General features: G+C 42.3%; 5 protein-coding genes across 55 annotated transcripts in view; all 5 read right to left on the reverse strand.

Annotated features, from left to right (window-relative positions):
• Positions 1-58,478: 58,478 nt before the first annotated feature.
• LOC112243017 (protocadherin gamma-C5-like) lies at positions 58,479-198,850 on the reverse strand. 50 transcript variants are annotated; one of them, XM_042309433.1, is made up of 6 exons: positions 196,338-198,850; positions 64,589-64,650; positions 64,235-64,309; positions 62,683-62,739; positions 61,601-61,710; positions 58,479-60,776 (listed from the first exon to the last, which is right to left on the reverse strand). In XM_042309433.1, exons 1-6 carry the CDS (start codon positions 198,726-198,728, stop codon positions 60,529-60,531), a joined length of 2,943 nt encoding a protein of 980 aa, XP_042165367.1. In that variant the 5' UTR covers positions 198,729-198,850; the 3' UTR covers positions 58,479-60,528. The 50 variants fall into 50 exon arrangements, with proteins under 50 accessions (XP_042165367.1, XP_042165357.1, XP_042165358.1 ...); XM_042309423.1 differs by lacking the exon at positions 196,338-198,850 and adding an exon at positions 183,700-186,245; XM_042309424.1 differs by lacking the exon at positions 196,338-198,850 and adding an exon at positions 180,410-182,965.
• LOC112230679 (protocadherin gamma-A11-like) lies at positions 145,753-149,974 on the reverse strand. The gene has a single exon (XM_042309464.1). The coding sequence runs from the start codon at positions 148,375-148,377 to the stop codon at positions 145,951-145,953; it is 2,427 nt and encodes an 808-aa protein (XP_042165398.1). The 5' UTR covers positions 148,378-149,974; the 3' UTR covers positions 145,753-145,950.
• LOC112230680 (protocadherin beta-16-like) lies at positions 165,048-167,821 on the reverse strand. Its single transcript, XM_024396935.2, has one exon. It carries the CDS (start codon positions 167,665-167,667, stop codon positions 165,244-165,246), a length of 2,424 nt encoding a protein of 807 aa, XP_024252703.2. The 5' UTR covers positions 167,668-167,821; the 3' UTR covers positions 165,048-165,243.
• LOC112230688 (protocadherin beta-16-like) lies at positions 193,169-195,809 on the reverse strand. The gene has a single exon (XM_024396941.2). The coding sequence runs from the start codon at positions 195,653-195,655 to the stop codon at positions 193,169-193,171; it is 2,487 nt and encodes an 828-aa protein (XP_024252709.2). The 5' UTR covers positions 195,656-195,809.
• Positions 198,851-231,553: 32,703 nt separating the features above from the next.
• Positions 231,554-237,748, reverse strand: part of LOC112228776 (protocadherin alpha-C2) — a 34,282-nt gene continuing 28,087 nt past the window's right edge. The window contains exons 3-4 of one of the 2 annotated variants that reach the window (XM_024394415.2): positions 236,976-237,061; positions 231,554-233,192 (exon numbers count right to left, since the gene is read on the reverse strand). In XM_024394415.2, coding sequence (XP_024250183.1) covers positions 232,885-233,192; positions 236,976-237,061 — 394 coding nt within the window. In that variant the 3' untranslated portion in view covers positions 231,554-232,884. The remainder of the gene's footprint in view (positions 233,193-236,975; positions 237,062-237,748) is intronic. The other variant, XM_024394414.2, reaches the window with a different exon arrangement.

Consider the following 237,748-nt stretch of genomic DNA (forward strand, 5'->3'; position numbering starts at 1 on the left):
CTCTGGTGTAAACTGAAGCAGTAGACCCCTCTCTGGTGTACACTCTCTCGTGTAAATCTGAAGCAGTAGACCCCTCTCTTGCGTAGACTCTCTGGTGTAGACTCTCTGGTGTAGACTCTCTGGTGTAAATCTGAAGCAGTAGACCCCTCTCTGGTTAGACTCTCTGGTGTAAATCTGAAGCAGTAGACCCCTCTCTGGTTAGACTCTCTGGTGTAAATCTGAAGCAGTAGACCCCTCTCTGGTGTAGACTCTCTGGTGTAAATCTGAAGCAGTAGACCCCTCTCTGGTGTAGACTCTCTGGTGTAAATCTGAAGCAGTAGACCCCTCTCTGGTGTAGACTCTCTGGTGTAAATCTGAAGCAGTAGACCCCTCTCTGGTGTAGACTCTCTGGTGTAAATCTGAAGCAGTAGACCCCTCTCTGGTGTAGACTCTCTGGTGTAAATCTGAAGCAGTAAATCCCTCTCACTGGTGCAGTGAAGATAGCTGTTTCAGAGGAAAATCACAGAGAGATCAGTCCTCAGTCTCTCGCTAACCTAGAGATGAGCTCCAGTTTAGTTTTGTATTATTCATACTTGTAAATACCGTACCTGTAATTGAGGTGTTGTGGTTTCTGATGTTTGTGAAGATGTTTTTTTTGGCCATGGTGGTTTGAGTACTGAAGGGCCCTAATTCTCCATTGATTCCCAATGAGGCAGAGAATGCTACCTTTGGTCTCTCTGTCAAATTACAGGGACAATATACAGTACAACACATGAGGCATCATACGTTGGTTATTCTTCTGGATCTTCCTTTTTTCGGATGATGACTTTTGTGGTCATTGCTTCCACCAGGTTAGACATTGCTTTCGTTAAGTATACTTCACGCCAGTCCTATTCAGGTTCATTTTCATTATTTGTCCAATTATAAATGCTGGTCATACACTTGTGAAATCTGACTCATATGTATTTTAATTCATGAACAATAATCCACCCGTCCTTTCAACTGTATGTCTGTCACGAGTCCGACCGAGGGTGTTTCCCCTTCCCGGGCGGGTGGCGCTCGGCGGTCTTCGTCACCGGCCTATTAGCTGCCACTGATTGTTTTTCCTCCCCCTCCTTGTATGTTTAGTGGTAGCACCTGTGTATGCTTAATTAGTTTGTCTTTATTAGACAGCCGGCCCGCCTGGTTGTTGTGCGGGATTATTTCTATGTAACCTTCGGCTCTGTTGTCGAGGTACGTGTTTTTGCCTGGTCGTGTTTTTCCCATTGTACATTTTGATTCCCTGTGTTTGGGAACGTGACTTTTGTGAGCACCCTGTGGTGCGTTGGTGCCATTAAAAGACGCACAGCATTGAACTCTCTGTCTCCTGCATTTGACTCCGCACCCACGACACCCGGAGCATTACAATGTCATACCATTTAAAAAAAATATTAAGTATTAACAATATTTGCAACTTTGGTTTTGGGGATGAGACACGTCATACGATAAACAAATCGTACTGTTTTTAGCTGCGTTGTTTCTTTTCAGGTAGTCCACTTCCTTCTCACTAACTGTCAACCTGGCCTCCATAGTGGACAGCTACAATGATTGTGCCGAAATGAATGACAATACTGTTTGAGTGAGAGGATTTCTAAGTTAAATATGAATTAGCAGCCTCAAATGTTGACCCATTATTAGGCCTATCTGTAGTCCTACTTCACCCTCATTTGCATTGACTCTGGTCTCCAGGGCAACAAATATTTTAGTATTATTAACAAATTCATGTGAGAATAAATGAAGCATTTTGACCATTTAAAGTTATCTTTGTATTTGACCTGCATTGCCATACCTCAGTTCTTCCACTTCTACCAAAGTCTTTCAGTCTAGCCTCTGTATCTAAATCAACAATAAAGTAAAACATGCATCACTTATCCCTAAAATAGATCATATTGGCTACGATATAAATGTGATTTTGGCCATTCGTACATGTACAACATGCCTAGACTTGGTCTTTTCAACTCCTCCACCTGCCGTTTTGTGACAGCTATCTCCACTCTCTGATCCATCGCAATGTCTCTCAGTTCTTTCAGCTCAGTCCAGAGATCAAGTAGGTTGGTTGTCTGTTTGTCATTGGAGGCACCAGCTTCATTTCTCCCAGTCTGATCACTCTCTTCCTGCCTCTGTCCCTCTTCATTGACCCCCCCAGCTGACTTCCTCATCATCTTCCTTCCCATGTGCCCCACACAGAGAAACAAGCAACACGAGAGATACTACTAAAACCTCCATCTTCTTTACACGGTACTACAATCTGCTGGTAGTGTCTGGGCCTCAACACCCTCTTTTTGACATTATGTAACATCAGCTCTCTGTAAAAGGATGTAGTAAAGAAGAAAAAAGGTCAAACCTAATGATTGATCATGGAGTACATAATATTATCTTTCAAAAGTTCAACATGAACAAAGTGCTGTGGGGGAGAATCAACCTGTGGAATATGTCAAGGTCTAGTGTTATTGTATTTTTGTCATATCGTGTCTATACCATGTGCAGTGTCTGGTTTAAGAGTAGCAACACCGTGGACTATTGAAAAATAAACCTTATGTGATTCTACAAAAACTATTTCCCCTGGTTGTCATTGCTCTGTATCTGTTGATCTCATGCTTTCTCTCTGTGCACACCCTCTGCCAACCTGTTCCACAATTGTACACTAGATGGCAGTATTGCCCTACAAATCACCTGATTCTGTACAATATGAGTGAATGCAACATGATAATGATCGTTTTATATGAGTAAGAACATATCAATTGGATACATTTCCAATAATAAGTCTTGGAATTTATCTTTATGAAAATATTACAATCAATTACCAGTAATTTATGTGCCAATGTATTCCCATAAAAAGGTTGTATCTGTCCAATTGAGTAAAACAAAAACATAATGCTTCGCTATACACTGAGTGTACAATCATTAAGAACACCTGCTCATTCCATGACAGACTTGCTGCACCGGTTTGAGTGTGTCAAGAACTGCCACGCTGCTGGGTTTTTTACGCTCAACCGTTTCCTGTGTGTAGCAAGAACAGTCCACCATCCAAGGACATCCTGCCAACTTGACACAACTGTGGGATTCAACATTGGTCAGCATCCATGTGAAATGCTTTCGACACCTTTTAGAGTTCATGCCCAGACGAATTGAGTCTGTTCTGAGGGCAAAATGGGGGTGCAACTGAATATTAGGAAGGTGGTCTTAATGTTTTGGACACAGTGTATATACAGTAGTAACCCTATGGTCCATAATGGAACATATACTATACAGTGCCTTCGGAAAGTATTCAGACCACTCTTTCCAAAGTTTGTTGTGTTACAGCCTTATTCTAAAATGCATTTTTTTATACAAGTAAAAAACAGAAATACCTTATTTCCATAAGTATTCAGACACTTTGGTATGAGAATCTAAATTGAGCTCAGGTGCATCCTGTTTCCATTGATCATCTTTGAGATGTTTCTACAACTTGATTGGAGTCCACCTGTGGTAAATTCAACTGATTGGAAATTATTTGGGAAGGCACACTGTCTCTAAAAGGTCCCACAGAGCAAAAATCAAGCCATGAGGTTGAAGGAATTGTCCGTAGAGCTCAGAGACAGGACTGTGTCAAGGCACAGGTCTGGGGGAGAGTACAAATAAACATTTCTGCAGCATTGAAGGTCCCCAAGAACACAGTGGCCTCCATCATTTTTAAATGGAAGAAGTTTGGAACCACCAAGACTCTTCCTAGAGCTGGCCACCCGGCCAAACTGAGCAATCGGGGGAGAAGGGCCTTGGTCAGGGAGGGGACCAAGAACCCGATGGTCACTCTGACAGAGGTCTAGGTTTCCTCTGTGGAGATGGAGAACCCTCCAGAAGGACAACCATCTCTGCAGCACTCCACCAATCAGGCCTTTATGGTAGAGTGGCCAGACGGAAGACACTCCTCAGCAGTGGTGGAAAAAGTACCCAATTGTCATACTTGAGTAAAAGTAAAGATACCTTAATAGAAAATTACTCAAGTAAAAGTAAAAGTCACCCAGTAAAATACTACTTGAATAAAAGTAAATATACTTAGTATATATAGTAATTGTAATTGCTAAAATATACTTAAGTATCAAAAGTAAAACGATAAATAATTTCTAATTCTTTATATTAAGCAAACCAGACTGCACCATTTCCTTGTTTAAATTTTTTTCCAGATAGCCAGTGGTACTCCAAAACTTAGACTTGATTTACAAATGAAGCATTTCTGTTTAGTGAGTCCTCTAGATCAGAGACAGTAGGGATGACCAGGGATGTTCTCTTGATAAGTGTGTGAATTGGACCCTTTCATGTCCTGCTAAGCACTCAAAATGTAACAAGTACTTTGTGTGTCACGGGAAATGTATGGAGTAAAACATACATTATTTTCTTTAGGAATATAGTGAAGTAAAAGTAAAAGTTGTCAAAAACATGAATAGTACAGATACCAAAAAAACTAGTACTCAAAAGTATTTTTTTACTTAAGTACTTTACACCACTGCTCCTCAGTAGAAGGCACATGACATTCCGCTTGGAGTTTGCCAAAAGGTACCTCAGACAAAACTAAGACTGAACTCTTTGGCCTGAATGCCAAGCGTCATGTCTGGAGGAAACATGGCACCATCCCTACGGGGGAAGCATGGTGGTGGCAGCATCATGCGGTGGGGATGTTTTTCAATGGCGGGGACTGGAAGACTAGTCAGGATGGAGGTAAAGATAAATGGAGCAAAGTACAGAGAGATCCTTGATGAAAACCTGCTCCAGAGCGTTCAGGACCACAGACTGGGGCAAAGGTTCCCTTTCCAACAGGACAACAACCCTAAGCACACATCCAAGACCACGCAGGAGTGGCTTTGGGACGAGTCTCTGAATGTCCTTTAGTCGCCCAGCCAGAGCCCGGACTTGAACCCGATCGAACATCTCTGGAGAGACCTGAAAATAGCTGTGCAGCGATGCTCCCCATCCAACCTGACAGAGCTTGAGAGGATCTGCAGAGAAGAATGGGATAAACTCCCCAAATACAGGTGTGCCAAGCTTGTAGCGCCATACCCAAGAAGACGAGGCTTGAGGCTGTAATTGCTGCCAAGATGCTTCAACAAAGTACCGAGGGTCTGAATACTTATGTAAATGTCATATTTCAGTTATTTTTAATAAATGTGCAAAAGAATGTCCTTGAGTGGCCAAGCTAGAACCCAATCAAACATCTCTGGAGAGACCTGAAAATAGCTGTGCAGCAACGCTCCCTATCCAACCTGACAGAGCTTGAGAGGATCTGCAGAGAAGGATGGGAGTGACTCCCCAAATACATATGTGCCAAGCTTGTAGCGTCATACCCAAGAAGACTCTAGGCTGTAATCGCTGCCAAAGGTGCTTCAGCAAAGTACTGAGTAAAGGGTCTGAATACTTATGTAAGTGTTTTTTTTAATATAAATTAGCAAAAATATCCAAACACCTGTTTTTTCTTTGTCATCATGGGGTATTGTTTTTAGAGTATTGACGGGAAAAAAACTATTTAATACATTTTAGAATAAGGCTATGGCTAGGGGTTCTGCTAGCGGCACCCCTCGACAACATTCCACTGAAATACAAAAATATATTTTTTAAATATATAACTTTCATACATTAACAAGTGCAATACGCCAAATAAACGTATTTTTAATCTAAGAACAACTAAGCACAACATATGATTATGTTAGGTCAGAGCCGAGTCACAAAAACACACACAGTCATTTTTCCAGCCTTTGATGATCTTCATCAGATGACACTCATATGACATCATGTTACGCAATACATGTATGTTTTGTTCCATAAAGTGCATATTTATATCTAAAAATATCAGTTTACATTGGCGCGTTATGTTCAGTATTGTTTTGCTTCCAAAACATCCAGTGATTTTGCAGAGAGCCACATCAATTTACAGAAATACTAACAATAAACATTGATAAAAGATACAAGTGTTATTTACAGAATTAAAGATATACTTCTCCTTAATGCAACCAATGTGTCAGATTTTAATAAAACTTTACAGAAAAAGCAAACTATGCAATAATCTGAGTACGGCGCTCAGACAACAAATCAAGCCAAACAGATATCTGCCATGTTGGAGTCAACAGAAGTCAGAAATAGCATTATAAATATTCACTTACCTTTGATGATCTTCATCAGAATACACTCCCAGGAATTCCAGTTCCACAATAAATGTTTGATTTGTTCGATAAAGTTTATCTTTATGTCCAAATACCTCCTTTTTTGTTTGGCCCAGTAATCCAAATTCATGACGTGCGATCACTAGGAGCAGATGAAAAGTTAAAAAGTTCCGTTACAATCTGTAGAAACATGTCAAACGAAGTATAGAATCAATCTTCAATAATGATCCAACCGGAGAATTCCTTTGTCTTCAGAAATGCAATGGAACTCAAGCTAACTTTCACGTGAACGTGCGTCACCAGCTCGTGGCACTCTGGCAGACCCCTGACTCCAAGAGCCCTCATTTTTCCCTCCTTCACAGTAGAAGCATCAAACAAGGTTCTAAAGACTGTTGACATCTAGTGGAATCCTTAGGAAGTGCAATTTTACCCCATCGACACTGTGTATTCGAAAGGCTAAGAGTCTAAAAACTACAAACCTCAGATTTCCCACTTCCTGGTTGGATTTTTCTCAGGTTTTTGCCTGCCATATGAGTTCTGTTATACTCACAGGCATCATTCAAACAGCTTTAGAAACTTCAGAGTGTTATCTGTCCAATACGAATAATAATATGCATATATTAGCAACTGGGATTGAGTAGCAGGCAGTTTACACTGGGCACGCTTTTAAACCAAACGTGAAAATGCTGCCCCCTATTAACGTAAAAAATGTGGAAAAAGTCCAGGCATCTGAATACTTTCCGAAGGCACTGTATATACAAATGTATGTGGACACCCCTTCAAATAAGTGGATTTGGTTATGTCAGCCACACACATTGCTGACAGGAGTATAATATCAATCACACAGCCATGCAATCTCCATAAACAAACATTGGCAGTAGAATGGCCTTAATGAAGAGCTCAGTGACTTTCAACTTGGCACCTTTATAGGATGCCACCTTTCCAACAAGTCAGTTTGTCAAATTTCTGCTCTGCTAGAGACGCCCATGTCAACTGTAAGTGTGGTTATTGTGAAGTGGAACATCTAGGAGCAACAACGGCTCAGCCACGATATGGTAGGCCATGTAAGTTCACAGAACGGGACCGTGGAGTGCTGAAGCGCATAGAGCGTAAAAATCATCCGTCATCAGTTGCAACACCCACTGCCGAGTTCCAAACTGCCTCTGGATGCAACGTCAGCACAATGACTATTTGTCAGGAGCTTCATGAAATAGGTTTCCATTGCTGAGCAGCCGCACATAAGTCTAAGATCACCGTGTGCTATGCCAAGCGTCGGTGTAAAGCTGATGTAAAGCTTGTCGCCATTGGACTCTGGAGCAGTGGAAACGCATTCTCTGGATTGATGAATCACGCTTCACCATCTGGCAGTCCGACGGACGAATCTGGGTTGGGTCGGATGCCAAGAAAACCCTACCTGCCCCAATGCATAGTGCCAACTGTAAAGTTTGGTGGAGGAGGAATAATAATAGTTTGGGGTTGTTTTTCATGGTTCAGGTCCCTTAGTTCCAGTGAAAGGAAATATTAATGCCACATTGACATTCTAGACGATTCTGTGCTTCCAACTTTGTGGCAGTTTGGGAAGGCCCTTTCCTGTTTCAGCATGACAATGCCTCCATGTACAAAGTGAGGTCCATACAGAAATAGTTTGCTGAGATCGACGTGGAAGAACTTGACTGGCACAGAGCTGACTGCAAGCCAGGCGTAATCGCCCAACATCAGTGCCTGACTTCACTAATGCTCTTGTGGCTAAATGGACAGCAGCGATGTTACAATATTTAGTGGAAAGCCTTCCCAGAAGAGTGGAGGCTGTTTTAGCAGCAAAGGGCATATTAATGCCCATGATTTTGGAATTAAATGGTTGACGAGCAGGTGTCCCCAAACTTTTAGTCATGTAGTGTCGAGCCATATGTCATTGTTGATTTGTATGTGAGGTTGATGCTGCGGAATTGACAACTGCGAAGAGGGAGGGTATGGAGGGTTCAGTTTTAGAATGTGTGTGTGCATGTTTGTTTGTTTGTGTGTGTGTGTGTGTTTGTGTTGCAGATCCACAGCTAATTACCATAGCCTAGTCCCCATGGTAAGCCATGTGCGTGTTAATTGAAGTACATTGTTATGTTTTACTGAAGTACTTTCCGGTGTATGCTGCATTTACTTACTTTGCCGTTTCCTGAAATCTCAGTGGGACTTATCGGGAGAGACTTCTCTCCAGAACATGGTTTTCACATTTATGTAGATGTATGGGTTTTAACCAGGCAGGGATTGAGTGAGAGGTCATCAATTAAACATGACCCCTTGGGGGTCCTGATGACTTCTGCATGGCTTCTCTCACTCCTGGGCTGTTGAAGTTAACTTGTTATGGCTGCAATTCCGTTAACGGGATAATTGTCATCAACAACCGCTGAGTTGCATAGCACTACTTTCAATGAATATTACTCAAAATATTTATATTCATGAAATCACAAGTGCAATATAGGAAAACACAGCTTAGCCTTTTGTTATTCCACCAGATTTTGAAAATGCTTTACAGCGAAAGCAATCCAAGCGTTTGTGTAAGTTTATCGATCGCTCGACAAAACATTAAGTACACTTAGCATCAAGTAGCTTTGTTACGAAAATCGGAAAAGCAATCAAATTAATCATTTACCTTTGATGATCTTCGGATGTTTTCACTCACGATACTCCCAGTTACACAATAAATGTTCCTTTTGTTCCATAAAGATTATTTTTATATCCAAAATACTTCTTTGTTTGTTTGGCGCGTTATGTTCAGAAATCCACAGGAAAGAGCGGTCACGACAATGCAGACAAATTCCAAATAGTTTCCGTAATGTCCACAGAAACATGTCAAACGTTTTTTATAATCAATCCTCAGGTTGTTTTTAAAATACTGTATATAATCGATAATATATCAACCGTAAAAGTCTTTATCAGTAGGAGAGAGAAATGCAATGGCTGTCCAAACTCTGTTGCGCAAGCAAAACTCATGCGACCACTTGACGCAATGTTATCTTTCTGGCTCATTTTTCAAAATAAAAGCCTGAAACTATGTCTGAAGACTGTTGACACCTAGAGGAAGCGATAGGAAAAGGAATCTGGTTGATATCCCTTTAAATGGAGCAAAGGGAGGCTATGGAACATGGAGTTTTCAAAATAGAAGCCACTTCCTGGTTTGATTTTCCTCACGGTTTCACCTGCAATATCAGTTCTGTTATACTCACATACAATATTTTGACAGTTTTGGAAACTTTAGAGTGTTTTCTATCCAATACTAATAATAATATGCATATATTAGCAACTGAGACTGAGGAGCTGGCCGTTTACAATGGGCAGCATTTCATCCAAGCTACTCAATACTGCCCCTGCAGCCACAAGAAGTTAAGACTCTTTCCAGAAACCCTTCACCTCCCGGCCTCTTTGTATGAGTTCATGTAAGGCTTCCAGTGCAGTAAAGTCATAAACAAATGAATATTGTGATTCAATGAATCTTTATTGGCCATGAACAGCAATTTGTCTGCAGCAGAAAAACATAAAAACAAACGCAGGACCACGTGAACAACAAAAACAAGTACCAGGGAAATGGGAAGGTAAAAAAAGCAATGATTAAGACATTATGCCCATTATTAAACTATGTTTAAAACAAGTAAAATACAAATGCAATCATTAACACTGCATCACTACTTTTTGCTTGTATGGAGACACACAAACACATAAAAAATGAAGTTAAGTGTATTCAGACAAGCTAACTCAAAGGAGAGTGCAATGTGACATGCAAACACTTACAACATCTTCCTATGTGCTGAGAGGCCCTGAGAGGACCCATGTGGCGGGAGAGGATCCTGCCATGCCATCTGTGTGTGTTGGAGTTTCTATTAATGATTCTGTTTAGTGTGAGCAGGACCGCTCTGTGCTTGGGCTTGTGCCAGACCTTTAGAATCTGCTTAACTCTTTCATTTGGGCCAGCTGCACTCATATTCATTTGTCCTATTGGCACAAGCATTGCAGTGCAGCTAAATTGCCAGCTTCTCATCAAGAAGGCCTTGAAGCTACAGCCACTCTAACAACCTGCTTGTTTATTACAAAGCCCTTACAGCCGTGGCTTCCAGAAACATGTTTCATTCATGACAGGAAACTGGGGGGATGCTAATCAGAATCCAGGTGCTTCTCCACAGGTTACAGATTGACAAATAGAACCACAACATCCGCATGGTGAGTTGAGGACAAGTTCTCTATATAAACTCACTGTGGGGGTGTGTGTTTGCGTGCATGCGTGTGTGTGTGTGTGTGTGTGCATATGTGTGTATATGTGTATTTCATATGTGTAGTTTGTGTATGGGTGCTGTCTGATGATGCCCTGCATGCATGAGCAGAGGTGAACTGAACATCAGGCGTGGGAGAGGTGTTTTGTTGGTAGTGCCAAGGCGAACGGGGGGGGGACACAGAACACTCTCTACAGTACACATCTGAGTAGATGAGTGTTTGACTGGAGGCACTGCTGCATCTTTTATCCACAGCCAGTAAAATATTCAGAGCTGTTAGTCTGGAGGGGGCCTGGGGCCATATGCACCTGTGAAGGCAGAAGAACAGGTTCCATAGAGAGCCATTATTAAGTAAGACACAGGGAAACTGTGGTAGCATCCGTGCACACACACACACACACACACAAGCAGACACGCGCGCTGCACACACACACACACACACACACACACACACACACACACACACACACACACACACACACACACACACACACACACACACACACACACACACACACACACATGCGCACACACACACACATGCGCACACACACACCCACACATGCACACACACGCACACGCACACACACACACACGCGCACACACACACACACATGCACACGCACACACACACGCACATGTGGATGGTGTTCTAAGAGTGACTGTGTAGATACATAAAGATAACAGGCGAGCAAAGGTTTAATGACCCAGTTTCAACCTTACATTTGTATAGCACTCCTTGTAGGCTCTTCAAAGTTAGGAATGACCCACCCTAGCTTTCTGGGTGTGTCAGAAGACTGCCCTGTAAGTAAAATGACGTCTGAGACGTCATTTTGAGAGATCTGAGAGACATGGTTGCTCTGGAAAAGAGTGTCTCTGCTAAACAGTACTCCAACCCAACCTGACATCTGGTCTGAGCTGAGAGATCTGAGAGACATGGTCGCTCTGGAAAAGAGTGTCTCTGCTAAACGACTAAAATGTAAAAATGTCTCTTCGGTCAATGATTCTTTGGCCAAATTTGAACTGCTTTACATTCTCATGTAAACAAGCATTATATCACAATAATATTTGTTTCACACCTCTTAATGGGAAAGAGGAGTCAACTGAAGATTGCAGCAAAATCCGTATTATTGCTCCCATCTATCACATGCATTTAGCTTTTCAACAGCTTTGACACTGCCAGTGATGACGTTCAAAGTAATCCAACATACAGAATAAACCAACAGACCACTTCAACTACAATAACATTCTGAGTAACAGTTACAGATGTATTTTTTCTTATTGCAGTAAAGACGTCCGTGACTGTGATATGTTGTTGTTTGTCTACCTTAGTTGAATGCACTGACTGTAAGTTACTCTGGATAAGAGCATCTGCTGAATGACCAAAATGTAAATGTAAAACAAATACTTGAAAAGCATGCTGGGTATTATTATAATGAGGTCCTCTGCCCCCCAAAAAAGTACACATTTGGTCAGTGGGGACCGGAACCAAATTTGAACCAATCATAGACGTCTAGTCTATGTTTCAAAAGTTTGAACATCACAGTACAGTACAGCACAGTTTAGTACAGCAGAGCACAGCAGTACAATACAGTACAGTACAACACGGTATGGTACGGTACAAGACAGTAGTGTTATTCAGTAGAGTACATTACATTATGGTACAGTACAGTAGAATGGAATTCATTCGAGTAGAGTACAATAGAGTACAGTAAAGTATAGTACATTATAGTTGAATTCTGTGGAGTACAGTACAGTTTAGTTCAGTAGAGTACATTAGAGTAAGGTAGGGTACAATACAGTACACTATACGTTGCTTTTATTTACTTTACCGTAGTCTAGTGTGCTCTACTGGATTGTGCTGTACTCTACTTTACTGTACTATTCTATACTTTTTTTTACTACTGTGTACTCCAATGTACTTTACTCTGCTGTGCTCTACTGTACTGTGCTGTCCAAACTTGTGAAACACCAAATCTGAACCAATTATAGATGTTTGGGCTAAATCAAGGCCGGACTGGACTGGACCAAATCTCAGCGTCTATGCCTGGGCCAAATATAGGCCGGTCTGGACCGGACGTCTGTGGACGCCTAGGATTGGTTAAGATTCAACGTCAGTGGACATTGAAATCAAGGACTCTCCTGACCGCAAGAACAAGACGTCCTAAAGCCTGACGTCAAATGCTTAGTGGGTGGTTCATACTCTTCCAACCCAGCACATTTATGAAATCATGTAGTGGTTAACCAAGAAGTGTTTTTAAAGGAGATGACTGATGTTTAGAGTATAAACTGAACTATAAACTGAACTAGCTCTGAGAATATTTTCCCAATGAAAGGTTTACTAGTTCCACTGGTTTTGCTCCTCTGTCAGTTAGGAGCACCTGAGAGTTTTCTAAGTGAAGACGCATCCTCTGACAAAAAGACAGCACTCCAACCTGACATCTGGTCTGAGCTGAGAGATCTGAGAGACATGGTGGTGCTGCAGAGAGCAGAGCTGAGACGCACCATGGCTGAACTACGAGACACTAAGAACCAGATAGAGGGGCTGAAAACAGAGAACTCAGGTGGTAACAGAATACTATGTCCAGTTTGCCCGCTACCAGCTGACTGAGTAAGTTATACTCGGATGAATTTCCATTGTTGACATGAAAATAATTGTATTTTGTTTTAGTAATGGAGTCCAGGCTGATGAGTTCTGAAGGACAACTTGAGGCATTGTCATTATGTTGGTAATGATCAAGAATATAATGTTTTCCCCCGTTGCAAATGTGTGTGTAATTTCTGTAACTCATTTTTCTAACAGCCATAGTGAGCAGACTAACATCCGCTGAGAGTGAGGTTGAGAGACTACAGAAGGAGAACGCAGGTAAAAACAGATTATGGTACCTTGTAATAATATGTAATGTGACTGATTACTTTCTTCCCTTCCATTTGTGAGTGTGAAAAAGTCAATAATCTACATATGTATCATTGTATTCACCTCCATTGACAGAGAGACCTACAGTTGCATTTTCAACCTCTTTTGGAAAAACTGGACAGCATGGGCCATTCCACACTGTCACCACCGTGTTCTTCCAGAACATATTCTCAAACACTGGCAACCACTACAGCCAAGCTACAGGTACTGTACTGTCTTTGCTTAGTGTAGATCATGTACTTCAATATATATGCATCTAAAGTTTAAAGAGCCTGAAAAACGAGTGAAGGCAGATCATTTTTGACATTACCCTCTGGGCAGAAACTGGTTGAATCAGCGTTGTTTCAACGTAATTTGTCAATGTATTGTGACGTGGAATCTATGTTTAAAATACATTGGATTTGCAAAAAGTCATCAAAGTAATCTGCTGTTTTGAGGGTGACATTTCAGCCACAAATTATGTTATCATGGTAACCAATTTTCAACATAGACAAACCTTGTATAAAAAAAAAACGTTTTTAACTTTACCTTTAAAACAACGTCAGCCTTTCAATGTTATATCCAAGGGAAAAAAACGAATAATTGGTTAGGCAATACCTCCTACTGGAGAGTTGATCTACAGCTATTCATTTCATCCAGGTTTTTTTTATTGTGAGAATGATTATTGAAAGAACTCTTACTGATAACAAAACATATTCACTGTCGCTATTAAAGTCATTCCAAAGCGTAGGTTTTTAACAGAGCAAACTAAATGTAAGCATACCTTAAATCATCAATGATACTATGTAGGCCTATTAAAGCATTCGCAAAATCATCAACAGCTAATGTTTCAATTCAACCCATGGTTCAACTAAAAATAAACATATGATTTAGGCCCAGGGTTTCATGCTTTGGCTGATTTCAAATGTAATCTTCAAGTTAATCCTTCATGTGTTAGATTATCTTCTCCATCTCAACCTTAGGGGTAGGCGTCCCGTCCACGGGACAGTTGTAAATCATGCAGCGCCTTGTGTCATGATCGCAGATTTTAGAGAAACAACAAATGTCAGTACATATAAGTGTTTTATATCGGCGGAAACCTTCAATTCTTGTTAATATAATCAAATTTACAGTAGCTATTACTGTGTGAGAGAAAAATCCATGCTATTGTTTGAGGAGAGCTCCTAACAACAAAACACTTTTTTTCACTGTGATAGGTTTGATCAATTCACCTCTGAAGGTGAAATGTATACTTACATTCTGAAATCTTGCTCTGATTTATCATCCAAAGGGTCCCAGAGATAACACGAGTGTCGTTTTGATCAAATCCTTTTTCATGTCCTTAAAAGGTCCATATAGCATGCACAATCGATTTTCAATTTCCACTCGTTCAATTTGCAAAGAAAGGAAAATTGTGAAAATCGAACCCTAAACGTTGTTCCAACCAGTCAAATCACGTTTGTATGTATTCCTCAAAGATCTTAGAATGTAACCAGACTTCACTATATCATTAGGGGTGTAGTATATCCTATAGGACACCAAAGTTGGTCAGAGAGCGACGCCTTCATGGCACGCCGATGACGAGGGCGGTCTTCACTTGATCGACTCTTTGTCAAATAAGCACCAATCCGGGTCAAACAAAGCTAGCTAGATAGCCAATGAGCTGGGCTTTATCCAGAAACCCTGTATCCGTCGCAAAATGTAGCTGCCAACCTTTAGCGACAGCATACCTTTTCCTTTTGGACAAAAACTATGAGAATATTCAGAGTTATGAAGTTATGAAAACTGGTTGTTTTGCAAAGGTTGAACTTATAATATGGCTACTAATACTGGAAAAGCAAAATCAAAGTCCAACTATACAGATTTAATGATATTCTTGCAGAATAGTGTATTATGAATGCAAATGTCTCCTTCGTGTAGAGGTCTGTAATTTTTATCATAGGTACACTTCAACTGCGAGAGACAGAATCTAAAACACAAATCCAGAAAATCACATTGTATGATTTTTAAGTAATTCATTAGCATTTTATTGCATGACCTAAGTATTTGATCACCTACCAACCAGTAAGAATTTCAGCTCTCACTGACCTGTTAGTTTTTCTTTAAGAAGCCCTCCTGTTCTCCACTCATTACCTGTATTAACTGCACCTGTTTGAACTCATTACCTGTATAAAAGACACCTGTCCACACACTCAATCAAACAGACTCCAACCTCTCCACAATGGCCAAGAACAGAGAGCTGTGTAAGGACATCAGGGGTAAAATTGTAGACCCGCACAAGGCTGGGATGGGCTACAGGACAATAGGCAAGCAGCTTGGTGAGAAGGCAACAACTGTTGGCGCAATTATTAGAAAATGGAAGAAGTCCAAGATGACGGTCAATCACCATCGGTCTGGGGCTCCATGCAAGATCTCACCTCATGGGGCCTCAATGATCATGAGGAAGGTGAGGGATCAGCCCAGAACTACACGGCAGGACTTGGTCAATGACCTGAAGAGAGCTGGGACAGCAGTCTCAAAGAAAACCATTAGTAACACACTACGCCGTCATGGATTAAAATCCTGCAGCGCACGCAAGGTCCCCCTGCTCAAGCCAGCGCATGTCCAGGGCCGTCGGAAGTTTTCCAATGACCATCTGGATGATCCAGAGGAGGAATGGGAGAAGGTCATGTGGTCTGATGAGACAAAAATAGAGCTTTTTGGTCTAAACTCCACTCGCCGTGTTTGGAGGAAGAAGAAGGATGAGTACAACCCTAAGAACACCATCCGAACCGTGAAGCATGGACGTGGAAACATCATTCTTTGGGGATGCTTTTCTGCAAAGGGGACAGGACGACTGCACCGTATTGAGGGGAGGATGGATGGAGCCATGTATCGCGAGATCTTGACAAACAACCTCCTTCCCTCAGTAAGAGCATTGAAGATGGTTTGTGGCTGGGTCTTCCAGCATGACAACGACCCAAAACACACAGCCAGGGCAACTAAGGAGTGTCTCCGTAAGAAGCATCTCAAGATCCTGGAGTGGCCTAGCCAGTCTCCAGACCTGAACCCAATAGAAAATCTTTGGAGGGAGCTGAAAGTCCGTATTGCCCAGCGACAGCCCCGAAACCTGAAGGATCTGGAGAAGGTCTGTATGGAGGAGTGGGCCAAAATCCCTGCTGCAGTGTGTGCAAACCTGGTCAAGAACTACAGGAAACGTATGATCTCTGTAATTGCAAACAAAGGTTTCTGTACCAAATATTAAGTTCTGCTTTTCTGATGTATCAAATACTTATGTCATGCAATAAAATGCAAAATAATTACTTAAAAATCATACAATGTGATTTTCTGGATTGTTGTTTTAGATTCCGTCTCTCACAGTTGAAGTGTACCTATGATAAAAAATGACAGACCTCTACATGCTTTGTAAGTAGAAAAACCTGCAAAATCAGCAGTGTATCAAATGCTTGTTCTCCCCACTGTATATATATAGATGGTTGGATGGTTGAAGGCATAGTTATAACACCTTGGGAATTCAACAAACTTCTAGCTGTCTTTTTGAGTGGGTGAAAATAGGTTGGAATCTCATTGATCAACGTCTCAACCAAATGTTACCCAAACTTCCACGTTGAAATGACATAGTGTGCCCAGTGGGCGGGATGCTGTGGAGATGGTGATGTGATTACTGTTTAGAGTTGGATGTGACACTGAGTGATTGGAGATGAGTAATGAAGAGGGGCGAGGGGAACCCAATCATAATCATTTGTCTTAAGGGCACCCGTGCTACTCTAAAATTAACAATCAATATAACATTTTCCAATCATCACGCAACACATTATGGTTTGAAATGAACTTGTAGAACATTAATAGAGCCTTTGACGATGGTGTCCCAATGGTGTCATATGTTCCTGTTCAAGTCTAATATGTTGTTTTGTGCAATCAGTAGAAGAGAGTTTATATGGTCTAGCCATGTAAAGCAGCACAAGAATTGACTGAGGTCTGTAGTGATCCCTCCATGACTTTCTTCTCCTCCAGGTGTCTTCACAACCCCGGTGAGAGGGGCCTACTACTCCAGCTTCACTATTGGTGCATATCTCCATTCCACTGTTATGGACCTAACACTGTTCAAGAATTAACAACAAATTATTCATACATGGGTGTGGGGTAACCATGGGCAGTGTAGGTATGCATCCAATACCGTCATACTACAGCTGGAGGTGGGAGATGTCGTTTTTATGCAACTTTTATGCAAACTACAGGATCTTTGATGATTTACCTCATTGTAACACTTGGTTCTCTGCTCTATCCTGTGTGAGAAAGTTAACATGTATTCTAATGATGACGTCAGTAAAGTGCTTCTGACCACATGATGATTTTTTTTTACACACACACACACACACACACACACACACACACACACACACACACACACACACACACACACACACACACACACACACACTTTTCAACAACACATGCTGCAATATTCACTTTGACCAGTTGGGGGTAGTAGATTCCCACAGTTGTTTGTGTGTTCTTCGATCAAAGGGGGATGGATACAGTCAACACAGACCTATTATGTGAATGTTTTGATGAATTAAAATTATCCAACCATTTCAGGTTATAGGTGTTTGGGCTATTTTTAGCCAAGTGAAGTTAAATAGAATCATATAGAATGTTTTTCAACGTTACAGTTAGAAAATATTTACAAGTACAACAAACAATGTACTGTAATATTGCCCTGCCCAGTCTGGTATAATGCATGTTTTAGATTTTTTAAATTTATTTTAGAAATAAGCAATTACGTATAGGCCTATACTTCACCATGTTAACACATACAGTACCAGTCAAAAGTTTAGACACACCTACTCATTCAAGGGTTTTTCTTTATTTTTACTATGTTCTACATTGTAGAGTAATAGAAGACATCAAAACTATGATAACACATATGGAATTATGTACTAACCAAAAAAGTGTTAAACAAATCTAAATATATTTTATGTTTGAGATTCTTCTAAGTAGCCACCCTTTGTCTTGATGACAGCTTTGGCATTCTCTCAACCAGCTTCATGAGGAATGCTTTTCCAACAGTCTGAGGAAGTTCCTACATATGCTGAGCACTTGTTGGCTGCTTTTCCTTCACTCTGCGGTCAAACTAATCGCAAAACATCTCAATTGAGTTGAGGTCAGGTGATTGTCGAGGTCAGATCATCTGATACAGGAGATCGTCCGTTCACCTACTCTGCTTCTCACAAAGACACGGCGGTTGGAAACAAAAATGTCAAATTTAGGCTCATCAGACCAAAGGACAGATGTCCACCGGTCAAATGTCCATTGCTCGTGTTTCTTGGCCCAAGCAAGTCTCCTCTTCTTATTGGTGTCCTTTAGTGGTGGTTTCTTTGCAGCAATTCAACCATGAATGCCTGATTCACGCAGTCTCCTCTGAACAGTTGATGTTGAGATGTGTCTGTTACTTGAACTCTGTGAAGCATTTATTTGGGCTGCAATCTGAGGTGCAGTTAACTCTAATGAACTTATCCTCTGCAGCAGAGGTAACTCTGGGTCTTCTTTTCCTGTGGTGGTCCTCATGAGAGCCAGTTTCATCATAGAGTTTGATGGTTTTTGCGACTGCACTTGAATAAACGTTAAAAGTTCTTGAAATTTTTCGCATTGACTGACATTCATGTCTTAAAGTAATGATGGTCTGTCTGTCGTTTCTCTTTGCTTATTTGAGCTGTTCTTGCCATAATATGGACTTGGTCTTTTACCAAATAGGGCTATCTTATTCATACCACCCCTACCTTGTCACAACACAACAGATTGGCTCAAATGCATTAAGAAGGAAAGAAATTCCACAAATTAACTTTTAACAAGGCAGACCTGTTAATTGAAATGCATTCCAGGTGACTACCTCATAAAGCTGGTTGTGAGAATGCCAAGAGTGTGCAAAGCTGTCATCAAGGCAAAGGGTGGCTACTTTGAAGAATCTCAAATATAAAATGAATTTATATTAGTTAAACACCTTTTTGGTTACTACTTGATTCCATATGTGTTATGTCATAGTTTTGATGTCTTCACTATTAATCTACAATGTAGAAAATAGTTTTTAAAAAATAAAGAAAAATCCTTGATAAGTAGGTGTGTTCAAACTTTTGACTGGTACTGTATTTGCTATGCTTTGATGTCCGTAAGGATATTTCGTTTTCCTTTTTTTTTCTTCTTATAGCAAGTTTTAAGTTTGTAGACCATGTGCAATATTAGTTGGTATAGCCTCTCACAACAAACATAACACCGTTCAATTTCACTTTTGCACTATCAAACCAGATTTCAAAACCAGATTAAAGAACGCCTAACGGCAGGATGGGGACTGTGGTAGATTTTGTATTGTTTTTTTTGCATTGTATTATGTATTCTATCCTTTATGTAAGACGTGGTTGGGATACGACTGTGATATTCGGGTTGTCTCGCCTGGCTATCTTGAGTTGAATGCACTAGCCGTGGGTCTGTCTAGATGGGAGTGTCTGCTGAATGGCTAAGTTCTAATGGAGATGTAGTGCTATGTATGTATATTGATGTACGTTATGTATTTGATTTGTTGTGTTGTTTCCTGATCGGACCCCAGGAAGAGTAACCGCTGCCTCGCAGCAGCTAATTGGGGATCCAAATGAATACTGAATACTAAACCACCATTTCTAAATGTATGTATATACCTATAGCTGAATCTCCTTTTTTTCTATGTCATAACTAGCAGTCCACATACATATGAAAGTCAATACGTTTTTGCCTCCAAACCAGATCTATCTTTAGAGAAGACTTACTTATTTTATTTTTTATCTTAACATGAATATTTCTAACTTGAAAGTTGAAACAGTTCATTTTTGCCTCCAAACCAGATCTATCTTTAGAGAAGACTTACTTATTTTATTTTTTATCTTAACATGAATATTTCTAACTTGAAAGTTGAAACAGTTCATTTTAAAGGGTTTCAGCCTGCAGTTGCATAAAACAGACACCAGATGTGCGCAAGTGAGCAGCTCCTAAACCCCGCCCCTAATCCCTCCCCTCCAACCTAGCCCTCCCATATCCTGTCAGGACCCCGCCCTCCTTGCTCGCCCCCCTCTCCCTGGCCTCACCCGGCCATCTGCCAGTGAGGCAGACATTTCCTGAATCCCAGCTGCCTCCATTTTCTTCCTGCCTTTCTCTTGAAAACAGGAAGACAAGAGGCCTTTCAGTGAGTCAGCCCCCACCCCTCCTTTTCCTTTGTGCAGTTACCCCTAGCAACCAGTTCCATAGTGACCTGTAAACAAGACACCCTCCACCTCGTAAAGACACCCCCCCTGCAGTGCCCGCATACTCTGTTATTGTGAGGTGATTTAAAGTTTAAAGGGACTGGACTGCACAGATTTGTTGAAGAACAGGCTAAACTTTGAATATGAAGAATAAGCATTCATATCTGCTGACTCATAAGCATAGTCACTCACACAGTGGATACGAATAACAACGTATATGCTGTAGTTGTATCTTCCCAGTTATTGTGTCCACTTTATATTACAAGGTACAAAAAGGCTTATTGGTTTAGATCATTTTCATCGTTGCTGTTGTAACTTTGTTGAACTCTTTTCAGAAATCAATGTGTTTCACGTTTCAGTAGTTAACTGATTCCTCCATTCACACTTACAAAAAGTTTGCAACACAGTTTGGTCTTCACAATGATGATTCAATGTTACTGTTCCGTGAAATATTAACTGTTGGTAGTACAACTTGGACAGAGCAGAGTGGAACACGTGACCTCTATTCAGAGAATGTTCTGACCATATGAGAGGAGAGCAGTGGTAGTATTCACAGAGAGACGGCTCTTTAGAGTTCTCTCTGTGTGTTTAGGCAGAAAGTATGTGGAGAAATGGTTACACATAGCAGCATTGCAACACATTCACACAATGAATGCAACTCAGTCCAGGATAACAGTCCAGGGTAACTCCCCCTAACTCCCTCCCTCTCTTTCCTTGGCTTGCTGGCCTGCCTCACTGATTCAGGCCTTTTAAGGAAATCACCAACGACAGAGGGATAAAGGAGGAGCGAGGAAGGAGGGATCACAGTGGCTGAGTTATACATGGAACATGTGGGTGTTCAGCATATGACTTATTGTGTGACTGTTTTATCTCATAGCATAGCTGTGTGTGTGTGTGTGTGTGTGTGTGTGTGTGTGTGTGTGTGTGTGTGTGTGTGTGTGTGTGTGTGTGTGTGTGTGTGTGTGTGTGTGTGTGTGTGTGTGTGTGTGTGTGTGTGTGTGTGTGTGTTAAATGTAAATGTTTTAACTGCTCCTGATTGACTGGATCCATTAGCATCAGTTTTATCATAGACCTTGTGTCTATAATTCTGTTTAGAATCTGAGCCGGTCACACTGAGGCCCATTCGGTGTGTGTATCCAGGGGCAGAGAGCAGAGAGCAGAGGATCAGCTGAGTGAAATCAGGAGGGCCATCATGGGTCTCTGTCTGTGATTTATGACGTACGTGGTCATTACCACAATAAGACTGAATAGAACCTATCTGTCTGCTTCTGGTCTGTGTCAGTTCCAGAAGAATGCAGTAGGGGGTAATGTTTAACCATGAAAGAGAGAGTCTAACACTGAGTGAGAACATCACAGCCATTTAAACACCCCCACACCGAAACCACTTACTACAGTTTGTTTTGACTCTATCTACACACATTCCAATGTCTACTACTTGCCTACAGGAATTAATGCGTTCATCCTCTCATGTGGTCACGCATTGAAGACAGGACCTCTTCCACTTATCCTCATTCACTGGGACTCACACATACTCACACACACGCTCTTCTGCCCTCTCTCTCCCTCCCTCCCTCCCCCCTCCTCTCTCTCTCTCTCGCTCTCGCTCTCTCTCTGACTGTCTCTCTCTCTGTCTCTCACACACACACACAGACTGTAGCCAGGCGGGGCCGGAGTAGGCGTTGGGAGGATTCAAATAGGCTGGCACTGCTCTTTGATTCAGTATGGGGAGAGCAGAGCTGGATCAGAAAAGTCTCTCTCCCATCTGTCTCTCCTCTCCCTGTGTGCTCTCTCCAATTCCTCCCACAGTTAGCCCTATCAAACTGTCTGTATCATAAATCCACAGGCTAACGATGCTCCTCACTTTCTCTGGGCTGAGGATGTCATACCATCGCTCATTTAAACACACACACACCCACACACACACACACACACACACACACACACACACACACACACACACACACACACACACACACACACACACACACACACACGCAGTAGATAGATATATAAAGAGATAGTCTCATCCAAGGTCAGGTGGGAGCTGCAACCAGTAACATGGTTGCCTGAGGGAGCACAGGCCTGAGGGTTTGACCTCGATTCTCATAAAGGATGCTGTCATACACAACAAACGTGATAAATACTGGCCCACAAGAACTTACACACAATAATAGTCACAGTATAGCCTGCAGTGTAATGCCACAATAATAAACTGTAGCACACACAGCCACTTGTTTTTAGACTTTACTATCATCACAATTGGTTATGCTGAATCGCAGAACACTGCTCTTTACATGGTCCTGTAGTCGGAGCAACAGCTGTTTCTCCATTCATGGCATTCTGCTGCTCTCAAAGTTTGGAGTCCTCTCTGTGTCTGCCTGTAGACCCCAGAGCAGGCAGGCAGAGGGATGGGGGAAGAGGGATTCTCTTAAAGAGTCCCAGCTGCTGGTGTGTGACCCCTGGTCACAAAATGTATAAGCCCTGGGCCAGCTGCCAGATCTTATGTTTAAAGAACACAGGTGAAGACTTGTTGCACTGAGATTAGGTAAAGGGATTGAACACTTTATACCATATAGTCATAGTGCTATATGAAGGCAAATTGAAGGGGGAATTTGGACAGAAAAATACTAGTGAATACAGGGAAGGTCATTGGGCCAGGATCATGGTGCTATGGGGATGAATGACTGGGGTAACAGGTGGTATCTCCATTAAAGCTGAAGGGTTTCATTTGATTATGGATGTACTGTACAATGTCACAGTGCAATTGTACCGTTTGTTTAGCAGGCCTGAGTTAAAATACAAGTAGGAAGTGTATGGGAAAATAAGTATCTGTATGTGTGTGTTCTCTCATATTGTTTCCTTGTCCAGTTAGCCATTTGTGTATAACAGCACTGAGTCACATGTCTATTCATGGAGTTCTCCCTGCCTGCTCTCTCTCCCACTGCTCACCAGACATAACCTAACAATAGGGTTTCCTCTCTTTCCTCTCTCACTCCCACTGCTCACCAGACATAACCTAACAATAGGGTTTCCTCTCTTTCCTCTCTCTCTCCCCACTGCTCACCAGACATAACCTAACAATAGGGTTTCCTCTCTTTCCTCTCTCTCTCCCACTGCTCACCAGACATAACCTAACAATAGGGTTTCCTCTCTTTCCCCTCTCTCTCCCACTGCTCACCAGACATAACCTAACAATAGGGTTTCCTCTCTTTCCTCTCTCTCTCCCACTGCTCACCAGACATAACCTAACAATAGGGTTTCCTCTCTTTCCTCTCTCACTCCCCAACCACGGACACCGTAGCTTTCAGTCCTGTTCCGTCCTTTCACACTTCCCATGTCTCTCCCTCTCCCACACTCCTCCATGTTCTGAACCTGATGGAGTGATGAGGCAAACCAGCCTGTGTATGGCACGTGGTAAACAAATGTTGAGGTGGCTTCACACACCTATAAAACTCACTCATTACTTCACTTCACACACCTATATAACTCACTCATTACTTCACACACCTATATAACTCAGTCATTACTTCACCCACCTATATAACTCACTCATTACTTCACTTCACACACCTATATAACTCAGTCATTACTTCACTTCACACACCTATATAACTCAGTCATTACTTCACACACCTATATAACTCAGTCATTACTTCACTTCACACACCTATATAACTCACTCATTACTTCACTTCACACACCTATATAACTCAGTCATTACTTCACTTCACACACCTATATAACTCAGTCATTACTTCACACACCTATATAACTCAGTCATTACTTCACTTCACACACCTATATAACTCACTCATTACTTCACTTCACACACCTATATAACTCAGTCATTACTTCACACACCTATATAACTCACTCATTACTTCACTTCACACACCTATATAACTCACTCATTACTTCACTTCACACACCTATATAACTCACTCATTACTTCACTTCACACACCTATATAACTGTCATTACTTCACCCACCTATATAACTCAGTCATTACTTCACTTCACCCACCTATATAACTCACTCATTACTTCACTTCACACACCTATATAACTCACTCATTACTTCACTTCACACACCTATATAACTCACTCATTACTTCACTTCACACACCTATATAACTCACTCATTACTTCACACACCTATATAACTCACTCATTACTTCACTTCACACACCTATATAACTCACTCATTACTTCACTTCACACACCTATATAACTCACTCATTACTTCACACACCTATATAACTCACTCATTACTTCACTTCACACACCTATATAACTCACTCATTACTTCACACACCTATATAACTCACTCATTACTTCACTTCACACACCTATATAACTCACTTATTACTTCACACACCTATATAACTCACTCATTACTTCACTTCACACACCTATATAACTCACTCATTACTTCACTTCACACACCTATATAACTCACTCATTACTTCACACACCTATATAACTCACTCATTACTTCACTTCACACACCTATATAACTCACTCATTACTTCACTTCACACACCTATATAACTTACTCATTACTTCACTTCACCCACCTATATAACCCAGTCATTACTTCACTTCACACACCTATATAACTGTCATTACTTCACCCACCTATATAACCCACACATTACTTCACCCACCTATATAACTCACTCATTACTTCACTTCACACACCTATATAACTCACTCATTACTTCACTTCACACACCTATATAACTCAGTCATTACTTCACTTCACACACCTATATAACTCAGTCATTACTTCACCCACCCATATAACTCACTCATTACTTCACTTCACACACCTATATAACTCACTCATTACTTCACTTCACACACCTATATAACTCAGTCATTACTTCACACACCTATATAACTCACTCATTACTTCACTTCACACACCTATATAACTCAGTCATTACTTCACACACCTATATACATCAGTCATTACTTCACACACCTATATAACTCAGTCATTACTTCACACACCTATATAACTCAGTCATTACTTCACTTCACACACCTATATAACTCAGTCATTACTTCACACACCTATATAACTCAGTCATTACTTCACTTCACACACCTATATAACTCAGTCATTACTTCACACACCTATATAACTCAGTCATTACTTCACTTCACACACATGCTACTCTTATTTTACTCAACTTGATCTTTAAAATATGGTAAGTCTAATTTGAGATGAGAAGGGTGACAGGCAGCTTAGCATTTAAGATCACTGGGCATGTAATCAATAGGTCACTGGTTTGAATCCCGAGCAGACCAGGTGAAATGACTGTTGATGTGCCTTTGAGCAAGGCACTTTTTTATTTTTATTTATTTTATTGAACCTTTATTTAACTGGGCAAGTCAGTTAAGAACAAATTCATATTTACAATGACGGCCTACCAAAAGGCAAAGACCTCCCGCGGAGACGGGGGCTGGGATTAAAATAAATAAATGAATAAATAAATAAATAAATAACAAATAAATATAGGACAAAACACACACACCGACAAGAGAGACAACACAGCATAAAGAGAGACCTAAAGACAACAACATAGCAAGGCAGCAGCACATGAGAACACAGTATGGTAGCAACACAACATGACAACAACATGGTAGCAACACAACATGGTAGCAGCACAAAACATGGTACAAGCATTATTGGGCACAGACAACAGCACAAAGGGTAAGAAGGTAGAGACAATTGATCACGCAAAGCAGCCACAACTGTCACTTAACCCTAAAGGCTCCTGTAAGTTGCTCTGGATAAATGTGTCTGCTAAATGTAGGGGACATACTCTTTGTATACTTCAGGCCTAACTTTCTGCCCACTGTGTTCTGTTTGTGACTCACATGCTCAGTGATCATGTGAACCTCATGTGGCAAAGCCAGGGACATCCACTCTGTTGACTTCATAGACAAATGTCAGGGACAAGTTCACTCTTGTATCCTGAGATGACAAAGACTCAATTGTAGTCCGGAGTCTATTTTAGCCATTCAGCAGCCTGAGTCATATACCACAGTCTGACTCTTGTAATGAACAATATACACTCACTCACTCACTCACTCACTCACTCACTCACTCACTCACTCACTCACTCACTCACTCACTCACTCACTCACTCACTCACTCACTCTCTCTCTCTCACACACACACACACACACACACACACACACACACACACACACACACACACACACACACACACCCCTTTCTGTTTGTCTCAGCCTACTCATATGTCATAACATCATTTACATTACAAATGAGCCGCGTTCCCAACTTGCAAATCAAAAGGAACATATTTGTTTATTCCTCAAACATCCCTTTGTGTTTTGCATTTGTGCAATTAGGGTGTGTGTTTGTTATATGTTGTCAGCAAAAATCCTGTGTTCATGATTACAGTAGTAACCTGGTTTATAATGGGCCTTTCCTCAGGCCTGCATGGTCTCTGTGGAAGCCAGTTGGGGGAGCTCCAAGCCCACAGAACACTTCCTCTACCCAGACTGCATGCCTACCGCTGGAATGCAGCTTGCTGGAAAGAGCCTTGAAGTAAGCTGATTCCTTATCAGGAATACTACTCATTCCACACAGTTTCCACACAAATACCAGCACACTGGCCACAATCCACACGATAAGGTCTTTAGACACAGAAATACACACAATGTGTCATCCTTGGAAGGTATTTATGTGGAGCTAAATGACATGGGGTTTGTAAAGAGAGAGAGATAGAGATAAATGAAAAAGGGAGCGAGAGGGAGATGGTAAATCCTCTTATCAGGGTAGGACACAGTGGTGAGCCGAGGACAGGACTGTCAGGGTTGAGGATGTTTAGGACTGGGGGTCCCCCCACGATTACAGCCCTCCTACTGGGGCTCTGCTGGGATAGTGGACACACACATACACACAGACACCAGTGAGGGCTAAATCTCCTCTCATCCACACGCACAGTTCTGTATGTGAGTGGGTCTATGGATTGGGGGGGTATTTTGGGCATGTGGGGAGAGAACATTGGGGACATGGTCTCTGAGTTCTAACTATAAGCTCTGGAGTTAAATGAAGGTTATTCCTGTGAAATCTCTTTAGAGAGAGTGACGAAAAAGAGAGTGCAAACTCTATCCCAACTGAGAAAAGTTAGATTGAGTTTGGAAAAGGGAAAGGGAGGTGGAAAGGGAGGTGGAAAGGGAAGTGGGGGAAAGAAGAAGATGAAAGAAACGCTGGAACAAAGGGAGGTGGTTTAGAGGGACAATTCAGACACATTAGGGAACTGGAGGACATGGAACCAAGGAGAGAGGGTTGGGGAAGTGGGTAATGGGTAGTGGTGGCACAGGTGAGCAGGAGGGAGTTAAGAGGAAGAAAGAGAGGGGGGGTGAAAGGCAGGGTGACTGAGGTGTTGCCAGGTCAACCTCAGTTCTTTTGAGTAGACAATACTGGTGTAATCCTGTCATCCTGAAGAACCGGTAGGACTAGACACCTAACGTGACACTAACTGTCTGGCCTAACGTGACACTAACTGTCTGGCCTCTTGAAGCCATCTTCACATCATACCGTCATACTGACCATATGTGTGCGTATCTGTGTGGTAGAGAGACAGAGAGAGGGAGAGCAGTCTAACGTTGGTCTCGTTATGGTAAAGTCTCCTCGTGTATTTCTCGGTAGATTGTGTCTCTTCTTCTGTATTCCTAACATATCTGTAGCAGTGTAGCCTCAGAGAGCCTGCTCCATTTTGGTTTGGCTCCAGTTGCATGATGCTGCACGTCTGTTTCTAATCATACTACATTCAACTCAGCTCAGCGTCTCCCCCGCTGCTGCCTCTCCCTGGGGCATACAATGAGCCTTTGTCTGAGTGTGTGTGAGAGTATGAGTGTGTATGAGAGTATGAGTGTGTGTGAGAGTATGACTGTGTATGAGAGTATGAGTGTGTATGAGAGTATGAGTGTGTAGGAGAGTATGAGTGTGTGGAGAGTATGAGTGTGTAGGAGAGTATGAGTGTGTAGGAGAGTATGAGTGTGTAGGAGAGTATGAGTGTGTAGGAGAGTATGAGTGTGTAGGAGAGTGTGAGTGTGTAGGAGAGTGTGAGTGTGTACGAGAGTATGAGTGTGTGTGTGGACACGAGTCACTGTGTTTAATTACAATGTTGAGACAATTCATATAATAAGAGTAACACACTTACTAACCCAACCTCCCTCTCCCTCTGCCGGTCTGTTTCTCCCTAACTTTGTAACTTTGTTTTGAGTCCTTGTTTTCCAGTCCAACCCCCCTCCCCCCTCGCACCCACACACACTTACAAAATTCCATGTCATTTGATACCCTCGCCCTCGGTGACCTCTTTACATGCAGTACAGAGAGAAGGCGCTAGAGGAGCATATTTCTCTTTTAGTAAGTAGTGGGCTTTTCTCACAGAGTACTTTTCAGTCTCTGTTTAGAGAAAAACAAGGGGAGGCGGGGAGGGGTTTGTTGAAGTGTTGAAGTGGATCCGACGTCTGGATTCCAACACATTACATGGGAAAAGGATGATCATGGGAGAAAGGAGAAGGAAAACAGAGTTGATCGATAACAAAAAGAGGAAAGGGTTTGTTGAATAGAGTAACCTAATTGGATGATAATCAGCGTTTTCATAACCCTCCTTCCTCCTACTCCTCATCATCATCACCATCACATTCAGATACAGTAGAAAATAACACCTGTGCTCTATGCTGAGTAGGCAGTTCTCTGAAGTACCATAAACATATAGACAGTGTCTCTGTGTCGGCTCCTAACACAGCTGTGTTATGTGTATGTGGGTCGGGTGTGACATTGTACACAATGTGAGATCCTGTTGTTATGGTTACAATTGTTTGTGATGTCATAGTCCTATCACAGCATCCCAGTATCATGCATTCATATCCTGTAGTACTGTGTCCTCGACAGCAGGGAACACTGTTGTGAATATGTGTGTCTGTTTGAGATAGCTTGTGTGGCAGGCGTGTGTTTGACACATATCGGTTAGATACAGCTCTCGGCCTGGACCTGCAGGGGTCAGTGTTGCTGGAGACGAGAAGGTGGGGGACTGACGTCTGAATGGGATTACCAGGCTGTTATTCTCCCGGCAGATGGAGCCGTGCCTCAGGAGAAGAGCTGTGTGTGTGTGTGTGTGTGTGTGTGTGTGTGTGTGTGTGTGTGTGTGTGTGTGTGTGTGTGTGTGTGTGTGAGAGAGAGAGAATGCTTGCCTGCAGGTGCGTGAGCAGTCTACAGTCTCAACTTCTGGGTTTTTGTGGAGCTGGTGATGGTATTGATCCAGTCATACAATGCCCCATGGTACACAAAAGCACATGTCCAACAACAGAGTACCTGTAGTTAATTATTGCAAATCAATAGTCAATACAGGGGGAATGTAAATGTAACAAGAAAAAGGAACATTATAACTGACTCCTCTGGTATTTTCTATGCTAAAGTTGTTTCCTTGAAATGTTCAACACAATTCTTAGTTTTACAAACACTGAGGTGGAAGGAAATCTGCTCCAGTTCCACAGTTCAGCCATAGTGTGGCAGATGTGGGCCATGTGACAGATACCATCTGGTGTGTACAGTACCAGAGAGCAGGGGCTGGAATGGCAGTGGATAGGGACGGGATTGACTGACTGAATGAGTTAAAGGGATGTGTAGACTAGAGTACACACCTGACCCGTTCATCTGAGGGATTATAAGAGGTACACTCAGAAGAAAAGGTGCTATCTAGAACCTAAAACGTTTTTTTTTTTCTGCTGTCCCCATAGGAAAACACATTGAAGAACCATGTTTGGTTCCGGGTAGAAACCTTTTGGTTTCTACATGGAACCCAAAATAGTTCAACCTGGAAGAAAAACTAGTTATCTATGGGGATAGCCGAAGAACCCTTTCGGAACCCTATTTCTCTACGAGTGTCAAATCAAATCAAATCAAATGTTATTGTTTACATACACATGGTTAGCAGATGTTAATGCGAGTGTAGCGAAATGCTTGTGCTTCTAGTTCCGACAATGCAGTAATATCTAACAAGCTATCTAATAAATTCACAACAACTACCTTATTCACACAAATGTAAGGGATGAATAAGAATATGTACATATAAATATCTGGATGAGCGATGGCCGAGCGGCATAGGCAAAGATGCAGTAGATGGTATGGAGCAGTATAGACATATGAGATGAGTGATGTAGGATATGTAAACATTATTAAAGTGGCGTTATTTAAGGTGACTAGTGATACCTTTATTAAGTCCGTTTATTAAAGTGGCCAGAGATTTGAGTCTGTATGTTGACAGCAGCCTGTCTATGTTAGTGATGCCTGTTTAACAGTCTGATGGCCTTGCGATAGAAGCTGTTTTTCAGTCTCTCTGTCCCAGCTTTGATGCACCTGACAACATATCCCGAGTGAGCCATGTTTCCGTGAAACAGAGAATGTTACAATCTCTGATGTCTCTCTGGAAGGCAACTCGTGCCCTAATTTCGTCCACCTTGTTGTCTAGAGATTGGACATTGGCGAGTAATATGCTCGGAAACGGAGGATGGTGTGCTCGCCTTCTGAGTCTGACCAATAGGCCTCTCCGTCCACCTCTCCTGCGGCGACCACGTTGTTTTGGGTTGGCCTCTGGGATAAGATCCCATGTCCAGGGTGGAGGTCCGAACAGCTGCTTGCCTGGGTAATTCTTGATGCCAATCTTCAGTAGCCTGCATTTGATTTTAAAAATTAATTGACCTTCGAGTGTGAAATCCTGATAAGGGAGTTGCAGTCTGAGAAGAGATGGACCAGATTAGTGTATATTGTGTGTCTGTGAGAGAGATAGCAGCTTCATTCATCATGTGATGTGAATCCATTCCCTCTGGACAGGGGAGGAGCTATCATTTCTGTGGTCCATCTCATACTGTGGAAAAAGGCAAATGCTTACATTTAAGGAACAGAGAAAGGCGTAATCTCAGGATTATGTGTAATCCAGTGCTTCACATTCGATCATCACCCCCTGTGTGTGTGTGTGTGTGTGTGTGTGTGTGTGTGTGTGTGTGTGTGTGTGTGTGTGTGTGTGTGTGTGTGTGTGTGTGTGTGTGTGTGTGTGTGTGTGCGTGCGTGCGTGCGTGCGTGCGTGCGTGCGTGCGTGCGTGCGTGCGTGCGTGCGTGCGTGCGTGCGTGCGTGCGTCCGCTTGTGTGTCCGTGCCTGTGAGTGCATAAACAGGAAGTATCCATTTCCTTGTTTGTATGTCATGTTGTCTGTGTCGTTTTGTTGTGTTTTGTGTGTAATTAGTCTTATCTCGCCACTTTCTCCTGGCCCAGAGGTCTGTGTGTATGTGTGTGGCGAGCAGGGCATCAGATAAAGGTTACAGACTATTTAGACTGAGTGAATGGTAATAGTCCCTGTGGGAGGAACAGAGTCTCTGAGGGAATATCTCAGCCATTGTAGTAGCGTTATGGCCTCTTTCATTTTACTGTTTGGGTTCAGTGGATCCTGGGGTTGTTAGTGAACTAAGTGTACAGAAACTTCATAGGTGTAATTGTGTTGGTAGACTTTCCTATGTAACCTTGTGTTTCTCTTTTCTGTCCTCATTAATGTAATCTACGGATTTCACGTCCTTCCTCCGAGGTTGTCTCTCACATTGTAACGGTCGTTGTTGGTGGAAGAAGAGGAGGACCAAGGTGCAGCGTGGTATGTGTCCATATTTATTAAATGAACACGGAAATAACTAAACTAACAAAGAGAACGACTGAAAACAGTACTGGCTGGTGCAGACACGCAACAGAAAACAGAAAATAATCACCCACGAAACACAATAGAAAACAGGCGACCTAAATATGGTTCTTCTCAATCAGGGACAATGATAGACAGCTGCCTCTGATTGAGAACCATACCAGGCCAAACACAGAAAAACCAAATCATAGAAAAACTAACATAGACAACCCACCCAACTCACGCCCTGACCATACTAAACCAAAGACATAATAAAAGAACTCACCATTGTACCAGCACTATCAGGGAGTGGTCTGGTCTGTACTCTGTCTGTACTCTTCAGTCTCAAGTACAAAGAGTGTTGTTTTTCATGCTATGATACTGTGACTTCAGTAACAAGAGATGAGAGGTACCATACCACCTGTACCATGAAAGAATGAGGCATCTGTTGTCATCATACAGAACTTTGTGGCGTCATAGTGTTGGGAAGGTGATACGATCTGTCTATTCGATTACATAGACTCTGTCACAGTGTAATGAAGTCTTGTGGCATCTGTCTCAGTAGGAACATTGATCGGTGCTGTTGCCCTCCTGAGATACAGAGGGAAGAGATAGATGGAGAAAAAAAGAGAGTGAGAGAGAGAGAGTAGTGAAAGAGAATGTAGGGCACATTGTGATCGGTGGATAATGAACCCTAACCCTAGCTTTTTGTCCACAGCCTAGCTCAACCCTCACCCTAGCCATAACCCTTACCCTAAGTCTGCCTAGCTGACTGCACATGAATGGGAGACATGGGAAACCCAAGCGCTGTCCTCCAGCACCAGCCAAGTGGGCATGATAGGACCGGACCCTGATCCACTGCCAGGGTCATGTGTGTTGGATTCCATGGCACTGCCATCTGTCACTCTTAGTGGAATGGGAGTGTTCCCTGACTCACGCTCTTCCTCTCCTCCACCTAATCTTTCTTCTTCTCCTCCATCCTTCTCCTCCTCTTCTGCTGCCTCCTCCTCCTCCTCCTCCTCCTCATGCTCCTCCTCTTCCTATTCCTCATCCTCTTTTTGGTGGCATCGTGTCATGTGACATTTAATCACTGTGTTTGTGTGCAGCAGTGGGTGGCTGTGTACCCTTCTCTAGCATCTGGACCACAGGCCCAGCTAAATGATTGCCCTGTGGTAAGCCAGCTTACTCCCTGTTTATCTCATTAATAGACCAGGCCAAATGATCGCTAATGCTGTTGGGCCGGACACTACTAACATCCATGAATAACGTCATCCCTCGTCCCCCAAACACACGTACACACACACACACACACACACACACACATCCCAACCTTTGATCCCCCCATTCTCAGGTTAAGCAGATGTCTCCATTGGCAGATACCCCGTGCTCCTGTCTTCTGGGAACGTGTGTGTGTGATGTATGTGGGTGTGTGTTAGCTGTGCGTTATTCTCTAGAGAAAGGAAAAAGTTAATTTATCCCACACTATTTCAGGGCTATTTAACCTTTACAAAGAGACTGTCACACTTACCCCCAGCCTCCAGCCTCCAGCCTCCAGCCCCCTCGCCCCTCCGTCCTGAACCTTTTAGCAGGGGACAAGGGAGAAGCGTGTGGCACATGCTGAAAACCCAGCAGTCTGGTGTGTTGTAATGTAGGTACTAGCAGCGTGTGTCCTCAGACACATACACAGCAGTCATTTGAGTTCAGGCTCATATCCAACATAGGACCCATCTGCAGGGTCATAGTTACTCTAATGCTTCCATTTTGCATCAATAACACAGGGATAGCCACTTTATACACAGAGCAGCTGAACAACCGCACTCTCTAGAAGTGGTCAAATTACTAAACACAATAATAGTGCTGTACACATGACACACGTACCACACACCCTGAGACAAAACCACACATATTAAAAGAACAGAAAGGCCTGTCTGTCTGTTCCTATGGACCCGTTTGACCTGACGTAGGCCAAATGGGTCAAACGTTTGGGGTGGCAGATAGCCTAGTGGTTAGAGCGTTGGACTTGTAATCGAAAGGTTGTAAGATTGAATCCCCGAGCTGACATGGTAAAAGTCTGTCGTTCTGCCCCTGAACAGGCAGTTAACCCACTGTTCCCAGGCCGTCATTGAAAATAAGAATGTGTTCTTAACTGACTTGCTTAGTTAAGTAAAAATATAATATATTTTTTTACTTTGATATCAAAGGTGTTCATTACAAGCATACAGTGTGCAGGCCTTTCAGTTATTTTCATTTATGCATAATTAGCCCAGCACCTACCTTTTTTGAAGGATGTGCGTATGATCACATCCTTAAAAAAAACACACACACATTCTCATAAACAAACTCGTAAAGAAGGACCATCAGATACTGTCCTCAAGGCCATGGGCTTCCTAGATTGTACATTACCAGTCAAAAGTTTGGACACACTTAATCATTCAAGGGTTTTTCTTTATTTTCACTATTTTCTACATTGTGGAATAGTGAAGACAATAAAACTATGAAATAACACATATGGAATCATGTAATAACCAAAAAAGTGTTAAACAAATCCAAATAGATTTTTCTCAGCCCAAGCAAGTCTCTTCTTATTGGTTTCCTTTAGTAGTGGTTTCTTTGCAGCAATTCGAACATGAAGAACTGATTCACAAAGTCTCCTCTGAACAGTTGATGTTGAGATGTGTCTGTTACTTGAACTCTGTGAAGCATTTATTTGGGCTACAATCTGAGGTGCAGTTCTAATGAACTTATCCTCTGCAGCAGAGGTAACTCTGAGTCTTCCTTTCCTATGGCGGTCCTCATGGGTGCCAGTTTCATCATAGATCTTGATGGTTTTTGTGACTGTGCTTAAAGCAACTTTCAAAGTTCTTGAAATGTTCCAGATTGACTGACATTCATGTCTTAATGTAATGATAGACTGTCGTTTCTCTATGCTTATTTTAGCTGTTCTTGCCATAATATAGACTTGGTCTTTTATCAAATAGGGTTATCTTCTGTATGCCACCCCTACCTGGTCACAACACAACTGATTGGCTCAAATGCATTGAGAAGGAAAGAAATTCCACAAATTAACTTTTAACAAGGCAGACCTGTTAATTGAAATGCATTCCAGGTGACTACCTAATGAAGCTGGTTGAGAGAATGCCAAGAGTGTGCAAAACTGTCATCAAGGCAACGGGTGGCTACTTTGAAGAATCTCAAATATAAAATATATTTTGATTTGTTTCGCACTTATTTGGTTACTACATGATTCCATATATGTTATTTCATAGTAATTCTACAATGTAGAAAATAGTCAAAAATAAAGAAAAACCCTTGAATGAGTAGCTGTGTCCAAACATTTGACTGGTACTGTACATATCTACACTGTGCTATAAAGTATTTTTATTCAATGGACAGTTGTTTAAAACTGCATGTGAGATGGTGGTTCAAGGGTGATTCCAGTATCTTGCGTGTCATGTTTTTTGTGTGATGGTCAATTTGGGATTCCATTTGAATCAACTTGTCAGGGTACTCTGGGATTGGGTTGTGACTCATATTGCTATCACACACTCTCTCTCTCTTAGTCTCTCTCTTTATCTATACTCTTTATTTCTGTCTCTCTCTTGCGTCACCCTCTCCTTTTGTCCCTCCTGCCATTTTTCTTGTCTCTCTCTCTCTCTCTCTCTCTCTCTCTCTCTCTCTCTCTCTCTCTCTCTCTCTCTCTCTCTCTCTCTCTCTCTCTCTCTCTCTCTCTCTCTCTCTCTCTCTCTCTCTCTCTCTCTGTCTCTCTCTCTCTCTCTCTCTCTCTCTCTCTCTCTCTCTCTCTCTCTCTCTCTCTCTCTCTCTCTCTCTCTCTCTCTCTCTCTCTCTCTCTCTCTCTCTCTCTCTCTCTCTCTCTCTCTCTCTCTCTCTCTCTCTCTCTCTCTCTCTCTCTCTCTCTCTCTCTCTCTCTCTCTCTCTCTCTCTCTCTCTCTCAGCTGATCATGTGAATTCTATGTTCTAGTTTCCAGGACAGGAATCTTTGCCTTACTTTATTCAGGGTCATTTTGTAACAAATTTAACTCGTTTTCTTATATATATATATATATATATATATATATATATTTTTTATATTTTTTAAAGGCGTGAACTCCCTTGAGAAGTTGTTGGAAGTGCTAATGGAGTTGTGAGGCTGCCAGCTCTAATTCTAGAAGCTCAGCCGTAGTCACCTTCACCTTGACCTAACAGAGCCAGCCAGCAGAGGCCTACCTTGGATGTCATGTGAAATCTATGGAGATAGAACAGTAGGCAGGGCGTACAACAGCCCCAGCCTTTTACAATGACACACGGGTCAGTGAGTCTCTCTCAACACTCCTGCACATAGGTATACCATGTCCATAAGCAGACGGCTAGCGCCATTCTTCTTCTCTTTCTCTCCCAGTAGGCTCCATTTCTCCTCAATGTGTGTAAGGCCAGAGGAGTCCATTAGAGGGTTTCATTCAAGTCTAACAGAACACTGAATGCACACACTGGGGCCCAAGCTAAATATAGCAAGAGTATTGAGTCGGGCATTGTCTCCTGAAGCACCACTAGTGGGCAGCCTATGGTGCCATAGGCTCCCCGTCTGTGTTCTATTGGACCCGAGGTAGTGGGAGAAGAGGTTGATGTGAAGGCATAGTTCAGCTACATTACAAGACTACTTATTGGTTTCTTTGCCATATAAGTAGTCCATGGTCAAGGTATGCACAAAAATGATAATATTGGTATCACCTCCCCTTTCTGTTTCCTTTATCATAGCTTCCTCATTAGTCTCTTCTCGTGTCTCACTTTGTTCCACATTGCCAAGCTGTGATTCACATTATTTGTTCATTTTGTGTGCATGAGTGTGAGCTGACATAAGTCTGTGGATGACAAGGCCTCTTAAAGAGTGTAGTACAGGGTATTATAAATCAAACCAAGCTGGGTTGACCTTTGACTCGGCTGTTATATGGTCTTCCGGGCCTTCCCAGTCCTCCCAGGAAAAGCATCCTAAACCAGTTTAATTAAAGAGATGTCAGACCCTGCAGGAGTGACATCTGGCCTGATGGTAATCACCATTAAAGCACAACGCAGTTCTGCAGCAGGAAGGGGCACATACACCCCGCCACTCCCTCCCAACAGGACACATTAAAGCCATTAAAACCAGTCCAGATTCCCACACTGTTCACATACAGGAACGGAGCAGGGCTGAACACTATTCACACTTCACTGGTAATCCATTGCTCTTAATACAGCCAATACAAACACACTACATTCTCCAGCATCAATTGAAATTAATATGAATATGCATATACATCCTTTTGCAAGACACATATGTGAATTGTTTCAGGAATCTAGGCATAGAGTGGGGCAAATAAAGTATTTAGTCAGCCACCAATTGTGCAAGTTCGCCCACTTAAAAAGAGAGAGGCCTGTAATTTTCATCATAGGTACACTTCAACTATGACAGACAAAATGAGAAAAAAAAAATCCAGAAGGTCACATTGTAGGATTTTTTACTGAATTTATTTGCAAATGATGGTGGAAAATAAGTATTTGGTCAATAACAAAGTTTATCTCAATACTTTGTTATATACCCTTTGTTGGCAATGACAGAGGTCAAACGTTTTCTGTAAGTCTTCACAAGGTTTCCACACACTGTTGATGGTATTTTGGCCCATTCCTCCATGCAGATCTCCTCTAGAGCAGTGATGTTTTGGGGCTGTTGCTGGGCAACACAGACTTTCAACTCCCTCCAAAGATTTTCTATGGGGTTGAGATCTGGAGACTGGCTAGGCCACTCCAGGACCTTGAAATGTTTCTTACAAAGCCACTCCTTCGTTGCCCGGGTGGTGTGTTTGGGATCATTGTCATGCTGAAAAACCCAGCCACGTTTCATCTTCAATGCCCTTGCTGAGGGAAGGAGGTTTTCACTCAAAATCTCACGATACATGGCCCCATTCATTCTTTCCTTTACATGGATCATTCGTCCTGGTCCCTTCGCAGAAAAACAGCCCCAAAGCATGATGTTTCCACCCCCATGCTTAACAGTAGGTATGGTGTTTTTTGGATGCAACTCGGCATTCTTTGTCCTCCAAACACGACGAGTTGAGTTTTTACCAAAAAGTTATATTTTGCTTTCATCTGACCATATGACATTCTCCCAATCTTCCTCTGGATCATCCAAATGCTCTCTAGCAAACTTCAGACGGGCCTGGACATGTACTGGCTTAAGCAGGGGGACACGTCTGGCACTGCAGGATTTGAGTCCCTGGCGGCGTAGTGTGTTACTGATGGTAGGCTTTGTTACTTTGGTCCCAGCTCTCTGCAGGTCATTCACTAGGTCCCACTGTGTGGTTCTGGGATTTTTGCTCACCATTCTTGTGATCATTTTGACCCCACGGGGTGAGATCGTGCGTTGAGCCCCAGATCGAGGGAGATTATCAGTGGTCTTGTATGTCTTCCATTTCCTAATAATTGCTCCTACAGTTGATTTCTTCAAACCAAGCTGCTTACCTATTGCAGATTCAGTCTTCCCAGCCTGGTGCAGGTCTACAATTATGTTTCTGGTGTCCTTTGACAGCTCTTTGGTCTTGGCCATAGTGGAGTTTGGAGTGTGACTGTTTGAGGTTGTGGACAGGTGAGTTTTATACTGATAACAAGTTCAAACAGGTGCCATTAATACAGGTAACGAGTGAAGGACAGAGGAGCCTCTTAAAGAAGAAGTTACAGGTCTGTGAGAGCCAGAAATCTTGCTTGTTTGTAGGTGACCAAATACTTATTTTCCGCCATAATTTGCAAATAAATTCATTAAAAATCCTACAATGTGATTATCTGGAGAAAAAAAATCTCACTTTGTCTGTCATAGTTGAAGTGTACCTATGATGAAAATTACAGGCCTCTCTCATCTTTTTAAGTGGGAGAACTTACACTTGCTGACGAAATACTTTTTTGCCCCACTGTATGTCCCTAGGTCCTCAAGGACTTCAACAGCTTTTTTTTTTTTTTTTTTTAAATCTAAATGAGTTTTTTGGCAGAAATGTCTTCTGGAACATGTTAACTTTCATGCGCCTTAGTAACAAACTTGTATACCATCTGTAAATATGAATAAGATGGTTTAATTACGAGCCTATTTGGTTTAGCCACAGAAAAAGTCAGCAGCCTTCCCGCTGGTCATGATTGGCTGAGAGAATGAGTGGGCTGGACATGCCGAGAGATGAGTTTGGATTGGTCTGCCATGTAGCACGCTTCTGTCTATTTGAGCTGGTCAGTAGGTAATCCTGTCTAATGTGACTTTTTTTTAAAAATGCGTAATTGGATGGCATAAGTGTTGCTCTCCACTTTCTGGAGGACCGAGTTTTGAAATTAGAGTATGATAGCTAAAAAGATGGAGAAAACATGTCTTCAAACTAAGGGCCACCATGGCATCCGTGACAGAGACGGAGAAGTTAAAGTTCAAGTTAAAGTGTACTGTTAGCTCGCTAGCTAACGTTACATGTATGATCTGTGTTGTAATATTATTTGTATCTCAGAGCCATTTGCTTTGCTAGTTATAGCCTAATGTTAGCTAGCTACACATTGAACCTGGTTGGTTTGCTACCTGCAGAGTCATGCAGGGTAGTGACGTCATGAGTTGGGATTATGGTTCATTGTTTAGCTAGCTGGCTACATGTCTTAACAAAAGACTCCACTATGAAAGTATCCATTTCAATAGGGTGAGCAAAATGGTCAGAGTGAGCTGTTCTCTCATTTGTGTCTGGAAGTAACTAGCAAGCTAGCCAACATTAGCCAGTTAGCTTGGATTATGTCTTAACATAAGACTCCACTATGCAAGCCACCATTTCAATAAAATGTTAATGATGACACTGTGACTACTGTTGATAGACGTAGCTGGTAAAATAACTGACAAATTTACGAACACAAAAAAAGTGTCAATTGTTTCCAGCAGCACAGTTGCAGACACCAACACTGTGGATAGCATTTTTAAAAAACAGCCTAACCAGCTCTGCTAGAGGGGGTAAAATGGTCAGAGTGATCTGTTCTCTCATTTGAGTCTGGAAGTAGTTAGCAGGCTAGCCAACATTAGCCAGTTAGCTTGGTTGCTTGACTGCTGCTGTTAATGCAGAACACTCAAATCAACCCTTCTAGAGATGGGTGGGGCTAAAGCTTAGGAGGGCGTGAACAATGCTGAATGGGTGAAGACAAGAAGAGCTCTCCAGTTGGTGTGCCAAAACATTCCAATGTCATTTTATCAAAAGTGAGGTTACAAGTTTTTCAACTTTCAAAGCAGAATTACTTTCCCATTGTTCCTCAACTGTAGTGTATAATATACCGTTTTCTAGCTCTGAGTCCCTACTTTTATCCAATGTAATAAAATAAAAAACATTTCAAATGTTGACCGAATCAAGCCGGTCGGTCACATATGCGCACAATCAATCAAATGTATTTATAAAGCCCTTTTACATCAGCCAATGTCACAAAGTGCTATACAGAACACACCTGTATTCTTGTCATGCCCTGGTCTTAGTATTTTGTGTTTTCTATATTTATTTGGTCAGGCCAGGGTGTGACATGGGTTTATTTTGTGTTGTGTTTATGTATGGGGGTTTTTCGTAGGTTTTGGGATTGTAACACCCTTAGTGGGGTGTTCTAGCAAAGTCTATGGTTGCATGAGGCGGTTCTCAATCGGAGGCAGGTGATTCTCATTGTCTCTGATTGGGAACCATATTTAGGCAGCCATATTCTTTGAGTGTTTGGTGGGTGATTGTTCCTGTCTTTGTGTTAGTTGTCACCAGATAGGCTGTATAGGTTTTCACGTTCCGTTTGTTGTTTTTGTATTGTTCGTTTTTTCTTCGTTATTAAACATGTATCTAACTTACCACGCTGCATTTTGGTCCGACTCTCCTTCGACGGAAGAAAACCGTAACAATTCCATTAAGGGTAGATCTCATCAATACCTAAAAGAGTGTGTCTGTGTGTTGGTCTGTGTGCACAGGTATGTGTATGTGCAGTGTACATCCACATGAGCATATATTGTACATTCATGTAGCCTATGTGTGTGTGTCTCTTTGTGTGCATGAAGAACTATTTCAGTCTTTCCATGACGTCATCACAGCATGTGTGTGTTCAGTGCTGGCACTGAAGGGGTTAAGCCCCACCCTCTCAGAATCTCCAAATGACCTACATAATCCAACACAGTTGCCATGATGCCACGACCATAGATATCTATAGAGGATTCATCTTTATAGCTGTGCTATTATAGGGTCTGTGACAGCATGGGCAGCGCCATTGAGGCTATAACCCATAGGAATCCCCACTTTAAATGCCAGAAGCATGGTGGAAGCACTCAATGGCTCTGCCCAATGCTAAAATGTAATTTTGGCACTAGAGGTCTCTATCATTCTCTATGGCTACGTGTGGAGACCCCTCTCTCCATCTCTCACTCTCACTCTCTCAGAAAACACAGTTGCTATTTATTTCTTGTATAGGTTTATAGTTATACAGAATGTGTTTGTAAATGTATAGAGGAGATACATGGAATATAAAGGATATTTGTTTTTATTTGTTGAATGAGTCTGTGGAGCAACAGTTCTCAGTGTGATCCAGTGTGGTGTAGCTGTGAGTGAGGTATACTGTAGCTGTTGTCAGGGACTTAATATGTGTTCTTATGTAAATGTCTGCAGTGTGTGACCTAATGAATGTGCATAGCTGTCTGTAGTCAGTGAATGACATGGTGTGTGTGTCTATCCTCCGAGCAGCTGTATATACAGTATGTGAAGTATAGCTATCTTTTGTGCATGACCCAGTGTGTGTGTGTGTGTGTGTTTGTGTGTGTGTTTGTGTGTGTGTGTGGGTGCTTGTTTATGTGTGTGTGTGTGTGTGTTTCTCTGTAGGGAGGAGCTTCTCTCAAATCCTATGTCCCTGAGCTTAGACCAGATCAACATACAGATAAGTCTTTGTATCCAAGACACGTGTTCAGTTTAGACAGACATATGTGCCATGCAGGCAGACCCAGACCTCCAGTTCTCTACCACACGTTTACTCGGTGCCCATCCACCCAACCTGACCCTGACATGCTCACTACTCTCAGCCTGACAGACTGCACCTGCTTCTAGGAGTCACTGGGCATCGTTAAGATACTGAAATATAAGGGTCACTTCAGGAAAAACAGACTTCATTGCTCCCATTATGTGCAGTGGCAGGCATCCATACATCATATGTTTCACTTTGATCCTACATGTTTAGCATTATGTTTCCTGTGTCAGTTTACAGTAACAAAACCACCAATATTCTAACTTCTTTTGCTCTAATGTACCTGTTATGTTATTTGCAGAGTGTGCTGAAATCAATAGTGTACGCTGTTCACCAGAATATAGCCTGCCTGGAACTGAAACAGGGCCAGTGGCCACATACTCCCTTTAAGACAGCCTGAGCATGCTGCCTGCCTGTCCCTGATCCAAGACCCAGTGAAGATGTTACGTTAAGTGCAGAGCAGTACCTATATTTAGACGTTATTCAGTTAGGGCTGAATAAAGCTCTCTAATGGACCCATCTGTTCCCACGGGGATGGAGGGATGAGCAACAGAATCCAGAGAAAGAACGGGGAGAGAGACGAAGCTATAGTGGATCCTTGTTCACAGAGAGAGCGATAGAGAGAATAGTGTTTTTCCTGAAAGACTGATTTGAATTGTTGAATAGGTATTTGTACTTATCTCGCAGTATTTGTAGTGTGTGACTGTGACGGTCTATGTGCAGGTGTGTGCGTGTGAGTATGAGTGTGTTGTTTCTCTGTAATGTAAACACACTGCTGGGGCTGACCCTGTACCTGGTAGCTGGGAGGTCAGTGAGGCGTGTCATTGTGCCAGTGTGATTTGAGATCTGTCTCTGCTTATCTGTGATAAACATGATTTACTGTGATAGGTGGAGTGCTCGGTTCCACTCCACTCCCTACCTGACCTTGTGTTCCCGTGGCAACGCTGTGGAGGTGGGGGACATGGGTGAAGCCCATGTTGGAAAACGGGTCAACTGGAACCCAGCAGATAAACAGAGGGCTGATTGAAAATCACTGAGACAGACAGACAGACAGATAGACAGACAACTGGATGGAGGCAGAGATTGGAGAGTTGGTGGTCTATCATATTCACCAACAAAAAATTCACAGTACAAAATACGACCTGTCCTATTGAGTCTATCATATTCTTTTGGAGGTAGACACAGCTATTGATATAGTCTGCATAAAGGCTTTTCTCAGTCTGTGTCCAGTAGGGTGCCCAGTTGTCGGTAGATGAGGCAATATGCCTCTGAATTGTGAAATGGTTTGTAGCTCGCTCTGAATACATTGTTTACCAGACCCAGTCCATACCAGAGGGTATTGTCTAGCTATTGGCTCAGTAGATAACAAGTTAATTGGTTCTCATAAATAGAATACAGGTCAGATTTGGATCAGACAGACACGCTCCGTCCCTCCGCCTCCGCCACTATCGCTAACCCACACATCAATACTTTAATGAGCTACGGGGCTGTGGGGACCTATCAGGGCGAAGGGCTGCGTTCCCCAGTCCTCTGATTGGAGAAGAGTGTGCTGTGTCTCCAGGTAGAACAAGTTACCCCTGAGGGAGTCATAGTCTACATTTTATCCCTCTGTCTGAACGATAGCATCCATTAAAGGAAGTCAATAGAACTAAATGACGACTCTGGACTGAGAGAGGCTGAGCAGGGGGATGTGGTGCTAGGCAACAACACCTACCAGTTGACCTTCATCCAGGTTTTCCTATCAAAGTAATAATCCTTTCTTCTTTTTTTCCCTCTTTACACAATACATTGTTACTTTTTGGTTCTGTGATGCGAGCTATTCAATTATATGAATTTGTCTATTGTGCTTGTAGCCCCCCGGCAAGAAAAATGAAAAGAACGATACAAATGTACAATTGACGTATGTATTGCATGTATTGTGTAAACATGTTATATGTTTAGCTTTTAGATAGGAGCGCAGTAACCTTGGAGACAGCGCAGCCTCTTTTCATAGAGAGCCCTGAGAATAGTTCTGATGCGCTGAGGATGACCTCACCTCACACCCATGCAGCCATCAGTCTTTCTGTCTCCTACTCGCCAGTGGCAGGGATTGTAGTCGTGTACATATGCCAGTGATGAGTGATTTCTCGGGGGCATGTAAAACACAAACTGCGTGGAATCACAGGGCCACGCTCATTAACACTGAGACCGACCAGGGTGCCAGCTCATCCTTGCATGGTGTCACTCTCCTGTCAGCATGACACCTCAATCACGCCTGTGCGTATAATGTGTTGTGTTTTCACTAGCACGCCATAATAACTCCACGTAAATAAAGCACTTATAATGGATGAGTAAATAGTTGATTGTTTATTAATCATTACTCCATTCATAAGATGTTTAATGTAGGCCCTTAGTGTGGTGCATTTATACTTAATCAATGTTTTGAGTGACCAGTGAAATCTCTCACAAAATGGTGGACAAGCAATTGGTATACTTTCCATACTTTCCAAGCATGGTAGACATTCACACCTGACGCTCCTTCATAAAGTCTATGAAATAGCCTGGAACATATCAATGGTAATAAAAAAACAAGCACGGAACTTGTTCAAGGAAATATATTGAACATTGTATTCGCAAAAACGGTTGTTCAACAACTGTTGCAAGGTCTTGCTGTATAATGTGAATATGTTGCTAATGTTGTCAACCTCCCGAACACAGACTAATTATAACACAGGGAGATGTGGCCTTCACACAACAACTGGGCGAATTGTATTCCTTCATTACTAATGGAGGTAGAAGTGTTATGGGGTTAAAACATTTAAAATATAAAATAAAATATATTGTTTATAAGTTACATTTCACACTATTACAACAGTGTGACTGTTTTGGAATAAAACGTTCAGTATATTTAGTGCTTGACTGTTGCTATGTCCTAGGGGCCATTTTTAGACCTTAAGGAGCATCAGGTACAGTGCCTTGCGAAAGTATTCGGCCCCCTTGAACTTTGCGACCTTTTGCCACATTTCAGGCTTCAAACATAAAGATATAAAACTGTATTTTTACTATCACAGTGCAGGTGCATTTATACGGAGACTTGATTACACACAGGTGGATTGTATTTATCATCATTAGTCATTTAGGTCAACATTGGATCATTCAGAGATCCTCACTGAACTTCTGGAGAGAGTTTGCTGCACTGAAAGTAAAGGGGCTGACTAATTTTGCACGCCCAATTTTTCAGTTTTTGATTTGTTAAAAAAGTTTGAAATATCCAATAAATGTCGTTCCACTTCATGATTGTGTCCCACTTGTTGTTGATTCTTCACAAAAAAATACAGTTTTATATCTTTATGTTTGAAGCCTGAAATGTGGCAAAAGGTCGCAAAGTTCAAGGGGGCCGAATACTTTCGCAAGGCACTGTACTGCTGGAATGTCTGCCAATGTTATGTCCATCTTTCTGTGAGAATTACGCTGGTCATTCAATACAAGTATTTATAAATAGCCCACACTAGTTGAGGCCACGCAAAAAGACTGCACTAATGATTAGTAAATGGTTTAAAAGGACCTATGAAAGTTGTTTATAAAAGTGTGAATAACTATGTTGCTAACATTTACAAATGCGTGAGTAATGATGAATACATGCGGAATAAGCTATTTACTAATCCATTATAAATACTTTATTACATGGAGTTGTGTGCTACCGTATTTATTTTTTGTCTACTCGTGTAATTAACAAGTACTTATACATTCTTTCTTTTTTCAGTGCTGTCCCCTCTCCCTCTATCCCTCATCCCTCCCTAACCCCCTCTCTCTCCCTCTAAGAATCCAGCGCTGTCAATCCTATGTGCATGTGCTTAACTGGGGCAATTCTCATGCTTCTCTGATGCCCTGGTTGATATTGCTGATCTGACAGACACTGGCATGGGTCACAGTGTTGACTGGGCCAGAAACTCCCCCCAGCCCTGCAGGCAGTGAGTCGTCATGCGTGTCCGCGTGTATACTGTATATATACTGTACTGTGTCTGCACGCAGGTGGGTGTGAGCGCCAAGGGCAGCAATCGTGTCTCCCCCTGCATCCCTCTGTCTGCCCTGGCTGAGCCCCTACCAGTCAGCCCACCCAGATGAGTGGAGATGGATCTGGCGCTGGAGCTGAAAGGACAGGGTGCGATTCCAGTGAGGGTGGAGATGAACGCGTCTGGAGCCTAAGGACAAACTACAGCTCATTTCTCCTGGGACTGAGTGATTAACTGGTGAATTACTGACCTCCTCATCCTCTTCCTGAACCCCGCCCCAACCACCTACATCTGTTCAGTTCAGAGGAAACACAGCACAACCAATCCAAAATAAGCTCACAAATAGCACACACAGCCCATTGACCTAAAACACAGCTCACAGACTCTACTGCTGAAAAATGGCTAAAGAAACAAACAATAAAATTCACACAATATAAACAACACTACGTAATATAAATGATGTTATTTTTTCCAGACAGTGTGATTTAATCCCATGCCTAATGACGCATGTTCTCAACTGTTTATGGGAGGTGACTGTAACCTGTTACAATCTGTTAATTGTTCCCATGACACCCTAGAAATAAAACAGCCTGTTTTGATTTACTAGTTGGAAGGATTTTATTAATCTTGAGGCTTTAACCCACGTAAAACGTCTCTGGTTGATTGAAATGCAGAGGAAAGACATAGTGGAAATATTTGTGTTTTCAGTGTGGCTATACCATTAAAATGTACATATGTAAAATACCAACACTATTGGCACAGAGGATTTGTAGATACTCCCTTCCCCCATTTACCCTGCAAATGGTTTATTGGGCAATCAGGAAGCATGACTTCTCCTCGCTGTGTCTGTTGCTATAGTTACCTGGCTCTGACGAGCCTCTCCTTCTCCCCAGCCCACTCTGCTTCAGGGCATGTGCATGTGTACATGTCCATGAGGATATGAACACAAACACAATGTGTGGATCATGGCTCTCATTGTGAGTCGTATGTGTCTGTGTGTCTGTGTCTCTGTGTGTTGATGTAAGTCTGAGGGAATGCTTGTTTGTGCAGTCCTCTGATTATAAGACAGAATCATAGGACAAAGGCAGAGGGGGGGAAGACAGAGGGAGAGTCGACCTAGAGAAATAGAGCAGGGCCGTAAAGAAAGGGGAAGAAACCGAGTGAGGAAGTAATCTTCTTACTGTGTGAGACCGTTGCACTGTTTCGATGTATTCCTTCTGGAGAATGAGAAAGGACGGAGGGACAGCAGGATTAAAAAGAGGGAGAGCGGGAGAGACGGAGAGAGAGAAACCCCTATTCAGTGTCACACATGGAATTTGCTTATCTTTCTTCCTTTCGATAAAGAGGGAGGAGAGGGGATCAGGATGATAGTGAAGTGTTTTTCAGATGGAGGGAGACATGGTTTTCACAAGTGAGGCTTACACAACAGGTCCCCCCTCCTTTCCTCCCTCTCTCCTCCCTCTGTCCTCAGTAGCTGCATTGTTTATAGCACGTGTCAAACTCATTCCACGTAGGGCCGAGTGTCTGCGGGTCATCGCTCCTCCCTTGTAATGGCTTGATGAATTAAGGTTACTAATTAATGAAGAACTCCCCTCACCTGGTTGTCTAGGTCTTAGTTGAAAGGAAAAATCCAAAACCCGCAGACACTAGGCCCTCCATGGAATGTGTTTGACAGCCCTGGTGTAGAACAAAGGCAGCAAATAGTCTAGGTCATTGATAGCAAATCCCAATGTAGGTTTAGGGATGATGGGTTGCCGTGGCAACGGCCGAGAGCGAGTGGGGGGACGGGGATTGTTGGATGAACAAAATCTTTCACCCTCTTTCTGCAGAACGACCATGCTCCATAAATATTAGAGGGAGATGAACTGAATCATCAGAGCAGAGAGAAGGAGAGAGGGGGACAAAATGGAGAGCGTATGGTAGAGGAGAGAGATAGTAAAGGATACACATGGAGGAAGAACACAGTGAGTAGGAGGAGAAGGTAAAGATAGAAAGAGTTTAAATTGAGGTGTAGAGAGTGGGAGGTTGGTTGGTTTACTTTGACATCCGTTAAGTAGGCCTGGAGATCTGGTGGTAGGCTACAGCGGACTGAGTCTTTTCTTAGATCTCTCAATGCCTCAAAATTGTTTTAGCTTCTATCTGCCGGCTAGGCATTCTGGTGTGAATCAGAGCTGATGTAACACTAACACAATTGGGTTCCTTTTGTGTCCCTTTGATATTTTCAGTAGAAATGATGCACCAATATTGAATTTGAAAAGCCTGTTCTATTAACTGACATATCCTTAAAAAAAAGAACACATGGAGAATTCTATCAATCTAATTTGAATATGAATAAAGCCTTTGCTAAAGTGTCAATGTCCCTCTGTGCACCCTCTGAGACTTCTAGGAAGATTTAATCCCATTTAACACCATCATTGTAAATCTCTAAATATGTTGTTAATTTGACAAAGTCATTGCTGAAAATGATTATTTGTTTAATGTGATTAGTGATTCGTTTACATTTTCTGTCATTTTAAGGTTTACATTTATTTTTATTTTTTTAAGGTGAATCCTGTTAGGTGAACTGAAATCTTGTTTTAATATGGTTAAGCTTTTTACACAATCAATGTTGAACATCTAATAGTCAAATCATAGTGTGAAAGCAGGTTCTCTTTTTGGCAAACTGAGCGGGTCAAACATAACACGTCAACCCTTTACCCATAGATAGACAGGCTAGAAATGTTCGATGTGAAGCTTGCTCTCAATCACCACAAAAAGCTTCCATTTCCCCTGTCACAAGGGGATTTATGGCTGATTTAAGATGAAATTGTCAACCCTGTTACGGTCAATCCTGTTATGGTCAAACCTGTTACTTTATTTGGTCATTTAATATAGTAATATAGTAATTTTTTATTCAACCTTTTGAGATGGAAAACCGGTATTCTACATATGACAGAAGGGTAAAAATGAGATGAAACTAAATGTCTTTTTTTTTTAACGAAGTTACACTTCTCACAAGGCACAGAATTCGTGGAACGACTGAATTATTACACTTTCTATATACACTCACACGAACAGAGCATCAATGTTGTGTTATTGTGTACTACACTTGTGAAACAATTGGATGGAAACACCTTCAATTAGTTAAAATACTTTGAAGTCATGATGTCACATTTCACAAAGATTTTAGGTGGAAGGTAGAATGTCGGAAACACACATGCACACACATGCACACACATCTTTCTTTACAGAGGATTTTGTTCATCTGGGTTTAAATGCTGGCTTGGATTATGTAGGATGATCAATTCTCTGTCTTTTCCTCAGTTGGTGGGAGGGCTCAGTCGACAGCCTTCTGTTTCCATGACAACGGCAGCTGCAGTGGGTTTTTTTTTTCTTCTCACATCCTTGCAGGGAGGGCTGTGCTTCTGTGCTCGCTGTGTGACGGGCTCGGAGGGGGAAGGGAGGAGGGAGACTGCGGATGGTCACGCTTTCCCTCTCACCAGATGGAGTCTTTTATTCCAGCAGAATAACTCTCTACCCTGGACCTCATTCTTCATGACTGACTCCGCCACTGTATCCCAGAACAAAGAGCTACAGCCACACGGTGTGTCAGTTAACACTGCTGCTATTCCAGGACCAGGAGCTGACACTAACCATGTCCCAGCCGCCATAATGTGACAGACCACGTATGTCAACCTGTGTTGGTGTATTACCATGCGTTTTGTCCCATGCTTTTCACGGACCAGTCTCTTTGTAACACTATAGTCACTTACACTGGATTCAGAACGACAGAATGACACTATGTAACATATACAATTGTGCATTGAATAATCTATTGGTGAAAGTGTGGGCATATATACGCATGGTCTATTAATAACGTAGAAACAAAACAACCCCATAGTTTGTTGGGGACAGATGGAGACTGTATTGTGGATATGGTCAGATTGTCCTCTGGAGCGTGGTTATTCAGGAGTAATGACCAGACCAAGTGTTATCGGTCAGCTGGCCTTTCCTCACCATAATGGGCAGACAAAATAGAATAGTTGACCTTTTCAAAGGAGGGTGACCAATGGCACATGACTGTGGTCTGAACAGGACATCTGCCTAGTGAGCATTTTAGGGGAGACATTACTGAGCTGTTGCCAAGGACACCAGTCAATGACCAATGAAGTCACACGACTTCGTTGACAAAAGAAATTGAAGTCTGCCTGGTAACAGACAGATTACTGGGCACGCTCTTGGATGAAGAGGAGGGAGCCCCATAATAGAAAGGATTACCAGGGTAAAACGAATGACTTTAGAGTGGCATGTCTTCACAATGTTTGTCAGTGACTGATGTTACCACCATATGGAAACTCTTTACTCTCTAAATAAATGAATGTAATTGGTTCAAAACACCAGATTGTTGGGGGAAGTACCTCGATTACATTATTGGGCATTGTGAAGAAGCCTAAAGTTTACACTGCTATTGATGACTGAGAAAACACTATTGCTAATACCAATCACGGTAGAAGCATGCGCATGAGGAAGTGAGGAATCAGACTACCCATACTAACTTACTTTTGTTGTGGAGATGGGTGAAGAGGGTGTTGGAGTGTACACTATAGACAACCCCCATCTAAGCCCCTCAATAGAAATATTTCCTTAATTATCCATACATTTTATCAGAGCATCAGTGTCTCCGATTGGCCGAATAATGGCCCTGACAGCGTGTAAATGGAAGGCTTAGCAATGCAGCAGCTGCTAGCTGTGAAAGCTGTCTGTCTGCTCTGATCCTTTAATGCAGTCCCAGTCTCAGTGACTCCTGTACCCTCTGTAAGGTGCTTAGGAGGAGCAGGGTAAGAGATCGGCCCTGAGAGAGGGTGACACCCCAGCAGCAGCACCAGTAGTCCAGACCATAACTTCCCTCCATCTCCTCACTGACCACTCTGAAGCTCACACGTTGAAGGAGTGGGGACCTGCCGCGAACAGGAACACCTGAGGGACAGTTCAGTTATTTGCTTCCTTTACTGAGCATATGTAGAGTGCTGTAATTGCTACAGTGTGTTTTCCCAACCTTGTCATTATCATACCAAAGCCTTGCCTTGATTAGCGTTTCTCTTTCCCTACTTCCTCTTCCTCTTGATGTTTTTACTTACGCTAACTACTGTACCTTCTATATTCTCCCTCTCTCTCTCTCTCTCTCTCTCCTTATTACTCGACCATATCATTGCCATGCCATTTCCTTCGCAATTCCTTTGTAATCCACAGGAGTAGCTCCTAACTTCAGCCCACTGTGTTTGTGTGGGTGGTTCTCTCAACAACAACCCCTCCAGCCCTCTGATGAAGGGGATGTTTCTTCGTTGGGTTACATGGAGACCAGGATTAAAGGGTTTCTGGGGCAGGCATCCCATCCTGCTGTTTGATGTTGTGCCCCTGTAGTGTTTATGGTGGTGGGGCTATAGAGGAGGAAGAAAAAAGAGAGAGGAACAGATTTGACTGCATAGAGTATTCTATTACTAGTCCATTTAGCAGTGGGGGGAAAGTACCCAATTGTTATATTTGACAAAAAATACAGAGACCTTGATAGGAAATGATTCAAGTAAAAGTGAAAGTCATCTAGTAAAATACTACTTGAGTAAAAGTCTAAAGTATTTGGTTTTAAATGTACTTAAGCATCAAAAGTAACTGTAATTTCTCAAATATACTTACAGTTGAAGTCGGAAGTTTACATACACTTAGGTTGGAGTCATTAAAACTCGTTTTTCAACCACTCCACAAATTTCTTGTTAACAAACAATAGTTTTGGCAAACCTGATCTACTTTGTGCATGACACAAGTCATTTTTTCTAACAATTGTTTAAAGACAGATTATTGAATTTATAATTCACTGTATCACAATTCCAGTGGGTCGGAAGTTTATTTACACTAAGTTGACTGGGCCTTTAAACAGCTTGGAAAATTCTAGAAAATTATGTCATGGCTTTAGAAGACTAATTGACATAATTTGAGTCGATTGGAGGTACCTGTGGATGTATTTCAAGGCCTACCTTCAAACTCTGTGCATCTTTGCTTGGCATCATGGGAAAATCAAAAGAAATCAGCCAAAGAATTGTAGACCTCCACAAGTCTGCTTCATCCTTGGGAGCAATTTCCAAATGCCTGAAGGTACCACGTTCATCTGTACAAACAATATTATTCAAGTACAAACACCATGGAACCACGCAGCTGTCATACCGCTCAGGAAGGAGACGCGTTCTGTCTTCTAGAGATGAACACACTTTGGTGCGAAAAACTGCAAATCAATCCTAGAACAACAGCAAAGGGCCTTGTGAAGATGCTGGAGGAAACAGGTACAAAAGTATCTATATCCACAGTAAAACAAGTCCTATATCAACATAACCTGAAAGGCCGCTCAGCAAGGAAGAAGCCACTGCTCTTAAACCGCCATGAAAAAGCCAGACTACGGTTTGCAACTGCACATGGGGACAAAGATCGTACATTTTGGAGAATGTCCTCTGGTCTGAAGAAACAAAAATAGAACTGTTTGGCCATAATGACCATCGTTATGTATGGAGGAAAAAGGGGGAGGCTTGCAAGCCGAAGAACAACATCCCAACCTGCAAAGCATGGGGGTAGCAGCATCATGTTGTGGGGGTGCTTTGCGGCAGGAGAAACTGGTGTACTTCACCAAATAGATGCCATCATGAAGCAGGAAAAATTATTTAACTAGGCAAGTTAGTTAAGAACAAATTCTTATTTTCAATGACCGCCTAGGAACAGTGGGTTAACTGCCTGTTCAGGGGCAGAACAACAGATTTGTACCTTGTCATGTCGGGGGTTTGAACTTGCAACCTTACAGTTACTAGTCCACCTCTATAACCACTAGGCTACCCTGCCACCCCAAATGATGTGGATATATTGAGGCAACATCTCAAGACATCAGTCAGGAAGTTAAATCTTGCTCGCATATGGGTCTTCCAAATGGACAATAACCCCAATCATACTTCCAAAGTTGTGGCAAAATGGCTTTAGGACAACAAAGTCAAGTTATTGGAGGGGCCATCACAAAGCCTTGACGTCCATCCCATAGAGAATGTGTGGGCAGAACTGAAAAAGCGTGTGCAAGCAAGGAGGCCTACAAACCTGCCTCAGTTACACCAGCTCTGTCAGGAGGAATGGGCCAAAATTCACCCAACTTATTGTGGGAAGCTTGTGGAAGGCTACTTGAAACGTTTGACCCAAGTTAAACAATTTAAAGGCAATGCTACGAAATACAAATTGAGTGTATGTAAATTTCTGACCCACTGGGAAGGTGATGAAAGAAATTAAAGCTGAAATAAATCATTCTCTCTACTATTATTCTGACATTTCACATTCTTAAAATAAAGTGGTGATCCTAACTGACATAAGACATGGCATTTTTACTAGGATTAAATGTCAGGAATTGTGAAAAACTGAATTTAAATGTAGTTGGCTAAGGTGTATGTAAACATCCAACTTCAACTGTAAGTATCAAAAGTGGAAGAAAAAATCAAATTCCTTATATTAAGCAAACTAGGTGGCACATTGTATTGTTTTTTTTTTTTAAATGTATTTACAGATAGCCAGGTGCACACTCTAACGCTCAGACATCATTTACAATAAAAAAAATTGTGTTTAGTGAGTTCACCACATCTGAGGCAATAAGGATGTTCTCTTGTTAAGTGCGTGAATTGGACCATTTTCCTGTCCTGCTAAGAATTCAAAATGTAACAAGTACTTTTTGGTGTCAGGGAAAATGTATGGAGTAAAAAGTACATTATTTTCTTTAGGAATGTGATGGAGTTAAAATAAAAGTTTGTCAAAAATATAAATAGTAAAGTAAAATACAGATACCCTCTGCAAACTACTTAAGTAGTACTTTAAAGTGTTTTTATTTGTTTAATTTACACCACTGCCATTTTGATTCTGAGTTAATCAGACCCTGAGTCAGAACATGTATCGGATTTATCCCTCTTCTGCTGTCCACATTGTGGGAGAAAATAGATTTTTGGTTATCTTACGCTATCAAAGATAAGACATTTTTATTTTAGTGATTTTTTTCCCTTTTGTCTCATTTGAGCCCCATATTTTGTATACCTTTTTTTTTTACACCTTTAACTCTCCATACAGTATAACCTCTGATTTAACCTTTAAATTAATATATTAAATACTAATTCACAAGTCTTTTGTCCAATAAGGCTGATGTCAATACTCAGTCTATCATGTGTTCTACCACTCTCTGTCCCCAGCCTCATGAGCAGCTGAGGAAATAGTGATCTGCATCATCAAATCCCAGTCTTTCTCTCATCGCCTTGGCAACCACTGCAGCACCGAAATAATTCTAATGTGTCAGGTGGAAGCCATTTTGTGTCCGCAGCAGGAGAGTCGGGACCACTTGTGTGCTTGGCTCAGCACATCCAATTTAAGAAAATGGAGGTATATTTTCTTCAAAGAATAGAATATTCAATATAATACATTTTGGGGGATTATTGCTCATTTTATGCAGTAAAATGTTAATAAATGTGTTTGTTGAAATATGACTTGAGGTATTCATCCTTATTGATGTATTAAATATGCTCGTCTTACTTCATCAGTTACATAAAGTGGAATAGTATGGAAAATATATAAATAAGGAATTGATGTCTTGAATGAAAACAATGTTCTGTAATTAATGTTACCACTCTACAAAAGACATAGGTGTATTGCATTGTTTTCTAAATAATATTTCACAATAATATACAGTACCAGTCAAAAGTTTGGACACTACTCATTTCAATGTTTTTCTTTATTTGTACTATTTTCTACATTTTGTAGACTAATAGTGAAGACATCGAAACTATGTTTATGGAATCATGTTGTAACCAAAAAAGTGCTAACCAAATCAAAATATATTTTATATTTGAGATTCTTCAAAGTAGCCACCCTTTGCCTTGATGACAGCTTTGCACACTCTTGGCATTCTCTCAGCCAGCTTCATGAGGTAGTCATCTGGAATGCATTTCAATTAACAGGTCTGCCTTGTTAAACGTTAATTTGTGGAATTTCTTTCCTTCTTAATGCATTTGAGCCAATCAATTGTGTTGTGACAAGGTAGGGGTGGTATACAGAAGATAGCCGTATTTGGTAAAATACCAAGTCAATATGATGGCAAGAACAGCTCAAATAAACAAAGAGAAATGACAGTCCATCATTACTTTAAGACATGAAGGTCAGTCAATCCGGAAATGTCAAGAACTTTGAAAGTTTCTTCAAATGCAGTCGCAAAAACCATCAAGCACCATGATAAACCTGGCTCTCATTAGGACTGCCACAGGAAACAAAGACCCAGAGTTACCTTTGCTGCAGAGGATACATTCATTAGAGTTAACTGCACCTCAGATTGTAACCCAAATAAATGATCACAGAGTTCAAGTAACAGACACATCTCAACATCAACTGTTCAGAGGAGACTGTGTGAATCAGGCCTTCACAGTGGAATTGCTGCAATGAAACCACTACTAAAGGACACTAATAAGAAAATACTTGCTTGGGCTAAGAATCATGAGCAATGGACATTAGACTGGTAGAAATCTGTCATTTGATCTGATGAGTCCAAATTTGAGATGTTTGGTTGCAACTGCCGTGTCTTTGTGAGACACAGAGTAGGTAAACGGATTATCTCCGCATGTGTGGTTCCCACCGTGAAGCATGGAGGAGGAGGTGTGATGGTGTGGAGGTGCTCTGCTGGTGGTACTGTCAGTGATTTATTTAGAATTCAAGGCACACTTAACCAGCATGGCTACCACAGCATTCTGCAGCGATACTCCATCCCATCTGTTTTGTGCTTAGTGAGAATATAATTTGTTTTTCAACAGGACAATGACCCAACACACCTGCAGGCTGTGTAAGGGCTATTTTACCAAGAAGGTGAGTGATGGAGTGCTGCAACAGATGACCAGGCTTCCACAATCACCCGACCTCAACAAAATTGAGATGGTTTGGGATAAGTTGGACCGCAGAGTGAAGGAAAAGCAGCCAACAAGTGGTCAGCATATGTGGGAACTCCTTCAAGGCATTTGGAAAAGCATTTACAGGTGAAGCTGGTTGAGAGAATGTAAAGACCGTGCAAAGCTGACATCAAGGCAAAGGGTGGCCACTTTGAAGAATCTAAAATATAATGTACATTTTAATTTGTTTAACAGCTTTCTGCTTACTACTGTACATGATTCCATATGTGTTATTTCATAGTTTTAATGTCTTCACTATTATTCTACAATGTAGAAAAAAAAATTACAAAAAAACAAAGAGAATCTCTGGAATGAGTAGGTGTGACCAAACATTTGACTGGTACTAAAAATATATAGTATATATATATATATATAAATGTAAGGCCGTATTTGTATCTAAGTTAAACGCAGTATATATCGGCTCAATCGGAAATGACCTTGACATTTATATTGTTCAATCAGTAACGTTTCTGCGATGCAGATTGAATAGAGACCTTAGTGTTGACACCATCCCATGCTGTATCATTGGGGGTGTGGGTTCTGTTACGCCACTCCCGGTGACTCAGAGAGTGTGGGTCTGCCACTGCAGCACTTCCTGTAGCTATATATAGACCCGGCCAGTGTTATTGTGGGACCTACAGTGAGATGCCTGCATCCTCTGTGTCCACTGATGTAAAAATGCATTACACAATGGAAGTCTATAGGATGCGTTGAAAAGGAGATTTTCATTTTTATAACATTTGTTCTTCAGAGGTCATTCATCTCACATCTTTATGACGGAGTCAAACTACTTGGTTAAATTAGGTTGCTGACCAAAACAAAGCCGTTGTAATTTGATCTTAAATCAAGCAACATATGATTGTACATATCAAGGCATCATGTAGGTTGTCATACTTTAACATCTACGTTGTTAAAAGATGACATAAGTCATTAGGATGTCATTCATTACAATGGCGTTATAAAGTGTCCACAGTTCAGGGTAACTCCTCCCCCTGCAGGTCACGGCTCTGTCCTCTGAAGAGAAAATAACTGTCAACGGCTTTGAGTTTATGATCTGCTTCCCAAATCTCTACAGAGCCCTATTCTGTTTCACGTCTTTCTGACGTCTTTCTGCCTTCACATTCCCCAGTTGATTAAATGTGGGCTGAAAAATAGGTCAGGTCTGATTCAGAGCGCTATGGATTTAAAGAGCCCACAGAACTGCTCATCTTGGTAGAAAAGAGATTTCTGAGCATGGAGGGGAAAATGGACTGGGATCCATCACTCAGCAAGCAGTTCATCCACACACGTGTCATTCTATGCTATCAATACATATGCTGAAGAGGTACACTTAAATTGATGGTCTTGCTAGGTGCTGAGTTGCCAAGGGACCTTATTAAGTATGTATGAGGTTTGGAATGTCCAGGAGAAAAGAGACAATAGACGTGTAAAGTTTAGAATGCTATAAACTGGGGGAAAACTAGGCGTGTGTGAAGTCTAGCATGTTATAAACGGGGAAAACTAGGCATGTGCGAGGTTTCGCATGTTATAAACATGGAAAACTAGGTGTGTGTGAGGTTTAGCATGTTGGAAACAGGGAAAACTAGGAGTGTGTGATGTTTAGCATGTTATAAACGGGGAAAACTAGGCGTGTGCGAGGTTTAGCATGTTATCAATCGAAAACTAGGTGTGTGTGAGGTTTAGCATGTTAGAACCAGGGAGAACTAGGAGTGTGTGAGGTTTAGCATGTTAGAAACAGGGAAAACTAGGAGTGTGTGAGGTTTAGCATGTTATAAACACGGAAAACTAGGCGTGTGTGAGGTTTAGCATGTTAGAATCAGGGAAAACTAGGCGTGTGCGAGGTTTAGTATGTTATCAATGGAAAACTAGGCGTGTGTGAGGTTTAGCATGATAGAACCAGGGAAAACTAGGAGTGTGTGAGGTTTAGCATGTTAGAAACAGGGAAAACTAGGAGTGTGTGAGGTTTAGCATGTTAAAAAACGCGGAAAACTAGGCGTGTGTGAGGGGTAGGTAAAGGGTTAGGATCCCACTCCACTCCACTCCATCGTCTGTGGCTAAACTGTGCTGAACAAAGAGTGGAATGCTTCTAGCAGAGCCATGGCACCAGTTCAGTCAACTCCAACAGACAGGCTCCACTATAGCCTCTGCCATAAGCTATGATAATCCCCTGCCTCCTGCCAGCTAACAGAACACCATTCATCAGTAAAACACAACCAATTCTAAGGAGAAGACATGATTTTAGAATACATTTTTATTTGGAAATGTCAGTGTTCAAAGAGTAAACAAAAACAAACAAATTAACAGCGATATAAATATTAGCATATAAAATAAGAGTGTAACAGGGAGAAGCGCTAAGCAATTTAATATGAAAGATAATACAATAGAATACAGAGGACTATTCCAGCAGAAGATGCATATATATTTATATCCATATGAGCAAGGGTGGCATTCCATTAGCATAAACAATTGTTAAAGATCACAAACACAGGAAGAGGTACAGGGAAATGGAATCACACCTTAAAGACATTTAGGTGTTGAGTGTTACACTTTAAAGTTTGGAGTGACCAAAGAAAGAATACGATAGAGAGAAAACACAAAAATAAGCACGACAAATTTCACAAGCCTCTAGCTACGGCTGTCTGTTGAAAGTTTTAGTTTTATTTACAGCTCGGTTAAATCAGTCAGCTCAACTCTTAGTCACTACACCACTACATTTCAACTGAAACACATATTTTTTTTGGTTGAAAAATATTCAAAACATTCCAGTACTAGCCAGCTGTGTGGTTGTGGTCAGAGAGTGTTGTGTCTCTCTAAGATTCATACAGACTAGCTATGTGTCTTATTTACATGGGGGCAGGGGGTCTGTGCATCTGGGGTTTTGGCAGGTTATAGGATGGACTGAAAACATTATCTGTGCCCCAGACTAGGAGTGGAGAGAGAGATGGTCTCTGTCCATGATTCTGATATGTCCCTGAACTCCGCAACAAGGCTTATCCATAGGATTCTGTAAATGGTCCATACAGAACATCCTACGGTGCCTGGAGTTGTAGTGTACTGAACATGTGGTCTGGTCAAGGTTCTCCTAGAGAACTACGGAATAAAGACTGTGAACTAAAAAGGTGATGAGAGCACATTTACCGGCGAGATACTGTACATGTGGCAAGAGGACAGAGACTGTCCACCCTTTCCCCTCCCTCTGCCCTTACCACACACCCAACCCTGGGGGCGGGGTCTCAGGACTGTCTATGAGCCTCGGAGAAGTCCACAGTGCAGAGCCAATCGCACTGGGCCAGCTCGGCATAATGTTGATACAAAGAAACGCAGATACAATATCTAAATAATGTTGGTTCTAAGTTAATAAAACACTGATCCATCTTTACCATGTTACATTATATGAACAAAGTTATGCTTTAATGCCACTCTACGGGATTCTACCAATAATGATGGAAAAAGGTGACAATCGTAGCGCAGATGATGTAAATAACCACAGAATCCTGCTTGGGCAAGATTTTAAAAAGCAGCTGGATACACTTTGTTGGTCACCACTGTAAGTAACATTAAATCAGCATCCGTTCTTTTGCTTGCAAGTCATAACTACATTGAACCTTACAGGCGTTTTAAGTTGTTAATGCTACAGTATGCATTCTCATGAAATTGGTACTTTCCTGATGAAGTTGAGCTAGCCTCTTTTTTTTTAAATGTACGTGAGTGTCGGCTCATCTTCAGTGGTTCTTCATCTTCAGGATGAATCATGCATGTCTTGTCTATTTCATCCCTTAAAAAGAGCTAAACGCAAGTTCTCTAAAGAAACCTTAACAAAGGTGTACGTGTAATCCGTGGCACCATAAAGAAGCAGAACTACTTGGCATTTTAGAGAAACATCGAACGGTTTAATAAAACAAACCATCAGATAGTTTTTTTTGTTTTTCTTTAGAATACTATAATACAGAGCTAGGTCACTATATGAATTCCAAGTCCTTGAAATCTTCTGGATCCAATATAAATCTAATGTCATCTTCCTCCCCCTCCCACCCCACATAGAACACACCAATAACCTCTGCCTGAAGTAAGCTGTGATGACCATAGAAGCAAGAAGTACAGCGGTTGCCCATTACAAACATTTGCAGTGACATATGCTCACAAACATCCAAAATTCTGGGACGATCAGATTGAATAGCATAAGAAAAACAAAGATCAAGGCTTCCAATGAGGGAGGACACTCGGCAGTATGGGGGGGGCAGGGTCTTGGTTTCTGTGGCGATGAGGCTTGGTGCTAGCTTGGCTTACTTCTTGTCCTTCTTGGTGGACTTCTTCTTGCTGGCGGGGGTCTGGGCAGCGTTGGGGACATCGACCTGGGGCATGGCCTGTGGCGGGCCCTGCAGGGCCGGCTGGGGCATCATCTGCTGGGGGTTGGCCGTCAGGGTGGCCGTGCTGCCGGGGATGTAGACGTTCTGGCGGTAGTCGGGCACATGCTGCATGGGGAACTGGGCGTTGTAGCGGGGTCCAAGGGTCGCCGTCGCCTCGCTCACCTCTGAGAGAGAGAAGGGAGGGAGGGAGAAACGGTTATAGCTGGGTGTGTTGTGATGCTGTGAAGAGAGAGGAACTCTCCTAACTGAGGGTCATTTCTGCACTGCATTGCAGCTCCAGTTCAGCACTGTTCCGAGCCAGCCCCTTTCCTCCCCCACACTCACAGCATATAGAACCTCCGCTCTCTCACACAGAACAAATGTAAACAACTAAACGCGGGACATTCAGATATCATCAAATATCATTTGGAATTGAGGATTAAACTGACTAATTGCACACTAATAGAGAGAGAGGCAGTGTGCAGGTTTCTGGGTGACTGCAGCTATGGAGCGTTTGAAACAAAGAGCTCTGTGTGCCATAGTCCTCATGCGTTGGTTCATTCACACACAGGGACTGCTGAGACACACTGTGGTCTATACATGTGTACTTGGCAGACCATCTCTCTCGCTCTGTGTCCTAATGGGGGGCACACAAAGGAAGGATGTGCTGTTTCCTTATCAACTGCCACTCTGATCTAATCAAGTTGCATGCGCTAAGAATCTAGTGCCTGAGATGCTGCTCTCTAACAGGGCTCTCTCTGTAGCTCTACCCAGTGGCAGAGAGATCTCCATCTCCCCATTTGTATGCAGTATCAGTCCTCAACAGAGAACAGAGATATTTCAGTGTCACCAGTCCCCTCTCTGTTAGAATGCATGAACAGATGCTCTCTCTTTCCCTTTCCCTCTTTCCCTCCCTTCCATACAACTATCCATGGAGATAACCTTGTGAGGTAGTGGAAGACAGAGACAAAGAAATGGGATTTCTGGGATATATAGGCCGCAGACTCACCGTTGGCAGCAGCCATCAGAGCCTGGAGCTGTTCAGCCTCAGTGGGGGGGTTGGGCCAGGGTCCTGTTCCAACTATAGCACCACCTGCCCCCTCAGGATGGGGGCCAGCTCTGGAGGAGAGGAGGGGGATGAGTCAGTATAAGAGATACACTCAAATCTCTCTCTTTCACCGTGACTCTCACTCTCTCATGAACACATACACTCTCACATAATCTAAACCTCTCTCTCACACACACACACACACTCTCCTCCCATCATGATTGTCATCATGGTGACACCAAGCCTCCAGAAGCCATTTTGAGTGAGCACCTGCATCACAGAGCACAGAGAAGATGGAGGCTGGGAGAAGACATTGGATCAGGAAGCGCTACACATGTTACTAGTTAGCACAGAGCCGCAATATGCAAGCAGACAATCACACACAGAGTAGAGACTAAACGAGCTGTTCGGATGCTATGTGCCTTGTACCCATGCTATGTGTTAGAAAAGAGGGGGATGAGGAGAGAGGAAAGAGGAGAGAGAATGTCTGTATGTTTCATCAATAAGAGACTGGATTGTTGATCAGATGTTATCAATGTTCTTCTCAATCCCTTAACTTGCCACTGGTCAAATCTGCAATGTAGGATTGTGGAGAAAATGTTTCATTTCGTTTGTTGGGTTTATTACATCCATATGGGAGTCAGTAACACAAACACACACATGTGCGCGCAAGCTTACACACATACACTCACACACACAGATAGACAGAAACAGGCCGACAGAACCACAGGGACATGGAAATCTACACTACGAATAAAAGGACAAACTACACAGTTCAGCGAAGCCTCCAAACCCAAGTATACAACACAGACCACGCAGCGATGCTGAGCTTTGCACATCTACAAACACCTCCACCAAAGCCTTCGACCCATTTCAAATACACAGCTAGACGGCAAGAGCATATGTACAGATTATCACACGTTCAACAGCCAGAAGCCAAGCTTGTCTACACACAGATGCGCCAAGCCTACAGCCTGTCAGACACCAGCATGTATGAGAGCAGGATGCCGCCTAGCACAGTCAGCAAAGCCACTCTACTCTACCTCGCCTTGCCGTACGGTGTCCATCTCTGCTGGGTGCTGGTGCTGTACCTGTACGTGCTGAAACACAGACGATCACCTCTCACTCTTTCAGTCGAATGCCAGTCAGATGGACTCCTTCATTAGCCAACCAGGTTCATGTTCAGTTTCTATATCTAATGAACTACACTGCATGACCAAAAGTATGTGGACACCTGCTCGTCAAACATCTCATTCCAAAATCATGGGCCCTCCTTTTCTGGTATAACAGCTTCCACTCTTATGGGAAGGCTTTCCACTAGATGTTGGAACATTGCTGCGGGGACTTGCTTCCATTTAGCCACAAGAGTATTAGTGAGGTTGGGCACTGATGTTGGGCGATTGTATGCTGTAGCGTTAAGATTTCCCTTCACTGGAACTAAGGGGCCTAGACCGAATCATGAAAAACAGCCCCAAACCATTATTCCTCCACCACCAAACTTTACATTTGGCACTTTGCATTGAGGCAGGTAGCGTTCTCCTGGCATCTGCCAAAACCTAGATTTGTCCATCGGACTACCAAATGGTGAAACGTGATTCATCACTCCAGAGAAGGCTTATCCACTGCTCCAGAGTCCAATGGCGGTGAGCTTTACACCACTCCAGCCGACATTTTCCATTGCGCATGGTGATCTTAGGCTTGTTTGTGGCTGCTCGGCCATGGAGATCTATTTCATGAAGCTCCCGACGAACAGTAATTGTGCTGACGTTGCTTCCAAAGACAGTTTGGAACTCAGTAGTAAGTGTTTCAGCCGAGGACAGACAATTTTTACACACTACGGCAGTCCCGTTCTGTGAGCTTGTGTTGTCTACCACTTTGCGGCTGAGTCGTTGCTACTCCTAGACGTTTCCACTTCACAATAACAGCTCTAGCAGGGCATAAATTTGCCAAACTGACTTCTTGGAAAGGTGGCATCCTATGACGGTGCCAGGTTGAAAGTCACTGAGATCTTCAGTAAGGCCATTCTGCTACAAATGTTTTTCGACAGAGATTGCATGGCTGTGTGCTCGATTTTCTACACCTGTCAGCAACGGGTATGGTTGAAATAGCCGAATCCACTAGTTCAAAGGAGTGTCCACATAGTTTTGTATATACAGTGTGCATAGTGAATCGACTTCTATTTTGTGCCAGCACGAAATAGAATTCTACAATGACAAATTACAAGTAATTGTCTTAATGTTAAGGAATCTACTATGACACTTTCTATGAATGATACGGTATATAATCAGTGGCTAATAACTTCACAACACTCAGATGCTCAACAGTTTCTCCACCAGTAGAGCCACAGTCTGTTAAGCCAAGATCTGTGTGATAATCCAAGCATCTTTTGCTAAATCTATGAGGCACCACATGTCACATCAACAACTACTATTGCATTGTACCTCAAACCTCACTCACACTACAGCCAACGCATTGCGATTCATTGATTTCTTCTGCAAGTACACTTACAGCTACACAATCACCACAGTATCGACAAATCACTTCTACTAGTAGAACTCTACTAACACAACTACTGTATAACAGCTATTAGATTACCCATTATTTTGCCGGTCAGTAGTGCCAGTGTTATTGGATCTTTGCGTAGAGTAGTGGGGAACCAATCTGTACTGTCTGTTCAAACACACAACTGCCTTAGTCTTTAGGACTTTCAATGGAATGCATATCATAGACACACATGACTAATTCACATTAAGTAAAATGCAAGTGTGAAGGTGTGTGTGTGTGTGTGTGTGTGTGTGTGTGTGTGTGTGTGTGTGTGTGTGTGTGTGTGTGTGTGTGTGTGTGTGTGTGTGTGTGTGTGTGTGTGTGTGTGTGTGTGTGTGTGTGTGTGTGTTTGTGTGTTTGTGTGTGTGTGTGTTGTGCGTATCTTTAAATGAGCTGAACACTTACCCACTGGGTCCGGGTCTCTGTCCCTGCTGGGTAAAGCGCCAGTCATTGTTGGGTGGTTTTTGCTGGAGGGAGAGAGGAGAGGAAATATACTGTTAGAATATGTAGTGACAGACACACAGGCTGCTCCTCCACTGATGTCTATGGAGGCATGTCATCTCCAGTCAACAGCACTGGAAACCATTTTGTCATTCAGTGGGCCATGAAGAAAGAAAATGTCACAGGGCCATGGGGAGAGGAGAGGAGAGTAAGAGGGGGAGAGGAGAGGAGAGTAAGAGAGAGAGAGAGTGGGAGAGAGAGAGAGAGAGAGAGAGTGGGAGAGAGAGAGAGAGAGAGAGAGAGAGAGAGAGAGAGAGAGAGGGAGAGAGAGAGAGAGAGTGAGACAGCAGTGTGAGAGAGCAGTTTGAGAGAATGTGCGTGAATTATTGAACAAGCTATTGTGTCAGTGCTGTGCTTGAGCGAGTCTGCTGGGAGGAAGGATCATCAAACATACTCCTGTCACAGGCAACTTCAAAACATGTTTAATAATGATAAAGCTTTAACTAGAGTTCTCCCAACATATTGTAAACAACAAAAAAAGCGGTCCACCCAAGCTTTATCTGCTTTAGATTAGGATACAATATATCTCATTCAACACCCTAGATCATTAGCCAAATCCAGGCTCCATCTATGGGTTTAGTAGGGCTGTGCTGCTGGCCAGTGCTGCCTGTCAGAAAGAGTCTGTCAGTGGGGCAGTAATCTGCAGCCCTGCCCTGCCTCACTGATCCTCTAAACCCTGGGCTGGATTACAAGGACAGAGCACTGTCAGGCCTGAAGCCTAGAGAAGCTCTTTGGCCAGGACTGTAATACTCTCATACACTGGACTACTCTCTGTGAAGGGTGATGTGCCAAGCAACAGTTATTACTGTCATTTTATATGAAGCTTTAAGGAGTCATACAGTTCAATACACATAAATGCTCAGCAATATGACAAATATAGGTCTGGTTAAGGCAGGTCAACCATTCTGGCATCCTTTCAGGATACAATAAAAGGCTATCCTCTCTATGAAGGTCTATTTCCATCTAAGTATGACTGAGCCTTGACTACGAGTATTGCCAGCTAAAGGAATGAGTCACAGACAGACAGAGAGAGAGGCAGACACTCTGTTTGGTGAGGTCATGAGAGGTGGCTACTGGCTATAGGTTCAGGGCAACAATCCCAATCTATTAGCTTCACCTCATTCAATAAGCAGTCAAAGGTCAACAGCTGACCCCAATATCCTCATTATATGACCTGTACTGCCATATACCCCCACATCCTACTCATCATGTTCCTCCCCATCCCCATCACTGTGCAAAGGAACACATGTTGAGTGAGAACACTCTCACTGTAATAGCCTGTCGACTACAGAGAGGTTCCCCCTGCAGTCCTATGAAATGTTCAGCCTCCTCCCAGGCAGACAAGAGGATTCACTGCCAAACAAAACACTCTGTACTTGCCTGAGAGGTAACCACGAGTGCTTTACAATTAAACGCCCACATGCGTTCACTAACACAAATACATAGTCATGTTTAAGTCGGGTCTTGTCTCTTTTGCCAACTTAAATTAATACGGGATTCGTTTTGAGAGAACTCACCTTTTTGGCTTTGCTAGTGTGTTTGTTGGTGAGGGTTACACTCAGAGTGTTCTGGTTCATCATGGGAGTCTTAACGAACACAAAGTCCCTGTCACTGCTGGAGAGGGTGGGGTAACAGGTTCTGTAGGTGTGTGTGTGCGGCTCCTGAGGCCCCACCACCACTTTCATGTAGCGCAGAGGCCCGTCTTTATTGAGCTGCAGGTGGAGGTCTTTATGAGTGTGGGAGTGAAGGGCCTGCCTGGTGCCCAGGCCCAACCAAGTCAGGTATCTTCTGTATCTCATCCAGCGCATCACCATGGCAATGATTGCCACCAAACACACAACCGAGACGCAGGTCAGACAGCCAATCAGGGCCAGGGTGAGGCCAGACCCCCCACTCTGTTGCCTGGAGGGAGCCCTCCTGATCTGAGAGGACGCGTCTGTACCCTTCTCAGACACAGTAATATTGACTGGCACACTGGTGGAGAGAGCGGGCATACCATTGTCCTGCACCAGCACTATGATAGTGAATGTAATATCTTCCTCCTCAAATGTAAGGGCTGTTCGCACCTCCCCGCTGTGGGCCCCAACATGAAAGAGCCCTGCATCCCTCCCAGAGAGACTGTAGAAGAGCCAGGCGTTGTGCCCACTGTCTTGGTCCACACACACCACCCTATTGACCAGGTGGCCTTTGCTAGCCGAGCGGGGCACAGACAGCTGCAGCACACCGTCTGGGGGCGGAGCGGGGTAGACCAGGGCAGGAGAGTGGTCATTTTCATCAATCACAAACACATGCACAGTCACGTTAGAGCTCTGTACAGGTGTCCCCGCGTCCCTAACCTGCACCTGCACCCAGAACACATTCATCTGCTCGCGGTCGAGGGCTCGCACTGCATACAGGTTCCCGTTCTCAGAGTTGATGTAGACAAAAGAGGACACAGGCGAGCCCTGCACCTCACTCTCCAGGATGGTGAAGGAGAGGTGAGCGTTCTGGCCCAGGTCCTGGTCGAACGCAGACACAGTCAGAATGAGTGCACCAGGGCCATTGTTCTCTGCTATATCAACAGAGTAGGAGGACTGGGAGAAGAGGGGGGCGTTGTCATTTACATCTGAAAGAGTGATCACAAACAACTGCTGTGCAGAGCGAGGGGGAGAGCCGAAGTCTGTGGCTGTCACGATGATGGTGTATTCAGACACAGCCTCTCGGTCCAAAGGACCGTCTGTCACCAGGGTATAGTGCTCCTCAAAGGGGGATATCAACCTAAATGGCAGCCCATGGGGGATGTGGACGTTAACCTCCCCGTTTCTACCAGCGTCCATGTCCCTGATACTTATCAGAGCTATAACAGTGCCTGATTCCACATCCTCCTGCACCATTTTAGACAGTGAGTTTATGATGATCTTCGGGCTGTTGTCGTTCACGTCTATTATTTTGATTTGAACGTGGCAGGAGCACTCCATGGCAGGGGTCCCTCTATCCCTGGCTTGCACAGTGATATCATAAATGTCCGACATTTCATAATCAACCTCCCCTTTCACTCGGATTTCTCCACTTTTGGCATCCAATGTGAAAAGTTTCAGCACTGTTTCTGAGGTGTACTTACTAAAGAGGTAAGATATCTTTCCATTATGACCATAATCAGCATCCGATGCATTGAGTTGAGTCACTAAAGTGCCCAGTGGAGAATTTTCAAACAAACTAACCGTTTTAAATGGTTGGTCAAATACTGGGGCATTATCATTGACATCTAGTATATCAATAACAACGGAGGTAGTCCCTGATTTCTGTGGCTGTCTGCCGTCTGCAGTCGTAAGCAGCAGGTGAAACACCGCCTGCTTTTCCCTGTCTAGCGGTTTGTCCAATAATAACTCGGGGAATTTGCTGCCGTCACTTTTTGATTCAAGTTTCAATATGAAACAGTCATTAGGACTGAGAGTGAATGTGCGTAATGAGTTGATGTCTACGTATAGATCTTGCGCGCTGTCCAAACCAAACCTAGTGCCCGGCGCGGCCGCCTCAGACACTTCAAGATAAATATTTCCTGATGGAAACTGAGGGGAATTGTCATTTACATCCACTATCTCCACAACAACACGGTGTAATTCCAGAGGGTTCTGAAGAACAAGTTGAACAGTAAGAGAGCATGTCAAAGTTAATCCACAAAGACTTTCTCTGTCCATTATTTGTCTGACAACTAAAACTCCACTCGCATTCACGTCAAAATACTTGGCATTAGACTCCGACATAACTCGTGGATTTCTGTTTACAAGCATTGGTATGTTGAGGCCCAAGGCCTTCGCTATGTCCCCGACAAAAGCCCCCGGTTTTAATTCCTCTAGTACGGAATAAGAAAGTTCAGCGGAAAATGATGCTCTGTATAAAGCTGAGAGAAACAGACAGAACAGAGGCCTTCCCACGGCCTTTCTCCTTGTGTCCAAAACTCCCATTGTTCAACTCCTCATGTCAGGAAAATATCCTACTTTATTCTGAACCACACAGGTTAAAAAAATATGTCTGCTAGAGCTTCAATAACTTTAAAATATCATATTGCAAAAGAAATAAGTGAGGAGTAGCTAACACCGACTGCCTTGACGCGCAAAGTTCCTATAGCTACTGAAAGGAAACTTTTTTTCAGAGGTGCCTGGGTCTCCAAACAAAGACAGGCAACTCTCCAATAGTAGTACAATACAAGGGGTCCTATTCATTGTGTCACATCTGCTATAAGCGCGCGTGCAGGCGAACGCACACACGAACACACTCACATGCTCACACACTAACAATAAAAGACTGGTTCTGATTTGAAGAGTAACACATGTTACTTCCGTAAAGGAATACAGGAAGAAGAGGGCCAAATAAAAAAGAAAAGATGAGGGAGATAAAGATAATACAATGCAACAGTGTCTTCCTTTTTTCTCCTGGACTTCTGGGGAGAAAAACATGCAAACGCTTAGCTACATCTGGCAAATCGGTATTTGAGCCTTCACGAATAGAAACTGAAACAATGCATGTATCATAACACAATTGCCACGAAAGTAACTGAGTTGTCATATGGCCGGTCAACTGAGTAATTTAATAAATATTTAAAGCACTTGTAGGCCAATACCATCACAAACGCACACTTTTCGAATAAAATGCTTGATATTTTGAATGACATGCGTTATGTACCACATTCATCCGCTTATAAATAAACAATACAGCATTGTCCTCGTTTCTATTATGCACATGAGGGTTTAGTGCTGATGAATGTCAGTCACCATAGTCAGTCTATGCTCACCTGTTGGCTCTCGAACGTCCACGCGCTGTCAGGTAATGATGCATCGAGCACGTTTAACATGTCCTGAAAGTCAGTGGTGCTGCTGGGCTTAACGAGGGTGAAATCACTGAACTCGGACACTGGAGAGAGACACGACCTGAAGGACTGGCTCTGAGACAACATGTCCCCTCCCAGGACCTCCACATACTTAATAGGGCCGTCAGTGTTGAGCTGGAGCTGCAGGTTTCTGTTGGGATTCTTGTATCCGTCAGAGTCAGCCCGTCTGATACAGCAACTCGAGCTGCTCCTACTGTTCCTAACGCATTTCACCACTAAGATGAGAAAAGTCAACAAAGACAAAACGGACACTGAGGCCAGAGAGATGATCAAATAAAAGGTGATTTTACTGTTTCTCTTGCTGGGCTCGGCTGTTTTCTGGCGGAAGTCCGAGATGGGCTCGTGGAGCCCGTCCTCTAACACGATGTTGACTGTGACTGTGGCGGACTGGACCGGTTCCCCATTGTCCTGTATCTCTATAAGCAGCTTCTGAGAGGAGTCATCCTGCTCTGAAACAGCGCGTTTAGTCCTCACCTCCCCTGTGTAAAGATTCACACTGAACAGAGACGAGTCTGTGGCCTCCACCAGCCTATAGGAAATCCAGGCGTTATGGCCCGAGTCTGCGTCCACTGCCGATATCTTAGTGGTCAGGTGGCCTGCTTTAGCGGACCGGGGCATCTTCTGATGGGAGACAGAGCCCATGACAGCGGATGGGTAAATAACAGCGGGAGCATTGTCGTTCTGGTCCAGGATAAAAACATGAACCGTGACGTTGCTGCTCAGAGACGGAGAGCCGTGGTCCTTTGCCTGGACCTGTATCTGAAACACCTTCAGTTTCTCATAGTCAAACGAGTGCATGCTGAAGATGCTGCCGTTATCTGAGTTTATGTAAATATAGGAGGAGACAGACACGTCTTGTACTTTAGAGTCTAATATAGAATAGGAGATCTTGGCGTTATCTCCAATATCCATATCCAATGCGGACACGGAGCATATAATATAACCAGGTGTGTTATTCTCATTGACGTACACGGTGTACGCAGTGTCTGGAAACCTAGGTGGATTGTCATTCACATCCAGAATACGGACTGGGATGGTTTTCTTGCTGGTGAGAGGAGGGGAGCCCGCATCAGTAGCCGTGATCTCTATGCTATACTCTGGGAACGTCTCACGGTCCAGAACACCATTGGTGACTAGTGCGTAATGACTGGAGATGGAAGGTTCCAATGTAAAAGGATAGCTTGGTTGGATTTGTAGTGTCACCTTTCCATTGTCTCCAGAGTCAGGGTCCCGTGCACTAATCAAAGCCACCACAGTCCCTTTGGGTGCGTTCTCGCGCACTGGGCTTGGTTTAGATGTGAGGCTAATTTGGGGAGAGTTATCATTGACATCTATGACATCAATCTGAACGTTGCACTGTCCTTCCATCTCAGGCATGCCTTTGTCTTTAGCAATAATTTCGATTCGGTACGAGGGAGTGCTCTCGTAATCCAGCGTACCCTTCAAATACATTTCCCCCGTTTTTGGATCAATTTCAAACAAAGCCTTTACAGACTGTGCAGTGTGGTCACCAAAAGAGTATTCGATCTCTCCATTTGGACCATCGTCCAAATCGTTTGCCTCGACCTTTAGGAACGACGTGCCCTGTGGAGTGTTTTCGTTAAGAGATACTTTGCATAATGGATGTTTGAATATGGGGTTGTTGTCGTTGTTATCTAAGACAATAATTATAATCTGTGAGGTCCCAGATCTAACTGGAGAGCCACCATCAAGGGCGGTTAACAACAGCTGATGTCGAGCCTTATTCTCTCGGTCCAAAGCTTTCTCCAGACATAATTCCGGAACTTTTCTTCCGTCATCTTGATCCTTTATTTCCAAGCTGAAATGTTCGTTTTTGCTGAGAGTGTAGGATTTTAAAGAATTGTCGCCAACGTCAGGATCCTGCGCGCTCTCCAAAGAAAATCGCATACCTGGGGCAGTGGATTCTGCTATTTTCAATGTGCGCTCAGATGATTGAAAATGAGGAGCATTATCATTTATATCCTGGATGTCAACTTCCACTCTGTGAAGCTGCAGAGGGTTCTCAATGATGACTTCTAATGGCAAGAGGCAACTGGCGCTTTGTCCGCACAGACTTTCTCTGTCAATTCTATCGCTGACAACTAGCTCGCCCTTACCTAAATCCACACTGAAATACTGTTTACCAGCCACAGACGCTATCCTCATTTCACGAAAAGAAATCTCTGATACTTCCAAACCCAGATCTTTTGCTATATTTCCAACCACGGATCCCAAGCTCAGTTCCTCTGGAACTGTATAACGAATCTCGGCTCCTGTTGTATTCCAAGACAAACAGAAACACAACAGCCATTGCATTAGTCCTCTCCAATCACTGAGGCACGTTCTCTCCTTCAAGCTCAATTTCTTCATATTGCTATATCCCGAAATAATAACATGTGGAAAACATGCTTAAAATAAAATATTCCAACGAATTTGTTATTGATCACCTCTCCTTTTTAACCAAGTATCTAATTCCATTGTGAATGAATGGCTGAGCAGAGCTCCGTCTCTCACCAGCTCTGTGCATTGTATGAGCTACTGTGCTGTGGCTGGAGGAGGGAGTAGATCTCTTTGTACAGTTAAGCATGCTATTGGTGCACAGCGCAGCACTATATAAACCAACTGAAGAGAGAGTATCTCTTAAAGTCATAGCCAGCGTTCTGCTGTGGGAGTATGCGTTGTAAACCTGCTAACACATCAGATCATATTTCATGAAGAAATGGAAATATAATCACGAGGTAATACAAAATACCTGCTTTCCCCATTGCACGAATAGTTATGAAATAATGACATTGATGATAAAAGTAATAGCCCTTTATCTGAGGTCAAAGCAAACCGTGTTAAATTGACTTAAAGTGTACATATGTCCAGTAGATGTGTGGGACATGATGCAGCAACAAAACAGAACGCTGACGGTTTCGGGGCCAGTGGAGAGCGCGTGTCACTGTCCATGGTGCTGAAATGTACAACCCTTCTCTGCGCGCGTGGAAGAGAACAAATATACCAGTTCCTGGGAGCATATCCATGCTCATGAATTAATCCTAATTTCTGTCACAGATATACTTGTTCTGTTTATTTGAGTATAAAACTTGCATTCACAAATAGCATAAAAATACGTAATTTCCACGAACCTATGAAATGTTGAGGTTCTTTAAAACTCTGTGGGATTTATGTGTTTGTGACGTTCTAGTAAAGAAATGGGCTAAAGCAAAAATGATAGTTTCGACTGCGCAAATAGCATGCAGGCCTGGTGTAAAACACAACCATGCGGGGAAAGAAGGGAACTGACCGTGTGATGTGAAAAAAACATCGTTTATGTAATTTTCACTTAAAATTCTGCTTCACATTTATGATGAGCAAAAATGACATTGAAGCCATGCCGTTCCAACTCATAATTCTTTCCAGTGATATTATGTCACTCAAATTAAATGCTTTTACTATGGCTGACCTCTTGGCTCTCGAACGTCCACGCACTGTCAGGTAAAGATGCATCAAGCACGTTTATAATGTCCTTAAAGTCAGTGGGAGTCTCATCTTGCCATAGAGGGGTGATAATAGTTTGTACCCAAACCGTTTGGACGCTACAGACGATTTTGACAGAAGACCGATTTTCGGGATGTCTCATGGTCTGACCAACAGTGCTCTAGCTCTGTCACCTTTTACCGTATATGCGGAAGTGCGGCATCAGCGGATGTGTTGGATTGAGAAGCATCCAATGCAAAACATCTATACATTATTCGAGCTTTAAACGCTGTCATAAAGACTGAATGCAAAACAACCCAATTATATAGAATCGAAATGAATAGAAGTGGTAAAACCCAGTTCCAGGAGATACAGTCATAAATGAAGAACGATATAAACCGGTGGTAATAAAAACATACGCTCACCTGTTGGCTCTCGAACGTCCACGCGCTGTCCGGTAAAGATGCATCAAGTACGTTTATCATGTCCTGAAAGTCAGTGGTGCTGCTGGGCTTAACGAGGGTGAAATCACTGAACTCGGACACTGGAGAGAGACACGACCTGAAGGATTGGCTCTGAGACAACATGTCCCCTCCCAGGACCTCCACATACTTAATAGGGCCGTCAGTGTTGAGCTGGAGCTGCAGGTTTCTGTTGGGATTCTTGTATCCGTCAGAGTCAGCCCGTCTGAAACAGCAACTCGAGCTGCCCCTGCTGTTTCTAACGCATTTCACCACTAAGATGAGAAAAGTCAACAAAGACAAAACGGACACTGAGGCCAGAGAGATGATCAAATAAAAGGTGATTTTACTGTTTCTCTTGCTGGGCTCTGCTGTTTTCTGGCGGAAGTCCGAGATGGGCTCGTGGAGCCCGTCCTCTAACACTATGTTGACTGTGACTGTGGCGGACTGGACCGGCTCCCCATTGTCCTGTATCTCTATAAGCAGTCTCTGAGAGGAGTCATCCTGCTCTGAAACAGCGCGTTTAGTCCTCACCTCCCCTGTGTAAAGATTTACACTGAACAGAGACGAGTCTGTGGCCTCCACTAGCCTATAGGAAATCCAAGCGTTATGGCCCGAGTCTGCGTCCACTGCCGATATCTTAGTGGTCAGGTGGCCTGCTTTAGCGGACCGGGGCATCTTCTGATGGGAGACAGAGCCCATGACAGCGGATGGGTAAATAACAGCGGGTGCATTGTCGTTCTGATCCAGGATAAAAACATGAACCGTGACGTTGCTGCTCAAAGACGGAAAGCCGTGGTCCTTTGCTCGGACCTGTATCTGAAACACCTTCAGTTTCTCATAGTCAAACGAGTGCATGCTGAAGATGCTGCCGTTATCTGAGTTTATGTAAATATAGGACGAGATTGACACGTCTTGTACTTTAGAGTCTAATATAGAATAGGAGATCTTGGCGTTTTCTCCGATATCTGGATCGGAAGCGGACACTGAACACATTATTGATCCAGCAGCATTGTTCTCTCTGACGTAAACAGTGTAAGAAGGTTGGGAGAAAACTGGAGGGTTGTCATTAACATCTAAAATATTAACTGTTATTATTTTATTCGAGGTCAAATGTGGGGACCCGGAATCGGTTGCTTCAAGCTCAATACGGTATTCAGGATATTTCTCCCGATCTAAAGATGCACCAGTCACTAGTGCGTAATGATCTGCAAATGAGGGATTTAATTTGAAAGGGTAATCTGAAGACATACGAAGGGAGACCTTGCCATTGTCCCCAGAGTCTAAATCATTTGCACTAATTAGAGCTATCATGGTACCTACTGGGGCATCCTCTCTAATGGGTTTGGGTGAAGAGGTGATGGTTATCTCAGGTGAGTTATCATTAACATCTACAATAGTTACCTGGACACCACCGTGTCCCTCCATAGATGGCGTGCCTTTGTCTCTAGCGCATACATCAAATTTATATGAATGACTTTTTTCGTAATCTAATGCGTCGGATAAAGTAATAGCTCCTGTGTCTTCATTGATTACAAATAGCTTTCGAATGGACTCTGCTGTATGCGATTCGAATGAATACTCTATTTTACTGTTTGGGCCTTCATCCAAGTCGTTGGCTCTAACTGTCAATACTAATGTCCCGGGTTCTGCATTTTCCCTCAGTTGGATTTCATACAAGTCTTGGTCAAAGCTAGGCGCATTGTCGTTTATATCTATCACCATCACAGTAACATGCGTGGTTCCAGATCTTGCCGGAGTACCTCCATCAACCGCAGTAAGAATTAGGTTGTGCACAGGCTGCTGTTCCCGGTCTACAGTCTTTTCCAGAACAAGCTCGGCAACCTTCGTGCCGTCCTTATTGTTTTTAACGTTCAAAGCAAAGAAGTCATTTTTATTCAGAGAATATGAGCGCAAATAATTTATCCCGACGTCATGGTCCTGCGCTGTTTCCAAACGAAACCGAACACCAAGTAGAGTTGATTCGGGCACTTTTATAGTGTTCTCGCCTGACATGAAAAGTGGAGAGTTGTCATTTATATCCAGTATTTCCACCTCAACCCGATAAAACTGAAGTGGATCCTCAATGATAACCTGTAGTGGTAACAAACAACTCGCGCTTTGTCCGCACAGACTCTCTCTGTCTATCCGTTCATTTACAATGAGCTCACCCTTTCCTAAATCCACAGCGAAATATTGCTTACCAGCCCCGGGGGCTATCCTCAGTTTGCGATCAGAGATTTTAGCGATGTCAAAGCCTAAGTCCTTAGCTATATTTCCAACAACAGAGCCCACGTCCAGTTCCTCGGGAATGGTGTATCGAGTCTGCGCCTCTATTGTATTCCACAAGACAAAAAACATCCACAGCACCAGCCATGGCAACATCTTTATCTTGACTATCGTCCACATCTCCACAAATAGCGTGCAATAGATAAAGCACTTAATCCGTCACACATCGTAAGATAATGCAATGCAATTACCAAATACCCAGTAATTGCTTAAATGAACGGCTAAATCCAATACATGTACATCGATGTGAGCCCAGCTATGTCTCTCCCAGCTCTGTTCATTGTAGGGGATATGGTGTTCAGGCTGGGGAGGGACTAGATCTCTTTGTACAGTTCGGCACATGATTGGTTTACAGAGCTCCAATAGATTACTATTAGGAGCAGCTCTGAGTTAAAGTGACAGTGGAGCCAAAGATATAGGCTGAGGCAATGTTCCCTCTAAACTGCGAGCAGGGGCCGTAGCCCAGAGACTGCTGCGCAGCTCCCCCGGGACAGCCACGCAGAGCGCAGAGGTAATATCATCCCATGGAGAGAAGCACAAGATGGAACTTTCTATTGTTTTCCCTGTTAGTTAACACTTTCAACGTTTCCCTTTACTGTGACAATTGTGATTGAGTCAAAGCAATATTAGCCACTTTCAATGCAACATCCTGAAAGAAAACGAACTATGACAGAGATTGTTGAAGGCAGAACACAGGACTATCAACAACGCAGGTCCTAGTTTTGTCGCACCTGGACTACTGTTCAGTCGTGTGGTCAGGTGCCACAAAAGGGGACTTAGGAAAATTGAAATTGGCTCAGAACAGGGCAGCACGGCTGGCTCTTGGATGTACACAGAGAGCTAATATTAATAATATGCATGTCAATCTCCTTTGGCTCAAAGTGGAGGAGAGATTGACTTAATCACAAGCTGTATTTATGAGAGTTGTTGACATGTCGAATGCACCGAGCTGTCTGTTTGAACTACTGGACACAGCTCAGACACCCATGCATACACCACAAGACATGCCTCGGGAATGGTGTATCGAGTCTGCGCCTCTATTGTATTCCACAAGACAAAAAACATCCACAGCACCAGCCATGGCAACATCTTTATCTTGACTATCGTCCACATCTCCACAAATAGCGTGCAATAGATAAAGCACTTAATCCGTCACACATCGTAAGATAATGCAATGCAATTACCAAATACCCAGTAATTGCTTAAATGAACGGCTAAATCCAATACATGTACATCGATGTGAGCCCAGCTATGTCTCTCCCAGCTCTGTTCATTGTAGGGGATATGGTGTTCAGGCTGGGGAGGGACTAGATCTCTTTGTACAGTTCGGCACATGATTGGTTTACAGAGCTCCAATAGATTACTATTAGGAGCAGCTCTGAGTTAAAGTGACAGTGGAGCCAAAGATATAGGCTGAGGCAATGTTCCCTCTAAACTGCGAGCAGGGGCCGTAGCCCAGAGACTGCTGCGCAGCTCCCCGGGACAGCCACGCAGAGCGCAGAGGTAATATCATCCCATGGAGAGAAGCACAAGATGGAACTTTCTATTGTTTTCCCTGTTAGTTAACACTTTCAACGTTTCCCTTTACTGTGACAATTGTGATTGAGTCAAAGCAATATTAGCCACTTTCAATGCAACATCCTGAAAGAAAACGAACTATGACAGAGATTGTTGAAGGCAGAACACAGGACTATCAACAACGCAGGTCCTAGTTTTGTCGCACCTGGACTACTGTTCAGTCGTGTGGTCAGGTGCCACAAAAGGGGACTTAGGAAAATTGAAATTGGCTCAGAACAGGGCAGCACGGCTGGCTCTTGGATGTACACAGAGAGCTAATATTAATAATATGCATGTCAATCTCCTTTGGCTCAAAGTGGAGGAGAGATTGACTTAATCACAAGCTGTATTTATGAGAGTTGTTGACATGTCGAATGCACCGAGCTGTCTGTTTGAACTACTGGACACAGCTCAGACACCCATGCATACACCACAAGACATGCCACCAGAGGTCTCTTCACAGTCCCCAAGTCCAGAACAGACTGGGAGGTGCACAGTACTACATAGAGCCATGACTACGTGGAACTCCACATCAAGTAACTGATGCAAGCAGTAAAATTTGATTTAAAAAACAGATAAAAATACAGACTGTGACTGTGATAAAAATACAGACTGAGACTGTGAAGCAACACAAACATAGGCACAGACACATGCACACACACACTCATACACAATAACATACACACTATACACACATGCACACATGGATGTTGTACTGTAGATATGTGGTAGTGGTGGAGCAGGGGCTTGAGGGCACACAGTGTGTTGTGAAATCTGTGAATGTATTGTAATGTTTTTACAATTGTATAAACTGCCTTAATTTTGTTGGACCCCAGGAAAAGTAGCTGCTGCCTTGGTAGGAACTAATGGGAATCCATAGTAAATACAAATACAGGACTCAGCCCGTACTCTACACAGGCCGGTGCAGCATAACCAATCAGAGCTGCAGTAGGTCTATATGCAGACAGATCATTGCCATATATGGATCTGTGCCATTTATTTTTAACTGGACTGTGTTTACAGCATGAGTGGTCGTGAGTAGATGCACTTGTCTTGAGATCAAAGCAAGAGCTGCATGTGCACATTTTGTTCATATCCTTTGATAGTGAGTTATTAACCCAGTTATAGATAATTTGTAGTCAGCAATAGGAGAGTGATTGCCTCCTACAAGATTACAAAACCTGTGCATTTCGAGACATCTTTGAAAAGCAAGTCAGGTCAAGAGTTTTTTTTTGTCTTAAAGGGGAAGTGCTGTGTTCGAGACAGGCTTGAATAGCCAATAGTCAGAAGGTAGCATACTTTTTCAGATTATCTGTAATAATGGGGGAATAACCATTAATTTTTATTTTGTTAAGTGGTTTATTCCATCAAACAACACAACAGCATTTTCAGTCACCTCCTTGTCTGAAGGACAAGTGGATAAACAGGTTAATGTCAAGCCCTGCATGTTTTTTTTTTCAAAAGTCTACTGGAATGTAGGCCTACTGTTAAAACGGTAACTTAATGTGGGTACAGCCTCAGTGTTCACAGTAAACGCATGCAGGAAGTTGCACAGAATTCTTTACAACGTTATAGTTTGCGCTCAGCTGACCTGAAATTTGCTCGGTGACCAAAAACATTAGAGGGAACATTGGCTGAGAATGAATGTAATAGGCCGGCATAGAGATAAAGATAAACTGGCTTGATTACTTTGTATATTAGTGCGCCATACAAATCACAGGCCAATTATTTCAACTGAATGCCACCGTGCTTTTTATGTTATAAAACATGTCATTATCAAATGGGATATGTGATAAAACTGGCTATGTGATCAAACTGTGATGAATCCAGCCACGTCACCTGTGATACAAGTCAGATTTAGACGTCCATCCATGTCTGAGGACATCGGGAGATGACGTGGAAACCAGCCACTAGAGGCAACGATGTTACCTTCAAGTAGGTTTCTGTTGTGGACGGGAATGGTGGATAGGAGTAAGCGTAAGCATGTGCCTCGCGCAGGCCAGGTGCAAAAGGTTGCATGTTCAAATCCAGCAATATAGAGTTTTTTTTTAGGATAATTGTTTTAAGCCTATCCCGCCTAAACTTAAACATTCGGGTGTTAATTCCTAAACGTAACCTTAAAAACACTTTGAAATTTGACGTTTGGATCAACTTTGAAATGTAACGTTTGAGAAACATGGATGAACATCTAATTCTGACGTGAGACTGTGAGAGCTTGTTTACAGCAGACTGGAAGATTGTAACACTGTAGATGTAGGACAGTTCAGGGTTTCAATGAATTGACTGTTACAAGATGCACACGTGGAACCTTTCATTTTTATGAATATATCCCACTGCATTAGTATTTGGCTAAGCTACATTGTTTAGGCAATGTATGAGTTATCTTAGTGTATTTGAACTATGGATGAATAATACATAGAAAAGAAAACATGAGAAATTATAGCGAAATTTAGTCTACACATAAATTGCATGTAGGCCGACAGCAAATTGCTGAAAAACACTGTTCTAAAATAGCAAAACAATGCTTTGGCAAATGTCTTCCAGTTCTTATACAACATAAATAAGGTATACCTTTGAGTCAGAATTAATGTGCAGGAAGAATACGTAGGTTTGTTTTCACTTTCAGCACCACCGTAGTGGCCGTCACTAGTTACCACAGCCAGCAAGTATTTAACCGCGCCTATTTCTCTACTTAACATGTGCTTTAAAATCTAACCACACTGCTAACCTTACGCATAAGTTTAAACTTAAATTAAGACCAAACAGATCATTTTTGTTTTCATGAATCTTTACAATAGCGTCTAATCATTTTGACTTTGTAGATGTGGTAACTAGTGAAAACCCAGGGTAGAGGACAGTGGCAAACTGAACCAATGAGGTTAGACAGCGAAGCAAAAAAAAAAAAAAGATTCAAAAAATGAAAAGTTCATATGAATGCTAGAAACCTCACGTGAAAAGTGTCAATGGAAGTAAAATAACGGAAAGAAGAAAATACTAAACGAAACCCCTGATGCTATTCATTTTCTTTTCATTGCAGAGTACAAGAAAAGTATTTACGAATCCAAGCAACAATCTAGACAGTAAAAATATGCCAATAAATATCGGTCGTTCCTTTTCACTTTCAGCACCACTGCAATGGACAGCGCGGAAATGAAATATACGGTAAACAGCCATATTATGCATTGTAAGGCGAATATATCTATGGAAACAACAGCACGTTTATCTTCAATTACCAATTCAAACAATGTGCTCACCTGTTGGCTCTCGAACGTCCACGCACTGTCAGGTAAAGATGCATCAAGCACGTTTATCATGTCCTGAAAGTCAGTGGTGCTGCTGGGCTTAACGAGGGTGAAATCACTGAATTCGGACACTGGAGAGAGACACGATCTGAAGGACTGGCTCTGAGACAACATGTCCCCTCCCAGGACCTCCACATACTTAATAGGGCCGTCAGTGTTGAGCTGGAGCTGCAGGTTTCTGTTGGGATTCTTGTATCCGTCAGAGTCAGCCCGTCTGATACAGCAACTCGAGCTGCTCCTACTGTTTCTAACGCATTTCACCACTAAGATGAGAAAAGTCAACAAAGACAAAACGGACACAGAGGCCAGAGAGATGATCAAATAAAAGGTGATTTTACTGTTTCTCTTGCTGGGCTCGGCTGTTTTCTGGCGGAAATCTGAGATGGGCTCGTGGAGCCCGTCCTCTAAAAGTAAGTTGACTGTGACTGTGGCGGACTGGACCGGCTCCCCATTGTCCTGTATCTCTATAAGCAGCCTCTGAGAGGAGTCATCCTGCTCTGAAACAGCGCGTTTAGTCCTCACCTCCCCTGTGTAAAGATTCACACTGAACAAAGATGAGTCTGTAGCCTCCACCAGCCTATAGGAAATCCAGGCGTTATGGCCCGAGTCTGCGTCCACTGCCGATATCTTGGTGGCGAGGTGGCCTGCTTTAGCGGACCGGGGCATCTTCTGATGGGAGACAGAGCCCATGACAGCGGAAGGGTAAATAACAGTGGGTGCATTGTCGTTCTGGTCCAGGATAAAAACATGAACCGTGACGTTGCTGCTCAAAGACGGAGAGCCGTGGTCCTTTGCCTGGACCTGTATCTGAAACACCTTCAGTTTCTCATAGTCAAACGAGTGCATGCTGAAGATGCTGCCGTTATCTGAGTTTATGTAAATATAAGAGGAGACAGACATGTCTTGTACTTTAGAGTCTAATATAGAATAGGAGATCTTCGCATTCTCACCTATATCTGGATCTGAAGCGGAAACTGAACACATTATTGATCCAGCAGCATTGTTCTCTCTGACGTAAACAGTGTAAGAAGGTTGGGAGAAAACTGGAGGGTTGTCATTAACATCTAAAATATCCACTGTAATGATTTTAATGGAGGTCAAAGCTGGCGACCCTGAGTCCGATGCTTCAAGCTCAATACGGTATTCAGGGTATTTCTCCCGGTCTAAAGTTGAATGTGTTACTAGTGCATAATGATCTGCAAATGAGGGATTTAATTTGAAAGGGTAATCTGAAGACATACGAAGGGAAACTTGACCATTTCCTCCCGAGTCCAAATCCTTTGCACTAATTAGTGCTACCATGGTACCTACTGGGGCATCCTCTCTAATGGGTTTGGGTGAGGAGGTGATGGTTATCTCGGGTGAGTTGTCATTAACATCTATAACCGTCACCTGAACATCGCTGTGCCCCTCCATCGATGGCGTGCCTTTGTCTCTCGCACATACATCGAATTTGTAAGAGGGACCAATTTCGTAATCTAACTCGTGTGACAATGTTATTTCTCCTGTCTCTTGGTCGATAGCAAAACGTTTTTTCACGTCATCTGGTGTTTGTGACCCGAATGAATAAACTATCGCACTGTTAGAGCCCTCATCTAAATCGTCAGCTTTAACAGTCAACACTAACGTTCCAGGATTGGTATTTTCACTAACATGGATCTCATACAAGTCTTGCTCAAAACTTGGTGCGTTGTCATTGTTATCCAAAACGATAACTGTAAATTTCGCTATTCCCAATCTTGCAGGAGAACCTCCATCAAATGCCGTAAGAATGAGATGGTGGACAGACTGCTTCTCTCTGTCAACGGCATTTTCCAGAACAAGTTCAGGAATCTTTGTTCCGTCTCTGCTATTCTTAACATTCAACTTGAAGAAGTCGTTTTTATTCAAGGTATAAGAGCGCAGCATATTCGCTCCAACATCAGGGTCCTGTGCCGTTTCCAACGGAATTCTTGCCCCTGGTAGAGTTGATTCCGCCACATTAACTGTGTTTTCTTCTGACTTGAAACGTGGAGAATTGTCATTTATATCCAGTATTTCCACCTCAACTCGATAAAACTGAAGTGGATCCTCAATGATAACCTGCAGAGGTAACAAACAACTCGCGCTTTGTCCGCACAGACTCTCTCTGTCTATCCGTTCATTTACAATGAGCTCACCTTTTCCCAAATCCACAGCGAAATATTGCTTACCAGCCCCGGGGGCTATCCTCAGTTTGCGATCAGAGATTTTAGAGATGTCAAATCCCAAGTCCTTAGCTATATTTCCAACAACAGAGCCCACGTCCAGTTCCTCAGGAATGGTGTATCGAGTCTGCGCCTCTATTGTATTCCACAAGAGAAAGAACATCCATAGTGCCAGCCATGGAAAAATCTTAATCTTGACTAGCGTCCACATCTCCACAAATAGCGTGCAATATATAAAGCACTTGATCCGTCACACATCGCAAGAGAATGCAATGCAATTACCAAATACCCAGCAATTTCTTAAATGAACGGCTAAATCCAATACTTGTACATCGATGTGAGCCCAGCTATGTCTCTCCCAGCTCTGTTCATGGCAAGGGATATGGTGCTGTGGCAGGGGGAGGGCATAGATCTCTTTGTACAGTTCAGCACATGATTGGTTTACAGAGCTCCAATAGATTACTATTAGGAGCAGCTCTGAGTTAAAGTAACAGAGCAGCCAAAGATATAGGCAGAGAGTTAGTGTCATAGGCAGGCATAGAGATAGAGATGATCTGGCTTGATTACTTTGTATTTTAGTGGGGCATACAAATGATAGGATAATAATTTGAACTGAATCTTTTTTTATGTCCTAAAACATGCATTTATCAATGTGATTAAACTGGATATGTGGTCAAACTGTGATTAAACTGGAAGAGTAACATTGTAGATGTAGGACAGTTTAGGGTTTCACAAATTGTCTGTTACAAGATGCACATGTGGAACCTTTCATTTTGATCCATAAATGTCACTGAATTAGTATTTGGCTATGATATTTTTTAGGCAATGTATGAGTTATATTAGTGTATTTTGGAGAAGCAATACTTTCAGAAGAACACAAGAAATTCTTGGCTACAGATCATTTGCATGTAGGCCTATATCATATTGCTGAAAAAGACTGTTTTAAAATAGCACAAAATCCTATAACAACATAAATAAGGTATGCCGTTGAGTCAGAATCAATGTGCAGGAAGAACGCATACATTTGTTTTCACTTTCAGCACCACGGTAGTGGTCGTCACTAGTTACCATACCCACAAAGTCATAAACCTTGCCCATTTCTACAATTTACCTTCTTAAAATGTGATTTTAAACCTAACCCTAACCTTTACCACACTGCAAACTTTATGCGTAACCATAACCTTAAATTAAGACCAAAAAGCTTATGTTTGTTTTCATTAATTTTTACAATAGAGCCATTTTGATGTTGTGGCTGTGGTAACTTTTGGATACTGAAGGTAGTGGACAGCACCAAACGGAATCACTGAAGCTTGTTCTCAGAATAGACGTAACATAGTAAACATACATTTGTGACGCTCAAATTGGTATGATAAAGTAAATGACCAAAAGTATATGGACACCTGCTCGTCGAACAACTCATTTTATGGGCATTAATAAGGAGGTGGTACCACCTTTGCTGATATAACAGCCTCCACTCTTCTGGGAAGGCTTTCCACTACATGTTGGAACTTTGCTGCGGGGACTTGCTTCCATTCAGCCACAAGAGCATTAGTGAGGTCGGGCACTGATGTTGGGTGATAAAGCCTGGCTCACAGTCAGTGTTCCAATTCATCCCAAAGGTGTTTGATGGGGTTGTCAGGGCTCTGTGCAGGTCAGTCAAGTTCTTCCACACCGATCTCTACAAACCATTTCTGTATGGACCTCACTTAGTGCACAGGGTTATTGTCATGCTGAAATAGGAAAAGGCCTTCCCCAAACTGTTGCCACAAAGTTGTAAGCACAGAATCGTCTAGAATGTCATTGCATGCTGTAGCGTTAAGATTTCCCTTTACTGGAACTAAGGGGCCTTGCCCGAACCATGAAAAACATCCCCAGACCCTTTGTCCTCTTCCACCCAACTTTACAGTTGGCACAATGTATTGGGGCAGGTAGCGTTCTCCTGGCATCAGCCAAACCCTGATTCTGTCGGACAGCAAGATGTTGAAGTGTGATTCATCACTCCAGAGAACCAGCAGAAGCTTGACATTGTTAATGGTGATCTTATGCTTGTGTGCAGCTGATCGGCCATGGAAACCAATTTCATGAAGCTCCCGTGGAACAGTTCTTGTCCTGATGTTGCTTGCAGAGGCAGTTTGGAACTCGGTAGTGAGTGTTGCAACCGAGAACAGATGATTTTTATGTGCTATGCGCTTCAGCACTCGGCGGTCCAGTTCTGTGAGCTTGTGTGGCCTACCACTTCGTGGCTGAGCCGTTGTTGCTCCGAGACGTGTTCCACTTCACAATAACAGTACTTACAGTTGCCCGGGGCAGCTATAGCAAGGCAGACATTTCACAGACGGAGTTGTTGGAAAGGTGGCATCCTATGACTGTGCTATGTTGAAAGTTTACTGAGCTCTTCACTAAGGATTTTATACTGCCAATGTTTGTCTATGGAGATTGCATGGCGGTGTGCTCGATTTTATACACCTGTCATCAATGGGTGTGGCTGAAATAGCCAAATCCACTAATTTGAAGGTGTATCCACATACTTCTGTCTATATAGTGTATGTTACATTTGGTATAGTTACATAGGACAGATGTTACTTAAGGCAAAAGCAAAAGTAGGGTGGTTGGTCGAGTGGATGGTTGGGTATATAACGCGAAAGTCTAGCAACCCAAAGGTTTGCGAGATCAACTCTCATCATGGACAACTTCAGCATTTTAACTAATTACTTTTTACAACTTTTAAACTACTTACTACTTTTTAGCTACTTTGCAACTCCTTAACATATTAGCTAAGCCGTCCCCTTCCCCTAACCCTTTAACCTAACTTCTAAACTAAACCTCGTAAGTTTTTCAAAATTGTAACATTCCATACGAAATGAGTGATGTACATTCACAAATTAGTACGTACCATAGGAAAGGTAACATATCATACCAAATGGAGTGTCTCGGATTTACATACAGAATAATACGAAATGCTGTGAGACCAGGTTGACCACTGACGTTAGACAGCACAGCACAAAACGATTCAAGACGTGGAAAGTTCAATTAATGATTGAATTAACGTGAAAAGTGTAAATGAAAGCAAAATAACTGAAAAATAACTGAAAAAATGAAGTTCTTAATGAAAATAATTGTATTTTCATTGCAGATTACAGGAAAAGTATTTACGAAACCAAGCGGTATTATGCATTGCAGGACATATAAACATATGCGAACAATATCAAGTTTAATAAGATCCATTTCAATTACCAATTCAAACAATATGCTCACCTGTTGGCTCTCGAACGTCCATGCACTGTCAGGTAAAGATGCATCAAGCACGTTTATCATGTCCTGAAAGTCAGTGGTGCTGCTGGGTTTAACGAGGGTGAAATCACTGAACTCGGACACTGGAGAGAGACACGATCTGAAGGACTGGCTCTGAGACAACATGTCCCCTCCCAGGACCTCCACATACTTAATAGGGCCGTCAGTGTTGAGCTGGAGCTGCAGGTTTCTGTTGGGATTCTTGTATCCGTCAGAGTCAGCCCGTCTGATACAGCAACTCGAGCTGCTCCTACTGTTTCTAACGCATTTCACCACTAAGATGAGAAAAGTCAACAAAGACAAAACGGACACTGAGGCCAGAGAGATGATCAAATAAAAGGTGATTTTACTGTTTCTCTTGCTGGGCTCGGCTGTTTTCTGGCGGAAGTCCGAGATGGGCTCGTGGAGCTCGTCCTCTAACACTATGTTGACTGTGATTGTGGCGGACTGGACCGGCTCCCCATTGTCCTGTATCTCTATAAGCAGCCTCTGAGAGGAGTCATCCTGCTCTGAAACAGCGCGTTTAGTCCTCACCTCCCCTGTGTAAAGATTCACACTGAACAGAGACGAGTCTGTGGCCTCCACCAGCCTATAGGAAATCCAGGCGTTATGGCCCGAGTCTGCGTCCACTGCCGATATCTTAGTGGTCAGGTGGCCTGCTTTAGCGGACCGGGGCATCTTCTGATGGGAGACAGAGCCCATGACCACCGAAGGGTAAATAACAGCGGGTGCATTGTCGTTTTGGTCCAGGATAAAAACATGAACCGTGACGTTGCTGCTCAAAGACGGAGAGCCGTGGTCCTTTGCCTGGACCTGTATCTGAAACACCTTCAGTTTCTCATAGTCAAACGAGTGCATGCTGTAGATGCTGCCGTTATCTGAGTTTATGTAAATATAGGAGGAGACAGACACGTCTTGTACTTTAGAGTCTAATATAGAATAGGTGATCTTCGCGTTTTCTCCGATATCTGGATCTGAAGCGGAAACTGAACACATTATTGATCCAGCAGCATTGTTCTCTCTGACATAAACAGTGTAAGAAGGTTGGGAGAAAACTGGAGGGTTGTCATTAACATCCAAAACTCTTACAATTACCTCTTTCTTTGAAGTGAGGGGAGGAGAACCCGAATCAGAGGCGACAATTTTCAGTTTATATTCAGAAAATAGCTCCCGGTCGAGTTCAGAGTCTGTTAGTATAGCATAATTATCTGCATACGACGGTTTCAATTTAAATGGATGTTCGCCTATTAAACTCAAACTGACCTTCCCATTTTCCACTGAATCAAGATCTTTTGCGCCTATCAAAGCAACAACTGTTCCTAAAGAAGCATCTTCTTTCACTGGGTTAGGTAACGAGGTAAGGACAATTTCAGGTGCATTATCGTTCACGTCTAAAATCTCTACCCGAATAGAGCAGTGGCCCTCCATAGCGGGAATTCCTTTGTCTGTAGCGCGTATATTAAATTCATACGTGTGACTCTCTTCATAATCCAGATTTCCCGTCAAAGTGATCTGTCCAGACTCCGAGTCAATAGAAAACATTTCATGTATGAAGTCTGGCGTTTGCTCAGCGAACGTGTATTGCATCGCTCCATTAGCACCCTCATCAGTATCACCGGCTTTGACGATTATGACCACTGTACTTTTGGGTGAATTCTCTAGTAAAGAACATTCATAAAGCGATTTCTCAAAGATTGGAGCATTGTCATTGTTATCTAAAACTTGAACAGTGACCTCCGTAGTACCTGATCGGACCGGATTGCCACCATCTATTGCTGTCAGCACAAGATGATGAACGGCCTGTTTCTCTCTGTCTAGTGCTTTTTGTAAAAGTAACTCTGGTATTTTCGTTCCATCTCTATTGGTCTTAACATTTAATGAAAAAAAGTCATTTTTATTTAATTTGTATGAACTGAGGGAATTGGATCCCACGTCAGGGTCCTTTGCACTGGTAAGTAGAAACCGAGCTCCTGTTGTTGTGGATTCTGCAACATTAAGAACACGTTCAGTAGACAAAAAGATTGGCCCATTATCATTAATATCCTGGACTTCCACCTCAACGCGGTAAAGCTGGAGCGGCTCCTCAATAACAACCTGCAGTGGTAATAGACAACTGGCGCTTTGTCCGCACAAACTCTCTCTGTCGATCCTCTCGTTGACAAGCAACTCGCCTCTCCTCAAATCCACACTGAAATATTGCTTACCAGCCTCGGAGGCGATCCTTAGTTTGCGCACAAAAATCTCAGACGCTTTCAAACCAAGATCCTCTGCTATATTCCCAACAACAGCTCCTTCTTTCAATTCCTCTGGAATAGTGTAGCGGATCTGAGCCTGTATTGTATTCCATAGCAGAAAGAACAGCCAGAACGCCCGTTTACGCAGAATCTTCATTCCTAAAATCCCCATTTCCAAAGAAGATATAATTTCTGACGCAAATGAAGTTCTTGGATTGCAATACATCGCAATTATAAGCAATTAGATCATGAACATTTCGTTATCTTTGAAGTACAACATGTTGCAAAAAAAAATGTTAGTTTCACTGTATCGATGAGCGTAGCTCCGTCTCTCCCATCTCTGTGCAGTGTATGGGTTACTGTGCTATGGCTGGGGAAGGGCGTAGATCTCTTTGTACACTGCTGCATGCTATTGGCGCTCAGCGCTCCAATAGATTAAGACTAGGATCAGTGCTGCCTGTAAGCAGCAGTACAGACCCAGGCTACGGGCGAGGAAAACAACCTACTAGCTTCACCATCACAAAATAAATACGTTTTTCCTAAGACTATTTTTTTTAAAATATGAAAATCAAAATAGACCGGACATTGAAATCGAAGTAGAATGAAACAATATAATTTATGTTAGACCTATAGCTACTGTTTCATGAACAAACATTTCAACGTAATAATGTTGTGACATGTCCCGTTGATGCATTAACGTAGTTGTTTCCCTATCAAAGTCGTAAAAAGTGAAGCAATTCATATTTAACAAAACATTGTAAGAACAAGTAAGGGAACAGAACAACAAAAGCACGGTACAAAACAACCAAGATATTCTTGAGGTTTTAAAAAAGTACAATGCTGCTATAGTGACGAACTGAATCACTCAGAGCTCTCGCCCTATTCTAGCAGCGAGTCAGAACTGTAGAGTACATTTCAGAACCTTGGACAGCGCAAAGCCAGATAGTTATGGCGGGCTGTGCATCGTATAGCCTCTGAAATGCAAGACGTTTATCAAAAGACCCACAAAAAATACGTGAACCTATTATCAACATACATAGTTATGAAAACACATACATTTAATGTATGCAAGATTTATTCTAATGTAGTCAGTCACTGGAATACGAATAATAGATGAGAACACTGGACATTTGCATAACACTCATTTGAGCAGGAATTGTGCTCACCTGTTGGCTCTCGAACGTCCACGCACTGTCAGGTAATGATGCATCAAGCACGTTTATCATGTCCTGAAAGTCAGTGGTGCTGCTGGGCTTAACGAGGGTGAAATCACTGAACTCGGATACCGGAGAGAGACAAGATCTGAAGGACTGGCTCTGAGACAACATGTCCCCTCCCAGGACCTCCACATACTTAATAGGGCCGTCAGTGTTGAGCTGGAGCTGCAGGTTTCTGTTGGGATTCTTGTATCCGTCAGAGTCAGCCCGTCTGAAACAGCAACTCGAGCTGCTCCTACTGTTTCTAACGCATTTCACCACTAAGATGAGAAAAGTCAACAAAGACAAAACGGATACTGAGGCCAGAGAGATAATTAAGTAAAAGGTGATTTTACTGTTTCTCTTGCTGGGCTCGGCTGTTTTCTGGCGGAAGTCCGAGATGGGCTCGTGGAGCCCGTCCTCTAACACGATGTTGACTGTGACTGTGGCGGACTGGACCGGTTCCCCATTGTCTTGTATCTCTATAAGCAGCCTCTGAGAGGAGTCATCCTGCTCTGAAACAGCGCGTTTAGTCCTCACCTCCCCTGTGTAAAGATTCACACTGAACAGAGACGAGTCTGTGGCCTCCACCAGCCTATAGGAAATCCAGGCGTTATGGCCCGAGTCTGCGTCCACTGCCGATATCTTGGTGGCGAGGTGGCCTGCTTTAGCGGACCGGGGCATTTTCTGATGGGAGACAAAGCCCATGACAGCGGAAGGGTAAATAACAGCGGGAGCATTGTCGTTCAGGTCCAAGATAAAAACATGAACCGTGACGTTGCTAATCAGAGACGGAGAGCCGTGGTCCTTTGCCTGGACCTGTATCTGAAACACCTTCAGTTTCTCATAGTCAAACGAGTGCATGCTGTAGATGCTGCCGTTATCTGAGTTTATGTAAATATAGGAGGAGACAGACACGTCTTGTACTTTAGAGTCTAATATAGAATAGGAGATCTTGGCGTTTTCTCCGATATCTGGATCTGAAGCGGAAACTGAACACATTATTGATCCAGCAGCATTGTTCTCTCTGACGTAAACAGTGTAAGAAAGTTGGGAGAAAACTGGAGGGTTGTCATTGACATCCAAAATACGAACATTAATTGTTTTTCTGCAGTTGAGAGACGGTGTTCCGGAGTCAGAAGCTTTAATTTCGACAGTGTAGTCTGGATTTTTTTCTCTATCCAAACTGGTGTCCGTAACCAAAGCGTAGTTGTTAGATACAGATGGTTTTAATTTAAATGGTAAGCCAGGCGCTATATTCAAGTTGACTTTGCCATTATCTCCAGAGTCTACGTCCTTGGCACTTATCAAAGCTATAACTGTTCCAACGGGCGCGTCTTCACTAACAGGACTAGGCTGAGACTTTAAAATGATCTCTGGGGAATTGTCATTCAAATCCATAATTTCAACATTAATAGTACAGAGGCCTTGCATTGGTGGAATGCCTTTGTCTGTGGCAAGAACATCAATTTTAAACGAATTTCTCGCTTCATAATCTATCTCTCCCTTAACCTTTATTTCGCCAGTTTGGGGATTAACAGTTAAAAGGTTCTGTAGGGACTCTGAGGTGTGTGGTCCAAATGAGTACACGATCTCACGATTGACTCCATCATCACGGTCGACTGCTTTTACAGTGACAACGACCGTTCCTGGACGTGTGTTTTCAACCACTTGGATATCATATCCACTTTCCTCAAAGATGGGTGCATTGTCGTTTATGTCTTGTACCCGAATAATAATTTCTGCTGTGCCTGATCTAGCAGGATTCCCACCATCCACGGCTGTTAGAAGCAGGCTGTGTACGGACTGTTTTTCTCTGTCCAATACCTTTTCTAAAATCAATTCGGATACTTTTGACCCATCTTTATTTGTTTTAATATCTAGCACAAAATGTTCATTTTTACTAAGTGTATACGTGCGTAAAGAATTGGAGCCAACATCGGGGTCTTGTGCTGATTCTAAACGAAATCTTGCGCCTGGTAGTGTGTGCTCCGCAACATTTAAAACATTTCTATTGCTTTGGAATACTGGGGAATTGTCATTTATATCCTGTATTTCGATCTCAACACGATACAGCTGTAGTGGGTTTTCTATAATAGCCTCTAAAGGCAACAGACAATTGGCATTTCCTCCACAAAGACTTTCTCTGTCTATCCTCTCATTAACAATAAGCTCGCCTTTTCCCAAATCCACACTGAAATACTGCTTACCACCCTCGGAAGCTATTCTAAATTTACGATCGGAAATCTCAGATAAATTCAAACCCAGATCTTTAGCTATATTCCCAACAACGGATCCCACGTTGAGCTCCTCGGGGATGGTGTAGCGCGTCTGCGCTTCGATTGTATACCCCATGAGGAAGAAAAGCAGAAGCCATAGGAAAACCTTTATCTTCATTAGAATCCTCATTTCCATGAATGACGATCCCTTGGACTTCGTAAAGGTCTTGGTTTGTAATACATTGCAATGTAATCCCAGTTAGTAAAATATATTATTCATACAGAACTGAACACCGTTTTAAATATTAGTCCTATCTCTCAATATGAGCGCGGCTCTGTCTCTCCCAGCTCTATGCATTGTAGAATGGTAGACTCCAGTAGCCATACCTAAAAAAACAAAAGCAGGGTTCTTGACGAGGCTGGGCTTATGGTGCTGAGGCTGGGGGAGGGACTAGATCTCTTTGTACAGTTCAGCACATGATTGGTTCACAGAAATCCAATGGGTTATCATGGCGAGTATCTCAACACAGGCAGTTAAAGAAACAGTGCTGTTATGAGCAGTAGTGATGTAGTGATGTGTCCATTCACTCCTCAAAATTGGTGTCTGTTACTGCATTGGCCTTTATGGTTTACCTTCATGTACAATAAACAAACAAATAAATAGCCTACATAAACGCTTGCCAAAGTGTAGAAGAAAGCCATTTCATGAATTAATATAATGAAAAATGAATAGCCTGTATAGTGCATTCCAGAAAGTATTCAGACCCCTTGACTTTGTCCACATTTTGTTACTTTACAGCCATATTCTAAAATGGATTTCATTGCTTTCCCCCTCATGCTTTCCCCCTCAATACTCCATGATGAAAAAAATCAAAAACAAGTTCAGACATTTTTGAAAATGTATAAAAATAAATATATAAACATATTACATTTAAATAAGTATTCAGACCCTTTACTCTGTAATTTGTTGAAGCACTTTTGGCAGTGATTACAGCCTTGAGTCTTCTTGGGTATGATGCTACAACCTTGGCGCACCTTTATTTGGGGAATTTCTCCCATTATTCTCTGCAGATCCTCTCAAGCTCTGTCAGGTTGGATGGGGAGCATTGCTGCACAGCTATTTCAGGTCTCTCCAGAGATGTTCAATCTGGTTCAAGTCCAGACTTTGGCTGGGTCACTAAAGGTCATTCAGAGACTTGTCCAGAAGCCACTCCTGTGTTATCTTGGCTTTGTAATTAGGTTTGTTGTCCTGTTGGAAGGTGAACCTTCACCCCAGTCTGAGGTCCTGAGTGCTCTGGAGCAGGTTTTCATCAATGATGTCTTTGTAGTTTGCTCTGTTCATCTTTCTCTCAATCCTGACTAGTCTCCTAGTCCCTGCCAATGAAAAAAATCCCCAAGGCATATGATGCTGCCTCCACCATGATTTACCGTAGGGATGTTGCCAGTTTTCCTCCTGATGTGACGCTTGGCATTCAGGCCAAAGAGTTCAATCTTGGTTTCATCAGGCCAGAGAATCTTGTTTCTCATGGTCTGAAAGTCCTTTAGGTGCCTTTTGGCAAACTCCAAGTGGGCTGTCATGTACCTTTTACTGAGAAGTGGCTTCCATCTGGCCACTCTACCATAAATACCTGATTGGTGGAGTTCTGCAGAGATGGTTGTCCTTCTGAAAACATTCTCCCATCTCCACAGAGGAACTCTGGAGCTCAGTCCTCCCTGATTAAGGCCCTTCTCCCCCGATTGCTCAGTTTAGCCGGGAAGCCAGCTCAGTGTCTCCTGACCCCTCCTGTCTCAGCCTCCAGTATTTATGCTGCAGTAGTTTATGTGTCGGGGGGCTAGGGTCAGTTTGTTATATCTGGAGTACTTCTCCTGTCCTATTCGGTGTCCTGTGTGAATTTAAGTGAGCTCACTCTAATTCTCTCTTTCTCTCTCTCGGAGGACCTGAGCCCTAAGGACCATGCCTCAGGACTACCTGACATGATGACTCCTTGCTGTCCCCAGTCCACCTGGCCGTGCTGCTGCTCCAGTTTCAACTGTTCTGCCTTATTATTATTGGACCATGCTGGTCATTTATGAACATTTGAACATCTTGGCCATGTTCTGTTATAATCTCCACCCGGCACAGCCAGAAGAGGACTGGCCACCCCACATAGCCTGGTTCCTCTCTAGGTTTCTTCCTAGGTTTTGGCCTTTCTAGGGAGTTTTTCCTAGCCACCGTGCTTCTACACCTGCATTGCTTTCTGTTTGGGGTTTTAGGCTGGGTTTCTGTACAGCACTTTGAGATATCAGCTGATGTACGAAGGGCTATATAAATACATTTGATTTGATTTGATTTGATTTAGAAAGAGTCTTGGTGGTTTCAAACTTCTTCCAATCAAGAATGATGGAGGCCACTATGTTCTTGGGGACCTTCAATGCTACAGAAACGTTTTGGTAACCTTCCCCAGATCTGTACCTCAACACAATCCTGTCTTGGAGCTCTACGGACAATTCCTTCGACCTCATGGCTTGGTTTATGCTTCGACATGCACTGTCAACTGTGTGACGTTATATAGACAGGTGTGTGCCTCCCAAATCATGTCCAATCAATTGAATTTACCACAGGATGATCAAGGATGATCAATGGGAACAGGACGCACCTGAGCTCAATTTCGAGTCTCATAGCAAAGGGTCTGAATACTTATGTAAATAAGGAATTTCTTTTTTTTTTTTTTACATAAATGTGCAAACATTTCTAAAAACCTGTTTTCTCTTTGTCATTATGGGGTATTGTGTGTAGAATGATGAGGATTTTTTAAAAAAATCCATTTTAGAATAAGGCTGTAACGTAACAAAATGTGTTAAAATTCCAGGGGTCTGAATACTTTCCGAATGCACTGTATAAACTACAAATAACACAGAGAGAACAACAGGAGCAAGTGTTCCATGACTCGCTAACTAATCCAGAGCTATTTCAGCACCTTGTTTGTGGACAGCGCTTGCAGCCTGGAGCGCTTAGACCAAGTTAAACAATATTCTTTAACCTAGAGTTGTTTTTTTGCGTCCCAGCATAAATCTAATTAGCAATATACAAAAATCCCCATAAATATCTGTCAGTTTAACCCTATACAGACTAAGCCCTGTCTAAGCCGGGGGAGTTTAAACTATATGGAATTGTTTTAAGAAGGTCATTTAGCTGTTTGATTTTCAATTGTAAGGCCCCTTCAATTATAAAACAAAAAAATATACATACATACATACATACATACATACATACATACATACATACATACATACATACATACATACATACATACATACATACATACATACATACATACATACATACATACATACATACATACATACATACATACATACATACATACATACATACATACATACATACATACATACATACATACATACATACATACATACATACATACATACATACATACATACATACATACATACATACATACATACATACATACATACATACATACATACATACATACATACATACATACATACATACATACATACATACATACATACATACATACATACATACATACATACATACATACATACATACATACATACATACATACATACATACATACATACATACATACATACATACATACATACATACATACATACATACATACATACATACATACATACATACATACATACATACATACATACATACATACATACATACATACATACATACATACATACATACATACATACATACATACATACATACATACATACATACATACATACATACATACATACATACATACATACATACATACATACATACATACATACATACATACATACATACATACATACATACATACATACATACATACATACATACATACATACATACATACATACATACATACATACATACATACATACATACATACATACATACATACATACATACATGATTAACATTTTAATATGGCCGTACTGCTATTAGCCCATTACAAACACATTGAATTACAGATTCACTACATGGAACAAAAAATCAAAAGGTAGTTTGTTCTGAAGTCTCTGTTCTATATCTGAGAGAAATAAGAAAGATCGGGAAACATGTATTTAACTACTTATTTTCAGCTCTGAACAATCTAAATATATATTTCTATTCAACTGGTACTTCGGCGGGGTCTTGTGAGGCCTGAGGGCGAGCAAAAGAACTGACATGAACGTGTGAGTGAGAGTCTCACCTTTCCACAGATGGGTCATATTAGTGTGTTGCCCAAAATGTTTGGACAACAGACGTACAGTTGAAGTCGGAAGTTTACATACACCTTAGCCAAATACATTTGAACTCAGTTTTTCACAATTCCTGACATTTAATCCTAGTAAAAATTCCCTGTTTTAGGTCAGTTGGAATCACCACTTTATTTTAAGAATGTGAAATGTTAGAATAATAGTAGAGAGAATGATTTATTTCAGATTGTATTTCTTTCATCACATTCCCAGTGGGTCAGAGGTTTACATACACTCAATTAGTATTTGGTAGCATTGCCTTTAAATTGTTTAACTTGGGTCAAACGTTTTGGGTAGCCTTCCACAAGCTTCCCACAATAAGTTGGGTGAATTTTGGCCCGTTCATCCTGACAGAGCTGGTGTAACTGAGCCAGGTTTGTAGGCCTACTTGCTAGCACATGCCTTTTCAGTTCTACCCACACATTTTCAATAGGATTGAGGACAGGGCTTAGCCACAACTTTGGAAGCATGCTTGGGGTCATTGTCCATTTGGAATACCCATTTGGGACCAAGCTTTAACTTCCTGACTGATGTCTTGAGATGTTGCTTCAATATATCCACAGAAATGTCCCTCCTCATGATGCCATCTATTTTGTGAAGTGCACCAGTCCCTCCTGCAGCAAAGCACTCCCACAACACGATGCTGCCATCCACGTGCTTCACAGTTGCGATGGTGTTCTTTGGCTTACAAGCCTCCCCCTTTTTCCTCCAAACATAACGATGGTCATTATGGCCAAACAGTTCTATTTTTGTTTCATCAGACCAGAGGACATTTCTCCAAAAAGTACGCTCTTTGTCCCCATGTGCAGTTGCAAACCGTAGTCTTGTTTTTTTATGGCGGATTAGGAGGAGTGGCTTCTTCCTTGCTGAGCAGCCTTTCAGGTTATGTCAATATAGTTCTCATTTTACTGTGGATATAGATACTTTTGTACCTGTTTCCTCCAGCATCTTCACAAGATCCTTTGCTGTTGTTCTGGGATTCATTTGCACTTTTCGCACCAAAGTACGCATCTCCAGAACGCATCTCCTTCCTGAGCAGAATGATGGCTGCGTGGTCCCATGGTGTTTATACTTGCGTACTATTGTTTGTACAGATGAACGTGGTACCTTCAGGTGTTGGAAATTGCTCCCAAGGATGAACCAGACTTGTGGACGTCTACAATTTTTTTCTGAGGTCTTGGCGGATTTCTTTAGATTTTTCCATGATATCAAGCAAAGAAGCACTGAGTTTGAAAGGTAGGCATTGAAATACATCCACAGGTACACCTCCAATTGACTCAAATTATGTCAATTAGCCCATCAGAAGCTTCTAAACCATGACATACTTTTTTGTGAATTTTCCAAGCTGTTTAAGAGGCACAGTTAACTTAGTGTATGTAAACTTCTGACCCACTGGAATTGTGATACAGTGAATTATAAGTGAAATAATCTGTCTGTAAACAATTGTTGGAAAAATGACTTGTGTCATGCACAAAGTAGATGTCCTAACCGACTTGTCAAAACTATAGTTTGTTAACAAGAAATTTGTGGAGTGGTTGAAAACGAGTTTTAATGACTACAACCTAAGTGTATGTAAACTTCCGACTTCAACTGTAATTAGGCACATCTGCTGCACCGACTTCAGACGAGTCCCAATGCGCATATGGGTCTCACTTCTCCATAGAGGGGTCACAATCGTATGTAGGACAACCCGTTCGGACGGATGATTTTATGTGAAGCCCGATTTTCAGGATGTCTAATGGTCTGACTAACAGCGCTCTCACCGCAAATGCAAAAGTGCAACATCAGCGGATGCGTTACATTGAAAAAATACCGATAAAGTATCTATAGCTGAAAACTCTCATAAAAACAGAAAAAGAAAAACACCCAAATTTTATCGCATCGAATGAATAGAAGTGGTAAAACCCAGTTCCAGGAGATACAGTCATAAATGAAGAACGATATAAGCCGGTGGTAATAAAAACATACGCTCACCTGTTGGCTCTCGAACGTCCACGCGCTGTCCGGTAAAGATGCATCAAGTACGTTTATCATGTCCTTAAAGTCAGTGGTGCTGCTGGGCTTAACGAGGGTGAAATCACTGAACTCGGACACTGGAGAGAGACACGACCTGAAGGACTGGCTCTGAGACAACATGTCCCCTCCCAGGACCTCCACATACTTAATAGGGCCGTCAGTGTTGAGCTGGAGCTGCAGGTTTCTGTTGGGATTCTTGTATCCGTCAGAGTCAGCCCGTCTGATACAGCAACTCGAGCTGCTCCTACTGTTCCTAACGCAATTCACCACTAAGATGAGAAAAGTCAACAAAGACAAAACGGACACTGAGGCCAGAGAGATGATCAAATAAAAGGTGATTTTACTGTTTCTCTTGCTGGGCTCGGCTGTTTTCTGGCGGAAGTCCGAGATGGGCTCGTGGAGCCCGTCCTCTAACACTATGTTGACTGTGACTGTGGCGGACTGGACCGGCTCCCCATTGTCCTGTATCTCTATAAGCAGTCTCTGAGAGGAGTCATCCTGCTCTGAAACAGCGCGTTTAGTCCTCACCCCCCCCGTGTAAAGATTCACACTGAACAGAGAGGAGTCTGTGGCCTCCACCAGCCTATAGGAAATCCAGGCGTTATGGCCCGAGTCTGCGTCCACTGCCGATATCTTAGTGGTCAGGTGGCCTGCTTTAGCGGACCGGGGCATCTTCTGATGGGAGACAGAGCCCATGACAACGGATGGGTAAATAACAGCGGGTGCATTGTCGTTCTGGTCCAGGATAAAAACATGAACCGTGACGTTGCTGCTCAAAGACGGAGAGCCGTGGTCCTTTGCCTGGACCTGTATCTGAAACACCTTCAGTTTCTCATAGTCAAACGAGTGCATGCTGTAGATGCTGCCGTTATCTGAGTTTATGTAAATATAGGAGGAGACAGACACGTCTTGTACTTTAGAGTCTAATATAGAATAGGAGATCTTCGCATTCTCACCCATGTCTGTATCAGAAGCGGACACTGAGCTCAGTAAAGATCCCGGGATGCCATTTTCTTTAACATACACAGTATAGAACGGCTGGGAAAACACTGGCGAGTTGTCATTGACATCTAAAACACGAACCGTGATTGTTTTTCTAGAGGTAAGAGACGGTTCCCCGTGGTCAGAAGCTATAATTTCGACAGTATACTGCGTTTTTTTCTCCCGATCGAAACTGGAATCAGTAACCAAAGCGTAGTTATTAGAAATGGATGGTTTTAATGAAAAAGGTAAGCCTAACGCTATATTCAGACTTACCTCACCATTATCTCCAGAGTCTATGTCCTTGGCACTTATCAAAGCAACAACCGTTCCAATAGGCGTGTCTTCCCTCACCGGGCTAGGCTGCGATTTTAAAATGAGAGCTGGGGAATTGTCGTTTAAATCAATAACTTCTACATTAATACTACATACGCCCTGCATTGGTGGGGTGCCCTTGTCTGTTGCGAGAACATCAAATTTAAACGAATTTCCCTTTTCATAATCTATATTTCCCTGAACTATTATTTCACCGGTTTGCGGATCTACAGTTATAAGGTCCTGTAGTGACTCTGATGTGTGTGGTCCAAATGAGTAAACGATCTCACTGTTGGACCCATCATCAAGATCGACTGCTTTAACAGTGACGACGACCGTTCCTGGTAATGTGTTTTCAACCACTTGAATGTCATATGTACTTTCTTCAAACACAGGTGCATTGTCGTTATTGTCTAGAACTCGAATAGTAATTTCTGCTGTGCCTGATCTAGCAGGATTTCCACCATCTACGGCCGTCAAAAGCAGGCTCTGTACGGACTGTTTTTCTCTGTCCAATACTTTTTCTAAAACCAATTCTGGGACTTTTGACCCATCCTTCTTTGTTTTTATGTCTAACACAAAATGTTCATTTTTACTTAGTGTATATGAGCGTAAGGAATTGGAGCCAACGTCGGGGTCTTGTGCTGATTCCAAACGAAATCTTACACCTGGAATTCTAGACTCCGCAATATTTAAAACATTTTGATTGTTTTGGAATACTGGGGAATTGTCATTTATATCCTGTATTTCGATTTCAACACGATACAGCTGTAGTGGGTTTTCAATTAAAGCCTCCAAAGGTAACAGACAATTGGGATTTCGTCCACACAGATTCTCCCTGTCTATTCTCTCACTAACAATGAGATCACCTCTTCCCAAATCCACACTGAAATACTGCTTATCGCCCTCGGAGGCTATCCTCAGTTTACGATCGGAAATCTCAGACACTTTCAAACCCAGATCCATTGCTATATTCCCAATAACGGATCCCAAACTCAGCTCCTCCGGGATGGTGTAGCGCGTCTGCGCTTCTATTGTATTCCACAGAAGGGAGGAAAGCAGAAGCCCCCGCCACAGAAATACCATCTTCATTTGAATCCGCATTTCCATGAATGATGATCCCTTGGACTTCGTAAAGGTCTTGGTTTGTAATACATTTCAAGATAATCCTACCAAGTAAAACGTATTATTCCTATAGAATTAAACAGTTTTATATGTCGGTCCTATCTCTCAAAATGAGCGAAGCTCTGTCTCTCTCAGCTCTGTGCATTGTAAGGATTATGGTAGTCTCGGGTAGCCATACCTAAAAAAAAGCCTGGTTCTCGACGAGGCTGGGGTTATGGTGCTGAGGCTGGGGGAGGGACTAGATCTATTTGTACAGTTCAGCACATGATTGGTTCACAGAACTCCAATGAATTATCATGGCGAGTATCTCAGCACTGGCAGTTAAAGAAACAGTGCTGTTATGAGCAGTAGTGATGTAGTGATGTGTCCATTCACTCCTCAGAATTGGTGTCTGTTACTGCATTGGCATTTATGGTTTACCTTCATGTACAATAAACAAACCAATTAATATATAAAGGCCAAAGTGTAGAAGAATGTCATTTCATGACTCCATATCATGAAAAATGAATAGCCTACACACCAAAAGTATATAGAATTGAAATGAGTAGAAGTGGTAAAACCAAGTGCCAGGAGATACAGTCACAAATGAACAACGATATAATCCGGTGATTAAAAAAAACACATTATATAGTAACTGCTCTCACCTGTTGGCTCTCGAATGTCCACGCGCTGTCCGGTAAAGACGCATCAAGCACGTTTATCATCTCCTTAAAGTCTGTGGTGCTGCTGGACTTAACGAGGGTGAAATCACTGAACTCGGACACTGGAGAGAGACACGACCTGAAGGACTGGCTCTGAGACAACATGTCCCCTCCCAGGACCTCCACATACTTAATAGGTCCGTCAGTGTTGAGCTGGAGCTGCAGGTTTCTGTTGGGATTCTTGTATCCGTCAGAGTCAGCCCGTCTGATACAGCAACTCGAGCTGCTCCTGCTGTTTCTAACACATTTCACCACTAAGATGAGAAAAGTCAACAAAGACAAAACGGACACTGAGGCCAGAGAGATGATCAAATAAAAGGTGATTTTACTGTTTCTCTTGTTGGGCTCGGCTGTTTTCTGGCGGAAGTCCGAGATGGGCTCGTGGAGCTCGTCCTCTAACACTATGTTGACTGTGATTGTGGCGGACTGGACCGGTTCCCCATTGTCCTGTATCTCTATAAGCAGCCTCTGAGAGGAGTCATCCTGCTCTGAAACAGCGCGTTTAGTCCTCACCTCCCCTGTGTAAAGATTCACACTGAACAGAGACGAGTCTGTGGCCTCCACCAGCCTATAGGAAATCCAGGCGTTATGACCTGAGTCTGCGTCCACTGCCGATATCTTAGTGGCGAGGTGGCCTGCTTTAGCGGACCGGGGCATCTTCTGATGGGAGACAGAGCCCATGACAGCGGAAGGGTAAATAACAGAGGGTGCATTGTCGTTCTGGTCCAGGATAAAAACATGAACCGTGACGTTGCTGCTCAGAGACGGAGAGCCGTGGTCCTTTGCCTGGACCTGTATCTGAAACACCTTCAGTTTCTCATAGTCAAACGAGTGCATGCTGAAGATGCTGCCGTTATCTGAGTTTATGTAAATATAGGAGGAGACAGACACGTCTTGTACTTTAGAGTCTAATATAGAATAGGAGATCTTTGCATTCTCACCCATGTCTGTATCAGAGGCGGACACTGAGCTCATTATAGATCCCGGGGTTCCGTTTTCTTTGACATAAACAGTATACGATGTCTGGGAAAACACTGGAGGATTGTCATTGACATCTAGGATTTTCACGGTAACGGTTTTCTTTGTAGATAAAGGTGGGGACCCTGAATCAATCGCGTTAATGACAACATCATACTTCGAGAACGTCTCTCGGTCTAATGGACCGTTGGTCACCAGTGCATAATGGTTGGAAACAGAGGGCTTCAGAGTGAACGGGGAACCCCGGGACATGTTTAACTTTACTTTGCCATTCTCACCAACGTCTAAGTCTTTCGCGCTAATCAATGCAATAACCATCCCAGGGGCTGAATTCTCCGGTATTGGACTGGTCAGTGAGGTTATAATAATTTGAGGGGCATTATCATTAACATCAGCAATATTGATCTTTACACTACAGTGCCCCTCCATCTGTGGACTGCCTTTATCTTTTGCCACAATATCAAACGTATGCAAATTCGTCTGTTCATAATCAAGCTGTCCTTTGATAGTTATTTCGCCAGTATTTGAGTCAACATTAAGTAATGTCCTTATACTATCTGGTGTCTGTTCTGCAAAGAAATACTCGATCTCTCCATTTAGTCCTTCGTCAGAATCTGATGCTTTTACATTTACTATCTGATTGCCAACGGGTCTATTCTCAGCTACAGCTATTTCATAAAAAGGTCTCTCAAACTGGGGCTCATTATCATTAACATCAAGAACTATGACGGTGATTTCAGAAGTACCAGATCGTGCAGGAGTCCCTCCGTCTACAGCGGTGAGCACGAGCTTGTGAACGGCCTGCTTCTCTCTGTCCAGTGAAGTCTTCAGCACAAGTTCGGGATTTTTTTGGCCTCCCTGGGTCTTCATGTTCAACAGGAAATGGTCATTATCACTGATACTATAGGACCGTAATGAATTTGCGTCTACGTCAGGATCATGTGCACTTTCCAATGGGAATTTTGCACCTGGATTAATCACCTCAGCTATTTTCAAAATGCGTTCATTTGTAAGAAAACCTGGAGAATTATCATTTATATCCTGTATTTCGATTTCCATGCGGTGCAGCTGTAAAGGATTTTCAACTATAACCTCCAGCGGTAACAAACAAGGGACATTCTCTCCACATAAATATTCTCTGTCTATCCTTTCATTGACAACCAGCTCACCCTTTCCCAAATCCACACTGAAATACTGCTTACCAGCATCAGAAGCTATCCTCAGTTTACGGTCATATATCTCAGATATTCCCAAACCCAGGTCCTTGGCTATATTTCCAACAACAGAACCTTCCTTTAATTCCTCAGGTATAGTGTATGGAATCTGCGCCTCTATTGTATTCCACAGGAGAACAAATGGATAAATCCATAACACTTGCCAACTCAAATGGCCTCGAATCCTCATTGTCCTTTGTTCCATCAAACCTCCTTTTCACAGTAAATCCTCACCATCACAAAATATAAAAACTGAAGTTACTCGCCATAGTGTCTTGAATACACATTTCCCAAAAATGCAAGCAGACCTTCTTTTGTTTCCATTCAGTTCAAGTGTAGCTCCCAGATCTGAGCATTGTAGGCTACGGGATGTAATGCTGAGTCTGAGGGGAGGGAGTAGATCCCTTTGTCTGGCTCAGCTCAGTATTGGTGCAGAGAACCCTCTTGATATAACCAATCACACACGTAGAGTATCTTAAAGGTGCAGTCTATTCCTTCACTATGAGTAGAATGCTTAAAATACAGAAACAGATACTCAGTATTTATTTACAGGTGTAACATTTTACTTTGATTGAAAAGTAGTAAATATGCTACTGTACAAAATAAACGTGGTAATTCACTAAATAAATAAATAAATAGCGCCCCCCAAAAATGCAAATATTAACCTATAGCCTATTATTATTATCTTTATTTCCCAATAATCATAAAAGCACTGTATCACTTCAAACCCTCCGTTTACTGTACTATTTCTGCCGTCGTGTGGCAATGAGAGGGAAGCACAGCCTATTGGTGTTCTCATAGTCTGTCATGAGGAGCAGGGAGCCAGTCTCTCTCATCCCCTCACACACACACACGTCTAATCACAGTAGCATGCTCAGCGCGAGCAGAAGGGGGGAGTAAAGGGCTGGGAGTGAAAGGATCGCGAGAGGCGGAAGCAAAAGGGAATAGAGGTTTGACGCACACGTACACGTTCACACGCACGCACACACGCACGCACACACTGTTTAGTAGCGTGTATTTAGATAGTAGCCTACATATTTTATTATTTTACTAATTTGCTGTGTAACTGACCGAGGAAGCCTTTAGGCTAGGTTTATATGTCTGACCACCACAATAGCAATTCGCCCACACTGATTTTTATCGACAGCAGGCTACAACCGTGGGGCATAGATTAACTAAATATCCCTAGCAACTCTAATAGGTCGTCGTCAGTAAAACGTCACACAATAAGGTACAGAGCGTTCGATTTGCCTCCATGGAGATCCCCAGCTCCGCTAAAACCATTGACAACTGCCTTCCATTTTCAAGTGATTGTTAAATAAATGTTAACTGTTTGGTTGTAATATCATCACCTCTTGAAGTGCCTAGTCAGAACTACACATTTCAGATTATTCCATGCAAAAAGAATTGGGCACATTTAGCTCTATCATCAGATTTATACAGCAGTAAATGCATGCTTTTCATGAACATCAATTGATCATGTAATTTCAGATAAGTGAGCGTAGCCTCAGGATATCTCTCAATATTGGCCACCATTAAGTGGATATTTTAGTGATATAGAACACAAGTGACCCGTACCTGACAAGTACGAGTGGTTTAGGTTCATTTCCAATCCTTTGTGGGCTCTACCTGTCAAGCAGCAGAAGGGCGCATTTACCAATGTACTGTTAGCTGATCATGTGTACTTTGCAAGCTACAAATATAAACGGTGTACATTGGCGTAAAGATAGTGGAATGTAGACCTAATGCAGCTCGTTCTCAAACCAACGTAGGGCCTGCCCCGCGAAGTTAGCTTACATTATCTTCTGTTCAATGTTGTTTCTAAGTGTTTCATCGTGATTACTGCTTACAGACATGGCAGGTTATATTGAATGATGGACAAGTTGGCGAACTTTCAGTGGATAAACTAGATGGCTATGTTGTCTTGCCATCTATAGTGGTGATGACAGTAGTCCGACTGACAACTTTACCAGGAAGAGGACTTGCCGATTTCAAGCTCTTTCCATGTGTCTGGAAATACATAATCAATATATTTTTTACTGATCATGAAAAGCATGCAGTTACCTGCTGCATAACTTCGATGAAAGAGAATAATCTGAAATGTGTAGGTCTGACTAGGCACTTCAAGACGTGATGATATTACAACCAAATAGTTGATTTAACAATCACTTGCAAACGACACGTAGTTGTCAATAGCTTTAGAGGAGCTGGAGGTCTCCGTGCCCCCACCAGTCAAATCGAACGCTCTGCACCATATTGTGACGTTTTATTGATAACGACCTAGCGTTAGATCAAAATAAAGGTTTAATCATGAATCATGCTTATAATCATATCACAGTGTTATATAATATGGGCCAGGTCGACAAGATATAAATACAGTCGTATTTCATCACGATGATCAGTGGCACAGTATGACCCACTTGTGCAGCAAGAGATTATCCAATCCATGGAAAGCAGAGGAGACCACGCGCGCTGCACAGAGAGGACCATTTCAGCACCACGCGGGTGGACAGCGCCACACAGGCGGAGAGCTCACTCTGGTGCATGCGGCAGACAATAGGCAGCACGAGAGTGGCATAAACAATGCGTGCTTGTTTCCCTTCACTAGAAAGGGAAACAGGAGCTATATGAACAGACATTTCCTCAGATAAACACCCGGGTAGCATTTCAAGAGGTAGAACAGACACCGAAATGCACTGAAACCGCTTTGTTCGAGGAACTGTGTATAAAAGTCTGCATTTCATTCTGCTGTTTGTCATGTGACCAATACAAGTACCAACATATTCATTATAGATGTATTTAGATATTTTTCATACACAGCTCATGGGAATGTTATTTTACTCTTTGTTATCACTGAGATATTTCAATGGCAAGCATTGGAATCATAAATAATACAATGTCAAAAATCTGTATAACTGGCTGTGACATATGATGAACAATGCTGATCTGTCCCTTTACCTCTGCTACTTGTGTGTTGAACATGATCCTCTTAAAGGTTACATTGGACTAAGTGCATACACAAGTGTGTGTATGTATGTGTGTGTGTGTGTGTGTGTGTGTGTGTGTGTGTGTGTGTGTGTGTGTGTGTGTGTGTGTGTGTGTGTGTGTGTGTGTGTGTGTGTGAGTGTGAGAGAGAGAGAGAGAGAGCGAGAGAGCGAGAGAGATTTTATGTGGTTTGATATAGCTTGACAGATAGATAGATTACAGATCGGTAGGATACAGATTGGTAGGATAAATTGGCAGGTAGAAAAGGAGATTAGTTGATCTTACCTTGTTTTGAGAAACACAGAGGGAGCAGATGCAGTGGCGACATGGAAAAGAGAGAAAATAAAGACATATTCATTAGATTAGGACAAGGACTGTACTCACAGTACACAGAGATATACACAGAGACATTATCAAAACAGAAAAAGAGTTTCGATACAGACCAATCTGATACATGTTCACCACAGTCACTTAGCATGACCACAGTCACTTAGCATGACCACTGTGTTGTATATCATTCTGTGCATGTGCAGTGTGGGTTCAATGTGTGCAACAACCATAGCATTACACTGGTGTTTTCTTAATGTTCTCCTTATGCTTCATGAGTAGGGCCCTGAGGTGTTCCTGGTCAGGTCCCTTCATCAGGGAAAACTCTGGGCCCTATAATCATAAGGTCGGTGCCAGACCTCACTGGGGCCAAGATTCCTGACATCCAGGACCTCTATGCCAGGCGGTGTCAGAGGAAGGCCCAAATAATTGTCAAAGACTCCAGTCACCCAAGTCATAGACTGTTCTCTCTGCTACTGCAAGGCAAGCGGTACCGGAGGGCCGAGTCTACGACCAAAAGGTTCCTTAACAACTTCTTAAAGCTACTCGCTGTTTATTATCTATGCATAATCACTTTACAAATTTCCTTGCCTAACCTCTACCCCACTCATTGAGTCGGTACAAGTACACCCTGTATATAGCCTCGTTTTTTACTTTTTTTTCTTAACTGTGTTTCTTGAACTGCATTGTTGGTTAAGGGCTTGTCAGTAAGCATTTCACGGTAAGGTCTACTACACCTGTTGTATTCGGCACATGTGACAAATACAATTTGATTTGACCACCAGGGGAACACAAGCAGGTTTACCATCACCAACAAAACATGTTTGTTATTACCAAACACAAAATATAGGCACTATGTCACTAAATCCTTTGCACATTTTTCTTATTGTTTTACTGTGCTTGGTCTCTACAACATGGTTAGATCTGCAAGAGTGTTGACAACCTTGTATTTCACTTCTAAACAAGGAAGAGTATGATTTTTCACATTGTTCTTATCTTTATTATCACAATCTTCACAAACACCAGCAACGATATCATCTTCCCTGACAGTAGGAAACCAACGTTACACACATCATCTCCCCAGACAAAGAGATAGAGAGATTCAGACAAAAATAATACAGACAGGTTTCCCCTTCCTGCTGGCCCTGCCCTGCCCAGCCCCACTGCGGCTCAGTGAAGACTTAAACATAGTCCAAGGCAGGGGTCCCTTTCCTCTGTCTCTGCACTGTAATACAGTGCCTTCCGCTCAAACCTCCATACATTAAGCTGTCGCTGCGTGCAACTTCTGAGGGAATGGTGCAGTCTTCAGTGTGACTCAGCCAGTCATGAAAATTAATATGTGGAATGTTTCTGTGTCGGTGGGGAAGGGTGGGGTGGGAAACTGCAAGCTGTCTGAAAATCATGCACAGAGAAACACATTTGTTTTGAATGAATGCTGGAAAGGGAAAGGTATAGGCTACTGTGCAAATGAAGTATTGATGTGCTGTGTGCATTGTATGTTCATAGCTTAAGACGAGCAGAGCACACATTCTGTTATTACAGATAGGGAAAACCCAAAGCCAGGAGTGTAAAGCCAAAGGGCTACTTATCAAACACAGTCTCTGTTAAGACAGGGTCTTACAGTGGGAAGTGTTCTATAAAAAAAAATGTATTCCATAGCCTCACTGTATAAAGCTGTGGTGTTGAACCAACCTAGAGGGCCATAGATACTGACGTGACATTTTTATTTTTGATTTTTTTATTTCACCTTTATTTAACCAGGTAGGCAAGTTGAGAACAAGTTCTCATTTACAACTGCGACCTGGCCAAGATAAAGCAAAGCAGTTCGACACGTACAACAACACAGAGTTACACATGGAGTAAAACAAACATACAGTCAATAATACAGTAGAAAAATGAGTCTATATACAATGTGAGCAAATGAGGTGAGATAAGGGAGGTAAAGGCAAAAAAGGCCATGGTGGCGAAGTAAATACAATATAGCAAGTAAAAAAATAAAAAATAAAATATACACTGGAATGGTAGATTTGCAGTGGAAGAATGTGCAAAGTAGAGATAGAAATAATGGGGGTGAAAAGGAGCAAAATAAATAAATACAGTATGGGGAGAGGTAGTTGTTTGGGCTAAATTATAGATGGGCTATGTACAGGTGCAGTAATCTGTGAGCTGCTCTGACAGCTGGTGCTTAAAACTAGTGAGGGGGATAAGTGTTTCCAGTTTCAGAGATTTTTGCAGTCCGTTCCAGTCATTGGCAGCAGAGAACTGGAAGGCGAGGCGGCCAAAGTAAGAATTGGTTTTGGGAGTGACCAGAGAGATATACCTGCTGGAGCGTGTGTTACAGGTGGGTACTGCTATGGTGACCAGCAAGGTGAGATAAGGGGGACTTTACCTAGCAGGGTCTTGTAGATGACCTGGAGCCAGTGGGTTTGGCGACGAGTATGAAACGAGGGCCAGCCAACGAGAGCGTACAGGTCGCAGTGGTGGGTAGTATATGGGGTTTTGGTGACAAAACGGATGGCACTGTGATAGACTGGATCATCTGACTGGATTTGGGAGAAGGAGAAATGGGGAAGGCTTGGGCAAGTTGCTGTGGGGGGTGCAGTGCTGTTGACCAGGGTAGGGGTAGCCAGGTGGAAAGCATAGCCAGCCGTAGAAAAATGCTTATTGAAATTCTCAATGAAAGTGGATTTATCGGTAGTGACAGTGTTTCCTAGCCTCAGTGCAATGGGCAGCTGGGAGGAGGTGTTCTTATTCTCCAAGGACTTTACAGTGTCCCAGAACTTTTTTGAGTTTGTGTTGCAGGAAGCAAATTTCTGCTTGAAAAAGCTAGCCTTGGCTTTTCTAACTGCCTGTGTGTATTGGTTTCTAGCTTCCCTGAAAAGTTGCATATCACGGGGGCTGTTTGATGCTAATGCAGAACGCCATAGGATGTTTTTGTGTTGGTTAAGGGCAGTCAGGTCTGGAAAGAACGAGGGGCTATACCTGTTCCTGGTTCAAAATTTCTTGAATGGGGCATGCTTATTTAAGATGTTGAGGAAGGCAATTAAAAAACCTAACCAGGCATCCTCTACTGAGGGGATGAGGTCAATGTCCTTCCAGGATACCCCGGCCAGGTCGATTAGAAAGGCCTGCTCGCTGAAGTGTTTCAGTGAGCGTTTGACAGTGATGAGTGGAGGTCGTTTGACCGCTGACCCATTACGGATGCAGGCAATGAGGCAGTGATCGCTGAGATTGAAAACAGCAGAGGTGTATTTAGAGGGCAAGTTGGTTAGGATGATATCTATGAGGGTGCCCGTGTTTACGGCTGATATCTATGAGGGTGCCCGTGTTTACGGCTTTGGGGTGGTACCTGGTAGGTTCATTGATAATTTGTGTGAGATTGAGGGCATCAAGCCAGGATTCAGACACGGCTAGAACATCCGGGTTAGCAGAGTGTGCTAAAGCAGTGAATAAAACAAGCTTAGGGAGGAGGCTTCTAATGTTAACATGCATGAAACCAAGGCTATTACGGTTACAGAAGTCATCAAAAGAGAGCGCCTTGGGAATAGGAGTGGAGCTAGGCACTGCAGGGCCTGGATTCACCTCTATATCACCAGAGGAACAGAGGAGGAGTAGGATAAGGGTACGGCTAAAAGCTATGAGAATTGATCATTTAGAACGTCCGGAACAGAGAGTAAAAGGAGGTTTCTGGGGGCGATAAAATAGCTTCAAGGTATAATGTACAGACAAAGGTATGGTAGGATGTGAATACAGTGGAGGTAAACCTAGGTATTGAGAGATGATGAGAGAGATATTGTCTCTGGAAACATCATTGAAACCTGGTGATGTCATCGCATGTGTGGGTGGTGGAACTGAAAGGTTGGATAAGGTATTATGAGCAGGGCTAGAGGCTCTACAGTGAAATAAGCCAATAAACACTAACCAGAACAGCAATGGACAAGGCATATTGACATTAAGGAGAGGCATGCTTAGTCAAGTGATCATAACATGGGCCATCGGTAGCAAGATAGCGTAGGATGGTGTTCATTGAAACCTGGTGATGTCATCGCATGTGGCTGGGTGGTGGAACTGAAAAATAGGTCCGGTATATTCTGTTCTGAGTCGCAGTTGTACAAAACTGGCGAAGATATCCCTTAGTGGTGTGGGGCTGCTGACCATGGCAAAGATATCCTTCCTGTTTGGCTGTCCGGGGTGTCCTCGGATGGGGCCAGTGTCTCCTGACCCCTCCTGTGATTTAGCTGCAGTAGTTTATGTGTCGGGGGCTGGGGTCAGTTTGTTATATCTGTACTTCTCCTGTCCTATTCGCCAGTAAACTGGCTAGCCCTAGGACTTCTGACAAGTCCACCTGGCCATGCTGTGCCCAGTTTCAACTTCCACCTGACTAGTTTCATTTCTGGCATCTTGGCCATGTTCTGTATAATCAAAACTGGCCACCCCACATAGCCTGGTTCCTCTCTATAGCTTTTAGGGAGTTTTTCGCCAGCTAAAGGATAGCTGACCATCAACCATCCGTGATTAGCTAAGGCGATAGCTTTTCGAAAAGGATAGCTGTTAGCTAAAAACTGGCTTTCTGGCTAGCTTCTGGCTAACTTTTGGCTAGCTTCTGGTTAGCTCCTGGTTAGCTCCTGATTAGCTTCTGGCTAGCTTTTGGCTAGCTTCTGGTTAGCTTCTATTGTTAGATTGCCTAGCTTCTATTGTGGAATTCAGATTTGAGGTAAATAATACTTTTTTCTTTTTTTAAATTGGTGAGGCGGGTTGCAGGAGAGTGTTTTGAAGTTGAGTTTTTGGAAAAGAAAATATATAAAAGATGTAAATATATATATACACGGGACACGACAAGACGAGGACAAAGGACGTCTGACTGCTATGCCATCTTGGATCAGTATGTGATACATAGTGAGAAGCTTTTTGTTACAGGGAGAGAGATGAAAAAAGAGGAAAGAGAGAAACATATTGAGAGAGAGAGAGAGAGAGCCAGACAGAGAGTGTTGGTGCGAGAGAGAAAGAGAGAGAGAGAGGCAAAGAGAGGGAGAAAGAGAGAGACAGAGACAGACAGAAAGCCAGACAGATAGCCTGAGCAAGACAGAGGGAGCGAGAGAGAGAGAGCGAGACAGACAGAGAGACAGAGACAGACAGAGAAAGAGAGAGAGAGAGACAGACAGAGAGATGTTTAGAAATGGCTCTGTGACCCTTTGTGGGTTTATGTGATAATATGCAGGACAGACGCTAGTGCCAGTGTGAAATATGCATCCCACAGCCTTCATACTGCTGCATGATGCACAACAATGCCTTGCCCCCCTCCCTCTGCCTCCACGCTGTGTGCTCAATACAACCTGCTAAACAGACACATAAAGGACACACTGACAACATCCATGTCTGACATGAACAAGTGAGTGCTTGAGATTATGTAGGGAAGAGACAAAGAGAGAGACAAAAGGTTGGTTACATGGGTATAAGCTACACTGTGACTGTATAGTACAGGTGTAAGCCTACGTTTGTGTAAATACATCATGTGTGCACTCACTACTGTGAGTCGCTCTGGATAAGTGTCTGCTGAATGACTAAAATGTCATGCAATGGGGCTAAGACAGAGTGGTTGATGGGTAGTTACAGAGGCATCAGAATGGAACACAACTAAGCTGTTCCATCGCTCTCAAACGTAACAGGAAATAGAGGGAAGGCCGCTCAAACTTGGTCAGTGTTGTGTTGCAAGCAGTTGTCATGCCAGTGCAGTGAGACTCAGGGCAAAAATAATTCAGTGCTTCTGGATCAAATGAGTCCAGCCAACTTCTTGCCTTCATGACATGTTGTGTAACTACAGGGCTACACTGGCTTTTTACAAATACACGGGAGAATTCAAATCATCACTCCGTCTGTTATGCAGACAGGCACAGATGCATGCACACCTAGAAACATGCTGAGAGGACGTAAGACAAGGCAGCTTTTAGAACTGGCTCTGGCCAGAAAGATCACGAGACTACGAACAGTGTTGTTTACAAGTCACCAACCACACAACATGTCTTATGTCCGGAATCTGCAGCACTGTCTGCATGGAGAGAGTGTTGCCATGACAATGTGCATGAGCTTGAGGTGAATCTTCCTGGTACACTGGAGAGAAGAGGGCATAACAGTAGAGATTGCCTGAATTTAACTATACTCACAAACCCACACACACGCAGATGAACACAACGATTAAAACAAGTCTTTGGTCTTTTCTGTTTTCCTATGGCTCGTTAAAATACACAGATATCCACGCTTAAGGCCTAGTGGTTATAATGAAGGCAAAGACGTGACATTGTTGCTGGCTGTTACTAGGCAGGTTTGAAATCGCTGTCACTGTTAACAGCATGCCATGTTACATACAATCCTCCACTCACTAACAAGATCTAGTCTAAACCCTGACAACCTGTGAGCCATAGACAAAAAAGGGACATTACTACTGTGAATGACAAGTACTGAGCAAGACCATTGGTTACAGACAGACAGACTCAGAGACAGAGTTACATAGTATGACCCAACAGACACACTCATTCTGAATACAGAGCAGTGACAGTTTTCCATACAGGAATGAGTGTAACACTGCCATGGAATTAAGCCCAGTGTCTGATGGGAGAGACATATAAGCCCATTACTGCACCACAGCAACACAGAATATTAGAGCAGTGTGTGAGGGGGAAAGTGGGTCAGTTTGCCCAAGCACCATAGGGTTGTACAGAGAGGGAGAGGAAAAGGAGGGAAAATGGGGGGGGGGTGAGATAAAAATACAGATGGAGAGAGCGAAGATCCATGGGATAGATAGGAATGAGGGCTCCTCAGAACAATTATTTGATAGTATTAGCAGTGAGTGAGTCAGTCAAGTCAGTCAAGTCAGGCCAGTCAGGTCAGTCAACCAGTCAGTCAGACAGCCAGTTAGGTCAGTCAACCAGTCAGTCAGTCAGTCAAGCCAGTCAGGTCAGTCAGCCAGTCAGTCAGTCAGTCAGTCAGCCAGTCAGGTCAGTCAACCAGTCAGTCAGACAAGCCAGTCAGGTCAGTCAACCAGTCAATCAGTCAGGTCAGTCAACCAGTCAGTCAGTCCACCAGTCAAGTCAGTCAACCAGTCAGTCAGTCAGTCCACCAGTCAAGTCAGTCAGCCAGTCAAGTCAGTCAACCAGTCAAGTCAGTCAACCAGTTAGTCAGTCAGTCAGCCAGTCAATCACCCAGTCAGATCAGATCAGTCTGTTAGTCAGACGAGACCTAATGAAACTGATACAGTGATTTCATGACCTGCTCCTTTATCTGCACACCTGCTGGGTAAATAAGAATGGAAAAGAGTAATCACCCGATGAACGTAGCCACAGTGTTGCAATGCATTTCATGAATCACGTAAAACAGATTAACACAGAAGCATGGCATCAAAGGCTACTTGCTGAGCAATCTGGCCTCCATAATGCTCTTTAGAATTACTGATAGGCTGGCTGAGACACACAGAGAGATGGATAGACACGACTAGATAGCAATTACATGTAGCGCTGTCAACAACATGTAGTGGGAAACTCTTACCCATAATAAAGGTCAAATGGGCCACACAAAGATTCAATATGTGCACCCCTTCATATGGATAGACTCAGACCGCAGACTGTTACACAGATTAGAATGGCGTCTAAGTCTGCTTGCCGGCACCAATTCAGTTTTTGGACCGTGCTACTGACATGACTCAATGATAAAGGTTGACTTGATCCCACAGAGGCCAAAGAATAGGACGATTGCAGTCTAGAAACATCCCTCAGTCAGTCCGATGTACACAAGCTTCATACTTATCTAAGTAGAGGACAGAATGGGAGTCTCACCTCTTCAGACACATCACCATCCTCCTGCTCCCTCTTTTCTCTCTGCATTGTCCCCATGCGACTCACATCCACCAGTGTGTTCTGGCTACAAGGCCTAGCAAACTTCACATCACTCATCCTAGAGTCAGTGGTTCCACACACCTCATAGTTGTACACACGCTGTAGGGTTCCCATGGTTCCATCTGGGTAAACGGGAGGGTGATGTGGGATAACGGGGAGGTTTGCTGCATATTTATAGAATAATCGATTCTGTCTCCATCTGTGGATTTTAACTGTGATAAGGGCAATAATGGAGAATATGAACAGAACCGATACCACAGCCAAGGCCAACACTAGATAAAAAGTCAGGTTGTCATTATATTCCCTGTCCACTGTGAAGTCAGTGAATTCTGAGAGCACTTCAGGGAAGCTGTCCGCCACCACCACGTTCACATTGACTACAGCTGATCGAGATGGCTGCCCGTTGTCCTCCACTACAACAGCGAGCTTTTGTTTCACAGCATCTTTATCATTGACTTGGCGTACAGTTCTTATTTCTCCATTCTGTAGGCCCACTTCAAACAGCGCCCTGTCTGTCACTTTCTGCAGTTTATATGAGAGCCATGCATTCTGTCCAGAGTCCACATCAACAGCCACCAATTTAGTGACAAGATAGCCCACATCTGCTGAACGGGGCACCATTTCAGCCCCCAGAGAGCCACCAGTTTGTACTGGATACAGAACCTGAGGCGCGTTGTCGTTCTCGTCTTTTATGAATACGTTTATAGTTACATTACCACTCAATGGGGGTGAGCCTCCATCTTGTGCTTTGACATGTATTTTGAAAGATTTAATTTGCTCATAGTCAAAGGGTTTCACTGCGTAAAGCCCCCCACTGTCTGAATTTACAGTCACATAAGAGGAGAGTGGAGCTCCGTTTAAACTACCATCCTCAAGGAAATATGATACCCGAGCATTTGGTCCCCAGTCTGCATCTGTAGCTCTTACAGAATAGAACGACAGAGAAGAGGCATTGTTTTCGAACACATAGGCGTCATAGCTTTCTTGTTGGAACTGGGGCGCATGGTCGTTCACATCTGTAAGCTTTAAACTGAGCGTCTTTTTACTTGAGCGAGGCGGGTAGCCTCCATCTACTGCTGTGATTGTTACATTATATTCTGCTGTCTGTTCTCTATCCAATACCGAGTCCGTCACCAGATTGTAGTAATTTGCTAAAGCTGATTCAATTTTGAAAGGAAGGTCGCGATCAATGGAACTTGAAACCTTAGCATTGTCGCCTGAATCAAGATCCTGGATGTTAATCATGGCTATAATAGTGCCAGGGACTGAGTCCTCGGGCAGGGCACTAGAAAAGGACATGACGGTTATTTTCGGAGTGTTATCGTTCATATCAATAACATCAATAACGATTCCACATGAGTTTGTTAAGCCACCGTTATCTTTAGCTTTTACCTTTATCCTAAATTGTTTGTTTCTTTCATAATCTATATCACCCACTACCTTCACCTCACCTGATATCGGGTCAATTGTGAATAGCTCTCTGATAGTAGTGGTAGCATGCTCAAAATAAAATTCTATATTGGCGCTAGATCCCTCGTCTGCGTCTGTCGCGCTCACTGTTGTAACCAATGTTCCCTTCCCAGCATTTTCTACAACGGATGCTTTATATGTAGCTTGGCTAAATATCGGGGCATTGTCGTTGGCATCGAGAACCACAATGTGGATTTGAACTGTTCCAGACCTCCGAGGGTCTCCGCCATCGACAGCAGTTAAAGTCAAATAGTGATGCTTTGTCTTTTCTCTGTCCATGGGTTTTTGAAGTACTATCTCTATGTTTTCACTTACATCTAGACGACCTTGAATCTTAAGATTAAAATGATCCGTGGGGTTTAATACGTATTTCTGGAGTGTATTTGCCCCTACGTCCTGGTCTATTGCGCTTTCTATAGAGAAAAGCGCACCAGGTAGGACTGACTCGCTAATTTCCAATTCAATTTCCTTTTTTGGAAAAACGGGGCTATTGTCGTTGATATCTAATATTTCCACTGTAACCCGAAACATCTCCATTGGGTTCTCTAGAATCACATCGAAACTGAAGCTACATGATGAGATCTCCAAACATAGCTGTTCCCGGTCCATTCTCTCTTTCACTAACAATTGTCCTTTCTCTCGGTTCAGAATCAAGTATTCACTGTCGCCCGCGGTGAAAACCCGAGCTCTCCCGGATACAAGCCGTTGAGGCTCCAGTCCCAGATCTTTCGCTATATTCCCAACAAAGGAGCCCACGGTCATCTCCTCCGGGATGGAGTAGCGGACCTGTCCGGACACAGCGTAAGCTGAGAAGGCGCAAACCATGACTATGCACAATAGCCACTCCAAGAGCTTGTTGTTCCTTCTCATTGCCATTTCACGACAAGAAGCCAAAGCCAAAACACAATATTGAGGCAGAAAATAAATCCTAGAACGTATTTTTCAAGAATCCAGTCAATGTGACGTCCGTTTACAGAACAAAGTGTTTCTGTAGACCTAATGTACTATCCAGAATAGGGCCCTTATTCTATCAACTGGGTCTCCAGTTTAATGTGCTCTCTGGGCGTTGCTAAGCGCATTATTATAGTAGGAACCATAGTGTGATTGTGCTAAATATTACATGCGATCAACAGCGGCACTCAGGGTTCAAACAAAGTACTACATTACTAAAGAAAATGTATCAAACTTTAAAACACCGAACAAATGATTGACATAAAACAGTTACACATTTCGTATTGCAAAATTCTCCTCCATATTATCATAGCATACATACTGCATAAGAATGTGATACGTGAATATAGCTGAAGCAGAGACATTACACTAAGATGCATTGGAAAACACACAGTCACATGCGTAACGACAACGCCTGCGCAGAAATTAACGCAGAGAGGGAGAGAGAGCGAGCGCGATGCATCAACATCCCAGATAGCCTATAAAAAAAGAGGTAAGATTGATTTCAATATGCCTTCTCACCTCTCCATCACCATCCTCCTGCTCCCTCTTTTCTCTCTGCATTGTCCCCATGCGACTCACATCCACCAGTGTGTTCTGGCTACAAGGCCTAGCAAACTTCACATCACTCATCCTAGAGTCAGTGGTTCCACACACCTCATAGTTGTACACACGCTGTAGGGTTTCCATGGTTCCGTCTGGGTAAACGGGAGGGTAATATGGGATAACGGGGAGGTTTGCTGCAGATTTATAGAATAACTTATTCTGTTTCCACCGGTAGAGTTTGACCGAAATTATAGAAATAATAGAAAAAATAAAAAGTAGTGAAACCACAGCAAGTGCCAAAATTAAATAAAATGTCAGGTTATTGTTGTATTCTTTGTCTTGCGTAAAGTCAGTGAGTTCTGAAAGGACTTCAGGGAAGCTGTCCGCCACCGCCACGTTCACATTGACTGTAGCTGATCGAGATGGCTGTCCGTTGTCCTCCACTACAACAGTGAGCTTTTGTTTCACAGCATCTTTATCAATGACCTGGCGTATGGTTCTTATTTCTCCATTTTGTAGGCCCACTTCAAACAGCGCCCTGTCTGTCGCTTTCTGCAGTTTATATGAGAGCCAAGCATTCTGTCCGGAGTCCACATCAACAGCCACCACTTTAGTGACAAGGTAGCCCACATCTGCTGAACGAGGCACCATTTCAGCCCCCAGAGAGCCACCAGTTTGTACTGGGTAGAGAACCTGAGGCGCGTTGTCGTTCTGGTCTTGTATGAAAACAGTTAAAGTCACATTGGTGCTCAGAGGCGGTGAGCCGCCATCTTGCACTTTAATGCAGATCTTAAATTCTTTGATTTGTTCATAATCAAAAGCACGCACTGCGTGGATCACGCCACTTTCTGAATTCACAGATATAAATGTGGATGCTGAAAGTCCATCTTTATGGGAATCATCTATAAAATAAGAAATACGTGCGTTGTTGCCGGTGTCCTTATCACTGGCTGTTAGTGAAAATATGGATACACCGGGAGAGTTGTTCTCCCTCACATAAGCAGAGTATGAGTGCCTCTCAAATACTGGAGCATTATCATTCACATCCGATATTCTCAATGTCAGAGTCTTGTTAGTAGAACGCGGAGGAAACCCCTCATCCACCGCTGTTATTGTAATATTGTACTCGGAAACCATTTCACGGTCCAACATCTGATCTGTGACCAAACTGTAGATGTTGGAAGAGGATGACTTAATACGAAAAGGTAAATCCGAGTTTACGGAACATTTGATGTGTCCATTTCTACCAGAGTCTAAATCTTTAATGTTCAGCATTGCTATAACTGTCTCTGGTGATGCGTCTTCAGGTATTGGGTTAGAAAAAGTTATTAATGTAATTACAGGGTCGTTGTCATTGATGTCCAAAATATCTAGCTGTACTTTACACGAATCTGTAAGAGAACCCCGATCCATTGCTTGCACACTTATTTTATGTTGTTTGTTAGTCTCGAAATCTAATTTACCGTTAACTTTGATTTCCCCGGTAAGAGGATCAACAGTAAAAAGATCGGACGCGCTAACAGTGGAATGGGAAAAAGAATACACAACCTCTCCATTTGTCCCTTTATCTGAATCGGTAGCACTGACTCTCAAAATCACAGTCCCTTTAGGCGTATCTTCCGATAAAGAGGATTTATAAAGTACAGAGCTAAATACGGGTGCATTATCATTTATATCCAATACTTGTATATATATTTTGACCGTGCCCGACTTCTGAGGATTACCTCCATCCACAGCAGTTAACACTAAAATATGTTGCTCATTTGTTTCCCTGTCCAGCATCGTTTGAAGTACCATTTCTAAATATTTACTGCCATCAGAGTGCGAATGTTGCTTCAGAGTGAAATGATCACTCGGGAGAAGGGAATATGTTTGAATGGAATTCATTTCGACGTCAGGATCCATAGCATTCTCTAGCGGAAAACGGGTACCAGACAGAGACCCCTCACTAATCTGTAATCGAATTTCTTTACTTGGAAATACTGGAGAATTGTCGTTTATATCTAATATCTCCACGTCAATACGGTGAAGTTCAACGGGATTTTCAAGAATTATCTGGAAATGTAACGAACATGGAGCCACTTGGGCGCACAGCTCCTCTCTATCAATCCTGTCTTTCACAAGCAGAGTCCCTTTGTCCGCATTGAGACCGATATACTCACGGCTATCTTCTGAAAAAATACGCGCTCGACCTGATTTCAGTCTTTTAACTTCCAGCCCCAGGTCCTGAACGATATTCCCTACGAATGAACCCTTCGTCATCTCCTCTGGAATAGAATAGCGGACCTGGCCGTCCACATACCGGTGAAACCAGACTGAGAGGAGAAGATACAGTTGCCATTTCCAAATGGCGGATCCCCCTGTGCCACGAAAACAAAGAAAATACATTTCTTTACGTTGCACAACTTCAATTGTTAAAATCCGACAAGGCGTAGGCCTATATGTAGGCAAAGGAGCAAATCAGGATAGGGCTGTTATTCCAATGACATCCGTCAGAGACAATGTTCTCACACTCCCAAAGCAATAGTGTTTGCGTACATGTCACTGCGACTCTAATATCATCCACAAAATAGGCAGGGTCAACATTACTCTCTTGCAGGTCTACTATTGTATCGGTCAACAGCGGCACTAAGAGCATAGGGGAGTTATTACATGTGTAGAGAAACCTGTTTCTGACATCACAACTCCGAAATATCCACACCATACTGTAGGCTACAGAATGACGGCAGATTATGAATTATTTTTATTGTATGGTCTGCATGTTCAAAAACACGCTAATGTAAAACAAGATTAAGTGAGATGCACATTAGGCTACTACATATGTTGTCATCCTCGGTCAGAACTACCTTTGATCCAAAACAAGTTAAAAATTAATATAAATCAAATGTCTGTCTGACATTGTTGCTGTCCATGAGCGGAGGTGCTGAAATGAACACAGGACTGAGAGCACTCTTTGAATAAGATTAGTAAATGAATGATTAGTAAATGACGTGATTTAGCCCTTAAACGTCATAGGATCCTATGAGAACGTCATAGGATGTCAAAGACCGAATCTAAGTTTAAACAAAACAAATGAAATTGTAAAATCATCAACCAGCATAACACATTGGGCAGACATTATCTCACCTGTTCAGGGGAATCTGGTCAATATAGGAAGTGTATCTATTTGTGCACGCTGTTAAGTCTCCATAGAGCTCGGGTCCATTATTTACACGTTCTGACTAAAAGGTCTGGCAAATTTACAGCCACTCTTTTTTGAGTCAGTCGAGATACACACCTCATAGTTGTACACGTGTTGCAGAGTCCCTGTCCCTACGGCGTCTGCGTAACCGGGTGGATATCAGGGAATAAGTGGGAGACTAGACAGGTACCTGATGCGTGATTGTCTCTATCTGTAGATCCTCACTGATATTATATCCACTACACACGAGATGAAAAGGAAGGACACAACAGACAAGGCCAAAACTAGATCAAATATCCGTTATTCGTTGTAATCCTTGTCTTGTGTATAAAGTCAGTGAATTATGAAAGCACTTCAGGAAGCTGTCCGAAACCACCACGATCACGCTGACTATAGCTGATCGAGATGGCTGCCCGTTGTCCTCCACTACAACAGCGAGCTTGTGTTTCACGGCATGCCGTATAGTTCTTATTTCTCCATTTTGTAGACCCACTTCAAACAGCGCCCTGTCTAACGCATTCTGCATCCCCCTGCAGTTTATATTAGAGCCATGCATTCTGTCCAGAGTCCACGTCAACAGCCACCACTTTAGAGACAAGGTAGCCCATATCTGCTCAACGACGCACCATTTCAGCAACCAGAGATCTACTAGTCGTTACTGGGTAGAGCACCTGAGGACCGTTGTCGTTCTAATCTTTATTAATTATTCACTTCAAAGTTACGTTACATTAAAGTGGAGGAGAGCCTCCGTCTTGCGCTTTGACATGAAATTCAAAAGTTCTGATTTGTTCATAAGCAAACGATCTCACTGCATACATAATGAATGTTTCAGAATTAATCGTTATCTTATTTTAATTTCAGGTTTTATTTATTACACTCATATAGCAGTCAATACCAACGGAACTCCATGAGCATTCAACATATTGCAATAAAACAGGCAGGTGACGCGGCTCGAAACCTCAACCTACTGGTTAAGCCTATAAACCACGGTCGCTACACAGCTCCTTCCATTCAAAGAGCGCGTCCTCGAGCTAGACCTCACAAGACGCCGTCTTACGTCTTACAGGAACGCGCTCACCCGCCAAGCACACGCACGGTCGTGGATGCGAGGTCCGATCACTTCTGACACCAATGTAATGAAATAAGCAGGGAGCACGGCTCGAACCCTCAATATTCTAGCGCCAAGCCCAGCTCGCCATCGACTTTGCCACAAAAGCCTTCTCGAGTGACAGAGTCGATATCCGTGCCTATAAACTCACATTAATGTATAAGAGCAACAAACATAAATTTATTTAAAAAATAGTACAAAAAAATAAAAAAGATAGTTATAATGTCCTCCTATCTAAAGCGACTCACTAATCAATGAGAAGAAATATATGATTAGTGACAGTATGTACCGTTCAGTTCTAGACTTTGGTAAAGTCAGTTCGTTTTGGCTACGGGTATTCCTAACTGACGCCGTGATTCGATCAGTGAGTAGCTAGTCTTTGAATTTAGATTTTAGGAGTCTGACTGTGAAGATAGTGCTGATTTGAGGCCGTCTTTAATGAAGCCAGGTTAGGGACAGGGTCTGAAGTGCCTCTGTACAACTGGACTATCTACCCAGGACGGTGCAGCATGCTCTCTTCGGAATAGATCCAGGTCATCAGACTGGGCCTGGGTTAGTGAGCTGTGCCAAACAGGAGCGGCATACTCCAGGGTGGGGTGGAAATGCTCACCATGTCTTCCTGTGGCACATGGAACCTTTTAAGAAAACGAAGGAGAAATCTGTGGCTCTTGGTTAACATAGCAACCTGCTCACCCCATTGTAAGCCCTTTTTAACATTACCCTTAACATCTTCACACTATCACCCACTTATCAAAGATGAGATGTAATTTCCTTCCACCTGCGAGTCTTCCAAGAAATAGGAGACCCTGGCGTTCTGACCCCAGTCTTCATCTTTAGCGAGACCCAACTAATTGACACACCTGGGGAGTTGTTTTCTATTATAAACTGGGTGGTTCGAATCCTGAATGATGATTGGGTGACAGCCGTGGTATATCAGACCACAAACCACGGGTTGACAAAACATTTATTTTACAGCTCTAATTATGTTGGTAACCAGTTTGTAATAGCAATAAGTTATCTCAGGGGTTTGGGATATATGGCCAATGTACCACCGCTAAGGGCTGTATCCAGGCACTCTGCGCTGCGTTGTGCCTAAGAACAGCCCTTAGCTGTGGTATATTGGCCATATACCACAGCCCCTCGGGCCTTTTTGATTAATTATATAACAGGTGGGTCTAATCTTGATTGTTTAAAACCACATTCCAGCCCGTGTCTATTCCATAACTTACCACTGGCTAAATCTATGACTTTAAAATGCCTATTTACTCTGTTCCATCTGACTGCGCAATCCACTTTCTCATAAACCCAGCCAGGCAATTTATAAACTTGATAACTACTATAAAAAGCATGGCGACATTATCTAATTTCTTTTAGACTAGCATTTGGTTTTCAACAGCAGAGATTTGTATAAACATTGCTGTCTGTCTCTCCGACATTTGTAGCATTGTTTCAATAATGAAATTCGATCTCCAGCTTTCACATAGTAATGAACGTGTCGGGAGTCAGGATGAGACAGACAGGCAGCTTTTCTCAGCCAGTCAAAATCCTGAATCAGCATAATTTGTATGGATTATATACAAAGAAATATCAATTTAAAAAAAGGGACAACGAAACAAAGTGCAACTAGTTTGCAATATTTCCAGCTTCTATTTGAAGTGATTGTGTTAGCTGTGTTGTTGGCTAGCACATTTTCAATGCCAGGTGAAATCACGCTTCATTAGTTCATTGTTATGGATGTACTAAATAAATATCATTAGAAAACAGCTTAAACAAATGCAAATGCAGCTACTTTGTTGTTATTATGGCTGCATTGTTTGACGTGACTGTATGTTAGCCGTAGTTGGCTAGCTAGCAAGCAAGGTATAAGAACGTTGACAGCCAGTATGGAAATGGAACATTTAGAACGATCGACTGGGTCGAGTTCATAGATACAGAACAAAAAGCCTGGACGACTGGGTCACGTCTCTAGCAACTGAACCGATAGAATGAACAGCCGGCCATGGTAGCAACCCTACATTTGTGTCGGGACTATATCTTATCCTCCAAACACCAGCTTCTCGGACATTATCACTTAAAGAGGCCACACACACAATTAGCTATTTTTTAAATGTAATTAGGCAAGTCATTTAAGAACAAATTCTTATTTACAACTTTGGCCTATCCCGGACAAACCCTAACCCAGACAACGCTGGCCCAATTGTGTGCCGCCCTATGGGACTCCCAATAACGTCCGGTTGTGATACAGCCTGGAATCAAACCAGGGTCTGTAGTGACGCATATAGCACTGAGATGCAGTGCCTTAGACCGCTGCACCACTTGGGAGCCCAATCGTCCATACCATTATGGCGTTCAATATTGCCTGCTCTTAAACATTGAGAAAAAAGTTAAATATATCATGCACAACTCCCCCCGTAGTCCTTTTAAATAATCTGTGTCGGTTTTCATTTGAGTTTGATTCTAGAAATCTGCCCCAACTGTTGTTTTTGGCTCGTATGAATTACTCAGATGGGAGATTCACAGCATTTGAGGCTTATAACTCGTCTTCCTGTTCAACAGCAGCACCCAGAGTCCAGAGCACAGACTGACATCATGTTGGTACTGCTACACACAGAGCTAAACAAACACTGGTGCATTACATAACCACATCAGCAGGTGGAATATTGTTGTGATGACAGCTCTAAAAAGGTTATGGATACGGGGTGTGGGTGAAGAAATACTAAAGTAAAACATTATATTAGAGGGAGACTTACTATTACTATCAGAATTAATATCACAAGCAAAACAATTATAGATCAGTCGAGATCAGTATCAACAATTGGCCAATTGTCACTAGAGTCATTTTGAATACTTGAACATGAATCAGGTCATGTATCTTTTTCTGTTGTCAGCAAACACTTGTCACAATACTGTCTTCCAAAAAAAAAGAAGTTTTTGGAGCACTTACAATGACACCGTAAAAGCCAAAGACACAGACAGCTCCTTGAATGTAGCACGTTTGGTATTTCAGCACCATGGAGAGCACCAGTTGCAACTCGAAAGGCAGACTATCAAACCAACTAAACTAGATCTTCTTTTAGGCCATGAAATACAAAAACTATTTCATAATGAAAATGGTGCATGCTGCAACTGTGTCACCAAATACAAATGATAAAAAGATGATCACCAGCAAATCGATATGGCAACATGTGTTTAACCCTGACTGCATAATGCACATTACAAAAATATTTACCCCAAGTCTCAAAAATCAGAACAGCTGTAGGTAATGTTTTATCCACCATTTCATACCCTTTATTTCCATGTAACTGGGGGTGAAACTGAGAGGCCAACAGGACTCCTCCCACAGACCAAGGTCAGAGGTCATCACAGGATGAGCCAGACAGTGTGTCAAAGCAGTGAAGCATGAAGCACCTATATCCAAATCACAAGCTCCACATGTGCCCCAAAAAATCTACACACATCCTGCTGCAGAGTTGCACACCCAACACCCCACAGCTATGCCCCTCCATTCCTTTAAGTCCCAATGACATTGATACCTACGGAGGCTTGTCTATACATCACAATCACAATCACAATCATGGCAGACATGATGCACCTCTTCCAATATCACAACTGAAATTCCATTACCAGTTTTGTATATAAAATATAGGTGATATACATTGTTATATATCATAGACCAATGGGTTATATAGTTATACACACAGAAAGAGATAGGCCTTCTGTTCAGATGAAGAAGAATGAAATGAATAAGAGATATCTTTGAGCAGATACGGAGGGCTGAGGAGCTACATACATAATTCTCCTGACTTACTTTAGAACCTACTTTAGAATTGTGTGCCAGTGCTGAGCAGAGTAGTCTCGCTGCAGTGTGTGTGTGTATGTTTGTCTGTAGTGCTGAGCTGTGTGAAGTTCAGCGGGCAGTACACTTTGTGTTACTGGTAGGCTGTGTGCGAGTGATTTTGCTTTCTGGGCCACTACTGGGCTGTCTCCTCAATACAATGTTTTGTGTGTTTATGGCGAGGAATGTCATGTACTGCTGAGATGTGTGCAAATGGTAAGGTGTGTTAGTGTTATTACTGGGTCGTATATTACTGTGTCAGCAGTGTGCTTGAGATGGTATATGGACAATGGTCAAGGTTGAAGAAAGAGAGGGAACCGCTGACAGACAGTTAATCGTGAAAAGAGTTACCCAGTAAGGCATGTATTCAACAACCTGAAAATGATTGAATACCTAGCCAGATCAACCGTGATACAAGTCAGTACTGACGTTTGAGAAACATGGATGAACGTCTAATTCTGACGTGAGACTGTGAGAGCTGGCAGCATCGAGAATACTAGACTTAGCATCTACCTGCATTGTTGACGTGAGCCAGTGTAAAGTGTCTGAAATAGTGTATCTGTCAGCCACATCGTGTAAGGCCTACATGTCAACCCTTGTGACTGTACGAGCCAACCAATACCGTGGGAGACCTTCATTTGTGTCTGTGTCTACAAGTAGAGAGGAAGAAAAAAACATATCTTACCTTCAGAGCCCAAGTAATTGTCCAATGGGAGAGTGTGAAAAAACAAGAAACAAATGAAAGAAAAGTGTTAAAAACATAACAGGTTTAAATGCTGTGTCCCATTTGCGTTTCATTTCACACGCTTACAAGAAGAATGACCCATAGCAGAATGGTGTTAAGCATTTTATGGACATCTCCACTTTCCGAACACTTAAAGCAGCTACATCTCTACTGATGGTAATAAAGCTGCTATGAAGTAACAAAATGCATGTATTCATACTCTCGTTTATTCTCTTCATGGGCCTTAAAGCTGTAGGCTTGTGCCACTAGTGTCACTTTCTCTGTGCTCACTTTACACGGAGGCTGGTTTTGAGTGACAAATAGCCTTTCTTGGCTGGAACATTCTTCATTATGTACTTGAATGGTGCCATTATGACCCTGGGGTGACCTTCAAATTGCCATTTTCGCATCTAGGCTGGAGACCAGAGTAGATAAGCTTGCCCTCGGTTGTCAAAGACAATAGAAATGTACACAAATATCACCAGCAAGATTTTACTGAAAAATAACTGGCATTCACACAGTTAGATATTAATGATGTATTCCACAGTTAGCTTACTTGATAAAGTTTCTTATGTTTTCACGGCAGAACAAATACTCAGGCAGACGTTTGACAATTACTCCTGCCTGATATGCATTCAACAATGGTTAAAACAATCTAAATTTGAAAGAATTCTGTCCATCTCCAGAATGAGTCGTGAACCTCTTCTAATACAAGGTAAGTGTGAAAATAGGTGAGATGGAATTCCAGGATGACAAACCCAGGTGTCGCTTCAGTGGTCAAATGAAGCAAACAGCCAAGGTCAAGGGGAAATATGTTTCTATACTATTTTCAGTGAACTTTGACCTCCCCTCCACCACCACCAGCCAAAGGGCTGGGATGAAGGAGTTCTAGTACGGATCATCACACACAGTAAGCAAGCAGACCAAACAAATATAAACGTCTTCTCTCCCTCATCCCACCACTGCTCGACCCCAGAATGACACTTTTAATTTGAAAAATGTTACATTACCATAGTTGAATATTTTGATCCACTCTCAATAGCTTCACTGGTTTCATCTGGGCTCTTCCTTAGTGTTAAATCAGAAGGCAGGGTGCTGTCATTGTAAGATCTGACAAACTTGAAGTCACTGGTGCGTGAGCCCGTTGTCATGTATGCATCATAATTGTAAGAACTACGCAGAGTTCCAGCTCCATCCACCTCTGCATAGTTGGGAGGGAAATACGCGCTGGGAATGGCGACTGCTCCATCAAACAACATTCTAGGCTTTCTACTGCGGCAGAACCTCACGGCCAGAATGAGAATAATGAAAGTCAGGAAAAAGGTGGAGACAGAGACCAGCGCGATGATCAAATAGGAAGTTAGTTTGGAACGATCTTCATAAGTCATGTCTTTCAGTTCTGGAACTTCAGCCAAGTTATCTGATATGAGTAAATATACATCACAGGTTGTAGAGAGAGAGGGCTGTCCGTTATCTTTCACTGATATAACAAGGTTCTGCTTCATATTGTCAGATTCAGAAATGTCCCGCTGGGCCCTGATCTCCCCACTGTGGAGACCAACAGTGAAAAGTCCCAGATCAGTCGATTTCAAGATCTGATATGAAAGCCACGCGTTTTGTCCAGAGTCAGCATCCACAGCTATCACCTTGGAAACCAGTGACCCCGCCAGAGCAGCTTTGGGGACCATCTCAGTCATCAAGGAGTTCCCTGCTGGAGCAGGGTATAATATCTGGGGAGAGTTATCATTCTCATCTGTTATGAAGACACTCACTGTCACGTTACTGCTGAGTGGAGGAGAACCATTGTCTCTGGCTACAACGTGGACTTTGAAGTTCCTAAACTGCTCATAATCAAATGTTCTCACAGCATGGATCACCCCCGTGTCTCCGTTAATGGATAGAAATGAGGACACCGGAACACCATTCATCTCACTGGGCAATAGAGAATAGACCACCGTGCCGTTCTGTCTCCAGTCTGGATCTCTGGCAGTAACAGAACACATAGAGGAGCCAGGCGTGTTATTTTCAGTCACATAGGTGCTATAGGATTGTTCTACAAACACTGGTGGGTTGTCATTCACGTCTGACACAGATAAATGAATCGTTTTTGAGGAGGATAAAGGTGGAGACCCCTCGTCAGTGGCAGTGATAGTTATGTTATAATCTGATATTATCTCTCGGTCTAGTTCACTAGTTGTGACCAGAGAATAATAGTTTTTGATTGAGGGGTTTAGTTTGAAAGGAACATTTTGTTGAATGGAGACGTGGACCTGTTTATTTCCCTCCGAGTCTTTATCCTGTACATTGATGATGCCCACCTCTGTGCCAGTTAACACGTTCTCAGGGATGGGATTTTTTAAAGATTTTAGGAATATCACAGGTACATTGTCATTTACATCTGTGATTTCGATAATTACTTTTGTGTTGGAAACCAACCCTGATCCGTCTTGCGCCTGGATACGCATTTCATAATATGTTTCTGCTTCAAAATCTATTGGTCCAATGACTTTAATTTTTCCAGTCTTCTTTTCAACGGAAAATAGCCTCGCTGCTTTATCAGATATTCGACTGAAATCGTAGCTCACTTCCCCATTGTGTCCCTCGTCAGGATCAGTGGCACTAACTGTAGCTACTACGGTATCCAAAGGAGAATTTTCTGGTAGACTGACCTTATAGGCGTCCTGACTAAACACTGGAATATTGTCATTAGCATCCAACACAGTAACGTGTATAACTACAGTACCAGATCTCTGCGGAGTCCCACCATCAACCGCAGTAAGTAACAATGTCACCTCTTGCTGTTGTTCTCGATCTAATTCCTTCTCCAAAACTAACTCGCCATATTTCCCACCGTCTCTATTTGTATGAACAGCCAAAACAAAATGGTCATTCCTCTCCAGCGTATAGCTTTGAACTGCATTTAATCCAATGTCTGCGTCATGGGCTTCGTTTAAGGGAAAGCGTTGCCCTTTCACAGCCGACTCTACTATCTCTAATTGTATGCGTTCACTTGGAAATCGAGGTGAATTATCATTTATATCCTGGATTTGAACAATGACACGGTGCAACTCTAAAGGATTTTCAAGCACCAGCTCGTATTTCAAAGCGCATGAACCCCTTGGGCCGCACAGCTCTTCTCTGTCTATTGTTTCAGCGACAATCAAATCCGCCGAGTTAGCGTTGATATCACAGTAGCGTCGACTGCTGCCGTCCAAGTCTAACCTAGCGTCACGAGCCGACATTCTCTTAGCATCCAGCCCCAGATCCTTGGCTATATTTCCGATCAAAGATCCACGTTTCAGCTCTTCCGGAATAGAGTAGTTTATATCTCCATGGCTATGGTGCAGTTTGGACAGAGAAAGCAGTGTCACACAGAGTATTGAGAGCGAGAAACCGTTGTGTCCCATCTTCGACATATGCCTGGAAGACAGAGATAATTCACAGAATAGGCCAGTTGTTCGTGATGGATAATTATTCAAACGGTTGGCTAAACGAAGAGAAAATAAGCATTGCATACATCCAGATTCTCCTACGATGTTATGTGACGCAGTTGGGTGTTTTCTTGCTTTTGAATATTACAGTTGTGGGAGGAGAGATACATATATTAGTTCAAGGTTGGTATATAGCGACACACTGAGTATTTCATTCAACACTGCATTTACTGACAACAAAAAAAAAAAACGTCCCAAAAAAGGTGTGGAGTTGGGGCGCAGGGAGCTTAGAAACCAATTTCTCAATGTTTGACAATTGAAGAAACAATCGATAGCCTACACTTCATAAGCTTTATATTATAGTGAACTATCAAAGTGAGATGTAGCCTCCTATCATTAGATCCGCTATAGGACTATTAGACGATTTCTAGAGAAGTTGGTAAATATCACGAAAAATTCCAAAAACAGCAGCAGGGTGCTGAAGCAAACAAACGTGATACTAAATCAAATCTATATTCACTGTATGGTCTTAAGTGAATCCTTATTTTATAAACGTCTGTATGCTCTGATTTTAAAACTGAATAAGATTCTTTAAAAAAAAAGAAAAACTACATTACACCTTGAATGATATGCAAAATAAATACACATCTAATGAAATAATGATTTCAAACGGTAAAAATCCATGATGATGTGCCTTAGAAAAACACAAGACCAGAAAAAAAGTTTAACTACAGATAGCTTTAGTCATTCCATTGCAGAAGCCTGCAGAATGGTGATCGCTATCCACAATAGTGGTGCTGAAAAACCAAAGACCTCGAAAGGGCGAACGGCTGCCATACGATCTCTTAAATGTTGTGTAGACGCCACAGAAAAGAATGAAAGAAAGCCACTGTTGGCAAATATTTAGAGCCTTTGGCTACATTCAAGTTTCACTATGTTCAGAAATGATTTAGGAGTGTGAAACTCATGTTCATGGACATAGTTCTTATAAGAGCGAGGAGCAAAACCAACGATGGCAAAGTAAACAAACTAAAACAATTGAAATGTATCGAATTAAATAGGCTACGCCGAGCACACCGAACTCACATTTAAATATGACAACTCGATAAATGATATCAGCACACTGTTATCTTACCTCATCACAATTTTCTGCATTGTTCAGAGTAATTATACTTTCGCCAAAAGGCTCAACTGGTTTCTTCAGTGTAACATCAGCAGGCAGGGTGCTGTCATTGTAAGATCTGACAAACTTGAAGTCACTGGTGCGTGAGCCCGTTGTCAGGTATGCGTCATAATTGTAAGAACTGCGCAGAGTTCCAGCTGCATCCACCTCTGCATAGTTGGGAGGGAGATACGCGCTGGGAATGGCAACTGCTCCATCAAACAACATTCTGGGCTTTCTACTGTGGCAGAACCTCACCGCCAGGATGAGAATAATGAAAGTCAGGAAAAAGGTGGAAACAGAGACCAGACCAATGATCAAATAGGAAGTTAATTTGGAACTATCTTCATAAGTCATGTCTTTCAGTTCTGGGACTTCAGCCAAGTTATCTGATATGAGTAAATACACGTCACAGGTTGTAGAGAGAGAGGGCTGTCCGTTATCTTTCACTGATATAACAAGGTTCTGCTTCATTCTGTCAGATTCAGAAATGTCCCGATGTGCCCGGATCTCTCCACTGTGGAGACCAATAGTGAAAAGTCCCGGATCAGTCGATTTCACGATGTGATATGAAAGCCACGCGTTTTGTCCAGAGTCAGCATCCACAGCTATCACCTTGGAAACCAGGGACCCTGCCAGAGCAGCTTTGGGGACCATCTCAGTCATCAAGGAGTTCCCTGCTGGAGCAGGGTATAATATCTGGGGAGAGTTATCATTCTCATCTGTTATGAAGACACTCACAGTCACGTTACTGCTGAGTGGAGGAGAACCATTGTCTCTGGCTACAACATGGACCTTAAAGCTCCTAAACTGCTCATAATCAAATGCTCTCACTGCGTGCATCACTCCCGTGTCTCCGTTGATGGATAAAAATGAGGACACCGGAACACCATTAATCTCACTGGGCCATAGAGAATAGACCACTGTACCGTTCTGTCTCCAGTCTGGGTCTCTGGCAGTAACAGAACACATAGAGGAGCCAGGCTTGTTATTTTCAGTCACATAGGCGCTGTAGGGTTGTTCTTCAAACGCAGGAGGATTGTCATTCACGTCTGACACAGATAAATGAATCGTCGTTGAGGAGGATAAAGGTGGAGACCCCTCGTCAGTGGCGGTGATAGTTATGTTATAATCTGATATTATCTCACGGTCTAATTCACTAGTTGTTACCAAAGAATAGTAGTTTTTGATTGAGGGGTTTAGTTTGAAAGGAACATTTTGTTGAATGGAGCAGCGGACCTGTCTATTTCCCTCTGAATCTTTATCCTGTACATTGATGATGCCCACCTCTGTTCCAGGTAACACGTTCTCAGGGATGGGATTGCTAAGTGATTTGATCAATATTAATGGTGCATTGTCATTTATATCAGTTATATCTATGATTACTTTTGTGTTAGAAGCTAAACCTGACCCATCTTTGGCTTGGACGCGCATTTCATAATCTTTCCTCTCCTCAAAGTCCACAGGTCCAACGACTCTGATTACACCAGTCCCTTTGTCTATAGAAAACACCGTCGATGCTTTTTCAGATATACTTCTGAAGTCATACGTCACTTCCCCATTTGCACCCTTATCTGCGTCGGTGGCGCTGACAGTTACCACTACAGAATGTAAAGGGGGGTTTTCTGTCAGACTGACTCTATAAACGTCCTGGCTAAATACTGGGATATTATCGTTAGCATCCAACACAGTGACGTGTATAACTACAGTACCAGATCTCTGCGGAGTCCCACCATCAACAGCAGTAAGTAACAACGTCACCTCCTCTTGCTTTTCTCGATCCAGCTCTTTTTCTAACACTAACTCACTGTATTTCCCACCATCACTATTTGTATGAACGGCCAAAACAAAATAGTCATTCCTCTCGAGTATATAGCTTTGCACTGCGTTTAATCCTATGTCTGCATCATGCGCTTCGTCTAAGGGAAAACGTCGACCTTTATCAGCCGATTCTGTAATTTCTAGATTCATGCGCTCATTAGGAAATCTAGGAGAGTTGTCGTTTACGTCTTGAATTTGCACAGTGATACGATGAAGCTCTAGAGGGTTTTCAACCACAAGTTCATATTTTAGTGCACACGTAAGCTTCGAACCACACAGCTCCTCTCTATCTATTCTATCCGTCACAATAAGGTTGCCCGCAGCGAGGTCAATGTCACAATATCGTTTACTGTTATCATCCATATCCAACCGAGCTTTGCGATCAGATAATCTCTTCGCATCCAGTCCGATATCCTTGGCTATATTCCCAATGATAAATCCACGCTTAGCTTCCTCGGGTGAAGAATAGCTCATGTCTCCATGCGTGGTGTGAGGGAGAACAAGAAAGAAAACCGAGCAGAGTTTGACGGCAGAGAGCAAAAATATTTTGACCACCATCATCAACGTTGGAACGTTTGATACTCCTGTCCTTAAGATTGTGATTTACCAAATTCGTTATGCCACAAAATATGTATGCAAGGTTACAATCCAAATTCTGTCCAAGCAACGATATATGTTGATACCAGTCAATGCGACGTTTTTCCCCACTGCAGAAACAAGTCTCCTCCCTGTATATGGTAATCTGCTGGGTGGGGACACAATCATGCATTCAGCCAGAGAAGGTGAACAGCGACACATTGAGTATTTTCACAAAAACTGCAGTAACACTACAAAGTTACTGAATATACAGTACATTGAGCAAGATTCATTCAATATCTTATTGTAAAATGTGCTATAGTTAAATATTGCCATACATGCATGCCAACAGTGCAGTTTATAGATAGAACAAGTCACCAGTGTTGAATCAGTCGATTTATTTTTTCCCGTTGTCTTATTTAACCCCCAGACAATATCTATCTATAATTCAGAAGCAACTGAGGAAAGCATGAGAAAATGTCACGGTAGTTTAGGATGTAAGAATAGGTTATATTATTTATATTATTTATATTTTAAAACTTCTCAAATCACATTATTGAAAAACAGTTATTTATTATCAAGGCTTTGGTAATTTATATTTAAAAAAATCACCCACAACAATGAACATCCTGGAGACTCCATTGCCAGATTCTCAATTTCTGGTCGCTGTCCAGTGCTGAAACAGGGCCGACGCAATAGCCCATTTACTTTATCTCTCATACCAAACGTTAGTGGGAGAATAAAATGTGTGCTGCAAATTGCTATCCAACAAACGGCGAACCTGTTGTCTTATGTCAGCAGCCTTAGACTAAGCCAGTCTTTTTACAGAGACAGAACACTTCAAAGAGTTAAAAGGTAAACCTGTGTCCTGCGTTTAAAATGACAAACGAAGCATTTCAACGTTGTAATTGTAAGTATGTGTCCTGCATTACAACGTAATCAAAGAAGTCCGCAGGTGTGGCACCCTGCCCGGGAATCAGATACTTGAGTAAAATTGTTTGAAATTGATTAAACCCTGGGCAAAATCCGTATGTTTTGGAAAGCACATTATAACAGTGGAAACTGCTAAATTCAGTCAATTTAAAAACGTTGCCGTGTCTGATGAGCCAGCACAGCGACCAAATTAAAATATCTGACAAACTTGTGGTCACGATCATTCCCATATTATTACTTACACTCTTGCTCTTTTGCACCCCAGTATCTCTACTTGCACATCATCTTCTGCACATCTATCACTCCAGTGTTAATGCTAAATTGTAATTATTTAGCCTCGGGCCTATTTATTGCCTTACTACCTCCCTACTCTTCTACATTTGCACACACTGTACATTGATTTGTGTATTGTGTTGTTGACTGTACGTTTACTCCATGTGTAACTCTGTGTTGTTGTTTTTGTCACACTGCTTTGCTTTATCTTGGCCAGGTCGCAGTTGTAAATGAGAACTTGTTCTCAACTGGCCTACCTGGTTAAATAAAGGTGAAATATATATGTTTTAAATATATATATATATATATATATATATATATATATATATAGTTGTTTCATAAAATAAATGGTCAATCAATACCCAAATAAGGTTTATAATCTCACCTCAGTATTCCCCACGTTGTTTAGATTGACTATACTTTCTCCCAAACACTCGATTTGACTCCTCTTAAGTGTAAAATCAGCAGGCAGGGTGCTGTCATTGTAAGATCTCACAAACTTGAAGTCACTGGTGCGTGAGCCCGTTGTCAGGTATGCGTCATAATTGTAAGAACTACGCAGAGTTCCAGCTCCATCCACCTCTGCATAGTTGGGAGGGAAATACGCGCTGGGAATGGCGACTGCTCCATCAAACAACATTCTAGGCTTTCTACTGCGGCAGAACTTCACGGCCAGGATGAGAATAATGAAAGTCAGGAAAAAGGTGGAGACAGAGACCAGACCAATGATCAAATAGGAAGTTAGTTTGGAACTATCTTCATAAGTCATGTCTTTCAGTTCTGGAACTTCAGCCAAGTTATCTGATATGAGTAAATATACATCACAGGTTGTAGAGAGAGAGGGCTGTCCGTTATCTTTCACTGATATAACAAGGTTCTGCTTCATACTGTCAGATTCAGAAATGTCCCGCTGTGCCTTGATCTCTCCGCTGTGGAGACCAATAGTGAAAAGTCCCGGATCAGTCGATTTCACGATGTGATATGAAAGCCACGCGTTTTGTCCAGAGTCAGCATCCACAGCTATCACCTTGGAAACCAGTGACCCCGCCAGAGCAGCTTTGGGGACCATCTCAGTCATCAAGGAGTTCCCTGCTGGAGCAGGGTATAATATCTGGGGAGAGTTATCATTCTCATCTGTTATGAAGACACTCACTGTCACGTTACTGCTGAGTGGAGGAGAACCATTGTCTCTGGCTACAACGTGGACTTTGAAGCTCCTAAACTGCTCATAATCAAATGCTTTTACAGTATGGATCACCCCCGTGTCTCCGTTAATGGATAGAAATGAGGACACCGGAACACCGTTCACATCACTAGGCAATAGAGAATAGACCACAGTGCCGTTCTGTCTCCAGTCTGGGTCTCTGGCAGTAACAGAACACATAGAGGAGCCCGGCTTGTTATTTTCAGTCACATAGGAACTGTAGGATTGTTCTTCAAACGCAGGAGGATTGTCATTCACGTCTGACACAGATACATGAATCGTCGTTGAGGAGGATAAAGGTGGAGACCCCTCGTCAGTGGCAGTGATAGTTATGTTATAATCTGATATTTTCTCTCGGTCTAATTCACGTGTTGTTACCAAAGAATAATAGTTTTTGATTGAGGGGTTTAGTTTGAAAGGAACATTTTGTTGAATGGAGCAGCGGACCTGTCTATTTCCCTCTGAATCTTTATCCTGTACATTGATGATGCCCACCTCTGTTCCAGGTAACACGTTCTCGGGGATGAGATTGCTCAGTGATTTAATGAATATCGCTGGTGCGTTATCATTTATATCGGTTATATCTATGATTACTTTTGTGTTAGATGCTAAACCTGACCCATCTTTGGCTTGGACGCGCATTTCATAATCTGTCCTCTCCTCAAAGTCCACAGGTCCGACGACTCTGATTACACCAGTCCCTTTGTCTATAGAAAACACCGTCGATGCTTTTTCAGATATACTACTGAAGTCATACGTCACTTCCCCATTTGCACCCTTATCTGCGTCGGTGGCGCTGACAGTTACCACTACAGAATGTAAAGGGGGGTTTTCTGTCAGACTGACTCTATAAACGTCCTGGCTAAACACTGGGATATTATCGTTAGCATCCAACACAGTGACGTGTATAACTACAGTACCAGATCTCTGCGGAGTCCCACCATCAACAGCAGTAAGTAACAACGTCACCTCCTCTTGCTTTTCTCGATCCAGCTCTTTTTCTAACACTAACTCACTGTATTTCCCACCATCACTATTTGTATGAACGGCCAAAACAAAATGTTCATTCCTGTCGAGCGTATAGCTTTGCACGGTGTTTAATCCTATGTCCGAATCATGAGCTTCGTCTAAGGGAAAACGCTCCCCTTTGTCAGCCGATTCCCTTATTTCTAGATTCATGCGTTCATTGGGGAAACGAGGTGAATTGTCATTTACGTCTTGAATTTGCACAGTAATACGATGTAGCTCCAGAGGGTTTTCAAGCACAAGCTCATATTTTAGTGCACACGTAAGCTTCGACCCACACAGCTCCTCTCTATCTATTCTTTCAGTCACAATAAGGTTGCCAGCCGCGAGGTTGATGTCACAATAACGTTGACTGATGCCATCCATATCCAACCGAGCTTTGCGATCAGAGAATCTCTTCGCATCCAGCCCGAGATCTTTGGCTATATTTCCAATGACAAATCCACGCTTCGCTTCCTCGGGAGCAGAGTAGCCCATGTCTCCATACGTGTTACGAGGGAGAACAAGAAAGAAAACCGAGGAGAAAACGAAGGCAGAGACCGATAATCGTGTATCCATCATCATCAACGTGGGAGCGGTCCTTTCCTTAAGATGTTGATTTACAGAATTCGTTATTCCATTAAAAAAAAATGTAGTCCAAGTTCCAATATTCTCTCCAAGCAAGGATATGTTGAAACTAGTCAATGCTTTGTTTTTTCCACACTGCCGAAACAAGTCTCCTCCCTGTATATGTTAATCTACTGGGTGGGGACACAAGTGTGCATTTACCCAGAGAAGGTGAACAGCGACACATTGAGTATTTTCACAAAAACTGCAGTAACACTACAAAGTTACTGAATATACATTGAACAAGATATTTCCAATATCGTACTGTAAAAATATGCTACTTAATTAAATGTTGCCAAACTGGCCATGCCTACAAGTCAGCCAGAAAAAAATCACCAGTTTTCCATCAGTCAACACCATTTTGGTTTGAGCCTTAACTCTCCATGGTTGGCGCAAAAGATACGTGCGCTATAGCGTCGGTAATGTTTCAGAACTGAACAGCGACCATACTTTAAGGATTTGGCAATAGAGTATCCGAAATGAGGGTAACCTTTTCTGTCATTGAATAATATGCAATGTATATATTATATTAGTGTATTATTTCGGTTGTTTTGGGTGCATTTTAAAATATAAATGACCAAAGGCTTGATAATTGACAACTGCTTTTCGTTAATGCGATTTTAGAAATGTTCAAATATAGGCCTAACTAACATAGCCTATCATGTTAACCTAAACAACATTGACATTTCATTTCATTTGCCTCACTTGCTTCTGAATGATAGATTGTGTCTAAGTGGTTAATAATTTAGTGCTGCAAATTGCTATCCAATAAACGTCAGAAATATGTTCACGTAATATAGCAGCAGGCTATTTGACCTAGCATAGGCCTATATAATTACAGACGGAGCACTTCAAATAGTTGACACAGTAGCCTATTCTGCGTTGAAAATAAATAAAAAACGGAGCACTTCAATCTTGTAAATGTGTATCCTGCATTAGAAAGACAGCAAATATGTCTGTGGATATGACACCATGCTCTGGCATAAGACACTTGAGTAAAATGATGGTTTACTCCCTCGCAAAAAAGCCTAGAAGGGATGTAGCCTGTTGATTCTCACACATTACCAGTGGCGCCTCCTGAATTCAGTGAATTTAAAAACGTCGCAATGTCTGATAAGCCAACAACACAGTGATCACATTCAAACATTTGACAGACTTCTGGTCATCTCAATACATGTGTTAACATAAAAGTTCAATCAATACTAAAAATAGGATTCTAATCTCACCTCAGTATTCCCCACGACGTCAGGAGTGAATACACTTTCTCCCAACACCTCAATTTGACTCTTCCTCAGTGTCTGATCAGCAGGCAGCGTGCTGTCATTGTAAGATCTGACAAACTTGAAGTCACTGGTGCGTGAGCCCGTTGTCATGTATGCATCATAATTGTAAGAACTACGGAGAGTTCCAGCTCCATCCACCTCTGCATAGTTGGGAGGGAAATACGCACTGGGAATGGCGACTGCTCCATCAAACAACATTCTAGGCTTTCTACTGCGGCAGAACCTCACGGCCAGGATGAGAATAATGAATGTCAGAAAAAAGGTGGAGACAGAGACCAGTGCGATGATCAAATAGGAAGTTAGTTTGGAACTATCCTCATAAGTCATGTCTTTCAGTTCTGGAACTTCAGCCAAGTTATCTGATATGAGTAAATAAACATCACAGGTTGTAGAGAGAGAGGGCTGTCCGTTATCTTTCACTGATATAACAAGGTTCTGCTTCATACTGTCAGATTCAGCAATGTCCCGCTGTGCCCTGATCTCTCCGCTGTGGAGACCAATAGTGAAAAGTCCAGGATCAGTTGATTTGATCATCTGATATGAAAGCCATGCGTTTTGTCCAGAGTCAGTATCCACAGCTATCACCTTGGAAACCAAGGACCCCGCCAGAGCAGCTTTGGGGACCATCTCAGTCATCAAGGAGTTCCCTGCTGGAGCAGGGTATAATATCTGGGGAGAGTTATCATTCTCATCTGTTATGAAGATACTCACTGTCACGTTACTGCTGAGGGGAGGAGAACCATTGTCTCTGGCTACAACGTGGACTTTGAAGTTTCTGAACTGCTCATAATCAAATGCTCTCACAGCATGGATCACCCCCGTGTCTCCGTTAATTGATAAAAATGAGGACACCGGAACACCATTGACAACACTAGGAAATAGAGAATAGACCACAGTGCCGTTCTGTCTCCAGTCTGGGTCTCTGGCAGTAACAGAACACATAGAGGAGCCAGGCTTGTTATTTTCAGTCACATAGGCGTTGTAGTATTGTTCTTCAAACACAGGTGGGTTGTCATTCACGTCTGACACAGACACATTAATAGTCTTTGAAGAGGATAAAGGTGGAGACCCCTCGTCAGTGGCAGTTATAGTTATGTTATATTCTGATATTATCTCACGGTCTAGTTCTGCTGTTGTGACCAGAGAATAATAGTTTTTAATAGAAGGGTTAAGTTTGAAAGGAACATTTTGTTGAATGGAGCAGCGGACTTGTTTATTTCCCTCCCAGTCTTTATCGTGTACATTGATGATGCCCACCTCTGTACCAGGTAACACGTCCTCTGGGATGGGATTGCTTAGAGATTTGATCAATATTATTGGTGCATTATCATTCACATCTGTGATTTCTATAATAACTTTACAATTTGAGGCTGACCCTAAACCATCTTTTGCCTGCACGCTCATTTCATAATATGTTTCCTCTTCGAAATCAATAGGGCCGATCACTTTTATTTCTCCGGTTGTCTTGTTAATCAAAAACAGCTTCCCTGCTTTGTTACTTATACGACCGAGTTCATAGGTCACATCGCCATTAGGTCCCTCGTCTGCATCAATAGCAGTCACTGTACTTACTACGGTACCTAATGGAGAATTCTCAGGTAGGCTGACCTTATAGACGTTCTGAGTAAACACTGGAATATTGTCGTTAGCATCCAACACAGTGACGTGTATAACTACAGTACCAGATCTCTGTGGAGTCCCACCATCAACCGCAGTAAGTAACAATGTCACCTCCTGCTGTTGTTCTCGATCTAATTCCTTCTCTACAACTAACTCACCGTATTTCCCACCATCTGGGTTTGTATGAACACCTAAAACAAAATAGTCGTTTTTTTCGAGTGAATATTTTTGAACTGCATTATGTCCTATATCCGCATCATGAGCTTCGCTAAGAAGGAAACGTGTTCCTCTCACCGCAGACTCATGTATTTCTAAATTAATTTGAGTTTTAGAAAATGTTGGGGAGTTATCATTTATATCTTGGACTTGCACATTAATACGATGTAATTCCAGAGGTTTTTCCAGCACAAGCTCGTATTTTAAAGAACAAGAAACCTTCGGTCCACACAGCTCCTCCCTGTCTATTGTTTCAGCCACAATTAAATCTCCGGTATTCACATTAATGTCACAGTAACCTTGACGACTACCATCCATATCCAAACGAGCCTTGCGAGATGAAAATCTTCTCGCATCCAGACCGAGGTCCTTGGCTATATTCCCGATCACAGATCCGCGTTTCATCTCCTCTGGAATAGAATAGCTCATATCTCCATGGCTCTGTCGCACCATGAAGACGAGGAAAACCAGACGGAACGTCGAAACAGACAATGATAATCCGATGTACTCCATCTTCTCAAATGACACAAGTAGTCCAACTAAAAATCGTGGTAAAGATATTGTTCAGCCCTCAAAATGAAACATTTGCTCCTTTAAGGTGTGGAAAGCCGACGATACACACTAAGCCTCTGTCTAATCGAGACGATGGTTTGTCACACTGACCAAAGTAGGCCTCTATCTCCTCCTTTTCTATGCGTGGACTGGGGAAGAGATGTGCCTATCGGCCAATATATAGTGAACAGCGACACTTAGAGTATGTCAATGAAAACTACAATCAATTGCATTCAAATTAACCTCTTAAATCCATAAGCCACCACGACATTCAGGGTAGCCTTTTGCCATATAAAGTGTGAATGTGAATGCGCAGAAGTAGCATGCAATCCGGTAAATGTTATTTTTCAGTTTCAAACATAGCATCCAAAATAAATCTAGGTTAATTTAAGCATTGGCGGAAACCTGTTTCAAAGTCGAATAGGTGGTGAAGAGCTCTTGCAGCGTTGTCTGTTTCACTGAGAAACAGGCATCTCAGTTGCGCTGTCTATCGATGTGGTGCTGAAACAGTGCTAGCGTAGCTTCATCAGAATTGGAAGGCGATGTGATTTGTATTTTCAGCGTGTGAGTATATTCATTTAAGTCCTGCAGGCTACAGTAGAATGAACAGTGAAATGGAATATATTAAAATAATTGACCAACTTAAATTTAGCAGAAGCAGAAAAACTCGAGATGTAGGATCTTAATTTGATCACCAATGCAGGGATGTAAAACGTGTAGTGTAATTGAGGTTTCAAAGGGCGTTTGAAGTTTGTATTTTCCACTTTAACATTTCAGACTTGATTTTCACCTACAAAAATGTCCATTAGTTATAACCCACATAATAATTCATATTTCCCATTGCTGCATCAAACATATTAAGATCCTATATCTGTAGGATAATATGCCACTTTCATAATATTCAGTATTATAAATTGATAATATTTCAGTGGAAGTGGTATCAAAATGCGTGAGCAAATTATAACTACATTAAAAACAATACAAGAACTATAGCTGCATACCCTTCAGATGACTTCATGTTGCGCCTTACTCTCTCACACTAGAAGAGCATACTAATGCTGTTTAGCTAACTTTAATATACAACCTGCAATTAAAACATAGCGTTGGGCCTTTCACGTTAGGAAGTTTGCTATTGCCAAGAAGGAAATAAGTATTATTTCGTTTCAAAGCCACGTAGGACAAACCATCCTCATAAAATGCAAAATAAAGGCATGGGTTACCTCAGAGTCTCCTGCAGGGTTGAGCGTGATGATACTCCCTTCTAATACATTATCTGGGCTCCTCTTCAGTGTAACATCAGCAGGCAGGGTGCTGTCATTGTAAGATCTGACAAACTTGAAGTCACTGGTGCGTGAGCCCGTTGTCAGGTATGCGTCATAATTGTAAGAACTGCGCAGAGTTCCAGCTGCATCCACATCTGCATAGTTTGGAGGGAAATACGCGCTGGGAATGGCGACTGCTCCATCAAACAACATTCTGGGCTTTCTACTACGGCAGAACCTCACGGCCAGGATGAGAATAATGAATGTCAGGAAAAAGGTGGAGACAGAGACCAGCGCGATGATCAAATAGGAAGTTAGTTTGGAACTATCTTTATAAGCCATGTCTTTCAGTTCTGGAACTTCAGCCAAGTTATCTGATATGAGTAAATATACATCACAGGTTGTAGAGAGAGAGGGCTGTCCGTTATCTTTCACTGATATAACAAGGTTCTGCTTCATATTGTCAGATTCAGAAATGTCCCGATGTGTCCGGATCTCTCCACCGTGGAGACCAATAGTGAAAAGTCCAGGATCAGTCGATTTCACGATGTGATATGAAAGCCACGCGTTCTGTCCAGAGTCAGCATCCACAGCTATCACCTTGGAAACCAGGGACCCCGCCAGAGCAGCTTTGGGGACCATCTCAGTCATCAAGGAGTTCCCTGCTGGAGCAGGATATAATATCTGGGGAGAGTTATCATTCTCATCTGTTATGATGACACTCACTGTCACGTTACTGCTGAGTGGAGGAGAACCATTGTCTCTGGCTACAACGTGGACTTTGAAGTTCCCGAACTGCTCATAATCAAATGCTCTCACAGCATGGATCACCCCAGTGTCTCCGTTAATGGATAAAAATGAGGACACCGGAACACCATTGACACCACTAGGCAATAGAGAATAGACCACAGTGCCGTTCTGTCTCCAGTCTGGGTCTCTGGCAGTAACAGAACACATAGAGGAGCCAGGCTTGTTATTTTCAGTCACGTAGGTGCTATAAGATTGTTCTTCAAACACTGGTGGGTTGTCATTCACGTCTGATATAGATAAATGAATAGTCTTTGAAGAGGATAAAGGTGGAGACCCCTCGTCAGTGGCAGTTATAGTTATGTTATATTCTGATATTATCTCACGGTCTAGTTCTGCTGTTGTGACCAGAGAATAATAGTTTTTAATAGAAGGGTTAAGTTTGAAAGGAACATTTTGTTGAATGGAGCAGCGGACTTGTTTATTTCCCTCCCAGTCTTTATCCTGTACATTAATGATGCCCACCTCTGTACCAGGTAACACGTCCTCTGGGATGGGATTGCTTAGAGATTTGATCAATATTATTGGTGCATTATCATTCACATCTGTGATTTCTATAATAACTTTACAATTTGAGGCTGACCCTAAACCATCTTTTGCCTGCACGCTCATTTCATAATATGTTTCCTCTTCGAAATCAATAGGGCCGATCACTTTTATTTCTCCGGTTGTCTTGTTAATCAAAAACAGCTTCCCTGCTTTGTTACTTATACGACCGAGTTCATAGGTCACATCGCCATTAGGTCCCTCGTCTGCATCAATAGCAGTCACTGTACTTACTACGGTACCTAATGGAGAATTCTCAGGTAGGCTGACCTTATAGACGTTCTGAGTAAACACTGGAATATTGTCGTTAGCATCCAACACAGTGACGTGTATAACTACAGTACCAGATCTCTGTGGAGTCCCACCATCAACCGCAGTAAGTAACAATGTCACCTCCTGCTGTTGTTCTCGATCTAATTCCTTCTCTACAACTAACTCACCGTATTTCCCACCATCTGGGTTTGTATGAACACCTAAAACAAAATAGTCGTTTTTTTCGAGTGAATATTTTTGAACTGCATTATGTCCTATATCCGCATCATGAGCTTCGCTAAGAAGGAAACGTGTTCCTCTCACCGCAGACTCACGGATTTCTAAATTAACTTGTGTGTTAGAAAATGTTGGGGAGTTATCATTTATATCTTGGACTTGCACATTAATACGATGTAATTCCAGAGGTTTTTCCAGCACAAGCTCGTATTTTAAAGAACAAGAAACCTTCGGTCCACACAGCTCCTCCCTGTCTATTGTTTCAGCCACAATTAAATCTCCGGTATTCACATTAATGTCACAGTAACCTTGACGACTACCATCCATATCCAAACGAGCCTTGCGAGATGAAAATCTTCTCGCATCCAGACCGAGGTCCTTGGCTATATTCCCGATCACAGATCCGCGTTTCATCTCCTCTGGAATAGAATAGCTCATATCTCCATGGCTCTGTCGCACCATGAAGACGAGGAAAACCAGACGGAACGTCGAAACAGACAATGATAATCCGATGTACTCCATCTTCTCAGATGACACAAGTAGTCCAACTAAAAATCGTGGTAAAGATATTGTTCAGCCCTCAAAATGAAACATTTGCTCCTTTAAGGTGTGGAAAGCCGACGATACACACTAAGCCTCTGTCTAATCGAGACGATGGTTTGTCACACTGACCAAAGTAGGCCTCTATCTCCTCCTTTTCTATGCGTGGACTGGGGAAGAGATGTGCCTATCGGCCAATATATAGTGAACAGCGACACTTAGAGTATGTCAATGAAAACTACAATCAATTGCATTCAAATTAACCTCTTAAATCCATAAGCCACCACGACATTCAGGGTAGCCTTTTGCCATATAAAGTGTGAATGTGAATGCGCAGAAGTAGCATGCAATCCGGTAAATGTTATTTTTCAGTTTCAAACATAGCATCCAAAATAAATCTAGGTTAATTTAAGCATTGGCGGAAACCTGTTTCAAAGTCGAATAGGTGGAGAAGAGCTCTTGCAGCGTTGCCTGTTTCACTGAGAAACAGGCATCTCAGTTGCGCTGTCTATCGATGTGGTGCTGAAACAGTGCTAGCGTAGCTTCATCAGAATTGGAAGGCGATGTGATTTGTATTTTCAGCGTGTGAGTATATTCATTTAAGTCCTGCAGGCTACAGTAGAATGAACAGTGAAATGGAATATATTAAAATAATTGACCAACTTAAATTTAGCAGAAGCAGAAAAACTCGGGTACAGATATAGAGATGTAGGATCTTAATTTGATCACCAATGCAGGGATGTAAAAACGTGTAGTGTAATTGAGGTTTCAAAGGGCGTTTGAAGTTTGTATTTTCCACTTTAACATTTCAGACTTGATTTTCACCTACAAAAATGTCCATTAGTTATAACCCACATAATAATTCATATTTCCCATTGCTGCATCAAACATATTAAGATCCTATATCTGTAGGATAATATGCCACTTTCATAATATTCAGTATTATAAATTGATAATATTTCAGTGGAAGTGGTATCAAAATGCGTGAGCAAATTATAACTACATTAAAAACAATACAAGAACTGTAACTGCATACCCTTCAGATGACTTCATGTTGCGCCTTACTCTCTCACACTAGAAGAGCATACTAATGCTGTTTAGCTAACTTTAATATACAACCTGCAATTAAAACATAGCGTTGGGCCTTTCACGTTAGGAAGTTTGCTATTGCCAAGAAGGAAATAAGTATTATTTCGTTTCAAAGCCACGTAGGACAAACCATCCTCATAAAATGCTAAATAAAGGCATGGGTTACCTCAGAGTCTCCTGCAGGGTTGAGCGTGATGATACTCCCTTCTAATACATTATCTGGGCTCCTCTTCAGTGTAACATCAGCAGGCAGGGTGCTGTCATTGTAAGATCTGACAAACTTGAAGTCACTGGTGCGTGAGCCCGTTGTCAGGTATGCGTCATAATTGTAAGAACTGCGCAGAGTTCCAGCTGCATCCACCTCTGCATAGTTGGGAGGGAAATACGCGCTGGGAATGGCGACTGCTCCATCAAACAACATTCTAGGCTTTCTACTGCGGCAGAACCTCACGGCCAGGATGACAATAATGAAAGTCAGGAAAAAGGTGGAAACAGAGACCAGACCAATGATCAAATAGGAAGTTAGTTTGGAACTATCCTCGTAAGCCATGTCTTTCAGTTCTGGAACATCAGCCAAGTTATCTGATATGAGTAAATATACATCACAGGTTGTAGACAGAGAGGGCTGTCCGTTATCGTTCACTGATATAACAAGGTTCTGCTTCATACTGTCCGATTCAGAAATGTCCCGATGTGCCCGGATCTCTCCACCGTGGATACCAATAGTGAAAAGTCCAGGATCAGACGATTTCACGATGTGATATGAAAGCCACGCGTTCTGTCCAGAGTCAGCATCCACAGCTATCACCTTGGAAACTAGGGACCCCGCCAGAGCAGCTTTGGGGACCATCTCAGTCATCAAGGAGTTCCTTGCTGGAGCAGGGTATAATATCTGGGGAGAGTTATCATTCTCATCTGTTATGAAGATACTCACTGTCACGTTACTGCTGAGTGGAGGAGAACCATTGTCTCTGGCTACAACGTGGACTTTGAAGCTCCTAAACTGCTCATAATCAAATGCTCTCACAGCATGGATCACCCCGGTGTCTCCGTTAATTGATAAAAATGAGGACACCGGAAAACCATTAATCTCACTGGGCAATAGAGAATAGACCACCGTGCCGTTCTGTCTCCAGTCTGGGTCTCTGGCAGTAACAGAACACATAGAGAAGCCAGGCTTGTTATTTTCAGTCATGTAGGCGTTGTAGGATTGTTCTTCAAACACAGGTGGGTTGTCATTCACGTCTGACACAGATAAATGAATGATCTTTGATGAGGATAAAGGCGGAGTCCCCTCGTCAGTGGCAGTGATAGTTATGTTATATTCTGATATTTTCTCACGATCTAGTTCAACTGTTGTGACCAGAGAATAATAGTTTTTAATAGAAGGGTTAAGTTTAAACGGAACATTTTGTTGAATGGAGCATCGGACCTGTCTATTTCCCTCCGAGTCTTTATCCTGTACATTAATGATTCCCACCTCTGTGCCAGGTAACACGTTCTCAGGGATGGGATTGGTCAAAGATTTAAGAGATATTACCGGGGCATTGTCATTTACATCTGTAATCTCGATGACAACGTTGGCAAAGGACGTCAACCCCAAGCTATCCTGGGCCTGTATGCTAATTTCATAAACGGACTCCTTTTCGAAGTCCATCTGTCCAGATAAACTAATGTCACCCGTTTTAGGGTCAAGAGAAAATAATTCATTCAATTCAACTGAAATTGGACCAAATATATACACCACTTCGCCATTTTGTCCCTCGTCAACGTCTGTGGCGCTCACGGTCACTACAACAGTACCCAGGGGTGCATTTTCAGGTATTCTGACCTTATAGACGTTCTGGCTAAATGCTGGGACATTATCATTAGCATCCAGCACAGTGACGTGTATAACTACAGTACCAGATCTCTGCGGAGTCCCACCATCAACAGCAGTAAGTAATAAAGTCACCTCCTGCTGTTGTTCTCGATCTAACTCTTTTTCTAACGTTAACTCCCCATACTTTCCCCCACCAGGTATTGTATTAACGGCTAGACTAAAATGGTCGTTCCTTTGTAGTGTGTAGCTTTGAACAGCGTTCAGTCCTATATCTGCATCATGAGCCTGATGGACCGCAAATCGAGCGCCTTTAACGGCTGATTCTCTGATCTCAAACGTAATGCGATCGTTCGCGAATTGTGGTGAATTGTCATTAATATCTTGTATCTGAAGAACGACGCGGTGTAATTCTAAAGGATTCTCGAGCACCATTTCATATTTCAATACACACAAAACCCTTCTGCCACAGAGCTGCTCCCTGTCCATTCTCTCAGCAACAATCAGGTCGCCATTGCTCAGGTTAATGTCACAATACAGTGTGTTGCTACCATCCATTTCTAGACGAGCTTTACGAACATACAGTCCTTTTGGATCCAGGCCGAGATCCTTGGCTATATTCCCGATCACAGATCCGCGTTTCATCTCCTCCGGAAAAGAATAGGTCACGTCTCCATAGCTGGTGCGCAGCAGGAAAAGAAACAAAGCCAGGCCGAGCAATGAGGCAGAGAACGAGAATCCCTTGCATTCCATTTTCAGTGACCAACGTTTATTCCAATAGTATGGTTATCAAACAATATATTTTCAGTTGGAAAAAATGAAAAAATCGACTGGGTCAATACGTGTTATGTTCTACCAAGTGATGGGTTCTTTCGCTAGCCTACACTGTATTCAAATGAGTCTCCCCCTTTCCTTACAGCCTACAGCAGGATATTGGTTGGGGAGATATGGCTTTAGCTGGTGAATAGCGACACATGGAGTACTTTTCCATAATTGCAATCCCAAGTAGGTCTATAAAAAACAGAGAATAACACTATACTGAGTGTTTCCAAACGATAATATTTGTTATTTTAGTAAAACAAAAATGCAAGCACACAAATGAAAGTCTCTAGGAAATAAGCCCATATGCCCCTACTTACATCAGCTGCCGACAATTGATTCTCAAATAACGAAAGTTAAATTCACCATAACAACTCATCCAATGTCAAAACACTTGATTCACTTCTCACATAAAATGCACACACAAATAAGAACTACTTTATCTGAAATAACAAATAGTCCACTATCACATAATTCACAACTCAACTTCATATCACACATATAAATGCTAATGCAGTGAGCACCGTCCACATCAAGGTGATGAAACGTGTTCTCTCGAAACTTAAGTAGGCCTAGCAACTGAAGTAGGCGGGTAAGATCACAGAAAGAAGGCTACAGTCTAGCCATGCTACGCAATAAGTAGGCTACACAATATTGATGAATGTTAGGTAGACATTATTTAAGTGAAAGGATTTCCCAGCATGTTTAAGGAAGTGGTAAAGACATATGGAGAAAAAAGGAATGTACTTATTTAGTACTGTAACAAATTAAGTGTTGAATATACTTTTAAAAATGAGGTCAACAAGATGACACCTAATTTAATATTACTAGTAGATGTAACTTCCTATGTTTTTAAGTAGATGTTTTAAATAAATTGTTTGGATTTACACAAATAAAGTAAATCCAGGGAATTAATAATAGCCATAAAAAATGTGTTGTATTCCCTGATAATCTGATTAAATATGAGTTGATCTCACACAAATATTTAGTAAAACACAACAGACAGAATTAGTGTTTCAAAAAAATGTAATGTTTAACATTGTTTAATGTATTTGATAATTTGCCATTTTAAACCACTTTGACAGGCATTGTTGATCTCAATGCTCAATTGACAAGCAGTAGCTGGAAGTAGAGATGCAAGTATTGTTTGATGATTCATTTTCTTCTGTCATAAAAAATGTTGAATTACCGGCAAGTTGTTGCAAGAACTTAAATGATTCAATTAAGAGAAATATTATTCTTATTAAAATGTACTCACATGTATTAAAATTAGATCACTAAATGTTCTATCTCTTTGGTAATCCTAATAAAATATACATTCTTTTTAAATGTACAAATCACTGAAATTACTTGAACTCTTTTTTTAAATTAAGTATGTTTTTTTTTGTAGATTTCAATTCACCCCAGAATATTTTTTTTATAGTGTACCGATCTCAAAATCCAAAACAGAGAAGATCTACTGTAAATATAACTCCACAACATCTGAGTCTTCCACTTCACCATGTCACCAGCTGTTTTTATTTTTATTTAACTAGGCAAGTCAGTTATGAACAAATTCTTATTTACAATGGCGGCCTACCCCAGCCAAACTCGGACGACTCTGAGCCAATTGTGCGCCGCTCTACGGGACTCCCAATCACGGCCTGTTGTGATACAGCCTGTAATCGAACCAGGGTCTGTAGTGACGCCTCTACCACTGAGATGCAGTGCCTTAGACTGCTGTGCCACTCGGTAGCCCTGTAGGCCTAATGCCAAGCTTAAAATCTCAATATGCAAGTAAAAGGGAATGTAGTCATTTAGTACCGATCTCAAAACCCAAAGTAAAGAAGATCTAGTGTAAAGGCAACTCTCTGACATCTGAGTCGTCGACTTAACAATGTCATCAGCTGTAGGCCTAATGCCAAAAGCTCAGTGTAAGCAATGTCGTGTCAACCAGAACTAGCAATAGAAGTTCAGATGAAAACGTATAGCTACGGTCACTCGTGTCGTAAGACTTCATGACCTTATCCAAATCTGTCACAGGACACTTGCATCAACATTATTCTGGAACATTATAAAACATATTGTAAAAAATTACTTTTAGGCATGCATGCTTCATGTCTCACCTCAGACTCTCCCGCATCATTAAGAGTGATTATACTTTCTCCCAAACACTCAACTTGACTCCTCTTAAGTGTAAGATCAGCAGGCAGCGTGCTGTCATTGTAAGATCTCACAAACTTGAAGTCACTGGTGCGTGAGCCCGTTGTCAGGTATGCGTCATAATTGTAAGAACTGCGCAGAGTTCCAGCTCCATCCACCTCTGCATAGTTGGGAGGGAAATACGCGCTGGGAATGGCGACTGCTCCATCAAAATTAATTCTAGGCTTTCTCCTGCGGCAGAACCTCACGGCCAGAATGAGAATAATGAATGTCAGGAAAAAGGTGGAGACAGAGACCAGACCAATGATCAAATAGGAAGTTAGTTTGGAACTATCCTCATAAGCCATGTCTTTCAGTTCTGGAACTTCAGCCAAGTTATCTGATATGAGTAAATATACATCACAGGTTGTAGAGAGAGAGGGCTGTCCGTTGTCTTTCACTGATATAACAAGGTTCTGCTTCATACTGTCAGATTCAGAAATGTCCCGCAGTGCCCGGATGTCTCCACTGTGGAGACCAATCATGAAAAGTCCCGGATCAGTTGATTTCACGATCTGATATGACAGCCAAGAGTTCTGTCCTGAGTCAGCATCCACAGCTATCACCTTGGAAACCAGGGACCCCGCCAGAGCAGCTTTGGGGACCATCTCAGTCATCAAGGAGTTCCCTGCTGGAGCAGGGTATAATATCTGGGGAGAGTTATCATTCTCATCTGTTATGAAGACATTCACTGTCACGTTACTGCTGAGTGGAGGAGAACCATTGTCTCTGGCTACAACGTGGACTTTGAAGCTCCTAAACTGCTCATAATCAAATGTTCTAACAGCATGGATCACCCCCGTGTCTCCGTTAATGGATAAAAATGAGGACACCGGAACACCATTGACATGACTGGGCAATAGAGAATAGACCACCGTGCCATTCTGTCTCCAGTCTGGGTCTCTGGCAGTAACAGAACACATAGAGGAGCCCGGCTTGTTATTTTCAGTCACATAGGAACTGTAGGATTGTTCTTCAAACGTAGGAGGATTGTCATTAACGTCTGATACAGATAAATGAATAGTCTTTGAGGACGATAAAGGTGGAGTCCCCTCGTCAGTGGCAGTAATAGTTATGTTATAATCTGATATTATCTCACGGTCTAATTCACTAGTTGTTACCAAAGAATAGTAGTTTTTGATTGAGGGGTTTAGTTTGAAAGGAACATTTTGTTGAATGGAGCAGCGGACCTGTCTATTTCCCTCTGAATCTTTATCCTGTACATTGATGATGCCCACCTCTGTTCCAGGTAACACGTCCTCAGGGATGGGATTTTTAAGAGATTTGATAAATATTATTGGTGCATTATCATTCACATCTTTAATATCAACAATTATGTTGACAAATGACGTCAACCCTGAATTGTCTTTCGCTTGAATACTTAATTCATATATTGACTCCTTTTCGTAATCCATAAATCCAGCTATGTTAATTTCACCCGTTTTGGGATTAAGGGAAAATAATTGATTCACTTCATCTGAGATGGAGCCAAATCCGTACGTCACATCTCCATTTGCCCCCTCGTCTGCATCTGTTGCCGTCACAGTAACCACTAATGACCCTATTGGAGAATTTTCAGGTACACTGACCTTATAGACATTCTGGCTAAACACTGGTTTATTATCGTTAGCATCCAACACAGTAACGTGTATAACTACACTACCAGATCTCTGTGGAGTCCCACCGTCAACGGCAGTAAGTAATAATGATACCTCCTGTTGTCGTTCTCGATCTAGTTCCGTCTCTAACACTAACTCGCCATACTTCCCCCCACCGGGAATGGTATGAACCGCCAAACTAAAATGGTCGTTCCTTTGTATTGTGTAGCTTTGAACGGAATTCTGTCCTATATCTGCATCATGAGCCTGGTTAACCGCAAACCGAGCCCCTTTCATAGCTGACTCTGTGATATCCAACTTTATCACATCTTCTTGGAATTGTGGAGCATTATCATTAATATCTTGTACCTGCAGAATTATGTTATGTAATTCTAAGGGATTCTCCAGAACCATCTCATATTTTAGGTTGCATGAAATCCTCCTACCGCAAAGCTGTTCCCGGTCTATTATTTCAGCAACGATCAAATCACCAGTATTCAGATCGATTTCACAATGACGTTTGCTGCTACCATCAGCATCTAAGCGAGCTTTTCGATGCATGATTCGTTTTGCATCCAGCCCCAGATCCTTGGCTATATTTCCGATCACAGATCCGCGTTTCAGCTCCTCCGGAACAGAATAGGTCACGTCTCCATAGCTGGTACGCAGTAGGAAAATAAACAAAGTCAGGCAGAACATCAAGGCAGAGAATCCTTTGCATTCCATTTTCAGCTAATAAAACGTATTCCCGATGCAATGGTGTGGTAAATTATAGCGCTATCCAACCAAACGAACGTTCATAACGACTGAAAGCGAAATCCACTAGTCAATAAAATGTTAAGCAAGCGACTTTCCTTACTCTGAATATATGAGGTCTCCTCCCTGTATATGACACAAATGGGTGGAGAGAAAGACTTACAAGTTATTGCTGGTGAATAGCGACACTCCGTGTAGCTTCACAAAAACTGCAGGAAAGTATGTTGAAGTCCACAACCAACTGTATGAAGGAAAGGCTGCCACTCACCCGAAAACAAAAACATAATTGGGTAAATTATGTCATCAAATTATGTAATCATGTCAAAAAATACCTTTCTAAATTCACGTTTGTGAAAACAGAAATTTCAACGAACCTCTTGCTGTTCCAGCTGAGTCCAACTGATTCAACAACATTTCATCGAATGAAATACTGTTTAGCCTGATAAACAACGTAAAGTAACCGTAACCTTCAAAATATAAAGTCCACAATGTATTTCCAAATGTCATTGCTGGAAAAATATATATACACTCAAAACTAACTAATTTTATCAAATATATCTCACGCCCTCCACTTGTTGCAATTTTAGTTTGTCGTGTGGAGACAGACTGAATGCCGAAAGGGGTGCTGTCCATGGTTCTGAAATTGGCCTACGTGTGTTGTAGGCTACTGGGTCACATTGAAATCGGATGATGGTTGATAATAACATATTCTCAGAATACTAGTGACAAAATGGCACTGAATGAAATGAGTGAGAAGCCGTTTTGAAGAACAAATAGTAAACACGTGTGTAATAAGATTAGCCTAAAGCTGAGAATAACGATAAAGCCTTGTAAGTAGTATGAATAGACTACATGAAGAAACACTTAAAACTATGAAAAGAGCACAATGCGATCAACAGGAAACCGATAGTTAAACAGCTTCATGAGATATATCCACGTGGTTAGTTGTACAGATACATGAGATATATGCACATGGTTAGTTATACAGCTTCTTATATGCACAATTGGATCAAAAGCATTTCAGTTTTTCACAAGCTATGAAATCTCACCTCACACTCCCCCACGGTGTTGAACGTGATAATGTTTTCTCCAAAAGGTTCATTTAGGTTCTTCCTCAGTGTCTGGTCAGCAGGCAGCGTGCTGTCATTGTAAGATCTGACAAACTTGAAGTCACTGGTGCGTGAGCCCGTTGTCATGCATGCATCATAATTGTAAGAACTACGGAGAGTTCCAGCTCCATCCACCTCTGCATAATTGGGAGGGAAATACGTGCTGGGAATGGCGACTGCTCCATCAAACAACATTCTAGGCTTTCTACTGCGGCAGAACCTCATGGCCAGGATGAGAATAATGAAAGTCAGGAAAAAGGTGGAGACAGAGACTAGACCAATGATCAAATAGGAAGTTAGTTTGGAACTATCCTCATAAGTCATGTCTTTCAGTTCTGGAACTTCAGCCAAGTTATCTGATATGAGTAAATATACATCACAGGTTGTAGAGAGAGAGGGCTGTCCGTTATCTTTCACTGATATAACAAGGTTCTGCTTCATACTGTCAGATTCAGAAATGTCCCGCTGTGCCCTGATCTCTCCACTGTGGAGACCAATCGTGAAAAGTCCCGGATCAGTCGATTTCACGATGTGATATGAAAGCCAAGCATTCTGTCCAGAGTCAGCATCCACAGCTATCACCTTGGAAACCAGGGACCCCACCAGAGCAGCTTTGGGGACCATCTCAGTCATCAATGAGTTCCCTGCTGGAGCAGGGTATAATATCTGGGGAGAGTTATCATTCTCATCTGTTATGAAGATATTCACTGTCACGTTACTGCTGAGTGAAGGAGAACCATTGTCTCTGGCTACAACGTGGACTTTGAAGCTCCTAAACTGCTCATAATCAAATGCTCTCACTGCATGAATCACCCCCGTGTCTCCGTTAATGGATAAATATGAAGACACCAGAAAACCTTTGACCTCGCTGTGCAATAGAGAATAGACCACTGTGCCGTTCTGTCTCCAGTCTGGGTCTCTGGCAGTAACAGAACACATAGAGGAACCAGGTTTGTTATTTTCAGTCATGTAGGCGCTGTAGGATTGTTCTTCAAACACAGGTGGGTTGTCATTCACGTCTGATACAGATAAATTAATGATCTTTGATGAGGATAAAGGTGGAGACCCCTCGTCAGTGGCAGTGATAGTTATGTTATAATCTGATATTATCTCTCGGTCTAGTTCACTAGTTGTTACCAGAGAATAGTAGTTTTTGATAGAAGGGTTCAGTTTGAAAGGAACATTTTGTTGAATGGAGACGCGGACCTGTCTATTTCCCTCAGAGTCTTTATCCTGTACATTGATGATGCCCACCTCTGTACCAAGGAAAACATTCTCAGGGATGGGATTGCTAAGTGATTTGATATATATTACTGGTGCATTGTCATTCATATCTGTAATTTCTATGACCACGTTGGCAAACGATGTCAAACCTGAGCCGTCTTTGGCTTGAATACTCAATTCATATATCGACTCTTTTTCGAAATCCACCTGTCCTGCTATTCTGATGTCTCCAGTTTTGGGGTCAAGAGAAAACAAGTAATTCAATTCATTAGAGATAGGACCGAATTCATACATCACGTCCCCATTTTGTCCCTCGTCAGCATCTGTGGCGGTTACAGTAACTATTACAGTGCCAAAGGGAGAATTTTCGGGCAAACTGACCTTAAAAAGGTTCTGGCTAAACACTGGAATGTTGTCATTAGCATCCAACACGGTGACGTGTATAACTACAGTACCAGATCTCTGTGGAGTCCCACCGTCAACAGCAGTAAGTAACAATGTCACATCCTGCTCCTTTTCTCGATCCAGTTCTTTCTCTAATACTAACTCGCCATATTTTACCCCACCAGGATTGGTATGAACAGCCAACCCAAAATGGCTGTTCCTTTGTAGTGTGTAGCTTTGAACAGCGTTCAGTCCTATATCTGCATCATGAGCCTGATTAACCACAAATCGGGCGCCTTTATCAGCCGATTCTCTGATCTCAAACGTAATGCGATCGTTCGCGAATTGTGGTGAATTGTCATTAATATCTTGTATCTGAAGAACGACGCGGTGTAATTCTAAAGGATTCTCGAGCACCATTTCATATTTTAATACACACGAAACCCTTCTGCCACAGAGCTGCTCCCTGTCCATTCTCTCAGCAACAATCAGGTCGCCAGTGCTCAGGTTAATGTCACAATACAGTGTGTTGCTACCATCCATTTCGAGGCGAGCTTTACGAACGTACAGTCCTTTTGGATCCAGGACCAGATCCTTGGCTATATTCCCGATCACAGATCCGCGTTTCAACTCTTCCGGAAAATAATAGGTCACGTCTCCATAGCTGGTGCGCAGCAGGAAAAGAAACAAAGCCAGGAAGAAATTCGAGGCCGAGGACGAGAATCCCTTATATTCCATTTTCAAAAAACAAAGGTTATTCCAATATTATGCTGGGGTCAAGTACAAACTATTTGAAAGAGTGAAACGATAAAAGCAACTTAGTCAACAGGCCTGTCTTACGTTCGTCCAAGGGATGTGATCTTTCGCTAACCTGCACTGTTATAAAATGAGTCTCTCCCTTTGCTTATGCAGCGGTAATGGGTTGGGAAATATATCTAATTGCTTTAGCTGGTGAATAGCGACACGTGGAGTACTTTTCCATAACTGCAATCTCAAGTAGGCCTATAAAAAACAGAGAATAACACTATACTGAGTGTTTCCAAATTCAGGATTTTTTTGTTTTGTTTTAGTAGGCATAAACAACGATATAAATACATACGGGAAATATCTCGGAAATAAGCATACTTTCACATCAGCTGCCGATAGTTGATTCTCAAACTAAAAAAAACTAAAAACCCAAATAACTTATCCAATGTCAAAACACTTGATTCACTTCTCAGACAAAATGCACACACACGAAATGCGCACACACAAAATGCAACACCTTATCACTATCCCTCATTTTACTCACAACCCAACTTCAAATCCCACAAATCAGTGCTTCAATGCAGTGGCGCTGTCCACACATCACCGTGCTGAAACGTGTTTCCTAGGCTAATAGAGCAAACAAATGTAGACTGCAGTCTAACTGTGAAAGACAATTAGGACACAATATTGATCTCTGACAGGTAGACATTGTTGAAGTGAACGAATTTCCAAGCATACTAAAATAGTATGCTAATCAAATGGTGAAGGAAAATGCTAGCAAAAAACGAACGTACTTAATACTTATAACGAGTCATTCAATAGTCTTTCGAACTCAAACCCAAAACAAAGAATAGATACTGTTACTCCAAAATACGAGTATTTCACTATATCAGCTGTAGGATTAATGCCAATACTAAAACAATCAGTATATACGATGTTGTGTCAAGAAGAACAAACGATACAGGTTCAAATCAAAACAAAAAAGTTGAAGTCGAAAGTTTACATAAACCTTAGCCAAATACATTTGAACTCAGTTTTTCACAATTCAATCCTAGTAGAAATTCCCCTTAGGTCATTTAGGATCACCACTTTATTTTAAGAATGTGAAATGTCAGAATAATTGTAGAGAGAATGATTTATTTCAGCATGGATTTATTTAATCACATTCCCAATGCGACAGAAGTTTACATACACTAAATTAGCCAAATATAGATATTTTGGTGGCATTGCCTTTAAATTGTTTAACTTGGCTCAACGTTTTGGGTAGCCTTCCACAAGCTTCCCACAATAAGTTGGGTGTATTTTGGCCCATTCCTCCTGACAGAGCTGGTGTAACTGAGTCAGGTTTGTAGGCCTTCTTGCTCGCACACGCTTTTTCAGTTCTGCCCACACATTTTCTATAGGATTGAGGTCAGGGCTTTGTGATGGCCACTCCAATACCTTGACTTTGTGGTCCTTAAGCCATTTTGCCACAACGTTGGAAGTATGTTGGGGTCATTGTCCATTTTGAATACCCATTTGCGACCAAGCTTTAACTTCCTGACTGATGTCTTGAGATGTTGCTTCAATATATCCACATAATTTTCCTCCCTCATGATGCCATCTATTTTGTGAAGTGCACCAGTCGCTCCTGCAGCAAAGCACCCACTCAACATGATGCTGCCACCCCCGTGCTTCACGGTTGGGATGGTGTTCTTCGTCTTGCAAACCTCCCACTTTTTCTTCCCAACATAACGATGGTCATTATGGCAAAATAGTTCTATTTTTGTTTCATCAGACCAGAGGACATTTCTCCAAAATCCACAATCTTTGTCCCCATGTGCAGTTGCAAACTGTAGTCTGGCTTTTTTATGACAGTTTTGGAGCAGTGGCTTCTTCCTTGCTGAATGGCCTTTCAGGCTATGTCGATATAGGACTTGTTTTACTGTGAATATAGATATTTTTGTGCCTGTTTCCTCCAGCATCTTCATAAGGTCCTTTGCTGTTGTTCTGGGATTGATTTGCACAAATCTGTAGGTGACAGAACGCATCTCCTTCCTGAGCGGTATGATGGCTGCGTGGTCCCGTGGTGTTTTTACTTGCGTACTATTGTTTGTAAAGATGAACATTGTACCTTCAGGCTTTTGGAAGTTACTCCCAAGGGTGAACCAGACTTGTGGAGGCTGATTTCTTTTTATTCTCCTATGATGTCAAATAAAGAGGCACTGAGTTTGAAGGTAGGCCTTGAAATACAGCCACAGGGACACCTCCAATTGACTCAAATTAAGTCAAGTAGCCTATCAGAAGCAATGACAATGACATCATTTTCTGGAATTTCCCAATCTCTTTAAAGACACAGTCAACTTAGTGTATGTAAACCTCCGACTTCAACTGTAAGACTGTATGATGTTATCAAAAGGTGGACTTCGAAAACTCTTTATGTAGACTTTTTAAGGCATTTCTGTATGCAGGCTTCATTTCTCACATCAGACTGCCCCGCGTCCTTAAGAGTGACTATACTTTCTCCCAAACACTCAATTTGACACATCTTCACTGTACGATCAGCAGGACACGTACTGTCATTGTAAGATCGCACAAACTTGAAGTCACTGGTGCGTGAGCCCGTTGTCAGGTATGCGTCATAATTGTAAGAACTACGCAGAGTTCCAGCTCCATCCACCTCTGCATAGTTGGGAGGGAAATATACGCTGGGAATGGTGACTGCTCCATCAAACAACATTCTAGGCTTTCTACTGCGGCAGAACCTCACGGCCAGGATGAGAATAATGAAAGTCAGGAAAAAGGTGGAGACAGAGACCAGACCAATAATCAAATAGGAAGTTAGTTTGGAACTATCCTCATAAGTCATGTCTTTCAGTTCTGGATCTTCAACCAAGTTAATTGATGTGAGTAAATAAACATCACAGGAGAGAGAGAGAGAGGGCTGTCCGTTATCTTTCACTGATATAACAAAGTTCTGCTTCAAACTGTCAGATTCGGCCAGACAGATTACCAGGACGTGTACTTTGAGCATGTGCAAGTGTCTTCACTGACATTTTCAACCTCTCCCTGACCGAGTCTGTAATACCTACATGTTTCAAGGAGCCCACCACAGTCCCTGTGCCCAAGAAAGAAAAGGTAACTTGCCTAAATTACTACCACTCTGTAGCACTCACGTCAGTCGCCAAAAAGTGCTTTGAAAGGCTGGTCATGGCTCACATCAACACCATCATCCTGGAAACCCTAGACCCGATCCAATTGGCATACCGCCCCAACAGATCCACAGATAACGCAATCTCAATCGCACTCCACACTGCCCTTTCCCACCTGGACAAAAGGAACACCTATGTGAAATTGCTGTTCATTGACTACAGCTCAGCGCTAAACCCCATAGTGTCCACAAAGCTCATCACTAAAAGCTAAGGACCTTGGGACCAAATACCTCCCTCTGCAACTGGATCCTGGACTTCCTGACGGTCGCCCCCGGGTGGTAGGGGTAGGAAAAAACACATTTGCCATGCTGATCCTCAACACAGGGGCCCCTCAGGCGTGCGTGCTTAGTCCCCTCCCACACTCCCTGTTCACCCACGACTGCATGACCAAGCACGACTCCAACACCATCATTAAGTTTACTTATGACACAAAAGTGGTAGGCCTGATCACTGACAACAAAGAGCCTATAGGGAGGAGGTCAGAGACCTGGCAGTGTAGTGACAGGACAACAACCTCTCCCTCAACGTGAGCAAGACAAAGGAGCTGATCATGGACTACAGGAAAAGGAGGGCCACCCCCATTTACATCGACAGGGCTGAAGTGGAATGGGTCGAGAGTTTCAAGTTCCTTGATGTCCACAACACCAACAAAGTATCATTGTCCAAACATCCCAATGAAGAGGGCACGACAACACATTTTCTCCCTCAGGGGGCTGAAAGGATTTGGCATGGGTCCCCAGATCCTCAAAAAGTTCCACAGCTGCACCATCGAGAGCATCCTGACCAGTTGCATCACTGTCTGGTATCGGCATCCGACCGTAAGGCATTACAGAGGGTAGTGCGTAAGGCCCAGTACATCACTGGGGCCAAGATTCCTGCCATCCAGGACCTATAAACTAGGCGGTGTCAGAAGAAGATCCCCAAAAAGTGTAAAAGATTCCCGTCACCCAAGTCATAGACTGTTCTCTCTGCTACCGCACTGCAAGCAGTACGGGATCGCCAAGTCTAAGTCCAAAAGGCTGCTTAACAGCTTCTACCCCTAACCCATAAGTCTGGTGAACATTTAATTAAATGACCACCCAGACTATTTAAAACAATGTATGCACGTCATCTGAGATGGAGACAAATCTCTATGTCACCTCTTCACTTGCCCCATCATCTCCATCTGTTGCCGTCACAGTAACCACTCACAAACCTATTGGAGAATTTTCAGGTACACTGACTTTATAGACATTCTGGCTAAACACTAGTTTATTATCGTTAGCATCCAACACAGAAACGTGTATAACTACAGTACCAGATCTCTGTGGAGTCCCACCATCAACTGCAGTAAGTAACAATGTCACCTTGTGCTCTTCTTCTCTATCCAGCTCTTTCCCTAAAACTAAGATGAAATGCTCTTTATTTTGTATCATGTAGCTTTGAACTGCATTCAGTCCTATATCTGCATCATGAGCCTGGTTAACCGCAAACCAGGCCCCTTTCATCCTTAAGAGTCTATTGACGCACCCATCAAAACGTGTACATTTAAGATAGAGATATCTGCATGGGCTGCGTCAATCCCCCGGATCTGCCCATATGCTGGCCGAGCTACAGCAGTGTTTGTCAGACCATGAGACATCCCAGAAATCAATATTCTTACGGAAACATTTGTAGCGTCCGAATGGTTATGACCACTCTAAGGAAAGATGAGACTCTCACGTACACGAAGGTCTTCTCTGATTTGCTATATGACACCCACAAGGGTCACTGGACTCGTCTGAAGATAACACACACAGATTAATTGAAGTATGGAGATAGTTTTGTGCCAACAAAAAAGGGGGTTAAATATTTAGTTTTTAATGCATTACCAGAGTGTGCAAACCTGCCATCAAGGCAAAGGGTGGCAACTTTGAAGAATCTCAAATAAATCTCAAATATAAAATACATTTAGATTTTTATAACAGTTTTTTGCTTACTACATGATTCCATATGTGTTATTTCACAGTTGATGTCTTCACTATTGTTCTATAGTAAAAATAGTACAAATATAGAAAACCCCTTGAAAGAGTAGGTGTGTCCTAACTTGTGACTAGTACTGTATAACTCTGGACTTCGACATTGCTCGTCCTAATATTTCTTAATTACATTATTTTACTTTTTAGATTTGTGTGTATTGTTGTGTATTGTTTAATACTATTGCACTGTTGGAGTTAGGAACACAAGCATTTCGCTACAACCACAATATCATCTGCTAAATATGTGTATGAGACCAATAAGATTTGATTTGATTTGAAGAAGTATGAATTCTCTGACTTTTGTGGAGGCCACATTGTGGTATATTCTGTATGGTCACTGCAGACTGTGGATTGACTATAAATCGGCTTTAAGCCAGCAGGGTTTGGCACATAGAACTGAACCAACAGACTACAATGAATTTCTCAATAATTCTCTACCTTAGTTGAAGTCGCTGAATGAAGCTGTTCTTGTGCTTGCTAAGTGATCAAAATGTAAAAGGTCAAATGTACGGTTGCAAGGCATGCTGGGTATTATTCTAATGAGCTCTGCCCCCCAAAAAGACAAACTCTTTGACCAAACTAAATTTGGTCAAATGATTTCTACATTAAATAATCTGATTCACATCAAGTTCCACCGAGTTAAGTAAATTCCACAAGAGACAATTCTATTCTGCCATAAAACATTCATTGATTGTGTTGAAATATGAAGGGGAGAAAAAAAAAACATTTCTGTAGCTTTTTTCAGTAGGAAAATAAAAAAACTAAGGCATAACATCGAGGCAGAGAATTCTTTGTTTTCCATTTTCAGTTAATAAAACATATTCCCGATGTAAAGGTGTGGAAAATTACAGCGCTATTCAAGCAAATAAACGTTCGTAACCAGTGAAAGCAAAATCTACTAGCCTATAAAATGTTAAGCAAGTGACTTCTCTACACTGAACATATGAGGTCTCCTTCCTGTAAATTACACAAATGGGGGGAGAGAAAGACTCTGTGTAGTTTGTAGAAAATCATGTTGAAAGGACACCCCCAAAAAGAAGTTGCCACCACTATTTCTACAGAATTTCCTGTCCTAGGGAGGAAATACACGATTAGGTTCCACCTCTTAAGAATGACGAAGGCTACTTATACATATTCATGAATTGGTTGTGGGAAGTTCCACGTGGAGTTGAGAAACATCAACAAATAGGGTAGCTAGCTAGCATGCTAACCTTATTTAGCTAGCTAGCAATACTATATATACAAAAGTATGTGGACACCCCTTCAAATGAATGGATTTGGCTATTTCAGCCACACCTTTGCTGACAGGTGTATGAAATCGAGCACACAGGCACGCAATCTTGACAGACAAACATTGTCAGTAGATTGGCCTCACTGAAGAGCGTAGTGACTTTCAACGTGAGATGCCACCTTTCCAACAACTCAGTTCCTAAAATGTCTGCCCTGCTAGAGTTGCTCTTGTCAACTATGAGTGCTGTTATTGTGAAGTGGAAAATTCTAGGAGCAACAACAGCTCAGCCGCGAAGTGGTAGGCCACAAAAGCTCACAAAACGGGACCACTGAATGCTGAAGTGCTAAAAATCGTCTGTCCTCAGTTGCAACACTCACGACCGAGTTCCAAACTGCCTCTGAAAGCAACTTCAGCACAATAACTGTTCGTCGGGAGCTTCATGAAATGGGTTTCCATGACCGAGCAGCTGTACACAAACCTAAGATCACCATGCATAATCAAATCAAATCAATTTATATAGCCCTTCTTACATCAGCTGACATTTCAAAGTGCTGTACAGAAACCCAGCCTAAAACCCCAAACAGCAAGCAATGCAGGTGTAGAAGCACGGTGGCTAGGGAAAACTCCCTAGAAAGGCCAAAACCTAGGAAGAAACCTAGAGAGGAACCAGGCTATGAGGGGTGGCCAGTCCTCTTCTGGCTGTGCCGGGTGGAGATTATAACAGATCATGGCCAAGATGTTCAAATGTTCATAAATGACCAGCATGGTCAAATAATAATAATCACAGTAGTTGTTGAGGGTGCAGCAAGTCAGCACCTCAGGAGTAAATGTCAGTTGGATTTTCATAGCCGATCATTAAGAGTATCTCTACCACTCCTACTGTCTGGGACAGGTAGCACGTCCGGTGAACAGTTCAGGGTTCCATAGCCGCAGGCAGAACAGCTGAAACTGGAGCAGCAGCACGGCCAGGTGGACTGAGGACAGCAAGTCTGGATTGGGGACAGCAATAATGCCAAGCGTCGGCTGGAGTGGTGTAAAGTTTGCCACCTCCGGAGCAGTGGAAACGCCTTCTCTGGAGTGATGAATCACACTTCCCTATCTGGCAGTCCGACGGACAAATCTGGGTTTGGCGGATGCCAGGAGCGCTACCTGCCCCAATACATAGTGTCAACTGTAAAGTTTGGTGGAGTAGGAATGATGTTCTAGCGCTGTTTTTCATGGATCAGGCTAGGCCACTTAGTTCTACTGATAGGAAATCTTAAGACTACAGCATACAATGACATTCTAGACGATTCTGTGCTTCCAACTTTGTGGCAACAGTTTGGGGAAGGGCCTTTCCTGTTTCAGCATGACAATGTCTCCGTGAACAAAGCGAGGTCCATACAGAAATGATTTGTCGAGATCGGTGTGGAAGAACTTGACTGGCCTACACAGAGCCCTGACTACAACCCCGACCTCATGAATTGGAACGGCGACTGCGAGCCAGGCCGAATCTCCCAACATCAGTGCCCGACCTCACTAATGCTCTTGTGGCTGAATGGAAGCAAGTCCCTGCAGCAATGTTCCAACATATAGTGGAAAGCCTTCCCAGAGGAGTGGAGGCTGTTATGGCAGCAAAGGGGGTACCAACTCCATATTAATGCTTTTGGAATGAGATGATCGACAAGCATGTGTCCACATACTTTTGGTCATGTAGTATCTTGCTAACTTTATCTAGCTAGCTAATATTATCCGTTGTCTTTTTTTTTTTACTACTCAATATTCAAAATATTATCCAGCTGGCTCTATTAACGGTTCTGGAGCTGGATTTGTCATATGGATTGATTTAGGGAAAACTAAACCACAGGCCCATATCTGAGTTCACCATCTATTGTTATCTCCAAGGTTTTGGCATCTTCCATAAAATCTGCCATAGTTAGAAAGAATAATAGGCAGCAGGTAGCCTAGCGATTATGAGTGTTGGGCAGGTAACCAATGGTTACTGATGGTTCGAATCCCTGAGCTGACTAGGTGAAAAATCTGTTGATGTGCCCTTGAGCAAGTCACTTAACCCTAATTGCTCCTGTAAGTTGCTACGATAGTTACACAGGTTCATAGAGTAGGCTATGCACATGGTTAGTTGTACAGCTTCATGAGATATATGCACATGGTAAGTTGTACAGCTTCATATATGCACATGGTTAGTTGTACAGCTTCATATATGCAGATGGTTAGTTGTACAGCTTCACATATGCACATGGTTAGTTGTACAGCTTCACATATGCACATGGTTAGTTGTACAGCTTCACATATGCACATGGTTAGTTATACAGATTCATATTTGTACATGGTAAGTTATACAGCTTCAAATAGGCACAACCGAATTAAAAGCATTTCAGTTATTCACAACCTATGAAATCTCACCTCACACTCCCCCACGGTGTTGAACGTGATAATGTTTTCTCCAAAAGGTTCATTTAGATTCTTCTTCAGTGTCTGGTCAGCAGGCAGGGTGCTGTCATTGTAAGATCTGACAAACTTGAAGTCACTGGTGCGTGAGCCCGTTGTCAGGTATGCATCATAGTTATAAGAACTGCCCAGAGTTCCAGCTCCATCCACCTCTGCATAGTTGGGAGGGAAATACGCGCTGGGAATGGCGACTGCTCCATCAAACAACATTCTGGGCTTTCTACTGCGGCAGAACCTCACGGCCAGGATGAGAATAATGAAAGTCAGGAAAAATGTGGAAACAGAGACCAGTGCGATGATCAAATAGGAAGTTAGTTTGGAACTATCTTCATAAGTCATGTCTTTCAGTTCTGGAACTTCAGCCAAGTTATCTGATATGAGTAAATATACATCACAAGTTGTAGACAGAGAGGGCTGTCCGTTATCTTTCACTGATATAACAAGGTTTTGCTTCATAGTGTCAGATTCAGAAATGTCCCGCTGTGCCCTGATCTCTCCACTGTGGAGAGCAATAGTGAAAAGTCCCGGATCAGTCGATTTCACGATGTGATATGAAAGCCACGCGTTCTGTCCAGAGTCAGCATCCACAGCTATCACCTTGGAAACCAGGGACCCCGCCAGAGCAGCTTTGGGGACCATCTCAGTCATCAAGGAGTTCCCTGCCGGAGCAGGGTATAATATCTGGGGAGAGTTATCATTCTCATCTGTTATGAAGATACTCACTGTCACGTTACTGCTGAGTGGAGGAGAACCATTGTCTCTGGCTACAACGTGGACCTTGAAGCTCCTAAACTGCTCATAATCAAATGATTTTACAGTATGGATCACCCCCGTGTCTCCGTTAATGGATAAAAATGAGGACACCGGAACACCGTTGACCTCACTGGGCAATAGAGAATAGACCACTGTGCCGTTCTGTCTCCAGTCTGGGTCTATGGCAGTAACAGAACACATAGAGGAGCCAGGCTTGTTATTTTCAGTCACATAGGCGTTGTAGTATTGTTCTTCAAACACAGGTGGATTGTCATTCACGTCTGACACAGATAAACGAATAGTCTTTGAGGAGGATAAAGGCGGAGTCCCCTCGTCGGTGGCAGTGATAGTTATGTTGTAATCTGATATTATCTCACGGTCGAGTTCACTCGTTGTTACCAGAGAATAATAGTTTTTGATTGAGGGATTTAATTTGAATGGAACATTTTGTTGAATGGAGCATCGGACCTGTCTATTCCCCCCAGAGTCTTTATCCTGTACGTTAATGATGCCCACCTCTATTCCAGGTAACACATTCTCGGCAATTGGATTGGTCAGGGTTTTTATTAATATCACTGGTGCGTTATCGTTTACGTCAGTAATATCTATCAGTACTTTTGTGTATGACACCAAACCTGCACCATCTTTGGCGAGGACACGCAACTCATAAATGGGCTGCTCCTCATAATCTATCGGTCCAGACAGATTTATAACCCCAGTTTTACTATCGAGTTGAAACAAATTCATCAACTCATCAGAAATTCGACCTAGATCATATGTTACCTCGCCATTTGGTCCCTCGTCTACATCAGTTGCGCGGACTGTAGCTACTTCGGTACCCAACGGAGAATTTTCTAGTACATTGACCTTATACACGTCCTGGCTAAATACTGGAATATTGTCGTTAGCATCCAACACAGTGACGTGTATAACTACAGTACCAGATCTCTGTGGAGTCCCACCATCAACAGCAGTAAGTAACAATGTCACCTCCTGCTCTTGTTCTCGGTCCAGCTCTTTCTCTAACACTAACTCACCGTATTTTCCTCCATCTCGATTAGTATGAACATTCAAGACAAAATGGTCATTCCTTTGTAAAGAGTAGCTTTGAACTGCATTCTGACCTATATCTGCATCGTGGGCCTCATTAATGGGGAAACGTTCACCTCTATCAGCTGATTCCGTTATTTCCAATTTGATAACATCATCTGCAAACTGTGGTGAATTATCGTTCACATCCTGAATCTGAAGAGATATGCGATGCAATTCTAAAGGACTTTCAAGAACCATTTCATATTTGAGCCCACATGAAATCCTCGGACCGCAAAGCTGTTCCCTATCAATTCTTTCAGCGACAACAAGATCTCCAGAATTCAGGTCAATATCACAGAAGTGTTTAGTTCCATCCTCTTCTAAACGAGCTTTTCGAGCCGACAGTCTCTTAATATCCAACCCAAGATCCTTGGCTATATTTCCGACCACAGATCCGCGTTTCATCTCCTCTGGAATAGAATAGGTCATGTCGCCATTGCTGATGCGTATCAGGGATAGAACAAAAGCCAGAAGGAGGACAAAAGCTGAAACTGTAAATCCAATGTAGCCCATTTTCGATGTACAAACGAAAATATTCCAATTACAAGGTGAAAAAGAGAATTATGCAATGTAGGCTACTACAAATATTGGCTAAGATAAATTACCCAACTGAAGAAATTAGGTCCTTTGGCCGACTGCTCCTCAGTGATAATGGCGCCGTAGGTTGTATCCGCCCTCTGAGTAATAAATTAGCGGGTTGAGAAGTGTAGGCTGCCTAACTTTTCTTAGCTGGTGAACAGCGACATCCTGAGTCATTAAAAAAACAGCACACAATAGTTTTCTATCTTGTTATTATATATTCCTACAAATATGATGTAGCCAATGACCAGTTAAATAATAAATAGTTATAAAGAAATATGTTTAAAGTAATACTTGTGTGATGTATGAACTCCTGTTCATGAATCAGAACAGTCAATAAGGTAAAAAAAAACATTGAGTTAACACTAGTCGCAACTTTCTCCTTTAAGACAATTTAATGCAGGGATTCCACTAGCTATCAACGTGTCCTCACTCAAAAAACCAACATGTGTTATTGTTCCTGTCTTCATTTCAGTTTGGCAGGATTTAAACTGATGTTAAAGTGAAGAAAAAAAGTTTCGTCGCTGTCCACGTGCCTGGTGCTGAAACGTTGGTGATGTTAAGTGTTTCTGAATTATCAATGGGGATGTTTCAGAACGCGACAACGCAATAGGCTTAAATCTCAATCTACTCCAAAATATTTATTGTGAAATGAGAAATCAGAAAAATGAATACTAAAGTACCTATATGTCCATGTCAAGTTCTTATTTTTAAACGGATTCCATTTAAAAACTCAACATTGTCCTCCATTCAGTGACTCTAAAACCGGGTAAGAAAATACGCTTAACCTACTGCATGTCAGAATTACTTTGGGCGAATACAACAACCAGACTTCCATAAAGAGGAATAACAATTGCAGTGCCTGTTAAACATATGAATCAGGATGCCATAGACAAACTGTTTAAGCTTCTACCTAAATGATACTACTATCGAAAAAGAAATTCTGAACCTATATGGTGATGTAAAAAGACACATTTGTATTTTACCAGGATGTCCCACTCAGTAAAAAGTGCAACCGCTTTCCAATGAGTAATACATCGAGTGGTCTTACCTCAAGGTACCAAAACGGAGAATTTTCAGGCAAAATTACCTTGTAAACATCCTGGCTAAATACTGGGATATTATCGTTAGCATCCAACACATTAACGTGTATAACTACAGTACCAGATCTCTGTGGAGCCCCACCGTCAACCGCAGTAAGTAATAATGTCACCTCATGTTGTTGTTCTCGATCTAATTCTTTCTCTAAATAACAAATCACCGTATTTTCCTCTGTCTCGATTGGTATGAACATTCAACAAAAATAATCATTCCTTTGTAAATAAATGCTTTGAACGGCATTCTGACCTATATCTGAATCGTGGGCTTCATTAATGGGAAAGTGAGCACCTTTGACCGACGACTCCATCATTTCCAGTTTAATAACATCATCTGCAAACTGGGGTTAATTGTCCATCACATCTTGAATCTGAAAAGATCTGCGATACAATTCTAAAGGTTCTCCAGAACAGTTTCATATGGATAAAATCCTCCCACTGCAAAGCTGCTACCTGTCTATTAATTCAGTGACAATAAGCTCTCCCGAATTCAAAGTTGTATCCTCCTCCAAGGGATATTTTAGAGCCGAAAGTCTCTTAACATCCAACCTCAGATCCTTGGCTATATTTCCGATTACAGATCCGCGTTTCACCTGCTCTGGTATAGAATAGCTCACGTCTCCTTTGCGGATGTGTATGAAGAAAAGGCAGAAAGAAAGACGAAAAGCAAATGCAAAAAACGTAAAGCCTTTGTAGACCATATTTAATGTCTAATAGCAATTAAGGCCAATTGTCCACAATCAATAGCCAAACGGAAGTAAGATTACAATGTCTAACCGCTTTTCAGTGAGAAATGGTAATGCGACGCGCTGTATGGAGCCTACACCCCCGTAGTAGGTGGAGGTATATAGTTAACTGTACTTAGCTGGTGGAAAGCGACATCATGAGTCTATCAGAAAAACAGCATGCTCGTAGGCTAATATTGTTTTCCGTGTGTCCTTCTTAGAATGTATCATATTCTCCAAACGCAGACGACTTTCCTAAAACATGAAAGATATAGGCTTCAAATCAGTGGTAACCTCATCGTGACATGATCATGAGAAGACATGGATGAGGTACGCTATTAGGAGAAACGTACACAATATGCCTAAATAGTCACACAATAAGCCATTAGTAGACTAGTTGCAACATGTATTTTTCCTGGATAATAAAAAATGTCAACCATCATGAAAACTGTCGATTTAACTATGGATGTTACGTTAGTCATCAAAATAACGGTAATTCTTTCGCACTCTATCTTTGAGTTTTCGACAGTTAGACTTCAGTAAACTAAAACAGTCACCTCGGTGTCCACTGGTCTGGTGCTGAAATGTAGGCGACCTCAAGAAAAACGGTAACAATGGGGATTTTAAATACACATCGTAACAATTTATATTCACGTTTCAAAAGACATTAAAAACACTTCCCAGGTCAATTAAAACGATTGTATTATAAAATGCCTGATTCCTTTTCAAAAGGAGACTAAACCATGTTTTCCTATCTCCATCAAGCTTTGTTGTCAACTCCATTAGAACATCTGTGAAGAAAACATCACAGGCATACTCAACTAAAAGCAACCGAAACTGCGTTGCTTGTTTTAATTATAGGAAACCAAAGCACAAACAAACAAGGAGCAAACTGCTTCCATCAAGTCAAACCCTTAGTGAATTACTCCTCACAGAGAAGAGAAGAAACAGCGAGCACCTTCAAAACTCAACCAATCAAACAAAACAATGAGTGGATAAATTCCACATTGTACCCTACTAAGATGTTATCATCTAAAACGAGTATAGACCTACTGTTTCTATAGGATGGCAGAAGCCATTAAGGCCCAGAATGTATTTTCATCATGCATAACCCATTCTCCCACAACGAAACAGCTCACATACAAACGGTGGTATCTCAGATGAGTGAGGGCTTACCTCATTAGCCTCTCCTGCAGTGTTGAGCGTGGTGATACTCCCTTCTAATAATGTATCTGGACATCTTGTTAGTGTCTGATCAGCAGGCAGGGTGCTGTCATTGTAAGATCTGACAAACTTGAAGTCACTGGTGCGTGAACCCGTTGTCAGGTATGCATCATAATTATAAGAACTACGGAGAGTTCCAGCTCCATCCACCTCTGCATAGTTGGGAGGGAGATATGCGCTGGGAATGGCGACTGCTCCATCAAACAACATTCTAGGCTTTCTACTGCGGCAGAACCTCACTGCCAGGATGAGAATAATGAATGTCAGGAAAAAGGTGGAAACAGAGACCAGACCAATGACCAAATATGAAGTTAGTTTGGAACTATCCTCATAAGCCATGTCTTTCGGTTCTGGAACTTCAGCCAAGTTATCTGATATGAGCAAATATACATCACAGGTTGTAGAGAGAGAGGGCTGTCCGTTATCTTTCACTAATATAACAAGGTTCTGCTTCATACTGTCAGATTCAGAAATGTCCCGCTGTGCCCTGATCTCTCCGCTGTGGAGACCAACAGTGAAAAGTCCCGGATCAGTCGATTTCACGAAGAGATATGAAAGCCACGCGTTTTGTCCAGAGTCGGCATCCACAGCTATTACCTTGGAAACCAGGGACCCCGCCAGAGTAGCTTTGGGGACCATCTCAGTCATCAAGGAGTTCCCTGCTGGAGCAGGGTATAATATCTGGGGAGAATTATCATTCTCATCTGTTATGAAGACACTCACAGTCACGTTACTGCTGAGTGGAGGAGAACCATTGTCCCTGGCTACAACGTGGACTTTGAAGCTCCTAAACTGTTCATAATCAAATGTTCTCACAGCATGGATCACTCCCGTGTCTCCGTTAATGGATAAAAATGAGGACACCGGAACACCATTGACACCACTAGGCAATAGAGAATAGACCACAGTGCCGTTCTGTCGCCAGTCTGGGTCTCTGGCAGTAACAGAACACATAGAGGAGCCAGGCGTGTTATTTTCAGTCACATAGGCGCTGTAGGATTGTTCTTCAAACACAGGTGGATTGTCATTCACGTCTGACACAGACAAATGAATAGTCATTGAGGAGGATAAAGGTGGAGACCCCTCGTCAGTGGCAGTGATAGTTATGTTATAATCTGATATTATCTCACGGTCTAGTTCACTCGTTATTATTAGAGAATAGTAGTTTTTGATAGAAGGTTTCAGTTTGAAAGGAACATTTTGTTGAATGGAGCAGCGGACCTGTCTATTTCCCTGTGAATCTTCATCTTGTACATTTATGATCCCCACCTCTGTTCCAGGTAACACATTCTCGGGGATGGGATTGTTAAAGGATTTGATCAATATCACCGGTGCGTTGTCATTTAGGTCAGCGATTTCTATCATTACTTTTGCATTGCCAGCTAAACCAGACCCATCCTTAGCCTGGACACGTACTTCGTATTCTGTATTTTCTTCATAATCTATGGGACCCTGCACTTTAATCTCGCCGGTCTTTTTGTCGATGGAAAACAGTTTAGCTGCTTTATCGGAAATACGATTGAACTCATATGATACTTCTCCATTTGCTCCTTCGTCTTCATCACTAGCACTAACTGCAACTACAACAGTCCCTGTTGGAGAATTTTCAGGCAAACGGACTTTATACACTGTCTGGCTAAACGCTGGTTTATTATCGTTAGCATCCAACACAATGACGTGTATAACTACAGTACCAGATCTCTGCGGAGTCCCACCATCAACAGCAGTAAGTAACAACGTCACCTCTTGTTGTTGTTCTCGATCCAGCTCTTTTTCTAACACTAACTCGCCATATTTTCCTCCATCTGAGCTCGTTTGAACGTCCAAAATAAAATAGGCATTCCTCTCCAGTGAATAGCTTTGTATACCATTTAATCCTATGTCAGAGTCATGAGGTTCATCCAAGGGGTATCGTGCGCCTTTGTCAGCAGATTCCCGAATTTCTAGATCAATACGTGCATTGGGAAACCGTGGTGAATTGTCATTTATATCTTGTATTTGTACAGTTATGCGATGTAATTCAAGAGGTTTTTCCAGCACAAGCTCGTATTTTAAAGAACAAGTAACCTTCAGTCCACACAGCTCCTCCCTGTCTATTGTTTCAGCCACAATTAAATCTCCGGTATTCACATTAATGTCACAGTAACGTTGACGACTGCCATCCATATCCAAACGAGCTTTACGACCTGAAAGTCTCTTAGGATCCAGCCCCAGATCCTTAGCTAGATTTCCGATCACAGATCCGTGTTTCACCTCCTCTGGAATAGAATAGCTCAAGTCTCCATTGCTGATGCGCACCAGGCAATGACAAAAAGCCAGGCGGAACAATAAGGTAAAAACCGAAGATCCTGTGTACCCCATTCTGGATGATCAAAACCAATTGTCAACATTAGAGTTCAAAACTAGTCGAACTGATACGGTATTGTAAGTGTACAATATTAGGCTCTCAAAGGGAATAGCAAAACGAATGTTATCCAACTGCTCTTCGTTAGAAGTGATGCAATATAGCCTATTACTCTTTTGAATAATCCAATGGTGGGTGGAGAAGAGTCTGTAATTCTATTTATGGTAAACAGCGACATCCTGAGTTCTTACAGAGTACAGCAGTCACAATACAAACAGTTCTACGTCATTTATCATCTTGGCCAGTATCCCCCCTTTGATTGTATTTCGAAAGTTTCATGCAGCTTAGCAAGAGAAGAGAGGAAAACCAAGAGCTGTGAGAAATCAACTCGTTATGTAATCATAAATGAGAAGATATGAAAAGTAAATTCAATATTTCCATACTTTTGCCACTGTCTGACTAATTATGTATTAGCGAATAACAAAAATAAATAAATAGATAAGCCAAATCAACGGTCCACATCGAATTAAACGATGACTAATCCGTATTATTAATCAAAATAGCAATTATGTGTCCACTATCCTCTAAGGGAGTGGTTACCAACCGGTCGATCGCGATCCACTTGTCGATCTCCAAGGCATTTCTAGTCGATGCCAAACATTTCTGTAAAAAACCCAACCATATTCCTCTTTTTTTTTAGTCTCGGGCTGTTGGTGGTAGGTGCAGCCAATTCATCTGCCCTGCGCTCCGGGTAGGCAAACTGTTGCCATTTCATGTGTCTGAAGGTACAAACTATGTCATTCCGGTGGGCCTGGAGAGGAAATCAAGTGCATTATGCCTCCGATGGTCAATAAGATTGCTAAAATGACCGAGTCTGCAGTAACATAGCAAGCATCAAAGAAAGCTACGGCAAAATTGATACTGTGAGATTTCTAAACGTTTAAAACCATGACTAGAGAGAGACTGTCAACGAATACTGCAAAAAACTGCTGTTTTTATGAGTGAGTTCATGTTTAAGTTTAAGTGTTGAGAGACGGACCCTTAGTCTGCTGCTCTCCCTCCGCTGAGACTGACCATCAGATGCAAGCACCATCAGCCCAGTAAAACAAAAAGTCAATTATTTAAATGTATGTTCACTCAGCTGTGCCTCACAAGTAATACAACAATGGATATATTACCGGTGTGATCATATAACCTACTTCAAATTGAAATATATATATTTTTAAATGGCCCTAACAACAATGCATTGGCAGGTAAATTCAAGCAAAGCCAGTATACTGTGTTAATATATTGGGTCTATATCTAACTGCACAAACCTCATTAGTACAGAACTGTTTTTAATTGGCTAATGTTACAAAGGCTTACATTTATTTAGTCATGTTAATAAAAAAATCAGAGCTGTAGATCTCAGCATTTTGACTCACAACGTGATCTTGACTCAGAAAAGGCAGGTGACCACTGCTCTAACGTAAAAGGATGGTTACGTCGCTGTCCACTAACCACGTGCTGAAATGTGGAAACGTAGCCAATATACTTTTTAAGAAATGTAGTAGGCAATGAGGATACTGCGGGAAGGAAAATGTAAACAAACTCCGTGATTGGGGTAGCATCCCGAACTTTATACACACCAACAACGAAATTGAAAGAATATCCCTTGTGAAAAGGCATTAAAAAGTGAATATTGATGTATTTACATAACCCTTCATAATCAAGAGGATAAAGAAGAATTTAAGGAAAAGACCACTAACACACTAGGAAAGATATTCTGATATCATCCGAATCGTTTGCACACAAACAAAAGGGGTTTCACCTCTTAGTTCTATCTTACCTCAATAGACTCCCCTGCAGTGTTGAGTGTGATGAAACTTCCTTCTAATAACTTCGTTGGGCTTCTCTTCAGTGTCTGATCAGCAGGCAGCGTGCTGTCATTGTAAGATCTGACAAACTTGAAGTCACTGGTGCGTGAGCCGGTTGTCAGGTATGCGTCATAGTTATAAGAACTACGGAGAGTTCCAGCTGCATCCACCTCTGCATAGTTGGGAGGGAAATACGCGCTGGGAATGGCGACTGCTCCATCAAACAACATTCTAGGCTTTCCACTACGGCAGAACCTCACGGCCAGGATGAGAATAATGAACGTCAGAAAAAAGGTGGAGACAGAGACCAGTGCGATGATCAAATAGGAAGTAAGTTTGGAACTATCTTCATAAGCCATGTCTTTCAGTTCTGGAACTTCAGCCAAGTTATCTGATATGAGTAAATATACATCACAAGTTGTAGACAGAGAGGGCTGTCCGTTATCTTTCACTGATATAACAAGGTTTTGCTTCATAGTGTCAGATTCAGAAATGTCCCGCTGTGCCCTGATCTCTCCACTGTGGAGAGCAATAGTGAAAAGTCCCGGATCAGTCGATTTCACGATGTGATATGAAAGCCATGCGTTCTGTCCAGAGTCAGCATCCACAGCTATCACCTTGGAAACCAGGGACCCCACCAGAGCAGCTTTGGGGACCATCTCAGTCATTAAGGAGTTCCCTGCTGGAGCAGGGTATAATATCTGGGGGGAGTTATCATTCTCATCTGTTATGAAGACACTCACAGTCACGTTACTGCTGAGTGGAGGAGAACCATTGTCTCTGGCTACAACGTGGACCTTGAAGCTCCTAAACTGTTCATAATCAAATGATTTTACAGTATGGATCACCCCCGTGTCTCCGTTAATGGATAAAAATGAGGACACCGGAACACCGTTGACATCACTGGGCAATAGAGAATAGACCACTGTGCCGTTCTGTCTCCAATCTGGGTCTATGGCAGTAACAGAACACATAGAGGAGCCAGGCTTGTTATTTTCAGTCACATAGGCGTTGTAGTATTGTTCTTCAAACACAGGTGGATTGTCATTCACGTCTGACACAGATAAATGAATAGTCTTTGAGGAGGATAAAGGCGGAGTCCCCTCGTCGCTGGCAGTGATAGTTATGTTATAATCTGATATTATCTCACGGTCGAGTTCACTCGTTGTTACCAGAGAATAATAGTTTTTGATTGAGGGATTTAATTTGAATGGAACATTTTGTTGAATGGAGCATCGGACCTGTCTATTCCCCCCAGAGTCTTTATCCTGTACGTTAATGATGCCCACCTCTCTGCCAGGTAACACATTCTCAGGAATTGGATTGGCTAGAGTTTTTATTAATATCACTGGTGCGTTGTCGTTTACGTCAGTAATATCTATCAGTACTTTTGTGTATGACACCAAACCTGCACCATCTTTGGCGAGGACGCGCAACTCATAAATGGGCTGCTCCTCATAATCTATCGGTCCAGACAGATTTATAACCCCAGTTTTACTATCGAGTTTAAACAAATTATTCAACTCCTCAGAAACTCGACCTAGATCATATGTTACCTCGCCATTTGCCCCCTCGTCTACATCAGTTGCGCGGACTGTAGCTACTACGGTACCCAACGGAGAATTTTCTGGTAGACTGACCTTATACACGTCCTGGCTAAATACTGGAATATTGTCGTTAGCATCCAACACAGTGACGTGTATAACTACAGTACCAGATCTCTGTGGAGTCCCACCGTCAACCGCAGTAAGTAACAACGTCACCTCATGCTTTTGTTCTCGGTCCAGCTCTTTCTCTAACACTAACTCGCCGTATTTTTCCCCATCTCGATTAGTATGAACATTCAAGACAAAATGGTCATTCCTTTGCAAAGAGTAGCTTTGAACTGCATTCTGACCTATATCTGCATCGTGGGCCTCATTAATGGGGAAACGTTCACCTTTATGAGCTGATTCCCTTATTTCCAATTTAATAACATCATCTGCAAACTGTGGTGAATTATCGTTCACATCCTGAATCTGAAGAGATATGCGATGCAATTCTAAAGGACTTTCAAGAACCATTTCATATTTGAGCCCACATGAAATCCTCGGACCGCAAAGCTGTTCCCTATCAATTCTTTCAGCGACAACAAGATCTCCCGAATTCAGGTCAATATCACAGAAGTGTTTAGTTCCATCCTCTTCTAAACGAGCTTTTCGAGCCGACAGTCTCTTAATATCCAACCCAAGATCCTTGGCTATATTTCCGACCACAGATCCGCGTTTCAACTCCTCTGGAATAGAATAGGTCATGTCGCCATTGCTGATGCGTATCAGAAATAGAACAAAAGCCAGATGGAGGACAAAAGCTGAAACTGTAAATCCAATGTAGCCCATTTTCGATGTAAAAAACGAAAATATTCCAATTACAAGGTGAAAAAGAGAATTATGCAATGTAGGCCACTACAAATATTGGCTAAGATAAATTACCCAACTGAAGAAATTGGTCCTTTGGCCGACTGCTGCTCAGTGGTAATGGCGCGATAGAGTGTACCCGCCCTTTGAGTAATCTATTAGCGGGTTGAGAAGTGTAGGCTGCCTAACTTTTCTTAGCTGGTGAACAGCGACATCCTGAGTCATTAAAAAAACAGCACACAATAGTTTTCTATCTTGTTATTATATATTACTACAAATATGATGTAGCCAATGACCAGTTAAATAATAAATAGTTATAAAGAAATATGTATAAAGTAATACTTGTGTGATGTATGAACTCCTGTTCATGAATCAGAACAGTCAATAAGGTAAAAAAAACATTGAGTTAACACTAGTCGCAAATTTCTCCTTTAAGACAATTTAATGCACGGATTCCACAAGCTATCAACGTGTCCTCACTCAAAAAACAACATGTGTTATTGTTCCTGTCTTCATTTGAGTTTGGCAGGATTTAACTTATGTTAAAGTGAAGAAAAAAAGTTTCGTCGCTGTCCACGTGCCTGGTGCTGAAACGTAGGGGATGTTAAGTGTTTCTGAATTATCAATGGGGATGTTTCAGAACGCGACAACGCAATAGGCTTAAATCTCAATCTACTCCAATATATTTGTTTTGAAATTAGAAAAATGAATAATAACGTATCTATATGTCCATGTCAAGTTCTTATTTTTAAACGGATTCCATTTAAAAACTCAACATTGTCCTCCATTCAGTGACTCTAAAACAGGGTAAGAAAATACGCTTAACCTACTGCATGTCAGAATTACTTTGGGCGAATACAACAACCAGACTTCCATAAAGAGGAATAACAATTGCAGTGGCTGTTAAACATATGAATCAGGATGCCATAGACAAACTGTTTAAGCTTCTACCTAAATGATACTACTATCGAAAAAGAAATTCTGAACCTACATGGTGATGTAAAAAGACACATTTGTATTTTACCAGGATGTCCCACTCAGTAAAAAGTGCAACCACTTTCCAATGAGTAATACATCGAGTGGTCTTACCTCAAGGTACCAAAACTGAGAATTTTCAGACAAAATGACCTTGTAAACATCCTGGCTAAATACTGGGATATTATCGTTAGCATCCAACACATTAACGTGTATAACTACAGTACCAGATCTCTGTGGAGCCCCACCGTCAACCGCAGTAAGTAATAATGTCACCTCATTTTGTTGTTCTCGATCTAATTCTTTCTCTAATAACAAATCACCGTATTTTCCTCTGTCTCGATTAGTTTGAACATTCAACAAAAATAATAATTCCTTTGTAAAAAATAAATGCTTTGAACTGCATTCTGACCTATATCTGAATCGTGGGCTTCATTAATGGGAAAGTGAGCACCTTTGACCGACGACTCCATCATTTCCAGTTTAATAACATCATCTGCAAACTGGGGTTAATTGTCCATCACATCTTGAATCTGAAAAGATCTGCGATACAATTCTAAAGGTTCTCCAGAACAGTTTCATATGGATAAAATCCTCCCACTGCAAAGCTGCTACCTGTCTATTAATTCAGTGACAATAAGATCTCCCGAATTCAAAGTTGTATCCTCCTCCAAGGGATATTTTAGAGCCGAAAGTCTCTTAACATCCAACCTCAGATCCTTGGCTATATTTCCGATTATAGATCCGCGTTTCACCTGCTCTGGTATAGAATAGTTCACGTCTCCTTTGCGGATGTGTATGAAGAAAAGGCAGAAAGAAAGACGAAAAGCAAATGCAAAAAACGTAAAGCCTTTGTAGACCATATTTAATGTCTAATAGCAATTAAGGTCAATTGTCCACAATCAATAGCCAAACGGAAGAAAGATTACAATGTCTAACCGCTTTTCAGTGAGAAATGGTAATGCGACGCGCTGTATGGAGCCTACACCCCGTAGTAGGTGGAGGTATATAGTTAACTGTACTTAGCTTGTGGAAAGCGACATCATGAGTCTATCAGAAAAACAGCATGCTCGTAGGCTAATATTGTTTTCCGTGTGTCCTTCTTAGAATGTATCATATTCTCCAAACGCAGACGACTTTCCTAAAACATGAAAGATATAGGCTTCAAATCAGTGGTAACCTCATCGTGACATGATCATGAGAAGACATGGATGAGGTACGCTATAAGGAGAAACGTACACAATATGCCTAAATAGTCACACAATAAGTCATTAGTAGACTAGTTGCAACATGTATTTTTCCTGGATAATAAAAAGTGTCAACCATCATGAAAACGGTCGATTTAACTATGGATGTTTCGTTAGTCATCAAAATAACGCTAATTCTTTCGCATTCTATCTTTGAGTTTTCGACAGTTAGACTTCAGTAAACTAAAACAGTCACCTCGGTGTCCACTGGTCTGGTGCTGAAATGTAGGCGACCTCAAGAAAAACGGTAATGGGGATTTTAAATACACATCGTAACAATTTATATTCACGTTTCAAAAGACATTAAAAACACTTCCCAGGACAATTAAAAAGAAGGTATTATAAAATGCCCGATTCCTTTTCAAAAGGAGTCTAAACCATGTTTTCCTATCTCCATCAAGCTTTGTTGTCAACTCCAATAGAACATCTGTGAAGAAAACATCACAGGCATACTCAACTAAAAGTAACCGAAACTGCGTTGCTTGTTATATTTATAGGAAACCAAAGCACAAACAAACAAGGAGCACACTGCTACCATCAAATCAAACCCTTAGTGAATTACTCCTCACAGAGAAGAGAAGAAACAGCGAGCACCTTTAAAACTCAACCAATCAAACAAAACAATGAGTGGATAAATTCCACATTGTACCCTACTAAGACGTTATCATCTAAAACGAGTATAGACCTACTGTTTCTATAGGATGGCAGAAGCCATTAAGGCCCAGAATGTATTTTCATCATGCATAACCCATTCTCCCACAACGAAACAGCTCACATACAAACGGTGGTATCTCAGATGAGTGAAGGCTTACCTCATTCGCCTCTCTTGCAGTGTTGAGCGTGGTGATACTCCCTTCTAATAATGTATCTGGACATCTTGTTAGTGTCTGATCAGCAGGCAGGGTGCTGTCATTGTAAGATCTGACAAACTTGAAGTCACTGGTGCGTGAGCCCGTTGTCAGGTATGCGTCATAGTTATAAGAACTACGGAGAGTTCCAGCTCCATCCACCTCTGCATAGTTGGGAGGGAAATACGCGCTGGGAATGGCGACTGCTCCATCAAACAACATTCTAGGCTTTCTACTGCGGCAGAACCTCACTGCCAGGATGAGGATAATGAATGTCAGGAAAAAGGTGGAGACAGAGACCAGTGCGATGATCAAATAGGAAGTTAATTTGGAACTATCTTCATAAGCCATGTCTTTCAGTTCTGGAACTTCAGCCAAGTTGTCTGATATGAGTAAATACACGTCACAGGTTGTAGAGAGAGAGGGCTGTCCGTTATCTTTCACTAATATAACAAGGTTCTGCTCCATACTGTCAGATTCAGCAATGTCCCGCTGTGCCCTGATCTCTCCGCTGTGGAGACCAACAGTGAAAAGTCCCGGATCAGTCGATTTCACGAAGAGATATGAAAGCCACGCGTTCTGTCCAGAGTCGGCATCCACAGCTATTACCTTGGAAACCAGGGACCCCACCAGAGTAGCTTTGGGGACCATCTCAGTCATCAAGGAGTTCCCTGCTGGAGAAGGGTATAATATCTGGGGAGAGTTATCATTCTCATCTGTTATGAAGACACTCACAGTCACGTTACTGCTGAGTGGAGGAGAACCATTGTCTCTGGCTACAACGTGGACTTTGAAGCTCCTAAACTGCTCATAATCAAATGTTCTCACAGCATGGATCACCCCCGTGTCTCCGTTAATGGATAAAAATGAGGACACCTGAACACCATTGACACCACTAGGAAATAGAGAATAGACCACAGTGCCGTTCTGTCTCCAGTCTGGGTCTCTGGCAGTAACCGAACATATTGAGGAGCCAGGCTTGTTATTTTCAATCACATAGGAACTGTAGGATTGTTCTTCAAACACAGGTGGATTGTCATTCACGTCTGACACAGATAAATGAATAGTCATTGAGGAGGATAAAGGTGGAGACCCTTCGTCCGTGGCAGTGATGGTTATGTTATATTCTGATATTATCTCACGGTCTAGTTCACCTGTTATTATTAGAGAATAGTAGTTTTTGATAGAAGGTTTCAGTTTGAAAGGAACATTTTGTTGAATGGAGCAGCGGACCTGTCTATTTCCCTCTGAATCTTCATCTTGTACATTTATGATCCCCACCTCTGTTCCAGGTAACACGTTCTCGGGGATGGGATTGTTAAAGGATTTGATCAATATCACCGGTGCGTTGTCATTTAGGTCAGTGATTTCTATCATTACTTTTGCATTGCCAGCTAAACCAGACCCATCCTTAGCCTGGACACGTACTTCGTATTCTGTATTTTCTTCATAATCTATGGGACCCTGCACTTTCATCTCGCCGGTCTTTTTGTCGATGGAAAACAGTTTAGCTGCTTTATCGGAAATACGATTGAACTCATATGATACTTCTCCATTTGCTCCTTCGTCTTCATCACTAGCACTAACTGCAACTACAACAGTCCCTGTTGGAGAATTTTCAGGCAAACGGACTTTATACACTGTCTGGCTAAACACTGGTTTATTATCGTTAGCATCCAACACAGTGACGTGTATAACTACAGTACCAGATCTCTGCGGAGTCCCACCATCAACAGCAGTAAGTAACAACGTCACCTCTTGTTGTTGTTCTCGATCCAGCTCTTTTTCTAACACTAACTCGCCATATTTTCCTCCGTCTGAGCTCGTTTGAACGTCCAAAATAAAATAGGCATTCCTCTCCAGTGAATAGCTTTGTATACCATTTAATCCTATGTCAGAGTCATGAGGTTCATCCAAGGGGTATCGTGCGCCTTTGTCAGCAGATTCCTGAATTTCTAGATCAATACCTGCATTGGGAAACCGTGGTGAATTGTCATTTATATCTTGTATTTGTACAGTTATGCGATGTAATTCAAGAGGTTTTTCCAGCACAAGCTCGTATTTTAAAGAACAAGTAACCTTCAGTCCACACAGCTCCTCCCTGTCTATTGTTTCAGCCACAATTAAATCTCCGGTATTCACATTAATGTCACAGTAACGTTGACGACTGCCATCCATATCCAAACGAGCTTTACGACCTGAAAGTCTCTTAGCATCCAGCCCCAGATCCTTAGCTAGATTTCCGATCACAGATCCGCGTTTCATCTCCTCTGGAATAGAATAGCTCAAGTCTCCATTGCTGATGCGCACCAGGCAATGACAAAAAGCCAGGCGGAACAAAAAGGTAAAAACCGAAGATCCTGTGTACCCCATTCTGGATGATTAAAACCAATTGTCAACATAAGAGTTCAAAACTAGTCGAAATGATACTGCAACGTAAGAGTGCAATATTAGCCTCTCAAAAGGAATAGCAAAACGATTGTTATCCGAATGCTCTTCGGTGATAGTGATGCAATGTAGCCTATTACTCTTTTGAATAATCCAATGGTGGGTGGAGAAAAGCATGCAATTCTATTTATGGTAAACAGCGACATCCTGAGTTCTTACAGAAAACAGCAGTCACAATACACACAGGTCCACGTCATTTATCATCTTGGTCAATATTTCCCCCATCCTTGTGTTGTGCAAAGTATCACGAACGTTTCATGTCGCTTAGCAAGAGAAGAGAGCAAAACCAATAGTTGTGCGCAATTAGCTCCTTTTGTAATCATATATTACAAGATAGGAAAAATAAATTCAATATTTCCATACTGTTGCCACAGTCTGATTATTCATGGTTGCCGAGTAACAACAACACATAGATAAGATATATCAACGGTCCACATAAAATCCAACGATGCATAATCCATATTACTAATCAAACCCAGCAATTATATATCCACTATACTCTAAGGTAAAGTGATGGTTACGTCGCTGTCCACTAACCTGGTGCTGAAACGTGGAAAAGTAGCCAATGTTCTTAAAGAAAAATGTAGTAGGCAATGAGGATACTACAGGAAGGGAAAGGAAAACACACTCCATGATTGGGAAAGTATCCCTAATTGTATACACACTAACAACGAAATAGAAAGAATATCCCTTGTGAAAAGGCATTAAAAAGTCCACTACCACACTAGGAAAGCAATTCTGATATCATAACATCCGATGCGTTAGCACACAATCAAAAGTGGTATCTACTTTTAGTTCGGTCTTACCTCAATAGGCTCCCCTGCAGTGTTGAGTGCGATGATACTTCCTTCTAATAACTTTGTTGGGCTTCTCTTCAGTGTAACATCAGCAGGCAGCGTGCTGTCATTGTAAGATCTGACAAACTTGAAGTCACTGGTGCGTGAGCCCGTTGTCAGGTATGCATCATAGTTATAAGAACTACGGAGAGTTCCAGCTCCATCCACCTCTGCATAGTTGGGAGGGAAATAAGCGCTGGGAATGGCGACTGCTCCATCAAACAACATTCTAGGTTTTCTACTGCGGCAGAACCTCACGGCCAGGATGAGAATAATGAAAGTCAGGAAAAAGGTGGAGATAGAGACCAGTGCGATGATCAAATAGGAAGTTAGTTTGGAACTATCCTCATAAGCCATGTCTTTCAGTTCTGGAATTTCAGCCAAGTTATCTGATATGAGCAAATATACATCACAGGTTGTAGAGAGAGAGGGCTGTCCGTTATCTTTCACTGATATAACAAGGTTCTGCTTCATACTGTCAGATTCAGAAATGTCCCGCTGGGCCCTGATCTCTCCACTGTGGAGACCAACAGTGAAAAGTCCCGGATCAGTCGATTTCACGATGTGATATGAAAGCCACGCGTTTTGTCCAGAGTCGGCATCCACAGCTATCACCTTGGAAACCAGGGACCCCGCCAGAGCAGCTTTGGGGACCATCTCAGTCATTAAGGAGTTCCCTGCTGGAGCAGGGTATAATATCTGGGGAGAGTTATCATTCTCATCTGTTATGAAGACACTCACAGTCACGCTACTGCTGAGTGGAGGAGAACCATTGTCCCTGGCTACAACGTGGACTTTGAAGCTCCTAAATTGCTCATAATCAAATGTTCTCACAGCATGGATCACCCCCGTGTCTCCGTTAATGGATAAAAATGAGGACACCGGAACACCGTTGACATCACTGGGCAACAGAGAATAGACCACCGTGCCGTTCTGTCTCCAGTCTGGGTCTATGGCAGTAACAGAACACACAGATGAGCCAGGCGTGTTATTTTCAGTCACATAGGCGCTGTAGGATTGCTCCTCAAACACTGGTGGGTTGTCATTCACGTCTGACACAGATAAATGAATAGTCTTCGAGGAGGATAACGGTGGAGACCCCTCGTCAGTGGCAGTGATAGTTATGTTATAATCTGAAATGTTCTCTCGGTCTAATTCACTCGTTGTTACCAGAGAATAATAGTTTTTGATTGAGGGGTTTAGTTTGAAAGGAACATTTTGCTGAATGGAGCAGCGGACCTGTCTATTTCCCCCAGAGTCCTTATCCAATACATTAATGATGCCCACCTCTCTGCCAGGTAACATGTTCTCTGGGATGGGATTGGTCAAGGATGTAAGAGATATCACTGGGGCGTTGTCATTAACATCTGTAATTTCTATGAATATTTTGGCAAAGGAAGTCAATCCCGAGCCATCTTTGGCTTTGATCCGCAATTCATGAATGGATTCTTCTTCAAAATCCATCTGTCCTGCTATCCTGATGTCTCCCGTTTTAGGGTCAAGAGAAAATATTTTATTTAATTCTTCTGAGATTGGTCCAAATCCGTACGTCACTTCTCCATTTGCCCCCTCGTCTGCATCGATGGCTGTTACAGTAACAACTAATGAACCTAATGGAGCATTTTCTGGTACACTGACCTTATAGGCATTTTCGCTAAACACTGGTGTATTATCGTTAGCATCCAACACATTGACGTGTATGACTACAGTACCAGATCTCTGTGGAGTCCCACCGTCAACCGCAGTAAGTATTAATGTCACCTCCTGCTTTTGTTCTCGATCTAACTCTGTGTCTAACACGAGCTCACCATACTTTTCAGAACCTGTGTTGGTATGAACAGCCAGGCTAAAATGGTCGTTCCTTTGTAGAGTGTAGCTTTGAACAGCGTTCAGTCCTATATCTGCATCATGAGCCGGATTCACCGAAAATCGAGCGCCTTTGACTGCTGACTCTCGGATATCAAACGTAACGCTGTCTTCCCCAAATTGTGGGCTATTGTCATTAATATCTTCTACCTGTAAGATTATGTTATGTAATTCTAAAGGATTTTCCAGAACCATCTCGTATTTTAAGGTGCATGAAATCCTCCTACCGCAAAGCTGCTCCCTGTCTATTATTTCAGCGATGACCATATCCCCAGTATTCAGATTGATTTCACAATAACGCTTGCTGCTACCTTGAACATCTAAACGAGCTTTCCGATATACAAGTCGTTTTGCATCCAGTCCCAGATCCTTGGCTATATTTCCGACAACAGATCCGCGTTTCATCTCCTCCAGAACAGAATAGTTAACGTCTCCATAGCTGGTGTGCAGCAGGATAAGAAACAAAGCCAGGCCGAACATCGATGCAGAGAACGAGAATCGCTTGTATTCCATTTTCAGGTAACACAACTCATTTCAATTAGGCCGATTAGTGTGGTAAAAATCAGTGCTATCCAACCGAAGAAACGTTTACAACCAGCAGATCAAAATGCACCACGTTAAAAATGTTAAGCAGGAGACTTTTACACTGCAATAATGATGTCCCCTCCCTCACTGGAAATGTCAAGAATGGGTGGAGATATTCATTATAAAGCTACTGCTGGTGAATAGCGACCCTCCGTGTAGTTTCATAAAACTGCAGAAAATAGTTGTGCAAGTCTCTCGCCAATTGTATGGAGAAGATCTGCAACGCATAGGAAAACATGCCGGGTTGAATTGTTTTTAAAGATACATAATGGGACCCCTCATATCAACAGAGGTAGACTATTTCAAAATGCAGGATTGTAAAAACACGAATCCCCTTTTGTGTTACAGCCCATGTGAGTCAACATCTCAATCGAATGATCAATGGGCAAAGTAGTCTGTCCATGTAGTCTTCAAAAGACCATGCCAATAAAGTAATTCCAAATATAATCACTGGAAAAGGGTCGTTTTAAAATCAGACCTTTCTTTCAAACATATTTTGACGTCTCTACCCATTGCAGTTTTCGAAGGGGGAAAAAAGGCATTTAAAATCAGGCGTTTCTTTCAAACATAATCCACGTCTTTACCTATTGCAGTTTTTTAAGTGGTGCTGAAACGTACCTACGTGTTTTACTAAATCACAGTAGAATGGGATCAAGACGGGAAAATAAATACATCCTCAGAGATGATCAGTGATGAAAAATGGGACTGAATCAAATGACTGAAAGAGTACAGGAGACAAGACTGTTGTAATAATATTAGCCTAACACACAATAAAGTAAGCTACCTATAGTTTCATATGATGGACTATGCAAAACGGCTAAATAAACAAATCAAGCATTTTCGTTTATCACATGGTCAAAGCTGTGAAATCTCACCTCGCACTCCCCCAAGGTGTTGAAAGTGACGATATTTTCTCCAAGAGGTTCATTTAGATTCTTCTTAAGTGTCTGGTCAGCAGGCAGCGTGCTGTCAACGCAAGATCTGACAAACTTGAAGTCACTGGTGCGTGAGCCCGTTGTCAGGTATGCGTCATAATTGTAAGAACTGCGCAGAGTTCCAGCTGCATCCACATCTGCATAGTTGGGAGGGAAATACGCGCTGGGAATGGCAACTGCTCCATCAAACAACATTCTGGGCTTTCTACTGCGGCAGAACTTCACGGCCAGGATGAGAATAATGAAAGTCAGGAAAAAGGTGGAGACAGAGACCAGACCAATGATCAAATAGGAAGTTAGTTTGGAACTATCCTCATAAGTCATGTCTTTCAGTTCTGGAACTTCAGCCAAGTTATCTGATATGAGTAAATATACATCACAGGTTGTAGAGAGAGAGGGCTGTCCGTTATCTTTCACTGATATAACAAGGTTCTGCTTCATACTGTCAGATTCAGCAATGTCCCGCTGTGCCCTGATCTCTCCGCTATGAAGACCAATAGTGAAAAGTCCAGAATCAATCGACTTCACGATGTGATATGAAAGCCACGAGTTCTGTCCAGAGTCAGCATCCACAGCTATCACCTTGGAAACCAGGGACCTCGCCAGAGCAGCTTTGGGGACCATCTCAGTCATCAAGGCGTTCCCTGCTTGAGCAGGGTATAATATCTGGGGAGAGTTATCATTCTCATCTGTTATGAAGACACTCACTGACACGTTACTGCTGAGTGGAGGAGAACCATTGTCTCTGGCTACAACGTGGACTTTGAAGCTCCTAAACTGCTCATAATCAAATGTTCTCACAGCGTGGATCACCCCCGTGTCTCCACTGATGGATAGAAATGAGGACACCGGAACACCGTTCACATCACTGTGCAATAGAGAATAGACCACAGTGCCGTTCTGTCTCCAGTCTGGGTCTCTGGCAGTAACAGAACACAAAGAGGAGCCAGGCGTGTTATTTTCAGTCACGTAGGCGCAGTAGGATTGTTCGTCAAACATAGGAGGGTTGTCGTTCACGTCTGACACAGATAAATGAATAGTCTTTGAGGAGGATAAAGGAGGAGTCCCTTCGTCCGTGGCAGTGATGGTTATGTTATAATCTGATATTATCTCACGGTCGAGTTCACTCGTTGTTACCAGAGAATAATAGTTTTTGATTGAGGGATTTAATTTGAATGGAACATTTTGTTGAATGGAGCATCGGACCTGTCTATTCCCCCCAGAGTCTTTATCCTGTACGTTAATGATGCCCACCTCTCTGCCAGGTAACACATTCTCGGGAATTGGATTGGTCAGGGTTTTTATTAATATCACTGGTGCGTTGTCGTTTACGTCAGTAATATCTATCAGTACTTTTGTGTATGACACCAAACCTGCACCATCTTTGGCGAGGACGCGCAACTCATAAATGGGCTGCTTCTCATAATCTATCGGTCCAGACAGTATTATAACCCCAGTTTTACTGTCGAGGTGAAACAAATTATTCAACTCCTCAGAAACTCGACCTAGATCATATGTTACCTCGCCATTTGCCCCCTCGTCTACATCAGTTGCGCGGACTGTATCTACTACAGTGCCCAACGGAGAATTTTCTGGTAGACTGACCTTATACACGTCCTGGCTAAATACTGGAATATTGTCGTTAGCATCCAACACAGTGACGTGTATAACTACAGTACCAGATCTCTGTGGAGTCCCACCATCAACCGCAGTAAGTAACAACGTCACCTCCTGCTTTTGTTCTCGGTCCAGCTCTTTCTCTAACACTAACTCACCGTATTTTCCCCCATCTCGATTAGTATGAACATTCAAGACAAAATGGTCATTCCTTTGTAAAGAGTAGCTTTGAACTGCATTCTGACCTATATCTGCATCGTGGGCCTCATTAATGGGGAAACGTTCACCTCTATCAGCTGATTCCCTTATTTCCAATTTGATAACATCATCTGCAAACTGTGGTGAATTATCGTTCACATCCTGAATCTGAAGAGATATGCGATGCAATTCTAAAGGACTTTCAAGAACCATTTCATATTTGAGCCCACATGAAATCCTCGGACCGCAAAGCTGTTCCCTATCAATTCTCTCAGCGACAACAAGATCTCCCGAATTCAGGTCAATGTCACAGAAGTGTTTAGTTCCATCCTCTTCTAAACGAGCTTTTCGAGCCGACAGTCTCTTAATATCCAACCCAAGATCCTTGGCTATATTTCCGACCACAGATCCGCGTTTCATCTCCTCTGGAATAGAATAGGTCATATCGCCATTGCTGATGCGTATCAGGGATAGAACAAAAGCCAGATGGAGGACAAAAGCTGAAACTGTAAATCCAATGTAGCCCATTTTCGATGTAAAAAACGAAAATATTCCAATTACAAGGTGAAAAAGAGAATTATGCAATGTAGGCTACTACAAATATTGGCTAAGATAAATTACCCAACTGAAGAAATAAGGTCCTTTGGCCGACTGCTCCTCAGTGATAATGGCGCGGTAGGTTGTATCCGCCTTCTGAGTAATCTATTAGCGGGTTGAGAAGTGTAGGCTGCCTAACTTTTCTTAGCTGGTGAACAGCGACATCCTGAGTCATTAAAAAAACACCACACAATAATTTTATATCTTATAATTATATATTCCTACAAATATGATGTAGCCTATAACTTCAGTTAAATACTAAATAGTTATACAGAAATATTGTAAAGTAATGCTTGTGTGATGTATGAACCCCTTTTCATGAATCGGAACAGTCCCATAAGGTAAAAACATTGAGTTAACACTAGTCGCAACATTCTCCTTCAAGCCAATTTAATGCACGGATTCCACTAGCTATCAACGTGTCCTCACTCAACAAACCAACATGTGGTGTTGTTCACGTCTTCATTTGAGTTTGGCAGGATTTGAACTGATGTTAAAGTGAATGAAAAAAGTTTAGTCGCTGTCCACGTGCCTGGTGCTGAATTCAAGCGTTGCTGAATTATCAATGGAGATGTTTCAGAACGCGACAACGCAATAGGCTTACATCTCGATCTACTCCAATATATTTATTGTGAAATGAGAAATCAGACAAATGAATAATAAAGTACCTATATGTCCATGTCACGTTCTTATTTTTAAACGGATTTCATTTAAAAACTCAACATTGTCCTCCATTCAGTTACTCTAAAACAGGGTAAGAAAACACGCTTAGTCTACTGCATGTCAGAATTACTATGGGCGAATACAACAACCAGACTTCCTTAAAGACGAATAACAGTTGCAGTGCCTGTTAAACATATGAATCAGGATGCCATAGACAAACTGTTTAAGCTTCTACCTAAATGATACTACTATCGAAAAAATAATTGTTGAACCTACATGGTGATGTAAAAAGACAAATCGAAAGATTTTGAGAATTGGTGTAGAGATCACAGCGATACACCAGCCTACTAAGAAATCCGGAAATAATTAAGCCTACACAGTACTAAATTTAAATAGGAAACCGAAGGAAGTCTATAGGTTATTTTGTTTGAATGTGTACATCAAACTGTGAAAAACGAAGTGTAATTTAAACCAAAAAATAACATCCAACATCAGAACCTTGAGTATTTTTCCGAAAACAGCCCGTCCTTGGACACTGTGCTATCTAACCTCCAAACGAGCTTCAATGCCATACAACACTCCTTCCGTGGCCTCCAACTGCTCTTAAACGCTAGTAAAACCAAATGCATGCTTTTCAACCGTTCGCTGCCTGCACCCGCACGCCTGACCAGCATCACCACCCTGGATGGTTCCGACCTTGAATATGTGGACATCTATAAGTACCTAGGTGTCTGGCTAGACTGTAAACGCTCCTTCCAGACTCATATCAAACATCTCCAATCAAAAATCAAATCAAGAATCGGCTTTCTATTCCGGAACAAAGCCTCCTTCACTCACGCCAACAAACTTACCCTAGTAAAACTGACTATCCTACCAATCCTCGACTCACCCCGATGTCATCTACAAAATTGCTTCCAACACTCTACTCAGCAAACTGGATGCAGTTTATCACAGTGCCATCCGTTTTGTCACTAAAGCACCTTATACCACCCACCACTGCGACTTGTATGCTCTAGTCACATAGGGCTCTCGCTACATATTCCTCCAGACCCACTGGCTCCAGGTCATCTACAAGTCCATGCTAGGTAAAGCTCCGCCAAATCTCAGTTCACTGGTCACGATGGCAACACCCTTCCGTAGCACGCGCTCCAGCAGGTGTATCTCACTGATCATCCCTAAAGCCAACACCTCATTTGGCCGCCTTTGTTCCAGTTCTCTGCTGCCTGTGACTGGAACGTTTAGTTTGAAAAACATCGCTGAAGTTGGAGACTTTATCTCCCTCACCAACTTCAAACATCTGCTGTCTGAGCAGTTAACCGATTCTGCAGCTGTACATAGTCTATCGGTAAATAGCCCACCCATTTTTACCTACCTCATCCCCATACTGTTTTTATTTATTTACTTTTCTGCTCTTTTGCACACCAATATCTCTACCTGTACATGACCATCTGATCATTCATCACTCCAGTGTTATTAATCTGCAAAATTGTAATTATTCGCCTACCTCCTCATGCCTTTTGCACACAATGTATATAGACTCCCCTTTTTTTCTACTGTGTTATTGACTTGTTAATTGTTTACTCCATGTGTAACTCTGTGTTGTCTGTTCACACTGCTATGCTTTATCTTGGCCAGGTCGCAGTTGCAAATGAGAACTTGTTCTCAACTAGCCTACCTGGTTAAATAAAGGTGAAATAAAAATAAATTTAAAAAATTACAGATCCGCGTTTCACCTGCTCTGGTATAGAATAGCTCACGTTTCCTTTGCTGATGTGTATGAAGACAAGGCGAAAAGAAAGACGAACAGCTCTTTCAAAAAACGTACGGCCTTTGTAGACCATCTTCAATGTCTAATAGCAATTAAGGCCAATTGTCCACAATCAATAGCCAAACGGAAGAATAATTACAATGTCTAACCGCTTTTCAGTGAGAAATGGTAATGCGACGCGCTGTATGGAGCCTACACCCCGTAGTAGGTGGAGGGATATAGTTAACTGTACTTAGCTGGTGGAAAGCGACATCATGAGTCTATCAGAAAAACAGCATGCTCGTAGGCTAATATTGTTTTCCGTGTGTCCTTCTTAGAATGTATCATATTCTCCAAACGCAGACGACTTTCCTAAAACATGAAAGATATAGGCTTCAAATCAGTGGTAACCTCATCGTGACATGATCATGAGAAGACATGGATGAGGTACGCTATTAGGAGAAATGAACACAATATGCCTAAATAGTCACACAATAAGCCATTAGTAGACTAGTTGCAACATGTATTTTTCCTGGATAATAAAATATTTCAACCATCATGAAAACTGTCGATTTCACTATCGATGTTTCGTTAGTCATCAAAATAACGCTAATTCTTTCGCACTCTATCTTTGAGTTTTCGACCATTAGACTTCAGGAGACTAAAACAGTCACCTCGGTGTCCACTGGTCCGGTGCTGAAATGGAGGCGACTGCAAAAAAACGGTAGGCAATGGGGATTTTAATGCACAACGCTGAACACACATCGATAACAATATGTAATCAAGTTTCAAAATACATCAAAAACTCTATCCAGGTCAATACAATCCATTTATTATAAAATGCCTGATTCCTTTTCAAAAGTAGTCTAAACCATGTTTTCCTATCTCCATCAAGCTTTGTTGTCAACTCCAATAGAACATCTGTGAAGAAAACATCACAGGTACACTCAACTAAAAGCAACCGAAACTGCGTTGCTTGTTTTAATTATAGGAAACCACAGGCCAAACAAACAAGGAGCAAACTGCTTCCATCAAGTCAAACCCTTAGTGAATTACTCCTCACAGAGAAGAGAAGAAACAGCGAGCACCTTCAAAACTCAACCAATCAAACAAAACAATGAGTGGATAAATTCCACATTGTACCCTACTAAGATGTTATCATCTAAAACGAGTATAGACCTACTGTTTCTATAGGATGGCAGAAGCCATTAAGGCCCAGAATGTATTTTCATCATGCATAACCCATTCTCCCACAACGAAACAGCTCACGTACAAACGGTGGTATCTCAGATGAGTGAAGGCTTACCTCATTAGCCTCTCCTGCAGTGTTGAGCGTGGTGATACTCCCTTCTAATAATGTATCTGGACATCTTGTTAGTGTCTGATCAGCAGGCAGCGTGCTGTCATTGTAAGATCTGACAAACTTGAAGTCACTGGTGCGTGAACCCGTTGTCAGGTATGCGTCATAGTTATAAGAACTGCGCAGAGTTCCAGCTCCATCCACCTCTGCATAGTTGGGAGGGAAATACGCGCTGGGAATGGCGACTGCTCCATCAAACAACATTCTAGGCTTTCGCCTACGGCAGAACCTCACGGCCAGGATGAGAATAATGAAAGTCAGGAAAAAGGTGGAGACAGAGACTAGACCAATGATCAAATAGGAAGTTAGTTTGGAACTATCCTCATAAGTCATGTCTTTCAGTTCTGGAACCTCAGCCAAGTTATCTGATATGAGTAAATACACATCACAGGTTGTAGAGAGAGAGGGCTGTCCGTTATCTTTCACTGATATAACAAGGTTCTGCTTCATACTGTCAGATTCAGAAATGTCCCGCTGTGCCCTGATCTCTCCGCTGTGGAGACCAATCATGAAAAGTCCCGGATCAGTCGATTTCACGATGTGATATGAAAGCCACGCGTTTTGTCCAGAGTCAGCATCCACAGCTATCACCTTGGAAACCAGGGACCCCGCCAGGGCAGCTTTGGGGACCATCTCAGTCATCAAGGAGTTCCCTGCTGGAGCAGGGTATAATATCTGGGGGGAGTTATCATTCTCATCTGTTATGAAGACACTCACAGTCACGTTACTGCTGAGGGGAGGAGAACCATTGTCTCTGGCTACAACGTGGACTTTGAAGCTCCTAAACTGCTCATAATCAAATGCTCTCACAGCATGGATCACCCCCGTGTCTCCGTTAATGGATAAAAATGAGGACACCGGAGCACCGTTGACCTCACTGGGCCATAGAGAATAGACCACAGTGCCGTTCTGTCTCCAGTCTGGGTCTCTGGCAGTAACAGAACACATAGAGGAGCCTGGCTTGTTATTTTCAGTCACGTAGGCGTTGTAGGATTGTTTGTCAAACATAGGTTGGTTGTCATTCACATCTGAAACAATTAACGTAATAGTTTGAAATGATGACAGCGGAGGATGTCCTTCATCGGTTGCAATAAGAGTGATGTTGTATTCGGACTGTGTCTCACGATCCAATTCCACAGCAGTTATTAGGGAAAGGTGTTTTTTGATTGACGGGGACAATTTGAAGTATGTGTTCTGCTCAATAGAACATCTTACATTGCCATTGGACTCAGAATCTCTGTCCTGTACATAAATGAAGGCGACCTCTGTACCGGCTGGTGAGTTTTCTGGCAATGGTGATTTGAATGACTTAATAAGTATGACTGGGGCGTTGTCATTAATATCAGCGACGTCGACAATAACTTTACATGAAGCAGCCTGACCTGCTCCATCTTTAGCTTTAACTCGCAGTTCAAATGAAGACGTATCTTCAAAATCTATCATTGATTTTATTTTAATCTCTCCACTTCTTGGATCAATAGAGAAAGTATTTTTTGTTTTGATAGAAATATGACTAAATTCATATGTAACCTGTCCATTCGCCCCTTCATCTGCATCGCTGGCACTGACAGTGACCACGGCAGTACCCAATGGAGCGTTTTCAGGCACACTCACCTTATAAATAGACTGCGTAAATACAGGGACATTATCATTAGCATCTAGTATCCGGACCTGTATAACCACTGTGCCAGATTTCTGTGGCTTTCCGCCATCATAAGCTGTCAGAATAAGTGATAGTTCGTCCTGTTTTTCGCGGTCTAGTTCATGCTCTAGTACGATCTCTGCATATTTACCCGTATCAGCACTTGTGTGAACAGACAAGGTGAAATGTTCATTTGCCGATAGAGTATAACCCTGAACTGAATTGACTCCCGTATCTGTGTCGAGGGCCTCATCAATGGAAAATCGCTCTCCTTTATTGGCCGATTCTCGGATCTCTAATTTGATTACTTCATTGGGAAATGTTGGGAAATTGTCGTTAACATCTTGGATTTCAAGCGTGACACGGTGCAACTCTAGAGGGTTTTCCAAAAAGAAGTCAAAATGCAAAGCACACGACGGCCTTTGTCCGCACAGCTCCTCTCTGTCCATCCGCTCGTTCACAATCAAATCTCCAGTCTTCTGGTTAATGTCGCAGTATCGTGTACTACCTTCGAATTCGATCCTTGGTCTTCTGGTGGACAGTGTTTTTACATCGATGCCCAAATCCTGAGAAAATCTCCCAACCACAGAACCTCGTTTAATTTCTTCTGCAATGGAATAGCGAATATCCCCGACACACTGATGGACGGTCAATAATAGGAAGACAAAGGTGGTCCATCGCCCTCGCCTCAATATGGAACCTCTTTTATATTCCATAATAAAATTCAGATTAATCAAATGATCCCAAACCTCTTAGTGTAGGCTATATATACAAAAACTTCTGCAAATATGACCTCTACCTTGGTAAGGGTATCCAACGTGAAAGGCTTTATGCAAGAAAGCAGTCACCACACAAAATATAACGACGGATTGGGGGCAGGAGTGGGTGGGTTTCAATCTGTATTTTTGCTTTTGTAAGCCAACAGCGACCCGCTGTGTTACAAATCAACATTGACTAAATAAAGGAACGCTTCCATTACCAGAGTAGGACATCGTATGCCTAGCCATGCTGTAGGCTAATGTGTAATATGCATAATCAAATTAACAATATGTGAAGCTGAATTGATCTAATAATCATATTCTTAAGCCTATAAGAAGTCCCATGGTGATGTCATGATGAATACAGACATGCTGCAAAACAGAAAAAAACAGGGACAAAGTCATGATGGGGGAAATAGGCCTACAATTATGAAGAATTTCAAACGAAATGCTGAAATTGTACGTTGTAGACCGAGGGTATTGAAAGGCTGTTCAGAGAAAAAAGGGTCGATGAACCGTTTGCACAATTAAAAATAATGAAGCAAGATATGTAAGTTAACATTTATAGGAAAGCAATCATGCTTTTGGGCTCAAATTAAATGACAACATCCAGTACTAGCATAAATATTTACAATCCTACCTCGTTCAAGTCCTTGGTGTTCACTAACGAATCTTGATCTTTGCTTTCTTTCCCCAGTGTCTGATCAGCAGGCAGGGTGCTGTCATTGTAAGATGTTACAAACTTGAAGTCACTGGTGCGTGAGCCCGTTGTCAGGTATGCGTCATAATTGTAAGAACTGCGCAGAGTTCCAGCTCCATCCACCTCTGCATAGTTGGGAGGGAAATACGCGCTGGGAATGGCGACTGCTCCATCAAACAACATTCTAGGCTTTCGCCTACGGCAGAACTTCACGGCCAGGATGAGAATAATGAAAGTCAGGAAAAAGGTGGAGACAGAGACTAGACCAATGATCAAATAGGAAGTTAGTTTGGAACTATCCTCGTAAGTCATGTCTTTCAGTTCTGGAACTTCAGCCAAGTTATCTGATATGAGTAAATATACATCACAGGTTGTAGAGAGAGAGGGCTGTCCGTTATCTTTCACTGATATAACAAGGTTCTGCTTCATACTGTCAGATTCAGAAATGTCCCGCTGTGCCCTGATCTCTCCGCTGTGGAGACCAATCATGAAAAGTCCCGGATCAGTCGATTTCACGATGTGATATGAAAGCCACGCGTTTTGTCCAGAGTCAGCATCCACAGCTATCACCTTGGAAACCAAGGACCCCGCCAGAGCAGCTTTGGGGACCATCTCAGTCATCAAGGAGTTCCCTGCTGGAGCAGGGTATAATATCTGGGGGGAGTTATCATTCTCATCTGTTATGAAGACACTCACAGTCACGTTACTGCTGAGGGGAGGAGAACCATTGTCTCTGGCTACAACGTGGACTTTGAAGCTCCTAAACTGCTCATAATCAAATGCTCTCACAGCATGGATCACCCCCGTGTCTCCGTTAATGGATAAAAATGAGGACACCGGAACACCGTTGATCTCACTGTGCAATAGAGAATAGACCACTGTGCCGTTCTGTCTCCAGTCTGGATCTATGGCAGTAACAGAACACATAGAGGAGCCAGGCTTGTTATTTTCAGTCACATAGGCGCTGTAGGATTGTTCTTCAAACACAGGTGGGTTGTCATTTATATCAGAAATGTGGAAACTCAAAATAACACTTGACGACAATGACGGCGTTCCTCCATCTGTTGCTATTATGGTGACATCATATTCAGAGATTTGCTCTCGATCCAGAGGGGCGCTGCTTATTAAGGTAAAGTAGTTTTTAATTGAGGATTGGAGTTTAAAAGGTAGGTTTTCCGCAATGTTGCACTTCACTCTGCTGTTCTCTCCATGGTCCTGATCCTTTACATTAATAACAGCTATTTCAATGCCCGCTGGGATGTTCTCTGGAATCGGATTGGTGACTGATTTCACAGTTATTGTGGGTGCATTGTCATTTATGTCAGATATTTCAACGAGGACTTTGCAGTGTCCGGCCTGCCCCCCACCATCCTCCGCCTGTATCTCCACTTCATAAGAGGAGGCCTTTTCGTGGTCAAGCTCGCCAATTGCAGTAATCTCCCCACTGTTTTGGTCAATAGTGAATAAACGCTTTGTGTTTTCAGATGCATGATTAATGTAATATGTAATGTGACCATTCGCACCCTCATCTTTATCAGTTGCGCTTACCTTGAGCAGGGAGGTACCTTGTGGTGAATTTTCAAAAACGGTTACCGTATACACAGCTTGCGAAAATATTGGACCGTTATCATTTACATCAATTACGAGAATATTTATTGCAACACTACCAGACCGAAGTGGATTCCCCCCGTCAATTGCCGTTAGCATTAGATAATGTTCGCCTTCCTTCTCTCGGTCGAGACTATTTTGCAATACAATTTCAATATACCTTTCTTTGCTGATTTTTGCATCTAAAACAAAATAACCATTTTGACCAAGCACATAGCTTTGAACAGAGTTAATGCCTACATCTAAATCTCGAGCAGAAGCTATTTTATATCTACTGCCTGTTGTTGCAGATTCGCTTATTTCCAGTTTGATTAAATCCTTCGGGAAAAGAGGTGCGTTGTCATTTATGTCCTGTATTTCCAGCCCAATATTGTGCAGCTCCAAAGGATTTTCCAGGATGAACTCAAAATGCAAGATACAGGGTGAGGTAGTTTCACAAAGCGTCTCCCTGTCGATTCTCTCGAGAACAATGAGATCTCCGGAGTCCAAGTCTACTCCACAGTACCGTTTCTCTCCCTGGTAATCAACTCGGGCCTTCCGAACCCTCAGTCGCTTAACATCCAAACGAAGGTCACTACTTAAGCTCCCGACTACATGTTTTGTCTTTGTCTCCTCTGGAACAGAATATCGAATGTCCGCAAAAGAGGCCCGCACGATAGCAAGCAAAAGCATAGCACATTGCAAACGCCATTTAGATCCGCATGATGTAGTAGATGCCGACATATTCACTTATGGCAATCGCATAAACATGAAAAATTATATAAATAAGCCCAGTATTTACACAAAACCCCAAAGGCCAATGGTCTATTTTACAGTACTCCGTGTTATGCTCCGCAAGGAAATGGCTGTGTGGATAAATCCTGCTCATATAGCTCATAACGAAATGGGAGTGTTCTAAAAACACACAGCATAGAGTTGGCGAGGAGCGACGCCATGAGGCTACAGGAAAAAACGCAAGAGCGATTAGTGTACAGTCTCTGACTACATGGCCAATACATCTGAATCTAGACGCCGTGCAGCATTTAAATGTGAAATAATAAGTTAGAAAGGCCTACTCTATTATGTTTGAGTGCATTTTACAATCTGACGTTTTAATAGAAGACACCGGACCACTAATTCGTAGACTACTTAGATGAGTTTGCCCTAGCCGTAGCTTCTAACTGCAAACAGCCCGTCAGATAAGACTCCGCTCGCAGTGCAGCAGAGGGAGAACCATTTCAGCACCGTGGACAGCGGCAGCAGAGCACACGCCGGATAAAGGGAAAGGAAGGTTGGACCGAATAAACACAGTGGGCAGTGACATTTTCAACAACAACAGAACCTCATAGAAAACATTTACATCAACCACAACAACATCAGTACAACATGAAAGCATGGTTTCTTAGATCAACACAATCCCTTACTGCTGCATGCGTTCTAATCCCCAGCTCTATGTTCAGATCTAATTTGGTCAAGGTATGCAGGTTGTACAACCCATCTCATAAAGAAGTTAGCCAGAAGCTATCTGCAGTCGCATCACTGCCACATACAGTTAACTGCCAAAATAAAGGAAACACCAACATAGAGTATCTTAGGGCGTTGGAACACCAGGAGCCAGAACAGCTTCAATGCACCTTAGCACAGATTATACACGTATCTGGAACTCTATTGAAGGAATGCGACGCCATTCTTCCACAATAAATGACGTATTTAGTTTTTTTGTTGATGGTAGTGGAAACCGCTGTCTCAGGCACTGCTCCAGAATCTCCCATAAGTGTTCAATTGGGTTGAGATCTGGTGACTGACACACACACACACTGGCGTGTGCTTCTCTGCATCCCTGCAAATATCTGGGAAACATATTGAACGGAATGTGAGTCTAATTCCAGCTAAGATAGTTAGACATGAGAGTTTCAAGTTTGGGGAAGCACATTTTCACCATATAATAAAGCATTCCATGCATCATCGCATTTGCAAACTTATGTAAGATAACCCACTATTCCCAATGAGATGAGTAGATGACCACGTTAACACGAAAATGTGACAAAAGCAAAACATTGTAATGCATCTTAAATTAAAGCAACACTAAACCAGAGTTGAAATGCAGTTGAATCTTCATTGACACCTAAATTATGGAGTCAGAGCACCGCTATTTACAAACACTCACGTAAATAAGCCCAATATTCGATGGTCATAACACAACTGGTTTGAAGAGTAACTTTTCCTGAATTAATTGAATCGAAATTCTGTCTTGGTTGAGCTGCCATGGTGAGTTGACACAGTAAAGAAAACACAAATCAATCTACAGACAAACCATTACGGTGAGTAACCCATCACTACAGCCTATGCATGTTTTGGTCAATGCAGCAGCTGAACTACTGGGCTAACAGCAGCTAACCTTGTTTTGTAATTTGTATGTTGTTTTATTGGCCTAGATTAGAAGACGTACAATTCATATTGTCAACATACTGTAATGAAATAGGCAGGGAGTGCGGCTCGAACCATCAGCCTTTTGGTGCGAAGCCCAGCATATATTCGACAAAGGACTGTGCCACAATAGTAAGCTTGAGTGGCAGAGTCGTTATTCACGCTCATAAATAGGTCACTGCAATACTATGGAAGAAACTTTTGTTTGCTGTTTGGAAGCCTGAAACATTCTAGCAAGCTACTAATTCGAATACATCCGCTGATCAAAATTAGACGACACGAACAATTACCGTTAATAAATTATATTTTTTATTACAGGTTTGCATGAGCCGATATACAAACATAAAACGGTATCAAACAAAGCTTTACATGCTCACCAGACATCCAGGCAAGATATTCCTGCTTGGAGTGCAACGTGGCGCTGTTGACCGCGCCTTGAAAAAGGTTCCGCCTGACGCTGCATTCAAGGAGCATTTGTTTTCGTCTATCCGAAGGTAGGCTCGGCTGTGAGAAGACTACTCTAAAGGTATGCTTTGTTTAGAGTAATAGTTATGGCGTGCTTTATGCTAAGTGATGAAATGCTGTTGAATTGATTAAGTAACAATTTGGGTTGATGCCTATACAGTACAGTAGGAGAAGAAATAGCCAAAAAATACACACCTCTCTTTTTTCAGTCTGTTGCACATTATGTACTTACACACACACACACACACACACACACACACACACACACACACACACACACACACACACACACACACACACACACACACACACACACACACACACACACACACACACACACACACACACACACACACACACACACACACACACACACACGTATTCAGATGTATATTATTTGAAAATAAGTAGTTTAAATGTTTATATTTGAATACACTGACTTATATACTCCCATGCACTAAACCCAAGTATTTGAAAATAGTATTTGAAATAAGTAATCGAAAATACTCTCAAATACAATTGGGTAGACATTTTTTACAAATAACCATTCAAATACTACAATAAAAGTACTTATTTTGGGCTCAAATACACAGAAAAAAAGTATTTTAAACACCAGATACTCAAATGCACATGCATTTCATCATAGGTACACTTCAACTATGACAGACAAAATGAGGGAAAAAAATCCAGAAAATCACATTGTAGGATTTTTAATGAATTTATTTGCAAATTATGGTGGAAAATAAGTATTTGGTCACCTACAAACAAACAAGATTTCTGGCTCTCACAGACCTGTAACTTCTTCTTTAAGAGGCTCCTCTGTCCTCCACTCGTTACCTGTATTAATGGCACCTGTTTGAACTTGTTATCAGTATAAAAGACACCTGTCCACAACCTCAAACAGTCACACTCCAAACTCCACTATGGCCAAGACCAAAGAGCCTTCAAAGGACACCAGTAACAAAATTGTAGACCTGCACCAGACTGGGAAGACTGAACCTGCAATAGGTAAGCAGCTTGGTTTGAAGAAATCAACTGTGGGAGCAATTATTAGGAAATGGAAGACATACAAGACCACTGACAATCTCCCTCGATCTGGGGCTCCACGCAAGATCTCACCCTGTGGCGTCAAAATGATCACAAGAACGGTGAGCAAAAATCCCAGAACCACACGGGGGGACCTAGTGAATGACCTGCAGAGAGCTGGGCCCAAAGTAACAAAGCCTACCATCAGTAACACACTACGCCGCCAGGGACTCAAATCCTGCAGTGCCAGACATGTCCCCCTGCTTAAGCCAGTACATGTCCAGGCCCGTCTGAAGTTTGCTAGAGAGCATTTGGATGATCCAGAAGAAGATTGGGAGAATGTCATATGGTCAGATGAAACTAAAATTGAACTTTTTGGTAAAAACTCAACTCGTCGTGTTTGGAGGACAAAGAATGCTGAGATGCATCCAAAGAACACCATACCTACTGTGAAGCATGGGGGTGGAAACATCATGCTTTGGGGCTGTTTTTCTGCAGGACGACTGATTCGTGTAAAGGAAAGAATGAATGGGGCCATGTATCGTGAGATTTTGAGTGAAAACCTCCTTCCATAAGCAAGGGCATTGAAGATGAAACGTGGCTGGGTCTTTCAGCATGACAATGATCCCAAACACACCGCCCTGGCAACGAAAGAGTGGCTTCGTGAGAAGCATTTCAAGGTCCTGGAGTGGCCTAGCCAGTCTCCAAATCTCATCCCCATAGAAAATCTTTGGAGGGAGTTGAAAGTCCGTGTTGCCCAGCAACAGCCCCAAAACATCACTGCTCTAGAGGAGATCTGCATGGAGGAATGGGCCAAAATACCAGCAACAGTGTGTGAAAACCTTGTGAAGACTTACAGAAAACGTTTGATCTCTGTCATTGCCAACAAAGGGTATATAACAAAGTATTGAGATAAACTTTTGTTATTGACCAAATACTTACTTTCCACCATAATTTGCAAATAAATTCATTAAAAATCATACAATGTGATTTTCTGGATTTTTTTTTCCTAATTTTGTCTTTCATAGTGTACCTGAGCTGAGCTGAAGTGTACCTATAATGAAAATTACAGGCCTCTCTCATCTTTTTAAGTGGGAAAACTTGCACAATTGGTGGCTGACTAAATACTTTTTTGCCCCACTGTAAACACACGGAATCATCAGCACTGACAGTTAACACTCCCAATTGCATGATAAATGAGGTTGCATGTCATCTCATTTCAGCTTGTTAGTGAGCACAGACACTCTCTGCCACATTTCCACTGTATTACAGCAACTAATTGACTGCAAATCCGACATTGATGATGGAGTGTTTAAAAAAAAACTCCCCTGACACCTTACCAGTCACTGACTTCAGTGCTGATGTCTTTGATGAACATTCCATTCCATTGACGCCCCCCCATATGGACAGACAGATAAAAGGCTAATGCAGCTAATTTGACTGAATGTCACCCAGAACTCCATCCTCCTCATCTGCCTTGGCATACCAGCAGCAGGCACTGGATGCTTTAACTTCTCCATCAGTCATATACTTCCAGATACCTGAATTGGTCTGTTTTAAAGGAGGCTCTCTTCCCTTAAAACAGGCCACTTTAGGGATCTTGTGTGTGTGTGTGTTCAAGGACAAACAGCTGGCATGTGTGGTGGTGCATTAGAAATGGCCTTACGGTGACACTGGCCTCTTGGATCTGCTGAGTTTGCCCTTGGGATTGAGTCAGCGGGGTTGTGAGAGGTCAATATCAGTCTCCGTTCTGCGTCTCCAATTACCACACAGTCAGCCTGGGGCTCAACCAGAGTAACATGGATGTTTATACGCATGATAATACAATGTTCCAGGGATACATTATATTAATTATCGTAGAACAAAGAAACAGACACACACACAAACACACATTCACACACAGTTGAAAAAAATTAATTGTTATCAAATCTGTCAGTTTTATTTTTATATAATTTGAAATCTACATTTCTGAGTGTAGCGATGTCTGCTCTAAACACTAACAGGAATGGTATGGCTAAATCCCAAAACACTAACAGTAATGGTATGGCTAAATCCCAAAACACTAACAGGAATGGTATGGCTAAATCCCAAAACACTAACAGTAATGGTATGGCTAAATCCCAAAACACTAACAGTAATGGTATGGCTAAATCTCAAAACACTAACAGGAATGGTATGGCTAAATCCCAAAACACTAACAGTAATGGTATGGCTAAATCCCAAAACACTAACAGTAATGGTATGGCTAAATCTCAAAACACTAACAGTAATGGTATGGCTAAATCCCAAAACACTAACAGTAATGGTATGGCTAAATCCCAAAACACTAACAGTAATGGTATGGCTAAATCCAAAACACTAACAGTAATGGTATGGCTAAATCCCAAAACACTAACAGTAATGGTATGGCTAAATCCAAAACACTAACAGTAATGGTATGGCTAAATCCCAAAACACTAACAGTATATGTATTTATTGCAATTCCCCACTGTGGGACTCATGCTTGGTGCTGTCCCTTGTGAGTGATTTCCCCAGTTTTGCCTCTGTGAGTGAAGCAGCCTCTGTGAGGGAAGCAGTCTGCATGAGTGAAGCAGCCTGTGAATGATTTTACTCCCAGACAGCATGGCTGGGTACTCATCCAGGCAAGCCCAGGGGGACGAGGCAGAAATAGCGGCACTGCTTCAGCTCATTCAGGCCCTGGTAAACACTTTACCCCGACCAACAGTCAGACTGTCTCCATCAATCCAGACCCTTTATATGACCCCTATAATGAAATGTCCTCTTCTTACCTTTCTGACCTTATGTTATCACAGTCTATTCTCCTCTTCCTCTTGACTAAGTAAGTGTTTTTATTGACGAGGTTGCCATTGCCGTTGTGATGGAAATGGTATTATGTCTTTGAACAAATAAGAGCTGACACTGATGCCCTGATGACACGGGACATATCTCCGTGTCTGTCTGTATGCTGTGTCTCTGTCAATCACATTCTAACACTTAATGTCATCGTCGATACCCAGAATCAAAGGGGACAGCGTCATTCCTGCGTATCCATGGAAGCCATCCCCTATATCACGCAAAGGATGTGTACGAGATGTGAATTCTCTCTCTCCCTCTATTTGGGCCCTTGAAGTCTTGCCAGCTCCACTCAGACTGCAGTACAGGTCTACAGAGCAAGAGCAGAACGAAACACTCCTTTCAAGAGCCAGAAGAGCACTGGGACTGGCAGCACAAGGCCTTCTGAATAAACTCTATCACTCCTCTGGATTCATCAGGAATATTTCTGCCAACACAGTACTCACACAAGGGCACTTTATGTCATGATGGTGAGGGGCAATGTTGCCCAAGGTTTACTGGGGATTTCTGTGTGCTGTGATGGTTCATGAGTCTTTTTAATCAGGAGAGAGTAAGATGAGACATGCAGTCGTTTATCCATTTGCTTAAATGACTGAAATGAGCCAGACAAGGATTTGAATGAAGTTCTTCTCGTTCTGACAAGGAGAGCCCTGTCAGCCAGTACAGATGTATAGTTTATCAGAGAGCTGTCTCCTGCCAGTAAAAAATAAATAACTCAATGTGATGTGTTATCTAACCCAGCTGAGAGTCCTTTTGGGGTCTGGGCCTCTCGCTCCCTCTTATCTGCAGGCCTGGTCAGGATTGCCCCTAGCACTATACACCTGATTCCACTAATCAAAGGTTTGATGGTGAGTTGATTAGTGGAATTAGGTGTGTAATGCTAGGGGGAAACCTAAAATGTACGCGACCTTTCAAAAGTTTGGGGTCACTTGGAAATGTCCTTGTTTTTGAAAGAAAAGCACATTTATTTGGTCCATTAAAATAACATCAAATTGATCATAAATACAGTGTAGACATTGTTAATCTTGTAAAGGACTATTGTAGTTGGAAATGGCAGATTTTTAATGGAATATCTACATAGGTGTACAGAGGCCCATTATCAGAAACCATCACTCCTGCGTTCAAACGGCACGTTGTGTTATCTAATCCAAGTTTATCATTTTAAAAGGCTAATTGACCATTAGAAAACCCTTTTGCAATTATGTTGCACAGCTGAAAACGGTTGTGCTGATTAAATAACTAATAAAACTGTCCTTCTTTAGACTATTTGAGTATCTGGAGCATCAGCATTTGTGGGTTTGATTAGAGGCTCAAAATGGCCAGAAACAAAGTACGTTCTTCTGAAACTGGTCAGTCTATTCTTGTTCTGAGAAATGAAGGCTATTCCACTCGAGAAATTGTCAAGAAATTGAAGATCTCGTACAACGCTGTGTACTACTCCCCTCACAGAACAGCACAAACTGTCCCTGTCACATGAGTTGACGCTGGAGAGACGAAGCAGGTACGGGGAGTAACATTTAATAAATAATGGACATAAAACAAGACAGGAAGAACGTCCTCAAACAGAAAACACAGACAAAAACAATCATTGCAGCAGCGGGGAACAGAGCAGGGAACTGACAAATATAGGGGAGGAAATAAACAGGTGATAAATGAGTCCAGGTGAGTCCAATAACGCTGAAGCGAGTGACGAGTGAGGGCAGGTGAGCGTGATGGAGGGCAGGTGAGCGTGATGGAGGGCAGGTGAGCGTGATGGAGGGCAGGTGAGCGTGATGGATGGCAGGTGAGCGTGATGGAGGGCAGGTGAGCGTGATGGAGGGCAGGTGAGCGTGATGGAGGGCAGGTGAGTGTGATGGAGGGCAGGTGAGCGTGATGGAGGGCAGGTGAGCGTGATGGAGGGCAGGTGAGCGTGAGTGAGGGCAGGTGAGCGTGATGGATGGCAGGTGAGCGTGATGGAGGGCAGGTGAGCGTGATGGAGGGCAGGTGAGCGTGAGTGAGGGCAGGTGAGCGTGATGGATGGCAGGTGAGCGTGATGGAGGGCAGGTGAGCGTGATGGAGGTGAGCATGGAGGGCAGGTGAGCGTGATGGAGGGCAGGTGAGCGTGATGGAGGGCAGGTGAGCGTGAGTGAGGGCAGGTGAGCGTGATGGATGGCAGGTGAGCGTGATGGAGGGCATGGCGTGATGGTGAGCGTGATGCAAGGCAATCTGGCGCCCTCAACTGCCAGGGGGAGGGAAGAGCGGGAGCAGATGTGACAGTCTCTAACCAGAATAGAAAGAGAAGTGACAACTGAGCGAGAGGACAAGCACATTAGAGTGTCTAGTTTGAGAAACAGACGCCTCACAAATCCTCGACTGGCAGCTTCATTAAATAGTACCCACAAAACACCAGTCTCAACATTAACAGTGAAGAGACGATTCCGGGATGTTGGCCTTCTAGGCAGAGCTGCAAAGAAAAACAAGGACATTTCTAAGTGACCCCAAACTTTTGAACAGTAGTTTAGGTCCACAGGACCATGGGACCATTATTCTGATTCAACTTTTTAAAGAAATTTGCTCTTGTTAGTTGAGAGGGCTGGTTGTGTATAATGTGCTGTTGCTGAGGGCTGTTAGGTATTAGACTCAGAGGTCTTTGTGTCTCTCTCTCTCCAGTCCATTCTTTCTCCAGTCCATTCTTTCTCCAGTCCATTCTTTCTCCAGTCCATTCTTTCTCCAATCCATTTTTTCTCCAGTCCATTTTTTCTCCAGTCCATTCTTTGTCCAGTCTTTTCTTTGTCCAGTCTTTTCTTTCCCCAGTCTTTTCTTTCTCCAGTCCATTCTTTCTCCAGTCCATTCTTTCTTTTTTCTTTCCAGTCCATTTCTTTCTCCAGTCCATTCTTTCTCCAGTCCATTCTTTCTCCAGTCCATTCTTTCTCCAGTCCATTCTTTCTCCAGTCTTTTCTTTCTCCAGTCTTTTTCTTTTCTTTCTCAGTCTTTTCTTTCTCCAGTCCATTCTTTCTCCAGTCCATTCTTTCTCCAGTCCATTCTTTCTCCAGTCCATTCTTTCTCCAGTCCATTCTTTCTCCAGTCCTTTCTCCAGTCTTTTCTTTCTCCAGTCTTTTCTTTCTCCAGTCTTTTCTTTCTCCAGTCCATTCTTTCTCCAGTCCATTCTTTCTCCAGTCCATTCTTTCTCTCAGTCTTTTCTTTCTCCAGTCTTTTCTTTCTCCAGTCCATTCTTTCTCCAGTCCATTCTTTCTCCAGTCTTTTCTTTCTCCAGTCCATTCTTTCTCCAGTCCATTCTTTCTCCAGTCCATTCTTTCTCCAGTCTTTTCTTTCTCCAGTCCATTTTTTCTCCAGTCCATTTTTTCTCCAGTCCATTCTTTGTCCAGTCTTTTCTTTGTCCAGTCTTTTCTTTCCCCAGTCTTTTCTTTCTCCAGTCCATTCTTTCTCCAGTCTTTTCTTTCTCCAGTCCATTCTTTCTCCAGTCCATTCTTTCTCCAGTCTTTTCTTTGTCCAGTCTTTTCTTTCCCCAGTCTTTTCTTTCTCCAGTCCATTCTTTCTCCAGTCCATTCTTTCTCCAGTCTTTTCTTTCTCCAGTCCATTCTTTCTCCAGTCTTTTCTTTCTCCAGTCCATTCTTTCTCCAGTCCATTCTTTCTCCAGTCCATTCTTTCTCCAGTCTTTTCTTTCTCCAGTCTTTTCTTTCTCCAGTCCATTCTTTCTCCAGTCCATTCTTTCTCCAGTCTTTTCTTTCTCCAGTCCATTCTTTCTCCAGTCTTTTCTTTCTCCAGTCCATTCTTTCTCCAGTCCATTCTTTCTCCAGTCTTTTCTTTCTCCAGTCTTTTCTTTCTCCAGTCCATTCTTTCTCCAGTCTTTTCTTTCTCCAGTCTTTTCTTTCTCCAGTCTTTTTTCTTTTCTTTCTCAGTCCAGTCTTTTCTTTCTCCAGTCCATTCTTTCTCTCCAGTCTTTCTCCAGTCCATTCTTTCTCCAGTCCATTCTTTCTCAGTCCATTCTTTCTCCAGTCTTTTCTTTCTCCAGTCTTTTCTTTCTCCAGTCTTTTCTTTCTCCAGTCCATTCTTTCTCCAGTCCATTCTTTCTCCAGTCCATTCTTTCTCAGTCTTTTCTTTCTCCAGTCCATTCTTTCTCCAGTCCATTCTTTCTCAGTCCATTCTTTCTCCAGTCTTTTCTTTCTCCAGTCTTTTTCTCCAGTCCATTTTCTTTCAGTCCATTCTTTCTCCAGTCCATTCTTTCTCCAGTCTTTTCTTTCTCCAGTCTTTTCTTTCTCCAGTCTTTTCTTTCTCCAGTCTTTTTCTTTCTCCAGTCCATTCTTTCTCCAGTCCATTCTTTCTCCAGTCCATTCTTTCTCCAGTCCATTCTTTCTCCAGTCCATTCTTTCTCCAGTCCATTCTTTCTCCAGTCTTTTCTTTCTCCAGTCTTTTCTTTCTCCAGTCTTTTCTTTCTCCAGTCCATTCTTTCTCAGTCTTTTCTTTCTCCAGTCTTTTCTTTCTCCAGTCCATTCTTTCTCCAGTCCATTCTTTCTCAGTCCATTCTTTCTCCAGTCTTTTCTTTCTCCAGTCTTTTCTTTCTCCAGTCTTTTCTTTCTCCAGTCTTTTTCTCCAGTCTTTCTCTCAGTCCATTCTTTCTCCAGTCCATTCTTTCTCCAGTCCATTCTTTCTCCAGTCCATTCTTTCTCCAGTCTTTTCTTTCTCCAGTCTTTTCTTTCTCAGTCTTTTCTTTCTCCAGTCTTTTCTTTCTCCAGTCCATTCTTTCTCAGTCCATTCTTTCTCCAGTCTTTTCTTTCTCCAGTCTTTTCTTTCTCCAGTCTTTTCTTTCTCCAGTCCATTCTTTCTCCAGTCCATTCTTTCTCCAGTCCATTCTTTCTCCAGTCTTTTCTTTGTCCAGTCTTTTCTTTCCCCAGTCTTTTCTTTCTCCAGTCCATTCTTTCTCCAGTCCATTCTTTCTCCAGTCCTTTCTTTCTCCAGTCCATTCTTTCTCCAGTCTTTTCTTTCTCCAGTCTTTTCTTTCTCCAGTCTTTTCTTTCTCCAGTCCATTCTTTCTCCAGTCCATTCTTTCTCCAGTCTTTTCTTTCTCCAGTCCATTCTTTCTCCAGTCCATTCTTTCTCCAGTCCATTCTTTCTCCAGTCTTTTCTTTCTCCAGTCTTTTCTTTCTCCAGTCTTTTCTTTCTCCAGTCCATTCTTTCTCCAGTCCATTCTTTCTCCAGTCCATTCTTTCTCCAGTCCTTTCTCCATTCTTTCTCCAGTCCATTCTTTCTCCAGTCCATTCTTTCTCCAGTCCATTTTTTCTCCAGTCCATTTTTCTTCCATTCTTTCCAGTCCATTCTTTCTCCAGTCTTTTCTTTCTCCAGTCTTTTCTTTCTCCAGTCTTTTCTTTCTCCAGTCTTTTCTTTCTCAGTCCATTCTTTCTCCAGTCTTTTACTTTCTCCAGTCTTTTCTTTCTCCAGTCCATTCTTTCCAGTCCATTCTTTCTCAGTCCTTTCTTTCTCCAGTCCATTCTTTCTCCAGTCCATTCTTTTTTCAGTCTTTTCTTTCTCCAGTCCATTCTTTCTCCAGTCCATTCTTTCTCCAGTCTTTTCTTTCTCCAGTCTTTTCTTTCTCCAGTCTTTTCTTTCTCCAGTCCATTCTTTCTCCAGTCCATTCTTTCTCCAGTCCATTCTTTCTCCAGTCCATTCTTTCTCCAGTCCATTCTTTCTCCAGTCTTTTCTTTCTCCAGTCTTTTCTTTCTCCAGTCCATTCTTTCTCCAGTCTTTTCTTTCTCCAGTCCATTCTTTCTGCAGTCCATTCTTTCTCCAGTCTTTTCTTTCTCCAGTCTTTTCTTTCTCCAGTCTTTTCTTTCTCCAGTCCATTCTTTCTCCAGTCCATTCTTTCTCCAGTCCATTCTTTCTCCAGTCTTTTCTTTCTCCAGTCTTTTCTTTCTCCAGTCTTTTCTTTCTCCAGTCCATTCTTTCTCCAGTCCATTCTTTCTCCAGTCCATTCTTTCTCCAGTCCATTCTTTCTCCAGTCTTTTCTTTCTCCAGTCTTTTCTTTCTCCAGTCTTTTCTTTCTCCAGTCTTTTCTTTCTCCAGTCTTTTCTTTCTCCAGTCCATTCTTTCTCCAGTCCATTCTTTCTCCAGTCCATTCTTTCTCCAGTCCATTCTTTCTCCAGTCTTTTCTTTCTCCAGTCCTTTCTCCAGTTTTCTTTCTCCAGTCTTTTCTTTCTCCAGTCTTTTCTTTCTCCAGTCCATTCTTTCTCCAGTCCATTCTTTCTCCAGTCTTTTCTTTCTCCAGTCCATTCTTTCTCCAGTCTTTTCTTTCTCCAGTCCATTCTTTCTCCAGTCTTTTCTTTCTCCAGTCTTTTCTTTCTCCAGTCCATTCTTTCTCCAGTCCATTCTTTCTCCAGTCCATTCTTTCTCCAGTCTTTTCTTTCTCCAGTCCATTCTTTCTCCAGTCCATTCTTTCTGCAGTCCATTCTTTCTCCAGTCTTTTCTTTCTCCAGTCTTTTCTTTCTCCAGTCCATTCTTTCTCCAGTCCATTCTTTCTCCAGTCCATTCTTTCTCCAGTCTTTTCTTTCTCCAGTCTTTTCTTTCTCCAGTCTTTTCTTTCTCCAGTCCATTCTTTCTCCAGTCCATTCTTTCTCCAGTCCATTCTTTCTCCAGTCTTTTCTTTCTCCAGTCCATTCTTTCTGCAGTCCATTCTTTCTCCAGTCTTTTCTTTCTCCAGTCTTTTCTTTCTCCAGTCTTTTCTTTCTCCAGTCCATTCTTTCTCCAGTCCATTTTTCTTTCTCCAGTCTTTTCTTTCTCCAGTCCATTCTTTCTCCAGTCCATTCTTTCTCCAGTCCATTCTTTCTCCAGTCTTTTCTTTCTCCAGTCTTTTCTTTCTCCAGTCTTTTTTTCTCCAGTCTTCCATTCTTTCTCCAGTCCATTCTTTCTCCAGTCCATTCTTTCTCCAGTCCATTCTTTCTCCAGTCTTTTTCTTTCTCAGTCTTTTCTCCAGTCTTTTCTTTCTCCAGTCTTTTCTTTCTCCAGTCTTTTCTTTCTCCAGTCCATTCTTTCTCCAGTCCTTTCTCCAGTCTTTTCTTTCTCCAGTCTTTTCTTTCTCCAGTCTTTCTCTCCAGTCTTTCTTTCTCCAGTCCATTCTTTCTCCAGTCCATTCTTTCTCCAGTCCATTTTCTTTCTCCAGTCTTTTCTTTCTCCAGTCTTTTCTTTCTCCAGTCTTTTCTTTCTCCAGTCCATTCTTTCTCCAGTCCATTCTTTCTCCAGTCCATTCTTTCTCCAGTCCATTCTTTCTCCAGTCTTTTCTTTCTCAGTCTTTTCTTTCTCCAGTCTTTTCTTTCTCCAGTCCATTCTTTCTCCAGTCCATTCTTTCTCCAGTCCAGTCTTTTCTTTCTCCAGTCCATTCTTTCTCCAGTCCATTCTTTCTCAGTTTCTTTCTCAGTCTTTTCTTTCTCCAGTCTTTTCTTTCTCCAGTCTTTTCTTTCTCCAGTCCATTCTTTCTCCAGTCCATTCTTTCTCCAGTCCATTCTTTCTCCAGTCCATTCTTTCTCCAGTCCATTCTTTCTCCAGTCCATTCTTTCTCCAGTCCATTTTTTCTCAGTCCATTTTTCTTCTCCAGTCCATTCTTTCTCCAGTCTTTTCTTTCTCCAGTCTTTTCTTTCTCCCAGTCTTTTCTTTCTCAGTCTTTTCTTTCTCCAGTCCATTCTTTCTCCAGTCTTTTCTTTCTCCAGTCCATTCTTTCTCCAGTCCATTCTTTCTCCAGTCCATTCTTTCTCCAGTCTTTTCTTTCTCCAGTCCATTCTTTCTCCAGTCCATTCTTTCTCCAGTCCATTCTTTCTCCAGTCCATTCTTTCTCCAGTCCATTCTTTCTCCAGTCTTTTCTTTCTCCAGTCTTTTCTTTCTCCAGTCTTTTCTTTCTCCAGTCTTTTCTTTCTCCAGTCTTTTCTTTCTCCAGTCCATTCTTTCTCCAGTCCATTCTTTCTCCAGTCCATTCTTTCTGCAGTCCATTCTTTCTCCAGTCTTTTCTTTCTCCAGTCTTTTCTTTCTCCAGTCTTTTCTTTCTTTCTCAGTCTTTTCTTTCTCCAGTCCATTCTTTCTCCAGTCCATTCTTTCTCCAGTCCATTCTTTCTCCAGTCCATTCTTTCTCCAGTCTTTTTTCTTTCTCTCAGTCCATTCTTTCTCCAGTCTTTTCTTTCTCCAGTCTTTTCTTTCTCCAGTCCATTCTTTCTCCAGTCCATTCTTTCTCCAGTCCATTCTTTCTCCAGTCCTTTCTTTCTCCAGTCCATTCTTTCTCCAGTCCATTCTTTCTCCAGTCCATTCTTTCTCCAGTCTTTTCTTTCTCCAGTCTTTTCTTTCTCCAGTCCATTCTTTCTCCAGTCCATTCTTTCTCCAGTCCATTCTTTCTCCAGTCTTTTCTTTCTCCAGTCTTTTCTTTCTCCAGTCTTTTCTTTCTCCAGTCTTTTCTTTCTCCAGTCTTTTCTTTCTCCAGTCTTTTCTTTCTCCAGTCCATTCTTTCTCCAGTCCATTCTTTCTCCAGTCCATTCTTTCTCCAGTCCATTCTTTCTCCAGTCCATTCTTTCTCAGTCCATTCTTTCTCCAGTCTTTTCTTTCTCCAGTCTTTTCTTTCTCCAGTCTTTTCTTTCTCCAGTCCATTCTTTCTCCAGTCCATTCTTTCTCCAGTCTTTTCTTTCTCCAGTCCATTCTTTCTCCAGTCTTTTCTTTCTCCAGTCCATTCTTTCTCCAGTCCATTCTTTCTCCAGTCTTTTCTTTCTCCAGTCTTTTCTTTCTCCAGTCTTTTCTTTCTCCAGTCCATTCTTTCTCCAGTCCATTCTTTCTCCAGTCCATTCTTTCTTTCTCAGTCCATTCTTTCTCCAGTCCATTCTTTCTCCAGTCTTTTCTTTCTCCAGTCTTTTCTTTCTCCAGTCTTTTCTTTCTCCAGTCCATTCTTTCTCCAGTCCATTCTTTCTTTCTCCAGTCCATTCTTTCTCCAGTCCATTCTTTCTCCAGTCCATTCTTTCTCCAGTCTTTTCTTTCTCCAGTCCATTCTTTCTCCAGTCTTTTCTTTCTCCAGTCCATTCTTTCTCCAGTTTTTCTTTCTCCAGTCCATTCTTTCTCCAGTCCATTCTTTCTCCAGTCCATTCTTTCTCCAGTCTTTTCTTTCTCCAGTCTTTTCTTTCTCCAGTCTTTTCTTTCTCCAGTCTTTTCTTTCTCCAGTCTTTTCTTTCTCCAGTCTTTTCTTTCTCCAGTCCATTCTTTCTCCAGTCTTTTCTTTCTCCAGTCCATTCTTTCTCCAGTCCAGTCTTTTCTTTCTCCAGTCTTTTCTTTCTCCAGTCCATTCTTTCTCCAGTCCATTCTTTATCCAGTCTTTTCTTTCTCCAGTCCATTCTTTCTCCAGTCTTTTCTTTCTCCAGTCCATTCTTTCTCCAGTCCATTCTTTCTCCAGTCTTTTCTTTCTCCAGTCTTTTCTTTCTCCAGTCCATTCTTTCTCCAGTCCATTCTTTCTCCAGTCCATTCTTTCTCCAGTCCATTCTTTCTCCAGTCTTTTCTTTCTCCAGTCTTTTCTTTCTCCAGTCCATTCTTTCTCCAGTCCATTCTTTCTCCAGTCCATTCTTTCTCCAGTCCATTCTTTCTCCAGTCCATTCTTTCTCCAGTCCATTCTTTCTCAGTCCATTCTTTCTCCAGTCCATTTTTCTCCAGTCCATTTTTTCTCAGTCCATTTTTTCTCCAGTCCATTTTCTTTCTCCAGTCTTTTCTTTCTCTTTTCTTTCCCCAGTCTTTTCTTTCTCCAGTCTTTTCTTTCTCAGTCCATTCTTTCTCCAGTCTTTTCTTTCTCCAGTCTTTTCTTTCTCCAGTCCATTCTTTCTCCAGTCCATTCTTTCTCCAGTCCATTCTTTCTCCAGTCCATTCTTTCTCCAGTCCATTCTTTTTCCAGTCCATTCTTTCTCCAGTCCATTCTTTCTCCAGTCCATTCTTTCTCCAGTCTTTTCTTTCTCCAGTCTTTTCTTTCTTCTTTTCTTTCTCAGTCTTTTCTTTCTCCAGTCCATTCTTTCTCCAGTCCATTCTTTCTCAGTCCATTCTTTCTTCCATTCTCTCAGTCTTTTCTTTCTCCAGTCTTTTCTTTCTCCAGTCTTTTCTTTCTCCAGTCCATTCTTTCTCCAGTCCATTCTTTCTCCAGTCCATTCTTTCTCCAGTCTTTTCTTTCTCCAGTCTTTTCTTTCTCCAGTCTTTTCTTTCTCCAGTCTTTTCTTTCTCCAGTCCATTCTTTCTCCAGTCCATTCTTTCTCCAGTCCATTTCTTTCTCAGTCCATTCTTTCTCCAGTCTTTTCTTTCTCCAGTCTTTTCTTTCTCCAGTCTTTTCTTTCTCCAGTCTTTTCTTTCTCAGTCTTTTCTTTCTCCAGTCTTTTCTTTCTCCAGTCTTTTCTTTCTCCAGTCCATTCTTTCTCCAGTCCATTCTTTCTCCAGTCCATTCTTTCTCCAGTCCATTCTTTCTCCAGTCTTTTCTTTCTCCAGTCTTTTCTTTCTCCAGTCTTTTCTTTCTCCAGTCCATTCTTTCTCCAGTCCATTCTTTCTCCAGTCCATTCTTTCTCCAGTCTTTTCTTTCTCCAGTCCATTCTTTCTCCAGTCTTTTCTTTCTCCAGTCCATTCTTTCTCCAGTCCATTCTTTCTCCAGTCTTTTCTTTGTCCAGTCTTTTCTTTCCCCAGTCTTTTCTTTCTCCAGTCCATTCTTTCTCCAGTCCATTCTTTCTCCAGTCTTTTCTTTCTCCAGTCTTTTCTTTCTTCCATTCTTTCTCAGTCTTTTCTTTCTCCAGTCTTTTCTTTCTCCAGTCTTTTCTTTCTCAGTCCATTCTTTCTCCAGTCCATTCTTTCTCCAGTCCATTCTTTCTCCAGTCCATTCTTTCTCCAGTCCATTCTTTCTCCAGTCCATTCTTTCTCCAGTCCATTTTTTTTCTCCAGTCCATTTTTCTCCAGTCCATTCTTTCTCCAGTCTTTTCTTTCTCCAGTCTTTTCTTTCTCAGTCTTTTCTTTCTCCAGTCTTTTCTTTCTCCAGTCCATTCTTTCTCCAGTCTTTTTCTTTCCAGTCCATTCTTTCTCCAGTCCATTCTTTCTCCAGTCTTTTCTTTCTCCAGTCCATTCTTTGTCCAGTCCATTCTTTCTCCAGTCCATTCTTTCTCCAGTCCATTCTTTCTCCAGTCCATTCTTTCTGCAGTCCATTCTTTCTCCAGTCTTTTCTTTCTCCAGTCTTTTCTTTCTCCAGTCTTTTCTTTCTCCAGTCTTTTCTTTCTCCAGTCTTTTCTTTCTCCAGTCCATTCTTTCTCCAGTCCATTCTTTCTCCAGTCCATTCTTTCTCCAGTCCATTCTTTCTCCAGTCTTTTCTTTCTCCAGTCTTTTCTTTCTCCAGTCTTTTCTTTCTCCAGTCTTTTCTTTCTCCAGTCCATTCTTTCTCCAGTCTTTTCTTTCTCCAGTCCATTCTTTCTCCAGTCTTTTCTTTCTCCAGTCCATTCTTTCTCCAGTCCATTCTTTCTCCAGTCTTTTCTTTCTCCAGTCTTTTCTTTCTCCAGTCCATTCTTTCTCCAGTCCATTCTTTCTCCAGTCCATTCTTTCTCCAGTCTTTTCTTTCTCCAGTCCATTTTTTCTCCAGTCCATTTTTTCTCCAGTCCATTCTTTGTCCAGTCTTTTCTTTGTCCAGTCTTTTCTTTCTCCAGTCCATTCTTTCTCCAGTCCATTCTTTCTCCAGTCTTTTCTTTCTCCAGTCTTTTCTTTCTCCAGTCTTTTCTTTCTCCAGTCTTTTCTTTCTCCAGTCTTTTCTTTCTCCAGTCTTTTCTTTCTCCAGTCTTTTCTTTCTCCAGTCCATTCTTTGTCCAGTCCATTCTTTCTCCAGTCCATTCTTTCTCCAGTCCATTCTTTCTCCAGTCCATTCTTTCTGCAGTCCATTCTTTCTCCAGTCTTTTCTTTCTCCAGTCTTTTCTTTCTCCAGTCTTTTCTTTCTCCAGTCCATTCTTTCTCCAGTATTTTCTTTCTCCAGTCTTTTCTTTCTCCAGTCCATTCTTTCTCCAGTCCATTCTTTCTCCAGTCCATTCTTTCTCCAGTCTTTTCTTTCTCCAGTCTTTTCTTTCTCCAGTCTTTTCTTTCTCCAGTCTTTTCTTTCTCCAGTCCATTCTTTCTCCAGTCCATTCTTTCTCCAGTCCATTCTTTCTCCAGTCCATTCTTTCTCCAGTCTTTTCTTTCTCCAGTCTTTTCTTTCTCCAGTCTTTTCTTTCTCCAGTATTTTCTTTCTCCAGTCCATTCTTTCTCCAGTCCATTCTTTCTCCAGTCCATTCTTTCTCCAGTCCATTCTTTCTCCAGTCCATTCTTTCTCAGTCCATTCTTTCTCTCTTTTCTTTCTCAGTCTTTCTTTCTCCAGTCTTTCTTTCTCCAGTCTTTTCTTTCTCCAGTCCATTCTTTCTCCAGTCTTTTCTTTCTCCAGTCTTTCTTTCTCCAGTCCATTCTTTTCTTTCTCCAGTCTTTTCTTTCTCCAGTCTTTTCTTTCTCCAGTCTTTTCTTTCTCCAGTCTTTTCTTTCTCCAGTCTTTTCTTTCTCCAGTCCATTCTTTCTCCAGTCCATTCTTTCTCCAGTCCATTCTTTCTCCAGTCCATTCTTTCTCCAGTCCTTTCTTTCTCCAGTCTTTTCTTTCTCCAGTCTTTTCTTTCTCCAGTCTTTTCTTTCTCCAGTCCATTCTTTCTCCAGTCCATTCTTTCTCCAGTCTTTTCTTTCTCCAGTCCATTCTTTCTCCAGTCTTTTCTTTCTCCAGTCCATTCTTTCTCCAGTCCATTCTTTCTCCAGTCTTTTCTTTCTCCAGTCTTTTCTTTCTCCAGTCCATTCTTTCTCCAGTCCATTCTTTCTCCAGTCTTTTCTTTCTCCAGTCTTTTCTTTCTCCAGTCTTTTCTTTCTCCAGTCCATTCTTTCTCCAGTCCATTCTTTCTCCAGTCCATTCTTTCTCCAGTCCATTCTTTCTCCAGTCCATTCTTTCTCCAGTCTTTTCTTTCTCCAGTCCATTTTTTCTCCAGTCCATTTTTTCTCCAGTCCATTCTTTGTCCAGTCTTTTCTTTGTCCAGTCTTTTCTTTGTCCAGTCTTTTCTTTCTCCAGTCCACTCTTTCTCCAGTCCATTCTTTCTCCAGTCTTTTCTTTCTCCAGTCCATTCTTTCTCCAGTCCATTCTTTCTCCAGTCCATTCTTTCTCCAGTCCTTTCTTTCTCCAGTCCATTCTTTCTCCAGTCCATTCTTTTTCCAGTCCATTCTTTCTCCAGTCCATTCTTTCTCAGTCCATTCTTTCTCCAGTCTTTTCTTTCTCCAGTCTTTTCTTTCTCCAGTCTTTTCTTTCTCCAGTCTTTTCTTTCTCCAGTCCATTCTTTCTCCAGTCCATTCTTTCTCCAGTCCATTCTTTCTTTCCATTCTTTCTCCAGTCTTTTCTTTCTCCAGTCTTTTCTTTCTCCAGTCCATTCTTTCTCCAGTCTTTTCTTTCTCCAGTCCATTCTTTCTCCAGTCCATTCTTTCTCCAGTCTTTTCTTTCTCCAGTCTTTTCTTTCTCCAGTCTTTTCTTTCTCCAGTCTTTTCTTTCTCCAGTCCATTCTTTCTCCAGTCCATTCTTTCTCCAGTCCATTCTTTCTCCAGTCCATTCTTTCTCCAGTCCATTCTTTCTCCAGTCTTTTCTTTCTCCAGTCCATTCTTTCTCCAGTCTTTTCTTTCTCCAGTCCATTCTTTCTCCAGTCTTTTCTTTCTCCAGTCCATTCTTTCTCCAGTCCATTCTTTCTCCAGTCTTTTCTTTCTCAGTCTTTTTCTCCAGTCTTTCTTTCTCAGTCTTTTCTTTCTCCAGTCTTTTCTTTCTCCAGTCTTTTCTTTCTCCAGTCTTTTCTTTCTCCAGTCTTTTCTTTCTCCAGTCCATTCTTTCTCCAGTCCATTCTTTCTCCAGTCCATTCTTTCTCCAGTCCATTTCTTTCTCCAGTCTTTTCTTTCTCCAGTCTTTTCTTTTCCAGTCTTTTCTTTCTCAGTCTTTTCTTTCTCCAGTTCTTTCTCCAGTTTCTTTCTCAGTCCATTCTTTCTCCAGTCCATTCTTTCTCCAGTCTTTTCTTTCTCCAGTCCATTCTTTCTCCAGTCCATTTTTTCTCCAGTCCATTCTTTCTCCAGTCCATTCTTTCTCCAGTCCATTCTTTCTCCAGTCTTTTCTTTCTCCAGTCTTTTCTTTCTCCAGTCTTTTCTTTCTCCAGTCTTTTCTTTCTCCAGTCCATTCTTTCTCAGTCCATTTTTCTTTTCTTTCTCAGTCTTTCTTTCTCCAGTCTTTTCTTTCTCCAGTCTTTTCTTTCTCCAGTCTTTTCTTTCTCCAGTCCATTCTTTCTCCAGTCCATTCTTTCTCCAGTCCATTCTTTCTCCAGTCCATTCTTTCTCAGTCCATTCTTTCTCCAGTCCATTCTTTCTCCAGTCCATTCTTTCTCCAGTCCATTTTTTTCCAGTCCAGTCTCCAGTTTTCTTTCTCCAGTCCATTCTTTCTCCAGTCTTTTCTTTCTCCAGTCTTTTCTTTCTCCAGTCTTTTCTTTCTCCAGTCTTTTCTTTCTCAGTCCATTCTTTCTCCAGTCTTTTCTTTCTCCAGTCCAGTCCATTCTTTCTCCAGTCCATTCTTTCTCCAGTCCATTCTTTCTCAGTCCATTCTTTCTCCAGTCTTTTCTTTCTCCAGTCCATTCTTTCTCCAGTCCATTCTTTCTCCAGTCCATTCTTTCTCCAGTCTTTTCTTTCTCCAGTCTTTTCTTTCTCCAGTCTTTTCTTTCTCCAGTCTTTTTCTTTCTTTTCTTTCAGTCTTTTCTTTCTCCAGTCCATTCTTTCTCCAGTCCATTCTTTCTCCAGTCCATTCTTTCTCTTCTTTCTCAGTCCATTTCTTTCTCCAGTCTTTTCTTTCTCCAGTCTTTTCTTTCTCCAGTCTTTTCTTTCTCCAGTCCATTCTTTCTCCAGTCCATTCTTTCTCCAGTCCATTCTTTCTCCAGTCTTTTCTTTCTCCAGTCCATTCTTTCTCCAGTCTTTTCTTTCTCCAGTCCATTCTTTCTCCAGTCCATTTTCTTTCTCCAGTCTTTCTTTCTCCAGTCTTTTCTTTCTCAGTCCATTCTTTCTCCAGTCCATTCTTTCTCCAGTCTTTCTTTCTCCAGTCTTTTCTTTTCTTTCCAGTCTTTTCTTTCTCCAGTCCATTCTTTCTCCAGTCCATTCTTTCTCCAGTCTTTTCTTTCTCCAGTCTTTTCTTTCTCCAGTCTTTTCTTTCTCCAGTCCATTCTTTCTCCAGTCCATTCTTTCTCCAGTCCATTCTTTCTCCAGTCCATTCTTTCTCCAGTCCATTCTTTCTCCAATCCATTTTTTCTCCAGTCCATTTTTTCTCCAGTCCATTCTTTGTCCAGTCTTTTCTTTGTCCAGTCTTTTCTTTCCCCAGTCTTTTCTTTCTCCAGTCATTCTTTCTCCAGTCCATTCTTTCTCCAGTCTTTTCTTTCTCCAGTCCATTCTTTCTCCAGTCCATTCTTTCTCCAGTCTTTTCTTTCTCCAGTCCATTCTTTCTCCAGTCCATTCTTTCTCCAGTCCATTCTTTCTCCAGTCCATTCTTTCTCCAGTCTTTTCTTTCTCCAGTCTTTTCTTTCTCCAGTCTTTTCTTTCTCCAGTCCATTCTTTCTCCAGTCCATTTCTTTCTCCAGTCCATTCTTTCTCCAGTCCATTCTTTCTCCAGTCTTTTCTTTCTCCAGTCCATTCTTTCTCCAGTCCATTCTTTCTCCAGTCCATTCTTTCTTTCTTTCTCAGTCCATTCTTTCTCCAGTCTTTTCTTTCTCCAGTCTTTTCTTTCTCCAGTCTTTTTCTCTTTCTCCAGTCTTTTCTTTCCCCAGTCCATTCTTTCTCCAGTCCATTCTTTCTCCAGTCCATTCTTTCTCCAGTCCATTCTTTCTCCAGTCTTTTCTTTCTCCAGTCTTTTCTTTCTCCAGTCTTTTCTTTCTCCAGTCCATTCTTTCTCCAGTCCATTCTTTCTCCAGTCCATTCTTTCTCCAGTCCATTCTTTCTCCAGTCCATTCTTTCTCCAGTCCATTCTTTCTCCAGTCCATTCTTTCTCCAGTCCATTTTTTCTCCAGTCCATTTTTTCTCCAGTCCATTCTTTGTCCAGTCTTTTCTTTGTCCAGTCTTTTCTTTCTTTTCTTTTCTCCAGTCTTTTCTTTCTCAGTCCATTCTTTCTCCAGTCTTTTCTTTCTCCAGTCCATTTCTTTCTCCAGTCCATTCTTTCTCCAGTCCATTCTTTCTCCAGTCCTTTTCTTTCTCCAGTCCATTCTTTCTCCAGTCCATTCTTTCTCCAGTCCTCCAGTTCTTTCTCCAGTCCATTCTTTCTCCAGTCTTTTCTTTCTCCAGTCCATTCTTTCTCCAGTCCATTCTTTCTCCAGTCTTTTCTTTCTCCAGTCTTTTCTTTCTCCAGTCCATTTTTTCTCTTTCTCTCAGTCCATTCTTTCTCCAGTCTTTTCTTTCTCCAGTCTTTTCTTTCTCCAGTCTTTTCTTTCTCCAGTCTTTTCTTTCTCCAGTCTTTTCTTTCTCCAGTCCATTCTTTCTCCAGTCCATTCTTTCTCCAGTCCATTCTTTCTCCAGTCCATTCTTTCTCCAGTCTTTTCTTTCTCCAGTCTTTTCTTTCTCCAGTCTTTTCTTTCTCCAGTCCATTCTTCTTTTCTTTCTCCAGTCCATTCTTTCTCCAGTCCATTCTTTCTCCAGTCCATTCTTTCTCCAGTCTTTTCTTTCTCCAGTCTTTTCTTTCTCCAGTCCATTCTTTCTCAGTCCATTCTTTCTCCAGTCCATTCTTTCTCCAGTCTTTTCTTTCTCCAGTCCATTCTTTCTCCAGTCCATTCTTTCTCCAGTCTTTTCTTTCTCAGTCTTTTTTTTCTCCAGTCTTTTCTTTCTCCAGTCCATTCTTTCTCCAGTCCATTCTTTCTCCAGTCCATTCTTTCTCCAGTCTTTTCTTTCTCCAGTCTTTTCTTTCTCCAGTCCATTCTTTCTCCAGTCCATTCTTTCTCCAGTCCATTCTTTCTCAGTCCATTCTTTCTCCAGTCCATTCTTTCTCCAGTCCATTCTTTCTCCAGTCCATTCTTTCTCTCAGTCCATTCTTTCTCCAGTCTTTTCTTTCTCCAGTCTTTTCTTTCTCAGTCCATTCTTTCTCCAGTCTTTTCTTTTTCTCCAGTCCATTCTTTCTCCAGTCCATTTCTTTCTCCAGTCCATTCTTTCTCCAGTCCATTCTTTCTCCAGTCCATTCTTTCTCCAGTCTTTTCTTTCTCCAGTCCATTCTTTCTCCAGTCTTTTCTTTCTCCAGTCCATTCTTTCTCCAGTCTTTTCTTTCTCCAGTCCATTCTTTCTCCAGTCCATTCTTTCTCCAGTCCATTCTTTCTCCAGTCTTTTCTTTCTCCAGTCTTTTCTTTCTCCAGTCTTTTCTTTCTCCAGTCTTTTCTTTCTCCAGTCTTTTCTTTCTCCAGTCTTTTCTTTCTCCAGTCTTTTCTTTCTCCAGTCTTTTCTTTCTCCAGTCCATTCTTTCTCCAGTCCATTCTTTCTCCAGTCCATTCTTTCTCCAGTCTTTTCTTTCTCCAGTCTTTTCTTTCTCCAGTCTTTTCTTTCTCCAGTCTTTTCTTTCTCCAGTCTTTTCTTTCCCCAGTCTTTTCTTTCTCCAGTCCATTCTTTCTCAGTCTTTTCTTTCTCAGTCCATTCTTTCTCCAGTCTTTTCTTTCTCCAGTCCATTCTTTCTCCAGTCCATTCTTTCTCCAGTCTTTTCTTTCTCCAGTCTTTTCTTTCTCCAGTCTTTTCTTTCTCCAGTCCATTCTTTCTCAGTCCATTCTTTCTCCAGTCCATTCTTTCTCCAGTCTTTTCTTTCTCCAGTCTTTTCTTTCTCCAGTCCATTCTTTCTCCAGTCCATTCTTTCTCCAGTCCATTCTTTCTCCAGTCCATTCTTTCTCCAGTCCATTCTTTCTCCAGTCCATTCTTTCTCCAGTCCATTCTTTCTCCAATCCATTTTTTTCTCCAGTCCATTTTTTTCTCCAGTCCATTCTTTGTCCAGTCTTTTCTTTGTCCAGTCTTTTCTTACCCCAGTCTTTTCTTTCTCCAGTCTTTTCTTTCTGCAGTCCATTCTTTCTCCAGTCTTTTACTTCTCCACTCCATTCTTTCTCCAGTCCATTCTTTCTCCAGTCCATTCTTTCTCCAGTCCTTTCTTTCTCCAGTCCATTCTTTCTCCAGTCCATTCTTTCTCCAGTCCATTCTTTCTCCAGTCCATTCTTTCTGCAGTCCATTCTTTCTCCAGTCTTTTTCTTTCAGTCCAGTCTTTTCTTTCTCTCAGTCTTTTCTTTCTCCAGTCTTTTCTTTCTCCAGTCCATTCTTTCTCCAGTCCATTCTTTCTCCAGTCCATTCTTTTCTTTCTCCAGTCCATTCTTTCTCCAGTCTTTTCTTTCTCCAGTCTTTTCTTTCTCCAGTCTTTTCTTTCTCCAGTCTTTTCTTTCTCCAGTCCATTCTTTCTCCAGTCCATTCTTTCTCCAGTCCATTCTTTCTCCAGTCCATTCTTTCTCCAGTCTTTTCTTTCTCCAGTCCATTCTTTCTCCAGTCTTTTCTTTCTCCAGTCTTTTCTTTCTCCAGTCCATTCTTTTTCTCCAGTCCATTCTTTCTCCAGTCCATTCTTTCTCCAGTCTTTTCTTTCTCCAGTCCATTCTTTCTCCAGTCCATTCTTTCTGCAGTCCATTCTTTCTCCAGTCTTTTCTTTCTCCAGTCTTTTCTTTCTCCAGTCCATTCTTTCTCCAGTCCATTCTTTCTCCAGTCTTTTCTTTCTCCAGTCTTTTCTTTCTCCAGTCTTTTCTTTCTCCAGTCTTTTCTTTCTCCAGTCTTTTCTTTCTCCAGTCTTTTCTTTCTCCAGTCCATTCTTTCTCCAGTCCATTCTTTCTCCAGTCCATTCTTTCTCCAGTCCATTCTTTCTCCAGTCCATTCTTTCTCCAGTCCATTCTTTCTCAGTCCATTCTTTCTCTCCATTCTTTCAGTCTTTTCTTTCTCCAGTCTTTTCTTTCTCCAGTCCATTCTTTCTCCAGTCTTTTCTTTCTCCAGTCTTTTCTTTCTCCAGTCCATTCTTTCTCCAGTCCATTCTTTCTCCAGTCCATTCTTTCTCCAGTCTTTTCTTTCTCCAGTCTTTTCTTTCTCCAGTCTTTTCTTTCTCCAGTCTTTTCTTTCTCCAGTCTTTTCTTTCTCCAGTCCATTCTTTCTCCAGTCCATTCTTTCTCCAGTCCATTCTTTCTCCAGTCCATTCTTTCTCCAGTCTTTTCTTTCTCCAGTCTTTTCTTTCTCCAGTCTTTTCTTTCTCCAGTCCATTCTTTCTCCAGTCCATTCTTTCTCCAGTCCATTCTTTCTCCAGTCTTCTTTCTCCAGTCCATTCTTTCTCCAGTCTTTTCTTTCTCCAGTCCATTCTTTCTCCAGTCCATTCTTTCTCCAGTCTTTTCTTTCTCAGTCCATTCTTTCTTCTTTTCTCCAGTCCATTCTTTCTCCAGTCCATTCTTTCTCAGTCCATTCTTTCTCAGTCTTTTCTTTCTCCAGTCTTTTCTTTCTCCAGTCTTTTCTTTCTCAGTCTTTTCTTTCTCCAGTCTTTTCTTTCTCCAGTCCATTCTTTCTCCAGTCCATTCTTTCTCCAGTCCATTCTTTCTCCAGTCCATTCTTTCTCCAGTCTTTTCTTTCTCCAGTCTTTTCTTTCTCCAGTCTTTTCTTTCTCCAGTCCATTCTTTCTCCAGTCCATTCTTTCTCCAGTCCATTCTTTCTCCAGTCTTTTCTTTCTCCAGTCTTTTCTTTCTCCAGTCTTTTCTTTCTCCAGTCTTTTCTTTCTCCAGTCCATTCTTTCTCCAGTCCATTCTTTCTCCAGTCCATTCTTTCTCCAGTCCATTCTTTCTCCAGTCCATTCTTTCTCCAGTCCATTCTTTCTCCAGTCCATTTTTTTCTTTCTCCAGTCCATTTTTTTCTCCAGTCCATTCTTTCTCCAGTCTTTTCTTTCTCCAGTCTTTTCTTTCTCCAGTCTTTTCTTTCTCCAGTCTTTTCTTTCTCCAGTCCATTCTTTCTCCAGTCTTTTACTTCTCCAGTCCTTTCTTTCTCCAGTCCATTCTTTCTCCAGTCCATTCTTTCTCCAGTCCTTTCTTTCTCCAGTCCATTCTTTCTCCAGTCCATTCTTTCTCCAGTCCATTCTTTCTCCAGTCCATTCTTTCTGTCCAGTCCATTCTTTCTCCAGTCTTTTCTTTCTCCAGTCTTTTCTTTCTCCAGTCTTTTCTTTCTCCAGTCTTTTCTTTCTCCAGTCTTTTCTTTCTCCAGTCCATTCTTTCTCCAGTCCATTCTTTCTCCAGTCCATTCTTTCTGCAGTCCATTCCGTCTCCAGTCTTTTCTTTCTCCAGTCTTTTCTTTCTCCAGTCTTTTCTTTCTCCAGTCTTTTCTTTCTCCAGTCCATTCTTTCTCCAGTCCATTCTTTCTCCAGTCCATTCTTTCTCCAGTCCATTCTTTCTCCAGTCCATTCTTTCTCCAGTCCATTCTTTCTCCAGTCCATTCTTTCTCCAGTCTTTTCTTTCTCCAGTCCATTCTTTCTCCAGTCCATTCTTTATCCAGTCCATTCTTTCTCCAGTCCATTCTTTCTCCAGTCTTTTCTTTCTCCAGTCCATTCTTTCTCCAGTCTTTTTCTTCTCTTTCTCAGTCTTTTCTTTCTCCAGTCCATTCTTTCTCCAGTCCATTCTTTCTCCAGTCCATTCTTTCTCCAGTCTTTTCTTTCTCCAGTCCATTCTTTCTTCCATTCTTTCTGCAGTCCATTCTTTCTCCAGTCTTTTCTTTCTCCAGTCTTTTCTTTCTCCAGTCCATTCTTTCTCCAGTCCATTCTTTCTCAGTCTTTTCTTTCTCCAGTCTTTTCTTTCTCCAGTCTTTTCTTTCTCCAGTCTTTTCTTTCTCCAGTCTTTTCTTTCTCCAGTCTTTTCTTTCTCCAGTCCATTCTTTCTCCAGTCCATTCTTTCTCCAGTCCATTCTTTCTCCAGTCCATTCTTTCTCCAGTCCATTCTTTCTCCATTCTTTCTCAGTCCATTCTTTCTCCAGTCTTTTCTTTCTCCAGTCTTTTCTTTCTCCAGTCCATTTTTCTCCAGTCCATTTTCTTTCTCCAGTCTTTTCTTTCTCCAGTCCATTCTTTCTCCAGTCCATTCTTTCTCCAGTCCATTCTTTCTCCAGTCTTTTCTTTCTCCAGTCTTTTCTTTCTCCAGTCTTTTCTTTCTCCAGTCTTTTCTTTCTCCAGTCTTTTCTTTCTCCAGTCCATTCTTTCTCCAGTCCATTCTTTCTCCAGTCCATTCTTTCTCAGTCCATTCTTTCTCCAGTCTTTTTTCTTTCTCCAGTCTTTTCTTTCTCCAGTCTTTTCTTTCTCTTTCTTTCTCAGTCCATTCTTTCTCCAGTCCATTCTTTCTCCAGTCCATTCTTTCTCCAGTCCTTTCTTTCTCCAGTCCATTCTTTCTCCAGTCCATTCTTTCTCCAGTCCATTCTTTCTCCAGTCCATTCTTTCTCCAGTCCATTCTTTCTCCAGTCCATTCTTTCTCCAGTCCATTCTTTCTCCAGTCTTTTCTTTCTCCAGTCTTTTCTTTCTCCAGTCTTTTCTTTCTCCAGTCTTTTCTTTCTCCAGTCTTTTCTTTCTCCAGTCCATTCTTTCTCCAGTCCATTCTTTCTCCAGTCCATTCTTTCTCCAGTCCTTTCTTTCTCCAGTCTTTTCTTTCTCCAGTCTTTTCTTTCTCCAGTCTTTTCTTTCTCTAGTCCATTCTTTCCCAGTCCATTCTTTCTCCAGTCCATTCTTTCTCCAGTCTTTTCTTTCTCCAGTCCATTCTTTCTCCAGTCTTTTCTTTCTCCAGTCCATTCTTTCTCCAGTCCATTCTTTCTCCAGTCCATTCTTTCTCCAGTCTTTTCTTTCTCCAGTCCATTCTTTCTCCAGTCCATTCTTTCTCCAGTCCATTCTTTCTCCAATCCATTTTTTCTCCAGTCCATTTTTTCCTCCAGTCCATTCTTTTTCCAGTCTTTTCTTTGTCCAGTTTTCTTTCCCCAGTCTTTTCTTTCTCCAGTCCTTTCTTTCTCCAGTCCATTCTTTCTCCAGTCTTTTCTTTCACCAGTCCATTCTTTCTCCAGTCCATTCTTTCTCCAGTCTTTTCTTTCTCCAGTCCATTCTTTCTCCAGTCCATTCTTTCTCCAGTCCATTCTTTTTCCAGTCCATTCTTTCTCCAGTCCATTCTTTCTCCAGTCCATTTTTCTCCAGTCTTTTTTTCTCCAGTCTTTTCTTTCTCCAGTCCATTCTTTCTCCAGTCCATTCTTTATCCAGTCTTTTCTTTCTCCAGTCCATTCTTTCTCCAGTCTTTTCTTTATCCAGTCCATTCTTTCTCCAGTCCATTCTTTCTCCAGTCTTTTCTTTCTCCAGTCTTTTCTTTCTCCAGTCCATTCTTTCTCCAGTCCATTCTTTCTCCAGTCCATTTTTTCTCCAGTCCATTTTTTCTCCAGTCCATTCTTTGTCCAGTCTTTTCTTTGTCCAGTCTTTTCTTTCTCCAGTCTTTTCTTTCTCCAGTCCATTCTTTCTCCAGTCCATTCTTTCTCCAGTCCATTCTTTCTCCAGTCCATTCTTTCTCCAGTCTTTTCTTTCTCCAGTCTTTTCTTTCTCCAGTCCATTCTTTCTCCAGTCCATTCTTTCTCCAGTCCATTCTTTCCCCAGTCCATTCTTTCTCCAGTCCATTCTTTCTCCAGTCTTTTCTTTCTCCAGTCCATTCTTTCTCCATTCCATTCTTTCTCCAGTCCATTCTTTCTCCAGTCTTTTCTTTCTGCAGTCTCTTCTTTCTGCAGTCTTTTGTAGCTGTTAGGTTGCTACAGTTCTTTGGAGCTTCTTTTGTCAATTGAAACTATTTTGGCCTTCACTTTACCTGGATATTTTTGTTCAAACATCTTGTTTTGAGTTGATCCCACTCACCAAGAAATGGCATTTACTTGTTTTGAGTTGATTTAGCTTAACCAGAAAAATGCACGAAGAGAATTTGAATTGTTTTATACAATGGGTAGGTCTAATCCTGAAGGCTGATTGGTTAAAACCACATTCCAGCCAGTGTATATTTCACTAGTTACCACCTGCTAAATCTTTGATATTAAAATACATATTTATTCTGTTTCATCTGACTGCACAATACACTGTCGCATCAGCCCAGCCAGGCAATTTATAAACTTGATCCACTATTAAAAAGCATCTAGACATTATCTCACATTTCTTTAAGACTAACATTTCATTTTCAACAGTGGAGATTTGTATAAACCTTACTGTCCGTCTCTCCGACATTTGCGACATTGTTTCAATATTCAAATTTGATCTCCAGCTGTCCTATAGTACTGATGTGATTGTGTTAGCTGTGTTGTTGTCTAGATCCTCTGAACAACTGTGTCCTGACGAGAGAGCACATTTTCTATGCCAGGTGAAATCACGCATCATGAGCTCATTCTTATGAATGTATCCAAAATAAATGTCACTAGAAAACAGCCTAAACAAATGCAAATGCAGCTACTGTTGTTATTATGGCTTCACTGTTTGACGTGGCTGTAAGTAATTGTCTAGCAAGCAAGCAAGGGATAAGAACGTTGCCAGCCAGTATGTCAATGGAGCATTTAGAAAAAACGACTGGGTCTTGTCCATAGATACAGAACAAAAAGACTGAACGACTGGGTGGCGTCCCTGGACAACCGATCCGATAGAACGAACGACCAGCCGGCTTGGGTAGCAACCCTAGATTTATGTCGGGACTATATCTTGGATGAAATAGTATGAATAAATTAATCAAAATACCGTTTTTAATGAAAATATGTCTACCATTATTTGAATATGTTGGTAACCCGTTGTATAAAAGTGATAATGCCTTCGAAGCCGGTGTTTGGTGGATAAAAACACCCATGCCAATGTATCCTCCGAACAAGTACGATATTCTTCCTTTTATTTACATTTTTTTTTACAAGCCATAATATAATCCAATCTAATATGGCTGCTGGGTCCCTAATTCTTAGTTGAAATTAAGGCCAAGGACAACTTTTCCCGATATTTAAGAAATAACATTTTATTTGTGATTTATAAACAAAACACGTTACCATATCCATGAAATAATAAAAAAGAATAATCACGAAATCACCGTTACACTGAGGAGCAGGTGTACAAAAAAACTATTAACAGATCTGCACTGTCGCAGTCGACTGATTAGTGCCATTCAGGCACCAGATGTCTGAGGAAACATTCACTACACACAAGCAGAGAGTACATAACGCTTTTCAGATTTTTTTTGGACCATTTTCTTTCTTAAGAGTTTGTTTTCCTTCAATTTTAATGTTTTTTTATTATTTTTTTTAAAGGGGGTTCGGGATAGATATCGAAGGTGAATTAATGATTCAGTACAGTGGTTGTTTGATGATCATTTCATAGCTTAACACAACGTAAAGGATTGATTTTGTAATCTTCAAAAATCCTAAGGGCATAAACAAAAAAATAGCATTTTATAGCATAACACTACAGCATTACGTATATTTAGAAGATATTTTAATTTAATTTCAACAGGATACAAAAGTGATTCCTGTATGATTTGTCTATGAATATATAGTATGTGTATATGTATTGTATGTGTGTTCATGTGTGTGTATTTGCGAGTGAGTATGTATATTTCAGCAGAGGCAATATTCATGTCTCTGAGTTTGAGATAAATGGTTGAAGAAAATGAAAAAATGTATCTATCTTTATAGATCTATATATAGAATCTGTTTCCTCTGCTTATAACATGCAAATAGCCCCTTAGTGATCTGACAGCAATGATTCACACCTGAAGGGGGAGCATGTGTATAATATGGGGGGATTCAGTCCAATAGCAGCGCTAGCATCACCCCTCTGTCCCTCTGATTGGTCAGATAGAAGCCAGGAAGAGGAAACAGAGAGCTGAGTAGGTGATGTTGTGCAATTAGCCCCTACACATCTTGAGTTCATCTTGGGGATGCTCTATTCTAGTGAAGACCCCCTCCCCAACTCAATGCTGCTGATGTATCATTTTCATCAGAATATGAGTAAAGAGTTTAACACAGCAACTAAGCTCTCTGGGGTATGTCTGTGGACTGGACTGCCCATCACAACAATTCCACTTCTCTCTCCTTCCCTCTACCATCTTCCATCCCTCTTTTTCTCTCTATCTAGACAGAAGGAAGCCAGTCCATAAAGTACCCTGTATCCCCCACTACCCTGTGTGTAACTAGTGGAGTGGATGGCAACTTGTCCCCAAAATGAACTAGAATTCTGTAGGAGTGATAGGAACCTTGTTGTTTCAGTACCAAGGCTTGGTTAAAGCTAACAAAAACTGTGTGTGTGTGTTTTATTTGTGTGTTTGTGTGTGTGTCTTATACAGGATAACACTGTTGCTGTGTTTAAGGAGGAACACGTCATCAGACGTTAAGAGGACTCCTGGATATGGTGAACAGAGGAAGGAGGAGTAACGCTAGAGGGGTTAACAGAGGAGGCGTGCGAGCGAATCCGACAAGCACCAATGCCGGCAAGGTAAGGGGGCGGGGCTTTAAGAACTAATGAACATTGACTATTAAACATTCAATGACTGAAGCTGGGGGATCAGACTTGAACAGAAATGAAGCAACAAGCAACCTTCCTGCCATTTAAACTCAGCAAAAAAAGAAACATCCCTTTTTCAGGACCCTGTCTTTCAAAGATAATTCGTAAAAATCCAAACAACTTCACAGATCTTCATTGTAAAGGGTTTAAACACTGTTTCCCATGCTTGTTCAATGTGGAACGACCTGTGGAACGGTCGTTAAGACACTAACAGCTTACAGACGGTAGGCAATTAAGGTCACAGTTCTGAAAACTTAGGACACTAAAGAGACCTTTCTACTGACTCTGAAAAACACCAAAAGAAAGATGCCCAGGATCCCTGCTCATCTGGGTGAACGTGCCTTAGGCATGCTGCAAGGAGGCATGAGGACTGCAGATGTGGCCAGGGTAATAAAGTGCAATGTCCGTACTGTGAGACGCCTAAGACAGCGCTACTGGGAGAGAGGAGGGACAGCTGATCGTCCTCGCAGTGGCAGACCACGTGTAACAACACCTGCACAGGATTGGTACATCCGGACATCACACCTGCGTTACAGGTATAGGATGGCAACAACAACTGTCTGAGTTACACCAGGAATGCACAATCCCTCCATCAGTGCTCAGACTGTCCGCAATAGGCTGAGAGACGAGTCAAGGTTTTGTCTCATCAGGGGTGATGGTCGGATTTGCGTTTATGGTCGAAGGAATGAGCGTTACACCAAGGCTTGTACTCTGGAATGGGATCGATTTGGAGGTGGAGGATCCGTCATGGTCTGGGACGGTGTGTCACAGCATCATCAGACTGAGCTTGTAGTCATTGCAGGCAATCTCAATGCTGTGCGTTACAGGGAAGACCTTCTCCTTCCTCATGTGGTACCCTTCCTGCAGGCTCATCCTGACATGAACCTCCAGCATGAAAATGCCACCAGCCATACTGCTCGTTCTGTGCGTGATTTCCTGCAAGACAGGAATGCCAGTGTTCTGCCATGGCTAGCAAATAGCCTGGATCTCAATCCCATTGAGCACGTCTGTGACCTGTTGGATCGGAGGGTGAGGGCTAGGGCCATTCCCCCCAGAAATGTCTGGGAACTTGCAGGTGCCTTGCTGGAAGAGTGGGGTAACATCTCACAGCAAGAACTGGCAAAACTGGTGCAGTTCATGAAGAGGAGATGCACTGGAGTACTTAATGCAGCTGGTGGCCACACCAGATACTGACTGTTACTTTTGATTTTGACCCCCCCTTTGTTCAGGGACACATTATTCCATTTCTGTTAATCACATGTCTGTGGAACTTGCTCAAATTATTTCTCAGTTTTTGAATCTGGTCATGTTCATACAAATATTTACACATGTTATGTTTACTGAAAATAAACGCAGTTGACAGTGAGAGGACGTTTCTTTTTTTGCTGAGTTTATTACACATCCATAGCAAAGAGGCCACTGCTATGCCCCAGCCTTTTGGCTGGGTTAGAGATCTATAGTATCCAGAGAGGTGTGTGCATGGCAGCCCTGACTGTCTAGTGTGAGCGTATGTGTGGTAGTTATTGTGGCTGTGTGTGGCACACTGTGGGTTCAAGGCCCCTCTGACCTATTGTCTGTTCTAGGTGAGGAGATGGGGCCAGGTATTTCGCCCCTGCCCTGTGCTGCCAACAGTGCCAACCGTGCCAGGCATGAAACACCACGGCTTCAGCACGCACTGAAAATAACCTGGGCAGTCTAATCCAGCCTTCAATCTCGGCCAACACTAATCTCAACCCATTCTAATCTCACACAGCTCACCCTACACTACATACACAGATGTCAGGTGTCTTGTTTGGGTCACTTTCTCTTATTTATATTTTGTATAAAATAACTATTGTGTAATTCCTTTTTTTTTCACAAGGCCTCCATGTTATTGGAGAAGAGAGCCTTTGTTTCACTCTTTGTCCGATTGAGCTCCTCCTCTCCCCCTCCAATCAGGAGATCAGAGGAGACAGGGGGCAGAGTAAAGACAGAGATGCCAACATGGGGCAAGAATGGCCAGGGAAGAGCATCCCATTTCAGGTCAGTTTGGGGAGGTGGCTGGCAGGACTGTAACACTAGTCATAGTAATGGCATTAAAATGGTGTGTGAGGTTTCTCTCACATATGGCATTTTATACATGAAAGAGTGGGGCAGGGAAAGTTGAGTACATTAATCGTCATTGTGGAAAGGTTCTTCTAATCAAATGTATTTTTGTTTGATTAGAAACAGTATTTTCTTTCAGCAAATGTCTTGCTAATGACAACCTATTCAATCCCGTATGAAGCCTGTTTAATAGCCCAGAGGTATGGAAGCCTCGGAGGGCCAACCTGGCAGAGGCTACAATTGGCTGTTTCATAGAGATAGGCCTCTGCTAATGGGGACTTGGCTGGACAGACTTAACTATGCAAACACACCACAGGGAGGCTCTCCTGCTTCTAAAATATACACTTGGATTTTTGTCTTGCATCTGTTATTTGAACTTTAGTTGGTAGCTCTGTTTTCATATCTCCCCTTTCTCCTCTACTCGTCCACATCCTCCTTCCCCTTGTCTTTCTTGTCTTTCTTGTCCTTCTTCTTCTTTTTCTTCTTCTTGGCATCCTCCTTCTTGCCGAAGGTGATGAAGTCGCTCTTGTCATCCTCTCCTCCCTGGCCCTGGCGGATAGAGATGATGGCGGGGGAGCCGGGGATGATGAAGGCTTCGGGGGGGATCTCTCCAGGCCTCAGAACCTGAGGGGGGCCGTAGCCTGGGCCAGGCCCGTAACGGAAGTGCCAGCTGTTACTGTCGATGCCAGCTCCAACCGGAGGGGACAGCTCGCCCCCCTCACCATCTACAAGAGAGGAAGAGAAGAGACAGAGATAGAAGAAGGGAGAGAGAAACACAAAGGGATGAGCTATGTCATCTTTATCATCTTTGTCAACTTTATTTTCATCTTCACAGTGAGATTCTGAAAACACCAGCAAATTCTACCACACATAAATTGAGCCTTATTCCGTTTCCTATTTCTGGCAGAGGTAAAGTATTACTACATCTGTAATACAGCACAGATAAGCAAAACGTCTAAGTTAGAGCCAGAGGCACACTCATAAACTGACAAGGGGAAACGGATTGCAGGGAGTAGAACTTTATCAGCCAGTGGTGTTGCAGAGAACACACAGGTAGACTAGCAAGACCTTTAATGGCAGAGAAGGATGTTTAACTCTGTGATGTGATGGGAATTAGCATGTAAGGACGACAGGAAGTGTGAAAACCCAGCACTAATCTAATCCTACTCTCACAAGGACTCGACACAGTAGTGGAGAGAGGGAGAAATCTCATACAATATTCAAGCATGAATGTGACAGAGAGAGAGTAAGAGAGAGAGAGAGAGAGAGAGAGAGAAGCAGGGCGAGAGGATGAGACAATGAAAGACCAAAAGAGCCTGGAGAGGGTGAGCTGCAGTACTAAGAGAACGTGAGACACAATGCTCCTATCATATAGGATACAGTATAATGGAAGATATGAAAGAGATGTGAATACAATCAGCAAGCGAGAGACAGAGAGGCATGCGAAGGGACCGAGCGCTTGGGGTGAAGAACGACGCAGAAAAATAAAACAAAAAGGGGAAAAGGACAAACAGAGAGTGATGCGATGTTGTCTGTACTCAGCAGACTCAGTGCTCTCAGCCAACACCAACTTCTCTGGGCTCTGACCTACTTTTTTCCTGTGTTTTTATTTAGATCAAACTCAGGCCCTGAAAATAGATTCTGTTTGTTTTTCATTTGTAGGTTAATTATGAAATGGCTGGAGTTCCTAATTCAAGTGTGTGTGTGTGTCCGCGCGTGTGATGACTGTAGCATGCAAACAACACGAGTGTTCAGATATAAAGTACATCAAATGGCACCAACACACAGACCCACTCTGACTCACGCTTCAGTCCTTTACGTTCTTCAGCGTTTTGGCTTCACTAGGGCTTGATGGAGCCAATCTGACTGAAAAGAACGCAGCCATAACATTTACTTCATAGTAGAAACTGAATGAAACATCTGTGTCTGGTCAGTGTGGGGAAGCTGATCCGTTCAGGACACAGTTATTACAGTACAACACTATTACTGCACCTGGAGTACATTGCTTCCCTCAAGCCCACTGTGATTATGTTAGTGGAGGGATCTACACCTATTTCCTCTCTCTCTCTCTCTCTCTCTCTCTCTCTCTCTCTCTCTCTCTCTCTCTCTCTCTCTCTCTCCTACATAAGAGAGTTGTTTCAATTTGCAGGATGTTACACTATTGAAGATGTGGCAGAGTCTTTTGTAAGTCTGATTCCCTGCGGGGTCTATGCGGGAGCAGGCTTGACATGCTCTGCACGTACAGTGACTTTGTATCTCCAGTAATATGGAGGCTTATTTGGAGCTCTTCCCCGATCACAGCCAATTTCCCCCCTCTGCAAAGATCATATTAAAAAGGCACACGCTGCGGTTGCTGGTTAGCAGGTTACGATAGCTCTCTGTAAGGAGGTTGCCATGGTACCCAGCTGTCTGGGGTGGTTCTAGCCTCGTTTCAGTGTCCTACATTCTAAGTCCATTATCCCTGGTCCAATCTGGGTTACTCTCAACCCATTCTTCTTCTTTCCGGTCTACAAACATGCAACCCAGTTTATGGATCATGTGTTATATTAAGGTTTGTGAATATGAGTGCGTGTGCATGTTGTGTGTGTTTTCTTCTATGCTATTCTATTCTGCGGGTGGTGTCGCACCATTCTTCATGAATACATCTTTCTCCATCTTTAAAGCTGACTGTACTGTATATCCTTCTTCCTTTTCTACCTCCAATTTCATTGCTCTCCATCTCTGACTACCCTATCTTTCCTCTGTTAATTAACACTATCCTTCTCTACTCATCCCCCTCCCTCTCTGTTTCTCTCTCGTCCAAATCCTCCATTCAGGGTATGAATGGTTGCTGTGGAAACTGCCTTCGCCCACTCCCTGCTGATGGAGGGTGGTGCTGCTGCAGCAATCTCTCAGCTAGACAGCGTTACCCAGCAACAAGTCACATGGCGTTCCCTAGCAACAACGCTACCGCAGGGCCCTGCCAATCCTAAACCTCTCTCTTTCTCCGAACCCCCATACCTCTCTTTCCTTTACCGTGCCTCTTATCGTTCTCGCTCTTTCATCCTCTCCCAAAGGACTCAGAATTCCACTAGCACCCTAAACATCATGGCCGTCTTGCCATGCCTTATTCAACACCCTCTCTATCTACCTCTGTGTCTGGTCTTCATCCAACAGTACCCCCCTCCTCTCTCTGCAGGTAACTCAAATGAGTCACAGTGAGGAAGTATACTCTCCATTCAAGGTGCAACATGCATACCGTTGCAAAATAGTGAACCTATGTATTCTTTCTTTTACACTTCCAAAACTGCCTGATACAACATTTGAAACATTTGAAACAAAGTCAATCGTGCTACTTGTGTCTAAGCCACAAGGCTGCACTCACTTCCCTTATTATGAAAAAGGTCTGACCCTGCAACATACTAGCCTGTAACACTAAGCACCTCCTAACCCTGCATGAGATTCCTCTCTGCACTGAGCCACTCCTGATGAGCTTCCAGGACACACTGCATGTCCTCTGCCTCCACCGAGTATTGGATTCTCTGGCAGACCATAGACTGAAGGTTTTCCATACGCTGCAAAGAAACTGCAGCCAGGTAGAACATATCAATAGCTAGATCCCCTCTCTCCCTCCCTCTCTCAATCGCCCTATTCACTCTCACTCTCTTTCCCCCTCTAAATTCCTGTACGCACGCACACACATACACACACACACACATATACACAAATACAGACAAACTTCAGTCCGTCACAGTGATGATCAATCGCCCACCCTAGAGTTCTACACCTGTGCTCTAACTCCTGTCACTGGACAGCGTATCGATGAGTGCTCAGCTTGGGCTGGCTGGCAGTAGAGAGGAGGCAGGCAGCTGACAGGAACATCAAACCACCGCCCAGGCATTCTGACACACCCTCTGAACTTAAACCACAGGAGCTTACCAGTCAACTGTGATCATGTTGCTCCTCTCTGTCTCTCTCACTTGCTTCCTACTTTTCCCTCTCCTTCTCTTTTCATTACAGTCAGATTCCCAAAATAATCTTCAAAGGTGATTGTTTTTGCTCTCTATCATCTGAGATGCTGTAAATGGATAAATGGCTATTAAATGCCTTACTGGCATTGCCAAAATTGTTCTCACAACTGGCTATTTTCAGCTGGCGGCTCCCAACAACTCTCCATCACAACCAAGTTGTGCAGTTCACTTCACCTTTCAAAGTCTGGCCAACAGCCCAGATTTGGCCATCTTGAGACCGCCTCTCATTGGCTCTTTTATTTTGGCAGATTGTGTCGATGTCTGCCATTGGCCCTCATCTAGTCTTTCAAGCATGCTGCCCCTGGAGTCTCAGCGCTAATGCTTAACACTCCTCTGGCGGGGATTCTAAAAGGTCACCTGCGTGTTTCCCATCTGCCTTCCGTATTCCTATTTATCTGCTGTCATTTCACACCACTGTGTCTGCAGAGCGCCTCCAGCTGGCAGCAGAGAAACTCGGTGTACGTTTGACCCCCACCCACCCAGGCCAACACATCTCACCTGCGGCGCTGGACACTGTGGGCCAGTTCTGGACCAGCATCCCCTGGGCTCCCTGCATCACTGACGACTCCTCCATATGGACCGAGCTGGAACACAAAACACACATTCACATATGCTCATTAGATACATCAATATTGTCCGCTGTTGTATCAACATGGTGGATCTGCACATTTTACCGAGCTGAATGTAAAGTACAGCTTTAGGTCGTAGCATTTCAAAAGGAGCCAGCTGTGTGTACTGGGCCACCAGGTTGTTTAGAGAACTCAAATACAATAAGGTACACAAGCATTTGATTTGCCCTGAAACCATTGACAATTGTGTGCCGTTTAACATTGAAAGTGCATTGTCTCTTTCCATTTCCCTTTTGATCGATCATGTTGATTTAGTCCCAAAACGTTTTGCATGTCAGCAATCAAGTTTTCAAGATAGGGGCCAGATTTCGGTATTTTGAAAGTAACCTATCTTGAAAACTTGATTGCTGACATGCAAAACATTTTGGGACTAAATCAACAATGGACTAATGAAATAAATACCAACATATAGTTTTTGGGTGGAGTTTTCTTTTTAATGCAAAAATGTAAATCATATGCTTCAAGTGATCAACTCCAATTATGACATCACCCTGGAAAATATTGGAATACAAACTTAACTGGCAGCCCTTTTGTGATCTGAATATTCAGTCCTGAATTATGACATCTGACGGGAAAACTATGACAAAGGGCTAAGTTGTTAGCCCATTGTGATGTCACCAATAAGAATGTTCAGTTCTGAGT

This window comes from Oncorhynchus tshawytscha, linkage group LG30, assembly GCF_018296145.1.
Source record: "Oncorhynchus tshawytscha isolate Ot180627B linkage group LG30, Otsh_v2.0, whole genome shotgun sequence".
Classification (NCBI taxonomy): domain Eukaryota; kingdom Metazoa; phylum Chordata; class Actinopteri; order Salmoniformes; family Salmonidae; genus Oncorhynchus; species Oncorhynchus tshawytscha.

Excerpts from the sequence above, each read along its gene's own strand:
- LOC112230688 (XM_024396941.2), bottom strand. The coding sequence starts at position 195,655 with ATGGAATATAAAAGAGGTTCCATATTGAGGCGAGGGCGATGGACCACC.
- LOC112243017 (XM_042309414.1), bottom strand. The coding sequence starts at position 129,884 with ATGCAATGCTTATTTTCTCTTCGTTTAGCCAACCGTTTGAATAATTAT. Across the intron at positions 62,740-64,234 it reads ACTGACCGGCAAAATAATGG|CACGTACAGGTACAGCACCA; the intron begins GTAATCTAATAG and ends TCTGTGTTTCAG. Across the intron at positions 61,711-62,682 it reads ACACCGTACGGCAAGGCGAG|AGCTGGCCCCCATCCTGAGG; the intron begins GTAGAGTAGAGT and ends CCTCTCCTCCAG.
- LOC112230679 (XM_042309464.1), bottom strand. The coding sequence starts at position 148,377 with ATGGAATGCAAGGGATTCTCGTTCTCTGCCTCATTGCTCGGCCTGGCT.
- LOC112230680 (XM_024396935.2), bottom strand. The coding sequence starts at position 167,667 with ATGGGCTACATTGGATTTACAGTTTCAGCTTTTGTCCTCCTTCTGGCT.